Raw genomic sequence first — 252,392 nt, 5'->3', positions numbered from 1 at the left:
CCCGCAGCTGCTCTCCTTGACCCCCATCCCCTCCCCTGTGCTGCTCCCTCCACGACACCCCCTGCTCCCTTTGGTCTTTGGATGTCTCCCTCTCCTTCCCAGACCCCCCACCTGCCCCTGCTGCCCGGCCCCAGGTTCCCTGCCCTCCCCAGCCAAGGGCAGAGGTGCCCTTGGAGGCCCAGGTGTCGTGGGGAGGATGGGCAGGAGCCAGGACAGAGCCGAGGGCCTGGTGGGCAGCGCGTGGGGGCCAGGGCTGCTCCCCCACCCTGTGCGCGTGGCCTGTGACTCCGCGAGGCCGGCCCCGGGCACGGCGTCTGCTTGGAGGAACGTCCACCCCAGCGCCCTCCTGCCCGAGCCCTGGACACGCGCTGGTCACCCGCCTGTGCAGCAGGCCAGCCTTCCAGCCTCGGCGCTGGCCCGCAGCCCAGTACTCTCAGGGCAGCACTGGACACTCTGGCTCCTGCTGTCCTCGTGTCCTGGGACCTGGGGACCACGAGCTCCTGGGAAGAATCAGCTCCCACGTCCCCAGAGCTTTACTTCACCCCACTGGTTTGACTCTGTGTCTGTCTTAACATTGAAAATTTGTTTCCTGAAAACGTTCACGTCATCATCTGCTTTCTGCTATCGTCTGTACAAAATACTTTCCGAAAAATAATGGTCATCTTGGACCAAGAACAAGACCAGGCTGGGACGCTGACAGGCTCTTAGACCACGTCCCTCAGGACGCAGAACGTGGCCTGGCCCCTGCCCGCCCCACCGCGTCGGCGCCCTCGGGCCAGTTTCATCCTCCGCTGCAACTCACGGTCGGTCCAACCCAGCCTGGTGGGGGCCCTGGTCTGGCCCTGGAGACAGGCACAGCCCCCCCTGCTAAGTCAGCATGACTGAAGGTCCCGAGGCTTTGGGAAAGTTCCCTTGGCTGGAAATGCCTCAGCCTGGCGGCTCCGTGTTGCCCTGCGCTCAACTCCCAAACCAAAGCGGGGGGTGGGCACCCTGGGCCCTGTCAAACCCGTAGTGCTTGGATCTCGCTTGGAGGGGCTCCTGGGCACAGCGGGAGTGGATTTGTTGAGAGGCAGCGGGAAGATAAGGGCGCCTGGCAGGGTCTGCTCCTCGGACGCCGCTCCCTCGGGGGCAGGGGGAAGGCCCGCGGTGGAGGGTCCGCACCTGCCACGTCCCTCCCTCTGGACATAAACCTGCGGGGCGTTCAGGGCCTCTGCTGCCGTCTGCCTGCATTTATTCACCAGAGCTCAGCATCCACGTGGGATGCGCAGAGGGCCCGCTGAGGAGAGACCCCGGGGGACGGGCGGGCTTGAAACGGCCACAGAAATGTCAGGGCTGACACCGCGACACCTCAAGGCCCACGCGCCCTCTACGCCCACCCCCCCGCCCCGCCCCCCTGTTCTGTGACGTGAGGCTGCTGCCCCCTCAGGGCTCCGACCGAGGACGGAGGCCTGAGCTCCCCGTGGGAGCCAAGGTGGGCAGCTGCGCGCTGGACCCGGTGCTGTGAGGGGGCGGAGCCCAGGGAGGGCATGGCGAGGAGGAGGGGGCAGCCCAGGCCCCACGGGCGACGACAGCGCATCTCCGGGGGGCCCGGACCAGTGTCCCCGGACAGACAGCCCACCCCAGGGCTGGTCAGGAGCGTGGACGCCACAACAGCAGGGCTGTCCCACGGGAGCCGGGCCTGCCTCTGCCAGTGCCTGAGGCCCCCCAGACGCCCTCGGATGCTGGGACCACCCGTGAGGCCCCCAGAGTTGTCCACGTCCTGGCCTCCCACGCAGGCCCAGTGTCACCCCAGTGGAGAGGGGCAGGAGTGCGACAATGCGCAGCCGTTAGCACGCGGCCATTGCTGCGCACCTTTACCGCGCAACCCTGGTTACTAGGCAACGGTTACCGCGAGACCGCTGACGCGGGCTGTTTAGAGCGGCGGTTAGAGGGCCCGCTAGGCCGGCGGTCGGCGGGGGGGGGGGGGGGGGGGTGGTCCTCCAGTGGAGAGCGAGGTAAGAGGCGGATGGCGGCCTTCTCCCCGGGGCTCTCCAGGCCCTCCGGCCTCGGGCTGGCGGCTGGCGGGTGAGCTGAGGGCCTGGGAACAGGCTGGGGGTGTGCCCTGCAGGGCTCCAGAGCCCTCGCCAAGGCCGCCCACTGGCCGGCCGGAGGCCTTGAGGCGGCCGTGAACCTCTCCGCCATCCCCGCCTCTGCGACCTAGTGGCAGCGGCAGTCTGCATGGGTCTCAGCCCGTGGGACCTGGCACCCGCCCCACCCCACCCCCGTTTGGGCGGCCTGAGGAGCCTGAGGGCCGGCTGGGTCCTGGGCGCCTGGCTCCCTCAGTGATGACGGCTGGGCAGGGTCTGGGGAGCCGGCCCTGAGGGTGCCGCCAGCTGAGATCTGCCTCTTCAGCCTGGGCAGTGGCGGGAAGACCCAGGCTGGGTGCTGGACGGACGCTCCCGGGCAGGGTAACCACCCCCCCGCAGGGACCCCCTTCTCTTAGCCAGGATCTGGACCTCGGAGGGTGAAAGTTGAGCCTTGGGACCTTCCCTTTTTCTTGTCAGAACAGGGAGTACCATTTGTTTGGTGGAGATTTACAGGACCTGACCGTGACCTAACCTCAAGAACAAAGGATCTGACACCAAGAAGTCTGCAACAACTACCCACGCCCCTCCTCTCACCTTTCCCATAAAAGGGCTTTGCTGAAAACTTTCGAGGAGTTGGAGGCCTTTTAGGGCATGAGCCACCCACCGGCCCTGCAGCAAACCTTGCTCTGCTCCAAACTCCGACGCTTTGGTATTGTCACTGTGCGTCAGACACACGGACTGGCGTTCGGTAACGGGGGTGGAGTCAGAGTGACGGGGGTGACAGGAGGTTGGCTCTGCCTCCTTCTCCATTGCGAGCAGGCTGGCTGACTCTTCACGTGTTCTCTTGCCCGTGTGGTCTCCTGCAGGATTGCTAAGGGGGCTGCTGGGGTAGAGAACTGGTCATTCTTTAACCGCTTACTTCTTCATTCTTACTTCTTTTCATCTAGGAAAAGAATCAGCGCCGTAGACAAGGCAAGGTGTGCATTCAGGAGAGCACAGGTCAGGAGTTAGTTTCAGTTGCCTGGTGATCTCATTCCTGTAATTAGGTTCTTTTAAGGGTAGAGGGGACAGAAGTGGGCAAACAGGAAAGGGGGAAAAGGGCTGCTTTCCGTGTGCCAAACATCTGAAAAACTCTGAATCCCGACACGCTTCTTGCGGGGGCGTTTGGATGTGGGAATGGGCCCATCTTACTTAGGGCTCGGAAGGAGGGGGAGACGGGCCCTGGGACCCTCAGGGCCGGCAGCCTCCTTGGGCCAGGCTCTCTTTGGTGACCAATTTGGGCTCTTCACTGGTTACTGGTTTATTCAAACTCGTTACTTCCATTTGATGACCTGGATCTTCTGTAAAACCGTGCACTTCATCCAGGTTTCAGATTTATTTGCACAGTCCCTTATCTTGCTTGTGCGTCTGGTTAAATTTCCCTTTTGTTTAGCTTCTCCTTTCCTGGTGGCTGGCTGGACCCGCCCTCACGGGCCTCCACCTAGCTGTTCTCCTAACGCCCACCTGGGCACCCCCGTCCTCACCCGGCTCCAAACTCTGGGTCCTTTCTTCTTTGACTTAATCTCTTAAACCGGGGGTGATTGGAGCACGTTGTCTGCTCACTGTTTCCCCACTGGTCTCTGCTACTACCCCGAGAACACGGACCAAGGGGTTCCAGAGCTTTGAAATTTGGGGCCCTCCTGTGCCCCTACACAGTGGCTTTTCTTTCCTCAGGAGGCAGCTCTTCCTTTGATCCAGTGCTAGGTGCCCAGGCCCCGGTTATACCTTATTATTATCTATTCTGATGGGTTGTTATTTGCGTTTTCCTGTTAAATCGCATGTTCTCTGAGATCAGTACTGCTATCCGGCTTCTGGGGTTGGTATTTATTTATTATTTATAATTAATTATTTTATTTATTTATCTTTGGCTGCATTGGCTCTTTGTTGCTGCACGTGGGCTCTCTCTAGTCGCGGCAAGCGGGGGCTACTCTTCATTGCGGTGCGCAGGCTTCTCATTGCGGTGGCTTCTCTTGTTGTGGCGCACAGGCTCTAGGCGCGCGGGCGTCAGTAGTTGTGGTGCGCGGGCTCAGTAGTTGTGGCTCGCGGGCTCTAGAGTGCAGGCTCAGTAGTTGTGGAGCACAGGCTCTAGGCGCATGGGCTTCAGTAGTTGTAGCACACAGGCTCAGTGGTTGTGGCTCGCGGGCTCTAGAGCGCAGACTCAGTAGTTGTGGCGCATGGGCTCAGTAGTTGTGGCTCACGGGCTCTAGAGCGCAGGCTCAGTAGTTGTGGCGCACGGGCTTAGTTGCTCTGTGGCATGTGGGATCTTCCCGGACCAGGGCTCGAACCCATGTCCCCTGCATTGGCAGGCGGATTCTTAACCACGGCGCCACCAGGGAAGTCCCTCTGTCTCTCCTTTAGTGAGCAAATGTAGTCCATTTATTGTGATTATTGATGTCTTTGGACTTATTTCTACAATTCCCATTTGCATTTTCTGCCACCACCTTAGGGATATGGCGTTTGTTGTTTTGCCTTCTCTTTCATTGTATTGATACACTTCTCGGGACTTTCCTAGCAGTCCAGTGGTTAAGACTTCGCCATCCAATGCAGGGGGTGCGGGTTCGATCCCTGGTTGGGGAGCTAAGATCCCACGTGCCTCATGGCCAAAACCCCAAAACATAAAACAGAAGCAATATTGTAACAAATTCAGTAAAGACTTTAAAAATTAAAAAAAAATTCTCTACTCTTTTCTCTTTGCTTATTTGGAAATTATAAACTAAATTTCTGTTCTTTGAGTGCCTTAAAACGTTTAGATACTTGCTATAAAGTCTAAGTTGTTCACAGTAATGCAGCACGGGGCTCCCCTATGGCTGGGATGAGGCTCCCAATACCTGCCCCTCTGCCATCTTTTTTTTTTTTTTTTTAATCTTTATTTATTTATTTTTTGGTCATGCCGTGAAGCATGTCGGATCTTAGTTCCCCGACCAGGTATCGACCCGGCGCCCCCTGCAGTGAGAGCTTGGAGTCTTAACCACTGGACCGCCAGGGAAGTTCCTCCTCCGCCGTCTTGATATGTTTCTATAGCATTTCAGTTTTGTTTTGTTTTGGACACAAAAATTAATAGGCTTTGTTTTCACGGTCAATCATTCAATTTACTGACATTTTATCAACTTCTTGGCTCAACGGGTTTCATTTTAATGAATAATTCTCTGCAGTAGTTGTTTCAGTAACCGCCGCTGAGTGTGTATCTGAGTCTCTACTTTTTCTCACTCTCGAATGACAGGCTGTCTGGGCATAAGATGCGGCGCTGCTCCTCGGGTGCCGGAAAGATTTTCTTTGTCCTCAACACCAGTAAGTGTCTGCCTCACTCCCACGCGCCCAGGACAGAGCCCGGAGGGCCTGGGGCAGGGGCAGGGCCAGAGCACTTACGGAAAGGCCGCAGGACCGGGGAGAGGACTGGCCAGAGGGGGAGCCAGAGTGCACTCGAGCCTGGAAGGTCGGGGTTCCAGCTCAGCAACCTGGATGGAGAGCATGGGGGGGAGGAGCGGGAGTCGGGCACGGGGGAGGTCGGGGCCTCGGGGGCACCTGCCAGGCGCGCGCAAGCTCCCAGCTTTCAGGAGAGAGCCGCGCGTTAGGACCAAGGAGAGTGGCTGAAACGTGCGATTCTCCCCAAAGAAGCAAGGAGGCCGCGGGCTGGGCGAGGCCCGGGCCTCCAGCCCCGGCCTGTGCAGGCCTCTCCCCGGCCGTCCTGCCCAGGTCCTCTGTCTGGAGGAGAAAGGCCGGCAGGAAGGGCCCAGGCTCCTGAGCCCACCCAGCCCGCATCTTCCTCCTCAGCCCGTCCCTGGAGAGGGCCGCACAGCGGGCCCAGGAGAGCCTGCGCGTGGACAGTGCCCGCTGAGCGCGCTTCCCCCGCCCACGGGGTGGAGGGGAGCGTAGATGCAGCAGCGTGTCTGTTACAGCGCCTGATCGAATCTGAACGGTCATTAATGTGATTTATGCGGCTGTTTGGGATTCTTTGTTCCCAAATTTGTCACCAGTTCCCTTGATGTTGATTGAGAGACAATGGTGCTGGTGCCCAGTGGGGCGGGCTGGGGAATGGGCGGGGGCTGCGCTGCCTGGGCGGGCTTGGGGACACGTTCCTTCTGGAGCCCCCCTGGGGCCCCACATGTCCCCCTCCCCTGCCAGCACCCCTCCACCCCTCCCAGCGCTCACCCACTCTGATTGGGGAGGTGCCAAGGAGCAGCTGTGCTGGCGGCATCTCTGGGCCGCATGGGAAGAACCATGACGCAGATGAGGGGGGCGGTTGTCCTGCAGCCCGCAGGAGCCAGCAGTGCTGGGGGACAGCCCCCCGCCTCCCCTCCCCTCCCCCCAGGCCAGGAAGGACCAGCCACTGGGCGGCCTCGTTTGCCTGGAGCCCATCCCCCCAGCTTCTTCCAGACAAGGACCCTCCCCAGCCCGGGCCGCGCACCAGAGTGCAGATGTGACATGGCACGTGAGGGCTGTGACATGATGTGTGTGCAGGACACAGGCTCACTGAGGCCTCTCCTACGGCCCCAGGAGCCCCAAATCCAAACCGAGAGCTGCCAGGTCCCAGGCAGCCCCGCGGGTCTCCCCGATGACCTTCCCGCATGCCCCGCTCCACCAGTTACTGCCGGCGCCCACGGCACAAGCTGCCCGCCAGGCCAGCTGGGAGTGAAGACGCTGGTGACCGGGTGATGACGGAGGCCCAGGCTGGTGTGCACGCCCTGCGGGAGTCTCACACCCACCAGCTCAGGGACGGCCGCACACAGCCTCCTCTCCTGGTCCTCAGCACCCTGAGACTCTTGAGTGAGCAGGACGGGGGCCTGCACCCCTGCCCTGGAGTCTTGGGGTGCACGCGTGCCTGGGTGCCCTGGCCCCGGCCCATGGTGGTGAAGGTTTTTACGGGAGCGGGTTTTTCCATGAAAGCCACCCTCTGGGGGTGACAGTTATGCTTACAAATTGCCTTAAAGCTTGACCATCTGAGCCCAGAGACCTGTTTTCTGCCCCGCCTGAACCCCCGTCAGTGTGGCCAGGCCTGCTCCCCTGAACCTCACGGGTCCTCGCCGTGGCCCGGGGCCTGGGCGGGCCTCAGGAACTCGGGGTTCCGGCGGGGCAGCCTGGCTCGGCCAATGAAGGTGCCAGCTGGCCGAGGCCACGCCCCCAGACCTCAGGGCCAGCACGTGGGAGGACCAGACCACCGCCTCCGCCCGGCCTTCCCTGGAGCCGCACTGCCCTCTGCTGGTGCCGCCGGGCGCGGCGGGAGCCGCTAGGACCCCCGCTCTCCTGCTGCTCCGGTGCCTGGTGGGACCCTCCATCCCCCGTGTCAGGGCTGCTGGGCAGGAAGGGACCCCGGCCCCAGCACCTGGGGGCTTGGAGCTCAGGGACAGCCCTGGGGGAGGCTGGGACGGAGCCTGCCGCCCCAGGGCCTCCAGCCCGGCTCCCAGTTCTCATGGCTGCAGGGCCGGTGGGGGCTGCCGGTACCCCCAGCTTCTCTTCTGTCTCTGTCCATCTGTCTGTCTGTCCGTCCGTATTTTTGAGCACCCAAGACTTTAGAAGCGTAGTTTGAGAATGACTGTTCTGTGTGTGGGGGGGGCCATCACTGGGCTGCTGAACAGGCAAGCCCCCCAAACCTGACGGCAGCTGCCCAGACCTCTGCTGTCCCGGGAGGCCCCGCCTGGCTGTGCCCTGGCCACCAGAGGGTCCAGGCAGTGACGCTCTGCACTCCCCACGCTCCAGCCCACCCCGCCATCCCCTCTGACCCTGGGACCCATTTAAGGGACGGGAAGCCCTCTGCAAGGCCCCACTGCCCCATGCAAGCCATGGGGGCCAGGCGGGGATTCAGGGCCCCTCCAGATCCGCCCCACGTTTGCCTGCCTCCACTGAGGACCCCCGCTCGTGCCGCTTCATCACATTAGGGTCTGTCGGTGCCTGACTCCCCTGGGAGGGTAGACTTATGAGGGCTGATGCCCCAGGGCCTGGAAGGGGCCTGGCACAGGGGAACTGCGGAAGGAGGGAGGGATGGGAGGGGGGAGGAGGGGAGGGAGAAGTGGGGGGGGAGTGTCTGCCTCCACCCAGCCTCTCTCCTGACCTCCAGACCAGGCTTGAACTTGGAAAGGGCGTGGGCCCTGCAGCCGGTTGCCCAGGCTCCTGGCCAGGCCTCACCTGTATTGGCCGTGTCACCTTGGCCTCTGGGTCCTTGCCTGGTAAAATGAGGCCCCAGAGGGACGGGCCACGTGTGGGGTGAGATCAGTGCCTGGGCCTCCCGGAGCACACTGCTACCCTTGACTGCGGTTACCTGCGGCTGCCCATTGGGCACCTCCACCTGGATGACCACAGGCACCCAGTTCATATCTACGAGGAACCTGTCCTCCGCCCAGGCCAGTGCCTCGTGTCCGGGTCACCTCCTTCCTGTCCAGTCCTCCTGAACCCCCAGGCATTCTGCTCCCTCCCTTCTGTGTCCCATCCTGGACACGGGAGCCTGAACCCCGGGCGGGCAGGTGGACACCCCTTCGTGCAGCCTGAGAAGCTGCGTTCACCTGGCCGTCCCCTGGCCACACGACGCTAGCTGACCTTCGCTTGAAGAATGGACATGTGCATGGGAGCCCCGGGTGGGCTGTGCTGGGGCGTGGGGTCATGCAATTATCCCAGTGAGCCCAGCGAGCAAATGCCTGCTGAATGCCAGCCGTGCGGCCCAGGTGCACACCCGGCTACACCGCCAGAACAGTTACTGCAGACTTAGCGGCTGAAACAGCACAACTTTATCTCACTGGTTTTTTTTTTTTTTTTTTTTTTTTGGCTGCGTTGGGTCTTCATTGCGGTGTGCAGGCTCCTCATTGCAGCGGCTTCTCGTTGCAGAGCACGGGCTCTAGGCGCACAGGCTTCAGTAGTTGTGGTGCGCAGCCTCAGTAGTTGTGGCGCATGGGCTTAGCTGCTCCGCGGCATGTGGGATCTTCCCAGACCAGGGCTCGAACCCGTGTCCCCTGCATTGGCAGGTGGATTCTTAACCACTGCGCCACCAGGGAAGCCCCTCACTGTTTCTTTAGGTCAGTCGTCTGAGTGGTCTCCACCGAGTCCTCTGTTCCTGGTCACATGGGGGTGAAGGCTCTGTGTCGGCTGGGCCGGCTCTTACCTGGAGCTCAGGGGACAACTTTCTTCAAACTCATTCAGGTCCTTGGCAGACTCAGGCTCCTTGGTGTTGTAGGACTGAGGGCCCCATTTCTGCTGGCTATGGGCCTCCCGCCCCTGCACCCACATGTCTGCCCGTCTGGCACCTGAAATCGCTCTGGTTTCCTCTCTTGCTTCATTTCTCTGGCTCCAGCTGACCATTTAAGGGACAGGACGTTCTCTGCTCTTAAGGGCTCCTGTGAATAGACGAGGCTGGTCTAGACCATCCAGGACCCCCTCCCCACCTCAGGGTCCCTCTGTCAAGGAACGTGACGTTTTCACAGGTTCAGGGAGGCCATCTCTGCCGCGCCTGCCAGGCCACAGTGTCCTCACCTGCACATGGAGAGAGGCCCCTGCTTCACAGGACTATGGGGGCTAAACACCGGGCCTTTAGAATTGGGGGTGTATCTGTGTGCAATTTTATATAAACCTGCATACTTTTACACATAATTCTTTTTTAATATTTATTTATTTTTGGCTGTGTCAGGTCTTAGTTGTGGCACGCAGGCTTCTCTCTAGTTGTGGTGCAGGGGCTTAGTTACCCCGCGGCATGTGGGATCTTAGTTCCCCGACCAGGGATCGAACCCACGTCCCCTGCATTGGAAGGCAGATTCTTAACCACTGGACCACCAGGGAAGTCCCCATAATGATTCTTATTACACTATAATTATGGTATTGTTCTAATGTGACTGCATTTTTTTTCTAAAGTTATAACAGCTTCATTTCTCTGCTGAAAGTCTCGGTGCCCCCCTTTTATCAAGAGAAAGTTGAAAATCCCTAGATGGGTGGTTGAAGCTCCAGGGCTGGAACGCCCCCTCCCACACCCCCTCCCCCCCCCTCACCCAACACTCCCTCACAATCCTACCCCGGTCCAGTGGAGCTGCTGCCCTCCTCCCAGCTCACAGGTACCCAACCATGTCCCACCAGGAGACAGAGGAGGCCACCCACGGAGGGGCGGTCATGGCCCCACTCGGCTGGGTGGGGGGACCCGCACCTCAGGCCCCTCCCACTCGCACAGGACCCGAGAGAGGGTCCGCTGGTGGTGAAGGGTTGAACCCTGGGGTTGGCGGCCTGGTAAGGGGAGGGGGCGCCTGGAGGGTCGATCACCCTGAGTCCACCAGGAAAAAGGGCTCTGCTGGAGGAGCCTGTCCAAAGGCAAGGAAGGCCAACTGGCCCTTGCAGCCTGGGGTGGACCAGCGCCGGACGGGACCTCGGGGCTCAGACACAAGAGGTCAGCGGAGAGAACTTCCTGCGCAGGGCCCAGAGCCAGACTGGACCCCAGGCCCCAGCCCCGGCTGCCGGGGCATGAGACCTGGGGGCGGGGCCGTGGGGGGTCCTAACCAGCCTGGGGACCACGCCCCTCCCCCAGGGACCCCTCCTGCTCCCAGGGCTCCCCCATGACCAGACCCAGCTTACCCTTCCCCTTGGAGCACCCCCGAACCCAGGAGGTTGTTGAGGGAGACACAGATGGCCGAGAGGAGGGATGGCCTAGCGGGAGGAGAGGGTGCCTGAGGTTGGCCAGGGGGACTCGGATGCTGACCTCCGCCCCCGTCTACTTCACCCTCTACCCGTTCAGGGGGCAGAAACCCAAAAACATTCAGAGGGCTCCTCCACCTGGGTTTGGAGTCCGACCTCAGAGGCAGGGCGGTGGCCTCCAGGAGCTGCTCAGCCCCAGGGCCTCAGAGTCTGCAGCTGGAAGGGTCTCCTGCCCTCCACCCCCACCTTGGAGCGGTGAGTACCAGGGACACAGTCACTGCCAGAGCCCCTGCCCTCACCCTACCCCCGGCAGCCTGGCCTCCTTCCAAGCAGGCCTAGGGCGCAGATGGTGCTGCACCTGCTCCGCTGCCCCGCAATCTGGAGAGGAGAGGAGAGGCCCCCGTGCCTGCTCCTGCTGCAGAGAAGACCGGCTCCCGGAGAGGACACTCCCCACTTCCCTGCCCAGAAGACGGCTCGAGGTCCGCTGGGCCCCCCCTCGCTCCCCGCCCTCCCCTGGTTCTGAGCCACAGGCCGCCCAGGAGTGCAGGGGCTTGGAGGGGAGAGATAGCCTCCCCCTTCCACCAGGTAGTTACCAACCAAGTAACTGCCAACCGAGGAGGAAGGAAGGGGCGGGTAGAGCTGGGCACGGGGCCAGGTCTGTGCCTGTCCTTCCTGTGTGCTAGCCCTGGGGGTCAGCAGCGGACAACCTGCCCTGGGGAACCCCACCCCAGAGCAGGAGACAGTAAAGGAACACGGCAAACGTGATCCAAGCCCTCAAGGCAGCGAGCGGCTGGCCCTGGGGAGAGCCGGACGGGCAGTCATGGCGAGGGCACGGCCGGTGCAAAGGCCCTGAGGCAGCAGTGTGCCTGGTGCTCAGAATGAATGAGGGAATCCACCCTAGTCCCCAGCCCCCACCCACCGCTGCCCTTCTGACAGCTTCCTTCCTGGAGCCCCGCATCCAGCCTGGGACAGTGCCCGACCCCTGCTCCGCCCGGGACACATGCTGTCAGTCAGCCCCAGGCCCCGCCCCGCCCATCTCCTGTCACTCAGCCACCCCCAGCCCCGCACACGTGCTGTAACTCAGCCGCCCCCCACCCCCGCCCCGCCCCGCCCCGCCCATGTGCTGTCACTCAGCCCCCACGCCCCGCCCCGCACACGTGCTGTCACTCAGCCCCAGGCCCTGTCCCGCCCATGTGCTGTAACTCAGCCCCACGCCCCGCCCAGCCTCGCCCCCGCACACGTTCGTTATCACTCCCTCGCCAGGCCCGCCCCGCACACTTGTGCTGTCACTCAGCCGGGTCCTGTCCCAGCAGAAGGCGTCGCTCCCGCCGCCGGACACTCGGCCCGCTGCCCGCCGCCGGGCCATGGACGCCGCGCTCCTCCTCGCCCTCGGGCTGCTGGCCCAGGTAAGGCACGGGCGCTGCCCGGGGGTTTCTGGCCCCTGCACTGAGCGCCGGCGTCTTAGAGTGGGGCGTCCCGGCCTCGGGACCACTGGCTCTGGCCGCCTGGTGAGCGTCCCCCCTCACTCCCGCAGCCCCCCAGCTCCGGCTCGCCAGCTCGGGTTTCAGCCCCTGGCCCGAGAGCCGAGGGTTCTGCGTGGGGCAGCCCTGTCCAGGGGGGAGTGTAGCCGCCTCCGCTGGACCGGACGGGGCGCCAAGTTCGGGGACGGCCAGGAGAGCACCCAGAAGGCGGGCCCTCACTCCGGAGGTGCGCCCCTCAGCCCTGCTGGGGTCTGGGAGTGTTCAGTCTTGTGGGAGGCGAGGGAGAGGGGGCGGCAGGAGCACCCCGCGCTGGGAAAGCCTGGAGGCCTGGTCCCTAGGGACCCCCCGCCCCCCCCCACCCCCGTGAGCTGGCAGGTGATTCTCCTTAGTCTGGTTGGGTGGAGTCCGAGCCCCCGTGTGTCCGGCTGGCAGGGGCAGCTGTGGGCTCTGCCCTCCAGAAACCCCCTCTCCCTGGGGAGCCCTGTGCCCAGCACGCACAGCGGCTGCCCTCCGCGCCTCCCCCTGGGCCCTGGTCTCCTTGGTGGGAGCAGGACTGGCGGCCGGAAACACAGGCCGCCCCACTCGCCACACGGGCACCCCAGGGTGGGTGGGACCACGTTCTCTCGGCCCTTGGCTGCTGGGCAGGCGCTAGGCTGGGGCCAGGAGTGGAGCGTGTGGCCTCAGTGGTCTGCGGGCTTCGGGGGACCGGGCTGAGCCGGGGTCACTGGTGAGGGCCAGGAGGACGGCCTCAGGCCTCTTACACCTGACGGGCGATGAGCACAGGCGTTGCCCTGCGCCCACGAACCATCACTCACTGCTACACTTCCAGACCCATCACGCAGCTCTGGACGCTGGTGAGCGTCCCCCCGCACTCCCGCAGCCCCCCAGCTCCGGCTCGCCAGCTCGGGTTTCTGCCCCTGGCAGCTCACTAGGTGCCGCCAGCCCGGCCCCTCGAGCAGCTGGCCTCCGCCCCCCGCCCCAGCTACCCACACCCCCGCCTCTGGGCCTTCACTGACCCCCATGGAGACGGTGCCGGCCGCTCCCCACTGCCATGTCCAGCCGACCCAGAGCGAGGCTGTGGTCACCCTGGCCCGGCACAGCCTGGCTGCCCATGGCCTGTGCCCGTCGGCCTGCTGCTGGGAGCCCACCCGGGGCAGCGGGCTCTCTGCCCCCACCCCAGGGCCTGGATGCCCCCATGTGCTCCAGAAGGCTCCAGCCTGTAACGCCCCCACTATTCCTGCCCCTGCCCCGCATCAGGTGGCATGTCCTCGGAGGCCCACTCCTGGGTCTGGGGGTGTCATCCTTTGACCAGGCCCCAAGGGGACTCTGCTGTGGGGGAGGGGAGTAGATCCCTCTCAGATGCCTCTCCCCTCCCCCAGGGTCATGCCCAATGCGCCCGCTCCCAGACAGCTGGGGACTGCGGGAATTCTGGTGGCTCTGGGGGACCAGCCAACGGGCCTGGCCACTCATGTTCCCGCACTCCCCACGGCTCAAATTAGCTCCGGTGTGAGGGAAGCAACTTCGGGACTGGCTGACATATGTCTTTGTCAGGACCTCGCATGGCCCTCCCCCATCCAGCTCAGCTTTCAGACTTTTGTCCTCTCCTGTCCAGACACACGGGTCCTGCGGCTGCTTCCTGGACACACCTTCCTCCACCTCCGGGAGCCCCCCAGCAGGGCTGTCTCGGGTGGGCCCCTGGGGTGGGGGCCTGTTGACCAGACTCCGCACAGGCCCGTCTTCTGCTCGGTGGCCTCGGGCGAGGCTCACCCGTCCCTTGTGTCCCCTGAAATCTCAGGCAGGGGGCTTAGCATGTGTCTTTTCGGAACTGGCCTCTATCGGCCCCTCACCTGTGCCCCACGGTGTCCCCAGTAGCTGGGCCTACACTGGGACCCCACCCTGCCTGGGGGTGGGGGGCCCAGATGGCAGACCCACGTGCTACTGGAAGGGGCCCCAAGCCTGCGTCCGGCTCCACTGAGCCACGTCGCTGCCCGTGCACTCACGTGCGGGGTCACCCCTCCAACATCACTTCCGCGCCTGGGTCCCTCAGATTCCAGGAAGCAGGTGGGAGGCCTGGAGCCTGGGGGAACGTGGGTGGTGTTTGCTTGGGCTGAGGGAGAGGCCCCACAAGCTCCCCAGGCCTGAGCCCCTTCCCCACCCCCGCTGGAATCCAGGCCACCCTGTTGCTGGATGGCCCGGCAGGCATCAGGCGTGCCAGGAATGGACGCAGCTGTCTGCCTGGCCCAGAGGGGCCCCTGCGGCTCTCCCCTGAGTCCCCCTCCAGCTGTTGCGGGCTTCAGAGGAGGGACGAGGATGGCGAGGGGAAGGGACAGCTGTTTTCTCCAGCCTCCCCCCCTCCCCCTCCCCGCTGACTGGGGCAGGCACCATGCTCCCGGCTGTCCTGCCCACCTTGAGAGGACAGCGCCCCGATCTGGCTCCCCTCCGCGGCCCCGGTTACTGTCACACCGATGTGGGGCTGACTCCCCTGCCTGTTCTGGAGAAGACCATGCGTGTCTGCCGTGGGGACCGTCCTGCTCCAGGACTTTCCCGTTGCCTCAGGGGGTCTTCATGGTTTGCAAAGCCCCCAGGAGTGGGGCTGAGGCTTCCTCCCAGAGGCCACGGGGCTCAGCAGAGCCCCAGAGCCCCTTCCCCAGCCGTGGCGGCCTCCGAGTCGTGTAAGGGTTGCCCGACTGCAGGGAGATGGAAGATGCACACAGGTCTCCTGCCCGCCACTCACAGGGGCCACTAGAGGCCGTAGTGCCAGGAGCTGAAGCAGGCTCTCCCCGCGGTCCCCCTGGCCGCCCTGGTCACCAGCATCTCTACCCAGGGCAGGTGAGCCATCAGCTTCCTTCCCAGGAGACGGGGCCGTGCCTCGTAATTCTTTGTCCGAACCCACCGAGGGCTGGTGGAGAGAAGCAGAGAGCTCTGCGGGCTGCCCCCAGGCCCCCAGGCAGGACAGACCCCTGCAGAGGGCAAGGGTGGCAGGCATTCCCTCCAGGGCTCAGGCACTTGGTCGCTTCTGAACAGTTGATGGTGGGGTGCATCCACCATGCGCCCCAGAACCACCCCACACGTAGAGCCTCCGAGGGGTGGGGTGGGGTGGGAGCCAGGTCAGGGCTGTGTGACCCTCAAGTCCCGCCTCTCAGCCCTGTGCCTGCCTTGATTCCCAGATGTTCCCAAGAATCACTTGGGGGCTCCGGGACCCCCTGGGAGTTCTAACTCAGTAGGCCTGGGGTAAACTGGTGGAATCCATATTTTTTACTGACCTTGGTTGGTTCTCATGATGAGTCAAGTCTGGAAGCCCCAGCCGGTGGTGAAGTAGCCCAGCCCCACTGCGGGGGCCTGAAGGGGAGGAGACGCCATCACAGATCCCAGGGGACAGGAACTGCCCAGAGGCCAGAGAGGCATCCGGAAGGAAGCATGTCGGGAGGAGGTGGCCAGCCACTCTCGGGCTCAGGGCCTTGCCCACCGTGGCCTGCAGCTAGACCGTGTCACCCACCCTGGCCCTTGCCTGGGTCTGGGGTGGGTGAGGCCACTCCTGCCCCTGCAGTGGGTTTGTAGGGTACTCACCGCGCAGCTGGGCCCCACGAGCTCCGAACCAGACGGGGAGCTCTCTTACTCGGCAGCCGTGGGGCTGGGGGCCGGGGCTGGGCCCACAGCGAGGGGGCAGTGGCCCGGCGTCTCTAGGGCTTCCAGGCTGTTCTCTCAGTCTCTTGGCTAAGGGAGCGGTGGAGGGTGAGCCTGGGGGTGCCACTGGGCACCCACGGGGAGAAGTGGGTCCCTGATGCCCGCTGGTTCTGTGTGGTGCGGGGGCGGAGAGGGTGACAGCGTTTGCGAGCCATGTGCGCTCAACGTCCGCGGCTCTGTGCACGTGGCTCTGTCCCGGCTCCAGTGTCCTGTGATTCCCAGGCCTTCCCCGGCCACCTGCATCTTCTGGGAAGGGGCTGGAGGGAGGACAAAGGACAAACCGAGAAGCGTCCCGAGAGCCGGAAGTCGGCTTTAGCCCAGTCTGGCCACCCCACCTACTGCAGCCTCTGATCTGGGCGAGGGGCCCCTGCCAAGGCTCTGCGGCTTCTGCTGACCTCATGACCTTGGGCCGTGGAGAGTCTGGGGCCCAGGACTCCCAGACTCTGCCCCGGCCACATGCCCTGTGCCGAGCCGGTGGGCGTCCTGGAGTGTCAGCAAAGCTGCTGGCAGGGGGCAGGCAGCCGGAGGCTCGGTGGGGGGCTGCAGGGGCGGCGGGGCCGGCCCAGGTACGGACAGGGCAAAGCGTGTCCCCCAGTGCCCCTCCGAGAGCCTGAGGCCCGGGAGCCCCTGCAGGCTGTCCCGCCCCCGCTGCTGGGGTCAGGGCGGTGCCTCTGTGTCACCGGGCATCACGGAAACGCTCCCTGCGATGGAGGCTCGGCCCTGCTGCTCCCTGGGGGCTGAGAGGGGCGGGGGGAGGGGGCAAGGGAGCTGCTGCCCCAAGATGCCCAGGAAACAGACGCTATCCCTCCCGAGCCTGTGACAAAGGCCGGCAGGTCTCCGCTTGGCGGGAACACCACGCTGGCCTGTGCCGGGCCGTCTTGGTGAGAAGCCAGCTGCCCGGGAGGCTTGGCGGCAGTGCTGCCATCTGTCGGGCCACGGGGAGCTTGGGGCCCTTTCTCCGAGCCGGGTGTGCGGCTGCCTGGACCCCAGGCCCCTGGCGTTTCAAGTGCGGTGGCAGGACGAGGACTGGGAACCAGGGAGGTGGCCCGGGGCCCCCCGGGGAGGCTGACTTTAGTTTGGACGTCAGTGCAGTTCTGTCAGCAAAGTGTACAGGGACCCGGGGGGGGGCAGAACAGGGAGGCCATGCAGGGGGGCACAGGCCAGAGGTTGCCCAGAAGAGCAGCCTCCTGGCTGAGGGGCATCTCCCTCCCCTGTCCCCCAAGCCCCCCCCACTCACCAGTCACCATGCCCCCCTTCCCTGAGGCCACCAGCCCAGGCCCGGTCCCTCTACCGACCGCGACAGGGAAAGGGATGGAAACCTCAGCAGGAGTCGGGGACCGGGCGGCCGGGGGCGGGGTCGAGGGGTCGAGGAGGGGAAGGGCCGTGGGAGGGGGAGGAAGCCCCCTCCCATAGGGCCCAGGGCCAATCCCGCAGCACAGAGCGCTGGGGAAGGGCCGTGGGAGGGGGAGGAAGCCCTCTCCCGTAGGGCCCAGGGCCAATCCCGCAGAACAGAGCGCTGGGGAAGGGCCTGGCAGGAGCAGCTCCCCTGCATCTCCCGCCGCCGCCCTGCCTTGGATTTGGAGGGGGCTGGGCAGGGGGCAGCTGCAAACGCAGGGGGATGGGGGGGGTCACAACGGCCGTGGAAGGCGCGTTGCTCAGGTTCTCCTATAGCCGAGCCGAGCCGGGTCCCAGTAGCATCCCTGCCCCCGCCCTGGGCCCTGGCAGCCCTTATCCAAGTCCAGCCAGGCTCTGTGCCCTCCAAGGGTGCCCCAGCATCGGCCCCACTCATGAGCACAGAGGGCCCCAGTGCCTCCACGCCCAGCCGGCCACAGTGCCTGAGCCCACACTTAGACCAGCCACTGCCCGATCAAGGCGCAGGATATGGAGACCACGTGTTTAAACCAGGGCTGTCCCAGGAGACTCTGGGTGTTTGTTGGGGCTGCCGCCAGCTCTGCCCTCACCCCGCCAGGTGGCTTTCTTCTCTGCGCCTCAGTTTCCCCATCTGAGGGGTGGGGGGGTGACGAGCTGACAGTGGGTCTGGGGAGGGTTTCGGCACCGCGGGCGCCCTGCCCCCTGCCATGTTCCTGACTAGCCTCAGTGCTGAGCCCAGAGCTCAGCGGGTGGTGGCAGGGCAGGGGGTGCATATCCCTGGCCCCGCCTGTGGGGTAGCGTCGCGGGGGCACGGCTGCCCTGCACTCCGTCCTGCCTCTGCAGCCCCACAGGCCCCGAGCGCTGGGCTTCGGGGACATTGCACACAGGGCGCCCCTGTCCTCTGGGCGTGCGGAGCCGGAGAGAGCGTCCCGGGTTCCAGGTACTGAAGTGTTGGTGAGATGGTCACACCTGGTTCCACGGTTCTGGGAGAAAAACAGCACAGGCTGGGGATGGGCTCTGGGGGATCGGGGTGGCTGCGAGAGCCCAGAACACTCCAGCTGCCGCGTCCTCCCCACCGGCCCCTCAGCCTCACAGCCGCACACGCCCCACCCCGCCGGTCCCTAGAGGCAGAGGCAGCGGGGCTGGCCCGTCCCAACCCCACCGGCAGCTGCTGCAGGGGGAGGGGAGCTGGGAGCTCAGCTACGTTTCATTTCCACAAAGCAGCCCTGGGACAGACAGCCCCACTGCCTGATTCCCAGAGGCGTGTGGAGTGTCCCCCTCCCCAGCCTGGCAGAGGAGACCTGCCGTGTGAACAGCTGCCCTGGGTGCGGGAGGGGTGGGCGCTCTGGCCCCCCAGGTGGCCCCCCTCTCTGGGCCCCTTAGGACAAAAGCGCTGGCCTGGTCAACCTCGACCAGCCCTCAAGAATTCAAGTCACAAGGAAGCCTGGGATGGCTGTGTGTTCCCCCCCACTGCCCCCAGCCCAGCTGTCCTTCCTCTTCAACCCACCTCCCCCCCGGGCCTCGCCTCCCAGCCGCAGGCTCCCAGGAGCCAGGCTGCCTTCTGTCCCCCTGAGCACCCCATGCCCCCCAAGTCCTGGCGCCCGAACCTCCCCGGGCCACACACCGGAGGGCTTGGCAGTCAGGGAGGGGACGTCCCGGCCCCGGTGGGGGAGCTCTGGGTGCTGCTGTGGTGGTGACGGAGGTTTTTCTTTGTTGCAGAGCCTGTGCCTGTCAGTGGGGGTCCCCGGGCTGAGGAGGCCCCATACCCTGTACCCCTGGCGCCGGGTGCCGGCGCCGGGCCGCGTGCGGAGAGCCTGGGTCATCCCTCCCATCAGCGTGTCCGAGAACCACAAGCGCCTGCCCTTCCCCCTGGTGCAGGTGAGGGGCCGAGAGGGGCCCCAGAGCCGTGTGCTTTAGGACGGGGACACCCCTGGGGCCACAGGCTGCGCGACCCCATCCCAGCTGGGGGAGGGGCCGAGGGCTGCAGAGAGGGGAGACCCCTGCCCTGGGGCACCTCCCCAGCCCATTACCTGCCCCACAGATCAAGTCGGACAAGCAGCAGCTGGGCAGCGTCATCTACAGCATCCAGGGGCCCGGCGTGGACGAGGAGCCCCAGGGGGTCTTCTCCATAGACAAGTTCACGGGGAAGGTGTCCCTGAATGCCATGCTGGACCGTGAGAAGACAGACCGCTTCAGGGTGGGCCCCGCCCCGCTCTCCCCTCCCCTCTCCCCCCTCCCCCTCCCCTCCCCTCCCCTCGCCTGGGGGGGGGGCCATGGCCACACCTCCACCAGCAAAAGCCAGCATCCTTAATTGGGGGGCAGGGGTGGGATTTGGGACCGGCTGCCCAGGGAAGCAGGTGTTCAGGATCACAGGCTCATTCGGCAGGTGCGTGAGCTGACTGAACACTAGGTCCTGCCCAAGAGGCCTGGGCCGCCAGCAGCAGGGTGGGCGGCAGCCTTCCCAGGAAAGCAACACCAGACACTGGTGTGGCCGGTTCTCCCCCGAGCCTGCTATGTGTGGTGAGGACGGGGTGCCGTGAGGAGTCCCACGGAACTGGCCACCCCCAGTGGCAGCTGCCCCGTGACTGTCAGGGTGGGGTGGCAGGGGAGGTGGGATGGGATCTGCCCATTGGAGGCCTTGGGATCGTCGGGTCTGAGAGGAAGGGCAGCGGGCGGGGGTGAGCAAGGGGCCGAGGAGGGGAGCCTGGAACTCGCCTGAGTCCCCTACAGACAGATGATCAGCCCCCCAGCCTGGCCTCCCTAAGATGTTGTTCAGACTTGCCCCGGGGAGGGGGCTTCAGCCTTTGCCTTTCATGTTCCCTGAGTCTCCCTCAGACTTTGAGAACCAGCTCTTGGTTCCCTTACACAGAGAGTCAGAGGGTGTGTTTGCCCTGGAAGTTGTACCAAGTCTGTTCTCCAAAGGGACAGGAGATGGTTGAAGTTAAAATTTCACGTGTGGAGAGGAAAGGAAACTTCAAAAGCAGCCAAAACTGTTCACAGAAAAAGGGAGAGGGACCAGGAGCGCTAGGAAGAGCATCGCTTCGGCCACGCTCGAAACATACCTGTGGGCTTCCTGGTGGCCACGGCAAGAGGGGGAGCGTGGTGGCCGCCCTGCCTGCTGGGAGAACCCAGCTCCCCTTGAGGGAAGTCCCACCGGCCCAGCACTGCCCCGTCCCCGTGCCGCTTCTCACCTGTTTCCGGCAGGACACAGAGTCTGCGCTCACTGCCGCCCTTGCCCTCGTGGGGGCCACAGTGCCAGCCCCTGCTCTCTGCTTGACCAGCTCAGGGCCTTCGCTCTGGACCTGGGGGGGTCCACCCTGGAGGAGCCCACGGACCTGGAGATCGTGGTTGTGGACCAGAACGACAACCGACCCGTCTTCAGGCAGGAGGTGTTCACTGGCCAGGTGCTGGAGGGCGCCGTCCCAGGTGAGCCGGGTGGGTTCCCGTGGGGCAGGGAGCTTTGCGAAGGGCGCTGGGTAGGTCAGAAGCCCAGGGTTTCCCTTCAGCAAGAGCTTCAGAGGTCCTTCGGAGAGTCTAAAAACACGTAAACAGTCAACAGGACGGAGGGAATTTCCACAAGTCGACTCAAGCCTCTTCCCATTGCAATATACATGTCAACCCCCAAATCTTCCAGAGTTCAGAGAGGATTCCTAGATGGCAAAGCTCCGGTGGTTTCTGTTGCTCTCCCCTCCCCCCTCCTCCTTCTAAATAGAGGTGACATTCACATAACATAAAATTAACCACTTTGAAATGAACTTTTCAGTGGCATTTAGCACATTCACAGTGTTGTGCAATCAACACCTCTGACTCCTTCATCCCCGAGAGGCGACCCCCCTGCCCATTATCAGTCACTGCCTCTCACTGCTTATTAATTCTACACTGAGTGCAGAAACCGCTGACCCTCTGTCCCTTCTGCGTCCTCACAGGGCAGACTTGCTGGCCTGATTCTGTTCCAGGCAGGACAGACATTCCAGACAGCGCTCCTTCCCCTCCCCACCTGGTCCCCGGGGCTCTGGTCAGATCCCAGGCTGGTGGCAGACCAGAGGCCTTCAGAGCACACCAGTGACTCGGTGTAACTTCAGAGTCAGGGGGTTAACACTAACACATAGTGACGTCTCACCTGCACGCCTGTTCAGCTTCAGCTGCCCAGTCAAGCCTTTTACAGCAAAGGAGGTCCTGCCTCTGTCCACAGCCCCTGCCTCGTGTCTGAGCCTTGTCTGTTCCTGCATGCCGTCCACCTTTTCCTTTACGGCCTTTTGCACACGGAGGGTGGTTGCTTCAGTTCTGTCAGATAAAAGCCCAAGTGTCTGGTTGGCCGTACATCTGGTTCTGTTGGCTGTTTAATCACTGAGGTGGAGCTTTTCCCTCTTGCTCTGTGTGTAAGAGCACAGGAGAGGTGGGGGCCGGCCCACTGTGGGGAGAGGGGACGGGCCTAGCCTCTGCCGCTGCTTGAGCTCAGCTCCCGGGGGCCTCTCTGCGTTCCCGCCACGGCAGCACAGCCCTGCATGCAGAGGGGCCCCTAGCAGGGTGACAACCCTTGCGTGCTATCTGGCAGGGCTCCTGGGGTGCTGGGGGGTGGGCGGTCTCGGTCGTAGGTGGTCCCTGAGCCCCTGGGGTGGGGCTCCTTCAGGGTCCCTGCTCCTCCCCCAAAGGCAAAGCGCCATCCCTCAAGCCCAGCAGCCCCACCCTCACCCTGTGATTGTGGACCACCAGTGGCCTTCCCCACACCACGGCCACCCTGTGGCCTGAGCCGAGGGGCCCTCCCGGGTCTCCTCCCGCCCCGCCTTCCCTGGGAGCACTCAGTGGGCGCCTGGGAAAGGGCACAGACCCCCGTGTGGGCACCCAGGGACCGCCAGCAGCTGTGCCAATCTCGGCCCCTCTTCCTGCTTCCATGGGGTCGCTGCACCTGCTCCACCGGGGAGCCCCAATGTGTGCACGTCCTGGGGGGTCACAGCCTGGACTCGGGGGTGTCAGGTCGCCTTGCGTCACCATCTGACGGGCTCACACAGGTGTGATCTTGATTCCCCTTCGTTCTCGTCGTGGTGGCAGGACTGAGGCCCCCACCTGCTCACGCCCCCTCACTGGGGACGGGTCCTCAGCCGCTAGGTGTTCATGACACTGACTGCTGTTTCGCCAAATTTTACTGTGGCAAAGTACATATAACAGAATTTAGCACCTTAACCACCTCGAAGCGTGCGGGTCGCTGGTTTCAAGCCCGTTCACGTCGTCGCGCAGCCACCGCCAGCACCCGTAGCATTTTCTCATTTTCCCAAACTGGAGCTCTGTCCCCATTAAACACTAACTCCCCATTTCCCCCTCCAGCGCCTGGCACGCACTGTCTACTTCTTGTCTCTACAATTTGACTGCAAATGAGTGGAATCATGTAGTATTTGTCCTCCTGTGTCTGGCTGATTTCGCTGATCATCCTGTCCTCAGGGCTCATCAATGTGGGAGCCCGTGTCAGAATCACCTTCCTTTTCAAGGCTGAATAATACTCTATTGGATGTCTATACCACATTTTGCTTATCTGTTTATTCTTCAGTGGACCCTTGGGTTGCTTTCACTTTTTAGCTGGTGTGAATAGTGCCGCAGTGAACATGGGGGTACAAATATGTCTTTGAGACCCTGCTTTCAATTCCTTTGGGTATGTACCCAGAAGTGGGGCTGCTAGATCAAATGGTAGTTCTATTTTCAATTTTTTAAAATTATTTTATTTATTTATTTATTTTTGGCTGCATTGGGTCTTCGTTGCTGCACACGAGCTTTCTTTAGTTGCAGTGAGCGGGGGCTACTCTTCGTTGTAGTGTGCGGGCTTCTCATTGTGGTGGCTTCTCTTGTTGTGGAGCACGGGCTCTAGGTGCGCAGGCTTCAGTAGTTGTGGCTCGTGGGCTCAGTAGTTGTGGCGCACGGGCTTAGTTGCTCCGCGGCATGTGGGATCTTCCTGGACCAGGGCTCGAACCCGTGTCCCCTGCATTGGCAGGCGGGTTCTTAACCACTGTGCCACCAGGGAAGTCCCTATTTTTAATTTTTTGAGGATCCTCCATGGTGTTTTCCACAGTGGCCGCACCATTTTACATCCCCACCAGCAGTGTAGGAGGGTCCCAGTTTCTCCACGTCCTCACCAGCGCCTGTTGCTTTTTGTTTTGTTTTGTTTTATTGTTGTTGTTAACAGCCATCCTAATGGGTGTGAGGGGGTATCTCGTGGTTCTCATCTGCATTTCCCTAATGATTAGCCATGTCGAGCGTTTGTTCATGTGCATATTGACCACTTGTATATCTTCTTTGGAGAAAAGACTGTTCAAATTCCTTGCCCATTTTTGAATTGAGTTGTTTGTTGGTTTTTTTTTGTGGTTGAGTTTTACCGGTTCTCTATATATCCTGGATATTAATCCCTTATCAGAGATATGATTTGCAAATATTTTCTCCCATTTCGTGGGTTGTCTTTTTACTCTGTTGATAGTGTCTCTTGATGCATTTTTTTTTTAAGTTATACAATTTTTATTTATTTATTTATTCATTTATGGCTGTGTTGGGTCTTCGTTTCTGTGCGAGGGCTTTCTCTAGTTGTGGCAAGCGGGGGCCACTCTTCATCGCGGTGCGCGGGCCTCTCATTATCGCGGCCTCTCTTGTTGCGGAGCACAGGCTCCAGACGCGCAGGCTCAGTAATTGTGGCTCACGGGCCCAGTTGCTCCGCGGCATGTGGGATCCTCCCAGACCAGGGCTCGAACCCTTGTGCCCTGCATTGGCAGGCAGATTCTCAACCACTGCGCCACCAGGGAAGCCCCCTTCTTGATGCATTTTTAAATGTTCATGAAGTCCGGTTTGTCTATTTTTGTTGTTGTTGCCTGTGCCTTCGGTGTCATATCCAAGAAATCATTACCTTCGTGACATTACCAGTGTCATGAAGCCTTTGCCCTGTGTTTTCTTCTAAGAGTTTCATAGTTTTACGTTGTACACTTAGATTTGATCCACTTTGAGTTGATTTTTGTATATGCTGTTAAATAATTACGGGTCCAGCTCCATCTTTCTGCATGTGGATGTCTTTCCCAGCACCATTTGCTGAGGAGACTGCCCTCTCCACGTTAAATGGTCCTGGCATCCTGTGTAAAATCACCTGCCCGTGGATGTGAGGTTTATTCTTGGGCTCTCTCTTCGGTTCCATTGGTCTATGTGTCTATCTTGAGGGCAGGTGCACACTGATTACTGTACTTTTTTCAGAAAGTTTTGAAATCAGGAAGTGTGTCCTCCAGCTTTGTTGTTTTCCAGGATTGTTTTGGCTCTTCAGGGTCCCTTGAGATCTTATAGGAATTTTAAAATGATTTTTCTGTTTATATAAAGAAACTGTCCTTAAGATTTTGATAGGGATTGCACTGAATCTGTAGGTCGCTCTGAGCGGTACTGACATCTTAGCAACAAGTCTTCCAAGCCATGAACATGGTCTGTCCATTTATTTGTGTTTTCTCAATTTCTTTCACTGATCTTTTGTAGTTTTCATTGTGAAAGTCTTTCACCGCCTTGGTCACGACACTGACATCCTGAGGCATTTAGGCAGTTGTTGTGATGATTGCGTGGGTCTGTGTGGCTGGAGCTCCCTCAGGAGGCATGCACACCCCGTTCCTGGAGATGCCGGTTTGGGTCTGTAGTTCAGGGGTGTCCGCCAGGCTTCTCCGCTCTGGTTTTTCTCCTTTTCCCTTTGTAAGTAATAGGTGTCTTGTGGGAGACCCTTTGAGACCGTGCAGGTATCCTGCTACCCCTCAAGCTGCCACCCGGCAGCATTAGCACCCCTGGCGGCTCTTGCCTGCATCAGGTGTTGTTCTAATTCATTGTTTCTTCTTCGTCATCACTTGGCTTTCTATCAGATGTTAGGACTTTCAGTACCCCTATTTATTAATATATGTGTGTATGTGTTACCCACCAGGGCTCTTGGCCTCCTTAATCAATAGAAATCGATCAAAGGCCAGACAAGAAATTCAGGCAAAGCTTTATTGGGGCCCCTGCTGCAGCAGTGGGGAGTGAGAACAAGAAACAGGTTCCCTTGCTAGCTTGCTCCTGAGGGGGGTCGAGCTTGTTCTTTATATGGGGTGAGGGTAGGGGTGTGTCCAGGGGTCAGGCTGGAGGGGTGGCTTAGGTGGTCTGCCGTAAACAGAAAACTCATTCTAAAATTCCTATAAAATCTCAAAGGACTCTGAATAGCCAAAACCACCCTGGAAAAGAACAAAGCTGGCGGACACACTTCCTGATTTCAAAACTTTCTCCAAAGGTACAGTAATCAGTGTGCAGCTGCCTTCAAGACAGACACATAGACCATAGACCAATGGAACCGAATAGAGAGCCCAAGAATAAACCTCACATCCACGGGCAGGTGATTTTACACAGGATGCCAGGACGAATCAACGTGGAGAGGGCAGTCTCCTCAGCAAATGGTGCTGGGAAAGCTGCACACCCACATGCACCACCTTCAGTGGCGGTGTGTGCACGGGGCACGCACAAGTACCCTGCTTTTGCTCCCGGCCCGTTTTTGCTCTTCAGAAGTGGCAATTGGGCTTTTTAGTCTCTTTGTATCTCGTCCAGAATTTGCTCTAACTGCTACGTACATAGTTATTTTTAGTCCCTTGTAGTTTCTTTGTATTCTGGAGCTCGAGGAGACGTGTGTCCAGGCGCAAGCCCTGCAGCAAAGGGTCCCAGGTCCCAGCCTGTCTCGTATGTGTTTTGTTCACATGTATCTGTCTGCACTTATGGAGTCTTGCTTCATTCAGTGGGTTATGGTTCTTTGCACCGTTGTTTTGAAGCTCAAATCGTCCCAGATATGGTCGATCAGAAGCTCATCAAACCGGCCCAGGCCCTTTCAGCAGCCGGAGCTGGGAGATTAAGCTCACATGTATACAGACGTGCGTGTGTGTGTGCGCGTGCTCTCTCACAGCTGTGTTCACATGTCTCTCTACCTTCATCACAAGTCACGCGTCCTCTCTGGCACCTCCACTTCCGATCCAGCTCTGCAGGGTTCCTTTCGGGTCCTCTTCTCTGATGGCGAGAAGCCGGGCTCCAGTTGCCCCAGGAGTTTGCGCGCTTGCTCAGTCGTAGAGAGCCTGGCAGGTGCTTTTGGAAGCGCTCGCCTGCACCCCCGTGGCAGGGTGCCTATTCTAAACATTCTTTTTGGCTTTAGCCTGGGGTCCAGCATCATGCCAGGAGTTACCTGCTAAGGTAGCTTCCCACCTTGTAAGGCTGGGTCAGTGGCCGGGTCACTACCGTTCATCAGACACCAGCATGACACTCAGCTGACCCGTCAGGGCCCAGGAGGGGCTGGGATGAGCCCAGTCACAGGTGGGGGGGGGTGCCAGCTCCTCGGGTGGCCCGAGGCTGGTCCACGTCACCGGGATACCTTTTAGTACACCTGATGTGGGCCGGTGGGGGGAGGGGTGGTCAGACCTGAATTGCTCCAGAAAACAGGTGGGCACAGGGGCTGAGGCACCTCCAGGACCCCTGCGGAGGCCCTTCTCTCCAGAGATTCAGGGCCTTGTTTGCCCCAGAGCGCAGGTGCGGCCCTGGGCGCTGCTTCGCTCCGCCTGGGGCTGATTCCCCAGTGGGCTCGCCTGGTCTGTCTCGGGGTTCTGTAGGAGGCAGGTGTCAGCTGTGTGCACCGGGCACCCGACCTCATCCCCACAAGTGACATGAGCCAGGACGCCGGGACGCTTGCACATGCAAGGCTGATCGGGGGCCTGGACCTGGTGTGGCGGGCCGCAGGGGAGCGGGCGACACGCCCTGGCACCCATAGGTGTCACCCCCACATGTCCCCGCCCTTCCCAGGCACATACGTGACCAGGGCTGAGGCCACGGATGCGGACGACCCGGAGACGGACAACGCGGCCTTGCGATACTCCATTCTGGAGCAGGGCGGCCCCCAGCTCTTCAGCATCGACCCGCACACGGGGGAGATCCGCACGGTGCAAGTGGGCCTGGACCGTGAGGTGAGGCCACGCAGCCGCACCCTGACAGCTGAGGCAGGGCAGCCCCCAGGCGAGGGGTCCGAGTGCCGCGGACACTCCGTGGCCCTGGGCTCCGGCAGACCTGCCCCGCGGGTGGTTGTGCAGTTCGGTCCAGAGACGGTGTGAGGGGCCCTCAGCGTGTTTTCTGTCAGAGACCTCCCCCACCTTGTTGCCTGCAGAACAGTAGGGCTCCTCGGCCTGGGGTGGGCCCACAGCAACCATGCATGCTGCAGAGAAACAGTTGCCCTCCGGCCGTCCATGCCCGCTCTTCCCCTGTGGGGCCCCTGGCTGCTGGGCTTCTGTGTGGCATTGGCACCTCACCTCCAGGAAGTCCTCCTTGGTTTCCCCAGGGCCACTCGCTGCGTTAGTTGATTTCTGTCTCCTCAGCAGCTGCACCTGGCTCCCCCGGGCAGGGACCTCACACCCCAGTGCAGCAGGTGCCCCATAAGTGCTTATCCGACTCGGCAACTGACCTCTTGCCCACTCACAGGCTGGGGCAGAGTCTGGGGTTCACAGTGGTATCGTCGGACCCTGAGAGGCTAGGCAGCCTGTTTTGCCCCACAGCTTGGGAGCAGAGCAGGTGCTGGAGCCTCCTGGGGTCTGCCTGTCCTGCCCTCAGGCCCTAAGGTGGCTGACCAGCCCTGCCCTGCTCTCCACCTGGGTCTCCTGACCCCGTGTCACTGTGCTCCTAGGTGGTCGCTGTGTACAATCTGACCCTGCAGGTGGCGGACATGTCTGGAGACGGCCTCACCGCCACTGCCTCGGCCATCATCACACTGGAGGATGTCAATGACAACGCCCCCGAGTTCACCAGGGATCAGGTGCTGCCACCGTCCTCACCTCCACCGGCCGCTGCTCAGGGCTGACCTCCCGCCCATCCTGGGGCTTCTGGTGGGAGGGAGGCTAGGTGCTGAGAGGAGGCATCCTGTTTGGATCGTGCAGGATACCCTGCCGGAGGCCAGCATGGGGGGGCTGTGAGCGTGTCAGGAGCTGGAGGGCCCTGGGGGGAAGCCCCCAAGACCCTGGGGTGTGACCTGTCCCCAAGCCTTCCTGGGTGGGAGGGAGCGGCGGCCCTGCCCTCCGGGGAAGATGTGCCCAGCACATGGCCGGGACCGGGAGGGGGCTCCTGGTGCCCTGGACTCCTCATGGGTGGGCAGTGGGAGGGTGAGCCCGCAGGGGACCGTCCCCCGCCCACCCGTGGGTAACGGGGCCGAGTTCCCACAGTTCTTCCTGGAGGCCACGGAGGCCGTCAGCGGAGTGGACGTGGGGCGGCTTGAGGTAGAGGACCGGGACCTGCCCGGCTCCCCCAACTGGGTGGCCAGGTTCACCATCCTGGAGGGCGACCCTGACGGGCAGTTCGCCATCCGCACCGACCCCAGGACCAACGAGGGTGTGCTGTCTGTGGTGAAGGTGAGCTGCGGAGGGTGCCTCTCCTCACACCCTGGGACCCCGTTTGGACCCTCTGTGCATCCTTAGGAGGGGAGCCAAGGGGACCAAGAACGCTAGGACTGTGGGCTCGGGCCACGCTGACCACAGGGGGACGGGGCTGGAAGGAGGGGGCAAGCCCACATGTTACTTCCAGTGTCTTGCCACTTAAAGTATGTGATCAGCATGCACAAATACAGACCTCACGTGTTGGCCCACCTGAGACCAGGGACAAAACCAGCAGGAGACACGTGTGCACACATACATGGGCGCACACCTGCGCAGACAGGTGCACACATACACCCGTGCATACACACATGTGCATACACGTGCAGAGAGATGCAGATGAGCTCTCAACACAGGAAGAGCTTTATTGCCGGAGACTGGCTCATGCCGGCCGTCGTGCAGGCGGCTGGCGAGTCCGGAGTCTGCAGGGCTGCGACAGGCTGCAAAGTCAGGAGCTGAGGCTGCATCTGGAGGTGGGATCCCTTCTTCCCCAGGGCAACCTCAGGTTTGCTCTCAGAGACTCTCACCCACAGATGAGACCCACCCAGGTTCTTCAGGACCATCTTCTTTGTGTAAAGTCAGCTGATTGTACAGGTCAGTTCAACCACGTCCACCACATACCTTCTTAGCAAGACCCAGGTGAGTGTCCGCTTGAGGCATTGAGGAGGCTGCCCGGCCAGGGGACGGGAAACTGACCTCACAACACCCAACACATATTTGCGTGATGAGTAGCCGTCATTTTTGCATTAGTTTTTGTGCCTTTTTGTCCTGCATGATTTTTGTTTTTCCGAGGCTTTAAGCAGAAGGAAAGAAGGGGCTCTGAGGACAGACCAGAAGAGGCCTCTCCAGCCCGCAGCTGCCTCTGGGTTCCCTGAATGGGGGGGAGGGGTCCGGAGTCCTGACGGGCGGCCGCCCTGCTTCCCCTGCAGCCCCTGGACTTCGAGAGCCGGGAGCGGTATGACCTCAAAGTGGCGGTGCAGAACGAGGCTCCCCTGCAGGCAGCTGCCCCCAGGGCCGCGCGGGGCCAGGCCAGGGTCCGCGTGCAGGTGCGGGACGTCAACGAGGCGCCCGTGTTCCAGGAGAACCCACTGCGGACCAGCCTGGCCGAGGGGGCGGCCCCAGGAACCCCCGTGGCCACCTTCTCTGCCCGAGACCCTGACACCCAGCAGCCGCAGAGGCTCAGGTGGGGGCCCCGGGGTGAGCAGGGGGAACTCACAGCCCCACTCCACCTCCCAGCCAGGGTAGAGGCACAGCTGAGGGTACTGAGCCCTGTGCCCGGAGGGTCCCCATCAGGGCCCTGGTCAGAGGGCAGAGGGCTCATCTGTGTGCATCACCAAGAGCCCAGGGGCTCTCAAGTACCGTGCGTGTGTGTGTGTTCACATGACCTCATCCTGTAGGCAGGACTGGGGTGCATCTGGCGCACACTGACACGGCCCATCTGTGTTGGCTAGCCTCTGAGCATCCGGCCCTGTCCGTTCCAGGGAGCCGTTGCTCCCATAGGACTGGCTGTTACTGTCTTGGATTTCACCCCCTGCCCTGACCCTATGTACCCGTGTCTGTCAACACGGTGCCCACCGTTGAATCCTGGCTGTCACTCAGTGGCCACGGGGCCCTGGGCGGCTCACCTGCCCTCCCCGAGCCTCAGTTTTTTCATGTGTTGATTGGGATGGAAAATACCAGCTTAGGGCTGTGGAAGGACTATCCTTAAAGGCCTGTGTATGTGTGCGTGTGTGCGTGTGTGCGCGTCTACACGTGAGCACACCTCGGGGGTCCGGCTCCGGCTCAGGGCCACCCTGTGCCCTCCTCCCCTCCTCGCCAACAGCTACTCCAAGGACTATGACCCTGAAGACTGGCTGCAAGTGGACGGGGCCACCGGCCGGGTCCAGACCCAGCGCGTGCTCAGCCCTGCATCCCCCTTCCTCAAGGACGGCTGGTACAGGGCCATCATCCTGGCCTGGGATGATGGTGAGCGTGGAGCTCGGCCCGGGTTCCAGGGCTCCCTGACCCTGGCCGGGGCCCCTGCTGCCACCCAAGGGCTGAGAGCGGGCGCTCCACCGAGCAGACTTCAGGGGTGGGCGGGGGCTCTGCAGGGGCAAGGGGCCCACCAGGCCTCTCCTGCTTGCAGCCTCCCCACCCAGCACGGCCACAGGGACCCTGTCCGTTGAGATCCTGGAGGTCAACGACCACGCCCCTGAACTGTCCCCACCGTGGGGCAGCCTGTGCAGCACGCCAGACCAGGGCTCCGGCCTTCTCTTGGGGGCCACGGATGAGGACCTGCCCCCCCACGGGGCCCCCTTCCACTTCCAGCTGAGCCCCAGGCTCCCAGAGCTGGCCCGGAACTGGAGCCTCAGCCAGGTTAACGGTGAGCTCGCCCCACGCCCCTGGGGGTCCCGAGCTGGGGGCAGGTCCCCACTGGTTCCCACCTCAGTGCACTGCATCCTCGGGCCCGCAGGGATCAGTTACCGTACACAGGGGCCGGGTGGGGAACCGAGGCCTAGCCTCTCAGGATCCCTGCCCAGCCGGCTGCCACGGAAGCACAGGCGCGGAGGGGCGTGGCCGCCCCCGGCCCCTGCTGACCGCCAGCACCCTCCGCAGTGAGCCACGCGCGCCTGCGGCCGAGGCTCCGGGTCCGGGAGGGGCTGCACCGCCTTAGCCTGCTGCTGCAGGACTCCGGACAGCCGCCCCAGCAGCGCGAGCAGCCCCTGAACGTGAGCGTGTGCCGCTGCGGCCTGGACGGCGCCTGCCTGCCGGGGGCCGCCGCGCTGCGGGCGGGTGGCGCGGGCATCAGCCTGGGCGCCCTGGTCATCATGCTGGCCAGCGTCATCCTGCTGCTCTGTGAGTGCCCGCGCCTGCACATCCCCACGCCCGCCCCGCGCCACCTGGCAGCCCCGCCTGGCCCCGCCCCCCACCGACCTCCGCCTGCCTGGCCCCGCCCCACGCCGACCTCCGCCCCCTCCCCCACCCCAGTGCTGGCCCTGCTGGTGGCCCTCCTGGCGCGGTGCCGGCAGCAGTCGTGTGACAAGAAGCTTCTGCACGGGCTGCAGGACGACCTTCGGGACAACATCCTCAACTACGATGAGCAGGGTGGCGGGGAGGAGGACCAGGTGAGGGGCCGGGGTGGCTTACACGTGCGGAGGGGGCTCCCCAGGGGCCCCAGCTGGCCAGCCGCCTCCCGACCCGCGATGGCTGCGGCTCACCCCCATGCGCTCCGTCCCTCCTCAGGATGCCTACGACATGGACCAGCTGCGCCACCCGGCAGAGCTGGCGGCCCTGGGCGCCCCCCTGGGACGGCCTTCTCTGCGCAGAGATGCCCCGTTCAGCCGAGCGCACCCCCAGGTCCCCCGTGTGCTGCCCACCAGCCCCTCTGACATCGCTGACTTCATCCACGAGGCAGGTGCCCCAGGGGTGCCCCGTACCCCGTTCCCCCACCCCACAAGCCTGAGGCATCGCTCTGGGGTTGGACAGATGGGTGGCGGTTCTTGCCAAGGAAGGAGAGTCGCCCAGAGAGAACCTTGCCTCCAACCCGTCTCCTGGGGCCAGGTCTCAGCCGAGCCGGTGGCGGAGGGCACTTGGCCGGCGCGTGCTGGTCCTGAGCCCCAGGCCTCTCCACAGGGCTTACAGGCCGTGGACGGTGACCCCACTGTCCCACCCTACGACACGGCTCTCATCTATGACTACGAGGGGGACGGTTCCGTGGCGGGGACACTGAGCTCCATCCTGTCCAGCCTGGAGGACGAGGACCAGGACTACGGCCGCCTCTGGGACTGGGGGCCCCGCTTTACCCGGCTGGCCGACTTGTACGGGCCCCCGTGAGGGCACCAGGCAAGAGGCTTTCTGATGGGGACCTGCACCCACCCTGCTGAGGGCACGGCCACAGGGGCCTGAGCGGACACGCCGGACTTGGCTCTGTGTCCAGATGGACGGAGGGCCCTGGGCCCCGCCCTGGGGCCTTGGCCAGCCTGGTCTCCGCCAGGGGAAGTCAGGGCCCCAAGCCTGGAGTGGGGTGGCCAGAAGGAGGCGCCCCTCCTGCCCTGTCAGTCGCCTCCAGTGGGGTCAGAGGCCCCATTCCCAGCTCTGCTTCCCAGCCACGCTGATCTCATCTCTGTATGAGGGGAAGCAGCTCTCGGGCAAACGTGAATTAAAGACGCGCTCATCTCTCCAGTGCACGGGTGGCACGACGACTTGCAGGGCCTTTCTCCACCTCAGTCCCACCAGAGCTGCAGCAGTGGGCTGGCCCCAGCTGCCCCCCGAGGGGGTGGGGGCAGTGGGAGGGGCTGTGGATGCCTGGTTGTGAGGGGGAGGTGGACACCAGAAGCCCCCTTCAGCCAAGGGTGCGGCCTGAGGGAAGAACCCTCGAGGGTGCCAAGTTCCATGGACGCCTTTATGCTCCCCACGTGGAGGGGGAACCAGGGCCCCCGGCAAAGAGGCCCTCTTCCCACCGCCCTCCCGTTCCTTCCCGAGACCCATCTGCCTGTACTGGCGGGTGGCGTGTCTCTGCAGCCTGGTCACCCCTCCTGGACCAGCTGTGTCCCGGCCCTGGGGAGGGAGGCTGGCAGCAGGGGCAGGTGGTCCTGGCGGGGGCGGCCCCAGAGGCGCGGGGAGCGGCGCAGGCGGTCGGCGTCCTGCAGTGACTGGGGCAGCGCGCGGCCACGGCTCTCGGGCAGCAGCAGGACGCACGGCAGGGCGAGGACGGCAGAGAACGTGAAGGCCACGTGTTGCAGGAAGAAGCCGTGCCGGCCATGCGTGTCGGTGAGCAGGGCGGCCGCCTGGCCCAGGAACCCAGCTCCCAGCACCAGGCCCAGCCTGGCACCCCTGCAAGTGGGGGCGGTGGGACACGGCCCAGCGGGGCACCTGGCGCTCCTGGGGTGGATGGCCCTTAGCGGGCCCCAGGAAAACACCTGCAAAATCTGGGGGGGTAGCTGCCCTGGATCAAGCGTTGTCCTTTCCATTAGAAAACTGAAAGTGGATTTTTCCCCTGGAATCCGACCCTCTCTGGGGGCTCTCACTTCCGACCACCCCCTCCTCCACTCCTGAGCTGATATGCAGACTCTTCTGTGGCCATTGTCCCCCTCACCACCCAGAAAGAGACACCCAAACTCTGGTCCCGAGGGCACGGACCTGGGGAGTGTGGGGAGCGCGGGGTGCACAGGCAGGGCCCTGCACCCTGCTCACCGTGGGGAAGCCCTCGGCTGAAAAGAGGCTGCTGAGGGTGGACACCACCTGGGAGGCCAGGAGCCCCAGGACAGAGACGGACAGCACCGTCCAGCCAGGCAGGCCTGGGGAGGAGGAGAGGGCGCCCACGCTGCCCACACTCCCTCCCTCCCCTCCCCAGCGTCTCAGGGACCCGGGCCTCCCCAGCCTTCCACCTCTGCTCCTGCACTTGGGGTCAGTGGTTGCACACTGCCCCCCGTCCAAACCGAGCCCTTATATTAAGCCCCTTCACGTAGAGTCTTTTTGGCCCTCACCTCTTTGGGCCTCAGTTTCCCCAGGTGCACACTGGGGAGGTGGGTGGGGAGAGAAGAACTGCAGCCTCATCCGAATGCCTCGTGCCCTGTGCCTGCCTCTCTGGGATCCCCCCCACCACTGGGCAAACCCCCAGCCACACGTGACAACTCTGCCAGCCTGCAGGGCCCCCGCACTCACACTGGGCCCCTGCAAGGAGCAGCAGGGATGCCAGGCCAGGACTGGGTGGCGCCCCCAGAGGTCTGCTGTCAGGAGCAGCAAGACGGTGGCCGCTGCCTCCAGGCTGGCCTCCAGGAAGTAGGGCCAATAGAAGGCGGGGTCACGCGTGGCCAGGTTGCGCAGGAAGCTGGCGCTGATACCCCCGCCGATCAGCCTGGGAGGCACGGCAAAGCTGCAGGCCCAGCCAGAGCCGGGGACTCTCACCCCAGGGGGAAGGCAAAGATCCCTCCCTCCCCTTCGCCCACCCACACCCTCCCTTCCTCATGAACTGAAGCCCAGGATGAGTCCGTGTCACCAGACGACGCGGGTATGCCGGAGTTCCCGGACCGAGCGGTGCCGGGGCTGGGGGCTCCCTGCACACAGCACGTCCAGCTCTGGGGCCCCGGGGACATAATGGGGCATGAAGGGGTGACACCTCTCCTTCCTCCTCCAGTACCCAGGTCTCCCTTCTCCCTGGCTGGTCCATTACCCGTAGCCAGGGAGCTCTCCTTCTCCGAGCTGTCCTTGGGGTCCACACCGCTGGCTTCCGCAAAGCGCCACAGATCTTCCTGGCTCGGGCCGGCTGCCCCGTGGCCAGCAGCCAGCAGGGAGACTCGGGGAACAGGGCTGGAAACCTGCGGGGTTTGGGGGAGGATGCCAAGGGACCTCCCGGTAGAGAAGGACCCAGGGGCGAAGCACAGCGCGTGGCTCTGTGTGTCCCTGTGTCTCTGTCCCCTGCCCATCTTCCTGGTGCTGCATGGAGGTCAGAGGGAAGCAACACACGTGGCCTCCACAGTGGATGTGAACCCCTCTCACTCACCCCCAAAAGGGCAGCAGGAGTCCCGTTGCCAGGGCGCTCAGCCCCTGCGGAAGGCGCCAGTCGTCCAGGAGCAGGGCCAGGCCGGGCCGCGGCAGCATGCCCGCCACAGAGAAGAGGCCGGCCCCCGTGGAGAAAGCCAGGCGGTGCGGGGCGTCACACAGCTCCAGGCCTGGGCAGACACAGACGGCCTGAGGCCCAGGCCTCTCGGGAGGGCTGCTCTGTCCAGGGCTGTGGGGATCAGTCGCTGGCCTGCCCAGGGCCTGGACATCTGAGGCCAACGCGCCGCTCGCTCTGGCACCCGGGCCTGCGCACAGAAAGCAGAGCCCGCAGAGCAAACGGTTCCCCGCCCACCTTCTGGGGAAGGGCCCTCAACTGGAGCGCCAGAAAGGCACCCTCCGGTGGGTCAGAGGCCTAGCCTGAGTGGGCGCCCCCCAGAGCCCCCCACGGTACTCACGAGCCACGTGGAGGGCGAGGGAGGCCCCTGCTAAGGCCCCCCCACGAAGCAGCCGCAAAACCAGCAGGGCAGGAAAGCCAGTGGCCAGGGCCTTGCTGGCCCCCAGGCCCGTGGCCAGCACCAGGGAGCCCACAAACACAGCCCGGCGGCCAAATCTAGTGGGCAGCAGGGGACACACGTGGATTTGGGTCAGGAGGGCTCAGGGGAGGGCTGCCAGGGCAGAAGGGGAGGGGCAGTGCCTCACCGGTCACAGCCAGGGCCCAGGAGGACACAGCCCAGCAACCAGCCCAGGAGGTGGTCCACCTGCTCCAGTGGCACCTTCCAGCCGTCCTCACACACGAGGTTCCACTGTAGGGGACACCAGTCACCTGTCAGCTAGCCAGGACCCCTACCCCTGCTGGAGTTCCCAGAATGTCACGCTGGAAGGGACCCTAGATATCCTGTTCCGATTGCTCCCTGGAGACAAGGGGAAACAGGCACAGAGAGGCAAGGGACTTGCTCAGGGTCACACAGCGTGGCCTCCTGACCCTGGTGGTCTTCACGTGGAACTAGACAATTCCTGGTCTGTGCCCCCAGTGGGTAAAGGCCTGGAGTCCCCAGGACACCTGCATGGAGCCCCAAGTCTGGTTTCTCCTTTGCTCTGGACGGGGTTGCACCTGCCTTTCTCCAGCCATCACTCTGCTGCCAGGCTGGCCCCAGGGCCTCTCCCGCCCCTCCCCTCGCCTGTGCACTTCAAGAGCCACTCCCGGAACAGGCTGTAGGGCCATGCTCACCGGCTTTTCCTGGCCAAGGGCCCTTGACCTCAGCTTTGCACCTCCCAGCCTACTCTGTGTCTTCTCCTCAAGCTTAACACACTCTTTTGGGTCACACTACGTCAGAGTTTTTATTTTAAAATCCGACTACTTGTGAAAGCTGGTGGGCGAGGATCCATCACTACACCAAACAGGCGGCCAGAAGGAGGAAGCCCAGCCGGGTCAGGGCCCCAGATGGGCCTGGCAGGGATGTGGCAACCCTGTCCAAGTTTCCACCCGGGGCCCCTTCTCCCAGGGGCAGGGGCTGGGGCTGCGGGGCAGAGGCTGCCAAGAGGAAGGCAGGGTGGGCTGGCCTAGCCAGAGGGTGGGGACGGAGGCCCTGTTACCGGCTTCGCCCCTGGAGCCCTGGGATACGTCCTTGGTGTCCCTGCCCCTAGGCCAGCCTGCACACACCTTACAGGTGGGAGGTCTGCTCTTCAAAAACGGAACTGACCCAATCACTCTCTTGACTCAAAAGTCTTGGGAGCCCAGTCTGGACACCTGCATAGCCCAAAGTCACAGGTTGCTAGAATGTTAATGGCACCGAAGGGAACTCCAGGCCCTGCTGACCGCTGGGGACCTACCTGCTCAAACCTTCAGCTTACTACCGCCTCCCTCCCGGACTGCCTGCCCACCTTGGCAGCCCCCAGCCTCAGACCCTGCCTTTAGGCCCGGCACCCTGCCTACTTAGACACCTGCTGCACCGTCAGACAGGAGGGGGCTGACCCCCCCCCGCAATCGAAAGCCCCAGTACCACAGACCCGGTCGATCAAGGGCCGAAGAGCGAGGCGGGACCGGAGGAGGGGGAACAGAGGAAGGGCGCTGAGGGCAGGGGGACGGAGGGAGGGGGAGAAAGAGCAGGGAAGCAGAGGACGAGGCGGGGGATGGAGGAGCAGGTGCAGAAGACCTGGGTGACCGGGCTGCGCAGCAGGCCGGCGGCGGGCAGCGCGTAGTGCCAGCCGCGCGTGCAGGACCGCGTGCCGTTGGGGCGGACGCGGGGCGCGGGCTCGGGGTAGCTCAGCGGTAGGCAGGGGCCGGGGGCGAGCGCGGGGTCCGGCCCGCAGTGCTTCGCGGGCAGCGCGGTGAGCAGCAGCTCCGAGCCCAGCGCCAATCCCAGCGCCACGCACGGCAGCCACGAGGCGGCGGCCAGCAGGCACCGGGACCGGCCGAAGCCGCCCGCCGCGCGCAGCACCCACGCCTCCAGCTCCATCCCAGGGCTCTGCACTCTGGCTGCCGGCGGGGCGAGGCCTGAGAGGGATGGTACCTGCGGGGCGGGGCCTGAGAGGGCGAGGCCCCATAGGGGGAGTGTCTGCGCTCTGGGGGCCGGCGGAGCGGGGCCTGGGCGGGGCCCGGAGAGAGGCGGGGCCGGAGAGGGGCGGTGTCGGCGGGGCGGAGCCCTGGAGGGCAAAGCAGGCCGCTGGGCGGGGCCTGGGCCGAGGAGCGGGGCGGATGGGGTGTGGCCTGGAGCGGGCGGGGGGCGGGGCCATCGAGGGCCGGGCAGGTGAGGGGCCTGGCCGTGGACGCGGGGGCGTGGTCAGCGAGGCGTCCTAGCACGGAGCGTGGCCTGGGGGCGCGGCCTCCGGGGCGCCTTGGAGCGCGTGAGGTCCGAGGGGCGTCAGAGCGGGAAGGAGGTCGGGAGGCAGCGCCTCGGTCGCCCCCGCGGACCCCGGGCTGACGCTCCCTTAGGCGGCTCGGGGCCTGGAGAGGTCGGGGAACGTGAGGGGTTCGCGGCCGGATACTTGCAGGACCCCGTGCCGGCCTCGGGCCAGGCCTGCGGAGCGCGGGCCACCACCGCTCCCCGGCGGCCGGCCGCGGCGCTGCAGCCAGGGAGGGAGCGCCCCCGGCCGTCCAGCTCGGACCGTCCAGCTCGAACCCTAACCCGTCCAGCTCCCGTCGTCCTCCGGGGACCGTCCTGCGTGGCCACCGGTCTGCAGCCCCGGCGGAGCGTGGTGTCCGGAAAGGAGAGGCCCCACTCGGTGCTGCGCGTCCTCAGAAGTTTGAGGGTTATCGTAGGGTTATTCGGCAAAACGAGCTTCCAAGTTACTTCATCCCGCGCTGGTCCTCCTGTGAGCTTGGCTCGGAATACGCTGCACTTCGGCTTAGCCGACACCGTCACCCTGGAGGGTCTTCCATCCCAGGAACAAGGTAAGTCGCGTTTGTTTTTCACTTTTCTTTTTCGCAGGGAGGAAAGTTAAAATAGGTCCTATAGATTATGCTTAATTTTTTTTTAATTGAAGAAAAATTCACATAACATGAAACTAACCATTTAAGGTACTACCACCACCTTTATCAAGTTCCAGTATATTATCATCACCACGGGAGAAAACCTGGTACCCATTAAGTAATGATTAAGTAATTACTCCCTAGTCCTCCTTCTTCAGCCACCTGGCAACCGCCAGCCATACAACACGTGGCCTTTGGGATCTGGCTTCTTTCACTTAGAATAATGTTTTCAGGGTTCACCCACATTGTAGTAGGTGTCAGGACTTCATTCTCTTTTATGGCTGAATAATGTTCCATTATATAGATATGTCACATTTTGCTTATCCATTCATCTGCTGATGGGCGTTTAGGTTGCTTCCACTACTTGCCTATTGTGACTAGTGTTGCTGTGAACACTTGTGTACAAGTGTTTGACTCCCTATTTTCAGTTCCTTTGGGTGTATACCTAGGAGTGGAATTGCTGGGTCATGTGGTGAGTCTGTGTTTAATTTTTTGAGGACTCACCAAGCCATTTTCCACAGTGGTTGCCTATTTTGCATTCCCATTAGCAATATATGAGGGTTCCAGTTTCTCCACCTCCTCGCCAACACCTGTTTTCTCTTAAAAAAACAAAAACCAAAAAAAAACAGAACTAGCCCCATCCTGGTTGGTGTGAAATATCTCACTGAGGTGTGTGTTTGTTTTTTTGTTTTTTGCCACGCAGAAAGGCTTGTGGGATTGCAGTTCCCCTAACAGGGATCGAACCCGGGCCCTAACAGTGAAAGCTTACTCAGGTTTCGATTTGCATTTTCCTAATGGCTAGTGATGTTGGACATCTTTTCATGTGCTTGTTGGATGTGTGTTTGTCTTTGGAGAAATCACTGTTCAAATCCTTTGCCCATTTTTTACTTGGGTTGCATGCCTTTTTGTTGTTCAGTTGTAAGAACTCTTTACGTATTCTGGATACTAGACATCATTAGATATATGATGTGCAAATTTTTTCTCCCATCCTGTAGGTTGTCTTTTCACTTTCTCGATTGTGTCCTTTGATGCACAAAAGTTTTTAATGCTGATGAGTTTCAATTAATTTTTCTTTATGCTCATGCTTGTAGTGTCACATGTAAGAAACCATTACCAAATTCAAGATCATGAAGGTTTACACCTATGTTTCCTTCTAATCGTTTTATAGTTTCAGCTCTTAGATTTAAGGCTTTGATCCAATTTGAGTTAATTTTTTTTTAATTAGAGTGTGATTTCTTTTTTTTATTTTACTTTTAAAGATTTATTTATCGATTGATTAATTGATTGATTGATTGCTATGTTGGATCTTCGTTTCTGTGCTAGGGCTTTCTCTAGTTGCGGCAAGCGGGGGCCACTCTTCATCGCAGTGCGCGGGCCTCTCACTATCGCGGCCTCTCTCGTTGCGGAGCACAGGCTCCAGATGCGCAGGCTCAGTAGTTGTGGCTCACGGGCTTAGTTGCTCCGCGGCATGTGGGACCCTCCCAGACCAGGGCTCGAACCCGTGTCCCCTGCATTAGCAGGCAGACTCTCAACCACTGCGCCACCAGGGAAGCCCTGAGTTAATTTTTATATGGATGTGATAAGGGTTCAACTTCATTGTTTTGCATGTGGATATCCAGATTTCCCAGCACCATTTGTTGAAAGGCCTATTCTTTCCCCATTGAATTGTGTTGGCACCCTTGATGAAACCAGTTGTATGGTTAATATCTGGACTCTCAATTTTATTCCAGTGATCCCTATGTCTGACCTCATGCCAGAAGCATAATGTCTTGAAAACTGGAGCTTTGTAGTATGTTTTGAAATTGAGAGGTGTGGGTCCTCCAACTCTGTTCTTTTTTAAGATTGTTTCGACTCTTTGACTATTTTTCACTAGCAACTCTATATGAATTTTAGGATCACTTTTTCTATTTCTGCAGAAAAGAATGTTGGGATTTTAGTAGGGATTGTGTTGAATCTGTAGAATGCTTGGGGAATATTGCCATCTTAACAGTATTAAGTTTCACAAGATGTCTTTCCATTTATTTAAGTCATCTTTAATGTCTTTCAGAAGGGTTTTGTGGTTTGGGGTATACAGATCTTGGACTTGATTGAATTTATTCCTAAGTATTTTATTATTTTTGATGCTATTGTAAGTGAGGTTATCTTATAAATTTCCTTTTCAGATTGTTCATTGCTAGTGTATAGAAGTACAAGTCATTAAAAAAATACTGATCTGGTATCCTACAATTTTGCTGAACTTCTTTATTAGGACTTTCTACATACGACATCTAGTCATCTGCAAATAGAGATAGTTTTACTTCTTCCTGTCTAATTTGAATGCCTTTTATTTCTTTCTCTGACTAGAACTTTTACTATAATATTGAATAGAAGTGGTGAAAATGGACCTCCTTGTCTTGTTCCAGATTTTAGAGGAAGAATTTTCAGTCTTTCATCACTGATTATTATATGAGCTTTGGGTATTTGGGATACTAGCTTGGGGCCTGCTGAGGTATACTCCTTCTATTCCTTGTTTTTCTTTTAAGATTTATTATTTATTTTATTAATTTTTGGTTGCGTCTGTTCTTAGTTGCGGCACGTGGGATCTTCGTTGAGGCTTACAGGATCTTTCGTTGTGGCGCGTGGGCTCTTCATTGCAGTGTGCAGGCTTCTCTCTAGTTGTGCTGTGCGGATTTTGTCTCCTCTAGTTGTGGCGCCTGGGCACCAGGGTGCGTGGGCTCTATAGTTTGCGGCAGGCAGGCTCTCTAGTTGAGGGGCTCGAGCTCAGTAGTTGTGGTGCACGGGCTTAGTTTCCCCACAGCATGTGGCATATTAGTTCCCTGACTAGGGATCGAACCTGCGTCCCCTGCATTGGAAGGCGGATTCTTTACCGCTGGACCACCAGCGAAGTCCCTATTCCTGGTTTTAAAATGTTTTATCATGAAATGATGCTGAATTTTATCGAATGCTTTTTCTGCATTAGTTGAGATGATCATTTGGTATTTTTTCCCTTCCTTCTATTCATGTGGTGTATTACACTGATTGATTTCTGTGTGTGGAACCACCCTTCTAATTCCTCCGATAAGTCCTGCGTGATCGTGGTGTATAATCATTTTAATGTGCTGCTGGATTCAGCTTGCTAGTATTTCCTTTCTTTTTTGAAAAATATTTTATTGATTTATAGCTGATTTACAATGTTGTGTTAGTTTCGGGTGTACAGCAAAGTGTTTCAGTTATACATATACATATATCCACTCTTTTTCAGATTCTTTTCTCATAGAGATTATCACAGAATATTGAGTAGTGGTCCCTGTGCTATACAGTACGTTCTTGTTGGTTATTTAATATATAGTAGTGTGTGTATGTTAATCCTAAGCTCCTGATTTATCCCCCCGCCCCGTTTCCCCTTTGGCAACCATAAATTTGTTTCCGATATCTGTAAGTCCATTTCTGTTTTGTAAATAAGTTCATTTGTATCATTTTTAAAAATTAGATTCCACATATGAGTGATATTTGCTAGTATTTTCTTGAGGATATTTGCATCTGTATTCATAAAATACTGGTCTATAGTTTTTTTCTTTGGTGTCTTTGTCTGACTTTGGAATCAGGATTATGCTATCCTCATAATTTAGGGCATGTCCAATAACTTCAGAGGTGTTCCTTTCTCTTCTGCTTTTTGCAAGAGTTTGGAGTGGATTAGTGTTAATTCCTTAATGTTTGGTGGAATTCACCTGTGAAGCCATCTGTTCCTGGGCTTTCTTTCTTGGGATGTTTTTGATTACTGACTCAATCTCTTTATTTCTTACAGATCTATTCTTATTTCTTCTTGGGTCAGTTTGGGTAATTTGTGTGTTTCTAGGTATCTGTCCATTTCATATAGGTTTTCTAATATACTGCCGTTGTTTATTGTATAACCTCTTCTTATTTCTGCAAAACCCATAGTAATGTCCCCTTGTTCACTACTGATGATAGTAATTTGAGTCTTCTCTTTTTTCTTAGCCTACATAAAGAATTGTCCACTTTATTGATCTTTTCAAAGAACCAGCTTGTTTTGCTGATTCTGTTGATTATTTCATGTATCTCCACTCCAATCTTTATCCTTTAAACTAAACCCAAAGCCTAACTTCTAGTGGCTTTGGGTTTAGTTTTCTCTTCTTTTTCTTGTTCCTTAAGGTGTGAAGTTGGGTTATTGATTTCATTGTTTTTTGTGTAGCAGGCATTTACGTCTATAAGTTTCCCTTGGAGTACTGTATTCACTGCATCCTATAAGTTTTTCATTTTCTGTAGTCTCCAAGAATTTCCAAAATTTCCTTTGTGATTTCTTCTTTGACTCATTGGTTATTTAAGAGTGTGTTCTTTAATTTCCACGTGTTTGGAATTTTCCACTTTCCTTTCTGTTACTGATTTCTAGCTTCATTCCAATGTTGTCAGAGAAGATCATTTGTGTTATTTCAGTCTTTTCAAATTTACTGGGACTTGTTTCATGGCCTAGTGAATTATCTATTCTTGAGAATGTTCCATGTACACATGAGAAGAATGTTTATTCTGCTGTTGTTGCGTGAAATGTTCTGTGTATGTCTGTTAGATCTAACTAGTTTATAGTGTTCAAGTCCTCCATTTCCGTACTGAATTTCTGTCCCATTGTTCCATCCATTATGAAAGTGGGGAATTGATGTTTCCAACTGTTGTTGTAGAACTATCTATTTCTCCCTTCAATTCTGTCGGTTTTTAGATCATACGTTTTGGTGTATGTAATTTGGTGTGTATATGTGTGTATATGTTTATAATTTTTATATCTCCTTGATGGAGATATATATATATAATCTTAAAAAATCAATATATAATGTCTTCCATTGATTCTTGTAACAAATCAATATATAATGTCTTTCATTGATTCTTGTAACAATTTTTAAGTTACATTCTATTTTGTCTGATATTAGTATAGCCACCCCAGCTCTCTTTTGGATTTACTTCTACATTTATTGTTTTATGTATGTCTTCTGTGTGTGTGATTTTTTGTTTTTGTTGTTCCTTAGTTCTTCCATTACTGTCTGCTTTTGTATTTACTTAATTTTTTTAAGCATACCGTCTTGATTCCATTTTCTTTTTCCATATGTTTTTTAGTTATTTGTTTGTGGTTACCTTGGGGATTACAGTTAACATCTTATGACAACCTAGGTTAAACTTATTTAAATAATACCATTTAAATGGCATTTAATAATACCATTTTTGTATTATATAAATAATACCAGTTAGTTTCAATAATATACAAACACCCTGCTCCTGTATATCTCTGTCCCTCCTTTATTTTTTAAATTATTTTTAAAATTAATTAATTAATTTGTTTGTTTGGTTTTTTTTGGCTGTGTTGGGTCTTTGTTGCTGTGTGTGGGCTTTCTCTAGTTTCAGCGAGCGGGGGCTACTCTTCGTTGTGGTGTCCGGGCTTCTCATTGTCGTGGCTTCTCTTGTTGCAGAACACGGGCTCTAGGTGCGTGGGGTTCAGTAGTTGTGGCATGCAGGCTTTACTAGTTGTGGCTCACAGGCTCTACAACGCAGGCTTAGTAGTTGTGGCGCACGGGCTTAGTTGCTCCACAGCATGTGGGATCTTCCTGGGCCAGGGATTGAACCCGTGTCCCCTGCATTGGCAGGCAGATTCTTAACCACTGCGCCACCAGGGAAGCCCCTCTGTCCCTCCTTTAGATTGTTATTTTCACAGATTACATCTTTATATATTGTGTTCAAAGATTTATAATGATTATTGTGTGCATTTGTCTCTTAAATAATATTAGAAAAAGTGGAGTTACAAACCAAAGTTCAATAATAGTGGCTTTTATGCTTACCTATGTATTTACCTTTACTATTTGCTGTTGACTGAATTGTGTCCCCCAAAATTCATGTGTTGAAGCCCCAACCCGCAATGGGATGGTATTTGGAGGTGGAGCCTTTGGGGGTGATTAGGTATTGAGGGTAGAGCTCTCAGGATGTGATTAGTGCTCTTAATAAGAAGAGACACAAGAGAGATCTCTTTCTCTCGCTCCACCATGTGAGGACACAACAAGAAATTGGCCTTTTGCAAGCCTGGAAGAGGACCCTCACCAATCTGCTAGCACTTTGATCTCAGGCTTCCCAGCCCCCAGAACTGAGAGGAGTAAATGTTGTTTAAGCCCTTCAGCCTGTGATAAAATGTTGTGGCATCCGAGTTGACTAAGACACTGGTGTTCCTTATTTTACTTATGGCTTTGAATCACAGTCTAGCATCCTTTCATTTCACCGTGAAGGACTCCTTTAACATTTCTGTAGAGCAGGTCTGCTGGCAGTGAACTATTCCAGCTTTTGTTTATCTGGAAGTGTCTTAATTTCTCTTTCATTCTTTTTTTTTGGTTTATCAATATATTTTTTATTGAAGTATAGTTGACTTACAGTGTTGTGTTAATTTCTGCTGTACGGCAAAGTGATTCAGTTATATATATATATATACACGTATACATATACATACACACACACATTTTTTAATATTCTTTTGCACTATGGTTTATCACAGGATATTGAGTATAGTTCTCTGTGCTGTACAGTAGGACCACGTTGTTTATCCATTCTGTATATAAAAGCTTGCATCTGCTCACCCCAACCTCCCACTCCCTCCCTCCCCCAAACCCCTCCCCCTTGGCAAACACCAATCTGTTCTCTGTGTCCATGATTCTGTTTCTGTTTCATAGACAGGTTCGTTTGTGTCATATTTTAGATTCCACATATAAGTGATATCATATGGTATTTGTTTTTCTCTTTCTGATCTATTTCACTTAGTATGATAATCTTTAGTTGCATCCATGTTGCTGCAAATGGCATTATTTTGTTCTTTTTTTTTTTTTTTTTACAGCTGAGTAATATTGCATTGTATATATGTACCACATCTTCTGTTCATCTGTTGGTGGACATTTTGGTTGTTTCTGTGTCTTGGTTATTGTAACTAGTGCTGCAGTGAACGTTGGGGTGCATGTATCTTTTCAAATTATAGTTTTCTCTGGATATATGGCCAGGAGTGGGATTGCTACATCATATGGTAATTCTATTTTTAGTTTTCTGAGGAACCTTCATACTGTTTTCCACAGTGGCTGCACAACTTACATTCCCACCAACAGTGTAGGAGGATTCACTTTCCTCCGCACCATCTCCAGCATTTATTATTTGTAGACTTTTTAATGATGGCCATTCTGACTGGTGTGAGGTGGTACCTCGTAGTTTTGATTTGCATTTCTCTAATCATTAGCAATGTTGAGCATCTTTTCACGTGCCTATTGGCCATCTGTATTTCTTCTTTGGAGAAATGTCTATTTAGGTCTTCTGCCCATTTTTCAATTGGGCTGTTTGTTTTTTTGTTGTTGAGTTGTATGAGCTGTTTGGATCTTTTGGAAATTAAGCCCTTGGCGGTCACATCATTTGTAAATATTTTCACACATTCTGTAGGTTGCCTTTTTGTTTTATTTATGGTTTCCTTTGCTGTTCAAAAGCTTGTAAGTTTGACTGGGTCTCATTTGTTTATTTTTGTTTTTATTTCTATTGCCTTGGGAGACTGACCTAAGAAAACATTGGTACAATTTATGTCAGAGAATGTTTTGCCTGTGATTTCTTCTAGGAGCTTTGTGGTGTTAGGTCTTATGTTGAAGTCTTTAAGCCATTTTGAGTTCATTTTTGTGCATGGTGTGAGGGTGTGTTCTAACTTCATTGATTTACACGCAGCTCTCCAACTTTCGCAACACCACTTGCTGAAGAGCCTGTCTTTTTTTTTTTTTTCTGAAACATTTATATTAACATATTTCCATACAAATAACCCAAAGAAGGTTTAGTGTTAGTTGTTTTTTTTGTTTGTTTGTACTGCATGTTCTTATCAGTCATCAATTTTGTACACATCAGTGTATACATGTCAATCCCAATCACCCAATTCAGCACACCACCATCCCCACCCCACTGCGGTTTTCCCCCCTTGGTGTCCATATGTTTGTTCTCTACATCTGTGTCTCAACTTCTGCCCTGCAAACCGAGCCTGTCTTTTTCCCATTGTATATTCTTGCCTCTTTTGTCAAAGATTAATTGATTGTAGGTGTGTAGGTTTATTTCTGGGCTCTCTATTCTATTCCCTTGACCCATATATCTGTTTTTGTGCCAATACCATGCTGTTTTGATTACTGTAGCTTTGTAGTATTGTCTGAAGTCTGGGAGGGTTATACCTCCTGCTTTGTTCTTTTCCTTCAGGATTGCTTTGGCAATCCTGGGACTTTTATGGTTGCATATGAATTTTATGATTACCTGTTCTAGTTCTGTGAAACATGGGTAATTTGATAGGGATCACATTAAATCTGTAGATTGCTTTGGGTAGTATGGCCATTTTAACAATATTAATTCTTCCAGTCCAAGAGCATGGGATATCTTTCCATTTCTTTGAATCATCTTCAATTTCTTTTATTAATGTTTCATAGTTCTCAGTATATAAGATTTTCACCTTCTTGGTCAGGTTTATTCCTAAGTATTTTATTTTTGGAGGTGCTATTTTTTAAATAAATTTATTTATTTTATTTATTTAATTTTGGCTGCATTGGGTCTTTGTTGCCATACGCGGGCTTTCTCTAGTTGCGGCGAGCAGGGGCTACTCTTCATTGTGGTGCAAGTGCTTCTCATTGCAGTGGTTTCTCTTGTTGCAGAGCACGGGCTCTAGGTGCACGGGCTTCAGTAGTTGTGGCACGAGGGCTCAGTAGTTGTGGCTCGCAGGCTTAGTTGCTCTGTGGCATGTGGGATCTTCCCAGGCCAGGGATCAAACCTGTGTACACTGCATTGGCAGGTGGATTCTTAACCACTGCACCACTGGGAAAGTCCCTGGGGGTGCGATTTTAAACTGTATTTTTCTTTTACATTCCCTTTCTGATATTTTATTGTTGGTGTAAAGAAATGCAACCAATTTCTGTATGTAATCTTGTATCCTGGTACCTTGCTGAATTCATTTATTAGTTCTGGTAGTTTTTGTGTGGAGTCTTAAGGTTTTTCTATATATAGTATCATATCATCTGCATATAATGACAATTTTACTTCTTCCTTTCCAATTTGAATATCTTCTGTTTCTTTTGTGGCTAGGACTTCCAATACTATGTTGAATAGAAGAGGTGAGAGTGGGCATCCTTGTCTTGTTCCAGATTTTAGCAGGAAGGCTTTCAGCTTTTCACCATTGAGTATTATATTGGCTGTGGGTGGGACTTCCCTGGCGGTCCAGTGGTTAAGACTCTGTGCTTCCAAGGCAGGGGTCATGGGCTCAATCCCTGGCCAGAAAACTAAGATCCCACATGCTGCCTGGCACAGCCAAAAAAGAAAGTTATCATATATTGGCTGTGGGTTTGTCATGAATAGCTTTTATTATGTTATGTTCCTTTTTTACCCACTTTAGTGAGAGTTTTAATCATGAATGGAGGTTGAATTTTGTCAAATGCTTTTTCTGCATCTATTGAGATGATCATGTGGTTTTTGTCTTTTATTTATGTGGTGTATCACATTGATTTGCATATGCTGAACCATCCTTGTGAACTTGTGATGAATCCCACTTGTTCTTGGTGTATGATCTTTTTTTATGTGTTGTTGGATTTGGTTTGCTAATATTTTGTTGAGAATTTTTGCATCTATATTCATCAGAGATATTGCCCTGTAATTTTCTTTTTTGGTGGTGTCTTTGTCTGGTTTTGGTATCAGGGTGATGGTGGTTTCATAGTATGTCTTTGGTAGTGTTCCCTTCTCTTCCATTTTTTTTGGAAGAGTTGGAGAAGGATCGGTAGAAGTTCTTTTTTATATATTTAGTAGAATTCACCTGAGGAGCCATCTGGTCCTGGACTTGTGTTTGTAGGGAGTTTTTAATTTTTATTTATTTTATTTATTTGGTTGCAGTGGGTCTGAGTTGTGGCATGTGGGCTCCTTGGTCACGGCACATGGGCTCCTTAGTTGCGGCAGGCAGGCTCCTTAGTTGTAGCTCAAGGGCTCCTTAGTTGCGGCTCACCGGCTCTTTAGTTGCAGCTCGTCAGCTCCTTAGTTGCAGCACATGGGCTCTCTAGTTGTGGCATGTGAACTCTTAGTTGTAGCATGCATGTGGGCTCTAGTTCCCTGACCAGGAATCGAACCCAGACCCCCTGCATTGGGAGTGTGGTGTCTTAACCACTGCACCACCAGGGAAGTCCCTGTAGGGAGTTTTTAAAAATTACAGATTCTAGGGAATTCCCTGGCGGTCCAGTGGTTAGGATTCCATGCATCCACTGCAGGGGGGCACGGGTTCGGTCCCTGGTCGGGGAACTAAGATCCCGCATGCTGCATGGTGAGGCCAATAAAGAAAGAAAGAAAGAAAGAAAGAAAGGGAAGAAAATTACAGATTCTGTTTCTCTTTTAGTGATCGGTCTGTTCACATTCTCTGTTTCTTCTTGATGCAGTTTTGGTGGGCTGTATGTTTCTAGAAACTTGTCCATTTTTTCTAGGTTGTTGAATTTGTTGGCATATAATTGTTCATAGTATTCCCTTATGGTTTTTTGTATTTCTGCAGTATCAGTTGTTATGTTTCCTTTTTAATTTCTTATTTTGTTTATTTGGGTTCTCTCTCTTTTCTTTTTGGTGAGCATGGCCAGAGGTTTGTCAATCTTGTTTATCCTTCCAAAGAACCAGCTCTTGGTTTTATTGATCTTTTTTCTATTGTTTTTTAAATCTTTATTTATTTCCTCTCTGATCTTTATTATTTCCTTCCTTCTGCTGAATTTAGGTATATTTGTTCTTCTTTTTCTAATTCTTTTAAGTGGTAGATTAGGTTATTTGAGTTTTCTTGTTTTTTGAGGAAGGCCTGTATTGCTATGAACTTCCCTCTAAGAACTGCTTTTGCTGCATCCCATAGATTTTGTCTGGTTGTGTTTTCATTGTCATTTGTTTCAAGGTATTTTTTAATTTCCTCTTTGATTTCATCATTGACCCATTGGTTTTTTAGTAACATGTTTTTTAGTCTCCATGTAATCATTATTTTCTCATTTCTTTTTCTGTGTTTAATTTCTAGTTTCATGCCATTGTGGTCAGAAAAGATGATTGAGATAATTTCCATACTCTTAAATTTATTTAGGCTTGATTTGCACCCTAGTGTGTGGTAATGTTCTATATGCATTTGAAAAGAATGTGTATTCTGGTTTTTTGGGATGTAATGTCAGTTAAGTCTAACGGTTCTCTTGTATCATTTGGGATCTCTGTTGCCTTATTGATTCTCTGTCTAGAGGCCCTGAGTGGGGTGTTAAAGTCTCCTACTACTACTATTATTGTATTCCTGTCAGTTCTTCTCTTTATGTCTGTTATTTGTTTTATGTATTTGAGTGCTCCTATATAAGGTGCATATATGTTGACGAGTGTAATATCCTCTTCTTATGTTTATCTTTTATTAGTATATAGCGTCCTTCTTTATCTTTTTTTACAGCCTTTGTTTTAAAGTCTATTTTGTTTGATATGAGTATTGTGACCCCTGCTTTCTTGTCATTTCTGTTTGCGTGAAATATCTTTTTCCATGCCCTCACTTTCACTCTGTGTGTATCCTTTGCCCTAAAGTGGGTCTCTTGTAGGCAACACATTGTAGGCTCTTGTTTTGTTTTGTTTTTATCCAATCTGCCACTCGGTGTGTTTTGACTGGAGCATGTAGTCCATTGACATTTAAGGAAATTATTGACAGATATGTATTTATTGCCATTTTTAACCTTGTTTTCCCATTGATTTTATATTTCGTCTTTGTCTCTTTCTTTTTCTTTTTCCTTTTGTGGTTTGATGATTTTCTTTTGTATTATACTTGTGTTCTCTTCTTTTTGTTTTCTCTGAATCTGTTGTATGTTTTTGATTTGTGGTTACCTTGTTTTTCAAGTATGGTAACCCCTTCCTATATCTACTTGCCTTAGACTGGTAGTCATGATACTGACCAGGGTTATTAGCCTGCTTAATCAATAGAAGTTGATGTGAGGCTAGACAAGAAATTCAGCAAGGCTTTACTGGGGCCCTGCACCAGCTGCAGGGGGGAGCGAGAACAAGTAACAGGTTTCCTTGCTCACTCCCTAAGGGGGCTGCGAGCTGGTTCCTTATATGGGGTGAGGGCAGGGATGTGTCTAGGGGTCGGGCTGGAGGGGTGGCTTAGGTGATTTGCCCACTCCTTTGTGGTGTTGAGTGCAGGGGGGCATGCATAGTACCAGGCTTTTGCTCCTGACACCCAGTTTTTTTTTTTTTAATTAATTAATTTATTTATTTATTTTTGGCTGTGTTGGGTCTTCGTTTCTGTGCGAGGGCTTTCTCTAGTTGCAGCAAGTGGGGGCCACTCTTCATCACGGTGCGCGGGCCTCTCACCATCGCGGCCTCTCTTGTTGCGGAGCACAGGCTGCAGACGTGCAGGCTCAGTAATTGTGGCTCACGGGCCTAGTTGCTCCGCGGCATGTGGGATCTTCCCAGACCAGGGCTTGAACCCGTGTCCCTTGCATTGGCAGGCAGATTCCCAACCACTGCGCCACCAGGGAAGCCCCCGACACCCAGTTTTTGCTCCCGGCTCTTCAGAAATGGCAGTTGGGGTTGGGTTTTTTTGGTCTTTTATATCTTTTGGGTCCAGAATTTGCCCCAACTGCGCATGCACGCAGTTATTTTTAGTCCCATATAGTTTCTTTGTATTCTGTAGCTTGAGGAGAGGTGTGTCTAGGTGCAAGCGCTGCAGCAAAGGGTCCCAGGTCCCAGGCCTGTCTCATTCCCCCCGAGAGACTCTACACCCTTATTCTTAAGGAGTAAGGGCCTGAAGGTCTCTTCTTCTAAACTTCTTCCTGCTCGACAGGGGCCACAGACCATAGCCTACCCTAGAGGTGTAGAAGTCCCTCGCTGACTGTCCCAAGGACCTGTAGGGACCTAGGCCGCCCTCCGCTGGAATGGGCTGAATTCCTTGAGCGATCGTGAGCCTCACTTGAAACTGTTGGAGCCTAGAAGACATAAACTTAACCAGAAGATTAAACAAACAAGGGCTTAAAAGGAGAAGAACAACAATAGCCATTAAAGGGCCTAGAAAGGGAAGGAACCAGGTTAACTTTGGGAGGGCTTCCTTAACTGTTGACCAGACAGGGGGTGATGTTGCCCCTGCCAAGAAGCCATTCTGCTTGGGTATGTATTTGTGTTAATCTTGGGGTTAAAATTTAACATGTTTCTCTGTTTATAGAATGGAAGGTCTGGACCTGTTGGTTCCAGGTCTCCTTCCTGGGCTGCAAAGTCTTAGTCACAGGTTTACAACAGTAGGGAAGACAGTGGAGCACTAGATGAAATATAGCATAAATCAGCATGACTGAAAAGGGTTATGAGAAAATGAAAACCTCCTGCCGGAAAGTTTTTTATACCTCGTGGGATCCAAGAGAACAAACTAGAGAACCAGTTTTCAGTTTCCCCGCCCATGTTAAATAGCGAGGATTGTTGGTTAACTGTCTGCTGAAGACACGTGGCTTGTTGTCGAATTTTCTCAGTGTTGGTTTCTACCTGGGAAGAGGTGTTGACATATGTGCCACAAGAAGTATTTGGAATGGGGACTTCCCTGGTGGCGCAGTGGTTAAGAATCCGCCTGCCAATGCAGGGGACACGAGTTCGAGGCCTGGTCCGGGAAGATCCCACATGCCGTGGAGCAACTAAGCCCATGCGCAACAACTACTGAGCCCGCGCGCCACAACTACTGAGCCCATGCGCCTAGAGCCCGTGCTCCACAACAAGAGAAGCCACCGCAATGAGAAGCCCGCGCACCTCAACGAAGAGTAGCCTCTGCTCGACACAGCTAGAGAAAGCCCACGTGCAACAACAAAGACCCAAAGCAGCCAAAAATTAATTAATTAATTAATTAAAAATAAATAAATAAAAGAAGTATTGGGAATGGCACAAACCCCTCCTTGTTCTGCCAATAGATAACCCAGGGCCAATTGGTTGTCAAGTACCACCTTGGCCAAGGAATCTAGAGACTCTTGTAAATTAGTAAGAGATTTAGCAGTCTCATTGGCTAGGATGGTGAGGGTGCGAGACAAGTTTCGAAGGACATGTTGGTGGGCAGCTACCCCCCACCATGGTAGCAATGTGTACCCGAAGAAATAGGTATCTCCATCTGGAATGTTTCTGGGTAAAAATGTCGAGTTAATTGGGTGCACAGTTTTAATGAACTAGCCCAATGCTTGAGCTCCTTTAAGGAAGGAACCAAGAAAGGGAAGGGGTAATTAAAGTTCCCAGCATACATTGCGTGGGTGTGGAATAACTGTGTTAGGCAATTAGTAGCCCACAGTTGTTTATCTACCTGGCATACAAAAACATATCCTGGCGGGGCACGGTAGACCAGCGGGCCCCAGGCTTTAAGTCCTAACCATCTAATCCTACCGTGGAAATGTTCTCCCGCGTACACCCGACGCGTTCCGTCCATGTCCGGTCTGTCGGTGTCCCCTCCCTCCGTCAGGTAGCGGGTCGGGGTTTGAGCGCAAATGGGCAGCTGGAGCTCCAGCTTGGGAGGGGCCACGGTAACATGTTGGGGTGCTGTAATGCCAGTTCTTTGTCCCCACATTTTGACTTCATACTTTTCCTTCTCTTGCTAAGGGAAGAGTTAAGCAAGAGATAGTAGAATTTTCTTCAGCAGGGAAAAGAACAATTCTGACTCTGTACATTACCGCACTGAGTCTTGGGTTTTCAGTGGAAAACCATTTTCCCTCAGGAACTCGGCTAAAATCTTTTACAGGATGGACAAAGGGGTCTCTGTGGTCAATGACAGACTTAGCTCGAGGCAAGCAAACCCAGCGTTCAGTCAGCCGAGTGGAAGAAGCCAGAGTTTGAGCAGTGCGAACCAGGGAATCATCCGTCCATCCTGCGGACGAGGGAAAGCAGTAGAGAAAGGTTAGAGTAGCTAATAGCCTCGTAGTTGCACCAATCAGAGTTTTGATCTTGAGAGATAACCAGAGAGCAGGTAGCAAAATAGAATTAAGAGAAATGCTATAGTGACGTAAAACCCAGTGGTAAGTATGGGGTCCTGAGGTTTTAAGGTGACTCATATTAAACCACCCAGCATGGGCAGAGAAGTTCCCTGTGGGGTATAGGTGCCGGACTATAGTGACACTCGTGGAAAATTCCGAGAGCAAGAAGGAGAGCAAGGAGGACAATAATTACCCAGATCCGCCAGAGCCTGTTAATTATTTTGTGAGTGGGCTGGAGTATTGGCAGGCAAAAAAGAAAATAGTGGTTATGGGCACTCAGCCTTGGGTTTGTGAAGTTTCTTTGTCCTTCCCGAGCAAGAGCTTCAGGTCTTGAAGAGGTTCACTTGTCCACCTGGGTTTTTCAAGTTGTCCAGGGTCCTCTGTGTCTTGTGAGGACGCAGAGGGGGGGCAGGTTCGTAGGGACAGCTGGGACGTGTGCGTTTGGTTCCTGGGACGTACTGGTGGGGACAGGTTTAGGCCTGGACACGTGTACCCAGCTCATGAGCCCCTGGAGTTGAGGTGCTCTGGGGCGCTCAGCAGACTTGGTAAGGGCCCCTCCATTTCGGGAGTAGCTGGTCGCCAGGGGACTCGTCTTTCCAGGTCTTTAAGCGCACCTAGTCCCCAGGTTTACAGTGGAGTGACTGGGGTTGTTACCTGGGGGAGGCCTGGACTCTTGCCGTATTCCTGTATAGCCCTCAGGATTTGGCGTAGGTTCGTGGTGTATTCACGACGGGCTTGGGTCTCCAGGTCAGTCAGCATGTCCAGAGTGAGAAATGGCCTTCCGTATGTCATTTCACAGGGACTCAGCTTAGTGGTTGTTTCAGGGGCTGCCTGACGCTTAAGAGAGCTGTTGGCAGCAGGCGATACCACTACTCACGTTTCCTGACAGTTTGCTCAAGGTTTTCTTTAGAATATGATTGGCCTGTTCTGTTTTTCCTGAGGACTGAGGTCCCCAGCACGAATGGAAGTGGTATTTAATTCCTAAAGCCTGCAGAAACTGTTGAGTGACGTTTGCTACAACTGAAGGTCCATTGTCGCTCTGGAGTTGGTGGGGCAACCTGAACCTTTGAATAATTTCTTTTAAAAGCACCTTAGCCACTTCAGTTGCCTTTTCTGTCCTAGTGGGAAAGCCCTCTATCCATCCAGTAAAAAGTATTTATAAAAACTAGTAAGTATTTGAAGCCCTGGAAAGAGGGCATCCGAGTGAAATCTACTTGCCAGTCCTCTCCTGGGTAAGTCCCACGTCACTGGCCTGGGCTAACAAGAAGGGGAGGCTTGAGGTTGCCCCCTGGATTATGGGTGTCGCAAAGGGCACGGGCTTGAGTAACTCTTTTAATTGTCTCTGGGAGCCCTTTTCCTGTAAAAAGCCGGAAAACGATTGTAGACGTTGCATCCCTCCCCAGATGGAGAGAATCATGTAGCCTTTTAATAATTTTCCGTTGCTCAGAGAGACGTATGAGCAGCTTCGGCTCTAGGTGCCACCAGCCATCCGTTCCCTTAGCTCCCCTCTGTCTCGTGCCCAGCTCTCTTCGGAAGTCGAGTCGGGTGTAACGTTAGAGGAGGTGGGTATGGGATTAATGCCATTTCTGGGATGGGCGTCAGGGCTGCTTTCTTCGCCTCCCGATCTGCCCTGCTGTTTCCTCAGGTGATTTGAGAATTTTCCTTTTGGCCCCCACGGCAGTGGATGACTGCTACTAGTTTTGGTTTTTGAGCCACTTCTATGACACGTGCAATCTCAGCCCCATGTTTTACAGGGGAATTTATTGCATTCAAAAGTCCTCTTTCTTTCCAGATAGCTGCGTGGGCATGTAAAATAAGGAAGGCATATTTCGAGTCTGTATATATTTATAATTTTTCCTTCCCCCAAGGTTAAGGCTCCGGTTAGGGCTATGAGTTCAGCTCTCTGGGCTGAAGTGTTAGGTGGTGAAGGTTTGGCTTCTGTGGCACCGTGAGTGCCCACAATAGCACACCCTGCCCTCCTGGCTGCATCCTTAACGAAACTACTGCTGTCAGTAAACCATGCTTCCTCAGGGTTTTCTGTAGCCTGGTCTGTTAGGTCAGGCCTACAGGCATAAACCTGGTCAAGGGTTTCAAGGCAGGAATGTGTTAGTTCTGGGCCTTCAGCAGGCATCAGTGTAGCCGGGTTGAGGGCGTAGCAGGTTTTGAGGGTTACCTCTGGGGAGTCAAGGAGTAAAGCCTGGTACTTAGTAGGGCGGCCTCCAGTTAGCCTGTGGTGGCCTTTAATCTCCAGAATCCCTTGCGCTTGATGAGGGGTCTGGACTTCCAGCGGCTGTCCAAAGGTGAGCTTGTCAGCTTCTTCCACTAATAAAACAGTGGCAGCTACCCTCCCCCAGAGGCAGGCAGGCCAGCCTCGGGCCACGGAGTCTAGTTGTTTGGAAAAATAGCCTATAGGCGGAGGAACTTCTCTTAGCTCTGTACAAGGACCCCCAGAGTTGTCCCCTGCTTTTCAGCTACATACAAGATAAATGGTTTTATTTTCAGTTGGGGAGACCAGAGCAGGATCTCTGGTGAGGGCCTGTCTGATATTATTAAAAGCCCTTTCTTGTTCCCCTGTCCAAAGTAATGGTTCTGTATCTGGGCCTTTAGTGGCTTCATATAGGGGCTTAGCCATTAGCCTGAATCCTGGAATCCAAATTCTGCAAAATCCGGCCATGCCTAAGAAAGTATGAAGATTTTTTTTTTTTTTGTCTTCCGGGTGCTTAGGCCTAAGAAAGCTTGTTTTCTATCTGGAGATAACTGTCTACTTCCAGTGTTTATAATATATCCCAGATATTTAACTTGTTGCTTTGAGATTTGTGCGTTTTTCTGGGAGTCCCTGTAGCCCCGGGCACCAAGGAAATTAAGGACTTCAATGGTATTTTGATCTGAGGGCTCCATGGGGGGGCTACGTATTAATATATCATCCACATACTGTAGAATGGCCCCCTTTTTTAGGTGTATTAATTACCCTTAGTTCTTTTCCTAGGGCCTGGGAGAACAAGTGTGGGCTGTCCCGAAACCCCCGAGGCAATACTCTCCAGGTATATTGTTGCATTGGGCCTGAGTGGGAGTTAGTCCACTTGAAGGCAAACAGGTACTGAGATGAGGGATGAACTGGGGTACAAAAGAAGGCATCCTTGAGGTCAAGCCCAGTAAACCATCTGGCATCTCCAGGAACCTGGGCTAATATAAGGGTTGGCCATGAGGAGATGTATAGGGACTACCTCAGTTACTGATCTAAGGTCTGTACCGTTCGATATTCCCCATTTGGTTTAACAACTGCATGAAGACTGACAGGGCACTAAGAGGCCATGTTTCAAGAATTTATGAGGGGTTGCAAACGTTTTCTTGCTCCCAACTTTATGGGGTACTGCCTCTTGTTAGGATAAGTGAGTTTTGGCTTAAGGCTGATTTTTACAGGTTGGGCACTTAGAGCTTTCCCAGGGATTCCTTTGTCCCAGACTGCAGGGTTTACTGCGTGTAGAATATGGTTGGGAATAGGCCCTTGTTCTTCCAGCTGATTTGTCTTAGAGTCAAGAAAAGGGGCTGCTTGGGGCCTCCTAACTGTAACACGGCTCCGCGGGAGCCCAGAAGGTCTCTCCCCAGTAGTGGGGTAAGACCCTCAGGCACAACTAAAACGCCACATGAGATCAAACCCTGTTCAAATTGACAAGCGAGAGGCCCAGTGAAGAAACGGGTGTGAGGCTTTCCAGTGACACGTCACTGTGCAGCTTTTGGAGGAAGGAGGTCCAGCGTGAGAGATCAGGACAGAGTAAGTGGCTCCCGTATTAATTAAAAAATTGATTTTCTTACCTGCCACATCAGGGACCACCCAGGGCTCCTTGATGGAGATAGACGTCTTGTGGCCGGGAGCCGCCGCAATCCCCGGGCCTCCTCAGTCGTCCAGCATGGCCGTCTCGGGGGTGGGAGCCCCCCTTCCCTTTTGGGACTGGGGACAGTCCCACTTCCGATGACCTGTTCGTTTGCAGACCGGGCATGGAGCAGGGGTTCTTTTTGGCGCTTTTGGGCCCAGTGGCCGGTTGACTTGCATTTGAAGCATTCCCCCTTGCTGGTTTATACCTCTAGGCGGACGGTGAAGCTTCCTTGGCCCCCTTGGGTTGTCCTGAGGTCGCAAGGCATGGCTGACAGCTATGGCTATCAGTTTAGCTTGAGCCCTGGCCTGCCTGTTTTCACGTTGGGTTCTCTCTTCCTCCTCAGCTTGATCTCGATTATTAAATACCCCAAAGGCCACCTCTAGGAGTTAGGACATAGGTGTTTGTGGGCCTAATTGTAATTTTTGGAGTTTCCGCCTAATATCAGGGGCGGATTCACTGATAAAATGTTGTCCCGGAAGGGATTTACCCCCGGGAGTGGAGGGATCAATGTTAGTAAATTTTCTAAAAGCCTCCACAAGCCGTCCCTGAAAGAGGGCTGGATGTTCTTTTTCTTCTTGCGTCACTCCTTTAACCTCTTCATAGTTAACTGGCTTTTTGATACACTTTCTCATCCCTTCTAGTATACATTGGATCATGTGCTTCCTGGCTTCTGTTCCCTCACGGGAGGGGCTCCTGATTTGGGACTGCGTCTCCACCCATAACAAAATGTTCGGGTTGGTCCCTGGCAAGCTGGTCAGCGTGCCCCTGGGCTGCTCCCCAAGTCTCTGTTTTTCCTCAGGGGTACAGCAAATAGACAGGACTATTTGGACATCCTTCCAGGTTGAATCAAAGACCAGAGTTAGGGCCTGAAACCCTTCAGCAGACTTACTAGGGTCTTCCAAAAACCGGCCCAGTCTCTGCTTGCATTGGGCTAAGTTGGTTAAAGAGAACGGCACGTGTACTCTGATTGTCCCTTCGCCATTTGCCACTTCCCTAAGAGGGCGTAATTTCCCTGGTCCTGGGTGATAGGAGGTTCCACTACGAGTTACCCCAGAGGGACTAGCTTCTGCCTCCTGGGGTAACGGAGGGTATAAAGGAACATAGGGAGGCGGAGTGTAGATTGGTCAGAGGTATCTGAAGAAGTAGGTTGCTCTGGAGACCTGGTTTCCCCCCTGAGAATTGGGGAAGGTTAAAAGGGGATCATCTAAAATGTTGAAAGTGTTTTCTGATTCCCCTGGCTTTTGATTACAGGAGCAGCATAGAGTGGGGTTTTGGTAAAGGACCATGAAGGCTTGAAGATGGGGAACCTCAGTCCATTTTCGATCTTGCGACAGTAAAGATCCAATTGCAAGATGGTATTGTAATTTAGAGACCTGTTTTCAGGCCATTTTTCTCCATCCCCCAACCTATATAAAGGCCAGGCAGTGTTACAGTAAAGTTTAAGTTTTTTGCTTTTCAGCCCATTTATTTTAAAAAATTTCCAGTTTTTAAGGGTACGTTCCAGAGGTGTTTCTTCTGGCTTAGAGGATCCTCCCGTGTTCAGTAACCTGCAGCTTAGAAAGAGCGCTCCTAGAAATGAAGTCCAACGCCTCAGAGACATTTACTAGGAGGCTTTTGTTGGAAGGGGGTCGGAGTGTCCTCCGAATTCCCTTCTGACTTAATGGGATTTTGAGCATCCTGTACTCTCCCATTGCCTAACCAGACGTCTCTGGTCAGCCCCGTCCCTCGCTCGAGGGGTCCCCAATAGGGGACGTTTGAACCAGTGTCAGGGCGTTGCCAGGACTCTCCTAGAGGGGGATCTGTTGTCTATAAAGTTTCCCTATGCTGGGGTGTATTCCTCCAGACTGAGCATCTATAAAGCCTAGGATGTGGGCTGCTTGGAAGTGGCCAGTCCAATAGGTAGTCTGTAACAGTGTATGGGCTGCCAAGGCCTGGAGTGAAGGGGGTCCTAGAGGTACAAAGAGAGACTCCTGGAGGAATTGGAGTTGGGAGCAATGGAAGATGCCACAGGGGTCAGGACCTGAGGGCCTAGAAGTGGGCGTATTCCCACGGGGGAGTTTTTGGACATAGAGTAAGGTGAGAGACTAGACAGCAGAAGAGCCCCAAACCCTTTCCCCTACCTGTTTGGTGTCTGTGATAAAATTGGGGAGAGCCTGATGGTTCCATCTGACACAGGCAACAGCGAGTTTGGACAGTGTTTCCCATGTAGTTTAACATACCAACCCAGTTAGTTTAGGATCTTTCTTTGAAATGCTCCAGGGGCCCTTTGAAGCACCCCAAAGTTAGCTGGAGATCAAAAGAACTTTAGTTAAAATTTGATATTTGGGAAGTCTGTCAAAAGTTTTAAAACACCTGGTCAGATAGAATCATAGGTCGCTGTGAAACAATGATTCCTTGAGCTAAGTAAGGTGAAAAAAAGATTCCAAACGTTAATACAGATCACTTAAAGGCACAGAAACTCACACGATCTGTTATCAAAAGCAGCGTTCCAGGAAAATTTTGTTCTGAGAGAGAAGAACCAAATCCAGTCTTGTATCAGCCTACTCATAAAATCCATTTACCTAAATAAACTTAATCCAACCTTAGAAAATTGTGACCACATACAAAAGTCTTTTCCCAGTGGTCCTTTTCTGCAAACCTTCTGCAACTTTCTGTAACCATCTTTTGTCCCTTATTTTTTTCCATTCAGAAATAACCAGTTTTAGGACAAAAATCATCCCTTTTTCCTTTCAACAAAATATATTTCCATTCCTCATACCTTTTCTGGAAACACACGTCCTACTTCCCTTATGCAACTGTGAACTGTCTTCTACACTGGCATTCTACAGATTGGTAGGGAACATCTCAAGGTGGCACCAAACATCTTTGGTTTCTCTCTCACGAGAAGACAAAAGTGGGTAAATTTAGACCCGTTTAGCAGTTAATGTTCCAATATTTCATCTTATTTGAAATAGCCTGAATAGTCAGTGAATTCCTATCGTTTAACTTAGTTTCAAGTTACCAACATTTGGAGGGACTATTCTAGTATTTATTTATTTATTTATTTAGGCTGTGCTGGGTCTTAGTTTCGGCATGCGGGATCTTTTTTTAGTCGCGGCATGCAGACTTCTTAGTTGCGGCATGCGCACTCTTAGTTGCGGCATGCATGTGGGATCTAGTTCCCCAACCAGGGATGGAACCCAGGCCCCCTGCACTGGGAGCACGAAGTCTTACCCAGTGGACCACCAGGGAAGTCCCTGGAGGGACTATTCTAGATAGAGACTTCCAAAACATAATTATTCCCACACTGTTTACCAAAAAGCGCTCATCTCAGTTACATTTAGTTAAAAATTTAATTATATCAAGTTATTTTCCTTCTTGACAGATTTTATAACAGAAACAATATGCTCTTGTTGACTTCCAGTAACCGTAGGTACAATAAACACATTATACTTAACGTTGATGACTCTAAAAACAGGTCTGTATTGGGAATTCCCAAATGAGGACTTGGCTCTCTCACTGCCAGGGGCCTGGGTTCAATCCCTGGTCGGGGAACTGAGATCCCGCAAGCCACGGGGCACGGCCAAAACAAAAACGAAAACAAACAAACAAAAACAGGTCTGTATTAATTAAACCCACAAGCTTAAGTTAGCTCTAGTACCAGGTATTAATTTAATATTGAATATTTCCCAGATCACATGAAGCTGAAATGTGTTCTGGTGAGTTTTCTTTTATATTTCTGAGAATGTTTATAAGTGCTCACTTTCCTTTAAGCTAATTAAATACAGCTCATTTATAAGTGAATTTTTACATAAAGACAGAACCAGAGATCTGAGTTTTCCCACTTGGATTTAGAAAGGCCTCGTTTTTCCCTCAGTCTGGGGGACTACAGATGGATCAGGTAGTTCCTGAGTGTCCAGGCAGGATAGTTACATTGCAAAGGCAGAGGAGAGAGATGCAAGCTCCTCTCCCTTTTTTTATTTTTTCTCTTTAAAATCCCACTAAAACTCAAGGCTGGAGTCTCAGGCCACGTGGGCTGTGTTTGTATTTCAAGGCTTAAATGCTCCATCATGCCCACAACGTCAGCAGAGACTTGTAGGAGCAGTTGGACAGACAAAACTACATAAAACAAAAACACCAATGACGAAAACTTAAAGACACAAACAAGAAGTTATCAGGGTAAAGAGGACAGGAGTGCAGGTATAAGCATCAAGGGAGAGGTACAGGGAGGAGGGACAGAAAAGACTGAAAAGGAGAGACAGCAGGAAAATAAAGGTGAGAACGCTGGGGTGATCGGACTTCCAGCCACTACCCGATGCGAGGTCGGAGCCTCTGTCACTCTCATGAATCTGCGGTCAGGGGGAGCCCGCCGGACCAGGGTCTGCGCCGTGTAAGGCGAGCCTCTCCCCGCTCTGCCTGCCACCCGTCAAGGTGAGCCGTGGCCGGCCAGAGGGAGCAGGTCTCACCAGCTGAGAGGAGTGACGCTGTAGCTGCCTGCCATCCACTCTCTCGGAGGGAGAGGACCGAAGCAAGAGAGGACAGAGAGACAGCAGGAGAGGGAAAAAGAAAAGGGGGAGGGGAAAGCGTTGCCTGAATGAGGGTCCTGAGGCCCCCAGAGGCCAGGAAGGCAGACTTACCAAACGTGGTGATGCTGAAACAGGAGATTCAGGCGGCCACTTGTCAGCCACGGGGAAGCTGCATCCAGTGGCCCCCGAGGTGCCCAGATCCTCTCCCCAGAAGGGGGCAACTGCCCCACGATGGGCGCCACTAGGTCTGACACCGACCAGGGTTCTTGGCCTCCTTAATCAATAGAAATTGATCGGGGCCAGAGAAGAAATTCAGGCAAGGCTTCAGCGGGATCCCTGCCACAGAAGCGGGTAGCGAGAACCAGTAACAGGTTCCCTTGCTCGCTCCCCGAGGAGGGGCGAGCTGGTTCCTTATGTGGGGTGAGGGCAGGGGTGTGTCTGGGGGGGCCCGGAGGGGTGCCTTAGGTGGTCTGCCCACCCCTTTGTGGTGCTGAGTGCAGGGCGCACACGCGTACCCCGCTCTTGCGCCGGACCTCCTGCTTTTGCTCTGGGCTCTGTAGACGTGGCAGTTGGGGTTTTTGGTCTTTTTGTATCTAGTTCATAATTTGCCCCAACTGCGCATGCACGCCGTTATTTTTAGTCCCTTGTAATTTCTTTGTATTTGTTGCTGGAGGAGACGTGTGTCCAGGTGCAGGCCCTGCAGCAGAGGCCCCAGGTCCCAGCCTGTCCCAGTTCCACCTTTAAGTACCTTACAGTAGCACGCTTCCATTTCTCCCACACTTTTCTTGATCTGTTGTTGTTAACATTTTATGTTTCTTGTGCTGTAATCAATAAGTGCATTGTTGTTACTTTTTAAACAGGCAATTATGTTTTAAAGGAATACATGAGCTATATCTTATCTGTTTAGCCATGTAGTTAATTCTAAAGATCTTTGTTTCTTTACGTAGATGCAGAATTCTCTGATATTATTTTACTTTTGTCTGTAGGACTTATTTTAAGACTTCTTGTAGTGTGGGTCTGTTTGAGACTAATTATTTTTACTTTTGTATTACATAAATGTCTTTATTTCACTTGAGGTTTTCTTTTTTTTCTTATTGTGTTAAAATACACATAACATAAATTTACCACCTTAGCCGTTTTTTAGTGTACAGTTCAGTGGCGTTAAATACTTTCACATCGTTGTGCAGCCATCACCACCACCATCCACCCACATGACTCTCTTCATCTTGTAAAACTGAAACTCTATACCTGTTAAATATCTCCTGATTCTCCCCCTGCCTGGGTGACCATCGTTATATTTTCTGTTTCTCTGATTTTGACTACTCACTGTACCTCATATAAGTGGAATCGTACAGTATTTGTCTTATTTCATTTAGCATAACGTCCTTAAGGTTCATCCATGCTCTAGCGTCTATCAGTACATATCAGGTATATACGCCACCTTTTCTTTATCCATTCATCTGTCAGTGGATAGCTGGCTTTGTTCCATGTTTTAGCCGTTGTGAATGGTGCTACGATGAACGTGGGTGTACAGGTATGTCTTGGAGACTCTGGTTTCAATTCCTTTGGGTATGTACCCAGAAGTGGGATTGCTGGATCATATGGTAAGTATATTTCTAATTTTTTGCAGAACCTCCATATTGTTTCCACAGTGGCCGCACCATTTTACATCCCCACCAGCAGTGTAGGAGGGTCCCAGTTTCTCCACGTCCTCACCAGCGCCTGTTGTTTTCTGTTTTGTTTTGTTGTTGTTGTTCGTAGCCATCCTAATGGGTGTCAGGGGGAATCTCATTGTGGTTCTCATCTGCATTTCCCTAGTGATTAGTCATGTTGAGCATTTGTCCATGTGCTTATTGACCATTTGTATATCTTCTTTGGAGAAAGGACTATTCAAGTCCTTTGCCCATTTTTTTTGTTTCGTTTTGGCCGTGCCGCACGGCATGTGGGATCTTAGTTCCTCGACCAGGGGTCAAACCTGTGCCCCCTGCAATGGAAGCTCGGAGTCCTAACCACTGGACCGCCAGGGAAGCCCCTCCTTTGCCAGTTTTTAAAAAAATATTTATTTATTTATTATTTATTTATTTTGGCTGTGCCAGGTCTTAGTTGCAGCACGCGAGATCTTCTTTGCGGCATGGGGGATCTTTAGTTGTGGCATGTGAATTCTTGCGAACTTCTTAGTTGCGGCCTGCGGACTCTTAGTTGCGATATGCATGCAGGATCTAGTTCCCTGACCAGGGATCGAACCCCGGGCCCCCTGCATTGGGAGCACGGAGTCTTACCCACTGGACCACCGGGGAAGTCTCCCTTTGCCCATTTTTGAATTGAGTTGCTTGTTGGTTTTTTTTCTGGTTGAGTTTTACGGGTTCTGTATATATCCTGGATATTAATCCCTTATCAGAGATATGATTTGCAAATATTTTCTCCCATTTCGTGGGTTGTCTTTTTACTCTGTTGATAGTGTCTTTTGATGCATTTTTAAATGTTCATGAAGTCCGGTTTGTCTATTTTTGTTGTTGTTGCCTGTGCCTTTGGTGTCATATCCAAGAAATCATTACCTTCGTGACATTACCAGTGTCATGAAGCTTTTGCCCTACATTTTCTTCTAAGAGTTTCATAGTTTTACATTGTACACTTAGGTTTGATCCATTTTGAGTTGATTTTTGTATATGCTGTTAAATAATTATGGGTCCAGCTCCATCCTTCTGCATTTGGATGTCTTTCCCAGCACCATTTGCTGAGGAGATGGCCCTCTCCATGTTGAATGGTCCTGGCATCCTGTGTAAAATCACCTGCCCGTGGATGTGAGGCTTATTCTTGGGCTCTCTATTCGGTTCCATCGGTCTATGTATCTGTCTTGAGGGCAGCTGCACACTGATTACTGTACCTTTGGAGAAAGTTTAGAAATCAGGAAGTGTGTCCTCCAGCTTTGTACTTTTTCAGGATTGTTTTGGCTGTTTGGGGTCCCTTGAGATTTTATAGGAATTTTAGAATGAGTTTTCTGTTTATGTAAATAAAATGTCCTTACAATTTTGATAGAGATTGCATTGAATCTGTAGATCGCTGTAGGTGGTCGTGACACCTTAGCAACATGAAATCTTCCAACCCATGATCATGGGCTGTGTGTCCATTTATTTACGTTTTCTTTAATTTCTTTCAGCAGTGTTTTATAGTCTTCACTGTGTAATTCTTTCACCTTCTTGGTTAAGCTAATTCCTAAAAATTTTATTCTTTGCGAAGCTTTTGTAAAAGAAATTTTTTTAGTAATTTTCTCTTCAGATTGTTCATTTCTTTTTCTTTAGCTTTCACTAGTTTGATTATGATTTGTTTAGGTATGGCTTTCTTTCGGTTTATCTTCTTTAGGGTTTTCTTAGCTTCTTGAATCTATAAGTTTGTATCTTTTGCCCAACTTGGAATGTTTTTCAGCCTTTTATTTCCTCAAATTTTTCAGCACCATCTTCTTTCACTTCTCCTTCTGGGGTTCCGGTCACATGAATGTTAGACTTTTTGTTTACCTGTCCCCCAGGTATCTGAGGATCTGTTCATTTTTAAAATTTAATTTTTCTCTTTGTAGTTCAAATTGAATAATGTCTATTGATCTCTCTTCAAGTTCACTGAATCTTTCCATTCTGCTGTTAAGTCTATACAATGAGTTTATTGTGCTTACTTTATTTTTCAGTTCTGAAATTTCAACTTGGGTTTTCTTGATATCTTTTATTTCTTTTATGAGATGTTCTATTTTTAGCATTTGTTTGAAGAATGTTCGTGATTGCTTCTTGAGAGTATTTGCATAATAAACATCATATTTGTCAGATAATTCCAACATCTTTGCCATTTTGGCACTGGTATCTGTTGATTGTCTTTTCCTGTGTGAATTGAGTTTTTGTGGTTTTCATATGCTGAAGAATTTTTTAAACTGTATCCCAGACGTGTGAGACCCTGGGTCTTTATTTTGAAACTATGGAGACAGGTACTTATGTGGTTTTTTTTTTGTTTTTGTGTTTTTTTAAAAATTATTTATTTGTTTATTTTTGGCTGTGTTGGGTCTTCGTTTCTGTGCGAGGGCTTTCTCTAGTTGCGGCAAGCGGGGGCCACTCTTCATCGCGGTGCGCGGGCCTCTCACTATGGCGGCCTCTCTTGTTGCGGAGCACAGGCTCCAGACACGCAGGCTCAGTAGTTGTGGCTCACGGGCCTAGTTGCTCCGCGGCATATGGGATCTTCCCAGACCAGGGCTCGAACCCGTGTCCCCTGCATTGGCAGGCAGATTCTCAACCACTGCGCCACCAGGGAAGCCCGGGTACTTACGTTTTATCAGGCAGCCCACCTGGATAGATTCAAGCAGTAAGTTCCAGCCTGCTTCTGTGAGCTGTAGTTCCACTGTCAGCTCAGTTCAGAGCCTTTGTGGTTTTCTTCTGATCTGTCCCAGGTGTGCATCACGTAATGGCAGTTTGTGACCTGGGTGTGCGTGGTCTCTGTGTTCCCAGTGTTTGTAGTGTGCTATTTAGAAACAAATCCATGCATGTATGAGTGGGGCTGAGCCCTGGAGTAAAAAAAGACATTTTACGGGATCACTTTCCTGAGCTGCTCTCTATCCACAATCGCCTGGTGCTTTCTGCGCCGCCCCTTTTTTGATCCTCTGGGCAGAAACTTGGGCCTCTAGTTACCCTGCTCTGCTTGAACTATGTTTGAGTCCACATCCAGGCCCACGTAGTGGGAGGAGAGAGAGGGAAGAACGCAACGGGAGTTGACCCCACCCTCTTGGTCTCAGAGCTACTCTGAGCGGAAGAAGTTTTCCTTCCTCAGAATACTGACCCTCCCCCCCGCCCCCACCCCCTCCCCCCACCCCCGCCCCCGCCCCCGCCGCAGCCAGGCCTGCCACAGAATTGCCTGGACCTGCCACATGAGAGGATGGAGGGGAAAAGGAACAGAGGGATTTCCATGCTCACTTTGAGCATTAGGAACCCCCCTTTTCTCTCCTCCAGCCGGAAGGAAAGTTTTCTCCTGGATCTCTGTCTGCGCCACTTACTGCCTTCTGGATTTCAGCCTGTATTAAGTTGAGGCGATGACGCTGGAAGAAAAGACAGTTGTGAACTCAGTGCTGGGTCAGCAGTACTTCAGGTTTTGGTATCTCCCCGTTGCATCTGCTGCTGTTTCCTTCTCCGTCCTTAACTAGCTGTGCTGTCATGCTGCTCAGGCTCAGTGCTGTATTCAGCTGGAGAGAAGGGTAAAGTGTGTCTGCTCCATCGCACCTGGAACTCGGAGCCTCTGTCCACGGTGCTGGCCCCAAGGATGTCCTCCAGCCCAGGTCCTGCTCTGGCTGCCTTGTTAGCTCAGGGGTCTCAGTGGGCACCCCGCCCACATACTTCTTTTGCTAATTATGTGGTGAATTAGCTCAATTTTTTTTTTCTATCAAATTACCTCAAAGTATTTTCTAATTTCCCTTGTAATTTCTTCTATGAATATTTATGAGTGTGATGTCTAATTTCCACATATTTTTTGAATTTTCCAAATTCCCTCCTGTTTTTGATTTCTGATTTTATTCCATTGTGGTTGGAGAACATACTTTATATTATATTATCTCAGTCCTTTTAAATTTACACAGCCTTGATTTATGGCCTAGCATATGGTCCTTCCTGGAACACATTCCATGTGCACTTGAGAAGACTATATACTTTGCTGTTGTGGGTGGGGTGTTCTATAGATGTCTAGTTGGTTTATGGTGTTAAGTCCTCTGTTTCCTTGTTGATCTTCTGCCTACTTACTCCAGCCATTATGAAAAATGAGAGGAATGAAGTCTCCAGCTATGACTGTTGTCTGTCTAGTTCTCCTTTCTAGACTGCCAATTTTTGCTGAGTCTCTTGTAGGTAGCATATAGTTGAGTCATAATCTTTTTAAAATCAATTCTGTCAATCTCTACCTTTTAATTGGAGAGTTTAATTCATGTACATTTAAAGTAATTATTGATAAGACTTCTGACATTTTGCTCTTTCTATGTGTTGTGTGTTTTCTTTGTCAGTTCCTCCACCACTGCCTTGTTTTGTTAGATATTTTCATGTATTCCATGTAAATTCCCATTTCTTTTACTATATGTTAAAAAAAATTGGTGTGGGGCTTGCAATTAACATCTTAACTAAAATAACCTAGTTTAATTGAACAGTAAGGGAATTTCAATAGTATCCAAAAACTTTGTTCCAACATAACTATCTCCTTCCTACCTTTGTGCTGCAGGTTACATACAAGTTACATCTTTACACATTGTAAATGCATCAACAGTTTTATAATTATTACTTTATGTGGTTGTCTTTTAAATAAAACAGAAGAGTTTAAAACAAAAATGCATTTACACTGTCTTTTGTTTACCTGTATAGTTGTCTTTAGCAGTGTTTTTTATTTCTTTATGTGAATTCAAGTTTTTATTTAGTGATTTTCATTTGAGCCTGAGGGCCTCTTTTTAGTATTTCTTGAAGGGCAGATATACTAGCAATAAGTTCTCTGTTTTTGTTTATCTGGAAATGTCCTACTTTCTCCTTCATTTTTTGAAGGATGGTTTCACCAGGTAGAGAATTCCTGGTTGACCGTCTTTCAGCATCTTGAATATGTCATTCCACTGTCTTCTAGCTTCCATGGTTTCTTTTTTTTCAGTTTTTTTTTTATGTGGACCATTATTTTCAAAAAGTCTTTATTGAATTTGTTACAATATTGCCTCTGTTTTACATTTTGGTTTTTTGGCCGCGAGGCATTTGGGATCTTAGCTCGCCGACCAGCGATCGAACCCCCACCCCCTGCACTAGAAGGCGAAATCTTAACCACTGGACCTACAGGGAAGTCCTTGGCCTGCATGGTTTCTGATGAGAATCAACTGTTAATCCTACTGAGGGTCCGTCCGGTGGCCTGAACTGATTTCTCTTGCTACTGTCAATATTCTTTGTTTTTTGCTTTTGACAGTAAGATTCTGATGCATCTAGGTGTGGAGCTCCTTGAATTTATGTCCTTGTAGTTTATTGAGCTTCTTGGAGATAGATTAATGTTTTTCATTAAATTTGGGTAACTTTTGGCCATTATTTCTTCAAATATTCTTTCTGCCCCATTCTCTCTCTCCATCTAGGATTCCCACTATGCATAAGTTGGTACACTTGATAGCAACCAACAGGTCTCTGAGGCTCTGTTCATTTTTACTGTTTTTCTTTCTTTTCCTCAAATTAGACCATACTAATTGATCTGTCTCCAAATTTGCTGATTCTTTCTTCTACCAACTCAAATTTAGCTATTGTACTTTTCAATTATGGAATTTCCCCTTGTGTCTTTAAAAACTTTTGTTCTCTCTCTTTATTGGTACCCTGTCTTTGGTGGGATACTGTTCTCTTAACTGTCATATTAATTCTTTAGACATGATTTCCCTTAGTTATTTGTACATATAAAAGCTGATTTTGTCTTTGTCTGATGTATTAGGGTTCTCCAAGGAAACAGAATCATTAGAAGATATATAGCTCGATGGATAGCTCGATTGTTAGGACTTAGTTTCTCTGACTGTGGAGGCTGGCAAGTCCAAAATCCACAGGTTAGGCTGGCAGGCTGACCCCAGGGCCAGGGGATGCTGCATTTTGAGTCTTCAGGCAGTCTGGCTGGCAGAATTCCCTCCTCACTGGGGGACATCAGTCATTTTTTGTTAAGGCCTTCAAATGATTGGATGAGGCCTTCACATGACCTCCATAATACGGAGGATAGTCTGCTTTACTCAACTTCTAGTGATTTAGATGTTAACCACATCTAAAAAATACCCTCACAGAAATATCTAGAGTAACATTTGACTGAAATTCTGTGTACTGTGGCCCAGCCAAACTGACATAAAATTAACCATCTTTCTTCCCATTTCTCTCTTTCTTTCTAGGACTCCGTTTAAGCATTATCGGTACCCTTGATCATACCCTGCTGGTCTCCGAAACTGTTCATTTTCCTTCATTCGTTTTTTTTCCCCTGTTCCTCACATGTGATAATCTCAACTGACGTATCTTCAAGTTTGCTGGTTCTTCTGCCCACTCAAATTCATTTAATGTACTTTCAACCACGGAATTTCCATTTTCTTTTTGAAATAATTTTTTTCTTTACTGGTATTCTCTATTTGGTGAGAACCATTCTGTCATATTAATTCCTTAGACATAATTTCATTTAGTTCTTTGAACATGATTTATGAAAGCTGACTTATCTAGTATGTTTAACATCTGGGCCTACTCAGAGATAGTACCTATTAGCTGATTTTTTTAAAAAATAAATTTACATACATACATACATACATATACACACAGACAGACATACATTTATTTATTTATTTATTTATTTATTTATTTATTTGTTATTTCTTTATTGTTGGCTGCATTGGGTCTTCATTGCTGTGTGCGGGCTTTCTCTAGTTGCAGCGAGCGGGGGCTGTTTGTTGCCGCGTGCGGACTTCTCATGGCGGTGGCTTCTCTTGTTGCGGAGCACGGACTCTAGGCGCACGGGCTTCAGTAGTTGTGGCACGTGGGCTCAGTAGTTGTGGCTCGCGGGCTCTAGAGCACAGGCTCAGTAGTTGTGGCGCACGGGCTTTGTTGCTCTGCTGCATGTGGGATCTTCCCAGACCAGGCCTCGAACCCGTGTCCCCTGCATTGGCAGGCGGATTCTTAACCACTGTGCCACGAGGGAAGTCCCCTATTAGTTGATTTTTAAAAACTTTCCCCAGTTTCTGGGTCATACTTTGTTTCTTTGCATGTCTCCTAATTTTCTGTCCAAAAGTAGACATTTTCTTATTTCTCTTTTTTTGGGGGGGCCGCACTGTGTGGCATCTTAGTTCCCTGACCGGAGAGCAAACCCGCGCCCCCTGCACTGGAAGTGTGGAGTCTTAACCACTGGCCCACCAGGGAAGTCCTCAAAGTAGACATTTTAAATAATATAACGTGGTGACTCAAGAAATCAGTTTCCTACTCCCCAGACTTTGTGCTGTTGCTGTTGTTGGTTGCTCTTGCTGCTGTGGTTAGTGACTTTCCTGAACTAATTCTGTAAAGTCTGAGCTCCCTGTTGTGTGTGGGTTGTGAAGTCTCTGTGCTCTTAGCTCGTTACTCAACTAATGATTAGAGAGATTTCCTTAAAAGCCTTGATCCAGTAAGTCATCTACCCTTTACCCAAAGGCTCTTCAGTATCCCCGCAGGTTACAGTTCTGCCTTGGCCTTTACCTCCTGCTTCCGCAAGGCCTCAAGGTTAACCCAAAATGAGAAAATAGGATGTTCTCAGTTATTTCCTACACATGCACACAGACCTGCACATGTGCATGGACTTGTGTGTCCCCAGGAGTATGTCAGAGCATTTAAGAGTATTCATGGGTGGGCATTTTATTCCCCAGATCTTCCTTTTTTTTTTCCACTTTATGTGTGTATGTATTTTAATTGAAGTATAGTTGATTTACAATGTTGTGTTAATAACTGCTGTACAGCAAAGTGTTTCAGTTATACATACACATACATATTCTTTTTTATATATTCTTTTCCATTATGGTTTATCATAGGATATTGAATGTAGTTCTCTGTGCTGTACAGTAGGACCACGTTGTTTATCCATTATGTATATAAAAGCTTACATCTGCTCACCCCAACCTCCCACTCCCTCCCTCCCCCAAACCCCTCCCCCTTGGCAAACACCAATCTGTTCTCTCTGTCCGAGAGTCTGTTTCTGTTTCATAGACAGGTTCATTTGTGTCATATTTTAGATTCCACATATAAGTGATAACATGGTATTTGTCTTTCTCTTTCTGACCTACTTCACTTATTGTGATAATCTCTAGTTGCATCCATGTTGATGCAGATGGCATTATTTCATTCTCTTTATGGCTGAGTAGTATTCCGTTGTATATATGTACCACATCTTCTTTTCCGTTCATCTGTCGGTGGACCTTTTGGTTGTTTCTGTGTCTTGGCTATTGTAACTAGTGCTGCAGTGAACGTTGGGTGCATGTATCTTTTCAAATTATAGTTTTCTCTGGACATATGCCCAGGAGTGAGATTGCTGGATCCTATGGCAACTCTACTTTTAATTTTGTGAGGAACCTCCATACTGTTCTCCACAGTGGCTGCACCAATTTACATTCCCACCAACAGTGCAGGAGGGTTCCCTTTTCCCCACACCCTCTCCAGCATTTGTTATTGTAGACTTTTTAATGATGGCCATTCTGACCGGTGTGAGGTGGTACCTCATTGTAGTTTTGATTTGCGTTTCTCTAATCGTTAGCAATGTTGAACATCTTTTCATGTGCCTATTGGCCATCTGTATTTCTTCTTTGGAGAAATGTCTATTTAGGTCTTCTGCCCATTTTTGCGATTGGGTGGTTTGTTTGTTGTTGTTGTTGTTGAGTTGTATGAACTGTTCGTAACTTTTAGAAATTAATCCCTTGTCGATTGCATCATGTGCAAATATTTTCTCCCATTCCGTAGGTTGTGTTTTCGTTTTGTTTATCGTTTCCTTTGCTGTGCAAAAGCTTGTAAGTTTGATTAGGTATCATTTGTTTATTTTTGGTTTTATTTCTATTGCCTTGGGAGACTGACCTAAGAAAACAATAGTACAATTTATGTCAGAGAATGTTTTGCCTGCGATCTCTCCTAGGAGTTTTATGGTGTCATGTCTTATGTTTAAGTCTTTAAGCCATTTTGAGTTTATATTTGTGCATGGTGTGAGGGTGTGTTCTGATTTCATTGATTTACATGCAGCTGTCCAACTTTCCCTGCACCACGTGCTGAAGAGCCTGGCTTTTCCCCATTGTATATTCTTGCCTTCTTTGTCAAAGATTAGTTGACCATAGGTGTGTGGGTTTATTTCTGAGCTCTCTATTCTGTTCCATTGATCCATATGTCTATTTTTGTGCCAGTACCATGCTGTTTTTATTACTGTAGCTTTGTAATATTGTCTGAAGTCTGGGAGGGATATGGCTCTTGCTTTGTTCCTTTTCTTCAGGATTGTTTTGGCAATTCTGGGTCTTTTATGGTTCCATATGAATTTTAGAATTACTCATTCTAGTTCTGTGAAAAATGATATGGGTAATTTGATAGGGATCACATTGAACCTGTAGATTGCTTTGGGTAATATGGCCATTTTAACAATATAATTCTTCCAATCCAAGAGCATGGGATATCTTTACATTTCTTTGAATCAGCTTCAATTTCCTTTATTAATGTTTTATAGTTCTCAGTGTATAAGTCTTTCACCTCCTTGGGCAGGTTTATTCCTAAGTATTTTATTTTTGGGGGTGCAAATTTTTTTTTTAAATCTCTCTTTTTTTAAAATTTTTTTAAAGTATTTATTTATTTATTTATGGCTGTGTTGGGTCTTCGTTTCTGTGCGAGGGCTTTCTCTAGTTGCGGCGAGCGGGGGCCACGCTTCATCGCGGTGTGCGGGCCTCTCACTATCGCGGCCTCTCTTGTTGCGGAGCACAGGCTCCAGACGCGCAGGCTCAGTAGCTGTGGCTCATGGGCCCAGCTGCTCCGCGGCATGTGGGATCTTCCCAGACCAGGGCTTGAACCCGTGTCCCCTGCACTAGCAGGCAGACTCCCAACCACCGCACCACCAGGGAAGCCCTTGGGGGTGCAATTTTAAAACGTATTGTTGGACTTCCCTGGCAGCCCAGTGGTTACAACTCCATGCTTCCACTGCAGGGGGCACAGGTTCAATCCCTTGTTGGGGAACTAAGATCCTGCATGCCAGGTGGCGCAGCCAAAAAAAAAAAAAAAGGTATTGTTTATTTAAATTACCTTTCTGATACTTCATTGCTGGTGTACAGAAATGTGACCTATTTCTGTGTGTTAATGTTGCATCTTGCTACCTTGCTGAATTCGTTTATCAGTTCTAGTAGTTTTTGTGTGGAGTCTTTAGGGTTTTCTATATATAGTATCATATCATCTGCATATAATGACAATTTTACCTCTTCCCTTCCTATTTGTTTACATTTTATTTCTTTTTCTTGTCTGATGGCTGTGGCTAGGACTCCAATCCTGTGTTAAATAGAAGAGGTGAGACTGGGCATCCTTGTTTTGTTCCAGATTTTTAGCAGGAGGGCTTTCAGCTTTTCACCATTGAGTATTATGTTGGCTGTGGGTTTGTCATAAATAGCTTTTATTATATTGAGGTATGATCCCTCTATACCCACTTTGGTAAGAATTTTTATCGTGAATGGATGTTGAATCTTGTTCAATGCTTTTTCTGCATCTGGCGAGATGATCATGTGGTTTTTGTTTATGTGGTGTATCGTATTGATTTCCATACGTTGAACCATCCTTGTGAACTTGCAATGAATCACACTTGGTCATGGTGTATGATCTTTTTTATGTGTTGTTGGATTCGGTTTGCTAATATTTTGAGAATTTTTGCATCTATATTCTTCAGAGATATTGGCCTGTAACTTTCCTTTTTGGTGGTGTCTTTGTCTGGTTTTGTTATCAGGGTGATGGTGGCTTCATAGCATGTCTTTGGGAGTGTTCCCTCCTCTTCCATTTTTTTGGGAAGAGTTTGAGAAGGATCAGTATAAGTTCTTTTTTGTATGTTTGGTAGAATTCACCGGTGAGGCCATCTGGTCCTGGACTTGTGTTTGTAGGGAGTTTTTTAAAATTACAGATTCTATTTCACTTCTAGTGATCAGTCTGTTTAAATTATCTATTTCTTCCTGATACAGTTTTGGTGGGCTATATGTTTCTAGAAACTTGTCCATTTCTTCTAGGTTGTTGAATTTGTTGGCATACACTTGTTCATAGTATTTTCCCTTATGGTTTTTTATATTTCTGCGGCATCAGTTGTTATGTTTCCTTTTTCATTTCTTATTTTATTTGGGTTCTCTCTCTTTTCTTTTTGGTGAGCCTGGCCAGAGGTTTGTCCATCGTGTTTATCCTTCCAAAGAACCAACTCTTGGTTTTATTGATTTATTTCTATTTTTTTAATCTCTATTTTATTTCTTTCTTCTCTGATCTTTATTATTTCCTTCCTTCTGCTGAATTTAGGTTTTGCTTATTCTTCTTTTTCTAATTCTTTTAAGTGGTGGGTTAGGTTGCTTGAGATTTTTCTTGTTTTTAGAGGAAGGCCTGTATTGTTATGAACTTCCCTATAACAGCTGCTTTTGTTGCATCCCATAGCTTTTGATGGTTCTGTTTTTTTTTTTTTGATTTTGTATGGTTGTATTTTCATTTTTTCAAGGTATTTTTAAATTTCCTCTTTGATTTCATCGTTGACCCATTGGTTTTTTAGTAGCATGTTATTGGTTTTTTCCCATTTCTTTTTTTTTTCTAATGTCTGATCTTATTTGTTAGAATATCTCATTTTTTAAAAAATTTGGTTAGTTTTATGTTAGATAATGAATATTTTCTCAGTTTTATTTCTTGTTTCAAATTTTTATTTTATTTATTTGGCTGCATCAGGTCTTTTTTTTTTTAATATTTTATTTATTTATTTATTTATTTATGGCTGTGTTGGGTCTTCGTTTCTGTGCGAGGGCTCTCTCCAGTTGCGGCAAGCGGGGGCCATTCTTCATCGCGGTGCGCGGGCCTCTCACTATCGCGGCCTCTCTTGTTGCGGAGCACAGGCTCCAGACGCGCAGGCTCAGCAATTGTGGCCCACGGGCCCAGCCGCTCCGCGGCATGTGGGATCCTCCCAGACCAGGGCTCGAACCCGCGTCCCCTGCATCGGCAGGCAGATTCTCAACCACTGCGCCACCAGGGAAGCCCTGCATCAGGTCTTGGTTGTGGCATGCAGGATCTTTGTTGCAGCGCACGGGCTTCTCTCTAGTGGCACGTGGGCTCTCTAGTCATGGCGCGTGGGCTCCAGAACACGCAGGCTCAGTAGCTGTGGTGTGTGGGCTCTCTAGTTGTGGCGCACGGGCTCCAGAGCACGTGGGCTCAGTAGTTGTGGCATGTGGGCTTAGTTGCTCCGTGGCATGTGGGATCTTAGTTCCCCGATCAGGGATTGAACCTGCATCCCCTGCATTGGAAGGCGGATTCTTTACCACCGCGCCACCAGTGAACTCCTAGAACATCTCATTATTTTTTTTTAATTTATTTATTTACTTTATTTTTGGCTGCGTTGGGTCTTCATTGCTGCGCATAGGCTTTCTCTAGTTGTGGCGAGCGGGGGCTACTCTTCGTTGCGGTGCGCGGGCTTCTCATTGCGGTGGCTTCTCTTGTTGCGGAGCACAGGCTCTAGGCACGTGAGCTTCAGTAGTTGTGGCACGTGGGCTCAGTAGTTGTGGCTCGTGGGCTCTAGAGCACAGGCTCAGTAGTTGTGGTGCACGGGTTTAGTTGCTCCGCGGCATGTGGGATCTTCCCGGACAAGGGCTCAAACCCGTGTCCCCTGCGTTGGCAGGCAGATTCTTAACCACTGCACCACCAGGGAAGTCCGAACATCTCATTTTTGACTGGACTCAAAAGTAGAAGCTCTCAGAGAGGACAGCCTCCATCTCTTGACATTCTGTTCCCGGCATTTTTCTTTGGCCTCCTTCATTCTCTTGGCCAAGAGTTTAGCATATTCTGCAGTCTCTGCCTTAGTTTTCCTAGAATGCTGTTTCTTCAGAGCAGTACACCGACGTTTGTGTTGCAGAGCACATGGAGTAAAAGGACACTGAACCTTGTGTGCTTTGGTCCTAGATTTCTTACCTTAGTTTAGGGGGTTTCTCACAACATACTGGTGGACATCATCTTCTTTAGAGAGACTGAAAAGTGTGCAGATTCTGCTAGCTCTTTTTATTGATTGATTGATTGATTTTTTATTTTTTGGCTGTGTTGGGTCTTCGTTGCTGCGCGTGGGCTTTCTCTAGTTGTGGCAAGTGGGGCCTGCTCTTCATTGTGGTGCATGGGGTTCTCATTGAGGTGGCTTCTCTTGTTGCGGAGCATGGGCTCTAGGCGCGTGGGCTTCAGTAGTTGTAGCACGTGGGCTCAGTAGTTGTGGCTTGAGGGCCCTAGAGCACAGGCTCAATAGTTGTGGCTTGCGGGCTCTAGGCACGCGGGCTGAGTAGTTGTGGCTCGTGGGCTCTAGAGCACAGGCTCAGTAGTTGCGGCATGCAGGCTCAGTAGTTGTGGCACATGGACTTAGTTGCTCTGCGGCATGTGGGATCTTCCCGGACCAGGGCTCGAACCTGTGTCCCATGCGTTGGCAGGCGGATTCTTAACCACTGAGCCACCAGGGAAGTCCCTCTGCTAGCTCTTTTGGGTCCCAGGCGATGAGGCACAGTAGTTATCAGTGAGTCCAGTAATATTTTTCTCCCTTTTTTTTATGAAGACCAAATTGAGACCACTCAGATTGGCATCCACAGTGCAACCCCATACAGATTTGTGAATTCTTTCTCCAGTTCTCCTTGGTCTGTAACAGGAATGTCCCTTACTCAGTAGCAGGCGGATGTGGCCATGGGTTAAGACACTTTGCTTTGTGGGGAAACCCTGTTTGTCATTCCCACCACTGATTCGGACCACATAACCCTTCCATTCTTCACCCAGAGTGTCAGCAGCAACTTCTTTGGCTGTACAATTCTCATAAAAGGCATGAAGTTTTCATTCATCATCCACTTCAATGAGTTTCTGGCAGCCAATGGCCAGGAAAGAAATGTTCAGCTTCATCCTGAAGTGGCCAGCTGCATCCAAGGCACCACCTAAAAGAGCTCTCATTTCTTTTTCTGTGGTTAATTTCTAGTTTCATGCCATTGTGGTCAGAAAAGATGCTTGATATAATTTCTATACTCTGAAATTTGTTGAGGCTTATTTTGTGCCCTAGTATGTGGTCAGTCCTATATAACGTGCCATGTGCCCTGGAAAGGAATGTGTATTCTGGTTGTTTCGGGTGTAATGTCAGTTAAGTCTTACTGTTCTATTGTGTCATTTGGGATCTCTGTTGCCTTACTGATTCTCTGTCTAGAAGCTCTGAGTGGGGTGTTAAAGTCTCCTCCTACTATTATTGTATTCCTGTCAGTTTCTCTCTTTATGTCTGTTATTTGTTTTACATATTTGAGTGCTGCTATATAAGGTGCATATATGTTGACGAGTGTAATATCCTCTCCTTGTATTGATCCTTTTATCATTATATAGTGTTCTTTATCTTTCTTTATGGCTTTTGTTTTAAAGTCTATTTTGTCTGATATGAGTATTGCGACCCCCACTTTCTTGTCATTTGTGTGCATGAAATATCTTTTTCCATCCCCTTACTTTCCATCTGTGTGTGTCCTTTGCCCTAAAGTGGGTCTCCTGTAGGCAGCATATTGTAGGCTCTTTTTTTTTTTTAATCCAATCTGCCGCTCTGTGTCTTTTGATTGGAGCATTTAGTCCATTGCCATTTTAAGGTAATTATTGACAACTTTTTGTTTCTCCTTTTGTGGTTTGATGATTTTTTTTTTGGCCATGCCATGCGGCTTGAGGGATCTTAGTTCCCCTACCAGGGATTGAACCCGGGCCCTTGGCAGTGGGAGCTCGGAGTCCTAAGCACTGGACTGCCAGGGAATTCCCTGATGATTTTCTCTTGTATTATACTTATGTCCTCTTCTTTTTGGTTTTTGTGAATCTGTTGTATGTTTTTGATTTGTGGTTGCCCTGGTTTTCAAGGATGTTAACCCCTTCCTATATCTGCTTGCCTTAGACTGGTAGTCATATAGGCTCAAACACATTCTAGGAAATGAAAATAAGTCTACATGTTCTTCCTCTCCTGCCCCACGTTTTATGAATTTGATGCCCTTTTACGTCTTCATCTTCATCCTGTGGCTCTTCATTCTGGTCATCACCACTTTCCCAGAAATTTTCTGATTTTTAAAAAATCTGTGTACTGGCTTATTTAAGTGATTTACTTTCCAGTTGTGATTTTTCTCTTTCCTATAGATTCTTCGTTCTGTTCTATTTAGAGACGACCTTTCAGTGTTTCCTTTAGGATAGGTTTAGTATTGCTGTATTCTTTTAGTTGTTGCTTGTCTGAGAAATTCTTTATCTCTCCTTTTTTCTAAATGGTAATCTTGCTGGGTAGAATGTCCTAGGTGGCAGATTTTTCCCGTTCAGGACTTTGACTCTGTCTTGCCACTCCCTTCTGGCCCGCAATGTTTCTGTAGAGAAATCAACTGATAGCCTAATGGGGGTTCCCTTGTCACTAACTCTGTTATTCTCTTGCTGCCTTTAGAATCCTCTCTTAATCTTTACATTTTGCCATTTTTATTATATGTCTTGGTGTAGGTTTGTTTGGGTTTACCTGGTTTGGGACCCTCTGTGCTTCCTCTACCTGGATATGTTTCGTTCTTTAGATTTGGAAAGTTTTCAGCCGTAATTTCTTCAGATACATTTGTGATGCCCTTTTCTCTGTCTTTCCATTCTGGAATCCCTATTACGTGTAGATTGGCACGCTTTATATTCTCCCATAGGCCTCTTATATTGCTATCTTTTTTTTTTTTCATTTGGCTTTCTCTCTGCTTTTCTGATTGGGTCATTTCCTCATTTCCATTGTTCTACCTTCACTTATTCATTCTTCTGCTATTCATTGCCTTTAGCTCAGCTTTTGTCTCTGCAAATGAGTTTTCTAATTTTTTTGGGTACCCTTCAGAGTTTGTTTCTTTTTTATAGTACTGTGCATTTCTGTCGATAGCCGTTCTTTTATTTTTTTAATGTATTTGTTTATTTATTTATGGTTGCATTGGGTCTTTGTTGCAGTGCGTGGGCTTTCTCTAGTTGCGGCAAGCGGGGGCTACTCTTCGTTGCGGTGTGCAGGCTTCTCATTGCGGTGGCTTCTCTTGTTGCAGAGCATGGGCTCTAGGCACGTGGGCTCAGTAGCTGTGGCTCGTGGGCTCTAGAGCGCAGGCTCAGTAGTTGTGGCGCATGGGCTTAGTTGCTCCATGGCATGTGGGATCTTCCCGGACCAGGGCTCGAACCTGTGTCCCCTGCATTGGCAGGCGGATTCTTAACCACTGTGCCACCAGAAAAGTCCCTGATAGCCTTTCTTTTTTTTTTTTTTTTAAAGAATATTTTGATGACTCCAATTTTTTTTTTTATAGCTACTTTATTTATTTATTTATTTTATTTTTTTGACTGTGTTGGGTCTTCGGTTCGTGCGAGGGCTTTCTCCAGTTGCGGCAAGTGGGGGCCACTCTTCATCGTGGTGCGGGGACCGCTCTTCATTGCGGTGCGCGGGCCTTTCACTATCGCGGCCCCTCCCGTTGCGGGGCACAGGCTCCAGACGCGCAGGCTCAGTAGCTGTGCCTGATAGCCTTTCTTAATTCCTTAATTTCCTTTTTGAAATCAGTGTCTCCAATAGAGTGAAGAGGTGTGTGTTATTGGTTCTTTCAGCAGAATTCTCTTGTCTTTTAACTGGGAGTGGTTCCTCTTCTTCTTCTTTCTCTTACTCTGTGTGTTTAGGAGAAACAGTTATCTCCTGTGGTTTTGGAGGGCTGTTTACATGTGGGGGCGTCCCTGTGTAGCTCCTGTGGGTTTCATATATTTGGTACCAGGGCTGTTTTTAGTATGGATACCTGTCAGCTCTTTCCTTAGTGTGTGCTGGTTGTTTTCCCCTTGCTAGGGGTGTGCAGATGCGGCGACTGGTAACCGGTCCTGGGTTTCTCGACAGTGGTGGCAGCTTAGGCACACCCCCGGAGTATGCGATGGGAGTGGAGGTGGCTCGCGACCAATCCTGGAGCCCGTGCAGTCCGTGTCCCGCTCTCTGCGATCCCACACGCAGGGGAAAAGGCTACAATTGCAGGTCCCGCTCCTCCTCTCACGCACCCCCCGAACAATGGTGCCTGGCCTCCAAGGCAACCCAGGCTTCCTCTGCGTACACCCTCGGTTGCAGTTGCACCGGATTCCAGCCCCACCCCCCAGGCTGTTTCCACACAATCAACCCAAGTTTTCTCCCCGGGTCTGACATCCGAAGCCTGAATTTCAGCACCCATTCCCCCCTGCCCGGGTGACCACCATTATATTTTCTGGCTCTCTGATTTTGACCCCTCAGAGTACCTCATGTAAGTGGAATCATACAGTATTTGTCTTACTTCATTTAGCATAATGTCATTAAGTTTCATCCATGCTCTAGCATCTATCAAGTACCTCATTCCTTATGAAGGTTGAAAAAATACCAGTGTCTATATACGCTGCCTTTTCTTTATCCATTCATCTGTCAGTGGATAGCTGGGTTTATTCCATGTTTTAGCCGTTGTGAATAGTGCTGCAGTGAACGTGGCTGTACAGGTATGTCTTTGAGACCCTGGTTTCAATTCCTTTGGGTATGTACCCAGAAGTGGGATTGCTGGACACATGGTAAGTGTACTTGAGGAACTTTACACATGGTAAGTGTACTTGAGGAACCTCCATACTGTTCTCCACAGCGGCTGCACCATTTTACATTCCCACCAACAGCGCACAAGGGTTCCAGAGTCTCCACGTCCTCACCAAGTGCTTGTTGTTTTCTGTTGTTGTCGTTGTTAGTAGCCATCCTAATGAGTCTCAGGGGGTATCAAATTGTGGTTCTCATCTGCATTTCCCTAGTGATTAGTCATGCTGAGCGTTTGTTCTTCTTTGGAGAAAGGACTAGTCAGGTCCTTTGCCCATTTTTGAATTTTTTATTTTTTTTGTGGTTGGGTTTTACGGGTTCTCTGTTTATATCCTGGATACGAATCCCTTTTTGTTCTCCGGGGCCCACCCCTGCACAGCCATGTGACGAGAGCATCTGTGCCGTTGTCTCTCATGGCAGGAAGTCACACGCAGAGCCAGGAAAGCGACGTCGTGATGTCACCATGTCATTGTGGTGTAGACGTGCCAGAGCATGGGGTACACCTCCAGATGCGCTTGCTGCAGCGGGACCAGCACCTGCAGCGGGCGGGACCTCTCTGAGTGCGGGGTCTCTGCGGGGTGGCCTGAAGTTGCTGATGCCAGGATGTACCAGGTGAACAGGTGCGACCTAATTCACGCTCTTCAGAGAGACACTGGGCAGTGAAGGCTCTGGCCCCGCCCCAGGGCCACTCGAGGTGGGACCAGCCGGGGGCGGGGGGCAGGGATTCGCACAAAGGGGAATGCAGAGTCGGGGTGTCTCTGAGGCAGAAGCCGAGGGCCTGGGTCGGGCCAGGCAGCCCAGAAAGAGGAAACCGGGGCTGCTCTGTGGGGCATGCTGGTGGCACAGGGCTGGGCTCTCACTCCCGAGTGGGGTCATGTCTGCAGCTCCCACCCCCGCCAGGTACAGGAAGCATGGGGGAGGGAGCGAGGTGCCCGAGGACTCGGGCAAGGGCTAGGGCCACCCCAGGCCCCCTGCCTGGCCCTGCAGCCTCCACCCGTTGCCCTCCAGCTGGAGCCAGCCGTTGGATGGGAACTGTGGATGGAGCGGGCAGGGCAGACGCCTCTGCTCAGAAGGGGCCCCCGGCCCGGCCCTGTGCGCACCCTCCTTGGAGAGGAGCACAGACCCCAGGTCACGCTGGGCTCAGATCTCCGACTCCTGCCCCGCGAGCCGGTCTTCAGGTGGGACATGCATCCCAGGTGGGGACTCCCACGTGGCAGCCCCACGGGGAGTCGGGAGACAGTGGTCCCTCCACAGCCGTGCCACCCAGGGGACCTGCTGCCCCAGCACACGCCTCGCCTGTCTCCTGCCCGCTCTGATATGGGCCCTGGGAAAGAGCCTCTGGGCAACCCCTGCCGTCCCGGCCAGCAGCCCCAGTTGTTGAGTGGAGGGCAGGAAAGGGGGGCGGGGGGAGTATAATTTGTTTCAAAATTAAAAGCTACTCATTTGGTAGGAAAAAAGTGGAAGACACTGGGATTTGCAGGGCGGGAACCCTCCCCTCACAGCCATGTCCACCCTCCTGAGGGGGCCTGTCATGTACAAAGAGCATTTAATTAATTTATTTATTTCTTTACACATAACTGAAGTGATGTTACAGTACATAAGTTATTTACAACTGTGCAGTAATGTGTTGCAAAATAAATTATCTAGAAGGCAGCAAAAGTACATTGTGAACGTGTATAAAACTGTACAGCGTTTACGGGTACACTTTTTATATGATTATTGGCTCTGTAGTGTTTCAAGTTATGTTCTCAGAAAGAGAAACAAAATGCCCAAGATTAAAGGAAAAAATATACAAACCACGTGGATTTGACTCCATTAAAAACACAACCCGGAGTCCTGCCTGCGTGTCCCTGCGAGGCGGGCGGGCGGCGCAGCCAGGCCCTCACCCGGCCCGGCGTCCCAGCCCAGGTCTCAGGCCGGCAGCTTCGTGGCGACAGGACGCAGCCGGCCCGAAGCTCTCCCCACCCTCTGACCCCAGAGGCCGCTGTTGGTGAGGGGTGGGCCTTGATTTTATTCTCTTTTGTCGATCAGAAATGGAACAAGGAATTTAAAAAACGCTCTCCGTCCCGCAGCTCCTGAGATGCCCGTGCAGCCGCCGGAAAGAGCCCGAGTCTGCCGTGTCCGTGCCCGCGTCCCCGGCTCCTCGTCCTCCCGCGGCAGCGGGTGTGAAAGAGCCGCGTGCCAGGGGCCCAGCGCGGGCTTCTCCCTGGGTGTCCCCCCCGGGGACATGGTCTCCTCCCACCGCCCGGACTCGGCGGCGGCCTGGGGGGCTCGCCTGTGACCCGGGCAGCTGCCCCAGTGCGTCAGGCCGGCAGGAGCACGAAGTCGTCGTTGACGTCGACCATGGGCACGTAGAAGGAGGGCACCTCGTTCACACACAGGGACTTGTGCCCGGCGGGGTCCAGCTCCTGCACCTTCAGCTGCCACTCCATCCTCTGCACAGCGTTGAGGGCCGCGGCCTCGTGCTGCTGCCGCATCAGGAGACACGTCTACGCGGGAAACGCAGCAGGTGAGGGAAGGGGAGGCGAGAGCCCGGCCGCCCCCGCACCCACTCCCCCTGCCGCAGCGCATCCCGGGAGCTCGGGGCAGGGGCCTCATTCGCGCTCTGGCCTCAGGACGACCTCTGCGTCTGGGTCTCGTCCTGCGCAGTGAGTGGCCTTGCTGACCACACAGGGGTCTGTCCGTCATCCCTGCTCTGTGCCCCCACCCCTGGGGGTTTCACCACAGCCTCTAGTCTAGTCGGAATTTATAATAGCTCTGCTCTTCTGTTTTCATTTTCCATTTATCTTATTTATGGTTGGTAACATTGGCTTCATTTGCATTCACAGTGGAAATTATGCCTTTTAGAAATGCACTTAGTTGTTAAAAATTAATGTTCACGTGTTTACTCTTAAGCGGGTACTAAGTAAGGTAAACAGTTATACTACTAAAGGCATACTCTGTATTTCATGTTAAGAAAGGAGAATGTTGAAACTGAAATAATGACAGTACCTGGGTTACCAACAGCACGTGGGGGGGGTGGGGGGGTGGCGTTTGGGGTACAGGCGGGCAACACAGAGCACAGCGGGCGGAAGACCAGACTTCAGGTGAACAGAGTTAACGACGTGACAGTGTGCATCTTATTTTCTTAGATGTGCACACAAGCATGTAGGGCCAGGTATCACAATTTCTGATTTGCTTAAAATAGTTCAGTTTAAAAAAGTGCTCTGGAAACAAGCCCCCACGTGCTCCAGCGGCCAGCCGTGTCCTCCTCGGCATGCCTGGGCCACTCGTCATCCTCAGGGAGACGTTAACAAAAAGCGTGACAGCTCAGACACCCTCAGGAGTCCGGCTGCTTTCACCTCATTTAAAGTGTTACATAGCGTTTCCATCTCTTGACTAAATTGATGGGCCGCTGGGTTTCCACCACTGTACTGAACTGTACGTACCCCTGAGTTTTCAGTGACTAAAATGAAACTCTTTGTTAGGCTAAACCCCGTGACACATGACCGGCACGTCTGGAGTTGTCCCAGGGCTGCAGGAACTGAGGGAGGGCAGCCTGTCTCCCGAATAGGACCTCGTCCACGCTGTGCTCTGAGACCAGTGGCCACGCGGGTGGCCGTTTTGTGCCCCTGCACTCTCCGTACTTCACCAATTCCTTTTTCTATCCATCTTTTTTTCTTATTGGTTTGTAAGTTCTTGGCACATTATGGAAATGAGACTTACGTTGTCTTTGTAATGTACTAAGTCTAACTTTAAATTATTTCTCTCTTTATAGGGAAGTTTCCCGTGCAGCTCCCTTCAGGCTGGCTGGTGGTGGGAGGAGTGACCGTGGGACCCCCGAACGGTCACCTCGGAGCTTGTTAGAAACGCGGCCTGGGCCCGGCCTCAGCTGGGCCTGAACGCCCTGTAGGGTGGTTCCTCTCTGCTCTGGCCTCTGGCCTCCTGGCCGCCCCTCTGGGTGCGCTGCCGCAGTGCCGGAGGCAGGGTCACTGAGGCCAGGGCTGAAGCTGGCAGGCCAGCGTGGGAGCCTGGGTCACGCCTCCATCAGCTCCACGCAGCGGGCCCTGCCTCCTGGGGCTTCCCGGGTGCCGGCTCCTGGGTGTTAATTCTGTAACGGGCACGTCACTGCCGGTCTCTGTTCACAGGGGACCCCGGGTGCAGACAAGGACTTGCTTCTTACTTGCTAATCTCTCTCTATCTCCCCCCCGTCCTCTGCCCGCTGCACTGGTCAGCACAGCCAGGGCAGGGTGATGGGTGGATGCTGTGACCTTTGAGGAGGGCTCAAGGTGGGGTCCCACAGAGGTCTGACCGCCAGCTGGTGACAGGAGCTGCTCCCCGCACACCTGGACAGGAGGGAAGACACTCTAAGAGGCAACATGGGGGCGGGGAGGCCTCGGCTCCCTCGCTGCCAGCCGGGCTCAGGGCGAGTCTGAAGCTGCCTCCTCCGAACACGGCCCTGCCGCCCCCGCCCAGAAGAGCCCTGGCCCCGCCGCTGCCGCCGCGGCTCACCTTCATGCGGTCGTACTTGTCGTCCACGTCCTGCAGCCACGAGATGAACTGGCGGGCGTTGAACCGATCCCGCACCGACTTGTTCTCATCGCCCTGGCAGGAGAGTGAGGCACATGTGGGCGTCGGGAGGGTGGGCCTGCCTGGCACGTCAAGCCCCGTGTCCCCCGGTCCAGGGCCCACCAGCAGGGCCCTCCCTCCCCCACCAGCTCTCCAGGCCGTGACGCGGGACCCCGGCGGCGCCTTCAGGCTCCCCTCTGTCCCCTGGGGAGGCCCCAGGGCGAGCCGGCGAGGGTAAAAAGCGGCAGTGACTTTTTCTTTGAGAGGACGTCTGGGAGGCCTGGGGTGGCTGCAGGCCGCCCACAGCGTACTGTGGTTTACAAGCAGGGCAACCTCGGGAGCAGGAGGTCCCCACAGGCTCCTGCCGGGTGGGTCGGCAGGGCCTCCCGGGTCTGGGTCTCGGGGCGGGAAAGTCTCTCTCTCTCGCCCAGCCACACGCAACCACCTGCCTGGGGGAAGCCCAGGCCCCACGACAAAGGGGCTTGAGGGGAGGAGGCTGCAGCCTGAGAGTCCTGTCTCCTTGACATTCAGAGGAAACGCAGCAATCCCTTGAAGGTGAGCAGATTCTTTTTTCTTTCAGATGCAAAAAAGCAAAACTTCCACCCAATCCCTAAAATACTTTGTGGACAAATGTTTTTGCTTTAGGGAAAACGCGTCACTATGCATAGTATGTTAAACGTAGAAGCTTTTACAGATGTATCCTTAAAGGTTACATGTAAGGACTCTTTAACGCACTAATAAGGTTTAACTGAAACCACCGTACGTCACCACGCGGCCAACCTGGGAATGCTGCTCAGACACCCAGGGGTCCATGTGATCCACCTGTGGGCCTGAGGTCACTAGGGGCCTCTGTCAGTTGGGAACTCAGCACCGAGGCCTGGCCCAGAATGACACACTCTGGGCTGATGGGCTGAGAGTCACAGTGGCTGCGGGGTAGGAGAGAACATCAGGGAGGATGGGAACCGACTTGCTTTCTGCACATTTTAGATCTCCGTGTGTCAGTGGATGGGTGGGGCCCTTAGGGGCACAGGTGCCACGGGGACGGGTCGGCTGGGGAAGGGTGTGACCTCATGGGACAAACACAGCCCTGGGGGCGGAGGGAGGCAGGCTGGACTCGGAGTGGACAGACGAGGCACACCGTGTGCTCCGACTGGTGGGCATGCCCTGGGCCCGCATGCCCGTCGGGGGCAGCAGCACGGTGGTCCCCAGCGTGACAGCCTCTCTGGGGCCTTCGTTGAGGAAGCCCTGGTGCAGCAGCTCCAGCTGCTGCGTGTGCAGATCGCACGTGAGTTTCAGAGGGAACTTTCAGTAGAGTCCCAGCCCGTGACCCCAGCGCCGCTCCAGTGCCGACCCGTCACCCAGCGGGGGCACGCCCCCCCCCCACAGGCCCGGGCACCCACCTGACTCTCGAGCGGCATGTTGTACACCTCTGAGTCCAGCAGCATGGTGCAGGCGCTGAACGGCACTGCCTGGTTCGCGATGGTCCTTGCCGCCCGGCAGTGAACCCGCAGGATCTCCTGTTCGCAGGAGACGATCAGCTTTTCCTGGAGGAGAGGGGCTGGTGAGCTGAGACCCACCCGGGCCGGGTGCCCTGGGCCCGCGGCCGCCCGCTTACCCGCTCGATGCTGTGCTGCAGGCGCAGCTTCCCACGCACGGCCTCCTGCTGCTTGAACAGCTCCTTCAGGGGCTCCGCCAGGGAGGGAGGGGGCGCGATCTGCGGTCACAGGGGGAGACGGGGTTCAGTGGGGGCCGTGACTCACCCCGGCTGCCCACTCGCAGGAGTCACCCCGGAGACCACAGTCCCGTGAAGACGCGGACGTGCGAGGTGCTGCCTGTCCCCGAGAGTAGGTGAGCGAGCGCCCGTCCGCCCCGCGTGTGGCTGTGAGGAGGGCGGGCGGGGAGGGGGCGGCAGAGATGGGGGAGGAGGCGAGGGAAGCTAAGAACAGAGGGCATCTGCACCGCGGCCCTTGTGCGGCCAAGAGGGGACGGAGGAGGGGCAGGGTGTCCTCTGTTTACCGCGGGCTTCACGCACCCTGAGTAACCGTGAGACCCAGTGGGACACAGCTGCGTAGAGGCCACACGAACAGGACAGCTGGGCCTGCCCATCTTCCCAGGGCGTCAGCGAGGGAGAGGGCTCGCCCGGGTACCACCCCCAGATGCCGGAGGCCACCCTTGAACCCGGGAGGGCGCTTCTCCCGGGATTAGAAGCCGGTGCTTCCGAAACACACAGGAAACGTGTCACGTGTCACAACAGCACCAGATGGGCTGGAGCCTCTCGTGGGGCCAGGAAGCGAGAGCGTGTTCAGGAAGCACGGGACTGCCGAGGAGCCCCTGGTGGCCGAGGCCAAGTAGGGTGCGGTGTGGCTCGTGTGGCCACGACCTCGGGCTGGAGGAGAGGAATAAATAGCCCACGGTACAGTGGCTGCCACAGACAAGACCCTCTGAGGGGCTGGACTCGAGGCCCAAGCTCAAGGTACATGCGCTCTTCCAACTTTTCGGTCTAAGATTATCTCAGAACCCAAGATGAAACCACCCAGCCGGGTCTCTTTGGCCGCACGTCCTGCCCATCACGCCCCCGGGGGCCAGGGCGCTGGCCTCCCCTTGCCTCTTGGGCGCCTGCAGTGGTCTCTGTACAGGGGTCTTGTTTGGGGCTGTTGTGGGTGTGAGGTCACCTCCGTTTCACCCTCCCTGGCTCCGGAGGGTGTGGGAATGAGGCCTCGGCCTGCCCTCACCCAACAGCCTGGGCCTGGCTGCGGGGCGACAGGCTGTGAACCGGAGCCCGCCTCTAGAAAGGGCTGAGCTCCAGGAGACACACAGGCTGCTGCGGGGTGAACTCGGGTGGCAGGGGTCCAGGGGGAGGCAGGAGCACAGCGTTCTCTCTAGTTTCCAATGCTCTATGGTGGCCACGGTGCTGTTTGTCTAAATTTTAGTTACTGAAACCAAACAGCAAAAGTCTCACTGACCAGGGATCCCAGGCCAGGTTCCCCTGAGTCCAGTGCCTCGGGCTCCCCCTCTCTGCCTGGGAACAGGCAGCGCAGGCCGAGGTCTGACAGCAGGACCCACGCGTGTGACGTAGCCCCACGGAGGGGGCCCGTCCCGGGCGGCACTGACAGCCATTACGGGGGCTTCTCCCAGGCCCGACAGACAGAACAAGCAGAAAGCTGGGCTTTTCCTCACGGGGTGGGGGTGGGGTGGGCTGGTCAAAAAATGAGGCTAGTCTGCCACACAGGTGTGGGTCAGCAGCACCTGGGGAGCATGGCGAAGCCTGGGGGCCGGGGCGGCTCTGGGACTACTGAGCACAGGTGGCTGAGATCAGCTTTACTGGCCGTGACGCCTGTGCCTGCTGCTGGGGCGGTGGGGGGAGGGGGAGGGCAGCACGTGCAGGATGTGCGCTCCCCGCATGACTTTGTGCGCCAGGACCTGCCAATGGCCCGCGTCTGGGCGTGAAGAGGGGGTGGGGTGTGCACGGCGGGGCTCGGACAGGTCACATTTGCACAGACGTGGGGCGAACCACCCGGGGAGAACAGACGGCCGAGAGGTGGGGCGTGGGCCTGACTGGGCAGGTGGTGAAGCCTGGAAACCCAAGGAAGGACCTGCTTTGAGGAGGCAGAGAGGTGCCCTCAGGTCTCTGGGGGAAAAGGACTGGGGTCTGGCCTTGGGTTGGCAGCGTGGGGCCGCTGGGGGCCAGGCGTGCCCCACGTGGGTGGAGCCCGGGTCAGGCGAGGTCCAAGCATGCGGACTGGGTGGGAGCCGACACGGGGCCGACGGGGAATGCCAGGGAGGACAGCGCAGTGGGCCCTGGGCCTGGGGGCGCCCCCCGGGCAGGCACTCACCACGGGGATGTGCAGCTTGCTGAGCGGCTTGCCGTCCAGCAGGTAGGAGCCGGTGTAGGTGACGTACTCGGCGTAGCACTGGGGCGCCTGCGGGCTGATGTAGCAGAGGATCTTGCGCTTCTCCTCGATCTTCTTCCTGATCTGCAGGTACTCAAAGTACGGGTTGGCCCTGTCGCTGTGGTAGGGCTCGATGTCGTCCAGCTTGATGGCGTCCACGATGGCAGCCAGCGTCTGCTGGATCACCTCCCGCGTCTGACGTGTGGACGTGTGCATCTGCTGGGCCAGCTGCTGGCTGGAGCGCTGGAAGCGGCGTTTGCGCGGGTGCTGGGCCTGGGGGTCGTCGTCCTCGGAGCCGCGGCCCTTGGCCCTGGGGGTGGGCGCAGCTGCGGGCTCCTTCTCGGCGGGCGGCGAGCTCTGCTTGTGCTGGTTGGCCAGCATCTGGGCCCGGGTCCTGGTCATGCGCAGGGGGATCTCCTCCACCTTAGGCGCCTTTGGGGCTTCGGCTGTCGGTTTGGGTTCTGGTTCGGGGGCTTCAGGCTGGACGCTGTCCGGAGGCCCCTCAAGCCCGGCACCGTCCTGGGGGCCGGCCCCCTCCACTGCGCGGGCCTGGGCCGAGCCGTCCCCGGGGGCGTCGGGAGCACCGTGGGGCGTGGCTGAGGGCTCTGGGCCCTCGGCCTGCTCGTCCCCACTCCCCGGCGGATGCTGCTCCGAGGGGGCTGGCGTGGGCCCGCGGCCGGGGGCGGGGTCCTCGGGGGCCCTCCCCTCCGGCCCGGCCCCGGCCTCCACCGTGGCCTCGGGCAGCGCGGCCGGCTTCGGCTCCTCCGGGGGCTCGGGCGCAGGCTCGGTAGTGAGCCGGGCGGCCGCCTGGTCAGGAGGCAGCACCAGCTGTTCATCAGCAGCTGCCACGGAGACGTCCCCGCCGCTCGGGAGCGCGGGGGTGTCGTCCAGAGGAACGAGAGGACTCTCTTCCACAGGCTCTGCTTCGACGTCGGAAACATCCTTCGTCTGGAGAGGAAGCTCCGGCAGCGAGAAAGGTCCCAGGTCGAGGTCATCCTCGGTGGCGGGGAAGGCACCGGGCCAGGGCACCGGCTCCACCTGGCCGAGGGCAGACAGGTTGTGACCACTTTCCAGGAAGTTATTCTCCAGGGGACCCAGGGCCTCCACCTGAGCCACGGCCGTCACGCACGCAGGCTCGGGGGGCGCGTCGGGGGGTGCTTCCGGGACGGACTTGCAGTTACTGAAGAAGGACTCCAGCCTGGAAGGAGAGGCGAACGTGGCTGGCTCTTCTGAAGCAGAGACAGCGGCTGGCACTGCTTCCCCGGCCTCGTCCTTGACTTCCAGGCCCGGCTCGGGGACCGACAGAGGGTATGAAACGGGGGACACCGGGAAAGGGGGCTCCGGGTGGAGAGACTCAGCAGGGCAGAAATGTTTTGGGGACTCTGGGAATCTCTGTGGGGACTTCAGCAGGAGGTCCGACCCCACGGGCCAGCTGGCGGGGTTTTCGGGGGTGCCCCCGATGAGGCCAGCGGGGAGGCCCTGCTCCACAGTGGCGGGGTGCGCCCACTCGACCGGCTCCTCTGTGATGACGGTGCTGAAGGGGCCCTCGTCCAGGGGCTCCAGGAAGCTGGGCTCCGGGGGGATGATGGCCGCGGTGGCCTGCTGGTCCTCCGTGGCATCCAGGGGAATGCCAAGGTCAGGGGGGAGGGCCCCCTCCATGGACGGGGCCAAGAGCTCGTCTCTGTGTGAAGGGGGGGACTTTGTCGGTAAGCCAGAGAAGGCGCCCTCTGGGGACGGGGTGATGTTGGCTGCGGCCGCAGGCGGGCAGTGCAAGGCGTCCGCTTTGGGGGAGGGGATGCCATAGTCTGGGGAGTAATACCCCGGAGACAGGCAGGCGAACTTCTCGGTGGGTGCTGGGGGCCCCGGGGCCTTGTCCTCCGGGTGCCGCCCCGGCGAGCTGTAGCTGGGCGCGGCAGGGACGCTCTGCTGTCTGAACAGCTTGTCCCCGAGTCCGAACTCTTCCTCAGGGGTCCTCCTGATGTCCACGGACACGGAGCGGTAAAGGTTCGTGCACAGCGGCCTCGTGGGTGTCTGGCCCGGGGTTTCTGAAACCCCGCTCGTGGCCACGGAGAACCTGTCGAAGAAGGAGGGCGAGCAGGCGCTGGCGGACGTGCTGGACACGGGCTGGGGGTCGGCGCAGTCGAACATGAGGTCGGGGTAGTCGTCGGCGCTGCAGGACGGGGTCCGGGGCGTGTGCATGGCCTCCTCGTAGCTGGGGCAGGACACCACCGAGGCGGGGGTGGGGACCCCGGTGGGCCGGCCATGGTCTGGCCTGGGGGAAGCGGGCAAGACCTCTTTCATGTGGGGGCCCGCCAGCCAGTCTCGGGGGTCCACCGCGGGTCCCGGGTGGGGCTTGTTCTCGGCAGCAGGGGCGGCGGGAGCGGGCTCCTTGAGCTTCCTGTCCTTCGGGGCAGGGTCCAGCCCCAGCGGCTTCTTCAGCGGGCCGTCCAGGCTTTTCTTCCGCCCGTCCTCGGCGGGCCTGGCCTTCTCCTTGAGCTTGGGGTCACCAGACCGGTGGCGCAGCTTCTCCATCTGCTTCATCCTCTCCTTGTGCCGTTTGTGGCGCTCCTCGATCTCCAGGTCCTTCTGGGAGAGCATCCGCTCGAAGCTCGTCATCATCAGGTCCCCATCGCCCAGGAGCTTCTCCCGGGGCCGGACATCTTTCTTACCTGGGTCTCTGACCGGGAGGAGCTTGTCGTTCCCGTTGCTGAGCTTCACGGGGTCGCCCCTTTCTTTCTCCAGATTCTCCTTGACCTTCTCCTTCAGCTTGGCCTCCCCGAGCTTCCCGCCCTCGTCCTTGGGCTTGTCCCGGAAGGAGCCGGGAGGGTTGTCCTTGTCCCTGGCGGCGGGCTTGAGCTCCTCCCGGTGGTGCCGCGGGGGCCCGTCCCCGTGCCGGTCCCGGTGCCGGTGCTTCTCCCGCCGCCTCTTCTCCTTCAGGAGGCTCAGGGTGCTAGAGCCGTAAGGCCTCAGTTCCTTCTCTATCTTCTTGGCAGGTTCTCTTTCAGGATCATTTTTCTCCTTCTTTTCGGTAGAAAACAACTCGATGGTTTTCTCTAACTCGTCCTCTACGTCGGCCTTGATGCTGTAGGAGAGGCCGTAAGCGTCGGCCTCCAGGACCTCCTTCTCGTACGGGCCGCTGTCCTTCCGGCCGCCCGCGTCCTTGCAGTCGTCGCTCTTCTCTTTCTTCTCGGGCTTGTCCTTCCTGACCCGCTCTCGGTCGTGGCTCTTCTTGGAGGAGGACGAGGCGTGCCGGTGCCGCTCCCTCTCCCGCGCCCGCTCCTCCGGGGGCTCCGGGAAGGGCACCTCCAGGAGGGCGCCGAGGCCCGGGTCGTGGCCGCGGTCGGGGAAGCCGTCGGACGACGCATCGCTGCCCTTGTCGTTGGAGTCCTCGCGCAAGTCCTGCAGCGCCGCCTCCTCCAGCCGCTCCAGCAGGCTCTTCTCCGCGTCGGCGCCCTTGCCCGCCTTCCTCTCGCGGCCCTGCTCCCGGTCGGGCCTCTCCCGGTGCCTGCTCCTGGCCCTCTCCTCCACGGGGGGCCTCCTCTCTGCCTTCTCGGGCAGCTTCTGCCTGCCCCTCTTGTCCTGAGTGGCGTCCACCGACGCTCGGTCCTTCCGGTCCTTGTACTTCTCCGTGGACTCTCTGTCCTTCTTCTCTTTGTGCTTTTCCAAGGTTCGTTCTTTCTTGTCCTTGCCCCCGTCTGTGGCGCCCTTCTCCTTCTTCTTCTCCCGGATTTCTTTGTCTTTCTGCTTTTCCACGTGCTGCCTGTCGGCCGAGTGCTTCCGGTGCCTGTCGGGGGGGTGCGGCTCCCGCCCGTCCTCCCTCTCGGGGGGGCCATCCCCCCGCCCCTCGCCGGCCTCCCCGACTTTGAATCCGCTCGCCGTGTAGTCATCTTTTTCATCTTCGCTTTCATCAGTGAATATATCTGCAATGTACCAGCTTTTCTCTTTGCCCTTCTTTTCATCTTTTTTTTCAGAGAAGTCCTCCGAGAGAATGCCGGGGAAAGTCTTCTCCCGTTTGTCTTTACCTTGGTCGAGAGATGCTTTTCTCTCTTTGTCTTTGCTATGCACATCTTTGTGCTTTTCCTTGGCATCCTTTTTCTCTTTAAAACACTTATCAAATTCCTTGTCCTTCTGACATTTTTCAAGGATCAGTTTCTCGTTTTTGTCCTTGTCACTGGACTTCTCTTTGTACTTCTCTAGCTTTAGCTTCTCCTTCTTCTCCTTCTCTCGTGCCGGGTGATGCCTCTCCCAGGGCTCCAGGCTCTTCCCGAAGTCGCACTCGGGCCTGTCCTTGAAGGCCCCCTCGCCACCGTGCTCCTTCAGGTCTTCACGGTGCCCCTCCTCGGGCTTCGCGCGGCCGTCTCTGCGCTCCCTGGCGGCCTCGGGGGCCTCCTTCCTGTCGCGGCCACCTTCCGCAGCCTCCCGCCGCCGCTTGTCCTTCTCGCAGAGGTAGCCGGGCACGGCCCTGGGCCTGTCGGCCGCGTGCTCCCTCCTCCGCTCCGAGCCCCGCTCCAGGCCGTCACGGTCCTTCTTGCGAGAGAAGGTGTCCCTGTCAGGGCGCTTCTCCCGGGCCTTGCTCTCCCGCCTCTTCTCCTTGCTGTCCTCTTTCACCGTCTCCAGGATCAGCCTGGCCACGGACTCGCTCTTCATGTCCCTGTAGTCTGTCACTGGAGAGTCCCAGCTATCTTCCTCTTTGAAATCGAAGGACGAGTCTGACAAGTCAGAAAACCACCGGTCCTGGTCGTCAGAAAGACTAAACTTAGTGTCTTCGTTCTCCAGAAACTGGCTTTTGTTACAATATTCATCAAAAGCAGAATCCTCCCTGTACACTTTTTTGAGTTTTTCTTTATCTTTGTCCTCTTTGAAGGTCTTCTCCTTCTCTTTTGAAATTTTATCCTCTTTAAAGTCATTCTTTTTCTCTAATTTTGAGGGCCTGTCTTTGGACTTCTTCTTTCTTTCCTCTTTGTAGAGCCTCAGCTTTTCCTCTTTTGGAGATTTTTCCTTCAGCAGTTTCTCCTTGTCGGCTTTGCTGGAACGGTCCTTCTCCTCCCGGAAGGCCCTGCCCCCATCCTTGTTCAGGTCCCTGATTCTCTTGAGCGACTTCTCCTCTCTGGAGACCTTGATCATCTCGTCCTTAAAGAGCCACTCCTTCTCCTCCGACTTCACCTTGCCGAGCTTCTCCTCTTTCTTACAGTGGTCCCTCTCGTGCTTCAGGCCTTTCAGCTTGCTCTCAGCCGGCGCGTCGTCCAGCAGGACGGCCTTGTCTGCCCTCTGCTTGGACTCCTCGTACTCGTAGGTGAAGCTCTTCAGCTTCAGCTCCTGGCTGACGGAGCACAGCCCCTTCTCCTTGCTTTTGTGTTTATGTTTCGTCTTGTGCTTCTTGACGACCTTGCCCTCCTTGTCCAGCTTGGGGATGGCGCCGTCCCCGCCCGGATGGAAGGAGTTCCTCCTATCGGGCAGCGTGCCCTGCAGGCCGGCCCTCTTCCTGTGCTCCTGCCTCTTCCTGACTGGCTTGAGCGACTCCACGCTGGAGCCCTCGGAGGAGCCGTCAGACTCGCTGCTCAGCCTCGTCCTCGTGGAGTCTGTCAACGAGCTGACCTCGGACCAGGCTGGGGAGGAGATGGTTTTCCAGTTGTCCGTCCGCCAGTGCTTGGCATGCGGATCCGCGTGGCCGGGGTTATGCTTCTGGGGGGCGGAGCTGCCGTGGGACGAGGTGGAGGAGGCAGACAGGGAGCTGAACAGGGCAGGGTCCTTCAGCACCAGCGGGGACTCCTTGAGGCAGCCGGGGCTCCCCGCCGAGTCCCCGCCGTCCTCGCCGCTCTCCGAAGACTCGCTCTCGGACTCAGAGGAGCAGAACTTGTCGCTCCTCTTCCCAAACCGCACTTCTTTGCCCTTTATTTCTTTCTTTCGCTTCTTTTTCACTTTATTTTTTTCCTTCTGCTGCTTGGAGTTGGAAGGCTCCCGTGTCTTGCTACCAGGCAGCATCGTGTGAGCTGAGAGTCTCAGCTTCTCCCCGGTCCCCACGGCGACACCGACGTCCTCCTCGTCTGACGTGTCCGACAAGATGCGATGAGACGCCTTCTTTGGTGCAATCGTGCTGTTTTTAGTGTAACTTTTCACTTCCATTTTGGGTATAGAAATAAAACTATTTGACTTAGTTTCTTTCCTGTAATCCTTTTTCAGCAAGTGTTTGTCGTCCACGGGAGGGACTCTGTCCTGCTCGTCATCCTCGTCAAACTCATACTCGTCCTTGACGGGGGTCACAGTTTTCTGGGGCTCCGGATTCTTAGTCTTGTGTTTCAGGCCCTTCTCACACTCGGAGTCCGTGTTATTGCCATCGACTGAGCTGGAAGGTGCGAATGATGGGGCGTCGTCCTCCTCCTCAGAGCTCTCTGCGGGGACAGGGGAGAGGAGGTCAGAGGTGGTTCAGGCAGGGGCTGCGGGCGCCTGGGGAGGGGAGGGCGCCCGCCCAACGAGCACGTCACCTGGCTTAGTTCAGGTTGAGGCCGGCCCTGGGCAGAGGGACCACAGAGAGGTCTGCACAGACACGGGGCTGGAGGCCTTGCACAGAAGCCCCCCATCCCGGCTGGGGGGGACTCCTTACGGTCCAGAGGCTCCCATCAGCAGCAGGCATCCAAGCAGGCTGCCGCGAGAGCCCTGCTGACCGCGGGGACGCCACCTGCCCAGCCCACGCCCCCGCAGCACTGACCGGCCGAGCTCTCCTCGCTGGACGTGTAGGTGCCCTTGCCCAGCAGCAGGTTCACCATGGTCGGGGAGCTGGCCACCTTCAGCGGTGTCTCGCCCTTCCTGTTGCTCTGCTGGGGGTTCCCTCCATACCGGAGCAGCAGCTTCACCACCTGCGGAGCAGTGAGAGGCCCGTCAGGGACCCTGAGCAGCACTGAGCGGCCACCACGCCGACGCCCAACTGCGGCCCCTTCGCAGGGCCTGAGCACGACCAGGCCAAGGGGTGGAGGCCATTCGCGCCGCCTGCGAGGCCTCTCCCACCACAGACCCACCACTCACACAGGCTGCTCCCCTCGTGCCGCCGGGTTCCTGCAACTTGGGGGGAAGGCTTTTATGGGGGCGGGGGGGCGTGTTACACAGTAGAGAAAACAAAGACCAAGCTTGTGCAAGCAGGTTTATTGCATGTTTTCATTTATTGCAGAAAGTAAGATTACCTGTCGCTAATCCGTGCCCAGGACCCCCTGAACGCAAGGACAGCAGACCTCACTTTCGTACGCTTCAGATGCCGCGTTGTCTACGGACTAAAGGTCTGTGGCGACCCTGCACCCAGCAAGTCTACTGGCGCCATTCCCCCGACAGCATTTGCTCACTTGGTGTCTCTGGGTCACATTTTGGTAGTTCTCGCAGTATTTCAGACCCTCCACCAGCAAAAAGATCACGACTCCTGGAGCTTCAGGTGACAGTTACATTTTTTAGCAATAATGTATTTCTTTTTTTTAAGGCCACATGGCGCAGCATGCAGGATCTTAGTTCTCTAACCAGGGATTGAACCCGTGTCCCCTGCAGTGGAAGCGTGGAGTCTTAACCACTGGACCGCCAGAGAAGTCCCGCAATAATGTATTTCTTAACGAAGGAGTGCAAATTGTTTATAGATACTGCTGTTGCACACCTAACGGCAACTGTCCAGGGCAGACAACGTTCCGATGCACCAGGAAACCAAAGAATTCTGTGTGACTCGCTCCATCTCGATCCTCGCTGCACTCGGGTGGCCAGGGCGGAACCCACGGCCTCCCCCAGGTGCCTGGCAAACGGGACGGCGGCCTCCACTTCAGCCTGGGCTGCACGCCGCTGCACCTGGGTCTGCATGGTGGGAGCAGGACACCACTTCCTGGGCAGGAGCTCCCCTGCCCTGTGACAAATCACCACGGTGTTGGACAATCCTGGCGCCAGAGTCAGGGCTCTGGTCCCGTGTCCTTGCTGTCTGCCAGCCGAGGAACACCCCAACTGCTTGAGGCCACCACGTTCCCTGGCTACGGCCCTTCCCTCTGAGACCAGCAACGCAGGTGAAGTCCCCTCACGCTGTCCTCCCTCTGGCCGAGAAAGGGTCTCTGCCGTATGCAGCCCTGAAGGCCACCAGCCCGCCCGGAGAGTCCAGGGTCATCTCCCATCTCCTGGCCCTCAGCCTTCTCCTCTCTGCAGAGCCCACACCTGAGGCCACGTGTCCATGTCTCTGACTGCTCCCTAATAACAAGTTTAAAGACAATTAGAAAAGCGGAGATTCAGGCGGCGGCCCTCTCCCTCCCAGCTCCATCACCTACCAGCCAGCCAGCCTCATTTCACCCATACCCCATACCTGCCCACTGTGCCGGGTATCTTTTTTTTTTTTTTTTAATTTTTGGCTGTGTCATGTCTTAGCTGTGGCGTGCGGGACCTTTCATTGCGGTGTGTGGGCTCTTTGTTGTGGTGCGTGGGCTTCTCTCTAGTTGCGGCACGCGGGCTTAGTTGCCCCATGGCATATGGGATCTTAGTTCCTTGACCAGGGATCAAACCTGCATCCCCTGCGTTGGAAGGCGGATTCTTAAGCACTGACCACCAGGGAAGTGTCTGCCTGCCCCGGTTGTTTTTAGCAAATCCCAGATATTTCATAAAGTTTTTCAGCATACTTCTCTAAAATGGCTCTTAACAAACAGTGACAACAAAAACCCCATAATGCCATTATCTTCCCTAAAACGTTAACTAATGCCTGACATCAGCTCTGTAATCAGCGCTCAGGTGTCCCAGGCGTCTCAGCACCCTCAGCCCAGAGCACCGCCCCATCTCTCCCTGCGCCGATGCGTCATTTTCACACTGGCCACACCGCCGGTTCCCTGACACCTGCCTACAGTGACCAGCGGGGCTGCCACGACAGACCAGACACTCAGCAGCCGCCATGTGTCCTCATCCCGCGCGCCATCCCATCTCCGGCCAGGGGCCTCTTGGACAGCATGGCAATGACCGCGGCCAGACCCTCACCTGCACGTGCGGCTGCTGCGTTGGACCGAAGGGGACGTGCCCCAGGTGCTTGCGGCTCCTGGGCTGCTCACCCCACGTTGTCTGCCCCCGTCCAGGCTGCCGGCTCTGGCAGCAGCACAGGGACGAGGACAGACAGAGCGCCCCTTCCCCTGGGTATGGCCACTCACCTCCTAATGGCCGACCACACCTGAGTGGCCAGAGCAAGGGCCCTGACACACAAGCCACAAACGGTGCCAGAGACCATCCAGGTGCTGACCCAGGATGAGAAAGCTGGGCTGGGGGGAGGTGGGGCCTGTCAAAGACTCACTTCCTGGTCACCCCGCAAACAGGAAGGACAGAGAAAGAGGCGGCTACGGACCCGTGCACAGTCTGACGGCAGGCCTGCCGTGGGGTGCGCGGGGAGGCGCCCACCTTGTAGTGCCCATTGTTGGCGGCGTCGTGCAAGGGCGTGTCGTCATCCAGGCCCTTGGTGTTCACCTCCGCGCCGGCGGCCAGCAGCTGCTTCGCGACGTCATAGTAGCCCCGGTTACAGGCCTCGTGCAGCGCGGTCCAGCCTGGAAACAGACACTCAGCACGTACGTGACTTAACCTTCGGGAAGGTCACCCCCGCCTCTGGGCGGCACTCAGGAAGCGCTAAGGACAGGACAGAGGCCTGGTGGGCACCCAGCCTAGAAGTGCCAAGTGGTCTTTACTTGGGTGCCTCTGGGTTGCTCGTGACCTCTAGCGGTTAACCCTACAGACTAAGAAGCTGCGAGGGTGGCATGGCCCACCGAGCTGACAAGGGTACAGGATCAGTGAACACAGGGTCACAAGGGGCAGCCTCAGCCCGAGTCACCTGTCAACACCCAGGGAGGATGTGGCCCGTCTGCAGCCAGGGAAGCAGGCAGAGCGTGGCCACGGCCGCGGGTCTGGAAGGGCCTCCGTGAGCCCGCGCTGAGGCCTCGCGGGGAGCGGCTGCACACGTCGGCACGCACACGGAGCTGCCCCGTGGACAGATCCCAGGGCTTTGGAAAAATGCAACTTAGGAAAATTGCTTTTTTTTTTTTTTTAAAAAAAAAGAGGTGCTAAACTAGGTTTGGGTCCAACACCCAGGGCCGTGGGAAAACCTAGGATTCCACACAGGAAGGCCTCCTGGTCTCTCACGTACGCTCTTCTCTCAGTGTCAGTGCACAGCTCTGGACACACAGAGCAGATCATCCCATGTAAGAGGGGGTCTGCCCCGCGGCCCTCCCTCCGAGCTCTCACCTGCGAAGTCCTTGACGTTGACGTCCGCCCCCTCGCTGATGAGCTCCTTGATACGCCGGGCGTCCCCCCGGATGGCCGCCCGGTGTAGGCGGGTCTCTCCACGCTCATTTCTCTTGTTCACTTTATCTTTGGTTTTTGAGGCAGAATTGGGCGTCCCCTTCTGACACACTGTCGACTGGGAGGGGTGCTTTGGTGTCGTGTCCACTGCAGGCCGAGGAGAGGATGGGCGGAGGTTACCGGGAGGGGCCTGCGGGGCTGGGCCACCGTCCCGGAGGAGGGCCTCCTGGGCCCCAGGACCACCCGCCCCCAGGGCTCACCTGGGCTGTTCGCAGACTCCTCGGCCGTCATCTGCATGAGGAGAGCCACCTGCTGGCGCTCCGAGAGCGGGTAGCCGGCGCGGATCCCGGACAGCCCCATGCCGAACAGCAGCCCGGCCTTGCGGGTGACAGGCTCCTTCTTAATCCTCTTCCGCTCAGGACCCTGCTTCTCTGTGAGGCGTGGAGGAGAGAGGGGAGACTTCATGCCACGGAGCCCTCTGACTGCGGAGCCTCAGCTGGCAGCACGGGGGCCCCCGCCTCACAGCCTGCGGGGGAGGGGAGGGACAGCCGGCAGCGCGCACGCCGCCCGTCATCACCTCTTCCGGCAGCAGCTGTGCTGGGGACACGATTCCGACACCTCGTCACCCGCCGCTGAAGCCAAGCCTGGCCCCCACCGACCGTCCACTGCTCCAGGCGCCTCCCCAGACCGTGCCCTGCGCGCCAGGCGGCTCACGCAGGACGGGCCTCAGTCTAGCAACTCCTAGCGTCTGTGATCCAGGTCCTCCGCCCCACCCCGCCTCCGAAGAGTTCAGATGGAAAATGCAAACACAGCTTAGAGACCCGCGGAGAGGTCAAGGCTGACTGGGCGGTACTGTACCTTTCTTCTTGCTTCTAGGAGCCTCCATCTCATGCCATGGCGCTTCGAGGAGCGAACCAGCCTTGCAGTACCACGGCGTGGACTGAGCTGGAGGCATCTAAAGGCATCAACACAGAGCACTAACGAGATACGGGGCCAGCCCGGCGCCCCCTCACGACAAGCATACTGTGCTCCTCTGGCCCCTCACCTAACACCCTGCCGGCCTCGGGCAGAAACACTGCGCCGTTTCTTTCACAGGGGCGGGGAGGACGGAGAGAAAAGACACCCCCGACTCCACGGATCAGGAGTCAAAAGCTCACTTTGCTCCACACTCACCCTCCTACTCACAGGAACTGGGGCTCCGTCGAGTCTCAGACCCCTCCCCTGCTGCCCTGTGCGTTCTGGGGAGCCCGGGGATGGGGGGGCCCTCGGTCACAGGTGCGGACCACGGGGAGGGAAGCTGGGTCGCCACGGGGCCCGGGTCTCTGAGGGGCTCTCCCTGCTCTCCGTGTCCCAGGGCTGGGGCGACCTCTCCACTCCCAGAAGTACAACCCTGGGCTGCTCTCCACCTCAGGCCCCACAAGCGTGTCACGCTTTCCATTTTCTTACAAAGAGTTTTCTGTAAACTGTTATTTCCTTAAGTACCTTAAACTGCCTTTTTAAAAACTGAAGTTGTGATCTGACAATGCTGATCTGCGCATCTTAGGTGATAACCCCCAAGCACCACAGGCCACCCCACCAGCAACAACTAGCTTTTAACCAATGCACAAGGCATACGCCCAAGCAAGGAGGAAACTCAGAAAGGACGCTCCTCAGGGGTGACCAAGGACCCCGCTCGCCTTCTCCCCCGCCCCGCATTCCCCCACGACCCGGCAAAAGCAGTGAGGAAAGGGCGGCACATGGCCCCCGGGGCCCGGCCCTTCACGGAGGCCTCTGCACAGGGCACAGCTGGCACAGCTGGCACCCAGCAGCTTCCAGGAGCCCCGAGAAACGAAGCCACGCTGGGGCAGTGGCCGGACCCGGGCAGGGGCCTGGCTCAGAAGCTCTCCCACAGCCGAGTGCCACACGGACGGGTCTGGGCATCGGGGCAGGGGGAGGCCGTGGGGCCCTGCCTGTGCCCTGTGGCCTGGGCCCTGCTCTGCCCAACCTCCCGGGAAGCACAGCCTAGCCTCAGACAATTGGGGCGTCTGGCCTCTCAGGGGCTCCCCGCTCCCCCCTGCCCAGGGGCGGTGGAGACACGAAGCCCCCAGAGAAGAGGACGGAAGCAGAACCTCAGCGAAGCGCGTCACCCCGCGGCCCCCCGCTGGGCTGTGGGTGGCATCTGCTGAGTACACTGGGTCACCTCAGGGGTGGAAGCAAGCAGACCAGCCCCCCTCTCCGCGGCGCACGGGTCTTCAGGACAGATGCACCCGTGATTTAAGACGCCAGAGGAACCCGGCAGAAGGGCCACAGCCACCTCTGTCTTCAAGTGACCGTGCAGGCAGTGGACGCCCAGGGCCAGGGAGGTGCCTCGAGGGCCTTGCCTGCGCTGCTGTCGAATGGCAGCGAAGAATCGACCTCTGCCCAGAGACTCTGATGCCAGCGGCAGAGCTGGGCCCTGTGGCACCGGCCTGTGGTCTCAGGAAGGGGCTGGGAGAGCTGTAAGGCTCAGGCAACCCCAGCACGAGTCCACACCTGCCCAGGGGCCCTGCTCACCCCACACGTGGAGGAGAACAGACGAACCCTCTGGTCTCCCCAGGCTTAACACAGGAAAAAACCCCAAATGTAATCCCATCTCCTGAGACGCCAATTTCTCGGTGGTGGAGTGTACTTTTCCACAGGTGCCGCGGCTGCCGGGATCTGGAGAGCCCACGTCTGGCCGGGCTGGGAGTCTCGGGTGGAGCAGGCGCCCACGGAACCCCGGCCACAGAGGAGCGGAGGCCGGGGCGCTGGTGCTGCAGAAGGGTCCTCCTGCCCAGCCACTGCGTCCTGTCGGCAAGGGCCAACCCGGGGGGTCAACCCAGGTGAGACCTGCAGAGCCTCCTTCCTGCCCTGCCCTGGGGTGGGCGACGGCCCCACCTGCCAGTGCAGGGACGGGGACGCGGCAGAGGAGGTGCCCGGGCCACGGCCCAGCTCCCTCAGCGCTCTGCGAAGGTTTTGCTTCTCACATCCAACCGGAAGAGAACAGAAGTTACACGAAGCCCAGGCGGCGTGCGTCAAGTTGTAGACTGGAAAACTGGCAGGTCTGTGTGAGTGGCGAGCGAGGCCAAAGGGTGCTGTGGAGGCGCAGGGGCTGGAGCGCACCCTGCCCCCTCGTTCCCCGGGGACGCCAGCGGTGCCGTCTTCCCAGGGTAATGGGGGGAAGGCAGTCTCATGAGCCTGGACAGTCCCCTCACCGTGAGGAAAGCAACGCACAGCCGTGTGACTCGGCCTGTATGTCCACGGCGCCTTGATTCTCACGCTCGGTCACCTCGCTGGTCCTCTGTGAAATCGGGGCCATGTTTATCCACTCTTTCTGGGACACGGTCACCCAGCTAGCAGATGCAAGGGTCCCCAGCCCCCCAGGCCATCCCTGGGTTTCCCCCTAAATGCTGTTCCTGTCGCCCCCGGAACACACCTCTGCTCTCCTCCCACAGCCCCCGTGGCCTCTTCTGGGGCTGGGCCTGCGGAGGGCGCAGCCCTGAGGGCCTCTGTTTCAGGACCCAGCATCCAGAGTCCACTCCTCCTGGGGAGTTTCACTCCCCAGCAAAACTGACAGCGTCCAGTGGAGAACTTCCCCGAGTCACGGCGAATCCTGGCAGCAAAGACACAGAGTGAGCTTCTGGGAGGTCTCCTCTGGCTTCCGGGACGTGGTCTGCAGACACCCTCCCGGCCGCCTTCCGCATCCCCTCGGGCAGTCCCGTGGTCCCACACGACGCTCCGCATGGAGCCCGCGCCCTGCGCAGACACCGGCGGCCCCGTGTGCTCCTGCTGGACCCTGGCCGGCAGCTCTCCTGCTTCCTCTGTGCCTCAGTCAAGGCGGCGTCTTTAGTTTCAGCAGCGTCCAGCTCACTCACCCTGCTCATGGCGGACCCGGTAAGCGCTAGAACCGTCCCCTGAATGCTTCGTTTCAGCAATCATTTCTGCTGCCTTATGCTCTGTTTTACATTGTGAAAACCCTGCCTGATCTTCTGGACGCTGTTCTGTGTCTGCTCAGGTGTCTTCCTCCTGCCGCGGCCATCTCTGGGTCCAATCCTCGTCTCCGCTCTGGGCCCTAGGAAGGCGCACAGAGGCCCAGGGAGGGCCAGCCCCATGGGGGCAGGACGGCGTGAGCCTGGGGAACCCTCTCGTCCCCCAGGCTGGAGGACGGCATCTTCCAGCCGGAGGTGTCGGCGGGCACGGCTGCCCTCAGCCCGTCCACTGCCACCAGAAGCCCCGTGGCTGACAGCCAGGGCATACCACGTGGCCGAAAGTGGGAAATCTATGACTCTCCTCAGATGTCACCATCGTCAGGGCTCTGCCCTGTGGGGGGGAGGGAGCGGAGGAGGTCCTCTGTCTCCCATGAAGTTGCAGGGCTCGGCCCACGGCAGGCTGACGGGAGGTGGGTGGTCGGCACCGGGACCTGTTGTCCCGAGAGCATCCCGTCCCTCGGCCTCAGAGCACACCTTCCACACCACACAGGGCCTGACCTGCACGATCAGTCACAAACACATGCTTCTGACCAAGAAGCCGGCCCAGGCACAGTCCACATGTGACAGACACCCCGTCAGGTGACGGGCTGCACGGGGTCCTCCCGCATTACACTCCGACCCTCCAAGCGCCACTGGACCCACACAGGCACCATCATTCAGGCTGTGGTGACAACCGGCTTTCCTTCCGGTTTCCTGCTCTATGTCTCCTCCTTTTCCTTTTTAAAAAAATTTCCAGCGTTGATCATTTAAAGAAAGAGCGGTCTGTGTGGCCTTCAGCAAGTCCCCGGCCTGAGAGGGACAGGCTGGACCCCCCCGCCCCGTCTCACTCCCCCCGCAGTGGCTGCTGCAGCTCCAGGTAAGGGCGACCACAGAGCCGCCCCACAGGTGACCGTGATCAGGAGGCCAGCATCTACGGAGGTGAGGTTGGCATAAAGGGCCTGGACAACAGGGGTTCCCAACCACTGACCCCAACTTTCACTACAGCAGTAAATCAGAACCAGTAAATCGTAATCCAGACCGCCAGCAACGCACCAACAGCGTCATCCATCCCGCCGCTCCCAGCCTGCCTGGGGGCCTCCGACCACCCCTCCAGCTCCCCACACCCAAACCCGGGAGTTCATCGGGTGGAGCGGCCACCCTGACCCAGACCAGAGAGAAGTGGGCCCAGCCACGCCCTCTCGCCTTGGCCTGGGGTGGAGGTGGCCAGCGTCCTACACCAGTCCTGCCCGCTCTGGGGTCCCGAGAGCTCCAGGGTCACGGTGTGGGTGGCATGTGCCCTCCCAACCAGCGACTCACAGCGTGTCACGCCTGGCAGGCGGCCAAGCCCCTGCATGGTCAGCCACGTGGCCTCCGGCACTTGGCAGGAGGCGTGCTCAGAGCCCAGCGCCAGTGAGTCCCTGCACACAGGGCAGCCTTGAGCAGGAGTCCCGACAGGCCCTGCCCACCAGGGGAGCTGCGTGCCCGCCGCCTCCGTCCCCAGATCCCAGCCCTGACGGGTGAGCTGCTCACACACCCTCCCTGCAGAGCCAGCCCGAAGGAGAAGCAAAGAAACGCTGGGAGCTGACAACAGGCCCCTCTCTGAAGGGCCCTGGGGGCTCCAGGTGGGAGGCGGGAGCACTGCTGCCAGGCTGACAAGAAGCCCGCAAGGCTCCATCCACACAGGCCTCAGCAGCAGGCGTGTGTACACGTATGCCGCGGGGAAATCAAGCACGTGAGAAGCAGACAGCGGAGTATAATTTGAAGCAGGTCCCGGTCCCACCAAGACTGGCACCGGGCAGGAGGGCCCCCTCTCCCTGCCTGCCGGCGCCTGCCCGCTGGCGGCCCGAGCTCCAGGGAGGACGCCCCAGCCCTGACTAAGCGCTGCGGGCCTCCTGGGGACCAGCAAACAGGAGGATGCTCCCAGGGAGCCCGGGGGTCTCCGGGGGATGCTCATCAGCCTCCCCGTCTCAGGGAGCACAGCCGGAGAAACTCGCTATTGGCCACTCGGAACCGTCGCCTGAGCGCCAGGCTGCATCTTCCCAGCAGGGGGCGCTGGAGGGACACGGCAGGAGCCAGCAGGCAGGGAGGGGACGTGGGAACACGGGGACCTTCAGCCTCCCTAGCTCGGCGCTAACCAGAGTTGGCACTTCTGTACAAGAGCCTCCCCATCTGCCCTGGGGCGGGCGGGCGGGCAGGCGGCACCTGGTGCAAGCGCGGATTCTCGGGGGAAGAGCTTCACTCCGCCCGGCCAGGCAGCCGCTCACCAGGAAGGGCAGGGAGGGGTCAGTGACCAGGGCTGTAGGCGAGGTGCCCAGTCCTGGCCCGAAGGATGAGACGCTCCCAGTTACTGGAGACCAGTTCTGCCACATGACCAAAGCAGATGTACAAGAAAGCTGCACGGTCGGCCCCTGAACGCCGGGGGGCGGGGGGGATGGGCAGGACAGTCCCCCAGTCGAAGGCCCCTCCTCCTCCCACACTGTGTACTGAAAAAACCGCACATAAGCGGACCCATGCAGCTCACACCCGTGCTGTTCAAGGGTCAATGGTACAGTAAAACTGGCCCCCAAAGGGATAAACAATAAACAGTAAAAGGACAAATGCTGTACTTTACATGTATTTAGACTTTGTCCCTGCCTGGAAAATCCCACTTGCAAAACGTTCTTCAGTTTCCCACCTGCCTGGAGCCTCGTGCTGAGATGCCAACCGTCCCCCAGGCCTGCTGGAGGCCGCCTTCACGGCCAGCACACCGCAGAGACCCCAGAGGATGCCCCGCCCGCCTGTGCTCGGGCAGCAGTCCTCCCGGGAGCGGGCAGGAACATCCCGGAGGAGGACACGGACTTGCAGACCCCCAACATCCTGGAAGCCGGCAACCAAACAGCGATGCCACGCCCTCCAGTACCAGAACTGGCTCGGGCACCCAAGCCTGAGTTTGGCCTGTCTCTTCTGCACCCAGAGCCTAAGGCACAGGGTCCCTGGGAGGACTCCCACCTCCTCCGCCCTCCTCCCCGGCCCACCCCCTCCCCTTGCGAAGGACCCCGCGGAGGTTGAGCTGCCTGCCCCGGACCCCAGCCACACCCCAGCCGGCACCACCAACCCCGCCAACCTGCTTCACCAGCCTGCAGCTACCCCAGGTCTCTGCTCAGTGGCTGCGGGCCCGGGGGGCACCCGCCTGGGGGGGCGCCCCGTGCAGGAGACGTTGTGAGTGAAGACGTTCATTCCAGGCTGTTCCCCTGCCATTTCTCCCCGTTCTCTCACATTTATCTCATTTCTGTACCTGCCATTTTCCTGAGACCGGACACAAACCCTCACGTGCAGCAAAGCCCCCCTGCCCTCCTCCCGGTCCTGGCAGGACCTCTGCTCCTTCCCCCGTGGCTGCATCCCGGGGGACCCAGGCCCCCCTCGCGGCTCTGCGGATCCACCCCGCACCTGCCCCTGGCTCAGAGGGTCTGCAGTCAGATGACCAGCAGGCGGGGAAGGCCCAGGACACCAGGACCAAGAGGAGGAGTGTGAGCCGGCTGGCAAAAGGGCCAGGTTCTTGCCTGGACCCAGCACGTGTCCCTGCAAGCAGCTCAGATGGAACCAACCTGAAAGTGCGCACACCACATGGAGGTAACCGGCAGGCCCGCAGCGCGCGCACGCGCAGGAAGACTGCATGGTTCCTGCCCATTTTCACAGCTCCCTTTGGCCTCTATTTCAAACAACTGGGTTTAATTTATGTGCTGCTGTAGCCCTGAGGGGAAACATGTTTATCCTCCCATGTAAAGCTCTCCAGAGGCTCTCCTTGAGGGAGAGGAGCCCGTGGTCACACGCACGGGAGGCCCCGGGCAGGCTGGGGGAACGTGGCTTCTTGGCGCACTGGCGGGAATTCTCTGCCTGGGAACCTGCCCTGTCAGCTCTGAAGCACCCCTCCCGGGCCTGTGCGGCGGGACGGGGGCGCCAGGGGCGGCGGGGGTACCTGTGTCCGAGTCCTGGGAATTCTCTGCCTGGGGATCTGCCCTGTCAGCTCCGAGTCTCCCCTCCCGGGCCTGTGCGGCGGGACGGGGGCGGCGGGGGTGGCGGCGGGGGTACCTGTGTCCGAGTCCTGGGAATTCTCTGCCTGGGAACCTGCCCTGTCAGCTCTGAGTACCCACCCCGGGCCTGTGCGGTGGGACAGGGGCGGCGGGGGCGGGACGGGGGCGCCGGGGGTACCTGTGTCCGAGTCCTTCTGCTCTCCATGGGCGCCCACAGTGAAGGGCAGCTTCCGCTTGGTCGCTCGCTCTCTCACCTCCTTCCCGCCATCACTGCGGTCCAGCTTCGGGGTCTTGGTTAGAGAAACTTTATCTTTATCCTGGGAAAGAGAGTGACGCTTTCAGACGTTGGCCCTAAGTTAGATTCTCAAAGTCCTCAGGTCTACCAGGACTTCACGTGCCAGGAAAGCAAGTCTCTTATTTGGGCAATGGACACCCCTCCTGCCCACCAGGCTCAGAGGCACCCACGGCCCTGCCACCTCGCTGCCTCCTGCCTCGTGTTCCCAGAGACGGACTCAGTAACGGGGAAGGCGCACCTTCAGAGGGGCCTGCTGACAGACGGAGCCCGCCCTCCACTGGAAACTCTCCCCGTGACCGTGGACGAAGGGGCCCGGCCTCCCACCCAACGGGAGTATGTCTGCCCTGAGACGCTGGCTCCCCTCCAGCGTGTCGTCCTTCGCCTGCCCTGTGCCTGAGCCACCTCTGGCCACCACAGGCCTGTGACACTGCGGGGCCGTCTTTGGGACGGACACTGCAGCCGCAGCAGCCCCGGAGCAGAGCCAGTGCAGGCGGCCCAGCCCAGAGCAGGAGCTGGCTGGAGGGCGGCCGGGTGTGGCCATCGCTCCCGGCCCTGCTGACCTGTAAGGACCCAGGAGCCCGAATTCCAGCCTCAACCTGGGAGGTCCAGCCGGGCATCTGCCTCGCCTGTCACCGTCTGCAGAACCGGAGGAAGCGCCACCTTGTGGGGGTGGGGGGCTCGGGATGTGACACGCCCCTCCCAGAAAGGGCAGCACGCAGAGCCCTGAGGGCGGGGGCCGCTCAGCGGAGCCTCAGGCTACCCAGCGCCCCGGCTCGTCTGCCCGCAGCGCACCGCACAGGCCCGCCAATTTGCGTTGCTGACATGGAGGATGGCACCGCTACCGCCAGGCGGCTCCTTCTCCAGCGGCAGGCTTTCCTTCTGGAATCCACCCCGGGGAGGCAGAGGCAAACACACGGCCCTCACAGCAGCCCTCATGGCACTGGGGCGTCGGGTGCTCCTGGGAGGGGACGCTCAGCCCTGAGCGGCGCGAGTCCTGTCTCCCGGGGCCCTGAGAGTCCTCCGCTTGACTGCCACGCCGTGCCCTCCAGTCTCAGCAGGCAACGAGACACCCTTGGGTGACCAGGGGGACTCCGCCACAACACACTGCCAGCTCCGAGGGCACCTGGAGCGCGAAGAGGGACCAGCAGGCAGAGCCCGAGCCTCGGCGGAGCCGGTGCCAGGGGCGCCAGGACACAGGCCCGCTTGTCACCACCTGCACGCACCTCGCCCCCCCCGCCGCCCCTGACCGGAGAACAGCACCCACCAGTGAAAGCCCCAAACTGTAATAAGCAACTTGCCACCAAGAAAACTCCTGGCCCAGTTGGTTAATCTGATCGACAGACACAAAAAAAGATAACACAAATCACAGTAACAACGTATTCAGAAATGCAAGAAATTAAAAAATCAATGTAATTCACCACACTAAGAAAATAAAGGACGGGAACTTCCCTGGTGGTCCAGTGGCTAAGACTCCACACTCCCGATGCAGGGGGCCCAGGTTCGATCCTTGGTCAGGGAACTAGATCCCACATGCCGCAACTAAGAGTTCGCACGCCGCAACTAAAGATCCCGCATGCTGCAACTAAGAGATGGTGCAGCCAAATAAGTAAATATTTTAAAAATGCTTTAAAAAAAAAAAGGATGGAAAATTATGATCATCTCCACAGCTGCAGAAAAGGCCTGAGGTCCTGAGACCAACTCCCAGCACACTGTGGGGAGGGACGTCCCCCACCTGACACAAGTTTGGTGCAGAAGATGGGGTGCCGCCCCCGAGAGGGGTTCAAGTCAGGAATGCTTATACTCACCACATCTACTGAAAAACTAAACGTTTTTTTTAAAATGAGCAAAAGATCTGAACACGCACTTGTCAGAAGAAAATATCCATACAACCAGTTAACGTTTGGAAAGGTGTTCGGCGTTGGGAAAACGCAAATTAAAACCAGGAGGCAACACCAGTACTCCCACAAGAATGGCTGACTGGACCGGCAGAGCAGTGGGCCTCGGACGCTGCTTGGGGCCACTCAGAGTTTCTAACAAAGTCTGGGGAGTAAGTGACATGCCACACAAACTCACAGTTTTGTTCACAACAGTAAAAGAAAGAAAGAGCAACCGCCTATCAAAAGGCAAATGGGTGCATCCACTCCAATGCAGCCGTAGACGGAACATTCCACAGCTGTGGGAAGATGCCGGCGGGCTGCGCCCCACCGTGACAACACGCCTCAGGGGGGCGGTCTCCTCCACGGTCAGACTGGGCCAGCCCCGCCCCCCTCTTCTTCCTGAGGGATAACAAGGAGTATTCATCTTACGATGCTGTGATTTTACACAGGAAAAAATCCAGAGGAATTTACAATTAAACTCTTCAAATTAGTAACTGAATGAGAAGCTCAATCACACAGAAAGTGATTGGTTTCTATATACTATAAACCATTGGGAAATCATGCTGAAATATGACATATTAATATCGAAAGACATTACATACATAGGAATAAATCAAACAAAAGGTGTTCAAGTCCTCTACATAGACAATTACAAACATTACTGAGAGAACAGAAATTAGACTGATAAAAATGGAGGCCCACTTATGGGACACTGTTCAATACTGTTAGCACAGCAAATCTCCCCAAACTCATCTTTACATTCAAAGCAATCCAATCAAAACCCAGCAGGCTTTTCGTGGAGATCAACCCTTTTTCCAAAATGTACATGGAAACGCAAAGGGTCAAAAGTAGCAAGGACAATTCTGAAGAACAATGAAGTTGGGCAAATTAAACTGCCAAGTATCAAGATTGTACAATTATAGAGTCACAACAGGTGGTCCTGGACCCAAGGGCCAAAGGTTCAGAGCAAAGAGCAGAAGCTGAGCCCCACCTGACTAGTGACAAGGGCTCCGCTACAAGCCAGCAGGAAAGGACAGTCTTCCCAGTGACAATGTCCACGTGGACATCCACAGGGAAGAAAATAAACCTTGACCCTCCCTTACAGCACAAAACAAAAAATGAGTCCAGATGGATCACAGACGGAGAGCGTGTACAGGACGGTACAGGAGACCAGTAGGCGACAGAAAAAAGCAAATTAAACTGACATCACCAAGTGTTAGCACGGATGGGTCCACCTGACCTAGGCTTTGGGGGTGCAGAACTGTGCAGTCACTTTGACGAACTACTAAACCCTATCTGCTGCCTCCACAGAAAAACCCCAGTGTATGTATGTTCACATCACACCTGGACTGGAAAGAATCCAGATATGTATCAGCACAGGAATCGGCACACGCTGCTTGAACGTCCATCCGACGGACGCCACACAGCCACAGAGGAAGAGCCTCCTTCCAACAGCAAGGGCCTGTCCATCGAAAGGAAGCAGAGATCCCCGCCATGAGTCCGCATCCCCTGTGGGTGGGGGCAGGGTGTTACCGCGGGGGCTGCTTGCAGGGGAGGGGGGGTGTCCCGAGAGCCTGGTCTGGATCATCGTTATCCCAGGTTCTAGAAATGAAATGTGCACTTCTACTTCACTGAAAGTGCTCACCGAAAGCTTTTAACCCTCAGCCAGAGCAGAGCGGGGCAGACCTCGCTGAGCCCCCCTCACTAGTACCCAGGCACCGTCACAGGGACCAACCGTACACACTCCACAGTGTGTTTATTTCCTCAAAGCTAAAAGGATATCTAGACGTCAAGTTCAACCTCTATCAGTTCAACCTCTATCAGTTCAACCTCTGTGCCAGACCCTGGCACACCCTGAAAACTGCCAGGGCGGGGAAACAGGTGCAGCCTGCGGCCCAGCAAGCAGTGTCCCCACGGATGCTCAGTCAACCCCCACACACCACATACAGAGAGAGGAGGGCTCGCTCTTAACCCGCACCCCACACACCTGCCCTGGAACCACCTCGACTGTGATGAACTGAGGCTTATCTGCAAATGACCAACGACGACAGAACCCAGTGGAAACGAGGACTCTGTATCAGCCACCAAAAACCGCACAAACAGGTTGATCCGACTGTGCCACCTTCGTTTGCTGGAAAGACGATCCTTTCCCAATGGAGCAGCCTCAGCATCTTCTAGAAAAGCAGCCGAGCACACACTGGGGGGCCTGTGAGGACCCTGCTCCCCAGGACGGGTGTGCACCTGTCCCCACCACCCCGCAGCTTCACAGCCAATGCTGAGGGCCTCCGACTCCCTCCTGCCTTTTCAAGATGGCTGTGGTTATGCCAGGTCCTCTGAATTTCCATACACGCTTTGGAAGCAGCTTATCGGTTTCTCCCCAGAAGCCCTCAGAGGCTTGGGCCCGCATCACAACGGCGCTATGAGACGGGCTTGGGGAACGCTGGTATCTGAACACTAAGGAGCCGCCCCTGGCCCGCGAGCCCTGCTCCTCTCCAGCGGCTTGGACCTGCCTGACTTTCCCACAGCAAAGTTCTGCAGGTTTCAGGGCGCACATCTTTCATCAAATTAATCCCTAAAGAGTCTGTATTTTTGATGCCACTCTACCATAGATGTGTTTTTAAACTTCCACGCCCGACCGCTGGCTGACAGCGCTCAGAAAAAGCACTCTGCACGCTGCTCCGGCCACAGCCTGGCCTCCTCAGGCGCGCGCCCCGCGGCTTCCGTGTGCACCTCCTGGGCCTCCTCCACAGACGGCCCTGTCGTCTGGCTGAACGCAGCTGCCCTCCCCCCTCCAGTCAGGGAGCTCCTCTCTCTCAAGGCCTGGCCTGTCCCTCCCCTGTGAAACCTGCGTGGACACCTGTGGTGTCACACAGCCATGCCCGGGGAGCGCCCAGGGCGGACGGCACTGCCCTGTGGAGGGGAGGGAGTCGCGGCGGGTGGCGCGTGCTTCAGCCCGGCGTCCCGCAGAGAGCGGGACAGGGCGCGGGGCTGGCTCCTCGGCCAGGCACAGCTTGTTCCTCGGGCCTTTTTCTCTATTTCCCTCTCTGCCCTTGCAGACAGACAGGTAGCAATCCCCAGCGTCACCGGGACCGCAGGAGTCCACCCGGGACGGCAATACCCTGACGCCTTCACTGCCACCAGAAGGCCTGTCTGGAGCCCCGCGAGGAGCTGGGACTCCCAGGGGCTTTGGATCCACGGCCCCCAGCCCCTGCCACCCTTCCTGTGAACTCAGCATCTGATGCGGTCTCCTACTCGCTCCTCGGTGGATCCCTCTGGGATTCCGGGAACCAGCGCTCCCAGAGTTTCCCAGCGTTGGGAGGAGCAGGGAGCCCGAGGCCTCTTCCCAGACCTGCCCGTAAAACCGCGGGACAAAGCGGCAACAAGCCACATCCAGCTTCCACACTGAGGGCACCTCTGAGCATCCTCCTGGATCAACGGGGGCCAGGGCACGGGCCACAGCACCCCACGCAGAGCACGGGCAAGGCCACCTCTGCAGGTGGGCCCTCCCTCAGGGAGCCTGTGAGTCTGTAACTCCTGCAGACCGGCCTGGGGCTCCCTCTAAGAACAGTCTGGAGGGAACACTGGGTGTCACAGCTTGTGGGGCACACAGCACACACCCCCGAGCCCAGGGCACCAGCACATTAACAGGACACAAGGATGCAGATTTACAACCCATTTTCCTATTCACATTGGCAGCAAGCAAACAAGGAGTACAATTACCCAGCAGTGTTTCAAGTCAGGACCACTCGCATGGCTACCGTCAGATGCGGTCTGCCAGCAACTGTATGGCAGGAACCCATGGTCCTGAGGGACAGACCGTGGGGCCGAACTGGGGTTCGCTCAGACAGCGATTTCTGTCCACGGACCTAGTGGTTAAAGCTCCACTTCGGCCCCCAAATAACAAACACATCCTTAAAAAAGCCAGACGTGTCCTCCACAGCCACCCAGACCACAGCAGTTCCTCCACTGCCGCCCGAAGAGGGTCTCCCGGCACAAATGTCGCCCACTGCAGAGGGACGAGCGACAGAGACAACCCCAGCGCCCCCCCCCCCGGGCCCAGACGAGGCCCACGCAGCGTGGTGGGGGAGGAACGAGCTCACCTTTTTCCCGGGCTGCTTCTCCACCATGTCGCTGCTCAGGGAACGCTCTTCCTGCTGTGGGGTTCTAGAACACCCACCCTTGGGCATCGTTTCCTCCTCACCAAGCCTTCATTCACGCCGCCATCGCTTCATCGTCAACCGTCTGCTTCAAAACAGAGGACACGGGGTTAAGGTCCGGTGACCCCACATGAAACCCAGGTGCCTCCAGTCGGTGATGCACGATGCATGGACGCAGCAGCCTTCTGAAGGGGCCGCTCCTGATGCACCGGCCCGGCAGGCAGCCCCGGCAGCGGCACGTGTACCCTCCACGACGGAGAACAGCAGAACCCCGGGGTGCACACGGGGCCCTGCTCCGGGGGTCAGGCGCCACACATGCTCAGCGGCAGCACCCTCTGCCCAAAGGCAGGGTCACACCTCGAGGTCCAGGGGATCACGCCCACCACCCTCTCGGCCCCCTGCCCTCACCCCCAACATAAGGTCAGGATGAGGGCTACTCTGCCACTCAGAAAGCACCCAGCACCCCGAACTCCCCAACTCCCGCAAGTAAAATGTCCAGAAGGCAGGCAAGTGACACCTCTGGGGAATGCCCGGAGGATGCCAGGTGCCCACTCCTGCACATGGGCCTGAGGCCTTGGCCCCTGCATTTCCCAAGACGCAGGCTGTGTTTATCGTGTTTTCTGTATTTTATGATGTTTTGGCATCTTCAGTTTGCTTTCTGGGGACAGACTGCCCTCCCACCACGGCCAGCCCTTTCTTGGCAAAGAGCCCCCACAAAACCACCCACCACCCCACCTACCTCTCACACACAAGCCGGTGACTCCCCCGAACATAAAGCATCCCAGCTACTAGGTAACCAGAGACCACCCCACAGCCCCCGGAACTGTCCACTCCGCCCGCCGCCGTCCCCACGGAGACCCCGGCGGAGACTCTGGCCGACTCGCCTCTCAATCCTGCCTGCTGCTCCTGACAAGCCCGGTGCTTCCCTGGTGGCCCTGCCAGCACAGCCAGGCTCTCTGCACCTGTGCGTGGCGTCGTCTCTGCCTGTGGCCACGCTGACCCGCCCCGCCCTGCCCCGCCCCGCCCCTGCCCGGCGTGGACAGCTCTCCCCACCCTGTCCTCCTGTGCTTGCGCCACGCCTCACATCCGGGGTGCTGGTTGCGCTTAGCAGAGGAAACAGGGAAAAGCACATCCGCTCCGTCTTCCTGAAAGCCTTCCTCTCAGACATCCTCCTCATAGTCAGACTCAGAAAAGAGTTCATACAACCAGATCACACCTCTGGTGCCTTGCTGTGTTGGACGAGGTTTTCTGCAAGTAACTCACCCGGAATTAAACAGCCTCTACTCTGTATGGTTTTGGAAACACACTGTTCAGAAGCGTTCTGGAGTGGCAGCTCCGACCCGCCCTTCACCAGCCTCCGGAGAACCTGTCTCCTTTTCCACGTGAACGGATAAAAGGTTCCCAGAGTGTCCCCTTGGTTCTTCACTGGCCAACACACATCTAACTGTAGTCAGTGGAGGGACCACGCCACCTCCTGACACCTCCTCCGCAGTACACCATGCAGGTGGGCCGGGTCTGCCTCCACACGGCAGACCCCATGGCTGTGGCCGGAAATGATTTCCTATCAGTGCTTGAAACTGTGAACTCCAAGCTCTCTTCCAGTTTTCCACTACAAAACTGGGCTGTCTCAGCCTGAGGAATGGCATGCCAGAGCCTGACTCAGGACAGCTGCTGAATCTCAGGGCTATCTGGGAACTCATCAGCAATGCTTCCATAGAAATTTAAAGATTATCCGGAAGTTAAATTTTTTAAAAAGCTCCTGACTGCCTGCTCCCAAGATGGACACTCCAGACAAGGAGCCATGGGACGCTCGGCCCTCCTGCTCCCGGAGGCAAAGGCCCTGAGTCTGTGGCGCCCAGGCAGTGGACGCCGAGCAGACCCACGAGTGCTGGACCCCGACCTCGCCGCGTCCAGACCAGGAGGGCACGTGGAGGGCCGGTCCAGGCCTTGAAAGCTGATGTCACCAAGTGCCCCGCGTCGGCTCTGGCCTTTCCTGGGAAGCCCTGCATGAGCTGCCCAGAGGCTGGGGGCAAGAGGGGGGCCTGCTCCTCCAGGGCCTCGGCGCCCACGGCGGCCCCCCCAGGCGCACCCCCAGCTTCTGGAAACACCTGCGGACCCTGCGGCTCCTCTAGCGCCTCCTGCTCTGCTGCTGTCGTCGGCGTGAAATTTCAACACTACAACCGCGTGCACGTCTCCGACCCGGGCTCTGGCACGTCCCTGCCACCAGGAGACACTCGCCACTGCCGTCATTTTGGGCGTGATCCACCAGCTGATGGAGGAGGCCCGCGCCTCACCAGGACGTCCGTGTTGGCAGCTGGCCCCGAGTGCCAGGTCTCCACTCACTCCTGAGGAGGGACAGGGCTCGACGGGCCCAGGTCCGCCCCAGCTGTGTCCCGGTCTCACAGGCACACTTCTGTCCTCTCCCCTACTTGCCCAGCGGGACCCTCCCTGAGGCTGCCCAGCCCCTCGGGCTCCACACCACCCTGCACCCCTCCGCTGGGCAGCCTCTCCTTCCCGCCTGCCTGTCCTGGGCCCAGAGAGACGTCCATTCAGGGGGGCTGGCAGGACAGACATCCTTGTCAAGAGGCCTCGTGTCACAACGAGGCGTGTTCCTCCCCAAAGGCGCTCTGAGTGCTGCGGGCAGACCCAGCCCCTCGGGCACCGCAACAAGCGACTGCCCCGACCATGGCATGCTCCTCCTTCCCGACACAACACGACCCTGCGAGTCCCTCTCCGTGGGCAAGAGGCGCTACGCTCGGGGAAGAGGCTCCCTCCAAGCTAACCCTGAGGAAGATGGGTGGCCGCACCCCTGCCACACCCGCCGTGCAGCAAACTCCTGCCTGTGAGAGTGACAAGCTAAAAAGCAAGACACGAGGGGGAATCTGAAGGCAACTTTACTGGCCTCATGGGGATCAAAGCTGGAACCTGAGTGGAAAAGGCCACGGCACCGTGGGCCCCAAATCCACGGACAGGGAGAGGCCGGCCCAGAAGCTCCAGGAGGGAACGCAATGGGGCGGGATGAGGGCCCACCGCCTGCCGACCTGTGCCAGCCACCCCCCACCCCCCACCCCAGTGGCCTGGTCCCCACAAGCTGCAACCACAGGGGCAGAGAAGGCACCCGGGTGGGAGGCTGAGAGCGCGGCCCACAGCAGGAACCACCACCCCAGGCCCTCACAGAGGGGCCCGGAGGGACACACACACACACGAGAGCAGGGCGAGCAGGGGCTACAAAAGAGACAGAGTCAGCAGCAACCCTGGCTTCAGAAGAGTCTAGAAAAATTCAGAGACAGAAGAAAAGACTCACAAATTTTAAAACGAGAGAAAACGCTAAGTCCTAGAGAAGCGATCCAGAAAGCCCACTGTCATAGCAAGGCAGAGACACTGCCCGAGGAGGAACAAGAGACGACAGCCCAGGACAGGACCGCAGCCAAAGGGCAGGAGCCCACTGAGCCCCACCTCTCCCGCACGGGGGCCTCAGTGCAGGGGACGCAGACACAGCGCAGCAAGGGTCCCAAAACACGATTTCCAGACTCAAACACCAAATGCAGCCACGCTGGCAACCAGGGTAACAGCAAAAGAAAGGCACTTCCAAGCCTGCCGAAAAGCCCCCCCGCCCCTCCCCCTCCTGCAAGCCTGGGGGTGGGGGGTTGGTCAAGGGCAGCCGCCGGCACAGCCCAGCCTCTCCCGCCGGATCAGAGCTGAGCTCCAAGAACGGTCTGAATTTAAATCCTTGGGGGACAAAGAAAATCAAGACTAATATTTTGTAACCCAGAAAAACTGCGTGGAATTAGAATTTCTGTGTCCGTAAGTAAGGTCTCCCTGGACAGAGACCACACCCAGAGCACTATGCTGGGCTCCACAAGGGACTGTGGCCTATCGGTGTCACCCGAGGGCCCCAGGACGCCCCAAGCCCTCTCTGGCCAGCGTGGCCCAGCACCCGCTGTCACATGGCCGCGGTGAGCCAGCCAGCGTCCCTATTGCTGCCTCGATAAAGCAGCAAACATCGTCCACTCTGTCCCTCTGCAAACCCTACTCCCTGTCCTCCTGACACTCTGAGCAGTCGGATGGTGGGGCTGGCGGGACCGCACTGGGCTCTGGAAGAGCCGCTGCGGCGGGGCTGTGGCCACACCGGCTGCGTTTTCATGGGGCACAACTGCTGCTTGAAAGACTCTTGCAGACAAGCTATGATTAAGGACTGGTAGGTGTTTTCTCAAAAATGAACAAACTGAGGTCATCGCCTCAAGGAAAACTAACAGTAGTTATGGCCAGCAATAAAATTTGAGCTTTCACATGAATTCTGGGAAACCTGTATCCCTTCCATTAGCTTCCTAGCACCCAGCCTGAAGACGGGTCAAATGAGGTTGGTGGTGATCCTGGACCATCCACACTGGGGAGACCCACACACCTCAGGGGACCAGTGCTTCACAAGGGAGCCCCCAGGGTCTTCCGATCCCCCGAGTCCAGTCAGAGGAGAACCCACCCTCACGTGGAGGCTCCCAGGCGACTCCCTGTTCCCTATACGTGTCTGTGAGAGGCTGGGTCGTTTTCACACACTTTAAGCAAAACCGCAGAATGCAACAGATGGAGTAGAGGTGCCAGGTATTAGAAAGAGCTGCAGCTTTATGAAACAATGCCACTCTTCTCACTAAACTTCTGTTTTCTTTTATAAAATAGTTACTTTTCAGTAAAAGTTCAGTAAAGTTTACTGTGGGGTCCTCACTGTGAACCCCCAGGTGTGTAAGGGACTCAGGGCCCAGCAGCTGAGCACCAGTACAGAGGCTCCCGGGCAGAGGGAACCCAGCTGGAAGTACCTGCTGTCAGGAAACAATGAGTGCAAACCAGGAGCAGGGGCTGGGAAACCATAAAATGACTCCTGTACAGAAGCCCAAATTGGCGTAAGAAAAAAAAGGAAAAGGTCTTTAAAAAAGAAAGAACTTGGAACTTCCCTGGTGGTGCAGTGGTTAAGAATCCGCCTGCCAATGCAGGGGACACGGGTTCGAGCCCTGGTCCGGGAAGATCCCACATGCCGCAGAGCAACTAAGTCCGTGCGCCACAACTACTGAGCCTGCACTCTAGAGGCCACAAGCCACAACTACTGAGCCCACGTGCCACAACTACTGAGCCTCTGCTCTAAAGCCCATGTGCCACAAACTACTGAAGCCCGCGCGCCTAGAGCCTGTGATCCGCAACAAGCCACCGCAATGAGAAGCCCGCGCACTGCAACGAAGAGTAGGCCCCGCTCGCCACAACTAGAGAAAGCCCGCGTGCAGCAACAAAGACCCAATGCAGCCAAAAATAAATAAATAAATAAATAAATCTTCCTTCCCAAAAAAACAGAAAGAACTCATGCTAATAAACTTAAAATGAAAAGGAAAGGACCTCAAATTGCATAAATAAATACTAATTTAAAAACTTAAAGTCAAAGTTAAAAAACTGAAGAACGTACTGACACAGCCTGATGCTGACAAGGGCCAACCAACAGGCCAAGCGCATGTGCACGGTGACCCGTGTTCCGACCAAGGAGCCCCCCACCTGCGCCCCCCGGCAGAGTCCACGCAGAGAAATGAAGGCGATTCCCACTCACCCTCACAAAGAACCCGAGTCCAGACACTGCAGACCAGAGGAGAACAGGCTGCTGGACAACAGGCTCGAGAACACCTTCACAACCTCAAGGTAAAGAAAGAGCCCGCACAACCGGAAACACTAACCATAATGGCAAAGTCTGAAAATTCTGACACTTCATTTTTAAATTTTATTTATTTATTTATCTTTGGCTGCGTTGGGTCTTCGTTGCTACGCGCGAGTTTTCTCTAGTTGCGGCGAGCGGGGGCTACTCTTCGTTGCGGTACATGGGCTTCTCATGGCGGTGGCTTCTCTTGTTGCAGAGCATGGGCTCTAGGCGTGCGGGCTTCAGTAGTTGTGGCACGTGGGCTCAGTAGTTGTGGCTCACAGGCTCTAGAGCACAGGCTCAGTAGTTGTAGCTCACGGGCTTCATTGCTCTGTGGCATGTGGGATCTTCCCAGACCAGGGCTCGAACCCGTGTTCCCTGCATTGGCAGGCGCCCCCAGGGAAGCCCAGATTCTACCACTTTAAAAACAACAAGTTTTGTTCATTAAAGGTCACCTTCCCACAAAAGAGAAGAGAGTATTTCCTACACACATAACTGACAAAAATCTCTTATCCAGCATCTATAAAGAGCTCCCACAAATCAGTAAGGAAAAGAGAAAATGTCCACTACAAAAGATGGAAGTGAGACTCAGGCCTTTCACAGAAGAGAAAATCCAGATGAAAAAATGATCAGCTTCTTTAACCAACAGGAAAATGCAAACAAAAACCAAAATAAGCTACGGAGCATCAGCGAAGATGCAGAGCAGAGGAAACGACGCACCCTGATGGGAGCGCGAGCAGAGCCACAGGACCCACCGCGCACGTGCGCCCAACAGCCCACAGCTCCTGGGGCGACACCCAGAGGCCACGCCAGCGCAGGATGCAGGCCTGTACCGCATGCCCCAGCGGCCCCTGTGGGAGCCTGCAACAACCCAACCATCTCACAAGTCAAGGCAAAAAAAAGTTACATTGTATGTTTCCCTAAGTTTCTGAAAACAGTGCTGAGGGATGCACGCTCAGCTGACAAGACTATTAAAAACATCAAGCGGTGACTATCGTAAACGTCTGGAGTAGGGTGGGATGGGCAGTCATGCCTGGGAGTGTGACCTGGAGTTTTCTACACCAAGGTCATATGGGTGTTTTTTTTGTGAGAATGAAATTGTGCATTTTTATTTTGCAGACTTTTGGATATTATGTTACATTTCACAATAGTAAAGTTTAAAACACAGGGTATGTACCAGCTACACCTAGCAGGCGCTTAGAAAGTGGAGGGCTAGTTACCAGACCCTGTCCCAGGACGGTCTCCCTTCACGGGGCCCCACGCGCCCTGTGCAGAAGTGCAGCTCCCTGGACACAATGGGGCAGCAGCTCAAGGCTCCAGCCTGTGGCGAGACCCCCCTCCCTTGCACAGAGCACACAAGCCACTGTAACTGCGGCCAGAATGGAAATGAAAACCTGATCAATTAACGGTGAACACACAGCTCTAGAAGCTGGGGGTGAAGGCGGCTAAAAACAGAGGAGGAAAAAGATGTCTTAGAGAGAAGGGACCAAGCTGCAGAATAAATGCGGGGAGAAGACAGGGAAAGGCCGGCACCCCGAGAGCCCCACAACCTGGTGACCAAGAGCACAGCAAGGGACGAGTCCACACACCTCCACGGCCGCTCCACGGAGACAAAAGCACAAGCCAGAGAAAGAGCAGACTGAGAACCCAGAGGAGGACAGCCCTGGGGAGGGACAGGATGGGAAAAGTGGCCCTGGGCGGGCACTACACCCACCCACCAGGCGGCTGCGGGACAAAAGGGGGAAGATCCAGCACCGGGACCAGAGGGGGCCCCACAGGGTCACCACATGGAGAAGGCGACTAGAGAGGCCGGTGCAGCTATGCTTGTGTCAGAAACATGCAAACCTGGCTCTGTGTTTGAAAACCGATCAAGGCAATCCACCACGTTAACAGGCCAAAGAAGAAGAATCACACAATCCTAACAACTGGTGCAGAAAAAGCATTTAACAGACATCAAGGCTCACGATGGAGACTCTCGGCGCAACAGGGTCCAGAGAACCCCTCAGAGCGAGCAGGAGGTGGACAGCATCGTCGGCCAGCATCACCCCTAACGGTGGGGCACGGGACCCAGCTGCCCTCCCACCACTGCTTCTGGACATCTTACTGGAAGCACCAGCCAGTGAATGAGGAAGCAAGGAAATAAAAGGCAAACAGACTGGAAGGGAAGAAATAAAACTTTCTATGTGATAATGATGTGACTGTCTAACTAAAAAATTGCAAGGAATCTACCAAACTCCTAGAAACAGTGAGCTCAACAAGGTTGCAGAATACCAGATCGACACACGAAAATCCACCACATGTCTACGAATCAGCAAGAACATGTGGAAACAGAAATAAAACACAATACCATTTACAAGTGCGTCAAATAAAAATGAAATACTCAGGTATAAATCTAAAAAAAAAAGTATGAAAACCTGTACAAATTGTAGAAAAATAAAAAGAAGAAGAAAATCTTTAAGACCTCGGGCTAGGCAAACAGTTCTTAGACACGACACCAGAAGTACCGTCCATTCACAAAGGGAAAAACTGGTCAACTGTATCTCAGCAAAATTAAAACCTTCTGCTCAGTGAAAGACCTAGTTCACAGGATGAAAAGGCAAACTGCAAATCACAAGTCAAAGGACTCGTATGAATAAAAAATAAACAACAATCAAAACAACTGTAAACAACAAACATCCAATTACAAAGTGGACAATAGACGTGAAGAGACATTTCATCAAAGGAGAAACATGAGAGTGAGAGCAACTCTGGGAACGTGCCCTGCAGACACAGCTCACCTACTGGGGGTTTCCAAAACCACACTCAGTCCCACAATTGTTTTAGCATGTTCAATAGCCACTTGTTAGAAAGTGAAATAACACAGAACAGAAAATATCAGGAGGCATCACACACACCATCTCATGAAGAGTTATTTTGTGAACACGTTTCCAGGGTGTGTGTTAAGGGCAAAGACAGAAATAGACTGTTTTTCTAAATGATGAGAAGCTGTCAGGACACTTCAGAAACACTGACCTAAGTAGTTAAGGACACAAATCTGTTACTTTTCTATACACTAATAATGAACTATCAGAAAGAGAAAGCAAAAAAAAAAAAAAAAAAAAAAAAAAAAAATCCCATTTTGAAGTGCATCAAAGAGAATAAAATACTGGGTTGGCCAAGAAGTTCATTCAGGTTTTTCCATAACATCCTATAGAAAAACCCGAACGAACTTTTTGGCCAACCCAATACCTAGTCATAAACTTAACTATGGAGGTGAAAGATCTATACTCTGAAAACTATAGAACACTGATGAAGGAAATTTGAAGATGATGCAAAGAAACGGCAAGATATCCCATGCTCTTGGGTTGGAAGAATTAATACTGTTAAAATGGCCATATTACCCAAAGCAATCTACAGATTTAATGCAATCCCCGTCAAAATATGTCTGACATTTTCCACAGAACTAAAACAAATAATCCAATCCTAAAATTTACATGGAACCACAAATTTTGCCTAATTGCCAAAGCAATCTTGAGGGAAAAAAGAACAAAGTTGGAGGTATCATGCTCCCTGACTTCAGACCATACTATAAAGCTCCAGTAATCAAAACAGTATGGTACTGACACAAAAACAGACACTTAGGGACTTCCCTGGTGGCGCAGTGGTTAAGAATCTGCCGGCCAATGCAGGGGACACGAGTTTGAGCCCTGGTCTGGGAAGATCCCACATACCGCAGAGCAACTAAGCCCGCGAGCCCCAACTACTGAGCCCACGTGCCACAACTACTGAAGCCTGCGCACCTAGAGCCAGTGCTCCACAACAAGAGAAGCCACCGCAATGAGAAGCCCATGAACAACAATGAAGAGTAGCCCCCGCTCACCGCAACTAGAGAAAGCCTGTGTGCAGCAACAAAGACCTAACACAGACAAAAATAAATTAATTGATTTTAAAAAAATAGATACTTAGATCAATGGAACAGGACAGAGACCCGTGCACCTATGGTCAATTAATCTACCACAAAGGGGACAAGAATATAAATGGAGAAAAGACAGCCTCTTCAATAAATGGCGCTAGAAAAACTGGACAGCTACATATAAAAGATGAAAGATTAGAACATTTCCCCACACCATATACAAAAATAAACTAAATATGGATTAAAAGATCTAAGTGTAAGACCACAAACCATAAAACTCCTGGAAGAAAACATAGACAGAACTTTCTTTGACATAAATCATAGCAATATTTTTATTGGATCTGTCTCTAAAGGCAAAAGAAATAAAAGCAAAAATAAACAAAGGGGATCTAATTAAACTTAAAAGCTTTTGCATAACAAAAGAAACCATAAAAAAGACAACCTACTGAGTGGGAGAAAACACTTGCAAATGATACAACGGAAAAGCGGTTAATGTCCAAAATATATAAACATGAACTCCCTCGCAGTCCAGTGGTTAGGACTCTGCGCTTTCACTGCTGAGAGCGCGGGTTCAATCCCTGGTCAGGAAACTAAGACCCCACAAGCCTCGTGGCGCGACAAAAAAATATATATGTGAGTGTGTGTGCGTGTTTGTGTCTGTGTGTATGTGTGTGTATATATGCGCACACACACACACACCATGTAGATACAGCTCACACACTCAAATATCAAAAAAACAAACCAACCCAATCAAAAAATGAGCAAAAGACCTGAATAGACATTTTTCCAAAGAAGACACATAGATAGCCAACAGGCACATGAAAAGATGCTCAACATCGCTAATTATTAGAGAAATGCAAATCAAAACCACAATGAGGTATCTCTTCACACCGGTCAGAACGGCCGTCACCAAAGCCTACAAATTACAAACGCTGGAGATGGTGTGGAGAAAAGGGAACCCTCTTTACACTGCTGGTGGGAATGTAAATTGATGCAGCCACTATGGAGAACAGTATGGAGGTTCTTTAAAAAACTAAGAATAGAGCTACCATATGATCCAGCAATTCCACTCCTGGGTATGTATCTGGAAAAAATGAAAACTGTAATTTGAAAAGATACATGCACCCCAATGTTCACAGCAGCACTATTTACAATACCCAAGACATGGAAGCAACCTAAATGTCCATCAACAGATGAATGGATACAGAAGATGTGGTGTTTATACACACAATGGAATATTACTCAGCCATAAAAAAGAATGCAATTTTGCCATGTGCAGCAACATGGATGGATTTGGAGGGCATTATGCTAAGTGAAATGAGTCAGACAGACAAAAACACACACTGTATGAGATCACTTATATGTGGAATCTAAAAAATACAACAAACTAGTGACTATAACAAAAAAGAAGCAGACTCACAGATACAGAGAACACACCAGTGATTACCAGTCGGGAGGGGGAAGGGAGAGGGGAAAGATAGGGGGAGGGGATTAAGAAACACAAACTACTATGTATAAAATAAATAAGCTACAAGGATATATTGTACAGCACAGGAAATTATAGCCAATATCTTATAATAACCTTAATTGGAGTGTAATCTGCAAAAATACTGAATCACCTGAAATATATATAACATAACATGGCAAATCAACTATACTTCAATGAAGAAAAAAAAGAGCCCTGGGTTTGCGGTTGGATATATCTGTTTCTCTATCTATAAAATATGGAAGTAAACCTTCCTCATGTTAAGAGCTCAGGATGATACCTGACACCTGCCCAGGGCTCCATCAGGGACCATTGACGTCTCTCAGGCTGGGGAGGTGGGGGCTGAGGATGGAGCCCTTGAAGCCAGTGTTCCTCCAGGGCACTTCCAGATGCTTCTCCTGAAGGAACACCTGGTTATGGGCTTCTGCCTGAGCACCAAGGTGTGCCCCCCTCTCTGAGGAACCAGTCTCCTCCTGCCATCACCTCCCTGCCCCCAAAGGGTGAGGTCCCGCCACTTCCAGCGAAGAGCCACAGCCGCGGCAGTGACAAGGGGCGGGCAGGCACAGGCTCCGCCCACTGTCCTCACGGTGGTTTATCGCCTGCGTCTGCCCCAGGCCTGCACGTGCAGATGGTGGGGAGCAGACACGCAGCGGCCGGTGGCTGGACGCTGCCTCTGCCGTGCATCTCTGTGAATGCAACCGTGGACATGCCCCCCTCTGCCTGATGACACCCGTGGGTAGATCTTTCACCAGTTTCTAAATTAAGAAGTGATGGCGACGTCACAGGAAACTCGACACTTTTTCTGCCAGTTGCTTCGAAAAAGCCTTAATTGTTACTTCGATAATGGGTTTCTGGCCACGTGACCATGCAGCCAGGAGGCTTGAAGACTCAGAACCACCATCCTCAGGGGCGGTGAAGGCCCAGGCCAAGGACACTGCCTCCACCAGAGCCTGAAGCAGCCCGGCTGAATGCACACACACGCAAAAGCACACGGCACACTCACCCCTGAAGGCTGGACAGCCAGGCCCCGTGTGAAAATGCTACCCCCTCCCCACTTGCCGGCACCGTCCCACAGGGCTCAAATAAGAGCCACCACCACCGTGGGAACCCAAACTTCCACGAGGCTGGAGGCACCCTGCCTACAAAGGTGCCTTCCCAGGAAAGGGAGGGGGCCGTGGCCGACGTGGCCCTGTGGGTCCTCCCACTCTGCACAACCCTCAGCACCTCCGTGTCCCCCCAGGATGGTCTATGTGGCCAGAAAAGCCAAAGGACAGGTGACAAAAGGATTTCGTACAAGTGTAACATTTTGGATATAAAGGGACATCTTCCCATCAGGAAACCGGACAGATGGATGGAGACACCAAGCAGAGCATCAAGGTCAAAGTCGCGGTGCTCGCACACCTCCTGCTGCGCAGGTGCATCCAGGAGAGGGACCCCGGGTGTCTCCTCCCTCCTCCGGTCTCGGCCCGGTGCCCACACAAGGGCAGCTCTGAGCAGGGGCTCGTTTCAGGAGACCGGGGCGCCACGTGTCCTGTCCTGCAGCCCACGCCCCGCAGTGTGTCCCACAGCACGTCCTCACTGAGGACGTGAGATGCCCAGGCCCCGCTCCTCCAAAACTGCTTTTTAAAAAAGGTTGTTCACATCAGCCTGCTGGGCCACACGCTCTTACGGGCGCACGTGGCCCATGTGGCTGGCGGCCCCGCAGCTGGTTATCGGCTCCGCATGTGCAGGCGCGGGTGTGTGTGCGCACTCGCAGCATCTTCGGAAGGACTGCCGCTCGGCCTCTGAGCCAGCCCAGGAGGGCGCCCTGGCCGGCCGCCAGAGCCGGAGAAGGCCTCCTCCCCTTCCCTCTGTTCTCAGCCCACAGCACAAGCCCGGGCCCAGCGACCGAAGCCTCCGAGGCACACCTGCCGCCGGACATGCTCGGTGCAGCAGCGTCACAACGTGGCCCCGCGGTGTCACAGGACAAGCACCAGCACCGGCCTCAGGGTGGGCGATGTCCCCAGACGCGTCCTCCGCTGGGCCCCATGACACACTGTCCCCTGGAGCCCTGCACGTCCACCTGTCCGGGCCGGGCACCGCCGAGGCCGCTCACCCCATCGTGTGCTGCTGCGGTTTCCCCGGGACACAGCCACCCCAGCCCGGTCATCTGTCACAGGGGACACAGCGGCTAAACTCACACAGCAGCCTGGATAAGACCTGTCTGTGCTGCCAACACTGTGTCCACCATACTCTCTGGTTCCTGAAACAGAAAGTCTTTTGCAGAAAAAGGTTACCAAAAGAACGATCCTCTCCACTTCCCTTATGTTTAAATAATCGGCTGGTAATTCCCCTCTTTGAATGGCAAGTTTGCCAAGGGGACGCTTGGAGCAAAACAAGCCTAATTAGTAACAACTGAATCATCCAGAAATAAACCCATAATGAAGCCACCTCCTTTGTCCCAGAAGTCACCATCACCTGGCCTGTGCCCGGAGTCTCATCAGACTTGGGAATGAAAAACCAGGGAGGGACGCGTGTCCACGGTTCCCGACGCTTCACCTTGGAACTTGAGCAGAGGGGTGTTCCGGTAACTGCTCGGGGCAACTACACTCACTGCGACCTTCTTCTGAACAGGTTTCCCCGCACCCGAAACAAGTAACTCTAAACACACACCCCAGTCACAAGTCCTGTTTGTAGTGAAGGTCGGCCACGTTTCACGTGCTGCTGCTGTGTGCCTTTGTGACAACGGGGGGCGTGGGCCGCATGGCGGGCAGGTGGAGGTCGTGGCCCTGCCGCCTCCAGGGTCCCGGGAGCACAGGGCACCACTCCCAGGTCTCCCAGCCCTTCCTGGGCACTGGCACCGCCCACTCGGAGCACAACACACGCTGACCCTCGCCCTGGACCCACCTCCTCCCCAGACTGCTCACTTCAGCAAAACCAAGCAAAAAGCCTCTCCTGGACGGAGCAGCAGGGCTCCTGGAGAAACTGAGTGGTTTTTCCTTAGTAAGAGGGCACGGAGAGAATATATTGAAAACGCATTTACCCGGACACCCTACTTCCTGTGGGAGGGAGCCTTGTGCACGACAGCCGCGAACTGCAAAGCACGTGTCCACGAGGGAGCGGCGCCGGGTGCACCGCGCCCACAGGGCAGCGCTGCTCAGAGGCAGGCCCCCCACCGTGGAGTCCCCGCCGCGTCACGGAAGTGCCCTCTCAGTGGCGTTGAGAGTCCCAGGGGTGGGCACACTTACACTGTACACCTAAGACCTGTGCATCTGTTCACGTCTACATTACATCTGAAAGAGGAAAGAGAAAAGCTACACGGTTACCTCAAGGAAACACCAGCAGTGGGCTGAACGGGAGGCCCCGCTCCCAAAGATCTTGCCACGCAGCACTTGTGAGTGTGACCTTATTTGGGATAAGGTAACTAAGTGAAGGACCTCAAGATGAGACCTTCCTGGATACTCGGGGCAGACCCTCACCCCAACGGCAAGCGTCCTCGCGAGAGAAGGGAGACAGTGCCGCGGCCACGAGCCGAGGAAGGCGTGGGCCACCAGGAGCTGGAGGAGACCGGGGGTGCTGCCCAGGAGCCTGGGGAGGGAGTGTCCTGCCAGCACCGCAACCTACAATTCTGCCTCCAGAACCGTGAGGACGCACTTCTGCTGCCTCCACCACCCAGCGCGTGGCAGCTATTACAGCAGCCCCAGGAACCAGCACAACATCTACGCAAGACAAACTCGTGGAGCGTCCTACGACTGGCCACTTGCTCCCCAAAGCCAAGATAAACGACCTCCCCCTGTGTCTGCAGACCAACAAAGGCTGCACCCCGCTCTCCACCCTGCTTGGCGTGGCCCCTCGGACCCCTAAGGGAAGGCGGCACGCCAGCTTCAGGGGTCACCTCCAGCCCGAGGAGGCGCCCCAGGCCTGCGGCGCTGGCCGCTCCCCTCACCCAGGGAAGCGGGCTCTGAGCGTGGTGGCGCATTCCAGGGAAGAAGGCTCGGCCCAGAACCGGGGTTTGTGCACAGTACGCTCAACAAGGGCTCCGCTGAGCTCAAGGCAAAAAGCTGGTGGGCACCTGCTGCCCCTCGCTGGAGAGGAGGGTGGCTGGGAGGGGAGCCAGAGGGGCCCTCCTAACAGTCCTCACACCAGCGCGCAGGCTTTCCTCCCTGCTGGGCCCACCGACAGTGCTGACACCTGTAAAGGGCGATACAAGTACCCACGTGACACCCTCAACGCTGCCCCTTAGGTTGCGATGCCTGAAATATTTACTCTCTGGCCCTTTAAGAAAAAGACACCCAACCCTGTGCTAAACCAAGGCACTGACAGACACAGTAAAAAGCAGCTCATGTCAGCAGTCACGGAGAAAAAGCCTGTTTCCACACAACAGCTCTGAGATCTGAAATGGAAAGGTAAAACCAGTTACAAGATAGGAGGATCTCACTTTTGCTAAAATATAACATGTAATAATAAAATACAATTAATCCACGAAACAAGACTCCAGAAGCTAGTGACACAGGGACCCCTGCGGGAATGTACTTTCAGCCTTATTTGTATTTTATGGTTTTCCACCATGCACATACTCTGCCTCTATCATTTGATTACAGAATCAAACATATGGAATTGCAAACTGCATCCACAAACCTTACTTAACATTTCATGTTTTACTAATCATTTTACCTACATGATCTGGAAAAACCCCACGAGTTTTGTCCTAGGACAGATATTTCACAGGGTGAAAAACGGAATCCGCACGGTGGGAACGACATGCCCAGAACTAGCAAGCGGGATGCTCGGAGAGTCCAGAGTAGAACCCACGTTCCACCTAGAAACTCCCTCCAGGGCCACCGTCACAAGTCCCGTTCACTCAGGATCAGAACAGAAGGTGACGTCTGACCACTGTGGTGAAAGCCTGGACTGGATCATGAAAGGACCCGGTGGGCTTCCCCTGGACACAACCAAAGGCATGACAAGTGGCCAGCTCAGTTCGAACCCTACCACCTGCCAATTAAACACAAAAAACAATCACAAACAAAAAACCTCACCTACGAAACTGTAATAAAAAAAATTACAGACTGGGCAGGCCAGTCAACAGGAGCAAACTGAGGTCAAATTCTAAATTCCCAAAGCCCACGGCACACATTGTTTGAGTCACATTTTCACAGTGTCGAGGGTAAAAGCAGTTCTTTTTCAAACCATTCCAGGAATCCGGAGGCCCCTAAATATGTTTAAAATGGGTTATTACATTTTATGATTTCCTCACAGCAAATATTTTCTATCCTTGTCATTTTATAACAAAGTAACAATGGCTAATATTTTCATTAAAATGTAGAAACATACAGAAAAGTATGAGAAATAATGTAAGAAACATTCATGTATCCATTGTCTGTTCATTTTGCCATATTTGGTTTGGAATTTTTTTATATAAAAATATTACATACATAGTTGGAGCCCCTATGAATCCTGCTATCATTCCTCCTCCTCCTCCTCTCCAAAGATCTTGGATTTTAATGCTAGTCATCACCATACATGTTTTCACACTCGTGCTACACGCTACACTGTAAACCTATAAACATGATACGTGATATTTTTACAAGAAACATGTTGCACGGATCTTCATACACCGTTTCCCCTCCAGATTATGCTTTGGGGATTTATCTATGCTTCTGTTAAATGTAGTTCTACTTCATTATAACTGCAGTGTGGTATTCATTGTCTGAAAGGGGAAAAAAATTCTCTTATTGACTGGCATTTATTTTGTTCCAGCTCTTTGGCAGTACAAACAATGCTACAATGAACATTTGTCTTTACGCTTCTGTACATGTATACCTAAGAGTTTCTTTTAGGGTTCACAACTAGAAATGGAACTGCAAGAAACTAAATTCTTTTAAAAAACCTGATGCAGCTTCTCACTGCACAGTCATTCACACCATGCCCTCTGTTACTTCTGATGGTGGCATACGTCTTCAGTTGTAAAATTATCAAGAGATCTTGACAGAGAAAGGGGGAAAGGTATTTTGCATGTGACAGAGTCTTTTGTGGAACGCAACTAGGTTCTACCCCAAAAGTCAATAACCAGGAACCTTCATCTAAATAGAAACTGTAAATTCGAGTGATGATAGGAGACTCTCCCTGGGCCAAACCTCTGAGACGAAGTTCAGGGACAGCTGAGGTGAGGGGACAAGGGTCTGGAGAGCCCTGAGGCTCCAGAAACGGCGCAGGAAAAGTGAGAGGATCCACAGCTTTTAACCCGATCCCCAGGGAGTCCATGACCCAAAGAAGGTTGACAGTTTTCTCTTCCTGAAAGTGCACAGTGACATGGCAGGTGAATAGAAGGCGGCCCCAGATGAAACACGAGGCCGCTTCACTGTACAAATTCAACCTTCAGAGAGACGGAAAAGCCACCGACACACCCGGAGGAGCACCACTCTCATGCACACGACTTCAGGCTCCTTTAACCCAGCGGAAAAACCCATACATCACAACCCAGGTCCTGTGACTGCAGTTGTTTATGTGCAATGTTGTAGAAATGTTTAAATGGGTATTTCCACTGACAAACATAGGAAGCCCGAGTTGGTCACTGTGTCTCTAAGGAGGTCGGCTGAAAACAACCACAGAAACAAAGCGGGTCCCCTTCTCTCCATGGGCAACACACTGCAGGGAAAGCAACCAGGCAATCAAGCTACAAGGGGGCAGACAACGTGACTGCAACGGGACAGCCTGGGGACCCTTGTGTGAACAGATCCCGCCAAGCGTCCCCCGCCCGGAAGGACTGTGTGGGCAGTGAGACGAGGCTCGTCACCTTGGCAACAGCTCTAAACATATGTGCAGTGATACCAGATGATTCCTGAAAGCTGTAAATAGACGATAATGGCATAAAAATTCCAGATTAAAGCAAGGACCACCCACCCCCTCCCCTCACTACCCTGCCCACGGCTTAAATCCCACTGGTACCACTCAGAGCAATTCCATGTATGCAAACGTGCTTTTAATCTCCGGATATACCAAACACTGCAAAATAATGTACCTACAGAAGCAAAATATAAGGCCCCCGGATTAATCAGCTTTGTGCAAACTCGTGTACGGACATGAAGTGGCTGCGAGACGGCAGCGTCCACAGCACAGGGCGTGAGCCCACAGCGGCTGCAGTCACCTCAGGGATCTCTGGGCCCTCCCCACACGGTCACCTGAGCCTCCCCGGGCCCTCGGGGCCAAGGTTCCTAGGACCAACTCAGAGCTGGCTTCAAAGGAAGAGGTGGAAGTGGGGGCAGGCCCACAGCCGGAGGAGACCCGAGGGAGGGTCCAGGCCAGAGAGTCCAAGATTTCCGGCCTCAGAACCCAGTTCCAACTTGGTTTGAAAAACACAGTCCACTTCATCTTCGGAGAGTTCGAGACTTTGGAACCAAATCATGCAGTCCAGGATAAACCAGCAGTATAAGTCGGTGTGCTCTTGACAGGCTTGCAGAGAGAAGGCTGATAGGAACCCAACCGAAGGTGTGAGGGCGCGACTTGGCAGGACGGCAGCACCGTCTCCGGGACTGTCAGCATCCACCCCATCACCTGTGGTCTTCTTCCAGCACGTGATGCGGTGAAGAAGAACACGCTTTTCCCCTTTTTCTTCCTACCACATTTTTAAACCATCGTACAGAAAACTAGGCAACTAAATCCCCAATCATGAGCTGACGTTTTTAAGAGAAAAAACAAACTTGATATTTTGTGTTGCAAAAATCTATTTATGGGCTCTACAGATACACTTCTCAGGACAGTCATCATTAAAATTAAATGCTAAATAGTCCAAGGAAAAAAACAATTGCATGTTAAAACGGAGATGATAAAAATGTTCCGAGAAATTGTTTTTACAGAATAAGCAAACTTTCGTTTACTCAGAGTGTCCCCTGCACTGATTTCCGTCCACATGGCAAAGGGGCGGAAGAAAGGGAGCAGGTGCGAGGCGAGGAGGCCTGGGCCATCACATGTTTAGAATCCTGGACTCAGGATGCAAAACCAGGAGAAACTGCAGTCACGTCCGTTTGCAAGTCTAACTTCCTGAACTGATATACAAAACAACATTTATAAACTCCAGTGCTTTGTTTTAAAGATCCAGCTATTTAAACTGCATCTGTGGCAAATTCTTTCAAAGTAAGTATCAACTCAGATTTGTCTTTTTTGTGAACTTCCTTAAAAGTCACAGTACGCAGGTATTCCTCTGCACAGGGCTGGGGAAAGGGGGAGGGTGCAGGCAAGCCCCGTGTCTCCTCTCGACAACCTGCTACAGAGAGAGGACCTGGTCCCGAATCCACTCCAGGGAGTAAACTCACATGTGTGAAGACGCGTCCATAGGTGCTGCCTGACGAGAAGCGTCCGATAAGCCCTGCACCAGGGTCATTCCCAAAGCTCACTGTTCCTGGTGTTCAAGGAAGCGCCTTGGGCCCTGAGAAAGGGACCCCAAGGCCACGGAAGGCTCCCTCCCCCGTTCTTGCTCCAAAGCTGATGGAGTAGAGGGAAGGCAGGCCTCCGGGAAACTACGATGACAGGGCTGTTTCCGGGCTGTTTCAGGCCAGGGCATCTGCAAGTCAGACCCTCACAACCTGTGGTGTGGTGTGGCCGTGGACCACGCAGCAAACAACCCGTGCTCACTGGCTGAAATCGTGAGCAAGCCCTTTAATCCGCATCTCGGTCTCCTTGTGTGTATATCAGGAAAAGAACCACTGTCCTACAGGGCCACATGGAACCCAGGCAAGTGCGCCGTACACACAGCAACTGTAATTAACGACAACGCCCCACCCCCTTCAGTAAGGGCCTGGGTTTAATGATCCATTTCCAATTACATTTGCACGCTGCTTTACTCTCATATGTCATTTTATTTAGAGCCCCTAACTAGCCTCAGTTGAACAGATGGTGTTGTTTCCACTTTACAAAGGCAGGCAGGGGCTCAGAAAATCACGGGGGTGCCCCGGCAGGGCCTCTGAGGACCATCTCTCAGGGTCACGGCCACAGGGTCAGCAGCTCCAAGCAAACCAACCGACACAGATTTTATCCTCTCGGGGATAAAATAATTCCATCTTCCAAAATTACCCCTGAATAAAGGAGTCTTGTCCTTCCCTTGTCTACAAGCTGCCTCAGAGTCTCGAGGACAAATGCGGGTACTTCTCCGCAGCCCGGAGAAGGTGTCTGGGAGACATCGAGAACCACGGGCAGGAGCGAGGGTCGTGGGCCGGGGGAGGCTCGGCCGAGGCCTGCACACAACAGAGGCCCCGACCCTCAGCCTTATCTTCACCTGCAAGGAAACACCAAAGTCCATTTCTCCAGTTTCATTACGAAGCTCCTCATGAAAGATACCAATAAAGAAGATCATTCAGAAGAAGTGGCAGTTATAGGTGAAAATATATAAACACACACACAACGCAATCGAAACAAGAATGGACACGAAGCGCGAGGAGAGGCAACCTGGGGGGTGTCCCAGGTGGTCTGAAAAGGCTGGCTTGCTACACATCACTCTAATGTCCAAGGTGACCACGAAAAGTGTGTAATTCCCAAATCTGTAGAGGAAATAAAAAGGGAACAGAAAAAGATCTAAAAAGGCAAAATAGGAGAGAAAAGGAGACAGAAAAGTCAGAATAAACAAATACAATGTTAAAGAACTAATGTTTATTAAGTACAAAAGTAAGAGGACTAAGAAATACAGCTAAAAGACGAAGTCTGTCAGACTGGAGAGGAAAAAGCAATCCACCTAGCTCAGAGTGAGCAAGGGATATCAAGAACATAACAACCTAGAAGGATTTCGAGAGAAGGAGAGAAAAGATACATTGCTTAAATAGCGAGCAGAGGAACTGAGGCTGCTACACGACCCAACCCAGGAGGTGATGAAGTGTGTCACTACCTCACAGCAGAGGCTCTTTTCACGAGACGCAGAAGACAGCCTCAGAGCAAAGAGCAAAAACTGACACAACAGGGAAGACAGAGCCACAATCATAGGAACAGGCTTTAAAGCACCTTTCAGTAGCTAACGGGCCAAGGACACAAGCCCAGAAAACACTAGAACACAAGAGACTGGAACACAATAGCCACCTTGATCCAATGAGCACACACAAAACATCCCAGCCAGTAATCGCACAATGCCCATTCTTTTCAAGGACACGGGACAACTGGTCATGAAAACTGGCCACACACAGCCCAGAGAGCAGTCTAACAAATCTGAAAGGACCAACTTCTTACACCACAATACAGTTTAGATGGGGGGCGGAGAGACCACGGACATCTTAAATCTGAGAATTAAGAAATGCACTTCTAAGGACGAGGGTCAGAAAGGAAATCAGAGTGGGAATTAAAAGCCTTCAAAACTGGGGATGACAAAACGCTACACAGTAAACTGGGAAACACCAGTATAGTGGTTCTTAGAGGAAAATGTATTTATTTCCAAAAGGTATCTCGATAAAGAGGCTTTCAAATCAGAATATACCTAAAAGCACAGAAGGAACATGTGATAGGTAATTACACAAAACCAATAAAAAGCAAACGTATAACAGAGCCCAAAGTCAAAGGTGGATTTTCATTTTAATGACCCATAAAATAGGCAAGCTAAAAGGCACAGGACGAGGTACTAGTGCAACAGGAGAGCAGGAAGGCAGGACCATAAAGGGAGGGCTTTGTGGGCAGCAGCAGGGGCAGGAGGTCTCTCCGTGGTCCACGCAGTAGACAAGACAGAGCTCACTGACACGGAAGGCGGCAGTCACTGACTGTAAAGAGAGGATTCTATAAAATTACTAAGTATACATTACACACTCTTATCAGGTCAGTCAGGGTCAGCCAGAGACACAGACACACATAGTAAGAGACTTACTGCAAGCAATCGGCTCGCAGGGTGGCAAGCAGGGCCCCGTCGTGGGATCAAGCCACCTTTACTCCAGCCACTGGCCACTGGCCATGAGGCAAGCACCCCACAGCAGCACCTGGACCGCGTGGGCTACCTGGGCCCCAGAGCCTCCCACACACAATGCACGCATGCACACGTGTAAGCACACACACACAGAAGATCTCTTCTCCCGGCAGTGAAAACGTGGTGTCGTATGCTTTATTTTTCCTTATCGGTATTTCCTAATTTTCCACAAGGCAGAGTATTGCTTCAGCAGTAAGAGTCATTTCTAAAGAGAGAACAGAAGAGGTGCCGGCATCAGCCTGCCTGCACTTGGCATAGGAGAAGGCTCAGCTGTTCACACTGCAGTACCTGCAGCCCCAGCGGGGGCCCCTGAAACCTGCTCGTGAGACTGAGGGCGCGCCTTCCGTTCTCACTTTGTGGAGTGTTTTTTATTGTGAATGCGTATGGCATTTTGTCACTTTTTTCGTTTGTTTGCATCTTTCGAGATGCTCTCACGGTTTTTCTTTATTGCGTCCGTGTGGCACGTTACAGCGATGGATTTTTGAGTGTTAATCCAAATGTGAGCTTCTGAGATAAACCCTACCTGCATTATTATCCTTTTAAATTGCTAAATCAATTTTGCTCCAAAGTAAGGATTTTTACAGCCATATTGACGTGGGAACTGGCTTGTAGTTTTCTCATCACAACCTCCTCTGATTCTGGTATCAAGGTTATCCTGCCTCACAGACAGGTGGAGAAGCCTGTGTATGACAGACATTCCCTGTTCTTTAAGCGGTGGTAGAAATCACCAGTGAGGTCACCGGGGACTGAAGGTCTCTTTGTGTCAAGATTTTAATTAAAAATTCAATTTCTTTAATAGATACAGGGCTACTCAGGTGATCTATTTCTTCTTGAGTGAGCTTAGGTAGTTTCTGTCTTTTAAGGAATTTGTCCATTTCACCTAAGTTGTCAAATTTATTGGCATAAAGTTGTTCGTAAAATTCCCTTATCCTTTCAACAGCTACAGGATCATAGTGATGTTCCCTCTCTCACGCTTGATATTGAAAATGTGTCTTCTTTTTTCCCTGATCAGTTTCACTAGAAGTCTATCCATTTTATTTCTTTTCAAAGAACCAACTTTTGGTTTCACTGAATTTTCTCTATTGCGTTTTCAAAAATTATCATCTTGATAGGTAAAAAAGAGCGTAGGACAAAACTCTACTCCTGTTTGCCTTAAACACTCTGAGCAAACTAAGAAAAGAAGAAAACTTCGTCAACCTAATAAAGGGAACCTACTAAAACTCAACAGTAACCCACTGAACTGTGAAAGACTGCACACACCAAGAGTGCGCACTCTCAACACTTCCCTTCAATACTGGGCTTTGGGCCTAGACAGCGCAGTAAGACAAGACATACAAGGTACACAGAATGGAAAGGAAAACGTAAAACCGTCTCCACTCACATGTGACAAACATATCCACACAGAAAATTCTATAGAATGTATTTTTTTTTAAACCTATTACAATAAGTGAATTTAGCAAATTTGCAAAACAGGTCGCTACTGCAAAAAAAAAAAAACAAATCAATTATATGTATATGCAGTACCAACAAACATTAGAAAATTGAAATTTTAAAAAAGCAAGACAATTACAATAGCACCCCAAAATTACTTAGGGATAAAATATGTGCAAGTCCTCTCTAAATACACGTAACATTCCATGTTGTTAAGATACTGATTCTCTCTCCAAACTGATCTACAGACTTAACACAGCTTCAATCAAAATCCAAGCTGACTTTTTTTTTTTGGTAGAAACTGATGACCTGATTCTGAAATGAACATGGAAAAGAAAAGCACACAGCGTAGCCTCAGCAATGTTGAAAAAGAGCAATGTGGAAAGACGCACACTACCTCATTTCAAGACTTAATACAAAGCTACAGTCATGAGGACGGTGTAACACTGACCTAAGGACTGACGTGCAGATCAGTGGGACAGAATGGGGAGCCCAGAAGTGGACCCACATATACACGCAGCTAATCTTCAGTAAAGGTACAGCCACCACGTGGCAAACAGCCGGCTGGTCGGCAGGCGGTGCTGGGATAACTGGATATCGTCACGTGCAAAACAAAGAACAAACACAAAAACCCTTTAACCTTACACAAAAAGGATCTCAAAATGGATTGTAGAACTGAATATAAGAGCCAAAACTACCTAACTTCTAGAAGAAAACATAAGAGAAAATCTTGTGACACTGGGTTAGACAAAGATTTAAGACCCCAAAAGCATGAAGTATTGGAAAAAAACTGTTAGCTTGGACTAAAATTAAAACTTTGGCTCTTCAAAAGATATTTAAGAGATTGAAAAGACAAGACACAAACTGGGAGAAAATATTTGCATGACATAAACCTGGTAATGGACTTGTGTCTAAAATATATAAAGAACTCTCTAAAGTATAGAATTATAGAGGATTCTCAGTAAGACAACCCAGTTCTTAAATGGACCAAAAAAATTGGTATGAAGGAATATACTTCACCAAGACAGCATACAAGGAACACACACACACACACACACAAGAAAAGACAGTCAACATCATTTGTCATTACGGAAACAGAAATTAAACCCACAACAGGATACCACTAGAACGGCCAAAATTAGAAAGAACGACCATACCCAGTGACGGTGAGGCTACAGAGCAACTGGACGGACTCTCATTCACTGCCAGTGGAAACACAAAATTGTACAGTCACTTAGAAAAAGTTTGACAGGTTCTTTAAAAGTTAACCATTCCCCTACCAGAAATCCCAGCTCTGAGCAATAACCAAAATGAAAGGAAAACACAGGCACAGCGTCTGTACACAACTGTTCACAGCAGCTCTGATCGTAACAGGTAAGAACTGGAAACAGTGCAATGTCTGTAGACAGACAGGTGCTGCGTGGAACCCATGGGATGGGCGCTGAGTGGAAGGATGAATGGAGCAGGGTGGTTCCGTTCACAGCAAAGTCTAGAGAAAGAAAACCTATAGTGACCAAAGCACACCAGTCGTTTCCTGGGCCCAGGGGATGGGACGAAGGTGTTGGCTTTGAAGAGGCACTTCGGGATGATAGAGATTTCTGCGTCAGGATTGTGGTGGTAGGAACATGGCTCCAATGATTTGTTAAACTCTGTGCACTGTATACTTAAAACTGGTGCATTTCGTTGTATTTAAACTGTGTCTCAACAAAGCACTCAAAGAGCGGGGGCAGGAGAGGCTCTGAAGACAAAGGTCCAACCACCTCTTTAAGAGGACTTTTGCTGTGAAGGGGAGCAAAGAAACAGGGTGTAGCTGGCAGCACAGTGGGTTTGGAGGATTCGGTAAAGAAGGGGAAAGGACAGCAGCTTGCGTGCCCATGTGCACTCCACGCTCAGCCCTCCAGCGACAAGCAGGGGGCTCGGGGAGGGGAGGGGGTCTCCTGGAAGCTCCATAGGAGCAGGAGCCGGGGTCCGGGGCACAGAAGAGGCCCGGCCGAGGCCTGGGGGGCTGGGAAGGAGGCCGCCTCTCTCAGCTCAGCAGGTGAATGGCTGGTGCTATGAGCACACATGCAGTCTCACTTAAACAAGATCAGACCACACTTTTTAAATGAAACATCAGATATAATCTCTTTAACGTGTCTGCAAGTTACATTCCGCACATCTGGGTTCTTTCCGTGATTCTGCCATCACAGACAACGCATTCCTGACACGTGCCCAGGTGCACACGTGCGTGTTTCTCCGTGGTAGCAGAGTGTATGATTCCAGCACACCCAGGGTCCAGAAGAGGCAAATCCTCGGAGACGGAGAGCAGATGAGTGGCTTGCCGAGGGTGGGAGGGGGGTGGGCGGCCATGACCAAGGGGCGCGGCTTCTTGCTGAGGTGGCGAGGCAGCCGTGGGGACACAGAGGCTAGGCGGGGCTGTGTGGTGTGCCGACTGTATCTCAGCAAAGCTGTTACCTTCTTCAAAAATAACCATGAGATGAGGGTCCCTAGAGATGGCTGGGTCAAAGAGACAGGGCCTTGAGACAGGCGGGCCACTGCACACCTCAGCAGAGCCCCGGCGCCCGCGGCCCCTCGCCCTGTGATCAGGGCCGCCCCGCCGACACCGCACAGCCACGCCACCACCTCCCCCCGGGGCTGTGGCGCGGCCAGCGAGGCCTGTGGCCGGGTCCACCTCTGCCCCACCTGTCCGGACCACACGGCAGCTGATCTTCAGAAAGCCCAGCTCCGGCCACGCCACTCCTCAGCACGGACGGCTCCCGTGGTGGCCCGTCCACCGGATGACCCAGCCTGCACGTCGAGCCCCGCCGGGCCGCACGGGGTGCCACGCGCTCAGAGGAGCCCGCTGGGTGGCCACTGCCATCCCGCCCCCGGACCCCAAGCCTCTTTCACGCCCTGCGGCTGCTCAGCAAAGGGGACCATCGGAACCAGCTTACCTTTAATCGCAAGTTTGGAGGAAGGAGGTGGAATGATTAAACCTTAAGTATGGAAATGCTACCGTTACAGGGTTTATTCACTTCATGCGAACACAGACGTAAAACTATAAAACAAGAGAAAGTAAACAGGAAGCTTCTACCTGTCTCTAAAGAGCATCTCGAAGGGTCTGTCAGCGCTAGCAGGAAGGCTCCTCACAGACGAACACCAGCCCCGGGCAACCGGACGTAGCTGGTTCCAGGCAGCGCTTCTACCGACAGACACATGGCCAACACAACGGCACAGCCGGCAGCACTGCGACACCAGAACAAGGGCCTGAGCGCGCTGCCAGGCCGGCAGGGCGTGCGGAGGCCGGGCGGAGCCTCCTCAGCTGGGCGCCCCTCTGTAAGGACAGGCAGGGGCCCCGCGCCACCCCCGCCCTCATGGTCCACCCGCTGCGTCATTACACTGCTTTTCAGGAATACGTGGCACAGTGGCTGAAACACACACCTCCGCTCCTACACGTCTTGTGAGGCCTGCATCTTCAAGAATTAACCTTACGTGCGGCAAACAAAAAAATGCTCTTGTTGAAGCAAGATATCTCACCCTAGGATGTGACAGCGTCCTGTTGCCTGCTCCCTCTGAATTTAAGTGAAAGGAAACTCTGAGAAATGACTTCATGACTTCATGAATATTAGACAAGTCACCAAATGCTTAAGAGGCTGAAGACAGTCAGTATTTCAGCAGGCGGAGCCTGGCCGAGCAGCACCGACCCTGTGAGGCAGCCGGTCTCCTGCCCCAGCAGCCCCATCACCAGGGAAGGTGCCGGGGCCACCACAAGCTCGGACAGAGAGCCGGGTGGGGGCCCGGGCAGCCCATCGCGGGGCTGCAGGAACCAGGTGGTTGATCCATCTGCAGTTGTTCTGTCATCTAGGTGTGGCGGGGTGACATGGCAAGGTCCGTTCTACTCCCTTTAAGAATGAAAAGCCCCAATGGCAGGAGGGGGCAGCGGGGGATGGACCCTCAGAGTTCCAGGGGGTTCAGAGAGCAACGCACTGCAGACGCACTAGAATACATGAAGGAAAGCTCAGGGTCGCCGTTTGTTTCCATCTAACAACGTTAGAAGAATCTAAAGGTTACCAAGTCTTCCCAGGCAGGTGGACACTGGCTGTATGTGTAGCTGCCCGTGACCCCAAGGCCAGCACCAAATCTGAATGAGGAGCGAGGGGCAGCGGACCCCCACCTTTTCGCCCGCTCCCAGCTTCCTCCCAGCCCAGGCGGGCCTTGCTGCCGCCCTCGGCAAACCGGCAAGGGCCACACACACGGGGGCAGACACAGCAGCGAAGAGCTGACGGCCCCACCTCCGGGGTTTTAAAAGCAAAGTTTCTCTTCCCACTTGTGGTATTTTAAAAGCAAAGGTCTGTTTTTGTTTTGTTCCATAATGAACAAAAGAAAAAGCAAAGATGCTTATTTTTACTTAGTCTTGGAATAAGCAGAGACACACTGAGGGTGGGTAGTTTCTTAAGGACCCATTCACAATGACCACTCACGCTCCACTCAGTGGGAGGCAAGGCCCCTTGTGGAACTGTCTCGTGGAGCCATTAAATAACCCCAAGAAAGAAGGAGACAGGGAACAAAGATCATTCTCATCCACAGCAGGGAGATCCGTGACTTGCCCAAGATCACAAGAAACGGAACCCAGAGAAGCGGCGAGGCCTCTCCTGCCTAATCCCTCCGCACCGGAGCTGGGAGCTGGTGCGCACTGGCCCGGAGCAGAGGGGCAGGCTCAGGGCAAAGACAAGAGCCAGACTGACCCCGCCCACTGGAGGGACGTCCCCACCCACCAGAGGGACGCAGCCAGTGTGAGCCTGTGTGGTGAGCTTTTAATAAATAATTCAAGGCCCCTCACGTTACTACTGCAGAGAGCAAACAGATGACTGCAAAAGCATTTTGAAAACCTTACCATGAGCTGGGGCTGCTTTTCACTAACAAAGCACAGTATTTTTTTTATTCTCAAGTTTCTGATCCTTACCTTTTTAAAAATATGACATTATACATTGCAAATAACAGTCTGTGGTGAATTTTTTAAAATTATTTATTATTGATTCTCAACAAGTCCACATGAGACGTCTCCTGTGAAGGGAGTGAAATGGAAACTTCCAGTGATGAGCACAGGCTTCCCAGGCCGCCATCGACTGGACCCGGGGACACTGGATGTCAGCTGACCTTGGTCAGAAGAGGAAACAAGCTCAGGAAGCTGGAAGGAGCAGAACAGGCCTTACAGCCAGGATGCAGTAAGGAGCACGTTCCCAGAACGACACTGCTGATTCAAGTGCCAGCTCTGTGAAAAAGGTACAGCGCAATTTTGGGGACCTCCCCAAAAGGACATTTTGCACATAATAAATGTCAAGAGAAGCCAGGGTGTCACCTCCCAGGGCTGCTCCGAGGCCCTTCAGCCATCATCTCCAAGGGGTCAACTCCTGGACCCCTGGTACACTGCTGGCGAGAATGTAAAACAGTACAGCTGCTGTGCAAAACAATATGGCAAGTCCTCAAAAAGTGCAACTGAGAATTACCACGTGACCCAGCAATTCCACTTCTGAGCATACACCCTCCCCCAAACGAGAGCAGGGTTTCAAAGCGATATTTGCTCCGCCATGTTCACAGCAGCATTACTCACAAGAGTCAAACACAACATGGAAGCAACCCAAGTGTCCATCGACAAATGAATGGATGGAAAAAAATGTGGTTTATCTCTACAATGGAATATTCATTATTCGGCCTTAAAAAGGAAGGAAATTCTGCAATATGCTACCACACAGACTTCAGAACATTGAGGACATTATGCTCAGTGAAATAAGCCAGTCACAGAAAGACAAATACTATAAGATTCCACGGATATGAGGTCCTTGGAAGTGTCAAACCCACAGAGACACACAGCAGAGGGGATGACAAGGGGCCGTCTGTAGCCGCTGGCATCACAGCCCTTCCCGGCCCACCTCCTTCCCCCCCCCCCCAGCGGATGGCCCTCTCCTGCTCAGCGGGGGAGCACACACGCCAGGCAGAGGCCTGCCGTACCCACGCCCAGGCCCTCCGGCCCCAGGTCCTCCCAGGGTGACCCCCTGCACGGGAGGCAGGAAGGGGCCATGCCCGTGACAGAGTGAACCAGGGGGTCACCGCAGCCAGCCCCCTGGACCCCTCTGTGGGGAGGGCCCACGGCTGTTACTGCTTGTGGCAGCATCTGGGAGGGCAGAGCAGAGAGCAAGCCTGGCCGGCACTCCAGGGGAGGGGGGTCCTGGGGTGGGGCCGACGACACCCCACCCTCCCCCAGCAGCCCTCCCCCAGCAGCCCTCTCCTGCTCGCCAAGCTGGAGGCTCCATTCAGGGCAACCTTCCTTTCTATTCTTTCTGTAAAGAACACTGGAGTGATGGGACTTCCCTGGTGGCACAGTGGTTACGAATCCGCCTGCCAATGCAGGGAACACGGGTTCGATCCCTGGTCCGGGAAGATCCCACATGCCGCAGAGCAACTAAGCCCCTGTGCCACAACTACTGAGCCAGCGCTCTAGAGCCCATGTGCCACAACTACTGAGCCCGCACGCCACAACAACTGAAGCCCGCATGCCTAGAGCCTGTGCTCCGCAACAAGAAAAAGCCCGCGCACCAGCAACTAGAGGAAGCCTGCACATAGCAATGAAGACCAGACGCAGCCAAAAAAAATAAATGAATCTGTTAAAAAAAAAAGAAGAAGAAGAACACTGCAGTGAAAGTAACGAGAAGCAGGAAGTCCTTTATAACACAAGTCAGGCATCATTACTACGCTCAACTTCTGACATCTATCTTTAAAAATGGTCCTCTGGACTTCCCTGGTGGTCCAGTGGGTAAGACTCCGCACTCCTAACACGGCGGGCCCCGGTTCAACCCCTGGTCAGGGAACTAGATCCTGCACGCCTCGACTAAGAGACCGTGCAACCAAATAAATAAATAAACGTTAAAACAAAAACCAAAACAAAAACCGGTCCTGTGGCTAGTCCTTCTCCTCCCGTGAGACCAGGCTCACTCCCACAGTCACAGGCCCCCGGGGCTTCTCCAGGCAGGGCGCCCGGAGCTATGTGCCCTCCTCGAACACCACCAGGGACAAGCACATCCACAGCCTTGGGTCCCAAAGACCGCCACCCCCACCCCCGCCCATCGCTGGTTTTAGCGACGAAGAAACTGAGGGATCAGATGCAACTTTTAACCTCTTGCCACGGGTCACTATGAAGGGCCGAGATCTTAGCCACGTCAGCGCGGGTTTCACGTCACCCACACCCGCTTCCTGCTTCTACGTGTGTGCAGCGCAGCAACGGCGCAGGCGGCAGTGCAGGCGTGCCTCGGCCACTGGTACCGGGTTTCCACGCTGGGTTCGTCACCGGCACCTGGGTAAGAGCTGGGTAAGACCTTCCCGTAATGACTGTTCCCGCGGGCCTCGTGCAGAGATTCTGTTTCAGCTGAAGTGGGTGTTCAGAAAGGTCAGGACACGCAGCACCTGGAGCTGCCTTGGCTTCACCAGCCGGGGGACCAGCGGGGGCACCTGCGTGGACATTCTCTAAACTTCATCTCTTAAGGCAAGAGCAGCCAGGCCCAGAGGCTTCCGTGCTGGGAGGGCGCCGCACGCCCCCCCACCCCCACCCCGCCCCCGCTGACACCCATGCTCGCTAGCTCCCTGCGGGTCTCAGAGGGTGATGCTCTGAAAGCCCCAGAGGGTGAAGAAGACGGGCAGCCTGGACAACGGACAACCAGACGGCCTGACACCACGGCACTTTCCCGGGTCAATCGCCAGCTTAGCTACCTGGACACAGGGTGCCGCCTGCAGCCAACTTCACAGCCATCAAAAGTGCCAGGCGCGCTCTGCCCCTGAGACGGGCGCTCGCGGCCGACACTGGAGAGCACGCGGCAGGCCTGGATGGCAGCCTCCTTGAGGCAGCAAACTCCATGTCTCTCTGAGAGTTTTACTTTTAGGGTTAGTATCTGCGCCCCACTCCTTTTTTTAGACTAAGATTCTGGAACATTGTTCACAGCCATTTAAACTTCTGCTAGTAAAACACACAAGAACGGCCAGCTGAATGAGGATGCAGGTGCCATCAACTCTGCTTCTCCAAAATACCGCAGACGACCAAACACGGCATATAAGGAAACAACGGTGACCGGATGTGCGTGACCCTCACAGGCAGCAGACGGCACCCCCTCCACCTGCGACACAACACCCGCCCAGCTGTCCGTCCACAGGCAGGAGGGCTGGGCGACGACAGGAGTCCCGTGTCCCACACACGAGCTCTTCTCCACGCGTCCTCTGCTCCACGCGCCCCGAGGTCCCCACAGCGCCACTGCCCGCATCCTCCCTCGAGGACACCTCCGGAAAACACAGCCTAGAGACCAGACCACGGGCGCAGCCCACACACACCACCGTGCCGCCAGGAAGCGAGTGCCAGGCGCCAAGGGCTCGGGATTCTTTATTTTCAGCGAAGACCAAATAAGATCACCCAGGAGCCCGCTGCTGTGGACACCGCACCAGACCTTCCCTGCCAAGGGCCTCCCATCTCCTCCCTCGGGTCCAACGTCTGGACGGTCCACTAAGCGCACACCCCGAGGCCAGGCCACCAGAACCCTTCTTCGTGTTTCAGCGCCTTCTACGCCACAAAGGCCACCGTCCGCCCCTCCGCCCCTCGCGGGGTACACTGAAAGTGCAGCTGGAAGGTCATTTCGCAAGAGCCACCTGCATCCACCTTCACACCCACAATGAAAAGCACAGCACACCCTCAGTGGTGCAGAGAGGAAGATGGGACGGCATTCACCACGGTTTTGCGTAAAAGCTACAAAATCCCAAAGTGCGTGTCACAGATGCCAAAAGCAGCATCACGGATTTTAGTCAGCTGACCAACACGCCGGGAGTGAGCGGCAGTTATGCTGTGCAACGAGACTCTAGAGCTGCGTGCCTTAAACCAAAGGCCCACAGGCCTGGGTCCGCCTCCTGCCAGGGCTGGCGCTCCAAGAATTCCCGCCCCTCTGGGTACAACAGCAACACGGCATGAATGGCAGTGAAAAGGCTTCCAGGGACAGCCACCCTTGGGCAGAATGAACTGCACGGAGCCTGGAGCATGCATGGTCACCAACATTCAGCCGCCTCATCTAATGGACAAGGGCCCCCTTTCCGTGCGTGCGTGTGTGTGTGTGTGCGTGTGTATGTGTGCGTGTGTCGAGGGGCTATGGAGAGAAGAGGGAGAGTCACATCCACCAAGAACTCCCACAAGAGAGACCCAGGCAGTGAAGCATCCTGCTCAGCTGGCCTAGAGCCTGACCCGCATGGTAAGGCCCGTGGCCGGCCTCGGGGCACTGGGCTCTGCCTCCCGGGGCAATGCAGCCACACGCTCTGCAGTCGGGCTCACAGCCCACTACGGCACAGAGTGAGTTATTCCAAGCCTGGGCCCCCTGCCTGCGCTGCTCAGCACCACCCACCCGCCTCTTCCCTGTGAAGACCCCCTCGGGCCTTGCCTTCCTCCTCCAAGTCTGAGGCCCTCTCCACACAGGTGGGGAGCCCCGCCGGAGGCCCGCCCAGGCCCCAGGGCACACCCCCATAGTTACGGCTGGAAACACTGAAAGTGTTATCTTCTTTGGTTATACACAGGTCAAATCCCATGGCACCCTCATGAGCAGGGACGCGCCCGCCACCAGACGGCTCCACCCAGCAGCACCAGGGCAGTATCCCGTGTCTACTTAGAACCAAATCAAAGAGAGAACAGTTGCAAAATGAAGCACAACACCGAGGCCTGAAGGAAATGAAACACAATAAATATTCACCAAACGTAACCCAAATCCAAGTTGGGAAAACATATCTATCAATATTTATTTAAGACATACAATACTTCCAGGCTAAAGAATTCTGGTCAGAAATGGGTACATTTTCGGGATTTCCATGGGGGCGCAGTGGTTAAGAATCTGCCTGCCAGTGCAGGGGACATGGGTTCGAGCCCTGGTCCGGGAAGATCCCACATGCTGCGGAGCAACTAAGCCCGTGCGCCACAGCCACTGAGCCTGCGCTCTAGAGCCCGCGAGCCACAGCTACTGAAGCCCGCGTGCCACAGGTACTGAGCCTGCGCTCTAGAGCCCATGCTCCGCAACAAGAGAAGCCACCGCAATGAGAAGCCCACACACCACAACGAAGAGTAGCCCCCCACTTGCTGCAACTAGAGAAAGCCCGCGCGCAGCAACAAAGACCCAACGCAGCCAAAAATAAATAATTTTTTAAAAACTTAAAAAAAAAAGGTAGATTTTCATTCTAATTTTTTTCATTCACTTTACAATCTGAAGCATTGTACAGTGAATGAAAAAATCTCTAAATTTACCCTGTAATTTGACAATGCGTACAAATTTGTTAATACGCTTAAATGCCAGGCAAGGGTTATAAGACAGTCTTATAAAGTTTTGAAATAGGAAAGAAAGAAAGAAACAAAGAAGGAAGGAAGGAAGGAAGAAAAGAAAGAAAGAAAAACCACGCTTACATTGTCTACAACTCTGTGTCCAGAATTTAGAGAAATCAACCCAAATTTTCTTTGCATTCTGTTAAATTCACATGCAATCTCTGTGCCAAGCCTGGCTCAATACTTCTATACACCAAACAGCCTACACTTAGTTCTGTCACACCCCCCAGCGTCGTCTGGGTGACGGGCCACCAGGTTCCCACCCCTGCCCATCAGGGAGGGAAGGGAACCTCTTCCCCAGCGCCTGGGCCCCAGAGGTCTCGGGGGACACTCCGGGCAACCCACCAGCTTTCTGTCGCTGCAGTGACCTCTGGCAGGACCAGCAGAAAGACCATCCAGGTGGGGTGACCTCTCGGGAGGACGGGGTGTCTGCCGGCCAAGAGACCCTGCAATGCACGGAGGCTACTGGACTTTCTGGAACTTGCCTTCCCGAACACGCCAAGCTCGTGCGCGTTGGGCTTGCCCCCAACTCCTCCCGCTCTGCGTCCGCAGACACAGGGGACCGTGCTCAGGGGAGCCCAACACAACCCTGTCTTCGTGACAAATCAGCTGCAACTTGCCTGCAACCAGCAGACTCTTGCTAAAGACTGGGGCTCCCAACCCAGCCCCTTCCCAGCTGTGCCACATGGGTGTTGGCATGTGCTCACAGGCAGGTCAGTGGCACTTAATGGGACAGAACCCACGACATCAGTTTAACAAAGCAAGTCCCCGGAGCTGGCCACCCAGCTCCGGGGACCCCACATGCCAAGCCTGGTCCCAGGAGGCTGACCCTGGGGAGGGCCAGATGGAGGCCCTTTGCCCTCTGCAAGCTGCGCTGTTGTGAACAACTCGTTACAAACGTGGAAACCACCCTTATCAATCTGGCTGTACAAACTCAGGCCACAAATACAAACACTGGCCTGTGGCCAACTAGCGTGCCGCCCAAATCCCTCGCCGTCCCCCCCTCACTTGGGCCCTCCACCAGGAGACCCAACAGAGCCCACTGCCACCGCGGGCCTCCCGATGGCCAGGAGCACCTCACTCCCGGCACCGTGCGCAGGGACCGTGAGAGCACCCAGCCCGGCCCAACATCCAACACGACCCTGGGGTCCCAGCGTGTGCGGGCTCCCAAGACTCACAGGCCGAGGCTGAGCCCAGGGTCCCTGCTCTGCAGAGTGAGCTTCCATGGGGGCCAAACCTGAGACCGCCCTGCACGGCAACCCGAGGAAACCAGAGAGGGCTCTGGCTTTCAAACCATCTCTCCCAGATGTGTGGCTGCCCGAGACAACCCACGGCCCCCGCACGCTGCCTTCAGGAGTGCCTCCCGGCCCACCAACGTCCTGATGACGTCTGGTGGCCGCGCACGTGCCACCCCCCCATGCCACCTCCCTCAGACCCCAGGTCCAGCTCTTAGAAAACACCTCCTAGACACACATCGTACGCTACTACTCACTCCTTATTTTGGACTAAAGCCAGTTCTCTTTGAGGGAAGTAACATTGAAACAGTAATCCAAAGCTAGAGAGCACTTGTACATTCCCTGTTTCATCCGTACGGAAGCAGACAGACTTGTCGTGTGTTACATGTTCCTCATCTGCTACTGGGCACCCCCCGGGGCCCAACAGTGAGCCCCACATGGGAAGATCTCTCTGGAAGATGCTGCACCTGCAGCAGACGTCTCTGTTACCAAGGGGCTGCCCTTCCCTGGCTCCCAGTTCCGTTCACAAGGCGTGCGTTCAGCGGTGTCACCAACAGGCCCTCAAACCAGCTTCCGACATCCCTTTCAACACACATCTTGTCCAGGCTTTTCTCTTTAGCACTTTCTCTTGCTCTCAAATTAATTTCTTGCTCAACAGGAAAATTCAGAGCAACAGAAACCCACGGGCCAGGGGTGGCGGGATGGCAGCAGAGCGCCCTAGCGTCTTCCAGAAGGACGCGAGTCGCCGGCGGAAGAGCCCCTGCAGGCCTCCCTCAGCCCCCTCAGCCCTGGCAGCCCACGCCAGACTCGGCAAGATGCGCAGGGACCCCAACCTCCACGGGCTTCCCCAAAGAGAACGTGACTCTCTCACCACCAAAGGCTCCAGTCACAGCAAAGAGCAGAGCAACACGTCCACTCCTGGTGTAGCCTGAGACAAACACACACGCACACACAAACCTGTGTGCTCGTGTCTGCAGCTGCACGGTGCACAGTCGCCAAGGGGAGGAGACGATTCAGGGGTCTGTCGACTCACGAATGGATCACCGAGATGTGGGTACTGCCACACGGTGAACTACCACTCGGCCACAAAAAGGAACGGCGCCGCTACACGGGATGCGGACAAATGACAACACGATGCTCATGGAAGCTCCCAGACACAGAGGACGTTTATGGGCAAATCCAGAGATGGGAAGCAGGTCAGCGGTTACAGGTGACAAACAACATCAGGGGGTCCTCGTGGTACGGGAGCTGTTCTTGCGTCCTGACTGCGGTGCTGCATGCAGGGAGCCAAGGACACACACACATCTAGGTAACAACAAGGCAGTCTGAGTAAAATCAGAGGATTTGACCAAAGCCGGTATGCTACGCTGGTTGTGATGTTGTCCAGTTTTGCAAAATGTTACCATTAGAGAAAACAGGCCAAGTGTACAAGGCTCTCTCTGTGTTATTTCCTACACTTGCATGTGACTCTACAAAGATCTCAAGAAAATCAACACACACACACACACACACATACAAGTCACAAGGAGCCAGCCTATCTCAACACCCATGCACCACGAGCGCACAACCCCCAGCCCCACTGACAGGCCCCAGCTGAGGGCTTGAGCTCTGAGAGGCTGGGGACGTCCCCCAGGCTCAGCCCATGCTTGCGTGAGAAAGCAAACCTTGTTTAGATGCAAGCGTCAGGAAGAGCAGGGAAAGGGAGGGACCGTTTCAGTCAGGTGTGGTGAGAAGGGATTGGTGGTCAAAACACTAGAATCAGTAAAACCAGCTTCTCTCCCTTTGCAAGAACCCATGTGCTCGGGCTTCCCTGGGGGCGCAGTGGTTAAGAACCTGCCTGCCAACGCAGGGGACATGGGTTCAAGCCCTGGTCCGGGAAGATCCCACATACCGCGGAGCAACTAAGCCCGTGCGCCACAACTACTGAGCCTGCGCTCTAGAGCCCGCGAGCCACAACTACTGAGCCCGCATGCCTAGAGCCCGTGCTCCGCAACAAGAGAAGCCACCGCAGTGAGAAGCCCACGCACCACAACGAATATCAGGCCCCACTCGCTGCAACTAGAGAAAGCGCACGCGCAGCAACGAAGACCCAACGCAGCCTAATTAATTAATTAATTAATTAATTAAAAAAAGAGAAGCAGAATAAAATGATTTTAAAAAAAGAAAAAAATCTGTGTGCTCCATCACAGGCTTTCTTCTCAGGGCTCAGCACACTCAGCTGAAAGGACCTGCATCCCAGGGTGGCCAGCGTGCATCCCCACAGCAGCTCTGAGGACATGCGTACAGCCATGGGGGCCCACGTGGAGAAGTTTCCCGAAGGGCCTGTTGCCACATCTGGCAGTCCGATCCGCTCCTTGGCCTAAGGGTGCTCGTGGGACAGCAGCTCCTGCCCCCGGCCCAGGGAGCAGTGCCGAGTCGCCATGTGGTCCAGCCATCACCCTGGAGCCACTCAACAGCCGCTGTGGGGTCTCATCGGCATTCCCACGCCCTACAAACCGGGCCATATGCAATGCCAAAGGTGGGTCACTGAAAACCGCTTTTTCAAAAATCCTATTAAAGCTCTAAAGGTGAAGCCAGAGGGATGATGGATTCACGAACACAAAGGCAGGAGTGAGGGTCTTCACTGAGCACAGGGCCCCTCCCACCGGCTCCTGCCGCAAACTGAAGGGACACAGAGACCACCAATGATGGCACCTGACTCTCAAATAAGTAAGAGATTTTGAATCCAGTTCTGAGAAAAATCACCACTAGAGCTCACACCCTTATGAGGAAAAACCAACTACATGCACTGCGAGACAGACCATAACACTCGAAGCCTGAGGAAAAGGGCCTGCACACCGTCTGCGGAAGGTGCGGCACCCACCAGGTGGGCCCGCAGCACAGCGCCAGCAGTCTGCAAGGACAGAATCACCAACCCCAGCCGCTCACACCAGCCATCACTAGAAGAACCAAGGGAAAGGTTTTAACTCTTTAACTGTTAGACTTACTACTGAAGTACGTGCAGGTAAAGTGATATGATATCACAGATTTACTTTAAAATACTAAAATTTAAAAATTTTTAAAAAAGAAGGAAAACAAAGACACACACAAGCAGGGGAAGAAACAGAACCAAATGCTAGTAATTGCTGAAACTGTACACAGAGTGTGTATGATTGTCTCAGATTCTGGGAGTGTTGGGAAACGGAAGGTGAAATAAAAATGTTACCTTTACATGTGCTGTGAGACCGCACACGCCGGGGCTCCTGACAATGCGCCGTCCACCCTCATGCGGCCAGAGCTGTCTGTCCATCCCTAGACTTTTCCTGAACAACCCAGTCACCTTCAGAGTCATGCACAGAATGGCCTCATGCACGCTCCTCTGCACACGTGCACACGCGTGCACACACACGCGCATGAACGCCTGGGGAGGACCAGAGAAACCAGTCGATGTTTTCACTACAGGAAATGAACTCTTGAGGTCCCAGCCATGCCCTCCCTCAACATCACAACCATAAAGGGCTCTCCAGCCCCGCCTCCAGATCACGGGCAGGGGACCAGGCACTGTCACACAGTGGGGGTGGAGAAGGCCTTCAAAGGTCATCCAGTCTAACCCAAAACAGTTCACTTACTTTCCCACGATCCTAAAGCAAGCTAATGGTTAGCCTGAACAGAAAAACCGTACTTCCAAAATCACACCAAAATAAGTCACGTGGCTGCGAGGTAAATGACAACACCCACATCATGTCAACCCTGGGTCTGGGCCGCCGGAACCCTCCCGAGCCAGCCCTGCGCGCCGCAGTGGCACTGACAGCAGCAGCCGCAGGAGCGTGTTCTGGTCCCTAAACACATGCGCGGACAAGTGGCACCTGTACCTGCCATGGGCACCACGACCAAGGCCATGCTCCCCCCAGGGGCTTCCTGGAGAGCAAGAGGAGGGCAAGCTGCAGATACGGGAACCACAGTTCCCAAGTCCAGGCGCGTAATTGAGGGGGCGGGGGGGAGAGGCTGAACTGCCCTCCTGGTCACAGCGCGACACCGCGGCCACCGACAGGAGACATGGCCTCGCCGGAAACCAGCCACTCCAGAAAGAAAGAAACTGGCGCGAGACCATACCAGCACCTGACATTTGTGTTCCCATGAGATGCTTCACTTAGCAAAAATCAAAACACTGAGTAACTCTCACATTCACCCAAGACCCACAGGCAAGCTCGGAGCACACACGTGTCCACCTGCCTGCACACCTTTTACAGTGACCAGATCGACACGGTCAGTACAATTACTTGTGATGAGATCTGTTGATTCCATGCGTTTCACAGAAACAGAGGTGGGGCTCAAGTCTCGGGAGGCGGTACCAGCTGGGCAGGAGGCCTGAGTCCCGGCCCAAGTGGCCTGAGTGCCCATGCAGGCCCATCAGCTTCTGGAGGAGAGCATCAGGGCCTCTTCCCCGCCCTGGACAGAGGCTTTCGCGACAAGCAAGCACCTGCTGACCTAGGACACATCCCCGAGGGCGCAGTGCTCCCCGACCAACCTCTCACCTTTCAGCCACAGACACCTTTTCTCCATCCCGTGGCAGAAAGGCTGAACCAGGACATGGGGCGCCCAAGTTCAGGGTCTTGAAACTAAGGGGGGCTCAGGGTGAGCTCTGCTGCCACCAAGGCCCTCACCCCTGTCCATCCAGACCCAGCGGGCACACCAAAGGTGACCACTCCTGCTTCCCGGCAGGGCTCTACGCTTTCCCATCAAAGGGGAGCGCTGTGCGAGCCATCCCCCTAACCCCTGCCTACCTCCAGCCTTCGCTCTCCTGGCCTCACCCACAGAGGTGGAGTCGGCTCTCTGCCGGGCAGGATACGGGCCTCTGGTGGCTAGGGCTTCAGGATCCAAAGTACCCCAGCGTCCTCTCTCACCCCTTCCGTTCCCTCCCCAAGCCCTCAGGTCCTCTCTGGAAATCCCTTTCCTCTGAACTTCTATCAACCGTGTTTACTATTAGTGTACTTAGATACCTGTATTGCTGATATTTTATGTCTCATTTCATGAACTAATCTGTTGAACAATGAGAATCCGGGGCCTCAAAAAATACTTAACACGGCACTTAATGCTCAGCAAGTATTCAAGAAAAGAACAAACTTGATGACTGAAGGCTACATAACACAAGTCCTGGGTGCTGGTCCTCTTGAACCCTCTTACTTCTTTGTGCTTTGCAACAAAGTTAGACTGATACATGGTCGTTTTCTACCCACGCTTCCACAAAGTTGCAGTGAGAGACTCATTTGCTTACAAGTGAACGATGGGGGCAGAGCGTGCAAGAAAGACAAAACTTGTAAATAATTATTTTACTGGTAATTGCCTTCACCTTCTGTCCTCCCCGTGACATCCTTTAAACATAAAGACTCTTTCAAACATCAGTATCAGATTTCGCAAACGTACAGTATTTTAACAGAAACTATCCAGATCTTGTGCTTCTGATCCGAGCCATTCTCTTCACCAAACCAGTCCCCCCGAGAGCAGGCTCGGCAACCCTGGCCGCCGGGCCCACCCGTGAGCACAGTTCTAAGGGACGGTGCTCACTAGCACACACGTCACCGTGGCCACTTCTGTTGTGCACCAACAGAGACTTCACAGCCAGCAAAGCCAACTGGCCCAGACGGAAGAGCATGCCGGGCCTGCTCAGGGCTGCCTTCCTCAACAAGGTTCCGTGAGAGAATCAGACACCACTGTTTGTAATGAGCTAACTTCTCCCTATGCTTCCAGACCATGCCATCCAGGCAGCACCCTAACCAAGAAAACCATCACTCAGGTCATTCGGCTTAGATGAGAAGAGCACTGCAGGAGCTCTGTCCAGATAAGGCACGGGAAAACACCTATCCTTTCAAGTTTAAAGCCACGTTATTAAAATGTATACATGCACGTATATAATGATTTTATTGGAAAGGTAAGTCTACCATCTTGATCACAGTGATTTAGTCCCAATTTTTGATACCAATTTCAAATCACGACACTTAAGCTTGACCACCATAATGACCTCCCTAGAAAATCACAAAAATGTAGAGCTTAAGAAGATATCAAACTAAGTTTATGTGTTATTAGGTCACAGATAAAGCAGGATGAAAATAACAGTAACAGGATTATAAAGCCTGGTTAAGTTGCATATTTTCTCAGGCTTTAAGACACTGGTGTATACAAAGATCCTGAATATTAACAGGCCAAGCAAAATGCATCTAAATTTATCCATAAGCCTGAGTTATAAGCCTAAAAGTATGCAGAAACAGTCGGAGCTTAGAAGTGGCTAGAAGCTCGGAGAGGCTCAACCAACCCACCGCTGAGTCACTTTTCTGAGGACTACGCCCCGCTGAGCCTCCACGTGCACAGCGCCCCCGGGCTCCCCACCACGCACAGGGCAGGGGCCACGCACGCCACAGCCTCTGATCTGTGGCCACCCCACTATGGTTAGGAATCCCTTGTGCGACAAGCACAACTTGGAAAAGCAGAACACAGGAGAGGAGATGCAGTCAGGAGACACAGGAGGACGGAGGAAGCATCCTCAGGCCCTGTTTTGGTTTTTTTCCTTTCGTGCATGTCTTCTGGGAAGGGGAGTGGGTGGGGAAGGATTGTGTAAAGTTGCAAGTCCGTTCGGAACCCGATCATCGTGAAGGGCGTGCACGGCACCCAGGAGGGGCAAGGCATCGGTGTAGCCCCAGCCAAGCCCAGGCCCAGGTGGGGTGGCGGTGCTCACTCAACAGCATCACTGAGAGCCCTGTTGCTCCCTGACAATGACCAACCCCCAGAGAGAGACTCAACGCGTGGGCTCATCCGTGCCCACCAGTGTCCTTAAAACAGCTGGCCCCAAAACGGGCAAAGGCAGGACATGTCTGGAAAGGCTTTCTGACTGGTTACAGGAAGGTGGGGCAGCTCCCACACCTGCCCCACACTAGCCATGAGGCAGTTCAAGGAGCGCCTGCAGTCGGCGGGGCACATAGGAAGACTACCAGTTTCTAAGTGAAACGAAAAATTTATAGGATTAAAAAAAAAAAAACAGATCAAATGTCAACAGTGAACGGGGCTCTCGATATGACTTGAAAACTGAACGTGGGGTTAGGAGGCCGCCAGACCGGACAGGCACAGCCTGGACGCGCTGACCAAGTGCTCCAGACGCTCGGCCTCTGAGCAGGGCAGGCTGCTCCACCACTGTTGGCCCAGGTGTACGTGCGGTGTGCGCACTCACGCCTAAGGAAGTGGGACCCAAGGTGGAGGGCAAACGAGTTGTCGTTTGTTCCACTCACATTGTAATTGTTTTCAATAACTGCCCAAGAAGTATTCATCAAAAAACAAAAAATTTAGAAAGAAATGACCTGCTACAGACACTTGCCATTTCACAGTTTCCTCATCACGCAAAAACATACACCTTCATCTTTATTCACCAAACACTCTTTTTTCTGCATCTCCAAACTACTCAATTCAAGTCCAAATATAAATGGGTGTATAAAAAACTCCTCCTTTCTACCAAGAAATTCACTATGAAGAGATGTTATTTCTGGCACCCCAGGTGCAGAACGCCAATGCGGTTTTAGCTCCTCTGCTCCCAGGTTGCTCGAGTGCCACGACCTCCAGGGCCGGGCCACGGGCTACTCCAGGGCCCTCGTGGCCACACCTGCGTCCTCGGGGGCCCCAGAGGGAGGTGCTCTGGGTGGTGGAGAGTCAGCATGTGTGCTGGAAGCCAAAGCCGTCTCTGCTGAAAGGCAACGACCCGGTGCACACGGGCTCACTAGCAGGCAATCCAGAGAAGATGACCACGGCCGTGAACAGGGCACTGAACCGATGCTGCAGGTGCCGCCCAGTGTGCTTTCCAGGGAGGAGCACAGAACCTGGGAAACACGCCCGCCAGTCTCCACGCCAAGTGACCAACACGAGGCCTGGTGTCTAAAGGAGGAGAGAGGCTGTGAGGTTCTGGCCCAAAACGTCCCCCTAGTGACAAATGCCCGCAGCTCCCCTGCGCGGGCTCCAGAGGAGAGCTCGGCACAGACATGCCAGGCCCAGCACTGACGGGTCCCAGGGCCCAGCTCCGAACAGAGGGCAAGTCATCAACCTAAAAAGCAGGCACTGCAGGAAGAAACCCGCCAAGAAACTGCCAACACGCCTGGGCGTGCGGCCTGAAGGAGCAGCGTCTCTTGCGCTGCACGACCCACAACCCTAAGCCATCAACAAAAAGCCACACGGGACAAGCGTTCGGCCTATAAACCAAGTGAGAGGACTCCATGGGGTGACCCGCTTCCAACTCTAATAGAAAGATGGACTTAATCCTGCGCCGAGGCCCATCGGGGACACTCAGCACAGAGCCCCGGCTTCCAAGAGATGGCTGACGCCCGCCCACAGCCCCTCCGCCCCCGGTCCTGTCCGTCTAATCTCCACAGCTCCTCTGCACTGGCAGCTGGTTCCATGTGAAGCAGCCTCAGGATGTATCCAGAGAAGCCTTTCCGGCAAAGGGGAAACCGCACCTGAACCCAGATCCGCTACCCTCAACTGCCGAGCGCCCAAACCGCGGACTCGCTCCAATGTGGCCAGCAGGACTCGAGTTTGAAACTGCACACAGTGAAGGGCCCGAAGCACGGCCCCCACGGTCTGCTTGCACACGAGGGTCCGAGGGGCCCTCCAGACAACCTCGGCCCCTGTCCCAACCAGACTGAACCCTGCCCACAGGCTCATCAGGACACACGGTCCACAGAACCAGACCTTCAGAACTCTCATGGCAAGAAACGAATGGCCTTCAGCTAGTCAAGTTCAGCCTGGAGGATATTTGTCAGTATACATGTATGTACGTACACACACACCCCATATTTACTCACTTTATCATCCAGTGTTTAGTGAACATTTTTCAGCCCCACAAATGGATGTGACAGGGTCGGGGGAGAAGACTGGGCTCAGGGCATACTGTCGGCCGGCCTGGGTCATTCACTTGGTGACCACAATGCAGCCACGCAAGCTCTCTGGGCCGTGGCCTCCCAGCGGTGCTCATACCGTGTCTGTTCTCTTCCCCCAGACAACTCGAGACCTTTCAAGTCCAAGTGCTGTGCAGCAGTACTGTGGAGGACCAGGAAGGCAGCAGTAGGCAGAGGTCCCCTGCTCTGACCCACCTCCTCCGGCCCCTGGATCCCAGCAAGCTGGCCCAAATGCTTCAGACAGTGCCCAGTGCAGAGGAGGCCCAGGCAAAGCTGAAAGCAATCTGTTACTTCAGCCTCTGCACACCAGGGCTCTCAAAGGCTAGAAATCAACAGTTTGTCCCTGCCTTACAGCCTAACGAAGAAATAAAAAGCGCAGTCTTTAAAACATAAGTCCAGGGCTTCCCTGGTGCCACAGTGGTTAAGAATCCGCCTGCCGGGGCTTCCCTGGTGGCGCAGTGGTTGAGAGTCTGCCTGCCAATGCGGGGCACACGGGTTCGAGCCCTGGTCTGGGAGGATCCCACATGCCGCGGAGCGACTGGGCCCGTGGGCCACAACTACTGAGCCTGCGCGTCTGGAGCCTGTGCTCCGCAGCGGGAGGGGCCGCGACAGTGAGAGGCCCGCGCACCGCGATGAAGAGTGGTCCCTGCTCGCCACAACTGGAGAAAGCCCTTGCGCGGAAACGAGGACCCAACACGGCCAAAAATAAATAAATAAATAAATAAAATTTAAAAAGAACTAATTTAAAAAAAAAAAGAATCCGCCTGCCAATGCAGGGAACACGGGTTCGAGCCCTGGTCCGGGAAGATCCCACATGCCGCGGAGCAACTAAGCCCGTGAGCCACAACTACTGAGCTTGCGCTCTACAGTCCGCGAGCCACAACTACTGAGCCCGCCACAACTACTGAAGCCTGTGCGCCTAGAGCCCGTGCTCCGCACAAGAGAAGCCACCGCAATGAGAAGTCCGCGCTCCACAATGAAGAGTAGCCCCTGCTCGCCGCAACTAGAGAAAGCCCGCACGCAGCAACAAAGACCAAAAATTTAAAAAATAAAAATAAATTTATTTAAAAAAAAAAATCACACACAAGGCCATGTATTTATTCAACTATGCCCTGTCAAATAACTGTTTCTTGTCCGGATTTTCACCTTTCATACCACTGTCAGTTATTTTAAAACAGTTAACAAAAATTACTAAAACACATTCGATGGACACACTAACTCAGGCCTGACTCTGACCCCCGTCCCCCTGCACCACAGTCCAGGCTCCGGGCTCAGGCGTTGGGGGACAGGAAGAGGGGTGAGGCAGGGTCTGTCTTTTTTTAAACAACTATAATGTGAGCAGCATGTTTTTCTTGCAAAAGTTTAGATAATACTGATACACTAAAAGAAAAACTAAAAGAAAGTTTAAAAAAAACTAAAAACAAAAGAAAACTAAAGACAAGCCCCCACCATCGGGTCTCCAGCCAAACACTGAATCAATACTCCCCCGCCTCCGTTTAAGATTACAAGTGTTACCCATGAGCAAACTTCCCCTAACTTAACATAGAAACCCACGATTGACTCCCCAAACCTGCTGTGCTCGGTCCCACAATAATTTATAAAACTGCAGGACCTGTAATCACAGCCTGTCTTCCCCTACTGCTCTGTTTAGGAGCAGAAAAGCGGGAAGTCACAGACGGCGCTCACCTCCTGCCTTGCAGAGCAGAGGTGCAACAGTCAATCCAGAACGACCACCTCAGGAAATGCTCCCTCCCAGGGAAGGGGGCACGCGGGCCGCACAAGCCCAGCCCTCCCTCCTGGGACCACCCCCGTTCTGGTTCTCTTCTCTTTGGGCAGCTGCTAAATGGACGGGCCAGCAGCCTCTGCCCCCTGGAAATGCATATCTATGACCTAAGGCAAAAAAGACGCCATGGTGCTCAGGTCCGAGACAGGCTGAGGACCAAGGTCTCCGGGAATGGGAGCGGGGAGCAGCCACAGAGGAAAGGATTAGTCTGCGGACGAAAGGTTCAACAGAACAGAAATCTGCCAGCAGTGAGCCCTCCCCTTACTGCTTCCTGAGGGACCACGGATGTCACCACCTCTGCTGGAACAGCGGGGACGAGATGGCACTGCATCGGCCCTTTCTGAGAGCCGCTTTCTGCCTGATTCCAAACCTTCGCGTCCCGCTCTGTGGACACCTGCTGATGACTGTGTGTCTGCAGTGACAGAGTCGCCACGGAACACGGTGCATCAGAAGCAGCACAGCCCAGGTGCAGCGGGTGGACAGCCCCATGGACGAGGGTCAAGGACCCGACACGAAGTGAGCACGTGCGTGGACCGCACTGACCCTGGAGAGCTGCCTCCACCCTCCTCCTGCCCGCCCTCCCCGCTCGGCGGCCACGGGGAAAGGGGGCCGTGGTCAGACCCGCCAGCGCCCTGCAGGATCTCCGCTCCCGTGGAGGGAAGTGCTCCACCGGAAAGAATCTAAAGCACCCTCCTCTGTCCTGAGTCCTGAACTCCCCCTCCGGAAAGAGAGTATTCTCTAAGCTGAGGCCTGTCCCACACCCTCAGACCCTGGGACGGGGGAGCTTACAGAGGGACCGGCCCCACGGCTGGACCCGTTTGCAAATCTAGCTCTGAGCCAAACACAAAGCCTGTCGGCAAGGGTCAGGGAGTCACCAGGCACAGCCTTGCAGGCTGCAGGGCTGCCGGTGCACGCAGGACAGAAGGCCAAGCACACCTCAGGAAGCAGGCGAGTCCTGCCTGCAAACATCTTCCCCTCATGTGCAGGAGGCCACCTGCTCTGAAGTTGTTCTGAGCCAGTGAGGCTAAGGTGTGAGGCTCGGCTCTGTATCGAAATCGAGCTGAGATCCAGAACACAACACCTATCTACACACACACACACGTCAATTATGTCTCAATCACACTGGGGGGGAAATAAAACATAAAATTTTTAAAAATTAGAAAGGGACAGGGAACGATTTTTTTCCTCCCTTTTACCTCAATCAGGTGGCCTTCTGATCTTACTACATTTTACAGTAAGCCACATTTAATATCAAGAGAATTCAATCCTAACGACAGCCCCATGGTGGTCAGAAGCAGGGAAGGTCAGTGAGGAGTTGGTTGGCATATATGCGAGTGCCTGTGTGTGAGCACACATGTGAGCACATATACATGAGTGCACAGCAAGAGGTAGCTTTTCACGGCAGAGTCTGTAAGAGAGAAGAGAGCTTCCAGGCCGTAAAAAGGAAACTCGGGACTTGTCTGCCCATCAGTCTTCACAAAACGAGCAAAGAGTCCCGTGTTCACGTCCTCCAGCACCATGGAAGCATGTGACGTGGGAATTACCGTGGCCGGAGCCATCCACATGGTGAGGACCCCCCTTCCCAGGAAGTCGGGCTGGTTTCCAGCAAGAGATGAACCAAGTAAGGGAAGGCAACAGCACCCAAAGCCACCCCCAATTCTGCCTGCAGAAATGCAGTTAACCCCCAGCTATTAAGCAACAAACAAAACAGATGTTTTATGCTATCTATAAACTTTTATCTCTTCATTATTTTTTAATCAGACCACTGAGTTGAGAAAACACCAACTAAATGCTTTGTAGACAGCCCTGAAGCTAACATCGTATAAACAAAACCTTTCTATCATCCTTCTGCTGTAGCTTTTTTGAAAACAGGTTCCGAGAGAAGCTTCTAAGAAATTCCAGTTCTCCATGGCCGAGACCCAGAACGCCTGAGTAGATGGCACCATTACAGACACAAGGACCAAGAACTTTCCCAGCGACCACGGCAGCTACGGCAACGCAGGTGGCACTCGCACTGCAAGGTCTCAGCCTTCGGAACCCAGCAGAGCCATCCCCGCCGGCCGGGAGATGGAGAAGTCCCCACCCACGGCAGGGAAGCTCGGAAGGGCCCGCGTGTCCTGGGCTGGCTGAGGACCGCCCTCCGTGGCGAGAAAGGAGGCAGAGCGACCAGTCCCGACAAGAAAACAAAACCAAAGGACCGGGGCTTCACTCCTCAGCAATTACATTCGCTTTAGGTACAGCCTACCAACCACAGCCTGGAAAGACCACCCCCTGCGGCGGTGGCGCTGCCCACCCGTGTCACAGGAAGCCCTCCTCCAGGCCATCACGCATGGGGACACCGGTCCACTTAACAGGCAGCTGTCGTATCCCCCGAGCTACCACCTGGGCCCCAAACCTGCATCGACAAACCATGGAGGGTAAATTTTAATACTTAACCAATCCTTGGGAGATTGGGATTCACATAGAGACACTCATACGTATAAAATAGATAAGTAATTTAAAAAATTATAAAAAATACTTAACCAATCTTATTTAAGGAGAGAAGTCACTCTAAGCTCTCAATCGACTTTAAAAACTTAAGGAACACAGTCGTATTTGTCAGCAAAAGCAGCAAAGAGGCTGCCGGGGTCTCTCCTATTTCTCGGATTATAGTTGTTGAAGTAAAGCCCTTACTGATTGGAAAACATAATGTGGGACTTTATTTTTTTTTATAAATTTATTTATTTAGTTTTGGCTGTGTTGGGTCTTTGTTGCGGTGCGCGGGCTTCTCATTGTGGTGGCTTCTCTTGTTGTGGAGCATGGGCTCTAGGAGCGCAGGCTTCAGTAGTTGTGGTGCACGGGCTCAGTAGTTGTAGCTCACGGGCTCTACAGCGCAGGCTCAGTAGTTGTGGCGCACGGGTGTAGTTGCTCCGCGGCATGTGGGATCTTCCCGGACCAGGGCTTGAACCTATGTCCCCTGCATTGGCAGGCGGATTCTTAACCACTGCACCACCAGGGAAGCCCTAGAAAGTCACATTTTTTAAAACTTTATTCAACTGTAGTTGATCTACAACGTTGTGTTAATGTCTGCTGTACAGCAAAGCAGTGCGTCGCATTGTTAACAGTGTGACGAGCAGGACAGTCCACGGAGCCTGTCCGCCTCGTCACAGCCGCACAGCCGGTTCCCCAGATGCAGCGTGCCAGGCAGCCACCCCACCCCCCACCCCAGGAAGGCCTGGCCAAGAGGCCACAGCCACACACAGCCACTCTGGACGTGCGCAGCCCGGCCTCTCTTCTGGGCTGTGACAGCACAGCACAGCTCCCGGGCAGGGCGAGGCTCTCTGAGACCATGGTCTAGTCTAGATGGCCCCCCCAGAAGGAGGGCTGCAATTCGGGGAGGGGGGCTCAGAGCTGCTGACACTGTAATCCCAAAAGGTACCTGCCAAGGAACAGTATTTCTGAAAGAACTTCAGGACACAAATAATAGTGATAAAACTGCAAGTCGTGACCTGAAACAGTTTACCTCTTACCTCTGGTGGGTGGAGAAAGCAGATCCTTTCCCAAGTGACAAAACGTTCATTTAAGAAAATAATAGTCTTGACAGCATAGATGACATCAAGCAAAACAAACGCTTCAGACGTTCTCACATGATGCAATGAACACTTCGTAAAATGGAACCCTGGAGACGCTTCCACCCTGACGGGACTGCAGGCATTCCTCACCCAGGCGGGCGCGGGGCCAGCCAGCACCCCGACTGGACACGATGAGCAGGCACTTCTCCTCTGTGGTCATCTGCCTCCCAAACCACAACCCCGTCTAAGGAGAAAACATCAGAGAAACCCACATGGAGGACATTCTCTAAGAAACACCGCACTGGTGGTCCTCGAAAGTGCCCAGGTCACAGAAGACCAGAAGAGACTGAGGTGACAGGACCACCGAACGCGATGGCGTGTGCCGGGCAGGGCCCTGGGACTGAGGGGGCGTCTGGCAAGGAGTGAGGCTGAACAGTCTGAGTGCGCCTTAATACAGCGCACCAGGGCCAGTTCCGGGAGGACAGACCGCCAGCGCCGACCCGACAACGCAAACAGGCCCGTCGACGGCCCTGTGTGCAGGGCCGCCGAGCAGCCCGGAGCCCGCGCCTCTGAACCATCAAACTCCTGGAGCAGAAAACTGCCCAGGGCTGCTTTCTTCTGAATACCACGTCAGAGAAGAGGAACACCGGAAACAGATGCTAAGCAATTCCATTGCAGAAGAAAGGAAACCGCCTTGAGTGAGCCCGTGTCGAATCCCTGCCGGGGACCCTCCCCGTCGCCCTCACCCATGTGACCCGGGCACCTTCCTGTCCACGGAGTCCTTCCCTTGTCCCCAACTCACAAAGTTTAAAGCCAAGGAACCCACAAAATGCTCCCATAGCAACTGTGAAGACCCGAGAGGCAGTGGTGCCCAAGCTCCAGTCAGGCAGAGGCACCCGAGGCCGGACCCCCACCCCGCTCCACACCCCCGTCCAGCCCTTCCGGTGCCCGCTCCGCTCGAGCCGGCATCACGGGGAAGGAGTGAAAGTATACCTTAATCCACACGGCTCTGCAAAAACTAACATCTGTTCTTGGTGACGCCTAACTGTGCCAACTGAATGAGAAAAGGGACGTCCCCAAAGGTCCGAAGCAGCCCCAGCAGAGCCGTGGGGACTGGAGGCCCAGTGCGCACTGCTCTGCGGCCACCCACGCCACCCGGCACGGCAGCCCAGGGGAGGTCCCGACAAACCTGCAGTCTCCAGGCCTCGGGGCGGAGCTCTCAGGCCTCTGCTCCTAGCTGCCTGCGAGTGCTGCGTTCACTAGTTTTGCTGTGTTCTGGCTCACCTGGTCTCACCCTTCACACTCCCCAAAACTGAAGGAAGTCAGCTTTACAGGAGCTTTACAGGAGGCAGAGAGGTGCTTGATAAAGAGTACAAACCCATTTCAAGTTGAAGCAAACAGCAACCAGTACCTGGGGGTTCCAAGCTGCTTAAGCCTCACCACTAATGTCTAGAAATTAAACCACACTTCTTGGATTCTTCTGCGGAGGCTTCAGTCTAAAGCACATCGTTACTGGTTCTTCAGACCATTTAAAAACCCAAAAATTGCTAGTAAAAAAAGGAACACGAAGTCCATGTGAGCTATGCTTACTACGAGGTTTAAATACGTAATAATGTACAGATTAGAACATAAGGCACCTTACTTCCCAGAACAGGAACGTGACCCAGACGACCACCCATCACCCATTCAAAGAACCTACTGCTTACAGTGGAGAAGTCACGTTTACGGATGTTCTTTTAATTTTTTACCTTATAAAAAGCAAACCTGCCCGCTGAAGACTACTGCATTACGCTAGGGCGCTTCTGGTGGTTGGTGGTCTGCTCTGTGTATCTCCCCTCCTCCTGCCCACCCTTCTCCCAGTGCGCACACACCCGCACCCATGGGGGACCCCCGGCCTCCGCTGCCTGCTGGGCATCCCAGTCACCCTCCTCCCGGCACCTCAAGTCCCTCGTGCCCAAACACAGCGCCTCCCATCAGCCCCTTCTCTCTGTGTCCCCCGTCTCTGCAGCGACACTGCCATCCCTCCAGGTACCGAGTTGAGGGTCTGGTTCCCCACTTCCCAAGCCCCACAGCAGCCTCGGAGATGGGTCCGTGCCCGCTCGCTGGGCTTCCTCCCCGCCCCCCTTCCAAGACACCCCTTGGTCTGGCGACCCAACCTCACCTGCACCCCAACCTTTAGACACACGGGACTCGCAGCTCCAGACTCACTGATTCCTTCACCCGAAAGCCCTTTTTTAAACACCACGGCCATTCATTCTAATTATACTTATTACTCAAAGCCCACCCAAAGCTACCTCCTCAGTAGAGCCGTGGGCAAGCTCGATCCACAAGAGAAACAGTCTCCCCGTTCCCACACACCTCCTTCTCACAGGTGCTTCTAGGGGGTCTCTCTGTAAGTCTGACATCTTTCTGCGAGACTCAAATGCCTTGAGAGTCACTCGTGCTCACAGGTGACGTCACAGCCTCATGAAGAGCACCCGCTGGAGCTGCCGGAGTCCCACGCACACACGAGACTCCACCTTCCTTCTGCAGGCAAAGTGAGAACGCCCACCCCAGGGGGCCTGTACGCATTAAAAGGGGGAGCGGCTGGCCCAGGGCTGATGGGCAGGAGGCAGCCCAGCTAGGCCATTACTCTTCGTGCTGGAAATCCAGCTGAGTGTTGCATGGCATCTTGCACATACAGGTGCTAAATATTTACTAAATAAAAGGAAATACGTCAGACAGTGAGAACTACCATTCTGATCTGCATGAGTTTGAAGTTTATGCCAAAAAAGAATCACCAAGAAAGTTATGGCACAGACTGATTTAATTCTGAGGGCCCAAAATAAGGCAAGCTCCAACCACAGTGTGTCAAAAGTGGCAGTGGGTCCTGACACACAGCTGTGGTCACACAGATCCAGCAAAGCCACAGCCCACAGAGCAGGAGCCAGTCCAGAGCAGAAAGCGCTGGGCAGGGCCCGCGCGGGGTGAGGCGCTCCTGGCCCAGCTGTCCCCAGCACAGGCACGCTCTCAGACTACGATCCAACCGGCTTCCGCATCCCTGGACACAAAGGGCCTCGACTCCACCAAGCTTGCCGTACTCCTCTCGCTAATCAGGAGACCCCTCCTGATACAAAAATATCTCTGACAGACAGTTAAGAGTATTTTCCCCTCATCTCAATAAAACCTGAAAAAGATCACTTTCATATACAGGAATCATGTTTTATGATAAAGAACTTCATTAAAGATGCTTACCGGGTTGTACATCAGAGTTTCATAGTAAACGGCCTGCGGAGTTACATCCAGGAGGTTACTGAGTTATTGGGAAAAGGCCCAGCGTCCTCATTTCCAATTAAAGCAGATCGGCCCCAGCATTATTAGAACGTCAGTCTCAAGGTCCCTTCACAGTCAATTCAGAGACAGCAATTTTTTAGAAGACTAATAAAAGTTGAGTATACAGAACTCCATAACTTTAAAAAGTTCTCCAAACCAGCAAATGTGTAACGATACATTTCGAGTCATTGCAATCCAGATCATCTTAAAAGGTCTGCAAAATTTGGAAAAACAAAGACAGATTTTTAGATCAAGTGACCAGGCTGAACTACAGAAGACAAAACCAAAGTGACCCAAGAGGAAGCTACATGGTTCAAATGATCCAAGAGAATCAGGGTCTAAAACTATGAGATGCACCGTCAGTTTGGAGGCAGCGTCTCAGCCGGAAGAATTACGCAAGGAAACTGGATGAGGCCCAGGGAAGGGCTGTGTGCTGCCAGAGGAGTGGGCTGGACCTCGCCCAGCAACCTGTCCTGGGGGCAGAGTCCACACCCCCAAGAGCGGCTGGCACACAGGAAGCCCGGCCGCACAGCACTGCCTTCTGCTGCCGGTCTGCACCCAAAGAGGAAATCAAAGGAAGGGGAACCAGCTTAGGGCACCGACACACAGCTGAGGATGTGTGCTGAGTCTGTGAGCATGCGCCAGAAGACATGCACAGACCTACTTTAAAGGGGGGGGGCCGATGTTCACATTTCTGTGAGAACTACAGGAGGGGTGCTTACTACCAAGGGTCCACCAAATCAGGAGCCCTCTGAAAATGCACACGAACTCGTGAGCTCACACGCTAGGGAGAGGTCATGGACACCATCGGATTCTCCTACGGCTGTGGAATTTGGAGAGACCGATAAGCATGTAGGCTGACTTGATTTGTTCAACTACGATTTCTCATACAGGTTGAAGAGCTTAGTACAGCTGTTTACAAAATGTGGTCCAAGGACCCTTAGGAATTCCTGCAGCCCTTTTGAAACTTTTTTCATAGCAGCACTGCCTTTTCAGCTGGGGTGATATTTGCACTCATGATGCAAAGGTGATGGTCCAATTTGCTTAAGAACCTCCATGATGAAGCATTAATTAATGAATTATTAATTTCATTAAATACCAAGCCTTTCCGTACTGTCTTTTTCATATTCTATGTAACAAAATGTGAAATGTACACGAAGCATTTCTGCTGTGTACCAAATAACAGCTGTCTCCAGCAAAAGCATTTTTATATGGAAGAATGACTGATATACAAACTCTACAAACGAGGGTATTTGGCAGACTGTTTCTAGAAAATGAACAAAATGAGACTGCCACTTCAAGGAAAACACCTGACCTAATTGACTGATTTTTGGCCACGATGTGCAGCATGCGGAATCTCAGTTCCCCAACCAGGGATCGAACCCAGGCCCTCAGCACTGGAAGCTCAGAGTCCTAACCACTGGACCGCCAGGGAAGTCCCAGCACCTGACCTGTTTTATTGCCAACGCTAAAATTCAAGCATTTGGTCGAACATTAGAATTTTGGAAAATGCCATGAGCAGATAGCTTTTGACGGCTTAAAGGCTCTTCTGATGAGACTGGTGGTAACAGAAACAAAAGTAGCAAAACAAAATACATCAGCATCTGGAAGACGGAAATAACTGAGCAAACCACAGTTGACCAACTGCCAATGCACAATGCTGCAAAATCCAACACAGGTAAAAGGTCCAGTTACAGGGCAAGAAAGACCAGTGGGTCGAATACAGCTGAGAAGAAACACCTGTGACCCAATGGAGGACGCACGCTGCCAGTGACCATCACCACATGACCATTTGCTGGGTTTCAGTGTCGTATCAAATAAAACCTCCAAAATTATATCAGAAAGCTATTAAAGGGAATTCCCTGGCCGTCCAGTGGTTAGGACCCAGTGTTTTCACTGCCGGCGCCTGGGTTCAACCCCTGGTCGGGGAACTAAGGTCCCGCAAGCTGCGCAGTGAGGCCAAAAAAAAAACAACAACAACAACAACAAAAAACAAAAGCTATTCAAATAATCTTCCCTATTCCAACTACATTTTTGGGGGGGGCGGGTATACTTTAACCAAAGCAACATATGACAGTTTTTCATTTTGGAAAGTACAGTGATTTAGAGTAACATGCAATGGGTTTACTACTCCTACTTTTAAATGAAATTAGAAAATAAGCATTTTATTCACAGATGCCCCTGTACAGACAGAAGTTTTCTGGGCCCCTCCGTGTTTACAACATGAGGAGCTCCTGAGATGACAGGGCCCAGGAACACGGGCGTGCAGGAGAGACAGCTACTCCAGGCCCCCGCTCCATCACAGACCCCGTGCCAAGACCTCACCCACGACAAGACCCTTTAATCCGTGTGCCCCACTCCCTGGATCCCACCATGATCACCATCAACTAGATGAGAAGAGAGAAAAGATGAACATATACAAAATCTGAGCGTTTCTCTCAAAGAAGCACTGGCTTTCTGTCTGCCTCCCTGGTGGCAGCCGACGCCCAGGGCCGCGTGGTTCCACGTCAGGAGCCCAGAGGAGACTGGAGCAGGGTGGCGGGCCCGGCCCGCCTGGTGGGCCTGTCTGTCCATTCCGCTCCACTTGAGACTTGTGGAGGCCAGCAGAGAGTGCCCGCCGGCTGCGGGACGCAGACACCGACACGAGGGGCCCATGCGCCCCGGGTTGGGGCATGACTGGGACTTTGTCCTTTTTGCTCGGCAAGAATAAGATGCACTATTCCAGATTTTACAGCAATCTTTTGTAGACCCTGACCCAGTACTATCCTCTGAATGTCAAGATGAAAAGGATCCAAAATCATGTCATTTACAGATGGGGAAATGAAGGCCTAGCGGTGAGGCTGCAGCACAGGGGTGAACGGACCGGGTCCAGGTCCAAGCAGCCCCCAAGCTGGCTACCAGAACCTCCGGGCAGGGCTCTGCTTCAGAACGTGGCTCAGGGCCCTGAGCGTCAATCCTACTGCTGAGTCCAGGGGCAGAGCTCACTCTCAAAAATGCAGTGTGTGGGTTGCATTTGGAGAATTTGGCGGCATTCTGAAATAGCTACAGACCTCATGACACTCTACGTGTTCTAAGCCCAGGTTAAGAATTACTGGTCTTGTCTCTGAAAGGAAAATTAAGTGGTGTGGGCAAAGGCACATTGGCTGGACAGGCACAGACTTCCCAAGGAGCCCAGCGAGGGCCTTGCACCGCCTCTGGACTGGGGTGCGCACCCTCGGACCCCAGGAGACCACAGCCCGAGGCCATCCTTCTCCCTGTCGCCCATCACCAACTCCGCAGTGTGTCACCGCTGTGGGGATGGTTTCCACGCGAAGTGTTTCAGGTGTTCCCTGAACAGAAGGCTGCATCGTCCTGGAGCAACGTCCTGCACAGTCCAGGGCTCTCGGAACTGGGGGACAACACGGCACAAGCATCCGGGCGGCAACACCCCCTCTTCCAGGCAATTCACAGAGAGGTCAGAGGTCAGCAGCTGGCTTTGTTTACTGTCTACTTCCCATCAGAGAAGACCAGAGAGACAATTAAAAGTGATCCAAGATGCCCTTCAGTAGGTGAATGGATAAATAAACTGTGGGACATCCAGACGATGGACTATTATTCAGCACTAAAAAAAAAAAGAGAAATGAGCTATCAAGCCATGAAAAGACACGGAGGCACCTTAAATGCACATTGCTACGTGAAAGGAGCCCATCTGAACAGGCGGTACAAGCCCAACCACATGATATTCTGGAAAAGGCAGCACTGTGGAGACAGTGAAGAGACGGAAGGGTGAACAGGCGGAGGGAGCGGCTTTCAGGGCAGTGAGACGAGCCTGTGCGAGGCTGTGAGGCTGGAGACGCATCATCACACGCTCGTCCAAACCCACGGGACCGACAGCACAGAGAGGGAAGCAGAATGCAGACCGTGGACTCTGGGCGACACCATGTCTGGGCAGGTTCACTGCTTTCAACAGACCAACCACTCCGCCGGGTTGGGTGGGTGGGGGTGGAGTGTATATGGGAAATCTCTGTACCCTGCTGCTTGATTCTGCTGTGAGCCTAAACCTGCTCTAAAAAATAAAGTCTGCTTAATAAAAAAGGTGACCGAACTGCCACAAGCTCACCATGCTGGGCCGGGAGGCCCCCAGGAACAGAGCACCTGGTTTACGTGACAAGGGCAGCCACGCCAGGCTGGGCCGCCAACCCCCAGCCCAGTCTCCCACCTCCTGAAGCCCCTCCCACCTCACCTGCTCCCCACCCAGCCCCCAGGCTCCGCTCAACGGGACGCCCTGCTGTGTGAGGGCGGACAGTGTGCAAGGGGACAAGGCCCCTCCTCCGGAAAACGTGAAAATCGTAATTTCATCAGGCACATTATATACACTGCTCTCTAGACTATGTAGTCACTAAAAGTCACATTTTGAAGTTTCACATCATCGGAAGTTAATGCTAGGTTTTAAAGTGCAGAACACGAAAGTTTATACACAGTCTGATCCCTGTTTTGTGAAAAGTATGTAACATATTCACAATTTTTAATTTGTATGTTTATCTTTGAGGGATAGGATTACACGTGATTTTTATTTTATTCTTTATATTTAACTTTATTTACCGGTAAGTGTTATTATCTAAATTGTGTCCCCCCCCCTCAAAAAGGTTATTTTGGGATCATAACCCCCGAGTACCTCAGAACGCGGCCTTATTTGGAAACAGGGTCTTTGCGGATGTTGTCAAGATGAGATCATCAGGGTGGGTCCTCACCCGGTACGACTGGTGCCCTTATAAAAAGGGGAAATTTGGACACAGACACGCACACGTGAAGACGGAAGCAGAGATGGGGGTGATGCTTCCGTGAGCCACAGAACATCAGAGGCACCAGCAAATGCAGCAGCTGGGAGAGGCCTGGGGCAGATTCTCCCTCGGCCCGGCAGGGACCGGCCCGGCCGGCACCTCGGTCTCGGACTTCTGGCCTCTGGGGCTGTGGGGGAGTCTGTCTCTGTGGTCTGAGGCCCCCGCTCTGTGGGTCTGTCACTGCCGCCCCAGCAAACTGATACACTGAGTTTTGGTCAATGTGCACGAACTACTTCAATCATGGGGAGCCCTAACTTTTCTCTAAGACACTGAATAGCGTAACTCTTAGAATAAAGAAAAGATTTCTGGGCTTCCCTGGTGGCGCAGTGGTTGAGAATCTGTCTGCCAATGCAGGGGACACGGGTTCGAGCCCTGGTCTGGGAAGATCCCACATGCCGCAGAGCAACTGGGCCCGTGAGCCACAACTACTGAGCCTGCATGTCTGGAGCCTGTGCTCCGCAACAAGACAGGCCGTGACAGTGAGAGGCCCGCGCACCGCGATGAAGAGTGGCCCCCGCTCGCCGCAACTAGAGAAAGCCCTCGCACAGAAACGAAGACCCAACACAGCCAAAAATAAAAATTAATTAATTAATTTAAAAAAAAGATTTCTACACTTCACTGCACTAAGAAACTACCCTTTCAACAAAAGAAAGCAACGTCATGTACAATTATGTTCAGCGACCTACACTTTGCTTTAATCCGCTCTTTGTAGAAAAGGTAGGGGTTCTCTTGTCGACAGCGGTTTCCCTGCAACCTCAGCGAGCGCAACTCGGCCCGCCAAGTGTGTGCAGGGGAGTGTGCCAGCTGGGCGGGGACAAGACAGAGCTCATTCCTGGGGCAGTTCTGCTCCCGCGAACCCCAAATCCTCCGTCTGCCCCAGACTCCACCCACCCCCAACCTCCCATCAGTAGCCAAAAACGTATTTTTTGTTTTAAACGTGTAACAACTGGGAACAGCCTGAGTAAATTCCAAAGGCCCCAGGACCCAGCACGTGAGAAAGGAGCCTCGAGAGCTGAGATGAGGCCAAGGGCGGCCCAGACGGCGCCCCTGGAGAGGGATGGGAGCGGCGTCAGGGATGGGGGAGGCCCACAGAGGGTCCTGCTCGCTCCCCACTAAACCCCCAGCAACTCGCAGCTGAGCCTCTGTGACTGGGCACCAGTCCAGAAGGCCCCCGACGGCCGCGAACGGGCACCTGAAGGGGGACCTGCCCCTCAGGCCACGTGGATCCCTGCGCGGCACATACTCACGGCCCATCACCCTCCCAGGTCAAGCACCTCGAGGAAACCCCACGCTGAGAGGCGGAGCCCTCACTCCTTCCGCGTCAGACCGCAGCTCAGCCCACCACCTGGCCAGTCTCGGAGCCTGTCTGTCCTGCCATATCTAAGGGCGCGTGGCCTCCGGGACCGAGCACGTGCTCCGCCAGGCTGACCCCGTGCCCACGGGTGTGGTCCCTCCCCGTGGCCTCCCACGCAAGCGTTAATGGTCACAAAACACTACGCTGTCCTCCTAGTGCCCTGCAGAAACCGCAGCCTCAGCTCGAAGGGTCTGGGTGACAGGGAAGCGAATGGCAGCAGCCCCAAGCCGCTGAGCCTCAGTCCGGGGTGGTCACCACACCCTTCCCTGGGGGGTGCTTCCAGAGCACGAAAGCCAAGCCAGCGCCCCTCTCCCAACCTCACGGGGCTGTCCTAGGACCCAAGACTCTGCGCAGCCCTGTGGAGATCCACCCTCAAAGCGCAGCCCGCCAAGAGCCACCTTGTGCTCGCACCGCCAACGCCTGCCCGTGGGCCCACTGGGAGGGGGAACCCAAGTCGTGAGCCCCCGAGTGGAAACCACACACCATAAACACAGCTTGTTGTTTTAAATAAAACCGAAATCGAACTTCCAAACAGAAACATCTCACAGTCTCTCCTCTCCACACGCCAGCCCAGGGTCACGGTTAAGACCACAGCCCGAGGCCACTGTCACAGGCTCTCGGGCACGACCACCCACCGGTTGGCCTGGTGAGGCCGCTGGGAAAAACGCTCTCTTTTAATACTTCTCTATGACTATTTCTAAATGAGTTTAAGAGAAGTTCTTCCCGCCAGAATCTGTGCTCTCAAATAACTTTCACTAACTTATGACAGGCGCCCTACTTAAGTAATAAGGGGAAGAGAAAATATTTTGTAGCACACACTTGCAAAACAGCCCTTGGCAGGAGCCTGTCCTCACGCAGTGACTTTCCAAGCAGCTTCCCGAGTACAGACTTGATTACGTCGAAGGCCAGGCTGCCCTGAGTTCCTTATCAGGAAATGCGCTACTGGAATTCCAAAGAGTCCTCAGGACCCACACAGAGCCCGCACCCAGGGCTCAAATCCCTCACATGACCTCCCAAGACTGTTCCACGCACAGGATGCACCACAGTGAACCTCACCGGATCTCCGGCGAAACTTGAGCCAGACAATCACCGAGGTCCTGAACCCAGTCACGCACTGTGCTTCCCGCTTCCTGACTCTAAAGCACAGGAGGCGTGAACACTGTGAGCAGGACACCCTTCAAGACCAGGCGCTCTGGACTGCAGCTCCCGCATGGCGGGCTCCAGGCACACACGTTCGTGCCCACTCTGAGCACCGAGCAGAATGTCCCCAGGCTACACACACGGGCACAGGCGCACACGTCACACCGGTACTCCCTGCGGGGAGGGGCCCCAGTCCCGAAGGTCCAGGCCGTAGGCACTTGCAGGTGGTCCTGGAGGAGAAGTGAAGGTTCGCAGTGCCCAGAAGAACCAGAGAGGCTAAGGTGCCACATGAGCCATGGAAAGAGGACAGCTGCAGAGAGGGAGACAGATGCGCCCCGGTGCGGGGGGCCTGGGGGGCAGAACAGACAAAGAGAGCAGGCGCGGAGTCCCCAGGCGCAGCGTCTGCCTGCATGGAGAAGAAGGACAGAGCCTTCCTTGAAGACACGCCTCCACGTCTCTCGGAGCTCCCCGGGAGACCAGCAAGCCTGCCCGCCAGCCACAGCCCCACTCCTGCCCCAGCCCCGAGGGAGGCAGTGCCCGCCTCGCCAGCGTCTGGGCCACCGGGCACCACGAGAGCACCAAGCCCATAACTCCTTTGTGCATACTACACAATTCCATCTTCCGCTGAGCTGACAACTTATCAGGTCACAAACGAGGGCACCGACAGCGGCGTGGGAGCTGTGGCTGTCCTTTCCCGGCCACCCCAGCAGGGCTCCCTGGCACTGTCCCACTGCCAGGGCGCCGGGCCTCACACACTGGTGGCCAAGCAGCCCCGAGTGGTCACCAGCTGGGAAGCCTCTACCGGCCACCTTCTCCGGGGGTTGCAGGCCCCACGACTCCTCTGAGACCACTGCCCTCGGGACACGGACCGCAGTTCACTTAAGTCTCAGGAAAAAGTGTGAAAGGGTCGAGAGTGAACAGAACAGCAACTTCTTCCTTGGACAAGGACGGCAGGTGCGAGGAATCGAGAAAACAGGCTCTGCCGTCGACCCAGAGCAGTGGACCCAGTCCTGTCTGTACTGTGCCCAGGCCTCGCCCTGCACCCGGCACAGTTCAAGCACATGACCTCTGCCCCGGAGCCGAGCACTGGGTGGTGGCCGGAGACGCCCCCCCCCACACCGCGTCCCCACCGCACACACGCCAATGCCACACATACACCCCGCCACACACAGTCCACCATAAACCCACGCTCACTCACCCAACCACCACACCCCCTGCAGCACAATCATGGTACAAGTGTAAAGTGGGGCCCAGGGAGTGCCATCGCCCGGAGCTGATACACCAGCACGCCACTTCGTTCACTTCCTGCCCCTTTCCTCAAGTCAGACGCCAGCACAGTGATCTCCTGCCTTAGTGTAAGAAGGACCCCAGGACGCACTCAGTCTGCCGCTGATCAGCTATGGAACCTTGAAAACCCTACTATTCAACATCTTCGAGGCCTAGAATCTTTTAATAAAAATGTGGAAAATGCCACCTACTTTCTTGGGTTTCGTAGGGGAAGAAAAAGAAGGTAAGTGAAAGTATCTGGAGAGCCCGTGCCTCTCGTGCCTCTCACAGACCTTCAGGTTCCTGGAAGATGCAACGCAGCAGCCAATTCCCGAGTGGGATCCCTCCCACGTGGCCCGGGGCAGCGTGGGCCCCAGGGCTTGCTGGCAGGAAGGCAGGGAAGGCAGTGCACACGCGCCTCCCGTCTCAGCCCCGTGCCCGCTCCCTGCTTCTGTCCACGCAGAGGCCCTGGGGCGGGAGCCAGAGAACAGAGGAGGAAGGAAGGGAACAAGAATGGGGTCTTGGGGAATCGCATGGCACTTACCGTTTCTGACTTTGTGGACCTTTTGTGAATGGGTAGTTTGCTTATTGGAAGAAAGAAACCCCGGGGCCCTCATCCACCTCAGAGGGCGTTGTCACACGTGAAGACAGGGGCCACCCAGAGACCCTCTGCACACAGACCTAGAAGAGCAGCCGTCACTAGAATGCCCGAGAGACGTCCTTCGGGGCAGGGTAAAAAGAAGAGCCTCAAGCACAAAGAAAAGGGATTTTTTTCCTTTGAAAAGTGAGGTGTTAGCTTAAGGAGGTTAGATGAGCTTACATACCTGATTATAGCTTTTCCCATAAAAAATGCTCAAAAGAGGGTTGAGCATTCGCAGCTGTACCACCCCAGGTTTGGCTGCAAACCTCTGTCCTACCCCCGACCCATCTACCTCCATGGGCCTCAAGCCCAAAGACTGCATCTGAGATGCTAGCGTGAGACCGGGCTGCAATAAAGCCCAGCTCCACGGGCTCCAGCACCCAACTCACACACGCTCTGCCAGAGACCCCTCCCCCAAACACGGGGGCGGGGCCCGGGCTTCCTGCAGCTCCTCCATACGTCACCACTCTGCCCGAGGCCAAGATGAAAATACACGGGGGTGGAGGGCACGGGTCGGTGAGCTAGGTGGTAAACTTTTCAAAAGAACAGGAAAATTCAAAATCTAAAAACAATCCTTGTTCAAAAAATTAACAAGAACAGGGGCTTCCCTGGTGGCGCAGCGGTTAAGAATCCGCCTGGCAAAGCAGGGGACACGGGTTCGAGCCCTAGTCCGGGAAGATCCCACATGCCGCGGAGCAGCTAAGCCCGTGCACCACAACTACTGAGCCCGTGCTCTAGAGCCCACGAGCCACAACTACTGAGCCCGTGAACCACAACTACTGAGCCTGCGCTCTAGAGCCCATGCTCCGAAACAAGAGAAGCTACCGCAATGAGAAGCCCGTGCACCTCAATGAAGAGTAGCCCCCGCTCGCCTCAACTAGAGAAAGCCCACGCGCAGCAACGAAGACCCAACGCAGCCAAATAAATTAATTAATTTTAAAAAAAAATTCACAAGAACAAATTTTAAACAGAGGTTGACCACAACCAGGAGATGGAGAAAATGGACAAGAAGACTTGTGAAGGATGTGCTGGGATCAGACGGTGGGTCCTCAAACCAGATGCAGATGCGCTGCCCACACAGTTCCCAGCCCCGCCCCCACAAACACCCAGGATCCAGACGGCGGCCCCGGTCTTCACGTGTGACAACGCCCTCTGAGGTGGATGAGGGCCCCGGGGTTTCTTTCTTCCAATAAGCAAACTACCCATTCACAAAAGGTCCACAAAGTCAGAAACGGTAAGTGCCATGCGATTCCCCAAGACCCCATTCTTGTTCCCTTCCTTCCTCCTCTGTTCTCCGGCTCCCGCCCCAGGGCCTCTGCGTGGACAGAAGCAGGGAGCGGGCACGGGGCTGAGACGGGAGGCACGTGTGCACTGCCTTCCCTGCCTTCCTGCCGGCAAGCCCTGGGGCCCACGCTGCCCTGGGCCATGGCCGTGTACACATCCAGGGCCATGGGAGCAGACTCTGCCCCGCCCTGGGCCAGGGACCAGACCGCTGCTCTGCTCCCCTTTCAAACTCGCTACCCTGGCCAGCCCTCAGCTCCATCTGCAGGGTCCCCCACACAGCTTGGGGGGGAGCCTCAGTGGCAACCACGAGATGGTGCAGACGACCCTGCCGGACCAAACCCCGCATCCTCACTCTCAGAACACAGTACACCGCAAACCTCACCATCACCTTTCTTTTTTTGGCACTAAGAATACCCAAATCCCTATTCCCAACGGGCAACACAAATAATGATCAAGGTACGTATTCTATGATATACACACAGTACTACATATAAAATAGATAACTAATAAGGACCTACCGTATAGCACCGGGAGCTCTACTCAGTACTCTGTAATGACCTGTACGGAAATAGAATCTAAAAAAGAATGGATATGTATATGTGTAACTGATTCACTTTGCTGTACAGCAGAAACTAACACAACATTGTATATCAACTATACCCCAATAAAAATTAAAAAAAAAAAAAAAAAGTTACCTAATCTAGAGTGCACAAGGCCAAGCCATGAAGGCGCCTCCCTGATTCTGTCCTGGTCGACCCCACAGAACAGCCCACCAGCCCGGAGCCCCCTGCATCGCCTTTCCCCTGCCTTCTTCTTCCTCCCACCAAGATCCAAGTGGGCTGCACGGGAACTCCCCGCAGCCAACATCCACAACTGCACAGAGCCCTCGTCCCCTGAGGCACAGCAAGGAGCAGGAGGGAAGGTGGGGTTTCAGGTTGGTCCAGCAGTCAAGTTCAGCTCAGTTTTAATAGAACCTGTGGAGCTCTGCTCTGAGCCAGATACAGGCAAATCTCTTCACCCTCAAATATAAAACTTGGAGGAAATCCCTTTAGCCAGCTTTTAAAATTTGAAGGTATTAAAAATAAAATGGGGAGTTCCCTGGTGGTCTAGTGGTTAGGATTCGGCACTTTCGCTGCCGTGGCCCAGGTTCAAGCCCTGGTCCGGGAACTGAGATTCCGCAAGCCTCGCGGTGCAGCCAGAAAAATTAAAACATAAAAAATAAGTAAAAAAATAAAATGAACACTGGCTCCATGAGGATCCCTGTAGCTAACGATGGAAGGAAAATAATGGCAATATTATAAGCAACAAATGAGGTGCTACAAACAGCCGACAAACCCTTCCAGTAGCAGGCAGAATCTCCATATGCCTTCCTGCCCAGCACAGCTGGGGTACCAGAGCCCAGAGGCCAGTTCAGCTAGAAACGTCCAGAGGGAAAGGAGCTGGGGCACAGCCTGGGCTCAGACCCTCCCTTCTGCTCTGCCCTGCCTATATTCCAAACCCTGTTCTTGGGCATGTGCACTCTCCAGGCAACTCCAACGTCCTGGAACAAAAGGACCCAAGTCCTACTGACCAACAAGGGCTGTGGTGGGGAGAGCGAGAGCTTTCTGGGGAGGTGTGTGAACACAACTGCCAATTTTTATATGAACAAAAAGCATGCATTTAATGAAATCTAATTTAAATGACATCTAATATTCCACACTTTGTATTTTAAGAGCGCCTAGCCAATGAATATTCCCCAGAACTCTAAAATTACAATAAGAATTTACTATACTCAAAAATCCGGAATACATAAGTTTTATTGGTGTAATTAGCTAGGCATATTTCTTAAGAGAAAGAAGCAAAAGTGTGCTTTGTTATCTATTTTTAAATCCTGACAAATATCTTTGTTAAAAAGGCAAACGTATCATTAGCATTAGGATCTACAAGCTTCTTACCACCTGCAAATCCAACCCAGCCTTCCGCCCTGCAGCCAAGGCACAAGACGGAAGCCCCCCCCAGCCACGTGTGCTGTGACTGTGAAGTGCCACAGTCACTAGTGGCCGACCACTAGCCGGGTGGTGGCAGGGTCAGCAAATCGCCACTCCTACCATATGAGGGGCACGAAGAGACCTGCCCAGAAGAGCTGCATCACCAGACGGCAACACATTCCCCGTCATGAGGGGCCCCAGGCACAGGACGCCCTCGCCCACCCCCCCAGCCCACATCCGGGCAGCAGGTGGAGGGGGACTTAGTTCTGCCGCTGACAAGACCTGCAGTTCCCGTGCTCACAGCTCCACAGTGAGCACAGCCTGCTCCGGGTGCCAGGATGCCACAGACAGGGCGTGTCGCTGCTCTGCACACCCCAGCCAAGTCAAAAGTGATCACTCTGCAGTAACTGTAATGTAGTATAACGTTTAAATTTGAGTATCACTATATTGTACACCTGTAACTTACTACATAAGTTTTATATACTACACATCAACTGTACTTCAATTATAGAAAGTGATTGCTTTTCTATTTTTTATGGTGGTGTTCAATTAAAAACGTAAACCATTAGATCCAAGCCTCCATTCAGATAGACACACTGCCTTTATTACTCTAACAGCCACTTCCAGAAGCCACTCTGTTTTTGGAAACATAACTCAGAACTCCTGTCCACAGGAAGCAACTGTACCAGCCTGCGCTGCCCTGGGGTCCCTGCTGCTGACAACCCTCGGCGGCGGCAGCCACACCCGCGCCGAACCCTGGCGGAACGCGTGCCATCGAGAGCCATTTCAGGCTCATCTCTCCCCCGACCCTTGCGCTTTACCAAGAAAGACGTTAACACAGTGAGAATTACACCAGCCATCAGGGGAAACTCGTGTTTTATGCTAGAGAAAGGAAAACAAAGACTAAATCTAATTATCGTAAAGCTTCTATTTTCATCGAGCTTTACCTCCATAAACAGTGTCACTGAAGCTCTAGGGAAGCCTCTCACAGGGGAAGGAGCCGAGGCCCCGCAGGACCTGGGCCCGCATCCAGAGCTGGCATCGGCCCGCCCCCCCGCCCCCCCCCCCCGCCGGACCCTGGAGCCACAGCCACACCTGGATCACCTACGGGCAGGGCCAGGTGGGAGAGCCCAGCAGTGTGCACTGAAGGGTCTTTAACAAGCCCACCTCTGTCCCAAAAAGTGATCTCAGATGTGATCTAAATGGTTCATATTCCACCTTACGCGGTCAAAATGAAAATTAAAAATAATGAATGATATAAATAACAATGAACAATTATTAGAGAGCCTGCAAAATTATTCTGTTTTTATATTTGTGCCTTTTGATGCCAGGAAAGGTCATGGATCGCAGACCCCGGCACCTGTGCCCACACACGCAGGCCCCGGACCCGGGAGGTGGCCTCCCTGGTGATCAGTCACAGTAGCACCTTTATCTCTATTCCTTCCATACACTGTGGATTTTTTAAAGACAATTATAATCAATATGAACTGAATGTTGATGGTTCACAAAGTGATAAACGGCATGAGACACCGTGGATTACTGCCATGGGATTTACCGTCAGAGCCAGCCCTTCACACGTCAGAAAACCTCCCAAATATTAACACACCTACTGCTCACAATCCGCCAGAAGAAGTGGGCCAGCCCCAGAATCTGCCAGCAGAGCTGCTGCTAACTTGTTTCCTTTTAATCAGGGATCACCAATTGCCTGTTCATAACCTAGTTTAAGCAGCATGTTGTTTTTCCTTGTTATAAATTAAGGCCAATGTTACCGGTTCCAAACAAAGGCCAGGCTCCAGCCTGCAGTGTGTGTGGGCCTGGCTGCCCCGCCCGCCCAGCTCACCCCCTGCTGGGCTGAGTCTCTCAATGGCTGCCCCACGGCCCTGACACCCAAGCTGAATGCATGGGCTCATCCTGGAAGATGGCCGTGGGAGCGCTCCCAGCATGCTACAGGGCCCACCACGGCCCCTCACCACCACACCCCACTGGCCAGGCTGGCTTCTTTCTAACCCCAGACTACCGTGCAGACTAAGATCTCTTTCCATCACACCTCACCCCCATTTCCAAGGAAACACTTCCTCAAGTCAAAGAGGCCAGCCAGGTGCATTTCAAAGTGGCCGGATACAATGACGACTGAGATAGAGGACGGGGTCTGTGAGGTTAAGTAGCAGGAAAGGCTTCTTTCCTGTCTGCTAGAAACAACACAAAATAGAAAATACACTTTGGCACTGTTTGCTTTAAAACACTAACTAATACCTGGCCAAGGTAGGAAACACGCAAAGGAGCCAAGAGTTTTCTTTCCGACGTGTCCCAGGGAGGAGGGCTCTGTCCTAGAGCAACGAGTGCCAGTCAGGCCCCAGGCTGCAGGAGGGCAGCTGCCCCTCCGGCCACAGCCGTGCGAGGAATTCCCGGCGGGAGGCAAGGCTCAGGGCAAACGAGCCAGGAGCCCACTCCACACCCACCAACCACACACGCTGGCCTCGGACTTCAGGAAAACCACGTGTGGCTACCAGCTGGCCCACACACGGGACACAGAGCAGAGCACAGGCAGGCAGCCTGCTTCCCCAGAGGAGGGACAGTTCTCAGACGGCGTGTGTGCGACACGCCCAGAGCACAGAACAGGCACCGCAAGCAGGTCCTATGGGCTCCAGACCACTTGGGGACAGAGCCAGTAAGACAGCAGAAGTTGACAAGAAACCAACTTCTTTTACAGACCAGGCTGCCAACCTGTCTTAATTTGTCCATAGAACTCCTCTCGCTGGGACACCACACAGCTCACTACCGCCCTGAAGCACCCTCGTTTAAGTGAAATCCAGGACAAAATCCAAAACACTTAGCCAAAACTCTATCAAGCCCAAGAAAACCAATGTGAAGACTTAAGAAATATTTTGATACTTTTTACAAACCAATGAAAATAACACAAACTGATGAGAGAGGCAATACAATAAAATATTTACCGAGTCCATCGTTAGAAGCCGAGGTTGATGACTGTAAATTAAATCCAACAGAGGCGTGTCCCAGAGCAGCACTGAGGGTATTCTGAAAGAAGAGAGTAAAGTTAGCTCATGTAAATAATAATTTCTACTCAGTTCTTTTTATGTCAGTCTCTCTCCATTTGGACCACACTACAACCTTCCTTTACCTCACGGAACTCCACACAATCAAGAGGTTTTTAGGATGTCTGGCTGGCTGGTTTGGGCTGTAAAGGGAGAGGACGCCAGGAGAGGCACTCACACCTGGTGGTTTGTGGGAGGACGCTACCCAGGTGGAAGTCTCTGTTCTTGATCATGGTTCCTGGACAGCAGTGCCCAAAGAGGCCCAGTTAAGGGAAGAACACTCCGATGGGCCGGTCATTCTCCCCAGAGAAGGGGCTTGAGGACTGGGGTCCTGGAAGGGCCGTCCACAGACTTTCACCTTACTTGGAGTTTGACAGTAAACCTTTGTCGAAGTTATGCATTTGTATCTTCTACGGACCCCCATCACACTCAGAGTAAAATGTGAACTCTCCTTTTGGCTCACAAAGCCCCGATGGCTGGCCCGGCCGCCTCGTTCTGCCTGGAGGCCCTCTCCCAGCCTCAGGCTGTGCTCCTGCGGCGCCCGGATGGGCCCGGTCCCGGCCACCCTGTGTCCACTCCACTCCTCTCTCCAATCACCTAGGGATCCATCCTCAAAGGCAAAGGACCATAATTCAGAACACATAAGCTTCCCGGGATCCCAGGGCGGAGACGTGCCTCCAGCGTCCATGGCAGGAGAAACCGGAGGTTTGGGGCGGCCCCACAAGGGCTGGCACACTTCGTCAACATGACTAAGAGATGTCGTCTGGGGGTGGCTGCACACAGGGGCCTCGTGGGCAGGCCAGCCACAGGCAAACAACCCCCTTACTCATGAGTAAGCTGCAGCTACATGTATCAACATAAGCGAATCTCAAAAGCCGTAACAATGAGTGAGGAAAGGTCTCAGAGGAATATATTGAATATATGTGTCTTTCAAAAGTACATGAAACTTAATATATTCGATTTACTATGTATACAGTAAAAATCAATAAAAAAGGACTTCCCTGGTGGTGCAGTGGTTCAGAATCCGCCTGCCAACGCAGGGGACACGGGTTCAAGCCCTGGTCCGGGAAGATTCCACATGCCGCGGAGCAACTGGGCCCGTGAGCCACAATTACTGAGCCTCCGCCTCTGGAGCCTGTGCTCCGCAACGGGAGAGGCCCGCGCACCGCAATGAAGAGTGGCCCCCGCTTGCCGCAACTAGAGGAAGCCCTCGCACAGAAACGAAGACCCAACACAGCCAAATAAATAAATAAATAAATAAATAATAATTAAAGGTGCTAAAAACAAACAAACAAAAAAGGAACACAGAAACTTCCCTGGTGGTCCAGTGGTTAAGAATCCGTCTTGCAACGCAGGGGGCGCCAGTTCGATCCCTGGTCAGAAAACTAAGATCCCACATGCCGTGGGGCAACTAAGCCTGCGTGCCTCAAGGAAAGATCCTGCATGCCGCAGCTAAGACCCGACGCAGCCAAAAAATAAATAAATAAATATTTTTTTTTAAAAAGAATATAAAACCCTAGAGAATCTACAAGAAACCGTGAGAGCTAACAAATGAGTGCAGCGGAGCAAGGCTGCAGGACACAAGATCAATGTGCAAAATCAGAGGTACTTCTAACATGCCAGCAGTGAACACTCTGAAAGAGAAATAAAGAAAACAACATCATTTACAACAGCACCAAAAAAAAAAAAAAAATATCTAGGAATGGATTTAACCAAAGAGATGCAAGACTTGTACACTGAAAACCCACAAAATACTCATGAAAGAAATTACAGACGACCTGAACAAGTGGGAAAGCCCTGTGTCTGCGCTGGGAGACAAGATAGTTACGAGGGCAGCCCTCCCCAAGAAGGAGCCCACACCGCCTCTCCCAAAGCTGGCCCAGGTCCTCACAGCCACAACCAAGTGTCATCAACGCTTTCCTTTAAACATCTCAGACTTGCAACTTACAGATCTACAAAAGTTCCGTGAAAGGTTTTTTGAGAGCAGGCAAGGAAGACATAGCTGAAATGTCTAGTACTCCTGAGTTGCCAGTTTTATTCCCTAAAAGGGTGATCAAAAAAAAAAAAAAAAAAAAGGACAAATTCTGAGAAAGGTATAACCTTCTAAAACTGAACCAGGAAGAAATAGAAAATATGAACAGACCAATCACAAGTAATGAAATTGAAACTGTGATTAAAAATCTTCCAACAAACAAAAGTCCAGGACCAGATGGCTTCACAGGTGAATTCTATCAAACATTTAGAGAAGAGCTAACACCCATCCTTCTCAAACTCTTCCAAAAAATTGCAGAGGAAGGAACACTCCCAAACTCATTCTATGAGGCCACCATCACCCTGATACCAAAACCAGACAAAGATACTACAAAAAAAGAAAATTACAGACCAATATCACTGATGAACATAGATGCAAAAATCCTCAACAAAATACTAGCAAACAGAATCCAACAACACATTAAAAGGATCATACACCATGATCAAGTGGGATTTATCCCAGGGATGCAAGGATTCTTCAATATATTCAAATCAATCAATGTGATACACCATATTAACAAATGGAAGAATAAAAACCATATGATCAACTCAATAGATGCAGAAAAAGCTTTTGACAAAATTCAACACCCATTTATGATACAATCTCTCCAGAAAGTGGGCATAGAGGGAACTTGCCTCAACATAATAAAGCCCATATACAACAAACCCACAGCAAATATCATTCTCAATGGTGAAAAACTGAAAGCATTTCCTCTAAGATCAGGAACAAGACAAGGATTTCCACTCTCACTGCTATTATTCAACATAGTTTTGGAAGTCCTAGCCACAGCAATCAGAGAAGAAAAAGAAATAAAAGGAATACAAATTGGAAAAGAAGAAGTAAAACTGTCACTGTTTGCAGATGACATGATACTATACATAGAGAATCTTAAAGATGCCACCAGAAAACTACTAGAGCTAATCAATGAATTTGGTAAAGTTGCAGGATACAAAATTTATGCATAGAAATCTCTTGCATTCCTATACACTAATGATGAAAAATCTGAAAGAGAAATTAAGGAAACACTCCCATTTACCACTGCAACAAAAAGAATAAAATACCTAGGAATAAAGCTACCTAGGGAGACAAAAGACCTGTATGCAGAAAACTATAAGACCCTGATGAAAGAAATTAAAGATGATACCAACAGATGGAGAGATATACCACGTTCTTGGATTGGAAGAATCAATACTGTGAACATGACTATACTACCCGAAGCAATCTACAGATTCAATGCAATCCCTATCAAATTACCAAAGGCATTTTTTACGGAACTAGAACAAAAAATCTTAAAATTTGTATGGAGACACAAAAGATCCCGAATAGCCAAAGCAGTCTTGAGGGTAAAGAACGGAGCTGGAGGAATCAGACTCCCTGACTTCAGACTATACTACAAAGCTACAGTAATCAAGACAATATCGTAGGGCTTCCCTGGTGGCGCAGTGGTTGAGAATCTGCCTGCCAATGCAGGGAACACGGGTTCAAGCCCTGGTCTGGGAAGATCCCACATGCCGCGGAGCAACTGGGCCCGTGAGCCACAACTACTGAGCCTGTGCGTCTGGAGCCTGTGCTCCGCAATAAGAGAGGCCGCGATATTGAGAGGCCTGCACACCGTGATGAAGAGTGGTCCCCGCTTGCCACAACTAGAGAAGGCCCTCGCACAGAAACGAAGACCCAACACAGCCAAAAATAAATTAATTAAAAAAAAAAAAAAACCACACAATATGGTACTGGCACAAAAACAGAAACATAGATCAACGGAACAAGATAGAAAGCCAGAGATAAACCCAAGCACCTATGGTCAACTAATCTATGACAAAGGAGGCAAGGATATACAATGGAGAAAAGACAGTCTCTTCAATAAGTGGTGTTGGGAAAACTGGACAGCTACATGTAAAAGAATGAAATTAGAACACTCCCTAACACCATACACTAAAATACACTCAAAATGGATTCGAGACCTAAATGTAAGATGGACACTATAAAACTCTTAGAGGAAAACATAGGAAGAACACTCCTTGACATAAATCACAGCAAGATCTTTTTTGATCCACCTCCTAGAGTAATGGAAATAAAACCAAAAATAAACAAATGGGACCTAATGAAACTTAAAAGCTTTGGCACAGCAAAGGAAACCATAAACAAGACGAAAAGACAACCCTCAGAATGGGAGAAAATATTTGCAAACGAATCAACGGACAAAGGATTAATCTCCAAAATATATAAACAGCTCATGCAGCTCAATACTAAAAAAACAAACAACCCAATCAAAAAATGGGCAGAAGACCTAAATAGACATCTCTCCAAAGAAGACATACAGATGGCCAAGAAGCACATGAAAAGCTGCTCAACATCACTAGTTATTAGAGAAATGCAAATCAAAACGACAATGAGGTATCACCTCACACCAGTTAGAATGGGCATCATCAGAAAATCTACAAACAACAAATGCTGGAGAGGGTGTGGAGAAAAGGGAACCCTCTTGCACTGTTGGTGGGAATGTAAATTGATACAGCCACTATGGAGAACAGTATGGAGGTTCCTTAAAAAACTAAAAATACAATTACCATATGATCCAGCAATCCCACTACTGGGCATATACCCAGAGAAAACCATAATTCAAAAAGACACATGCACCCCAATGTTCACTGCAGCACTATTTACAATAGCCAGGTCATGGAAGCAACCTAAATGCCCATTGACAGATGAATGGATAAAAAAGATGTGGTACATATATACAATGGAATATTACTCAGCCATAAAAAGGAATGAAATTGGGTCATTTGTTGAGACGCGGATGGATCTAGAGACTGTCATACAGAGTGAAGTAAGTCAGAAAGAGAAAAACAAATATCGTATATTAACGCATGTATGTGGAACCTAGAAAAATGGTACAGATGAACCAGTTTGCAGGGCAGAAGTTGAGACACAGATGTAGAGAACAAACGTATGGACACCAAGGGGGGAAAGCCGCGGGGGGGTGGGCATGGTGGTGTGACGAATTGGGCGATTGGGACTGACATGTATACACTGATGTGTATAAAACTGATGACTAATAAGAGCCTGCTGTATAAAAAAGTGAAATAAAATTCAAAAAAAAATACCAGAAAACAACCCTTGAATTATTAATCCATAAAACAAGGGGATTAGTTTTGATAATCCCTAAAACACCTTCCATTTGAAAAGTTTAAGGTTCTTCGATATCCAATGTAAAATTGTTTCCTTTAAAAATACATCGTTTTCCCTAAATGTGTACTGCTCTTTTCATGGAGAATGGGAGCTGGGGGGGGGGCTGTGTGGAGCAGGCAGGGATGAGCAGCCCTAACACCGCAGAACCAAGATGCAGTGGGGTCAGGTGGCCCAGCACAGAACAAGGACAAAGTCCAGGAACTGCTGAATGGACAACTTAGTACCAGGTGTCCCACACCGCAGGCCCCACCCCAGTCCTGCTGGACAGGCCCACTCTCTGCAAGTTCCACCAATGCACCAGCTGCCCAGCCAGGAAAAAAAGGGACAGCACCCAAATGAACTAAACAGCTCTCTTCAAACAGACAGAAGGCAGTGCACACTGTCTGGAAGCTCTCCAGCGTCTCTGTGGAGATCAGCACGGGAGCCGGTGCCCACCACACCTTCCCACGTTCGCGGGCATCACAAGCAGGGCACCTGCAGCCGCTGGGCAGGGAGGTGCAGGCGGGAACCCGGCCCCAGCCCAGCCTCTCAGGAGAGCTTTCCCGACGGCGGACTGACACCCAACTCTGTCCTCCCAGGAACCCGCAGTGGTCACAGAGCTCTCGAGCAGCAACGGTGGGCGGAGGGGCCAGCTGGCCACGCGCCTAGCATGTCTCTGTGCCGTCCGCACACACTCTGGCACGCGTCCTGCACAGAAGGGTAAGCCCTGCCGCCCCACAGCTGCCCACCCCTGCCCTGCACCTGCTCTCCCTACACTGGCTCATTTAACCCTCATGACAACCCTGACAGTAACAGGATCGGGCTCCTTTTTTCTGTTGAGAAACCAGATTCTGAGATGTTGAATCATTTGCCTCAAAGTCAGGATCAAAGTCAGGCTGCAGAGCCTGTATCCACAAAGGTCACTCACACTACCACCTCCAACCCCACTGTGCACTCACAGCTTCTGGGATGCAGCTGAAGTCTAAAAGTGACCAAGCCCTTCTGACCCAAAATACCGACACAAGGCTGGTATTCACAAGATAGTTCTCAGCTCAGAGACCCAGGGCACGCTGAGCTCCTCCTCCCTCCAAACCAGGATCATGACTGATGCTGCCCTGCCTTGGCCTCTGGGCAGCACCCATCCCGCCGGTCAGCACCCCACCCAGCCTCTCTGCTGTCACTCCACCCGCTCCTGCGGTGTGGGTCTTCCCAACTCTCCCGGGGCCATCCAACCTGCCTCTGAGGTTCTAACAACCATATGGGTAGATCCCAATTCCCGTTCTCCAGCTCAGAGCTCCCCACTGAACTCACAAAGTCCAGCCACACCACAGACACATCCACAGCACACACAAGTGCACAGATGGAGCCCCAAGGCAATTATGACTGTATTTCCTGCCCTGGTTTAGGGTACCACTTTCTAGACGACCCTCCAAGCCAGCAACCTGCCATGCCCCCCTCACAATCGAAACCCAGTCCATTCCAGCTCCAAATCATCACTCTCTCCCCCTCCCTCCGCACCGGCCCGACTCCTGACTCAGGCGCAGTATTTCTGCACCTGTGTCATCACAACAACTTGATTCTCTCCACTTCCCACCACGCTGCTGAGGAGTGAACGTGGCACGTTAGATTCACCCCTATGCACACCTCACTCTGCCCCCGGCTGTCACTGAGCTCATGAGGAACAGATTCGTGTTCAAACTTCAGACCCCATCGTGGCACAGCACACGCGTACACGCACACACACAGCTGAGGAAAAGGCCTCACGGGGCAGAAGCTCCGTCCTGCACGGCAGGCACCCCAGCGTTTCCTGCCGCGCTCCCAGAGCTGGCGGAGGTCGGCTCTTGCTGCAGGTACACCCACTAAAGGTGACCTCACAGCCCATCAGTGCCACCACCCTGGTGGACAGCCCCAGGGACACAGGTGCTGAAGGATGCTGTCCCCAGCTGCCACCGTGGCAACTCCAAATCTCGCCAAGTTTCTTGGAAACATCCCGTCTCACTCACAGGAGGCTGCCTCTCCCCTGCTGCCCATCTGGGCAGGTTCCTCTCCACCCTCCAACAGCACACTCAGGCCCCTCGCTTTCTTCCTTAACCTGTCGCTACTGTCCAGGCCGGCTTTCTGTTTTTACGTCACGCCACGATCATGCTGCAGGCCCCACGCTGCGCCCTGGTCACCGGCAGGCCCGTAATGGGCGGCCCCATGGGGAGGAGGCCCTGAGCCTCAGGGGCACCAGAAGAGCACAGCTGATCAGTGGGCAAGCGGGTGTGGAAAGGAGGCCACTTCCCAGAGGCACGGACAAGTGCTCGGCCCCGCACCTCCAAGCATCTGTGCCCTTTCAATCCACCCAGCTCACAGGCACCCTTTGACACAGATAAAAATTCACCTCAAATCCACGTGGTTTACGGACAAAATTAATCAGAGGTAAAAATACGGACAATAAGAAGCCCTCCCCGGCCAGCATGTGTCCCTGCAAGCCCCAGCCGAGCGGCCATGCCTGGTGGGCTCCTGAGCAGCCGCTCGAGGTCGCTGGCTCGGCGCTGCCTCACCTCCAAATCAGTGCGCTTCCAGGATGAAGTGTCCACGTTCTCCTTTCCATAGTCACCAATTCCTGACAGCACCGCACAGCCCTCCCTGTATGCCACCCCACACACTACATTCCTCCTCCACCTCACTACTGCCATGAGCCTTTCAAACTAGATTATTATCGAATGCAAAGCAAGTTTTGTCCACTAGCCCCAATTCAAGCAAGATTAAGCGTTCAGATTGACAGCTGTCCCTCAGGGAGCAGTGAGGGGTGGTGTGAGGCAAGGGGACACCGCCTCTGGCTCAGCCTGCAAGGACTGGGTAAGAAAACAACTACTTAATATATACCTGGTCTCTTCTTTAACCACAGTACCTGGGGTGAATGACACAAACAGGACCCTGGCCTCTAAATGCAGGAGTCTCCGCTCCCACCACTTACACTGCGTCTCACCCACCAGGAATTTAAGATCCTACCACCACCTGGCCTCTTCCACACTCCAGGTGTAAACACGTGGCCCAGAAGAAAGAATGGGGCTGCTCGGAAGATACACCCTTGTATTTCAAAGACTTAAATCACCCGTGACTTGTCTCCTACACATTCCCACCCCTGAAAGATGCTTCAGATTCTGTGTGTCTGCGGTAAGTGTTGCAAAACTGTACTGTTTTATTTTTAATGCTTTCCAAGCAAATCTAATAAATGATCACTGATCTAGTCTCATTTGCCCATCCAAATCCCCAATTACAAAACCGTGGAGACAGTCACCAGAAAGCGGTGTTTCTCAGCCTTGAGAATTCTTACCACCCTCACCCTCTAAAATAAGTTGGAGAGAACTAGTGTAAGAAGGAAGACCACAGAAATGAGAAAGTTCCACAGAAGTCACTGAAGCAGGAGTAGCAGGGCTGTGAGAATCCACACACCCACAGAGCCCAGGCTGCCCCGAGCTCAGAGGTAACCCACAGCCCCGTTTGTCAACACAAGGACACAGGGCTGCTAGTTGCTGGTCCACCAACCATGCTGCTTGGCCAAACAAAAGCCTATCCAACAGCCTAACACTATACGTGCCACGACAGACATCTCCTGGGCCCAAAACCTGCTTTGAGGGGTAAGATCCAATCCTTCCTTATTAAAGGGTAGAATGTGGATGGGCTAAATAGACTCCTTATGGCCAAACCACTCATGTGAAGTTAGGACTTGAATCGAGATCAACTTTGGGTTTCCAGTGATTCAATGTGTGATGAGTGATCTATGCTATGATCCCGGGCATGAGAGGCTGTCCCCACCCTGACGACTGCACAAACACACAAGCACAGCAAGAGCACCCTGAAACACCTCTGCACAGGGCTGCAGGGTGCGGGTGTGGTCTAATCAGCAGGTGTGCGCGTGAGCAGGGTGACCTGCCCCCGGGAGCCCAACACCCTCCCGCCAGCCCCTGGTCGCCATCCCTGCACAAACGTGCTTTCAACTTGTCAAGTCAAGGAGTGAGGGGTCTTTCTCACTTCAGTTTCTACGTTTAATTCAGTATGCTGGCAATGTTCTTCACCTCTAAACCACCTCTAATTTCCAGAAGAACAGCTCTGTTCCAGTGACAGTGCTGAACTGTTAAAGTGATGTGCTCCATCAGCCAACAGGTCCTGCTACCAAGCAGGGAGACGCTGGCCCTCGCCCGCCACCCCAGTCTCCCAGGAAACCCCTCAAGCAAAGAGTCTCCATTCTGAAAAGTGGAGTAAAATTCTGTTCTGTTAAAACATAAAAATCCAAGTTTCTTTCCTGGTAGATGACCCTCATCAACACGAGAAACTCCAGTAGAAAACACACACTGTTTCCTGACAACAAGTATTACTCAGACCTCAGGATGATCATCCAGCAAGAATAAACCTACAGGGACTTCCCTGGTGGTACAGTGGTTAAGAATCCGCCTGCCAATGCAGAAGACACGGGTTCGAGCCCTGGTCCGGGAAGATCCCACATGCCGCGGAGCAACTCAGCCCGTGCGCCACAACTACTGAGCCTGCGCTCTAGAGCCCGCGAGCCACAACTACTGAAGCCCGGGTGCCTAGAGCCTGTGCTCTGGAACCGGAGAAGCCACCACGATGAGATGCCCGCGCACCTCAGCGAGGAGTAGCCCCGGCTCGCCGCAACAAGAGGAAGCCCGCGCACAGCAACAAAAACCCAATGCAGCCTAGAATAAATAAATAAAATTAATTAATTAAAAACAAAACAAAACAAAAATGACACTTACGGATCCTGTGAGCGAGAATACAAGAGAAAGGCCGCCCAAAGTCTTCCATTGTACACCGAAACTGGAGCACCGTCTGCCTTGGTGCCTGCCTTCCTCCCCAGCAGCAGGCACCAGGCCCGGAAGTGAGGCGCTTCCCCCAGGGCCTCCTCCCAGCAACTGCTCTCTCCCCCACTAGCCCCGCACCTCCCCACCAAGTCCCCACTGGCACCTCTGAGCAAGCAGCCACTCCCAGGAGGTCCCAGTCCCTCCCAGTCCGGCTACACACCTCCACTGGCTTTGCGGACGCAGAGCTCGGACCCAGGCCTCCTGGCCTGTGGGTTTCACTTCCACGGCTCTGCTGCCCCTGACACCTCTGTGGGCACCAGCTTGTACCCTTCCTACAAGTCGCCTTCCGATGCCCCTTCATGCTGCAGCCAGCTTAATTTCCTGAAGATCAACGTGGGGCAGTGCATGCAAGCTCAGACCAGGGACAGTGGAGCGTGACGGCCGTCGTTAAAATTCTGACCCTGCCACTGTTTTGGCAGTGACCTTTTGGTACATTCTAACAGCCTCTGTCATTCTTAAGTTTTCTCATCTGTAGAAAGAGAAGTTCCTGGATACAAAATATAAAATGAATATACACAAGCCAACTGCATTTCTAGACACCAGCAACAATCAAAACTTATGATGAAGACAGGGGACAGTGTCACCAGGATAGACAAGCTGACCAATGGGACACACAAAAGCTCCAACACAACGTGGGCATACATGGGGAGAGCTGATTCATGACAGTAAGCAACGCAGGTCAGCAAGCAAAGAACAGTCCACTCACGGACAAGGCTGGGCCAGTTGGCTTCCGCAGGGAAGACTGTGAGCAATCAGCTCGTACGCAGACATCAGTCTGGGACAGATTAAAGGCTTAGGTGTAAATAGCAGAAGTACACAATTTTCAGAAGGTACAGGAAGCTATCTCTATGTCCTTGGGGCAGGAAAAAATTTCTTAACTAGGAATGATGGTTCATGATCCACAGTTTGAAGACACTGTCCTAGAGGATGTGGCACAGATCCTTCTAAATAAAAGGATTCAATATCCAGGCCACAAATCTAAGTACATTTTTCTGTTCATCTCAGGGGTAAATATCACGACAGAACATCACCTTAATGCATGACATGTTGTTCAAAATGCACGTATATGCACAACAACAACAAAACTCTTATCTTTCCTCCTCAGCACTGAAGGTTCAAGTAAGTCCCATTGTTTTTGGTAAACAGAAAAGATTTTTGAAAAAATGGACAGTATTTAGGTATAAGCACCTCTATGTATGAGTCATGAGCACAATTATATATGACCTCTGAATATATAACACTAAGTTAATGGTTTTATTTCTAAGAAGACAGAATCAAATACACATGCCCTTTTAGTGCTAAAAACTGCACCAAAGGGAAAAACCAGTGATGAAGGTCTCCATGTAAAACAGTGATTTACGGATATAAGTGAGGGGAATTTCCTGGAGGTCCAGTGGTTAGGACTTGGCACTCTCACTGCCGGGGACCCAGGTTCAATCCCTGGTAGGGGAACTAAGATCCCATAAGCTACGCAGTGCCAGGGTGGGAGGGCGGGGTTTGGCTGCTGGCCCGAGTTTGTGTTGACATTGTTATTAAATTGTTAGTAATAAAATTTTAAAAAGCGGGGGCGGGGGGGATGAGAAAACTCATCTAAAATGCAAAGCAAGAGGAAGTTGAAACCTACAAGAGAGAGCCTCAGTACCCAGGACTGTGAAAATGACCACACCGTCCACAAAGGAGTGCCTGCCCTACTCGGCACCCACATCGGCCACACGCAGCACCAAAGGCAAACCCAGCCCTGTGCAACGTCCACGCCACGTTGTTACACACGGACCCCAGGTAAGCTGAGCAGTAACCACGGCAGAGGTCAGCTGGGTCTGGACCCACAGCCAGCCTGAGGAGGCAGGCTGTGCGGCACCGCACAAGGCTTTCAGACACAGCACCACGGCCCACGCCCTCTGCTTGTCCTTGGTTTGGGAGCTGAGTCAAGTCCACCATTTCAACTCTGTGATCTGTGACTCTACTCTCAGAAAAAGAGGCACAGAGGGATTCACTGCAAACCAGGACCAAGGTCCGCAACGTAAAAGTACCCTCGCTTCCAGCCCTGCGTTCTTTCTTCTACACCATTCTCCCAGCCTCCTTCTACTCTCTGGTGTTCACGGGGACAATGAAATGATTCACACCACAGAATGAAATGATTCACACCACAGGCCTCCTCCAAAGAATCCAGCGTGCTGCTGTTGAACAATGGGCAGCTAACAAATACATTAATATAAAATGTCAATGGTCCTGGGGGAGGGGCAAATGGGAACAGGAGAACTGAGAAAAGACAACCACCAGACAACAGCAAGCCGAACTAAGGGCCCATAGAAGTCGGACCCAAATAGCCACAGGGGCAAAGCCCTGGAGAGGGCTGCAGGGGCCAGCAAGAGGGCTGCCCATTCTGGGGGCTGCGAGTCCCGCCAGCACTTCCTGCAGTCTCGCCAGAGCACTGTGCATGTGCTAAAACTCCCTGGGAGGCAAGTCCTAAAAAATTTAAATGAGTTTTCATTCTGAAGAGACTAAAGAAATTCTCAAAACAGAGTCTATTACAGATTTTTTTTTAAATATTTTTCAAACCCAATGTCAGAATACATTCTGCCACCCAATAACAAATGCAAAGTCATAAAAAAAAATCAATCTTCAAACGAAGAATTATTTCAAAGATGTGCAAACCTGATTCTAAAAAATTAAACCTACCCTGCATAATTAAACAGAAGCTGCACGCAGCAATCTATGTAACCCAGTGTTGCCATAGTGAGCCCTTGGCGCTGGCCAATTACAGCCACTCACGGAAAGCTGCCTTTCCCACATCCTCCCTGCAAAATGCTTTCCTAAAATCAGCCAAGATCTCAGTCTGACAGTGCATTTGTTGGAAAATTTCAAAACAATTTATTCTAGTTTAAATAACTCCAAATTAAAAGTCTGTCACTTACAAATCCTTGCACTGGAAGCAAAATCAAGATGAGTTGTGACTAAGATCCTAGAAATACACTTTTTTTAAAGGTGATAAGCATTAATTCACCGATCTGTGAAGGGTTAGATAGGCCTGCATGTCCTTGGTGGACACCACGAGGGCACAGCACAGGACAAGGGGTGCAGGCGCCGTAAAGGACAGAGCAGGGAGGGAGGCAGCTGGGCAGACGCAGGGCCCAAGTGACACCCACAGACGGTGGTGCCTGGGGAAGGTGCCAGGCCCTGCCTCCGTCCTTCTCACCGGGGCTTAATCTCAACAGTCTACATTCTCCTCTAACTCTTTAAAACATAATTTAAAACTATGTTTTTGGACATGATAGATCTTATCTAGACAACGCTTTGTAAACTATCTCAGAACGCTGCCTGTTAACAAGAGACCAAGACTTCTAAGACTCTTCCTTTTCCTTTCCCTAGAGTTTTGCTCAAAACTGATGCTGAATATAGAAAATTCTAGGGAATTCCCTCGTGGTCCAGTGGTTAGGACTCAGTGCTTTCACTGCCACGGCCAGGGTTCAATCCCTGGTCGGGGAACTAAGATCCTGCAAGCCTGTCTTCATCTCTCTCTCTCAGTTCCTCTAGGTTTTTGGCCAAAACAAATCCATTTTTACTGAGCTGGAGCGTGTCATTCAGAAGCGGTTTTACACACCCTAAGACCTGTTTCCAAAAGACGTTTGTAAGCAGCTCATGGAGAAGCCTGTGTCTTAAAAAGGGCAGACTGGGGCTGCTTCAGCCCCTCCCCCCACCCCATCTACCAGGAATGCTGGTGGATTCCAGATTCTCACAGGAGACCCGCTCCTGCGGTGCTGGGGTGTGCCCGCGCCACCCCACCCCTGGCAGCACGAAGGCCTGGGCTCCCAGCAGCCTCCAAGCTGTCACCACCACTCCCCCCCCCCGCTGGCTCCTGGCCACTGTTCGCAGCACTTCACCACAAGAGCCAGTCTCGCTCCCTCTTTCACTAGAAAGATAAATAGGAATTTTTACTCTAGCCAGGAAATGTGTCCAATGTGAAGCATTTGATACGAGGCTTGTTCTTAGTCAGCAAAAACAAACACGTACCTGGCACACCAGGGCATCAGGTGCCCTCCAGTCAGTGGGGGGATGACACACAAGGAGCAGGTGGGTCCCCAAGGCACACACACTTCCCCAGCACCACCCCATACGTGTGTGAGGATGCAGCCACACACCCTACCTGCCCGCTGCGCAGGGAAACTCTGTAAGCAACACCCTCCCCACCCAGGGCCTACCAGACCTGTTAAGACCTTTCAACAAGTTTTGCAACCAAGAGAAATGAATTAAGGACACTGGAGGGGTGAGTGAGAAACACCCTTTTTTACATGTAAAGATACACAAATCCGACGAATTAAATGGGGGCACAAAACAATGACCTATTACCTAGACAAGTTCAGAAGCAGGTCTGCACGTGTGGTGAGGGATGGACCTCAAGCCACATGGGTGCAGAGTGAACGCAGTTTGAGAACAGAGGTCTGTCCCTGGAGGACAGTATGAAGCAAAACTGTGCTAACGTGTAACTGCGGTGCAGGGAGTAAGCAAGGACACAGCACCTGCCAGGCTGGACAGGTGATCAAGTCTCAGGGTCAGGTACACAGCCTTACGGGGACATTCAAGGGCCCCAAGGCTGGGTCAAAAGTTGATGGAAAGTTTAAATCTGAAATCAGTAATAACTCGCTTAGATATTTTACCAAGGAAAGTAGTTAAATAAGCTTTACAGGGCTTCCCTGGTGGCGCAGTGGTTGAGAATCTGCCTGCTAATGCAGGAGACACGGGTTCGAGCCCTGGTCTGGGAAGATCCCACATGCCACGGAGCGGCTGGGCCCGTGAGCCACAGCTGCTGAGCCTGCGCGTCTGGAGCCTGTGCCCCGCAACGGGAGGGGCCGCGATAGTGAAAGGCCCGCGCACCGCGATGAAGAGCGGTCCCCGCACCGCGATGAAGAGTGGCCCCCACTTGCCGCAACTAGAGAAAGCCCTCGCACGAACCGAAGACCCAGCACAGCCAAAAATAAATAAATTAATTAATTAAATAAATTAATTTAAAAAAAAATAAATAAAAAAAATAAATAAATAAGCTTTACACTCCTGCGTGAAATAGTAACAAGACTCGAAAAAGATAAATAGGGCTGTGCAACTTTTAAAATTACAAACAAAATAAACACACTGTACTGCAAGCCTCCACGTCAAAAAGCAGTGAGCACAAGAATTTATCAGTAAAAAAGGTTTTTATGCCTAGAGATACTCTAGTTATAATTCCCCCCTGAAATATAACTCTGAACAGATGGAAAACTGCAAGTGGCTGCTTGCCCGAAATTTGTTGTGCATAAAAGGCTTTCTGCTGGAAAGGGCAGCTGAGCGTGAAAACATGCTTTCTTCAGACAGCCTACTTCTGAGAGGGGGTTGCAGGGGGGCCAGCTGCCAGCATCAGCAGCCTTACCCACTACGAAAGCCTGGACCTCGGCCCAGAACCCCGTCCGTCTCTGGACTGCACCTGAAACCCGACCAGACCGAGAGCACCAAAGGAGCCAAGCAACCACCCTCTCTATCCACTGCCTCTTCTCCCAAACGCAGGAAAAGAGAAGGAGGCCGGTTGGTGTGGGCCGCCAGGGGACTCACCAGCATGCAAGCCCTCTTTCCCGAACTCTAACAAACAGAAATCAACCACGGAGCACCGACCAGAGACCCCGGCTAGACTTGTCCCTGCAGGGCACGCATCAGGCCGACCGAGGGGGTCCTGGGGGCGTCCACAGGAAGACGGGCCCCGGACCACGCAGGCACCCGCACGGCACATGCCAGGCACCGGCCGAGCTCCGCGGCCGGGACGTGTCACGGGGCGCCCAGGCACTAGCTTCCCGAACCCGGATCTCTGCACAGTGGGCTGGGCCCAGCGGAGGGCCCAGCGGAGGAGACTGCAAACGACCGACTCCTCCTTGGAAAGCTGAGACCCTATCTGTGTGGCTTGCTCGCCAAAGAAAACCCGGCTGCTTGGACAGGGTGAGGAGCACCACGATTCCACCAGACACCCGGCGCCCGCTTTGGCTCGAGCGCTCCAGCCACACAACCCCACGCCCGGAGCGGCGGCCTCGCAGGCCCACGCGCGCAGGAAGCGCGCACCCCACACACGCCTGCGCGCACACGGCCAGGCCGCCGCCCCCACCACCTGCCAGCTGGGGACGCACCTCCCCACACCCCAAGCAGCGAGAGCACAGCCTCTTCGGTTGAACACGGGGACAGGCAGGGACCCAGGTGGACAGGACGTGGGGCAGACGCCGGGACACAACACGGGGAACAACAAGGGGAGTCACGGCGGGAGGCCCCGGCAGAAGATGGCTCCGGGGCACCAGGGCTGCCATGCAAGTCCCACCGCTGACTCCGCAAGCCCAGGGAAGAACCAACCAGCTCTGTGGAGCCCAAGATGCTGCCCCTGGAGCCATGGCCTACCACCCGCGGGCAGCCCTAACCCCCCAAGCCTCCCTAGGACCAGTGCCCGAGCCCCCAGTGATCACCCCCACCTCCTCCAACTGCCAGAAACAAAAGAGAAGTCATCACAGGCACAGTGACGACATGTCACCTCACATCCCATCCCCACTCTTACGCTGATATCCTGACAGCCTCTTGACTAAAATCAGTAAACAGGTGTGTATATGTATGCATGTATGTATTTTGGCTGTGGTGAGTCTTCGTTGCTGCACACGGGCTTTCTCTGGTTGCTGCGAGGGGGCTACTCTTCATTGTGGTGCACGGGCTTCTCACTGCGGTGGCTTCTCTTGTTGCGGCGCAGAGGCTCTAGGCGCGTGGGCTTCAGTAGTTGTGGCACACGGGTTCAGTAGTTGTGGCTCACGGGCTCAGTAGTTGTGGCTCGCGGGCTTTAGAGCGCAGGCTCAGTAGTTGTGGCACACGGGCTTAGGTGCTCCGCGGCATGTGGGATCTTCCCGCACCAGGGCTCGAACTCGTGTCCCCTGCATTGGCAGGCAGATTCCCAACCACTGCGCCACCAGGGAAGTCCCCATTTTTTGTAAAAAAAAAGAAAGATTTTTTAAAAAGATTTTTAAAAAGGAAGGACTAGCCTAACCTAGCATATGTTCTGCAACAAGTGAACAGCAAAGAGAACATGAAGTTTTGTTTTTAAGAAGAGTCTACCTAAAACCACTGTCCTGAGGAACAATGCCCTTACAGCTCTACAGTAATTTTCAAAGGGCCTCCTAATCGCATTTGTGGAGGATGTAAGAAGTGCATGGTCAGCTCCTAGTCAGACGTGATCTCAAAGAATGCACCGCCAGGACGGAGAGCCAAGGGGAAGCAGGCAGAGGCCCCCCAGGCTGCACTGACCCTGGAGGGGGCACCGGAAGCCAGACCTGAGGTTTCCAGGTACAGCAAGGGCTGAGATGTAGAAAAGGTCCAACACATGAGCTCTGAACAGTCCCCTAAAGCTTGGGCCAGAATCACGAGTGGTGAGAATAAGGAAAAAGAGGTGAGGCTTGTCCTTGGCACTCGCACCTAAAAGGAACTTTTAAGACAAAGTCAATCCGGCAACCAGGTCACTAAGGGCTTCAAGGGAGCTCATGAAATCCTCTGGCAGGAACCTGGAGGTACACCGAGGGTACCCCCGAAACTCTGCCCAGGCGGAGCCCCCCACACCAGGCCCTGCACGCGGCCTCTGCCCACACCCATGCTCTGCACCTGTGTGCGCACGTGTGCGCCGCCAGCGGCCCCTCCTCCTGGCTCCCGTCCTGGTTAAGGCCTCCGGGGAGCAGAGCTAGGGAAGAACACAATGTGAGGCCCGGCCCACAGTCCAGCTGCCACCGACGACAGCACCCGACTGGGCCTGGCCCCAGCTTGGCCTGAGCTGTCCCCACAGGAAGGGCACGTCCAGCTGGCCACCTCAAGCTCCGTGCTCAACTCCGGTGACCCGCCCACCTCCAGTCCACGCTCCTGCCCTCCCACCCAGCACCCCCCATGCACTTTACCCCAGGGGACTCTTACCAGCAAACACCCTGAGGTCTCCCCTGCCTGTCACTGAACCGGCACGAATGCCAACAACGGGGCCTGGCAAAGGGCTGCAGGAACATCACACAAGTGCAGACTGCAGCGTCCACACCGTGCGGGCGCCCACACAGCAGGACTCCTGCTGGCCCCAGGGCCCCTGTCACACCTCAGCAAGTCCCAGAGGCGTCGCCCTACTCGGCCCAGGCACCGCCTCTTCTCCCTCTTCCTAAGCAGGCGGCATGCAGGCCCCCGGCTTCCATGACGGCTCGCCCTGTGCTCTTCCAGGAAGGACAGGGACCCTGCCTGCCTTAGGCCGAGCCTCCCCAGCAGCCTTCTCTGCCAAGCTTCGCCTTCTGTACCTCGTGCTGCACATACACTACCCTAACACGTGGCACCAGGGCCTCTGTAACTAACTCCATCCTCTCCGCAGTCCTCAGAGCCCGCTGCTTTGCCTTGTGCGCCTCCCCCGCCCACCAGCACCCACCCCCCCGCAGCGCTCACCACACTGTCCTCTTCTCCATGCTGACCAACCTTGGTCCCTTTGCATGCTTAGGCCCCTCGGCCATTCTGTCCACTGGTCACCTCCTTACTCATCCCACAGAGCCCAGGTCAGGAGCCCCTTTCCTCAGGACACATGAGGACAGCCCCTGAGCTGAGGCGATCGCCACTGCCTTGGGCCACGACTCTGCCTCCTGCTCATTTCTAGGACGTTTCTAATGTCACACACCACACTTATCTGCCTGAAGATTCCATCGAGGATGTGGCTGCCAATCAAGGGCAACCGTGCCCTCCGGACGGTCCCGTTGAGCCTCTGCACCCCTCCCCCGCCCCGAGGGAAGCGGCTGTCCCCTCCTGTCCGTGGTGGTGGTCCTGGGGTGTCACGGGCACTCTTCAGTTACAAAGTTCAGCAAACATTGGTTAATGGGTTCCATAAAGCGCTCAACTGCTGCTTTGCAAGACACAGAGAACTGCCGTCATCAGGCCGTGCTGCCCGGTGCCGTGCCGGCAGGAACCAGGGCCTTTCTGCACACACAGGAACTTCCCACTTCCAGGCCGAATCTTCGTGTCATCTTTCAGAAGACATTCCAACATCAACTGTACCAAGACTTTTACTACCACAATATACATAACAACTAAATTTAAGCAGTTTAAACAGCAATGACGAGGTCCAGCCAAGTGCAGGGAATTACAACTAGTTAGGACCGCTGCCGATGTCCAAGACATCCCCTTCCAGAGTTGTAAAAAATCACACATCTTGGAATCAACATGAAAAGACAGCAGTGATGGATTTATAAAAACTGTTTTCTGGTAACAGGCAAAGAGTTCCTTAAGGGCAGCACCTGAGCACTGTTGCCCAGGGCCTGGCACCTAGTGGGCTTTCAATACATACAGGATGAGAAGCTAAGCAAAGCAGAATCTCAGGAGGTGGAAAGTCCCTTCAAGGTCACTCAGACCAGGAGCTCTCATACTTTTCCACACATAATCCATGGTGAGGAACACAACTGACACCCTGACCTGGGATATACCACACCCAAGCAAAACAAAAACACAGTATTTCCATATAGTATGTGTGACACGCTGATGTTTTCTAGTCTATTACCTTAAATTTTTAAAAACTGGCCAAGACCCACTCGGCTGTGCTGTCCTCTGCCCTATGCAGTCAATGTTTGCAAACTCACTCATCTAGGTACCGTATCCCTAAGTTTTTGCCATAATCATGCATTCATTACCCATGCCACCATTTATCTACTTTTTTTTTTTTTTTTTTGCTGCGTTGGGTCTTCGTTGCTGTGCACGGGCTTTCTCTAGTTGCGCCGAGCGGGGGCTACTCTTCGTTGCAGTGCGCGGGCTTCTCATTGTGGTGGCTTCTCTTGTTGTGGAGCACAGGCTCTAGGCACACGGGCTTCAATAGTTGTGGCTCGTGGGCTCAGTAGTTGTGGCTCGTGGGCTCCAGAGGGCAGGCTCAGTAGTTGTGGCGCACGGGCTTAGCTGCTCCGCGGCATGTGGGATCCTCCCGGACCAGGGCTTGAACCCGTCACCCCCACAATGGCAGGCGGATTCTTAACCACTGTGCCACCAGGGAAGTCCCATATCTAGTCTTTTCTTTAAATAGAATAACTTTCTTATTTTAACGAAAGTAACTTTCCTTTCATAAGCATGCCATGATGAATGGGAAACGAGCACCACTCTCTGTACAGAAACGGAACTCTACACTGTGCCGTGCGCCTCACCTTCACAGCCGCGCCCCCTACTTGGCAGCAGCCCTGAGAGCCCTCCCGTTCCCTTCAGGTGAGCCCCTCGGCCCCAGGCCCCAGCACCTCCACGCCCCGGCACGGCCTCAGCATGCTCCAGAGCTGCAGGAAGGAGTGCAGGGCTGCTGAGCCCTGGGCCCCCATCACCACCACACACAGTGCCCAGGTGGCAAAGGCATGCGGGCCTCCAAGACTCACCCACCCGGCCCAGTGGTCCCCACAGCCCTGTGCACGTCTCTCCCCATCCTTCCCAAACCTTCCAGCTGTCTGGTGTCAAGGGCATCTCCACCGGCAGGCGGCCAACTCCTGCAGGTGGAGAACTGGGCCTCCCCTCTCGGCGGTCCCCACGCTGAAGCACGGCGCAGCCACGTGGGCCTGATGCCCCGCTGCACAAGTCCAGGCGGGCCCACCGACCGAACATCCACCCTACAGGTGCCCAGGAACTCACGCCGGGTTACATTTGGACTTAGGTAGCAAACACGTGCATATTCTGCACAGAAAACACAAACAAGACAGCCTCCTTAAGACCTTCTCAACCACAAAACTAACATACACAGTCCTCTCAAACCAAAAGTTGAAATTAAAAAAATATATAATAATATCTAGAAAATACTAGATATGGGACTTCCCTGGTGGCGCAGTAGTTAAGAACCCGCCTCCCAATGCAGAGGACACGGGTTCGAGCCCTGGTCTGGGAAAATCCCACATGCTGCAGAGCAACTAAGCCCATGAGCCACAACTACTGAGCCTGCGCTCTAAAGCCCGCGAGCCACAACTACTGAGCCCGTATGCCACAACTACTGAAGCCCACATGGGTAGAGCCCATGCTCCGCAACGAGAAGCCACTGCAGCAAGAGGCCTGTACACCACAATGAAGAGTAGTCCCCGCTCAGCGCAACTAGAGAAAGCCCACACACAGCAACGAAGACCCAATGCAACCAAAAATAAATAAATAAAACTGACTCATGATAAAAAATAAACTGATTCTTTTTAAAAAAATAAAACTGTACACACATATACGGTACATATACACTCACATATATGTTACATATATCCCACATGTGTTCCATATATACGCACACATGTGCTACATGTGTTACACGTGTTACATATACACCTGCACACATTACGTGTGCCCACACGTTACGTCATGTTACTTGCACAGATGTGTTACATGTACATCCGCACACATTACATGTACACCCAAATGTTGCGTATACACTCACATTGCATATACACCTCACACACGTATGTCATATATACATACACCCACAAGTGTTACATAAACGCTCACATGTTTTGCATGTACACCCACACACGTGCTACATGTTGGGAAGGAAGTGAGCGTCTTTTAAGGCACAGCACATCTCCTGCACAAGGTCAGTCATGAAGTGAAGCAGAGGGAGCAGGTGGCGGGTTCAGTCCCAGGGACAAGCCGACCGGGCTGCGTGAGGAGCCCTCCTGGCTCCCTCCACCTGCTGACCCACAGGGTGACCCCTGCCGTGGGGGTGGGGAGCACCTGACGGCAGGCTTGGTCCACACTCATGCATTTATTCCCTCCTTGTTACAGGGAAAGCGCACGGCTGATAAAACAGTGGGCGATTCTAACTTGATCCCTTTCCTCTTCCCCTCCACGCCCAAATCTTGCATCACAACATCACGGCAGATCCCTCACCGTGACCCAGCCCCACACATCTCAGTCATTGAGCTATCACGAAAATTTCTACCTGAAGGACATGAAGTAAATTATTTTTAATCATTTAAAATTCAAATACTTAAAAAATTCATCCAAAAGTTACACTGTTACATATCAAACTTAAACTTATTACAAACACTGTGGGGCCGGGATCAGGCCTCAGTATCTGTCAAAGCCATTTTTTAGTTCCATGCATCACTTTCCTGTTTCCTTGCATTATGGGTTCTACATAACTTACCTCTAATTCACTGATTAACAGTAAGATAATCCCATCTTATTGTGCTGACAGAATCACAAACCTTCCTCACTTGTGCTGTCTTCCTGGGACAGTCAGCAGCGATTCTAAGAGAGGATGCTGGTTGATGCCAGAGGACCTACGAGTAGTGCACACATCACAAAAAGCTCTACTTTGGTGAGGAGTGGAATCAATGAAGATGCCCAGGATGACTACTTATGTGTTTTTATAGAAATTCAGGTATAGATTAAAACGGATGAAGATCACTTCATCTTCTTTTCCTGCAGTTCCTTAGGCACAAGAAGTTATCAGAAGGGAAAAGTTAAAATATTTGAATTGCATCAGAATATAATTAAATTCTGCCCCCAAAGAAGTCCCAGAAAATCCCAAAGCAAGTCTCAATTCTACAGCACACAGCCAACTGCCCTAAGTCCCACCCGATGCTGCATTATGCATTAAAGAGCAGAAATAAATCAAAGTCAGTCAGAAAACCACCCAGGGCTCTAGTCACAAAGTGGAAGCCGACTTACACAGGGTCCTCACTGTTAGTGATACTCCCAACGTCCTCCGAACGCCACATTAAGAAAAACAAAGGCCAGAAACCTAACACCCTGAGATGATGGGGGTGGGGGGGCGGGAGACAAACTCGGAGGTCTACACTCTCACTTCACTTCCACCTTCATCAAAAACCTCTCTATAAACACGGCTCAGCAAAGCACTCCTGCAGGAAGTGGCTGCAAAGAGCCCCAGCACCTGGGAAAGCGTAAGCGCGTGCATTAAAGCGTAACTCATGTCCCATGGCCTGTGTGTCCCAGGAGCCACCAGGCAGGGGTGGGAGGATCACAGGGTTGGGGAGACCTCCTCAAGGACCCAGTTCCCTGCAAGCAGGGGTCGCTGCCCCAGCACCTGCCATGGGAGACACCTGTGAGGTGAGGAGGGGCACGCTGCACTCCCTGACTTTAAAAAAATCATCCTGTTTTTAATGCTATCCTGGGAAACTTCTGTATTCTTTCCTCAGATCCCAACTGAATGTCTAGCAATTCAAGATGTGGTGAAGAGATGTGCACGATATAATAAGATTGGAAAAAAAGAGAAAACAGGGTGTCTTAACATACAAAGGCCTGTGACTTTAGTTCACATTTTTTAACTTACATTTTAACATATACACACACCTGTTCTCATAGGCCCGGGACGGGCACTGCAGCCTCCATAGGAAGACAACCAACCCCCCTGTGCGCCCTCTGTGGTGGGACCACGTGTGCACAGCCGGTGTGTGCAATATACGCCTCACTGTTGCTCAGAACACAGCACTTCCACAAACTGGAGACGGGAATTTTTCCACTTTATAAAAAAGTAAATATAAACTGAAGCCTCTGAGACAGACCAAGAGCACACCCGGCTGGTGGGGCAACTCCCACAGCGACGACCCTCCCCCAGGAAGAGGGGCTGCAGGCCCAAACCCACACTTGACGGCACAGAAGGGCTTGTTCTCCCAGTTAAATGTGACTAAGCAATATTCAAAATTAACAAGTTTTGGGGACTTCCCTGGCGGTCCAGTGATTAAGATTCTGCGCTTCCACTGCACGGAGTGCGGGTTCGATCCCTGGTCAGGATATTAAGACCCCATATGCCACATGGTGCAGCCAAATTAATTAATTAATTAATTAATAATACAATTAACAAGTTTTAAGTTCCAAACCCATTCATTTTCACATTTACTGCTGATGAGTGTTTATGATCCTACAAAACCCAAATTCTTTCTCTTGATTATCATTTACAGATTCTCTTTCTAAAACTTACTATACATGCACTCTTAAATTCCTCATTTCTCTGAATCGTCAGGACCATCTAAATTCATGCTTTATCTTCCCAGATATCCTCACATTTTACGCAATTTCATATATCCCCCAGAAACTAAGTATGCTCTCCATCAGCCACCAACATGTCACATGACTGGAGAAAGGTCCAAGCTCGGCTTCTGCAGGAAGTCCCGCTGGCCCATCCCATCTTGGGCGTGTGACCACGATCAGGGGGAGCCAGGGCCTGGCTCTGTAAAGGGTTTTCCTGGAACACGGCCACACTCATTCCCTCCCCCGTTACCCATGGCTCTTCTCGTGGTTCAACGGCAAAGCTGGGTACCTTTGACAGACACCTGTGGCCCACAGAGTCCAAAACACTGAGCATCTGGCCCTCTATGTCAGATCCCAAGGTCTTACTCAACCAAAGATAAAGTGTGTCTTCATACAGACAACTGAGGAAGGTGCTACTGCTGCTTTTAAGGGTGTTTAAGGGTTTTCATTTTTAAAGTTAATTATCTGTAAAGACAAATCTATAGAGATGGGAAGTAGACTAGCAACTGCCTGAGGGTTGGGGCAGAAACAGGAACTAACTGGAAACAGGTAAGAGGGATCTTACTCAGTAAACTCAGGAAAAATCACTAAATTATACACTTAATATGAGTCAGTTTATGCTATGAAAATTACAACTCAATAAATTAAAGAAAAATTTTAAGTTAGTTATCTGTATAACCATGCTTTTGTCATCTAAGACTGAAGCTCAGGGTGCAATTCACAGTAATTCTCTACAGATTCCTCCCAAACATGTGTCCTAAACCGTAACCCTGTGACAGCACGCAGCTCACTGTGGCTGGAGGGACAGGAGCACACGCGCGCCCTCATCCCGGCCAGGCAGCCTGCGCATGGCCCACGCCGGTGTCCAGTGCCGCCGTGAACCCCCAGTTCTCCACCCTCCACCCACCTGAGTGCTCGAGGGCTAGGGTATCCACGTTCTGGACCCAGCTTAACCAAATAACGCCTCGCTCTTAGTAACCACAGAGGTGAACACAGCCGTTTAGCTGTCACAAGTCAAGAATACTTCATCAGGAGAAACATATCTTCAGCACATTTTAAATATTCTCTACTATGTTAGTTAAAAAATCATCCTTTGTCATCAAATTTTGTTTTACTTTGCTGACATCAATGTTTCAAATCTAGGAAATAAGATGATTATCATTAAAGGTAAATACTACACTTTTTTTTTTCTTTTTGGTCACGTTGCGTGGCATGTGGGATATGGGATCTTAGTTCCCCAACCAGGGATTGAACCCACGCCCCTTGCGGTGGAAGTGCGGAGTCTTAATCACTGGACAGTCAGAGAAGTCCCAATACTCCACTTTTTTTTTTCCATTTTTTTTTAAGTCTTTATTGAATTTGTTACAATATTGCGCTTCTGTTTTATGTTTTCGTTTTTTGGCCACAAGGCATGTGTGATCTTAGCTCCCCGACCAGGGATTGAACCCACGCCCTCTGCATTGGAAGGCAAAGTCTTAACCACTGGACCACCAGGGAAGTCCCCCAATACTCCACTTTTATATCAAAAAAATTCTAACTTAAAACTGAAGCAGGCTTCCCTGGTGGCGCAGTGGTTGAGAGTCTGCCTGCTGATGCAGGGGACGCGGGTTCGAGCCCTGGTCTGGGAGGATCCCGCATGCCGCGGAGCAACTGGACCCGTGAGCCACAACTACTGAGCCTGCGCGTCTGGAGCCTGTGCTCCGCAACGGGAGAGGCCGCGATGGTGAGAGGCCCACGCACCGCGATGAAGAGTGGTCCCCGCTTGCCGCAACTGGAGAAAGCCCTCGCACAGAAACGAAGACCCAACACAGACAAAAATAATTAAATAAATTAATTTAAAAAAAAAAAAAAAAACTGAAGCAGGCCCACACCTCTACGGTCAATTAACCTATGACAAAGGAGGCAAGAAAATACAAGGGAGAAAAGAGAGTCTCTTCAGCAAGTGGTGCTGGGAAAGGTAGACAACCACATGTAAATCAATGAAGTTAGAACACCCCCTCACGCCATGCACAAAAATAAACTCAAATGGCTTAAAGACTTAAACATAAGACATGACACCATAAAACTACTGGAAAAAAACACAGGTCAAACATTCTCTGACACAAATGGTACCAATGTTGGGACTTCCCTGGTGGTCCAGTGGCTAAGGCTCCGTGCTCCCAATGCAGGGGGCCGGGGTTCAATCCCTGGTCAGGGAACTAGATCCCACATGCGTGCCACAACTAAGAGTTCGCATGCCATGACTGAAGATCCCAAGTGCTGCAACTAAGACCCGGCACAGCCAAATAAATAAATAATTTTTTTTTTAATTTGTCCAAATGTTTTCTTAGATCAGTGTCCCAAGGCAAAAGAAATAAAAGCAAAAATAAACAAACTTGACCTAATCAAACTTATAAGCTTTTGCACAGCAAAGGAAACTGTAAATAAAAAGAAAAGACAACCTACAGAATGGAAGAAAATATTTGCAAAGGATGCAACCAACAAGGGCTTAATTTCCAAAAGATACAAGCAGCTCATACAACTCAATAACAAAAAAAAAAACAATCAAAAAATGGGCAGAAACAACTACTGAAGCCCGCCTGCCTAGAGCCCATGCTTCGTAACAAGTGAAGCCACCGCAATGAGAAGCCTGCATACCGCAACGAAGAGTAGCCCCCGCTCGCCGTGACTAGAGAAAGCCCGCACACAGCAACAGAGACCCAACGCAGCCAAAAATAAATAAATAAATAAAATTTAAAAAAAAAAAAAAAAAAGGGCAGAAGACCTAAATAGACATTTCTCCAAAGAAGACATACAGATGGCCAAGAGGCACATGAAAAGATGATCAACAATGCTAATTATGAGAGAAATGTAGAAAAACTACAATGAGGTATCACCTCACAAAGGTCAAAATGGCCATTATCAAAAAGTCTAAAAACAGCAAGTGCTGGAGAGGGTGTGGAGAAAAGGGAACCCTTCTACACTGTTGGTGGGAATGTAAATTGGTGTAGCCACTGTGGAGAACAGTATGGAGGTTCCTTAAAAAACTAAAAACAGAGTTACCACATGATCCAGCAATCCCACTCCTGGGCATATACCCAGAAAAAATGAAAATTCTAATTTGAAAAGATACATGCACCCCAATGTTCATAGCAGCACTATTTATAATACCCAAGACATGGAAGCAACCTAAGTGTCCATCAACAGATGAATGGATAAAGAAGATGTGGTATTTACACACACGATGGAATATTACTCAGCCATAAAAAAGAATGAAATAATGCCGTTTGCAGCAACATGGATGGACCTAGAGATTATCATACTAAGTGAGGTCAGAGAAAGACAAATACCATGTGATATCACTTATATGTGCAATCTAAAAATTAATAAAGGGACTTCCCTGGCAGACCAGTGGTTAAAGACTCCGCGCGTCCACTGCAGGGGGCATGGGTCTGATCCCTGGTCAGGGTACTAAGATCCCGCATGCTGTGCAGCATGGCCAAAATTAATAGACTGATTAATTAATACAACTGAATTTGTTTACAAAACAAAAACAGACTCACAGACAGCAAATTTATTATTACCAAAAGAAAAGGGGGGGAGGGATAAATTAGTAGTCTGGTATTAACAGATACACGCTATATATAAAATAGATAATCAACAAGAACCTACTGCATAGCACAGGGCACTATATTCAGTATCTTGTAACAACCTATAATGAAAAAATTCTGATATATATATACACATATCTGCATCACTTTGCTGCACACCTGAAACTCACACACTATTGTAAATCAACTACAGTTCAAATAAACAAACAAACTGAGGCAGGAATCCCTCAAACAGCACCTATATCCCTGTTAACATTTCTAAGAAGAATTTATAGCTGAGTTAAAGTCCTAATCAGCCCAATAAAAGTTCTCTCCCTCTACAGAAAGACCCTTCTACAAGCCAAGCTGCCTTCCCCTGAGCAGGAACCGGCTGCTGAGGACCCCCTGGGCCAGTGTCCCCAGCAGCTCAAGGCAGCAGCACCAGCTACGTCCACAAGCACAGCCAACCCAGGAGCCAAAAGAGATGTCATGTTACTTCAGTAAGAGCACAAGTCGTCCTTTCGCCAGCAAGAGTGTAAGTGGGAAAGCACGAGACCACAGTGTAGTGAAAAGACGTTCACTCGGCGCTCTATACCTGCTGGAGATACAGCTGCCAACACAACATACGGTATTTACCTGTCCAAAACAGTGCGGGGAGGGGGGTGGATTATTACAGAACGTGGCCAGAGGTGGGGCTCTGGAGCCAGGCTGCCCAGGGCCCAGTGCCGGCCTTGCTACTCATGACCTGTGTAACCCCAGGCATGTGGCCCAGCCTCTCTGTGCCTCGGTTTACTCACCTCGACAACAGAGAGATGAGTAGGTCTACCTATGCCTCAGGAGTTACCAGGATTAAATGAGTTGATCTTGTGAAGCACACAGAACAGCACCCGGCAAGGAACGCATGTTTCATAACTGTTCCTTCAATAACGAACAGAAATGATGTGCTCACTAAATGCACAAGGTACATCGCTTCACAAAGTCCTGGACGCAAGCTGCCACGCGGACACACGGAGAGCTGCTCTCAGGCACCCACGTCCAGGGGCCAGAGGTCAGGACGTAGTGCAGCGCCACCGCAGGCAGACAGAGCAGGCGGCACCGCGGCCCCGGCCACAGTGTGGGGAGCGGGCCTGCACCTGGCCCGGCACTGGCAGCACTTGAGAACCGCACTCCACCCAGACCAGAGCCCGATCCTTCCATGAGCACTCTTCACAAACCATAAACCGACCTGCTTAAACCAGCCTCTACAGAAAAACGCTCCAGGCAAGACTCCTCAGCAGTGACCAGGACCACAGGGTCCTCAAATTGGCTCCACGTGAGCCACACAGCTATGTGTGTCTCCTCAACAAGAAAAAGTCGCAAAGTACTAACACAGGCGCGTCTCAGAACACAGGCCAGGCGAAGACGTCACCACAAAGGCAGAACAGGGAACCCCACAAGTCCCTCCCTCAAAAGAAAGCAATGGACAAGCTGGCAAAAACCATCAGAATCAACTTCTTCAGAACTATGTAACCATGGGATCCAGTCAAAAGCTTCCACCTACAGGGACACATACTGAGAAAGCTCCTGAATTTCTGTGGCAGAGCACTGACAGTGGTGGGACTGACCCGCTCACCACACTCTTCGTGCAGGCGGCTGATGCCAGACAGGGCACCGCACACCCGATCCCCAAAGGACTGTGGTTGTGCTTCTGACCTGTATGGTAGGAATGTAAAGCGGTGCAACTGTTGTGCAAAAGAGTTTGGTGATTCCTCAAAAAGTTAATAACAGATCTAGAAAAAATAAAAAAAAATTTTTTTAAATCACTAGGGACTTCCCTGGTGGTCCAGTGGTTAAGACTCCACGTTTCCACTGCAGGGGCTGCGCGTTCAATCCCTGGTCGGGGAGCTAAGATCCCGTATGCCACTCAGCACAGCCAATAAATAAATAAATAAAAATTAAATTAAAAAAATTAATCACAGGGCTTCCCTGGTGGCACAGTGGCTAAGAATCCGCCTGCCAATACAGGGGACATGGGTTCGAGCCCTGGCCGGGGAAGATCCCACATGCCGCGGAGCAACTAAGCCCGTGCGCCACAACTACTGAGCCTGTGCTCTAGAGCCCGCGAGCCACAACTACTGAGCCTGCGTGCCACAACTACTGAAGCCCGCGCGCCTAGAGCCCGTGCTCTGCAACAAGAGAAGCCCACGTACCGCGTACGACAATGAGAAGTCCGCGTACCGCAACGAAGAGTAGCCCCCGCTCACCGCAACTATAGAAAGCCCACGCGCAGCAACGAAGACCCAACACAGCCAAAAACAAAAACAAATAAATAAATAAGTTTATTTAAAAAAAATAATTAATCACAGAACTGTCACATCACCCGGCAATTCCACTCCCAGGCACACACCTACAAAGTGTTCAAACAAAACCTTATACACATTTGCTCACAGCAGCACTATTCATTATATATAGCCAGAAGGTGGAAACAGCCCACGTCCATCAACAGATGAATGTAAACAAAATGTGTATATCAGTACAATGAAATACTTTCCAAACATAAAAAAGAATGGAGTTCCACTACCTGCTACAACAAGGATGAGTCCTGAAAACATGCAGATGCAAAAGACCAACCTTGTAAGATTCCCTTGACATGAAATGTCTAGAACAGGCAAATCCACAGAGAACCAAAGGACATTAGTGGCTGTGAGGGGCTGGGGGAGGGGAGCAAGAAGAGTGACTGTTTATGGGAAACTCTAAAACAGACAAAACTCATCTATGCCAAAAGCGGAATAGGTGGTGGCTCGGGCTGGGCCTGGGGCATTAAGTGTGACAAGGAACTTTTGGGGGTGACAGACATGTTCTGTCACATGTTCTGTTCATCAATTTTGACTGTTGGCCACATGGGGTAATACAACTGTCAAAATGCACCTAGCTGGGCTTTGGTGGCACAGTGGTTAAGAATCCGCCTGCCAACGCAGTGGACACAGGTTCGAGCCCTGGTTCCAGACGATCCCACATGCCACGGAGCAACAAAGCCCGTGCGTCACAACTACTGAGCCTGCGCTCTAGAGCCCGTGAGCCACAACTACTGAGCCCGTGTGCCACAACTAATGAAGCCCACGCGCCTAGAGCCCGTGCTCCGCAACAAGAGAAGCCACCACAATGAGAAGCCTGCACATCGCTATGAAGAGTAGCCCCCGCTCGCAGCAACCAGAGAAAGCCCGCGCACAGCAATGAAGACCCAACGCAGCCAAAAATAAATAAATAAATAAACTAATTAAAAAAAAAAAAAAATACACCTAGCTATAGATTTTAGAACGAGCACTGTTACTGTCGAGACTATACCTGTAGAAATGTCACTAAAACCATCACAGGCACACTAGTGATTACCTTGAGAAACACAAACACGTGCCGATGGACATGAGAAATGACACACTCTGGTTAACGTGGGATCAAGTGAAGGGCCAGAGGCCCCACCTAAGAATGGCTGCTCCCACAGAATGCCCCCCGCCAAAGCCTTGGAGACTCTCCTCCTAGGAAGACAGCCCACCAGCACAGCTGCCGTCTATCCTCAGAGGGACACCACTGCTGCAAGGCAACCAAGGGAAGACAGTGATGCTAAAAGAAAAGAGTTTTCTTTAATGTTGTTGTCTTGGGTTTTTTTTTTGGCTCCGCTGGATCTTCATTGCAGTGCGCAGGCTTCTCTAGTGGCGGCGCATGGGCTTAGTTGCAGCATGTGGGATCTTAGTTCCCTAACTAGGGATCAAACCCGGGACCCCTGCATTGGAAGTGCAGATTCTTAACCACTGGACCACCAGGGAAGTCCTGAAATGATGTTATTTTTTAAAGTTTATTCAAAATAAATTCCAGTCAACTCTGTTCTTCAAAGTATATCCCCCGCTCCTGCATGAATTTAGCACTCATGTTATGTAATTCAGGTCTGCGGCAGGGCTTTCATTGACGTCACAATTCCCCTAGAAGACACAACATCACTCTGCTGGGTTCAGACATCTTCCACTCATCTCCAAAGCTGCCGCCACAAAGAAGCCGCTGCATTCAACAACACTTCTTTCCACAAAATCCAGACTTGACTTACCTAAGGTAGCAAAACTTGATTAAAATTCCCACAAAGGGAAATAAACCTACAGTGTATCTTCTCCATCTTAAAAATATCTCAAACCCATCCAGTCCCTCGGCTGTACCACCAGCCCTTCGTGGTCCAGTTCCACCATTACTGCCTCTAGACACGGTCTCACCCACGTGCACCAGGCGGGAGCTCTGAGATCAGAACCAGGTCAGAGCAGAAAGGACTAGTCTTCTCCCTGGAGTCAACACCTGCAAGGCGGGTACAGCACTGGCGCTCCGCACAGTCGCAACTCTACGTGCAGTGTCACTTTACAGTAACAACACTTACTCTTCTGGATCAATCAGCAAACCTTAACTTTGTTAAACTTCGACACTGAGGTACACAGTCTTAATACTGTGACAGAACTAAAGAGGGCACGAAGCACACCTCCTGAAGACACAGGCCAAGGGTTCCCTGAGCCAGGCCCTCGTGCTGCTGTCTGAGCTGCAACTGCTCGTGGGGAGCCCAATCTGACTCCAACAAACAACTGACAAACTATAGTTTTTCAAGTAAACAACTGTCGTCAGTATCTGTTGTCAAGTATACAATCTAAGCTTTCAAGCAAAAAATATTAAAACTCTGGAAAATTTCTATCCCAGCTTCCACTCTGACCAAGATGGCATAAAAGGAACACATTCGCCATCCCCTTAGCCCTGGACAAAAGTACGGTTTCCAGACTCTGGACACCAGGCGGTGAGGAGTGACCCCCCAAGAGATGAGAAGCGGGGAGAGGGAGAGGGAGAGGGAGAGGGCGCGGCACGGGCAGGGGAGCCTGAAGAGGACGGAGCCGGGTCCAGGTGGGCACGTGGGGGACCTATACAGGGACAGAGCTCCAAGGAGCAGAAAAACCAGCTCTGGACTGAACGCTGCTCTGGTCCCACCTAGCAAAGCTGCAAGTAAAGAACTGAAAGAAGCAACTGCTTCAAAGGAGCTTAACTACCCCCAAGAACAAAGCTCAAGGATGTTTACAGTAACACAAAAATATCCAGCAACGACAAGATACCATTAACAATGCCTGGCACACAATCAAAAATGACCAACACGCAGAGGAGCAGGAGAGTGTGGGCAACAACAGGGGACAGCAGCCACACACAAGTGAGAGGACAGCCACGTCGGATGGACACGGACCTGGACGCTGAAGACCCATGTGCTGATCAGACAGATGAAGGTCTAAAACGACCCAAATCAAACTTCTTGATAAAATAAAACTACAATGTATGAGGTAAAATTTTCTGAGACAAGAATGTGTGTCACAATTTGTATCTGTATGGAAATATGTATGGAAATATGTTAATATAAATGTTTCAGACATTACATGAAATTTCTAAAAATCTTATATTTGTATTTGTATGGAAATATGTATGGAAATATGTTAATATAAATGTTTCAGACATTACATGAAATTTCTAAAAATCTTATATTTGTATTTGTATGGAAATATGTATGGAAACATGTTAATATAAATGTTTCAGACATTACAGGAAACGTCTAAAAATCTTATATGTTCTGGTATAATGTTATAAGTAATAATCCTAGTTATTACTTTAAAATGTATATCTCAGAAATAACTAATTTTCTTGTCAACTGCATTATTATGAACTTTCATCAAATCTTTAACCATGGTCATTTTTAAGTCTTTTGTCATTTACAGACAGTTCTGGGTGTACTCTGATGATTTTGCAAATATGTTCCTATAAAAGAGTTTCATCTTCAAGAAATTCATGGAAAAGACTCTGACAAGTACAGGTTTCTGGTAACTGACTGTACTGCTGAACTGAATGAATAAGCATTTTCAGAACTCTAATGAAAAACTGATGAACTCATAAAAGTGCTAACAAAAGATCAAGATGAAAAAAAAGAAATTAATTACATGGGACTGAGTGAACTGATGAGGATGAGTATAATTTTTGTGACTTTCTGTCTGAATTAAAAAAAAAAAATCCCACAAGGACTCAGAGGAAAAGAATATACAAATCAATTTTCACTGCAAAGTAAAGGAGCTGTTACAGTGGAGGATTACTGGACTGAATGTCAATTTTATGACATAGTATAAGTGTGTTTCATGTTTGGTAATTGCAATCATTGTTGCTTTTGTTGTGGTCATCCATGTACAATGCTTGGTGTCAGTCTATCTATCTCTTGTAAAAATAAAATACAGTGTGTGTGTGTGGAAAAAAAAAAAAAAAGAAGATAAGAACTCCATCAGAAGTTTATACTCTGGGAACCATGAATGAAGACGCTCCTGACTCTACGGAGGAAGAATATTAGGGAAGCCTTCAAAGGCTGGTAATGTTTAAAGCAGCTTTGGAGGATGAAGAGAACGATAAAAAGTAGTAGAGAAAGTATTTAGTGGAGCCCGGGAATGGAATGAGTGGAGCATGGAGGTGTGGAAGCGTCAGGGTCAAATCGGCGGGAGGGGGAGGAGGTACATGATGGTACACTGGTTAGTTCTCTCCATGAAGGGCTCTAGGGGTTCGAAAGAGGGAGGAGATCAGAAGAGGGTCAAGAGAAGCCTCTGAAGGATGAGCAGGATTTGTTAAGGAAGAGAGGAAAGGAATATTCCAGGAAGCGAACAAGTGACTTTAAAGTTTTCAAAGCGTTTTCACACATATTATGCCATTTGACCTCCACAACAACCTTATGTGATAAGGTAAACATTCTTTTTTTTTTTCTTATACATTGTTATTCTCATATTGCAGCAGAAGAACTACGAGTCAGTGAGGTTAAGTGACTTGCCCAAGGTCACACAGTTGAGTGTGGGCAGCTGTGCTTCAACAACTCAGTGAATGGTGCCCAGGGGGATGGTTTTGTTTGGAGTGTGGTGTATTGGCCGCTGAGATTGGCAGGTCTGACTTCTGACTTCTGATGCTGTTTGCACCATATTAACCTGCTATCATGTTTATCACTTCAAATGAAAATGGTTTAAAATGAAAACAAAAAAAAAAAAAAAAAAAAAAAAAAGAATGTGTGTCACAGTAGACATCACAGAAGAAGAGCAGTGAGCTGAGAAACACAGTGACAGAAAGTGCCCAAAATGAGAGAGAGGGCCCGGGGCACCACCGTGCTGGGTGACATTTTAGGCAACCCCATAGAAATGAAAGTGGAGTCTCCAAAAGAGAAAGGGAGGGAAAGAGAATTATTTGAAAAAATAACAGCCAAGAATTGGTGGACACTATAAACCCACAGACCCATAAAGCTCAACAAACCCCAAGCACAAGAAACATGAATAGAACTGCTCTACGCTGCATCAGAAACCAAGAGACGTGAGCTCTCAACAGCTTCAGAGGAAACAGCCACATTCCACACAGAGGACTGAGCACCAGAGGGACAGCAGATTTCTGGCTGTAAAGAGTACATGCAAGTCAGAATCAGTGACGTGACAGGACTAAAGCACTCGGAACACAAGGCCAGCCTCCAAAACACCTCTCAAAACAATGGCAGAAGAAACACACAGTGAGGCAGACAGAAGCTGGAAGAGCTCGTGCCTGAGTCCACTGTGAGAATACCACACAGAGGAATGAAGAACACCAAAAAACAGAAACCATCCAGTTTCTCTGCAGTTTTACTCCTGAAACTTACAGACCTGAAAAAAAAAGAAACCATCCAGTTTCTCTGCAGTTTTACTCCTGAAGCTTACAGACCTGCGACCTATACTGTATGATTTAGGTTATCTAAAAAACTTTTCAAGTCTAGGTTTTAAAGTTTTTTCAACTTATTATTTAAATTTAGAAGAATATTAACAATTAAAGTAAAAATAACGTAGCACGTATTCTATAACATGTAGAAGATGTATCACAACAATAACACAGAGACCTAGAGGGGAAGAATGAAGTACAGCACACAAGAAAAGCAGAAGCACTGCTCACAACACCGACGGCCCACGGATGGACGACAGACACGCTCCACGCGGTCCATTCGCACAAGGGAACAGTATTCTACAGCCTGGACGAGCCTTAACGACAGTACACTCGGTGAGGCGAGCCAGACATAAAAGGACGATGCCGTCTGACCCCACTCACACAAGGTCCCTGGAGGAGTCACGCTCACAGACGCAGAGCAGTGTGGGGGCCGGGGCGGGGGGCAAGTTAAGTGTCCTGGGGACAGAGCTTCAGTCAGGGAAGATGAAAAAGTTCTGGAAATGGAGGGTGGTGATGAGAGCTGCACAACAATATAGTGACACAAAACCGTACACTTAAAAATGGCTAAGGGCTTCCCTGGTGGCGCAGTGGTTGGGAGTCTGCCTGCCAATGCAGGGGACACAGGTTCGGGCCCTGGTCTGGGAAGATCCCACATGCCGCGGAGCAGCTAAGCCCGTGAGCCACAACTACTGAGCCTGCGCGTCTGGAGCCTGTGCTCCGCAACAGGAGAGGCCGCAACAGCGAGAGGCCCGCGCACCGCGATGAAGAGTGGCCCCCCGCTTGCCGCAACTGGAGAAAGCCCTCGCACAGAAACGAAGACCCAACACAGCCAAAAATAAATAAATTAATTAATTAATAATAAAAATAAAGGAATTCCTTTAAAAAAAAAAAAAGATTCCCATGGGTAAAGGAGACTGGAGTCTTTAAAAAAAAAAAAAAGAAAAAAGGCTAAAATGGGGCTTCCCTGGTGGCGCAGTGGTTAGGAGTCCGCCTGCCAATGCAGGGGACACGGGTTCGAGACCTGGTCTGGAAGGAGCCCACAAGCCGCAGAGCAACTAAGCTTGCGAGCCACAACTGCTGAAGCCCGTGCGCCAGGAGCCCCTGCTCCACAACAGGAGAGGCCACCTCAATGAGAGGCCCAAGCACCGCAACGAGGAGTGGCCCCCACTCGCCACAACTAGGGAAAGGCCAAGTGCAGCAGTGGAGACCCAATGCAGCCAAAAATATATTTTTTTTAAAAAAATGGCTAAAATGGGTTATGTTACGTGTACTGTATGCACCACAATAAAAAGAAAACTCAAGTTGGCAATAATCCAACTTTAAGGCAGTTTTACTAAATAAAGAAAAATTCACAGAACCATGAACGGTACCATCCTAATTTAGTTGCCTAAATTCTCCAAACTTTTTCCCCTAATCTAGGAAAATAAGGACAAATGCCTCCTCTAACTAATTACCATGGTCATTTCTACTACACTATAAAGCTGTAAACACTAGGGCTCTCCTCTAGGCCATGGTCACTGACCAGCAGTGCAGCTCCTGGATGCCAGAGGACCAAGTCCCATCCTCTCCCCCACCGCCGTCCAGTCGTGAGGCGCCGCCCAGGATGTGCAAAGGCCCCTCAGCATCTCTGTAATCAGTGAGATACTCCGCTCATCACAGCTTCACTTCACAAACAGCCTCGTTAGTACCAACTCAATCATCATAAATACTTCATCCCAATGTGTTACTCCACAGCAAAGTGTTCAGTTCACATTTAATTCAAAATTAATTCCTTAGGCTGGCATACATGCATGATGACTGTTATTAAGTTTAATATTCCCACAGCTTTCTACTTAAGGAAAAAATTCATTTCTTCTGTACAAGTCAAAACACACTTGGGGAAAGTGCTTCCTGTTCAGAGCGCAACTGTGTTTACAAAAAGATCAATACTAGTAGATCACGATGGTGGAATGTATCCCCTTAGCCTAAAATTTCTTAAAAGTGACAAACATCTTTGAAAAAATAAATCTAAAACAGCACTGAAAAACAATGATGTATCAGTAGCTGACCAGATCAGATGGACAAATAACCCACATCTAGGGAAACCACAAATCAAACTATATAGAAAGACCAAAGTCAAGACACTGTTGCAGTTAAAAGAAGGCTGCAAGGACAAAAATCAGTGAATTTATGCACTTCCAAATTCAGCTGGTATGACAGGGCTCAGCACACTGAGGCCAGAAGGCCAAATCTGTCCCACTGCTGTTTTTGACACAGTCCACAATCTAAGAATGTTTTTATATTTGTATCTGATTGAAAAAGAAAAGAATATTTTGTGACAACAGAAAATTACATGAAATTCAAATTTCAGTGTCAATAAATAAAGTCTTCCTGGACCACAGCCAGGCTCCTTTGTTACGTATGGTCTATGGTTCCTTCATGGCAGAGCTGAGCAGGGGTAATGGAGACCATGCAGCCTCCAAGTCTGCAAGTTACTATCAGGCCCCTTAAAGAAAACCTTTGAGAAATGAATGAAAAAAGACAAGTATGCATATTCAAAGAGCTACTAAATACTGACCAAGATGAAAAACTCCAATCCAAACCCTAACAAATTAAATGAAATTTCAGACTCCCACAAAAAGGCAGAAAACCCTACAAATTACCATAAAATCCTAAAAGATTACCTACAAAGGATCATGAATCAGATTGGTGTCAGACGCCACACGGCACAGAACAGGGGTCTGGAAAGCTCTGACGTTCAGGGCGCCGGTGCTCAGCCACTCGGACCGCACAGCCGCGTGCTGGCCCAGAGAACAGCTGCCCCAGCAGGCGGGCGGGCGGGCAGCCCTGCCGCTGCTCCACGCTCCTCCAGTATGCCCGTACCCAGCAACAACCACATGGTTCCTGGTGACAGCTCCAGGCACCAACCCCACTCTCAGAAACGTCAGGATGCCGACGGCAGGGACCAGGACCAGGCGAGTGAGCGGGTACCTGAGCCTGGCAAGGTGCCAGCAGAGCCTCCCGCCGGCCGTGGGACAGCCACGTCACGTCACTACACAAGGGACGCCCTCCCGCTCTTTCTGTAACGAGCCCAACTTTGCTGACAGTTCAATTGTCTGAAGAAGAAATGATTCTCTGATGTATCTAAAACCTGAAAGCCTTACTCCTTAACCTCTTCACTAAGCCTCGGTTTGGTCATCAGTCAAGCAGAAATCATCCTGCCAACCACACAAGATCATCGGGGGATACAGAGTACTTGGATGATGCCTGGCACACAAACAACTAAGCACCTGACAAATGCTACCATTATGTGCTGGCTAAAAGCTAAGTAAATTTTGGAAGAAAATCACACTGACATCAAAGGGAAAAAAACAAAGCTTAACTGCTCCCTAAGCTTAAGAGAGCCAGACCAAGGCCCTCAATGAACATTCTGACCTTGATAAATTCAGCATCAAAGCAGCTATCAGATTAGAAGTAACAGTGAGCCTTGCACAGGGCCATGAACAGCGCCTGTCCCCACCAGCCCACCTGCATACACACACGTGTGCAGACATACACATATCCACACATGGATACACACATGGATACATAATGCAGGATATTACTGTATGTTTATAAAAGTCACACACAACAACTGAGTTACTTACTACCCATGCTTTTTGGCCATGCCGTGCGGCCTGTGGGATCTTAATTCCCCAACCAGGGACTGAACCCGGGCTCCGGCAGTGAGAGCGCCGAGTCCTAACCGCTGGACCGCCAGGGAAGTCGCGCCAACCCATGTTCTTTAACACCCCTGACTCTGTAGTCAGGAAACCTGGCAAGAAGGAACCGTTAGTGTAGTGTTAACCTGAAAAGGAAAACCAAAGCAGAGAACTAGACAGATGTTAGGAAAACTACAGCAAAAATGAGAGGATCTGGGTGTGGGCCGTCGAGACGACTGTGCCCCACAGCGGACTGTGCACAATGCACCTTCCCTGCCTCGCCATCCACACCTGCAGGGTGACTCCAAGCTCCTCCCATCAAGAGGCAGCGTGGCCACAGCTATTTCACACCCCTTAAACCTGGGCTGGCCTCACGACGAGCTGGGCCCAGCAGGACGGGGCAGAAGTGACATCGTGCAGCTCTGGGCCTCAGGGGTCACACCGTGCCTGCCCTCTGGTCCACTGTCCTGGGCAGGGTGACGAGAGGCACAGCCCGGTCACCCGTCAGCCAGCCACCAAGATGGCCTAGCAGCACACGGAACCAAGGCTTTAACCCTAGAATACAAGACTGGTTTCATGCTCAAGAAACAGTCCATGTAATCCACAGAATTTACAAACTAAAGCAGCAAAATCTTAGGACCAACTCGACTGGTGCAAAAAGTTTTTGCTAAAATCCACCATTCATTCCTGATAAAAACTCAGCAAATGTGGAATAAAAGGGAACTTCCTCAACCTATGAAAACCGTACAGCTAGTATCCCAGTTAATGGTGAAAACTGACAGCTTCCCCACAGTCAGAAACAAGCCTCAGACGGGAAGCTACTCTCCCCACTTCTTTTCATCACCACAATGGAGGGTCTGTTCAGGGCAGTCAGACCAAGAGAAAAGAAAGAAAAGGTATCAGAGTAGAGAGGAAGGAGTAAAGCTGACTTCACGTGTGGACAGCAGCATCATCTATGTACACAGACAAGCCAAACAAACCTAGCAAAGAAGCACCGGAACTAACAAGTAAGGTTTAGCATGGCTGTAAGATACAAGGTTAATAAAAAAATTTTTGACATCTCTACTAATACAAAATGTAGAAATTTTGGGAATTCCCTGGTGGTCCAGTGGTTAGGACTCCACGCTTTCACTGCCAAGGGCCCAAGTTCAATCTCTGGTCAAGGAACTAAGATCCTACAAACCGTGTGGAGCAGCCAATTTAAAAAAAAAAAAAAAAAAGAAATTTGTTAAAAACAACATTTATGGACTTCCCTGGTGGCGCAGTGGTTGAGAATCCACCTGCCAATGCAGGGGGCATGGGTTCGAGCCCTGGTCCAGGAAGATCCCACATGCCATGCAGCAACGAAGCCCGTGCGCCACAACTACTGAGCCTGCGCTCTAGAGCCCGCGAGCCACAACTACTGAGCCCGCGTGCCACAACTACTAAAGCCCACGTGCCTAGAGTCCGTGCTCTGCAACAAGAGAAGCCACCGCAATGAGAAGCCCACACACCACAACGAAGAGTAGCCCCCGCTCACCGCAACTAGAGAAAGCCCGTGCGCAGCAACGAAGACCCAACGCAACCAAAAATAAATAAATTTATATACATATATAAAAAAAAGTCCTACAACACACAAGACAGCCCCGGCAGCAAAAAAAAAAAAAAACCATTTACAGCAGCATCAAAATATGAACAACTATAGGGGAAAATCTGACAAAAGATGTACAATATTCTAACCCTGATGAGTGAAGCCCCGCTGAGGGAGACAGCAGGACAGAGCCAGCAGAGAGAGACCAGTGTCCAAGGCTGGGAGACTCTGGTCTGCTCACCCCAAGAGCCAATGCGACCCCAACCAAAACCCCAGCAGGCGGGCTTCCCTGGTGGCGCAGTGGTTTCGAATGCGCCTGCCAATGCAGGGGACACGGGTTCGAGCCCTGGTCCAAGAAGATCCCACATGCCGTGGAGCAACTAAGCCCGCACGCCACAACTACTGAGCCCGCGTGCCACAACTACTGAGCCCGCGTGCCACAACTACTGAGCCCGCGTGCCACAACTACTGAAGCCCACGCACCTAGAGCCCATGCTCCCCAACGAGAAGCCACCGCAATGAGAAGCCCTCGCGTTGCAACTAGAGGAAGCCCGCGCACAGCTACGAAGACCCAATGCAGCCAAAAATAAGTAAATAAAATGAATTTTAAAAGAAAAAGAAAAAAAAAAACCAGCAGGCTTCTCTGTGCAGTGTGACATAAGACAGAAAATAACCAAAACAAGTCTGAAAAAAGAAAAACGAGTCTGCAGTACTGACACCCCAGGACGGCAGGCCTCACTGTACACCTACAGGAACCGTGACGGGTGCTGTGGAGCAGGGACAGACGAAGAGATCAATGTGACAGAACAGAGTCCAAAAACAGACCCACCCACACACAGACAACCGATTCTCTACAAAGATACCGAGTCAGTGAAGAAAAAAGAGTACATTTATATTAAATTCTAGAATATGCAAAGTACTCTACAGAAAATCAGGAGCAAGGGAGGGCTGCGGCGGGGGGAATTATGAAGGGGTCCTAAACTTTGGCAGGGTGATAGATACATCCGTTATCTTGAGTGTGCCAAAATTTATCAAATTGTACACTTTAATAAGTACAGTTTATTGTACGTAACACCAGACTAAAGCTGGAGGAAAAAAAAAAAAATAGCAGTTACCAGGCATCAAATGTCACCCTTGGCCAAGCAAAATGGGGGGAAAATAAGTAAAATTATTGTTTAGGGCTTATGTGCTAGTCACTGTGCTGGCTGCTTTAACAGTCATCAGCTCACTGAATCAGAGAAAAAAAAAAAAAAAAAAGCTCTGAGAGGCAGATGTAATCTCAATTCTCATAAGAACAACAAGAGAGATGCAGTGACTTGCTCTCAGTCCTGGCTCTGACCCTGCCTCCAACTCCTGCAGAACGCCGAGATGCCACACGGCGTGCACGCGGCACAGGGCAAACACGCGCCGCGATTCCAGCCACAGCTGGCGCATGGCAGTCTTAGGACAGGGCACCGAGTGGCCAGGCTGTGGACAGGCAGCCACGGGCTTTCTGTGTGTGTCCAGACTAAACGTAGGTAAGGGAAACTGGTTAATCTACGAGATGTAACAGCAAAGGCAGAATATCAGCCTCTAAGGACCAATTGTCTCTCCTCTACATTCTAAATTTAAAAGCACTATTGAACTCCAACAGAGACTCTATGGAAATTCTAACAATTTCCATGTCATAGCCTTCGAGCAGCTGAACACAAAACTTAAAGGACTGGTAACCTGAGTCCCTGAGTATCCATATTTCATACCCTCAGAAACACAAATCTGAGAGAGGTGATTACAGCAAGTCAAGGAAAGCTCACAAGACAGCAAGAACGCACCAAACTGGCCCAGAGGCCTGAAGGAGCCCTGCAGGAAGGGACTCTCTGCCAGAGGCTGCTCTGAGCAAAGCGTGCAGTCACGATGAAGCCACCGGGGAGGTGTTAGAGGTACAACTCACCATCCAAGTCACACACTCAACTCCCACGCAGCACCGCACAGAAGAGGGAAAAAGGAGACACTCCTCTTACCGTGTATTTTAAGGACTTGGCACCCTAGCTGCCGGTCTCTGTCCACCAGGCGCGGGGCAGCTGGCGGTGTACACAGGTCCCTGCCAAGCGCTAGGACACTCACTTTATCTTGATTTTTATAATAATTTTTCTTAATTTATTTTATTTTTTTATTTTTTTGCTGCATTGAGTTTTCGTTGCTGCATGCGAGCTTCCTCTAGTTGCGGGGAGCGGGGTCTACTGTTCGTTGCAGTGTGTGGGCTTCTCATTGAGGTGGCTTCTCTTGTTGCGGAGCACGGGTTCTAGGCATTTGGGCTTCAGTAGTTGTGGCTCGCGGGCTCTAGAGCACAGGCTCAGTAGTTGGGGCACACGGGCTTAGCTGCTCTGCGGCATGTGGGATCTTCCCGGACCAGGGCTCGAATCCATGTCCCCTGCATTGGCAGGTGGATTCTTAACCACTGCGCCAACAGAGAAGCCCTATCTTGATTTTTTAAAATCTCTGCCAAAAAGTAGCTGAGTGGTAAACTGAAAATCATTAGCACTGTTTCCCACTTACCAGGCGTACGTCATCACTCACAGAAAGACAAATCTCTGTAAAACAAGAGGCCGGAGGACCCAGGCTGAGGCCTCCTCCAGCTGTGCCATCTGCCCGAGCAGGAGTGAGCGCGGGGATGGGGACAGAGATGGAAAAAGGCACCTGGTGCAGATCCAACGGCAGGTTTCCCACCTTCTTTCTGAGGCTGAAGCTGCCACGTGAACACACCCAGGGCACAGAAGCGACAGCTCAGCAGGAAGCCAGAAGGCCATGAGCTCCCTTCTCCACGTGCCAAGTCTGAGCACAACACACATTCTTATTTTTGCACAAAAGCGGGAAGAGGGTAGCAACATCTCTAAGTTGGGTGCAATATTTAGAAGATGCAGACGATAACTAAAAGAAGAAATCATTTTGGACTCACACAGCAAACCCAGCAGTGAAGCAAGGAGCCTCACTGACACACGAAGCGAGCGAGCGGCAAGGCGGGTCCAGACAGCCAGAGCCGACAGGCACAGCAGCCGGCACGGCCAGGAGCTGCAGGAACCCACCGCGCTCGCCAAGGCAGCTTCCTCGGGTGGGAAGACAGCTGAGTAAAGGACAATTACAACATAGAACGATAAACTATGACCAGAGAGGGGAGCAGAGATGTCCCCCTGGAGACGGAGGATGAGAATCTAGCCAACAGGGGCTTGGGCACACCCGACAAAGGAGCAGCCGTGAGGTGGAGAAGGCTGCCTGGGGAGCTGAGGCCTGAGGGTGAGCGGGCAGTGCCAGGCACCAGGGAAAGTGGGGAGAAGGGACTCCTGGGCAGGAAGCACCCCATTTAAGACCTGGAAGAGGGCAGTTTCCTTAAGGAAGGGAGTAAGAGAGTCAAATCTTCGTTTTAGAATATCACTGTGGAAATTGTGTGGAAGTGCCAGCGACTGATGACAAAAGGGAAAGAAGGACCAACAGTAACAGAGGGACGATGGGGACAGACCTAAGTGGACAGACGGGAAGGAAGGTGTTTACGAGGGAGAACAGAGAGAGGCCTCAGAGAACGCCCCGCGCCGACCCCAGCTGGAGGAGCGGGAGGTCTGAGAGCCACGGCCGGGCAATCACCCTCCACTGACTCCGGAAAAGGACCAACCGCAGCCAGGAGAACAGAGGAGGGCTCAGTCCGGAGCCCCGCCCGGGGTTCCCTGACACACCCCATCACCCACCTGTCTCCACCGGCCCTGAGAGGTGCACACTCGAGCCGCCCAATCCCACGTGTGCGAGCAGGCCCAAGAGGGCGGTGAGAACAGGCACCAAGGCCACAGTCAGATGCAGGAAACCAGATTTCTCGAAGGCCCCCATCGCAGGGGCCACCAGGGGCAGACAGCCCAGCACAGGGCCGGGCCTGGTGTGGACTCCTCCTGGGGCAAGGCGGCTGGCCTGAGGCTCGAGCTACGGGCTCGGGACGGGGCTCCAGGGCCAGGAGCCTGCAGGGAGAGGCGGCACAGAAACAGGGACTTCTCAGACACAGGGAGGGGACCGCTCCCCACGCTGCCCAGCCCGTGACCAGGCGAGGCCCAAGCAGAGGACCCCAGACGCCGTGCAGCAAGCAAGCCAGTATCTGCAGCTGCCACCTCCTCACACACACAAATGACCAGGCAGGTGCTGCCAGAAGCGGGCGGGCCTCTCGGACGCAAAGTTCAAGACCAGAATGTCAGAACCAAAAGTATTCTCGACAGCCTGTCATTCAAAGGGAGACCAAGGTCTTTAAAAGTGACCTCGTGGCTTCCAATGGCGACCACACCGCAAGCTGTGTGTAACGGAACAGAACACTGCTCTCCAGGAGGAAGCGGGCCACCACCTCCAACCACAGAGTGACGCGTGACGGGCCGAAATACACACACCCGCAGTCCACAGAAACCCCAGTGAACCCAGCTTACGTCTCCAGTGTAGCCATGCTGGCGCTGTCAGGCGGTCTCCCCCAGCAGCGCGTGAGGCCATCCCTGCCCTCGCTTCCTGCCCGCTGCTGCAGTGGCACAAGGACCTCAGTGAGGGCTCAGCAGGGGAACCTGCACAATTCAGGACAGATGTGAACAGTTCTTGTTCAAGCAGTCACTTTCAACAGGCCCTCCTGCATGCTCCCTGGGAAGCAATCTTCCAGGCCAGGCCAAGAGACTGGAGGGGTCTTGGGCAGCAGGTGGGGTCGCACAGATCGACTCAGGTAGGAAGGAAATCCATGGCCACTCAGCTGAAGAACAAAAGCCTCTGGCACTTAAGCTGGAGGGAAAGAAAGTCACGCCGTTCTAACCTCCAGAACCTGATGCTCTCGTGACCAAACAGGAGAAGAACAGCGGACAACCCAGGGCCCTCCCCGCGGAGCTGCGCCATGGCTGCGGAGAGCCTGTAATGAAGGCCTAGCAACTCAGCACTCAACGAGTACTCACTACCAAGCTGGACTGTTTCCATAGCAACCAGAAAGGAACTCTAAATCAACCGGTTTTACATGGAAATTATTCTCCATTACAATAAAATGTTGCAGTCAGGAAAAGCATTTTGACAAACAACTAGGCAGGCAACATCAATAACATTAATGCTAATTATTTATTCACCATCCGTACAACTTTTCCTTAAATTCTAAAATTACTTTATATTATATTATTCACACCAGAAGTTTGAAAGCTATTTGATGAGCACTAAATATTACCATCAATAAAGCACGATGGGTCTTCCATCTTTAAATCAGGAGAAAGTGGCAGAAGATATCACAAGAGCAAGTCAACAAGTACAAAAATACAATCAAATCAAAGTTCTGATCTTTGCTCTAATATCTACATCAAGCAAGAAATGCCCTCAGAAGTCTGAAGAAAGATCAGGAACATAAAAACAGCTGAGCAACACAAAGATGAAAAGATAGAGACAAGTAAATTCTGAGAACAAAACCACCTTAGCCAAGGCCTTCTCACATCAAAACAAACAAGTTACAAATCCAATTGAGGCGCATCAACCCATTTTCAAAAACTGGAATCAAATTCAAAAGCCCCTGTCTTCGACATCCCTAAAGCTACCGCTAACGTGTCACAATCTGAGGAACTCAGCACAGTGGGAACAGTCACGCTGCCCTGGAGAGAGATGAGAACGCTAGTATTTCACAGTATCCTCTGTTCTTAGGTTGATCACAGAACAGAAAAGGATTTGTTTTGTAATGATAAAATGATTATTTACATGTTAACATGAGGAAGAAATACAAAGCAACACCTGGGCACACCAGGAAAGGGGTCCAGGCCCTGCTGGGCCACGCCTGCCTCCAAGCGGCCCTCCCCACCGCGGCGGCTGACGGGTGACTGGGCTGCCCAGAAAGACTCTTCTCCCCGATCCCCACCTGACTGGGGGTGACCAATTCTTCCGGAAAGAGGCTCTAGCATCTCGCCTGCCAACAGCACCGTGACCACTGCCAGTCCTCACACAGGCCACAGAAGAGGCCAGGGCCACCCACAACCCCCTTACCAAACACAAGGCCCACCACCCCTCCTTGACTGGTACTCTTCCCCCAGACCCACCTGCGCCTCTGGAAACTCCCTGACCCAAAGAGAACAAGGTACCTGCGAGATGCCTTGCCCTTCCTCCTGACCGACACGCTGGTTTAAAGGTGACTGAATCTGGGAGGGGATGAACCGCACGCCACTCACCATGGTTACACGCTCTTTGTGGTCCAAAAGGACTTTCACGATCTGACACATGTGCAGATGCTGCCAGGCATAACTACAAACTAAAACCATGACAACTTTTAATAAGATTAACTGGCTAACCAGTAACTTTTTCAGCCTTTTCTAGACAGAAAGAGAATCTCTGTAAGATACAAACACCCACCAAACAGCACTCCCTCAATGTATGAAAGCTTTCTACCTATTCAGAAAGGCTGGCCATCCTGACGCTCCTCTCAAAAGGTCAGAACTGTGCTGCTTTAAAAGCAAATCAAAAGCACTCAGACCTCATTGGTGAGTGTGAGCCAGCACAGTCTCGGCAGAGAGCAAGCAAAACGTCAAATGCCCATAACCCTGACCTTGGAATCCTAGGGACGGAACCAACAGATGACACTTACACCAGAAGGATGCACAAGGATGCCATTCTGTCACAGTGAGATGCTGGAAACAAGAAAACGTCCGTCGGGAACAGGCAGGTCAGCTAAGTTGTGGCACAGCTGTATTATGATGACGGAAAAACTTGAAGCAGCTCCACAAGTATTAACACAGAACAAACTCAAAGCCTAAGTGGAAAAAGCAAAGTACAGAAGAACATGTATCTGCCACTCATGTAAACCACTCTGCACAGACCCATACACTTGTACACGCAGGGCCACCCCTGCAAGGACACCCAAGGGATGGGAAGGAAGTGGCCTGGAGCTCGGCACTGGGGGCCAGGAGCCAAGGCTTCCCGTGCCAGCCTACAGAGAAAACCACTGTTTTCAGTGGAAAACCAAGCATAAAGACAAAAGCAAAACAAAACTGTGGGAGGATAAAAGAATGTACAGTTTTAGTCATCACAGCAGGATCAATCTACTCCATCACCATGGATCTTAACAGTCCGAAGCAGAGAAATTTTTGTTTTCTCCTCTTTGATCTGAAAACCCTAGCCAACCTCTATCTGTCCAACTGTTGGAGTTCCTTACATGTTCCCTCTAATGACACACCTGACACACACCCTGGAAGTGTCCCCAGCTCTTCACTCACTGTGCTCACAGCAGAGCAGGCCTCAAGTCCCAGTGAACCGGGGTCTCTCAGGGCATTAGCAGAGCTGGGTGGAGACCAAATGTGGGTATGCACTTCAGAGTCAGTCATTCATTCATTCATTCATTTATGGCTGCGCTGGGTCTTCGTTGCTGTGTGCAGGCTTTCTCTAGTTGTGGCGAGCAGGGGCTACTCTTCGTTGCGGTGCACAGGCTTCTCATTGCGGTGGCTTCCCTTGTTGTGGAGCACGGGCTCTAGGCGCGCGGGCTTCAGTAGTTGTAGCACGTGGGCTCAGTAGTCGTGGCTCGCGGGCTCTAGAGCGCAGGCTCAGTAGTTGTGGCGCACGGGCTTCGTTGCTCTGCGGCATGTGGGATCTTCCCAGACCAGGGATCAAAGCCATGTCCCCTGCATTGGCAGGCGGATTCTTAACCACTGCACCACCAGGGAAGTCCCCAGAGTCTCTTTGGGCAGACACAACACGCACGCACATGGGTGCACAGGCTGGCAACTTGCACCACACGAAGCCAGTCAAATGGGTGCAAGTCTGCCCCATAAGTGTCTTCCCTGGCCTCCTCCACCACAGAGGGGGCAGCAGGTCAGCACAAAGGACATCGCAGGATGAGGACGCAACATGACGTGGACGAGCGTCACCTACAAAGGGCTTTTCCAACACGAGAGGCCAGCAAGGCCCACACACACACAGCACAGTCCCCTGCCAGACTTCCCCGCCTAAAAATCATGGGGGCAAAGAGTAATCTACTAACCACGAAATCATTCTCACACCTAAGCAGATTAACAATTCCCATTACCACCTGACATCTGGTTCATATTTATATGCCCAAGTGTCCCCAAAACACTCTTTTAAATTGAGATCTGACACACAGCTCAAAACATTTTTTTAAAGCCCTTTTGTCTGCTCCCTCCTAACCAGGATCCAAGCAAGGTTTCCTCACTGCCTGTGGTCACTAACACAGATGCAGGTTAAACATCAGTTAGAACAGCTCATAGACAAAGCCGTGAGTTGGCATTAGTGATGCTGAGTTAGATCACCTGGCTAAGGTGGGACCAGCAGGTCTTCCTACTATACCGACACACGAGTCCTTCTACAGCCAAGAAGTCATCGGTGGGGTGACCCTTTGTCAGTACATGAATACTTTGAACCAAAAATTTTACCCACGAAGGTAAAAAGGTTTAATCCAACTCTAATCCAGCCTTTCAACCTAACTTCCAGTTCACAGGAAACACAGGACAGAGGAGGAACCAGTTAAGACCCCAGAACCCGGACAAAACCAGACTACTCAAGAATGCCCTTCCATCTACAGTGACTGGTCTCAATTCAGGAAGAAGAAACAAAGAGGGAGGCTGACGCTGAAGACCCAAAGGAAAGGTGCGAACACAGGATGGAGTCTGCCAGGACCTGAGCGCGGTCCCGCAGGCTGTCCCACGGCGCACAACACTGCTGCTCGCAGGAGACTGTCATTTTTTGAAGGCGCTCCTGTGGGGGACGTGTCAGGAGGCTACATCTTGCTTCCAAATTGTAGGGTAGCACGCACACCCACAGACGAAGCAAACAGGGCAAACTTAGCAAGCGCTGAACCCAGATGGTAGCACGTGGGTGATGACGGTGCTCTTCCTGCCTCTCCATAGTTCTGAAAATTGTCATGTTAAAAAACTGGAGAAAAACTAAAACCTTCATTTTTTGCGCTCAAGTTTGCTGGACTAATAAGAGGTACTTACAAAATCAACTAAAAATACTCTTTACGCTAGGTATGAGGGACTTCCCTGGTGGTCCAGTGGGTAAGAATCTGTGCTCCCAATGCAGGGGACCCAGGTTCGATCCCTGGTTGGGGATCCCACATGCCGCGGGGCCACTAAGCCCGTGTGCCACAACTACTGAGCCCGTGTGCCTCAACTAGAGAGCCCTCATGCCGCGAACTACAGAGCCCACGTGCCCTGGAGCCCACGAGCCACAACTAGAGAGAGAAAACCCTCACGCCACAACTAGAGAGAAGCCCGCATGCCGCAACTAGAGAAGCTCGCCGCAACTAGAGAAGCCCGTGCACCACAACGAAGAGCCTGCATGCTGCAACAAAAGATCTCGCATGCCACGACGAAGACCCCACGTACCGCAACTAAGACCCGACACAGCCAAATAAATAAATACATATGTATTCAAAAAAAAAAAAAGACTGTGCTTCCAACGCACGGGGCACAGGTTCAATCCCTCATCAGGGAACTAAGATCCCACATGCCACGGCGCGCCCAAAAAGATTTTTTTAAAAAGGGTAAAATACTTCAACAAAATAATAATAAAGCAAACATGGCAAAATGCTAACTATTAAATCTGATACACAGAATGTTCATTTTACCATTCTGTCCTCTTTTCTGCACTTTATAACAAAAAGTCAAAAACGAGTGTTCCTTTAAAAAAAAAGTGTTACTGGTATAGCTGCTGTGGAAAACACTCCGGCAGTTCCTCAAAAAGTTAAACATAGAATCACCATATGATCCACCAATCCCACTTCTGGGTGTGCACCCAAAAGAACTGAAAGCAGGAACTTGAACAGATATTCGCACACCCATGTTCACAGCAGCATTACAATAGCCAAAACATGGAAACCTAACCATCCGTCAACGGAGAAATGGATAAACAAAACTTGTTATATACATACAGTTCAGCCTTAACAAGGAAAGAAATAATGCTACAGTATGGATGAACCATGAAAACATCACGCTAAGCAAAAGAGGCCAGGCACAAAAGGGTAAATATGCCGAGTCCATGTCCAGGGGTCTCTGTGGACAAACTGCTTCCGTGAGGGAAGGTGAAAGAGTTCTGAAACAGATAGTAGTAATGGTCATAAGAACAGTGTGGATGTAATTCATGCCACTGAATTGGACACTTAAAAGTGGTTAAAATGGTCAATTTTATGTTATTTACATTTTATCACAATAAAAGAAGGATGAGAAAAGTTTAAGAACATATAGATCAAGGTAACACCCCCAACTCTACACCAGAGTGCCTAGAGAGGACTGCAGCTAAATATGAACACATAAAAGGCAAACTCAACACAGTATGCAAGAGCTTCCTAAGCCACTCCCAGAAAACACGGTTCAGTGCTACAGTACCTAAGACGAGGGTCCCCCCTTTCCTAACAAGCTTGTTTCCACTACTGCTGAAGATACCTCTTCACTGAATCCACATGCCAGATACAAAGTGCTTACCCACGAGTAAGAAACATGAAAACATCCTTGATAAGGAGGACCAGGAATGACTGCCTCCAATCACTGTACCCTGACCTCCCTGGATGTAGGGGAACTGTGGGCACAGAGCCAGAATTCCTCTCTCTCTCCAACTTGCATTTCTTTTCTTTCTTCCTTCACCAAGTTTTCACAACACTGGTGATTGTACGTCTTTGAATATGATTAATTGTGCTCCATGGGAAAACAGGTCACAGTAAAAGAGTTTCGGAAATATTAAATATGGCTGATATATTTTAAATGTTAAAAATTAGACCTCATATTTGTTTCTTTGTATGTATTCTTCTATTTCCAATTTATTATGGCTTCAAAAGAATCTAAGGGGGGAAAATGGCTTATTATGGGGAGCGCTTGATAAGCTGATGCTGCATCTTCCTCTTTCGGGAACAGTTCCTAACTTAAGTTCAGTCTTTATTAGGACACCCAGGACAGAGCACAGCAGCAGCGGTGGCCTGCTTGGCCAGCCTGCATGTGGATTCTGGGGAGCAGCACACGCGGGGCTCTCAGGGCCGGCAGGTCCCCATGACTTGAGGACCTTACTTTTACGGCCAAGTCTGACAAACTGGAGGGCACATATGAACAATCACCCTAATGCACACTCTGACTGCAAAAATGAAAGAGAGGGATAGACAAAAACTGGAAGGTAAGTAAAACCAAAGTTCTGGAGTTGATTTTTCTTTTGAAATCCCTCAAATCTGTCTAAAAATAAGACATCTTATCCCAAATACCTCAGTAGAAAAGACAGACCCTACACCCTTAACCAACCTGCTGCCTGCATCCCACATGGGAACTCACGGCCTGGCTGCCCCCTGGAAGCAACCTGGATGTCCTGCCCCCACGAGCAGCGAGCAGCGACCAGCGTCCCTACTGACAGGACAGTCACACCGGCGGGGGGCTGCACTCTGGCCCACTCCCCTTCCACCGCGGCTGGTGGAGAGCGGCGCTCACGTGCACCCACTCCTGGTAAAGTCTGCCAACAAGCAGCAGCTGCTTCCTACCTTTGTCATCAACAATTCTGGATGCTTAGTGAAAACCCCTTATTATAACTATAACTGTAACCTCAAAGGACCACACCTCAACAGAACGAAACCTTGATTATTCTGAAGTTTTCCAGGATGAGGTAGCCTGGAAAGCTCAACGTGCCTGAACTGAGACGTCCCACAGTTGACACACTTGAGCCCTTGCATTCAATGACTCCAAGCAGGTAAACATCCCACCACTGGTAACTGCATGGATACCGCGTCCCCTGCTCCCCGTGTGTCCCCACCCAACACTCAGTCCCTGGAGGATCAGTCCTTAAGGGTTTTGGTGTCAGATAACCAACCTCGGGAAAGTGTAGGGTCACTAGAAGACAGGTTTGCTCCTGCAAGAAACAAATATGACCTGATACAAAAAATATCTCACTACTCAGAAGTGACTTTTAATGAAACTGAAGGCTATTTAAAGCAGCCTACTTCCCTAGATTAACCAGCACTTGATATTTGCTTTTGCATAAACTCCGTTTATGAACTATTTGTGTTTACCTTTTATCTTTTTAAGTGAATGCATGTACAGACATACTAACATGCCAGCAACAAGGACTGGGCAGGGGCAGAGTGGTCGTGGGGGCACCATGGGGACGGTGGGAGGCAGCAGAGCGCTGAAGGGCCTCACCCTGTGCAGGAGGTTTCAACGGCACTCCCAGACTAGATCTTGTAGTGAACTTCTGTATTCTTTTCCTGTTTTACTGAAAAATAATTGACTTCCATCACTGTATAAATTTAAGGTGTACAGCCAGATGGGTTGATGAACATACATTGTGAAATGATTGCCACAGGTTCAGCTGACATCCATCTTCTCATACAGACACAATAAAAACAAAAGGAGAGAAAAGGAAAACAACCTTTCTCCTTTTCATGAGGACTCTTAGGATTTAGTCTCCTATCAACTCTCCTGCAGACTGTTCAGCAGTGGCAGCTATAGCTACCAAGTGGTGCACCACACCCCCAGGACTTATTTGTCTTATAGCTGGAAGTTTGTACCTTTTGACCACCTTCCTCTAATTCCCCTCTCCTCACTCTCTGCCTCTGGTCTCATCTCTTTTTCTATGAGTTTAGTGTTTTGTTTTCTTTTGTTTTAGATGCCACATGTAAGTAAGATCATACAATGTTTGTCTTTCTCTGACTTACTTCACTTATATAATACCCTCAAGGTTCATCCATGTGGTTGCAAATGGCAAGATTTCCTTTTTTATGGCTGAATAATATTCCATTGTATATATGTACCACATTTTCCTTATCCATTCATCTATCAACAGACATTTAAGTTGTTTCTATACCTTGGCTATTGTAAATAATGCTTCAATGAACATGGAGGTGCATGTATCTTTTCAAACTAGTGTTTTCATTTCCTTAGGATAAGTACCCAGGAGTGAAATTGCTGGATCTTATGGCAGTTATTTGATTGACTGACTTATTGATTGATTTAGATCTTAGTTGCGGCACGCAGGATCTTTTTCTTGCGACACACAGACTTCTTAGTTGCGGCATGCGTGTGGGATCTAGTTCCCCAACCAGGGATCGAACCCGGGCCACCTGCATTGGGAGCGCAGATTCTTACCCACTGGACCACCAGGCAAGTCCCCATATGGTAGTTCTATTTTTAATTTTTTGAGGAACCTCCATATTGGTTCTATAGGGGCTGCACCAATTTACATTCCCACCAACAGTGTAGGAGGGTTCCCTTTTCTCCACATCCTCACCAACACTTGTTAGCTGTCTTTTTGATAATAGCCACTCTGACAGGTATGAGATGATATCTCACTGTGGTTTTGATTGGCATTTCCCTGATGATTAGTGATGACGAGCATCTTTTCATGTTATCTGTTCGTGATTCATTATATTCTTTGGGAAAATGTCTACTCAGGTCCCTTCCCATTTTTTTATTTGGGTTATTTGGCTTTTTGCTATTGAGTTGTATGAGCTCTTTTTTGTATTTTGGATATTAACTCCTTATCAGATACATGGTTTACAAGTATTTTCTCCCAACTCCATAGGTTTTCTGTTCACTTTGGTAATGGTTTTCTTTTGTTAATCGAATTATTAATATAAATTCACTAACATCTAGAACGAACTTGACTTTTACATTTTACATCCCAAAGAGTAGTTTTCGTTATGTAATCAGTTTGTAACATTTGCAAGAGAGGCCCATGGGAATGAAACCTACCAGCACCGCCTCACCCACACCACAGTTCTACCTACCTGGGCCCCCAGCGCACACAGGCCTCTGGGCGAGGAAACTGGCGTGCTCTCCCCTGTGAGGGGGGCCAGGAGAGCCTTTTCTCCCCTTTGATGCAGTGACAATACCAGGAGAATCTATTCAGCAGACAGTATCAACAATTAACAATGAGGGCTTTCTTCTCTGAATTACATGCTAGGCTTCCAAGTCAAACTGTGAATTTATTTCAAGGGAAAAAAGTCATGCGCGCTGAGTCTCATCTATGTGACTATCACCTCTAAATCTTATTAGGTGACAAGTTAGTTATATTTTCAGCAGTAAAGCTACAGTTTAGGAAATGTAGCCACTAACGAAAGATATTATTTATGTGGGAAGTTTAGAAAGTACCCTAGCTTTTGATGAGGACACAGGTCCTCGTTCCAACTCTCAAGTGGCTGCCCTGTAAACAGAGGTGTGGGCTGGAGTTAAACACCCAGACACCAGGCCATGCAGGAAATAAACTCATCAACATTAGTCTGTTTGCTACAAATCTCTCCGCCTCCTTTTAGAGGCCCACAACCCACTTCCAGTCTCCCCTAAGAGGGATGCGGTGAAGCTTGGCCCCCCAGTAGTAGATACCTGGCACCCCTGCAGCTGTTATTTACCGCTCTCAGGACTGCAACCTGCAAGCAACTCAGAAAGAACAGAGTCTGAGAATGAGGGGAGCACAGACTGTTTCTCTTCTTAAACCAACAGCCCACTTGCAAACACCTGGAAACCAAGTAGCCTTCGCCCATTAATCTTAAGTTATTTTTACAGAACCCTCTTAGCTCTCAAAAGCATCCCTGGACAAAGAAACAGTACCAGGCCAGCCTCGGGGAGGGTGAGAAAAGGCCAGAGAGTAGCGAAGCCACTTGAGTCCCTGCCCCATCCCCGATCCCCCATCCCGGTGGTAATGGGGCAGCCATCAAACACTTCAGTCAGGGTCACAAAAACAACTATAGCAACTTGTTCTCTCCCTCAGGTGCAGGGCAGTTGTCAGCCGGTGAAATGCTTTAATGTTATGGAGGGGTGGTAACAAAGGGACTTGGGAGAGCTACGAGCGTTTAAGTGAGAGTGAACGTTCAAAGCCAAGCACCACACAGCCAAGTGGCCCAAAACATCCACTTCTGCTCTCCGTTTATCTCTCCATCTGCAATTAGACTGCATGCAATTCAGGGCCCTGACTGTACTGCTGGCCCAGTAAAGCCTAGAGACCATCCCCCGCTGAAGGCTCCAGGGTCAGACGCCCTGAGCGTAACTGCTGCCGCCCACAGTCCAACCAAAGGACAAAGTCCTCGTGACACAGCACATGACAAGCATGCAGTGACAAAGCAGGACAGAGGCTCCGTTCTGACGGCCTGAAGCAAACCGCACCTACTCTCACGCGAGCAGGCACCGGCGCAGCTTCACTGGACGACGAGCTCCAGGCACACAGGGCTCTGTATCTCCTGCCAGGTGCCACTCCTTCCTCAGCCTAGAGCCTAACTTTTAAGATCCGTCTTTCAGGCAAATACTGACTAGGTATCTGATCATACATGCACAACATGTGCGTAGAACTATGGGAAATACAGAACAGACGTGCAAGAAAAGCCTAAGATACCGTGGCCTTTCTCCTCTCCACCCACCCGCCTTCACGCCTTCACCGAAGGCTGCTTCTCCAGCTTCAAGTTCTCTAGCCCCTCCTACCCAGACTCAGAGCTACTCTCCTTGGCCTGCAGTTTAACTGTCTGGGAATAAGACGTGTAGGAGCCAATCACAGGCTCCTGGGGAGCTGCCCACTCCTCCCTGCAGGGGACAAGCACCAGAGACTGGGGCGCCTGGGTCTGTCACAGCTCCACAAGGCAGGGGACCTTTTATATAACTGGCCATCCCTCTCAGCTGACCCTCAAGTATTTACATCAACACTTGTCAGCAGGGACTTCCCAGGTGGCACAGTGGATAAGACTCCGCGCTCCTAATGCAGGGGGCCCGGGTTCAATCCCTGGTCAGGGAACTAGATCCCACATGCATGCCGCAACTAAGAGTCCGCATGCCAGAGCTGAGGAGCCCGCCTGCCGCAACTAAGAAGCCCTGGAGCTACAACTGAGGAACCCGCCTGCCACAACTAAGACCCGGTGCAACCAAATAAATAGTCTTCGCATCTTGTCCAGGCAGCCCACTCTCAAGATCCCCAGGTGCTCTGAGGGCGGCCTCGAAGGGAGGCCCTCCCAGCCTAGCCTCAGGCCAGGCTCCGGCAGACACACTTCGCTCCTCAGTCACTTCCCTGGGACGGCATCTCTGCCAGTCATTCGAAGTCAGGCATCATTCCTACAACAAAATCTCAATCCCATCACCCATTTCTACTGCTCATCATACATTTCCCTAGAAAATGGTGTTCCCACTTCCTGTAACAGTTTCCACTGAGACCTTTCTAAACCAGACATCATCCAAAGCAGAGGATGGTGGGGCTGAAGGAACAGGCCGGAAGACAAGGCAGGGGCCCCTCATGAGCAGTGGCCGCCCTGGCTGGCGCTCCCGCCCTCCACCCAAGCCCTAGACGCCACCCCTCTCCTGGCAGCCCGGATTCAGGCATCGCCAGGCCCTGGCCTTCTGCGGGCACCAGCAGACCCCACGCACGGCCTCTGCCGTCCCTCAGCAGGCCAGGGCCAGGGCCCTCATCCTAAGTCCCACACACTCGGGCTGTACTCCGTTTCCCTGGCTTCATCTGCTACCATCTCCTTTCATGGGCTCCGTGTTCAAACAGGCCAAGCTGACATTGTCACGTTACAACCCGCCCTCCTGGCCCTTGTCCAGAGCCTTCCGGCCTGACCCTGCCCTCTGCACGCCCACCGACGCCCACCATGCTTCCAGAGCACTTCCTGCATCACCCCCCAGACCCGGAGCCAGAAATGCCCTCGCCCCCACGTGCAGTTCCTGCCCCACACCTTGCCCTCATCTTTGCGCTTCCCCCACACAGCCCTGCACACAGTGAGCAACCAACAAACATCTGACTAAGTCAGTGGGACGTGGGGAAAGCTGTCTGTTTAGTCTTAGAAGCCCCTCCCTAAAGCATGTTACGCATTCCAGTCACAAAAAGACACCAAACTGTTCTCCCCGTATACAGCAGGCCACATTCAGGAAAGCAGTCAGAGAAACCAGAAGTCAGCTACACAACTGCCTGTACACAGTTGCTTTACAACTGTGCCAAATGGGTGAATGGTTACAAAGACAGAAAAAACAAAGACTGTACTCTTCACAACTGCCAAGGTCATGAAAAACAAGGAAAAGACCGAAAAACTGTTACAGATAGGAGGAGACCAAGGAGACAGGCAACTAAATGCCATGTGTGATCCTGGAGCAGTGAAAGGACGTTAGTGGGAAACAAGTGAAATCTAAACGAATCTGGGATTCAATTAACAGTATAACGCATCAATGCTAATTTTTCTTTTTTTAATTTTCAGCCACGTTGGGTCATCATTGCTGTGCACGGGCTTTCTCATTGCTGTGGCTTCTCTTGTTGCAGAGCATGGGCTCTAGGTGCATGGGCTTCAGTACTTGCGGCTCGCAGCCTCAGTATTTGTGGCTCGAGGGCTCTAGAGCACAGGCTCACTAGTTGTGGCACAGGGCTTAGTTGCTCCGCGGCATGTGGGATCCTCCCGGACCAGGGCTCAAACCTGTGTCCCCTGCGTTGGCAGGCGGATTCTTAACCACTGCGCCACCTGGGAAGTCCCAATGCTAATTTCTTAGTTTGGCCAACCTTACCACTGCTACGTAAAATGTTAACCTTAGAGGACCTCGGTAAAGAATATAATGGAACTCTCTGTACTACTTTTGCAACTTTGCTGTATACCTAAAATTATTCCAAAATAAAAATTTATTTAAAACAAGACCTTGGGACCTCCCCGGCAGTCCAAAGGTAAAGACTCCACAGTTCCACTTCAGGGGGCGTGGGTTCAACCCTTGGTCAGGGAACTAAGTTCCCCCATGCCATGCGGCGCAGCCAAAATAAATTAAATTAAAATTAAAATTAAAAAGAATAAAATAAAAATTAAAAAATAAAACAAAACCTTGTCCAGGACATGTGTTTCCACCATATCCACTAATCCCCTATCAATGCCAAATTATGCTGACTGATGGACGGCACTGAGTCTCTCCAAGAGCCAAAACAGTTCTGGGGAACCAAGGCCAAGAGCCAGAGCCTGCTGCACACTGACCTGGCCCAACCTCACGTGTTACGACAGCACCGTGGACTCCCGGTGTGGCTGGCAGAATAACGTCCCCAAGGGGTCCACGTCCTAACCCCTGGAGCCTCTAGATATCTCAGGCTACTCATCAGCAGACGGGGGATGAGTCTGCATCATCCAGGTGAACCCCACAGAATCACAAGGGTGTTTAACAGTGGAAGATGGAGGCCGAAGAGAGTCAGAAGAGAGCTACGTTCTTAGCTGTACTTTTAATTCTTTAATTTTATATGAAGGTTTACATAACACTAATGAATGTACCCACTAAGGTAACAGAATGAAGATATTGACCTGTGATAAGTTCCAATGAGTTATGAAAAGTAACAGTTTAAATAAACGTGCTGTGTTTTAAAAACAAAACAAAACAAAACCACCTCCGAAGAAGGTCAAAGAGACACAAGGTTGCTGGCTTCAAACATGGAGGAAGGGGCCATGTGAAGAGCCTCCAAAAGATGGAAGCGGCAAGGAAATGAAGTCTCCGTGGAGCCTTCAGAAGGAACCAGCCCTGCCGACACCTTGCCTTCAGCCTAGCACGATCCATGCCAGGCTTCTAAACTGCAGAACTGTAAATAAGAAAAAATCTGTATTGTTGTAAGCCTTTAAATTTCTGGTCATTTGTTATAGCAGCCATAGAAAACAGTGACAGCACTGAAATATAAAAACCACAAGGGTTTCTCCAGATTGTGAGAGCATGTCTTCCTTCCAACCTTCACACCCTCCTGTGGTACCTCTTCAAATCCTCCATCTCCCTTCTGTTTCCCATCTCCCTCTGGACAACATATTTGGAGCCTAGAAGAAAACTATCAAGGCGAGGAAAACGAGATGCTGTGGGTTAAATTCTAAGAGATTCCCTCCCCGGTGTTCTAAAACTTCATTGTGCCCTTAGTCTTTGCTTAAATATCTTTTTTTTTTTTAAAGATTAGAGTTATTGCTTAAACAGTCTTCTTTAAAAAGTTAGTCATCTGATGAGAACCCAGGTTCAGCAGAAACAGATCTGATCACTTCACCAAAGAAAAACAAAGTTCACATGTAAATCTCGTTAAGGTTATATCTGCTGAAAACTACTTCAGCTGTGAGTGAAAGCACATATCATTTTTCTAAGCTTCATACTAAAAGATAAGAGACACAATTCAAAGATCACCTTTCCCAAGTATTTAGGGAAAATTTTTCCCGTAAGAAAACATTCTGAGGGCTTCCCTGGTGGCGCAGTGGTTAAGAATCTGCCTGCCAATGCAGGGGACATGGGTTCGAGCCCTGGTCTGGGAAGATCCCACATGCCGCGGAGCGACTGGGCCCGTGAGCCACAACTACTGAGCCTGCGCGTCTGGAGCCTGTGCTCAGCAACGGGAGAGGCCGTGACGGTGAGAGGCTCGCGCACCGCGATGAAGAGTGGCCCCCGCTCTCCACAAACTGGAGAAAGCCCTCGCACAGAAACGAAGACCCAACACAGACAAAAATAAATATAAATAAATAAATAAATTTAAAAAAAAAAAAAAAAAAAAAAAGAAAACATTCTGAGCTTTAGCATATTTAATATATTAACCTCTAAACTAAAACACTTCAAATTCCAGATGGACTCTTCTCAAAGTAATAGAAATACCTATGTAGGTAAGCTAAAGCTAAACGGAAAAAATCATACACCTCAGCAAAGAAAGATTTCACAAAGTCTAAAAATTCTTTGAAATCAGAATCACCTGAGGGCTATAGTTTCAGACCCCTAAAGACTGGCTTTTCAGGACTTCCCTGGTGGCACAGTAGTTAAGAATCTGCCTGCCAGTGCAGGGGACATGGGTTTGAGCCCTGGTCCGGGAAGATCCCACATGCTGTGGAGCAACTAAGCCCGTGCATCACAACTACTGAGCCTGCGCTCTAGAGCCCACGAGCCACAACTACTAAAGCCCGCGCGCCTAGAGACCGTGCTCCGCAACAAGAGATGCCACCGCAGTGAGAAGCCCACGCACCGCAACGAAGAGTAGCCCCCGCTCGCCGCAACTAGAGAAAGCCCGCGCGCAGCAACAAAGACCCAACGCAGCCAAAAATAAATTTATTTTTTAAAAAAAAAGACTGGCTTTTCTCCTCTGTAAGCATCCAAAAAGGCAAGATTTCTTATAGTGTTCTGCACATCCTTTAATTAGTCAAGTGTTTTAGTAATTTTTTTTAAAGTTAATTCCTTCAAGAGTGCTGCTTTGGGGTTTTGTTGGTTTTTTATTTTTACTTCCTGTTTTACAGGATGTAAAACCGCATTTAGAAACATGGTACATGCCAGCAAGGCTTAATTTCTTAAGAGTAATAAGGTTCTTCTCTGCTTTTCTCATGCTCTCTATTTTAGATAAGTTTACACAGTACAGCCATAATATTCTCAAGTCTACATTATCACCGAGAATTAAATGAAAATCTTTTTTATTTTACTGGATATGAATGCAGTTAAAAAAAAAACAAAAAACCCACTATTCATAACTTTAGCCCAAACCTTATGAACAAAGCACCTTCCCGAAATGTTCTCATTATTTAGAAACGTTCATTATTCCAGGACATTCGCATTCTGGGTCTGAAGACTGCCACTGGAAGAGGGAAAGGGACACTACTAATGAGCTGAGAAAAGTCTATTTGCTGCATTTTAGATGAAAAGTCATCTCTGATATCACAAAGCTATTAAGCATTTACAAGTTAAATTTCAATCCCAGCCATTCTTAAAGGTCACATTTTTTTTTTAGTTAAACAGGTAACTGAAGAAGGGGGGATTTTATGAATTTTATTTAACCCTGACAAAATACTTTTCTTTGACCTAAGTGATCAAAAATGTTTTAAGTTGAGCAAAGGCCAACATTCTTATTTTGTGAAGAGGTGCACACTGGTTTCTTTGCAAGTGGAGAAAGAGCACCTACAGATTTTCAGGATAATAAATAATTCACTGCACAGATGCCAAAGGCAGGACTGGACACGTGGGTCTCGCCCTCAGCCAGTAGCAAGGACGCTCAAACTCAGACAGCACCGCTCCCGACGGCCACCTACGTCCATCCTGGCTGCGGAGGGGGCATCACAGAAGGATTTTCAGTCCTTTCAGCCTCGGAAAAATCTGAGCTATATTAATAGGCCAGACTTCTATTTTCGTATTGAAAACCCACTTAACTCTTTATTCAAAGGACCAGAGTTTGAACTGCAGGATATCTCAAGTTCTAGAATGATGTCTTTAAACGTTTTCAACAACCACCAATTCCCCTCACTCATTACCACCTAAAATGTTAAAACCACACAAATCTACTGTTATCTAAACCAAGAACTCAAGTCTTTATCACCCAAATTATACCCACGACTAGGCTTTTCAATAACAACCTTTTCCCAAATATATGTTTCATTTTTTAAATTTTAGAAAACAGAAACATAAGGGGGAAAAAAATAACACACAACTCCATTTTGGTGTATTCCCCCCAAAGAGATTTTTTTTTTTTTTCTTCATTAAAATGTCAAAACTAGGGACTTCCCTGGTGGCGCAGTGGTTAAGAATCCACCTGCCAATGCAGGGGACCCGGGTTTGATCCCTGGTCCAGGAAGATCCCACGTGCCGTGGAGCAACTAAGCCCGTGCGCCACAACTACTGAGCCTGCGCTCTAGAGCCCACGAGCCACAACTACTGAGCCCACGTGCCACAACTACTGAAGCCTGCGTGCCTAGAGCCCGTGCTCCGCAACAAGAGAAACAACCATAAAGAGAAGCCCGCGCACCGCAATGAAGAGTAGCCCCCGCTCTCCCTAACGTAAAGCCCATGCACAGCAACGAAGACCCAATGCAGCCAAAAATAAATAAATAAAAATAAATAAATAAATAAATATTTAAAGTGCCAAAACTGGGCAGGGGTGAGGCAAAAATGTTAAGGGGCCCACCTCCATTCTGGAGAATTTATATTGCTTTGGCCTTTTTTATTACAAGCGCTTAGGAAATAAAAAACATAAATCAGAAAATGCTAAACCTTTCAAAAGACTCCACACTGTTCACATGACACGTGGCCAGAGGTGCTTGAAGTTCTCATCACCATGAGCTGCAGCAGCAAACTACACTTGGCGAGCCTCTGACTGTGGCCCCCACACGGCAGTCCTACTAAAGCTGCTTTCACAGAAAGCATTCTTCTTCTTCCACAAAGACAACCGTTCGTTTAATTATTTCCTTTCTCTCTCGTCCTGTGCCAATTTTAAAAGCCATGCCCCACACCTTTCGCAAGTAAACTTGTAACAACAACAAATAGGAAAATGGCTAAAGTGTACATAGCGTAATTCCTAGTCAATCAAATAAATGTTCATGATCCTAAGTATGTCCTTTCAAAATTTCTCAAACACTTGCATACATTGCCTTTAAACAATTCAACAAATACTTCCTGAGCCAATTCTAAGCCCAGGGTCATGCCTAGGCTGGGCCCTGGGTGACAAAGAGACCGTGCCTCTCTTCATTCAGCTTAGAGCCCTGCGATCACACATTTGATCTACTGTGTTGATGTGGGGTGGGGGGGGAGGATTTGCAAGGGAGACAACGATGGACATTCAGCAAGACCCTGGTCCAGGCAGAGGGTCACCTAGGAAATGAAAGGCCAATGGAACCGGAGCACGAGGAGTTGAGAGGACTTGAGTGAAGGACATGGGGTGGGGGGGGTGGGGGGGGTCACACAATCAGGGTTAGGCCAGTTAATAATCCTTTGGGACACTTTCATAAAAATAATACTTGTAGTTCTAACATATATACAAAACACTATTTGGTTGAAAGGTGAATTTAAGAAAATTTTAAATATGGGGAGGGAGGAGCGGGAGTTAAGAAAAGCACAGAAGAATACTAACAAAAACATACACTCACGTACACAGCTGAGTCTGACTCTGGCAAAGATATCAAGAATAAGATGCATCAAACAACAAAAAAAAGAACCGCTTAGAAACAGAAACATCTCTATAAGAATTAACAGAGAGTTGTTGAAGTGGATCATTTCCTAAGCCTTTTTAAAAAGGCTTTCTATACCGATTATCTCTAACTGCCTGCGTTCCAGGTGCTAGGGATTGACGCCATCTTTCACAGTTTAAGATAAAACTGAAAAAGTTGAATTGCACAGAAATTCCATTTGAAATTCAAATTAACAGAACACACATGAAAACATTTCAAGACAGTAACTTTTGTGTTCATTCGATTTTTTTGTATAAAGTTTATCAAACAGGCCAAACTCAGTCCCCACAGAGCACTGACTGAACAGCAATAGTGAACTGACCCAGCACACAGCCAGGCAATCAGTGCAGTATCATTCGCACCTATTAACTAGCAAGTATCTTGTTATTCAAGGAAGCTCATCCATTATACTTACATTTGCGAGATGAAGGGACTTACATGGACTAATGGACAGATCAAAACACTTATTTTGGCAACAAATGCAGACCATGCTCTGAACCAGCATTTACTGACGCTCTCTAATTATGTTATTTAGTTGATGATGGGCTCATTGCCATCCTATGCAAAGTAACTCTCCTCTCATATTGGATGAAACGTAACCTTACTGTGTCAAATGTACTTAAAAACTCAAGGCACGCAACGCAACGCCTCTTGAAAAATATTCTCCAGTACAAATAGCACAGCTTCTTTAACTCTATTTGTAGAAAGTTCTACTTGTCACTGTATCAACACTGTAATTAGAGCTAAGATGACAGCCACTAGTCACAAGCAGCCCATCTGGTTTGGAGAGATGAAAGGCCTGCTGTGCAGTGTGATTATCATGGCTGGCCCACAGCACGCCCAGAGGAAAACATCCAACAGTGGCAGCACAAAGGTACAACTGCAAAGGAGGAATTCAAGACTATGTGACACCTTTAAAAACAAACTTCTGGTAAATTTTGTTACGTATATTTTCCCACAATAAAAAAAAAACGTTTAGAAGAAAAAGATCTTTTCAAAGTTTCAAAGCTGGGTCAAATTTGGCACTATCTGTGGGTAGCTTTTTAACTAACTCAAGAGGCACACACAAAGAGCAGAGGAAAATGTCACAGCAACTTGGTCTTTGTTTCCTCCGTTCAGAGAGCCAGCCTATCAAAGGCAAGCCCGCTCCTGAGCGTGACACCACAGAGGGAGGACAACAGCTGAATGGAGGGCGGGGGATGAAGGGTCACAATCTAAGTTGAGCAAGATGTGTTCCCTTTTTCCTTTCTAACTACAAAGTAATACCAGAGTACTTGTGCAATCATCCTAAAAAACACAAACAGAACTCCAGGTCTTCCGGGACAGCAACACTGAGTAAGTGCAATCAAGGTCCTAAAGGCATCAAACACAGTCTCAGGGTCTCTGATCTAGAACTATCCAAGTTATGCCATTGACTGGGTTTGCACAAACCAAAAATAGTAACTGTTTCGATGGCACTTCTCCTACAAGCAGTATCATCTTACGTCTTCTGGCTGAGAGCACCTCATCACCCCCCCAATTCAACAACTGCGCGCACTCTCACTGCTCAGTGGAAAAGGAATGTTAAGGACATTGTGCAAAATCACTTCAGAATACCCTCTCACCATCTAAGAAAGCCTGAGATATGACTTCTCTGCTGAGAAGTCCTGTTCTTGCAAACGAATATAAAACTTCTCATAACCTACAGAAACCATGAAACCTAAGCCTGCTGCATCTGAACTGTTAGAAAGAAAATGGTTTTGAAAGCACGGGGCCCTCTTAGGACAGCTTAATCTCCCAAAGCCTCTTCCAAAACTCTTCGGAAGTTTGGATACGAGACTAGCTTTCAAAATACAACAGAAGCAGAAAACCTTGATGGGACACCAGGAAAAGAGCAGCTCTCAAGAAAAATTAAGACTCCCCCCAAAACGGCAGAGATAACAAGATTCAACAACACAATCCCTCTTTGAAAGGGGACTGAATCCATGTGGCAGGGCCAACCCTACATACATACATACATACATACACATACACACACACGCACACACATACACACTCGCTCTCACAGCTACCGCCCTGCCAGGGGATGATGAAATGAGGAACGGAAATTAACATTTCAGGCAACGTCTCACATTGTTCCTTGAGGCCAAGGGCTGCTGTTGCAGCCGCCGCCGCCTCTTCCCTCCCACCCGCCCCCCAGTCCCGCCTACCCTCCCCCCGAAACACCCCCGCACCGCTGCCCCGCATTCCTGCCCCTCCGCGGGCCCACGCGCCTCCTGCGGCCCCAGCGCCCCCTCTCCCTCCAGGGCCCCGGCTCGCCCTCCCCCTCCGGCTTGGAGCCCGAAGCCGCCTGCTCCCATTTCAAAACAGCGATAATAATAGGACGCTGGGAATAACAACTACAGCCTACACCGCGAAGGCGCCCCTCCCGCGGGTCAGAGGTCGGCGCCCCACTCCCCAGGTGCCCGGGGCCCTCCACAGCCCACGGCCGGCCTCTCAAGGCTGCCCGGGCCCCCCAGGCCCCCCAGGCCCGCCCGGAGCCCCCAGCGGCCCGCCGTCTGCCCCTCACTGCTGCCCCGGGAACCCAAGGTCCCCACGCCCACCCAGATCGCCCCGTCGGCCCCTCCGGCTGCCCAGGCTCACCCAGAACCCACCCTCAGCCCCCTGTCGGCCCCCCAGGCCTGCCCGGAGCCCCTGTCGGCTCCTCAGGCCCCTCGAAGACCCCCGTCGGCCCCCGCCCGTCCAGAGCCTTCTCTCTGCCCCTGAAGGCTATCCCAGGACCCCGGTAGGGCCCCCAGGGCCCGAGGCCCACCCGGAGCCCCCCGTCGGCCCTCTGGGCCCCCCAGGCCCACCCAGAGCCCACCCTCAGCCCCTGTCTGCCCCCCAGTCCAGACTGGAGCCCCCCGTCTGCCCCCGGCCCCCAAGCCCGTCCGAAGCCCGCCGTCGTCCCTCCCGGCTACCCCCCAGGCCCTCACGCCCTCAGGCCCACCCGTATCCCCCCCCGCCACCAAAGCCCGCCCGGAGGCCCCTGAGGCCCGTCACGGCTGCCCCGGACCCCGGCCCCCAGGCCCGCCGAAGCCCGCTGCGCTGCTCCGCCCGGCGCGGAAGGCCTGCAGGCCGCAAGGCCACCCCACGTCCCGCACTCGCCCCGACCCCCGCGCGGCCGCGGCTCTCACCGGCTCCGGCTCCGGCCCAGGGCTCAGCGGCGGCGCGCGGGCGAGGCCATGCAGCCCCGGGCCGTCCCCGGCCCGCGGCCCGAGCGGGAAGGCGGCGCGGGCTCCGAGCGCCGGTGCGGCGGCGAGGCGGGCAGAGGCGAGCCCGCCCTCGGCCTGCGCCGCGGCGGTCGGGCGCTCACTGAGGGGGCGTCGGGCCGCGCGCTCGGCCGCGCCTCCCCGCCTGGGGCCCTCGCTCCATCGCGCTCCGGCTCGGGCGGCCTCTGGCTCCGGGACCCGGCGGCGGCTGCGGCGGCGCGGGCCGCATGAGACGTTACCTCCCATTGGCCCGCCGTATCCGCCACCGCCATTGGCCCGCCGCCGTCGGGCACAGGGCTGCGCACGTCACGGCGTCGGGAAGGAAGTGCGCGCGGGGCCACGGGGGACGACGAGATTGACAGCTTCTAGCACAGGCCGGGGCGGGACCAGAAGCACGTCCCGGGACGGATTGGGCAAGGTCTTGCGTCCAGGCGCACGGGACGCTGAGGTAGCGAGCAGCTGGATTGGCTACCTGCGTCGCGGAGGGGGCGGGTCTTTTGTTCTCGGACGTGACGATTGGCCTTCCCAAGTGCCGGAAGCGGCGAGGGCAACGGTCGGGAGCGGGTCTGGGCGGAAGGCTCTGGAAGGCGCGGTGTTGCGGTGCGGCCGCGGCGCCAGCTGGTCCGGAGGCGCGCCCGCGAGGACAGGGCCCGGGGCTGGGGCCATCGGTTCTCTGTCCGCTCACAGCGAGTCCGTCCTGTGTTGGCTGCACCTGCCGCTGGCCAAGGGGTGCTGGACCAACCGTCCGCCAACCGAGTCAGCTCTCAGACCTGCTTCTTTACAGGAAACTAAGATCCGCAAGCCGCACGGCGCGGCCTAAAAATCAAAAAGAAAAACACTGATCTCAACCAAATAGAGAATTTAAAGTAGGAAATACGAAAAAGGAGGCAATTTGCCTTGAAATAATCTGAAAACATACTAAGGCAGAAGCAAAGCGAAGTTCCACAGAAGCAGAACCTATGGGTAAAAATATACAGTAGAGAAAAGGAAAGAATTAAGCCATTGAATACATTAATTCACAAATGTTTACTGAGTGTCTGCTATGGGCCAGGCACTGAGAACGACCAGGAACAGCAGGTAGTTCATCAAATAGCCATACAATTATCTAATTACAGGCTGTGATAAGTGCTTTGAAAGAGAAGTATAGGGAGTTAAGAATACTGAGTGAAAATCAGGTCTTGTCTGGGGAGGGGCTTGCAGGTTTCCCTACTTAAGTATTGACACTCAAGGTGCTGACAGAAGGTTAAAGAAGAACTACCAAGTAAGATGTGGTGGAGAACATCCAGTGAGGCCGCCCCAGCCACATGTGACAAGTCCAGGTTGACATGGGCTGTGAATATAAAATACTGGATTTGGAAGACTTAGTACTAAGAAGAAAAGAGTGTGAAAAAGTAAATTTTTTGTATTTACAACATGTGGAAATGATAGTATTTGAGACAGTTGCATTAAATAAAATATAGTGTTGAAATTAATTTTACCTGTTTCTTTTTTCTTTTTAATTGTGGCCACTGGGGAATTTTAAATCATACCCTGGCTGCATTCTATTTCTGTTGGACAGCCCTGGGCAAAGGGGCAGCCTAACCCGTGTCCTTAAGGTAGAGAGAGGGACAGCACCTCTCCTCCCGTGGTGTCTGGAGAGATAGCACTCATCGGTTCAAAACACACTGAGGGCTTTTAAGTGCCTACTGTGTGCCTGGCACCATTCTAAGGCCTGTATTAAATGTGGAGAAATGAGGGCTGGGGAAGGACTCAGATAAGATGACCTTTGAGCTGAATCACAGAGTGAGGAAGCAAGGCCAGTGGATTGAGGAAGAGCACCCCAGGAGGGGGCAGGAAGGAGCCCCGACAAGCACAGAGCAAAGTTGGAGCAAATGAGATGAGGGAAGTGGCAGGTGAGGGTTCCAGTTCAGAGTTGGGATTTCACTCTGAATGAAAAGTAAGCCACAGCAGGTCCCAAGGAGGTGAAGGGACCCACTGTTGAAAGGGTCGCCGGACTTCCCTGTGGTCCAGTGGGTAAGGCTCCGCGCTCCCAATGCAGGGGTCCAGGTTCCATCTCTGGTCAGGGAACTGTATCCCGCATGCCGCAACCAAGACGCCCACGTGCTGCAACGAAGATCCTGCAGGCCACAACTAAGATCTGGCGCAGCCAAAGAGAGAAAGAGTCTCTCTGGAGATGATGGACAACAGAGGAGCTGGCAAGAGGTGGCAGTGACGTCTGGACTGGTGAGACAGTGTGATCTGGCATGTGTTTTGAAGATAGAGTAGGCAGGATTTTGTGGGCTGTAAGAGAAAGGTGTCTGGGATGGAATCGACATTGGCTGGAAAGACATGGCGGGGGAGAGCTTAGTTTTGTACAGTTAAGTCTGAGATGCTTTGGCCTCCTTGTGGGGCTCTAGGGGGACAGCAGCAGAGAGGTGGCCAGGGCCTGCAAGGCGTCCGGGCACAGGGGTGTGTCTTAGCCTGCAAGCGGCCCCTGCAGTGAAGGGCTAGGAGCAGCGCTGCTGAAACAGTGTGAACAGGACAGGAGGCCAGCAGGGAAGCTCGCATAGTGGTTCCAGAGAAAAGAGAGACACGGAGAATGACAGGGACCTAGTGAAGGCGGACGATGGCAGGGTGGTGGGGCAGGGGGCAGGGGCCAACCGCCTGCTGGGCCAGAGCCAGCATTGCCACGTCTTCCAGTTTTTTATTGGAAATTAAATCTTTATTGGACATTTCAACAAAAGGAATTAATTTGCCAAACATCGTGTGGCCAAGCAAAACATTAGATCTACAAATTCCTGATCTTGATACCTAAAGGGTAGTTCTCCAGCCCTTGCCTGGGAAGCCTGCTTTCCTTAATGCAGTTACCTGCGCGCACCCCAAGACTCTGACTCGGAAGCTCTGGAGTGAAACCCAGAGCATGCACCCACGTAGTCCAGGGGCCATCCTCCGCCCCCAGAGCGTCCCCCAGCCCAGTCAGGAAGGCCTGGCCCCGACAGTGCCTGTGCTTGGACATCTTCTCTGATACCGCTCCTCGACTGGGTTCATCACAGCCCATCCGCACCCCACCCAGAGCTCCTGGATTCATCTTGCAAACACTCGTACAGGGCCTACTGCTTGCCAGGCAATGACCTGGGAGCTGTGGATTTAGCCATGAACAAAACCAGGTTCCTGCCAAAGGCACTCACGCTCCAGCATGTCTGTGTCCCTGGAACCAAAAGGAGCTGATTGTTGACCAGACACAAGCCATTCATGGCTCCAGAAAGGCCCAGTGATGCTGGATGCCCTCCCGGACTAGAAATGATGCGTCCTACCTAGTCCTCCCCTGGGCAATGGCACAGAGCACCTCGCCACGCTCCCCTGCCCGCCCACACCCCTGTGCTGTGGCCTGGGAGAGCCGCGGGGCTGC

The 252,392-nt window shown here is 52.7% G+C and overlaps 4 protein-coding genes, 1 long non-coding RNA gene and 1 pseudogene across 16 annotated transcripts; 3 read left to right on the top strand and 3 right to left on the bottom strand.

Annotated features, from left to right (window-relative positions):
* The first annotated feature begins 11,951 nt into the window (after nt 1-11,951).
* On the top strand, nt 11,952-32,817 carry CDH15 (cadherin 15). Of its 2 annotated transcripts, XM_057534422.1 has the most exons (14): nt 11,952-12,109; nt 18,959-19,117; nt 19,281-19,436; nt 20,521-20,665; nt 27,044-27,204; nt 27,915-28,043; nt 28,447-28,632; nt 29,583-29,836; nt 30,476-30,618; nt 30,779-31,015; nt 31,249-31,488; nt 31,621-31,757; nt 31,876-32,043; nt 32,266-32,817. In XM_057534422.1, the coding sequence occupies exons 1-14, from the start codon at nt 12,068-12,070 to the stop codon at nt 32,464-32,466; spliced, it is 2,358 nt and encodes a 785-aa protein (XP_057390405.1). In that variant the 5' UTR covers nt 11,952-12,067; the 3' UTR covers nt 32,467-32,817. The 2 variants fall into 2 exon arrangements, with proteins under 2 accessions (XP_057390405.1, XP_057390406.1); XM_057534423.1 differs by lacking the exon at nt 31,249-31,488.
* A 341-nt stretch (nt 32,818-33,158) lies between these two features.
* SLC22A31 (solute carrier family 22 member 31) lies at nt 33,159-37,589 on the bottom strand. Its single transcript, XM_028164061.2, is given in 11 exon segments — nt 33,159-33,465; nt 33,815-33,929; nt 34,297-34,332; nt 34,335-34,489; nt 34,605-34,709; nt 34,805-34,877; nt 34,880-34,949; nt 35,135-35,178; nt 35,589-35,743; nt 35,833-35,936; nt 37,287-37,589. Coding segments are annotated over 11 exon segments (1,467 nt in total).
* A 239-nt stretch (nt 37,590-37,828) lies between these two features.
* LOC130705731 (uncharacterized) lies at nt 37,829-81,843 on the top strand. Its single transcript, XM_057534433.1, has 3 exons — nt 37,829-37,880; nt 37,931-38,524; nt 81,650-81,843. The coding sequence occupies exons 1-3, from the start codon at nt 37,829-37,831 to the stop codon at nt 81,787-81,789; spliced, it is 786 nt and encodes a 261-aa protein (XP_057390416.1). The 3' UTR covers nt 81,790-81,843.
* On the bottom strand, nt 76,355-77,559 carry LOC103005782 (40S ribosomal protein S6-like; annotated as a pseudogene).
* A 920-nt stretch (nt 81,844-82,763) lies between the features above and the next one.
* On the bottom strand, nt 82,764-249,234 carry ANKRD11 (ankyrin repeat domain containing 11). 11 transcript variants are annotated; one of them, XM_057534971.1, is made up of 17 exons: nt 248,930-249,234; nt 182,214-182,295; nt 169,170-170,389; nt 166,711-167,002; nt 163,435-163,720; nt 114,190-114,334; nt 108,096-108,234; nt 100,203-100,373; nt 99,886-100,089; nt 99,052-99,194; nt 96,374-96,521; nt 89,611-96,056; nt 87,393-87,491; nt 87,178-87,321; nt 85,721-85,813; nt 85,392-85,554; nt 82,764-83,718 (listed from the first exon to the last, which is right to left on the bottom strand). In XM_057534971.1, exons 6-17 carry the CDS (start codon nt 114,274-114,276, stop codon nt 83,240-83,242), a joined length of 8,316 nt encoding a protein of 2,771 aa, XP_057390954.1. In that variant the 5' UTR covers nt 114,277-114,334; nt 163,435-163,720; nt 166,711-167,002; nt 169,170-170,389; nt 182,214-182,295; nt 248,930-249,234; the 3' UTR covers nt 82,764-83,239. The 11 variants fall into 11 exon arrangements, with proteins under 11 accessions (XP_057390954.1, XP_057390950.1, XP_057390955.1 ...); XM_057534967.1 differs by having other exon boundaries at nt 114,190-114,331; XM_057534972.1 differs by lacking the exon at nt 163,435-163,720.
* LOC114236514 (uncharacterized) lies at nt 87,201-88,385 on the top strand. The gene is made up of 3 exons (XR_009006181.1): nt 87,201-87,338; nt 87,557-87,625; nt 87,892-88,385. It is a non-coding gene; the product is annotated as an uncharacterized LOC114236514 (long non-coding RNA).
* Nucleotides 249,235-252,392: the final 3,158 nt, after the last annotated feature.

Source organism: Balaenoptera acutorostrata, chromosome 19 (assembly GCF_949987535.1).
Source record: "Balaenoptera acutorostrata chromosome 19, mBalAcu1.1, whole genome shotgun sequence".
NCBI classification, from domain to species: domain Eukaryota; kingdom Metazoa; phylum Chordata; class Mammalia; order Artiodactyla; family Balaenopteridae; genus Balaenoptera; species Balaenoptera acutorostrata.
The sequence above is the reverse complement of the archived record's forward strand: the minus strand, read 5'-3'. Positions and strand labels throughout refer to the sequence as shown.

Bases quoted from the DNA above. Each gene is read 5' to 3' on its own strand.
- CDH15 (XM_057534422.1), top strand. From the start codon at position 12,068: ATGGACGCCGCGCTCCTCCTCGCCCTCGGGCTGCTGGCCCAG. The intron at 28,044-28,446 runs GTGCTGCCACCG...GAGTTCCCACAG, and splicing joins CCGAGTTCACCAGGGATCAG to TTCTTCCTGGAGGCCACGGA. The intron at 32,044-32,265 runs GCAGGTGCCCCA...GCCTCTCCACAG, and splicing joins TCGCTGACTTCATCCACGAG to GGCTTACAGGCCGTGGACGG.
- LOC130705731 (XM_057534433.1), top strand. From the start codon at position 37,829: ATGGGGTGTGGCCTGGAGCGGGCGGGGGGCGGGGCCATCGAGGGCCGG. The intron at 37,881-37,930 runs GTGAGGGGCCTG...GAGGCGTCCTAG, and splicing joins GGCCATCGAGGGCCGGGCAG to CACGGAGCGTGGCCTGGGGG. The intron at 38,525-81,649 runs GTAAGTCGCGTT...CTCTCATGGCAG, and splicing joins TCTTCCATCCCAGGAACAAG to GAAGTCACACGCAGAGCCAG.
- ANKRD11 (XM_057534971.1), bottom strand. From the start codon at position 114,276: ATGCCCAAGGGTGGGTGTTCTAGAACCCCACAGCAGGAAGAGCGTTCC. The intron at 87,492-89,610 runs GTGAGTGCCTGC...CTGTGACCGCAG, and splicing joins GCAAGCTGCACATCCCCGTG to ATCGCGCCCCCTCCCTCCCT. The intron at 85,814-87,177 runs GTGGGTGCCCGG...CTCTCCTGCCAG, and splicing joins ACATGCCGCTCGAGAGTCAG to GGCGATGAGAACAAGTCGGT.